Source organism: Tenrec ecaudatus, chromosome 8, assembly GCF_050624435.1.
Source record: "Tenrec ecaudatus isolate mTenEca1 chromosome 8, mTenEca1.hap1, whole genome shotgun sequence".
NCBI lineage: Eukaryota > Metazoa > Chordata > Mammalia > Afrosoricida > Tenrecidae > Tenrec > Tenrec ecaudatus.
In genome coordinates, this window is record NC_134537.1 from 66,364,436 (window position 1) to 66,604,469 (window position 240,034).

The 240,034-nt window shown below is 40.2% G+C and overlaps 1 protein-coding gene and 1 pseudogene across 3 annotated transcripts; both read left to right on the forward strand.

Annotated features, from left to right (window-relative positions):
• The first annotated feature begins 84,618 nt into the window (after positions 1-84,618).
• On the forward strand, positions 84,619-192,536 carry FBXO25 (F-box protein 25). 3 transcript variants are annotated; one of them, XM_075556406.1, is made up of 10 exons: positions 84,619-84,766; positions 93,000-93,137; positions 120,416-120,519; positions 122,109-122,158; positions 125,079-125,171; positions 163,170-163,263; positions 163,980-164,164; positions 173,685-173,867; positions 179,657-179,800; positions 191,540-192,536. In XM_075556406.1, the coding sequence occupies exons 2-10, from the start codon at positions 93,007-93,009 to the stop codon at positions 191,627-191,629; spliced, it is 1,074 nt and encodes a 357-aa protein (XP_075412521.1). In that variant the 5' UTR covers positions 84,619-84,766; positions 93,000-93,006; the 3' UTR covers positions 191,630-192,536. The 3 variants fall into 3 exon arrangements, with proteins under 3 accessions (XP_075412521.1, XP_075412522.1, XP_075412523.1); XM_075556407.1 differs by lacking the exon at positions 179,657-179,800; XM_075556408.1 differs by lacking the exon at positions 173,685-173,867.
• A 12,850-nt stretch (positions 192,537-205,386) lies between these two features.
• Positions 205,387-205,742, forward strand: LOC142454348 (leydig cell tumor 10 kDa protein homolog pseudogene; annotated as a pseudogene).
• The last annotated feature ends 34,292 nt before the right edge of the window (positions 205,743-240,034 follow it).

Sequence of the window (240,034 nt, forward strand, 5' to 3'; positions counted from 1 at the left end):
GCAGCAGTTTAGACTACTTTCTTGATATAATTTTTATCTTGTATATATCTGAGTGTCCTGGACTTGTTTCTCTAGAAAACCCAACCTAACAAAAGGCCCATCAGCTACTCTTTGGGAGGAAGAAGTAGAAATTTGCTTCCATAAGGGTGTACAGATTTGGGAACCCTATAGGATAGTTTTATTCTTGGATCTTGGTTCAAAGCAGAAAATACCAGAAAAACGTTTGCTTGTGTTTTATCAGCTATGCCAAGGCATACCACTGGGTGGATCATAACAAACTATGAATAGCATTGAGAAGAAAGGGAATTCAGGAACACTTCAGTTTGCTCATGTGAAACTTGTACATATGAGTAGATAAAGAGGCAATTGTGCAAACAGAATAAGGGAATACTGCAAGGTTTACTATCAGGAAATGTACGCAACAGGGCTGTAGCCTCTCATCATGTTTATTCAATTTTTATGAGCAACTAATCATAGAAGCTGGGTTATATGAAGAAGAATGTGGCATCAGGATTGGAGAAAGGCTTAACAACTTGTAACATGCAGATCACACAACCTTGCTTGCTAAAAGCAAAGAGGTCTTGAAGCACTTGCTGATGAAGAGCTAAGCTTGTAGCCTTCAGTGTGGATTATGACTCAATGTAAAGAAGGCCAAAATCTTCATGTTAACATCATGATAAATAGAGAAAAGTTTGAGATTGTCAAGGATTTTGTCTTACTTGGATCCATAATCAATGCTCATGAAAGTCACAGTTAAGAGATCAAAAGCTGCATTGGGTATGTCTGCAACCCAAGATCACTTTAGAATATTAAAAAGCAAAGATGTTATTTTGAGGACTAAGACGGACCTGATCCAAGCATTTTTTCAATTGCCTCATTTGCATGTGAAAGAATGACGTTGAACAAAGAATAATCAATACATTTGAATTGTGGTGTTGGAGAAGAATATTGAGAATGCTAAGGACTTCTGAAAGGGCAAACTGATCTTTCTAGGAATAAGCTCAGCCAGAGTGCTTCTTAGAGGCAAGAATGGGGAGACTTCATGTTACATGCTTTGGACATACCATCAGGAGAAGCCAGTCCCTGGAGAAGGACATCATCTTTGGTCAATCGGAGGGGCGGGGGAAAAGAGGAAAGGCCTAGAGAAGATGAATAGACACCGTGGTTACATCAGTGGGCTCAAGCATGGGGACAATTGTGAAGATAGCACAGGACCACATATTGTTCTGTTGTATATAAGGTCTCTATGGGGCAGAACCTAACAAATAACAATAACACTTTTTGTCTATGAAGATTACACCTATCAGAATTAACTCAATATCAAAAGGGAATCTTTTCAGGAGCAAACTGCCAGATCTTTATAGCACAGAGCAGCAAAATGGTCAACCTTCTAGTTAGCAGCCTTGTTCAGAACCATTGTGACCCGGGGGTTCTTAAATAAGCCACATGAGAGTGGGGAGTTCCAAGAAGGGTTATAAATAGCTTTGCTCTGATTCCTGTCCTCTCTAGTGAGTCAGGGTCCCTTGAACTCCACAAAGGCCAGTCTAACTGGGATAAGACACTCAAAACTAATCTATTTCAAGTCATCTATTTGCTCATGAAGTTGAAGCAAAATTTTAAAAATCAAGAGTGGAGAAGCCAATTACTCTGGCTAAAATGGTCTGCACTCTGCTAAGTGCATACTACATTAGCTCCTTCCCTTCCCCCGTTGCCTTCTATTAAACATTTCCTAGTAAGAGAAACCCACTAATTGCCAAGCTAGTTAACTCTCTAGTTTTCTGTACAATTTAAGTTGAGACACCCTCGCCACTCTTCTATGTTAATACTCGAGGACATTTAAACAAGTAATAGTTTAGCATCAGGGAGCTAAGTCACCGACAGAAGCAGTGAGTTCCCAGTTAGAGAGTAGGCAATCAGAGAAAATATAATTTTCTCTGCAGAAGAAATAGTGGGTGGACTGAATTTTTCATCTTTCAACTGGTAGATGAATGATTGCATGTCAACACAGCAACAGGCTAATACTTTTAAGTACAGGTATATGATTAAATCTCTTCTGATGTTTGCTGAACATTCTCTCTAATCTCTGCTTCCAAAGGGTAGCTCTTTAATTACAATAGGAGATTATTATGGAGTTAGCAATCACTACTGCTTTTGCAGTTGATTTGTTTCTTTAAAGCTCTAATTATCCATGCATACAGTATTTTGTATCTTACTTGACCTTCAACTTTTTTTTCTTTTCTAATTAGAATCGTTTTTGCTCATGTCTTTCAAATCAAAGGAAGAAATTATTCTGAGGTTCTTTGACGCTCCCTTAGAAGTCCCCCATGATCTCTCACTAGGAATGAAAGAACTGTAGGTATGTGCTTGTTGTCTCTGCCGCACTCAGCCTTCCCTGGAGAATTAATTTCTGTTCAGCAAATTTTACAGTGTTTCCTTTAAAGTGATGTTCACTCATCAGTTTGTTACTGTCATTAAAATAGACTTGAAGACTCCAATCAAAAGGCAGAGAGTAGCAGAATGAATTGCAAAAAGCATGATCTAACTATCTGTTATTTACAACGAAAAACACTTTAGACCTAATACCCAAATAGGTTGAAAGTGAAAGGATGGGGGGCGGGGAATATTCTATCCAAAGAATAATGAAAAGAGAGCTGCAGTGGGGATCTTGGTATCAGATAAAATGGACTAAGACAAAATATGTTAGAAAAGATAAAGATGGGCAATGTCTAGTGAGATGGGCTTAATCAAATGAGAAGATTTAACAATCATAAATATATATATATACACTCAGCATGAGCACACTAAGATATATAGAGCAAGCACTGCTATCATTAATTGAAGAAATAGATAGTATTTTATTCATAATTGGAAACTTTAATACAACATGTTTAATATTGGACAAAACATCTAGAAAGAGCAAAAAACAGAGGACCTGAATGAACCAACCAGACTTAGAAGGCAGGCATAGAACCATCTAGACTTATAAGACCCATAAACCAACTAGACCTAACAGAATGACATAGAACATTCCACCCCAAAACAGAAAAATACGTATTGTACATCTGTGTTTATGTGTCATTCTCCAGGAATTCACCACAAAGTAAGTACGGATTAATTTTTAAAAACTGGAGTCATAAAGAATATTGGAACAGGAGGGAAAATCCTCAGCATGGTTCAGGTATTTATGGAAAGCCTGCAGTCAACATTGTTAATAGGAAAAAGCAAACTGATATCAGTAACAACACAAAGGTGCTTCTTTTTATCACTTCTAATCAGTATCATAAATCATAGGCAGAGAAATAAAACAAGAAAGTAAAAGAAATCCAGATTGGAAAACAAGTAAAATTACCTTTATCCACAGATGATATGATACTATATATATGAGAAACAGAATGAAGTATTGTTTTAAGTCACCAAGTTTGTAACAATATGTTATGGCAGCAATCGAAACGAATACTTTCCAAAGGTTGTATTTTTCTTCCTCAATAGGAATAGTGCTTAAAATAGTATTTTACTCTGTTAAATATTATAAAAATATTATTCCTTTTCTCTTGAATTTTGGGCAAAGCATGCAGGAGTTAGCATCTCATTTATGAAGAGGAACCCCTTCCCCAAAAATGGATTTGTTTCCCCAAAGCTATGTATTTAATTTTTTTTTTTTTACAAAACAACCTTATCGCTTAATACATTTGTCAAATCTGTGATTCCATTTTTGGAAACCTTTTGCAAACATCTCTTTTGATGGCTGACAGCACCTTTCCCATTTTTTTTCTTCACCTCTTCTAACTCATCAAATCTCTGTCATTTCATGTCCCTCTGCATTCGCAGAAATAAAAAGAAGTTGCACAGAGTGAGGTCAGATTAATAAGGTGCGTAGGACAAGAGAGGCATGCTGGGTTTTGCCCAAAACTAGAGCACTGAGATGGCTGTGGGAGCAGGTGCACTGTCATGGTGGTAAAACCAGCACCCCATCTGCCACAAATTAAGCCTATTGTGTCACACACTGGTATGCAATCTTTTCATAATCTCTAAATAGAAAGCTTGATTAACAGTCTTATCTGGTGGAACAAACTCCAAATGCACTATGATTCGACATTTTTGTCTGTTTCAAAGTTGATGGATGTCCAGAATGAAGTTTGTCATCAATTGGCATTTCACCTTTTTTGAAATGAGAAAACCACTTGTACACTTGAGGTTTTTGTTTTGTTTTGTTTTGTTTTTGCATAGTGCTGTGCCCTTGTAAGCTGTGTTCAACATCACAACAGTCTCTGCAGCATTTTTCTAGATCAGGAAACCAAATTTCACAGCCTCATGCATTTCTCTTACATCGGCCATCACACAAAAAAAAATGAGGTTTGAGCAAAACTCCTTTTATGAAAAAAGTCACTGTGACCAGAGGTAACGTTCCCAGGCAATGCCACGGGGCACGCTCATTCAGAGTGAGTTGCTTGATGCTTGTCGAGAGGGGAAAATGTGCACTATGAAAGCTCTGCTCAGCCCAGCACAATTCTGGTTTTGGGAGGGGTTCCCCCTCATATGTATCTCCTTTCTATTCAAGATTCAATATTCTCAAACTTGTCAAAAAGACTAAGATATGTTCAACACTTGTTGTTTTTAAATCATGGAGTAAGTAAAAATCCTGGCACACACAGTAATAGGGAGACAGTAGAAAAGCATTACTACCATCAAGGGATTTAGGGCCCCCTTTTGGCTATATTCACTGGTTTGACCACTATCGGAGTACATCTAACATAGGAACAGCAATTCATCATCATTCTTTTACTGTAACATTTAAAATTAAAATTACATGCCATTATTTTATAAAAATATAAAGTTTATGCACCTGACTTCTAAAGAAAAATAGAATCACTAGTATCTGGGTGAACGAAGCCATGATTTCTTTAAAAAGATGTCATTGTATTTGTTCCATGCCATCAGGCTGACCTTTGGTTCACAGTGACTCTTAGCAAAGCTTTTCTCCACCTTACATTTTAGCTCCACAGTAATAGGGGTGACATCAACTTCATGGTGTCAACTCTGAGATGCTATTGATTGTAAGAGACACCATTAGTTTTACAAACCAGTAATGGGGTGAGGGTGGGGGGACATTTCCAAAGAAACTATTACAAACCATGTAATTAAGGCACAGTCTACTTTGTAAATGTTAAAATGAGAAAACAATGCGGATCTAGGATTTTTGTAATATGATATTCTTTGCTAAAGACATGTCCAGGAACCAACAAGAGGGTACTATTGATTCCAGGGTTGTTCACACTTGTAGAATGGAATGAAACGATATTCTAGACCAGTGGTTCTCAACTTGTGGGTCATGACCCCTTTGGGAATCAAACTACCCTTTCACAGGGGTTGCCTTTCATAACAGTTGCAAAAGTACAATTATGAAGGAGTAACGAAAATAATTTTATGGTTGGGGGGTGGTCACCACAACATGAGGAAATGTATTAAAGTGTCATGGCATTAGGAAGATTGAGAACCACTGCTCTAGACAGAGCAGGTAAATTTTAAGAACATAATCTTGTGTCTGTCAGATTAAGATAATTGGTAGCAGCCAAATTTTTTTAAGGTATAGTAGGTAGTACAGGACTGATGATAAATTTGGCTATTATAATGCAACTTAAATTTTATGTAGTCAGAGGATCTCCGTTAAGAAATTTGCTAATCCAGACAGGGCCATTAGTACAGTTCAAAAATTCCCTGCTGGTTGTCCCTGGGTTCTGGAGCCGTGAGCTCACAGGAGTGCACCCCAGGGCATGTCTGGAACCCAGGACTGGTCTCAAGGCCTTCTCTTCCTTCACCACTGAATTCGGTTTCTTAGACAACTACCAAAGCAAAGCTGATAAAACTCCAGTTTGCTTATCCCACGATGTTCCACAAGCTCTATGATGCGTCTTCTAAGTGTTTCTAAATGATTCCCAAGGTTTTCAATAAGAAAACCCTCTTTACCTCAAAATTCTCATGAACCTATACTTGATATTAGTGTACTTACTATGTTGGTTTATTGGGAAAAGAGATAAGAATAAAATTATGATTGGTTGGTAGCATTTAATAAATTTATATTGTACTTAGCATTAAATCACCTAAAAACAATAGTAAAATAGACAACACACAAGTCCGTTTTTAAATGTGCTTAGTTTGGGGCTCCTTATAACACCTCCACATGGTCCCTAAGGATTTTACACATTCAAAAGGAAGCTTTCATTCCTTAGCCTGGTCTTCAAGACCTTAACTTCTATAACAATCTCCAAACTGACCCCTTGTGTTCCTTGAGCATTTCAACTCTGAATTTCCCCCCATAAGTTGACATTATATTGCCATGTAGAACCATTTTTACTTTGTTTTGAGCTGGTGTTAAAGAGCTTCATTGGCATATACGTTAGTCACGTATGTGTATTTTGCTAACAGTACTATTTCAAACTGGGTCTACGTAAATCTAATTTTATTTTACTTAAAGTTTTCTCAAGAATCCTTTTATACAGATATTTTAAAATAACACTTTATTGAATTTTTGGTGAAATTTTGCACAGAACCTATGTTCCCATTTCACAACTTCTGAAAGGACAATTGGTGGCATTTGTTGCGTTTACCACAATGTGCCCACATTCTCTTTAATTGGGTTCTGTTTGCTCCATTTCCAGCACTGCAGTTTCCCTGTCCCCTTATCTTCTCATCTCTACTTGTTGAGTAATTTTTGACCACTTTGTCTGGTGGTTTTTAAGTAGAGTATCGATCTTAAGAATAATATTCTTTATTTTGTGTCACTTTGTTATTTCACTAGAAGGTTGTTTTAAGTGAGGCTCAATTCTAGTTTAAAGGTTGTCTCAGGGTGAGTGGCTAAGAGACTCTTCTGGTCTCCACTGGTGCAGTTTGTCTGGATTTTTTAAAATGAGATTTTGAGTTCTGCTCCATATTTTACTCTCATTCTGTCTGGGACCGGTCAGTGGTGTCTATTTAATTTGTTTATCAAGTATCGGTGGGCAAGGAGATTACTACTCTTACTTTTGTCTTCTATTATCAACTTGGATTTTTCTTTATCAGGGCAATTTAAAGAGTAGAATGCCTGTATTGCATTCCATTTTTTCTGCACCTCTGTTGTACATTGGAAGGAAGATTAGCAAAAAGGAATTTGCACTGGAAGAAATGTTTTCCTTCATCTCAATGATGGGTATACAGGATGTCTTACCTTATTGAATAGCCAATAGTGGATTCATCAAAACAGAAAAGGCTGCTGCTCCGGAGTAAGGCTGAAGAAAGCTTAGAAGCTGCTGATAATGCCGTTCAGGGTAATCTGTTTTCTTTCTCAAAATATCTACTTTTGCTTTATTTGTTTCCATTGGATTTATTTTTCTTTCCTAGGGGGCATTTAAGGGATGACTGGATACAGAGAGGGGTAATGTCATCACAAGATGAATGGAAGAGTTTCCTTTCAGCTCATCTTGTCACACTAATGCTAATGCAAATCTGGCAGTCCAAAGGAGTGCATCAATGCAGATTCACACAAAACAACCTCAATGCAGAGAGCTCAAGAAACTGAGATCCAGGAGTGTCCCTCGGCACCAGCAGGCTGAAGAACTTGCCACTTTGAATTTTGCTCTCACCTAAATGTGCGATTAGAGCTGCTCTATTCAAAGTCTTTCTCCACGCACACAATGTGTCATCAGTTGTGACTTCTGTCACCCAGCAAACACCTCCCCTGCCACTCATCTGTGTCCGTTCTAAACTTGCTCACTCAAAGACAATTAGCTTCCTGGAAAGATACCTGAGAAAACTTTTCTTATGAAGACCTAAGAGATATTTCCATCTAAAACTGGTTGTCAACCTTCCAATGCCATGGCCCTTTAATACAGCTCCTCAAGTTGTGGTGACCCCCAACCATGAAATTATTTTGTTGCTACTTCATAAATGTAATTTTGCTACTGTTATGAATCATAATATAAATATATGATATGCAGGATGTATCTTCATTGTTAAAAATCGTACATAATTAAACATAATTTAAGCATAGTGATTAATCTCAAAACAATATGGAATTACATATTATGAAATATTTATATGTTTTCTGATGGTCTTAGGCGACCCTTGTAAAAGGGTCATTTGACCCCCAAAGGGGTCACGACCCACAGGTTGAGAACTCTTTCCCTAGAGCCTCTGGAAGGAATATCACTTTACTAACAACTTAATTTTGGTCCAACTATTCTGATTTCATACTTACAGCTTCCAGAATGATAGCAGAATAAACTTTTGTTGTTTTCCATTTCCACTTCTACCACGTTTGGCAAGGTTTCCATTGTCCTGTATCTGGGCTACTATAATTACCTCACCCGTTCCTCTGTAATCTGTTAAGCAGCTACAATGTTATTAAAATGAAAACTAATCATATTAGTATTGGTTGTCTATTGCTGTGTACCAAATCACTCCCACGGCTGGAGTAAGACTACCTAAAGCAGGGCTCAGCATTTACTATGTCATGATTTTTGTGGATTTGGAATTCAGAAGGAGCTTATCAATTATGACTCAGAGAGTCTTGTGAGGTATCCTTCAAAGTGTTAGTTTGTTTGCTGTCCTGTGAACACTTGACTGAGGTTAGAAGATTCTTTTCCAAAGTCGCTCCTCATCTGGTAGGTAAGTTGGTAATGGGCTTTGGATAAAGACCTCATTTCCTTGCTAAATAGATCTCTCCATAGGACCAATTAAATGTCTTTATGACATGAAAGCTGGTTTTTCCACAGAAGCAAATAACCCAAGAGAACTAGGTCGATGTTATAGTATATTTCATGAACTAAACTTAGATGTCATGCTCCACTATTCATGCTTTATGCTATTTGACACAGTCTATTCCTGTACTTCGGTAGTGTGATCGAGGACTATATTAGGGCATAAACACCACAGATGAAGATTGTGGGTTCATCCTGGAGGCTGCTTCCTACACTTAACATCTCAAAATGCCATGTGGTAGCTGTGGTGAATGTGCACAAGTGTCCTTTCTAAGTCTATCACCCAGAAATCAAAAAGATAAAAACTCTTATTTTCCACCTGGAGTCTAGGAGAAGAGTTAGATTCTGCCAACTAGACATTATTTCCTAGAAATTTGGAAGGCAAAATAAGTCCAGGGCCTTCTTTCTTTCACTTTAACTGCAGCTACTTGCAAGTAGGGTCATTTCTATCTTGGGTTTTCAGCAGTACTTTTCCAGTGTCTACTCACCAGTCTTGCTTATATCAAGAGATAGGTACATTAAGGAATTGAGATTCCAGTACCTGGACCACAGATGCAACAGTTTTAATATAATCAACATTTCCTGGATCCATTTCCTGATTTCTCTCCTTCCTCATTATGGCAGAGACTGTAGATTTCCTGCCAAGTTAGTTTTTACCGGTCGAGGTAGTTTAGCACTTCATTCTAGGAGTTATATCTGGAGGCCCAGACCAGAATCTGCTCCTCAAATGTCCTGCCCTTCAGGATACCTAATCCCCTCTGTCAGTGTTTAAAATAACTTAGAATTTTATTATTTCTAGCAATTAAATGTTGAAGGATATAGACTTTCCATTACACTTAACATAAAATTAAGGTATCACACCCTGGCCTACAAATGCCCATATGATCAATTGCCTAGCTACTTCTCCACCTTACTGCTAACCTGATCCCTCTCGGGGTGTTGTGCCTTTAATACTTATAACTGTCTCAATGTCACATCCTCATCACGGATCCCCAAGTCTCCCAAATCCCCTACTCCATCCAGATCCAATCATCACATAGGTCTGCTTCCGTTTCATAAAAATGTCTATAATCACCTGATATTTTATTTTTATTTATTATGTATCACATCTAATTTCACTCTTTTAAGCTCCAGTAAGTATACAAGAAGACTTCAAAAATTTCATGGAAAATGAATTAAAAGATAATGAAAATTTTCATGAACTTTTTGAAGCACCCTCATATATGTACAATAATATAACATGATAAGTACTTAATAAATAGTAGTTGGATTAAAGAATTAATTGAAGTAAAAGCTTCTGGCCTCGGGGAGTTTATAGTCTATTGCATAACATCATTACCCAAAAAAGTATCAAATCTCTATCACTGTATTTTATGAAAGAAAACAGAGATTCTGTAAGGCAAAATGACTTGATGACTTAATGAGTAGATCACTTAGAGAGGTGAAAGTCTAGAACAGATTTCAGACTTCAAATTCACAGCCAATATCCATGCTTATAAATAGTACTCCCACTGCACTAACATTCCGAAGAAATGGACTGTATTTTCCAAATTTCTAAAGGAGAAACTTTAAACTGATATTTAAATATTACATGTATGTGTGTGTTAAACAAAATTGGCATTAGATTTAATTCTCCATTAAATGTTATTTAGTCACAAATGATTTGAAAATCTCAATTAAGATAGAAATTATAGCAAAAGTGAATTGTTTTATTCTTTCATTTTTTAAATCATTTCATCAGGAGCTCTTACAGATATTATAACAAGCCATAATTCAATTAGATGAAGCAAAATTGTATAATTGCTGCCACCATGAGTTTCAAAACATTTTCTTCCTTTTTGAACTCTTTGATACCAGCTTTTGATACCAGCTCCCCTTTTTCCTCTCCCTCCCTCACCTTACTCCCCAGGAACCTTTTATAAATATATATATATTATATATTATATATATATACATGTATCCCAATCTTACACCATCCAATGTATCTGTTCACCTACAATTCTCTTATTCATCCCCCTTATGTGGGGTTATACAAGCATCATTGCTATCAGTTCCCTCTTCCCCCTCTTCCTGCCACCCTCTCTCTTCCCATACCCTCAGGGAATCATTACTCCCATTACGGTTTCTGAAGGGTTTATCTATCTTGGATTCCATGCATTGAACAATATTAATTATACAAAGGAGCATACCCAGTTTAAAATGATTGATGAGGTAAAACAAATACCATAATAGTAAATAGAGGAAATCTTAAAGAACTAGAGGGTAATTAAGTGTTTCCTCAGTGCTATGCCACACCCTAGATTTATCATGCCTTCCATGTGGCCCTTCTGTGAGGGATGCTTGAAAAAGAGAGAGAGAGAAAGAGAGAAAAATCATACAAATAGCTCCAAGTCCATTGTCCTGACCCAGAGTAGATGAGTATCCCTCTGTTAAATAGCGAGCAGGCCCCAATGCAATCCATCAGTCCAATCCCCCCTTTTTTAACACATTTTATTGAGGGCTTTCAGCACAATCCATACATACATCCATATTTTATCAAGCACTTTTGTACATATGTTGTCATCATCATTTTCAAAACATTTTTTTTCTACTTGAGCTCTTGATATCAGTTCATTTACTCCTCATTCTCTCCTTCCCCCTGAATCCTGTTAATAATTTTTTGTTTTTTCTATCTTACACTGACTGCTGCCACGCTTTCACCCACTTTTCTGTTGCTCGTCCCCCTGGTAGGGGGATATATGTCAATCATTTTTATTTGTCCCTCTTTTCTCCCCCCACCTTGCCCATACCCTCCTGGTACCACTACTCTCATTATCTGTCCTGGATTCCCTGTGTTATGAACTCTTATCTGCACCAGTGTGCATGCTCTGGTCTAGCCAGATAGGTAAGGTGGAATTGGGGTCATGATTGCCAGGAGGAGGAAGTATTAAAAAACTAGAGGAAGCCAGGCACCATCAGTTTTCTTCATCATATTTACTTGATCCATTGTCTTCAGAGATCGTGCCAGGAAGGTGAGAGTCTCAGACTGCCAAACTGTTAGAATAAAGTGTTCTTGTGTTGAGGAAGTACCTGTGCAGGGGCCCACTGTCCATCTGTTTTCTTAATACTCAACCTATAAATATATGTACAGAGATCAATTTCCCCCTCATTGTATATAAATATATTTACATCTTAATATGCCTGTATTTAAATCTCTATGACTACCCTTTGCCTCCTAATTCTTTCCTCTATTTCTTTGTACTTTCCTCTTTTCCCACTATCATGTTCTGCATTCATTTGGGTATTAGGAATTCCTCTTGGTTGCATTGCCGTTGATCCAGCCCTGCAAGCAAATGTGGTGAAGAAAATTGATGGTGCCCAGTTACCAAAGGATACAGCACTAAAGTCGATGAAGACAATGGGTGCAAATGGGGTGAAGAAAGCTGAGGGTGCCTGGCTACTAAAATATATAGCACCTGAAGTCTTAAAGACCTGAAGATAAACAAGAAGCCATCCAGCTGAGGGACAACAAAACCCAAATGAAGAGGAACACCAGCCTGTCCTGACTCGATCACTGAGGACAAAGAGCATGCATAAGCAAAAGTGGTGAAGAAAGCTGATGGTGCCCAGCTCTCAAATGATATAGTGTCTGGTGTATTAAAGGCTTGAAGATAAACTGGCGGCCAACTAGTTAAGAAACAACAAAGTCCACATGAAAGAAGCACAACAGCCTACCTCAACACAAATGCTGAATACAAAGCAGGTGCATAGGCAAATGCGGTGAAGAAAACTGATGGTGCCCGGCTGTCAAAATAGATAGAATCTGGGGTCCTATAGGCTGGAAGATAAACAAGGGGCCATCTAACTGAGAAGCATCAAAGCCCACATGGAAGAAGCACCCAGGCCTGTGAGATCACAAGGCGTCAAAGAGATCAGCTATCAGGCATCAAAGACAAAAAAAAATCATAGCATTGTGAATGAGGGGGAGTGTGGAGTGGGGACCCAGGGTCCATCTGCGGGAAATTGGACATCCCCTTGCAGAATGACTGTGGGAAGGAGACGGGTCACTCAGGGTGCAATGTAGCAACAAGGAAATATGCAATTCCCCTCTAGCTCTTGAATGCTTCCTCCCCCCAACTATCATGATACCAATTCAACCTTTCATATCAGGCTGGACAGGAGGATCTTCACTGGCACATATAGGAACAGGAAATCCAAGACAGAAGAACCCCTCAGGACCAGTGGAGAGAGTGGTGATATTGAGAGGGTGGAAGGAAGGTAAGGGAGAAAGGGGAACAGATTACAAGGTTTACATATAGCCTCCTCCCCAGGGAACAAACAGTGGAGAAGTGAGGGAGGGAGACATTGGATGTTGTGAGATATGACAAAATAATAATAATTTATAAATTATCAAGGGTTAAGGGGGAGGAGGAAGTGGGGAGGGAGGGGGAAAAATGAGGTGCGGATGCCAAAAGCTCAAGTAGAAAGCAAGCGTTTTGAAAATGATGATGGCAACATATAAACGAATATGCTAAATACAATTGATGTATGGATTGTGATACCAGCTGTAGGAGCCACTAATAAAATTATTTTTTTTAAAAGAACTAGAGGAAAGTTGTATGTTTCATCAGTACTACAGTGTACCCTGGCTGACTTATCTCTTCCTTGTGACCCTTCTATAAGGGGATGTCCAATTGTCTACAGATGGGCTTTGGGTCTCCATTCTGCCCTCACCCTCATTCACATCGATATGATTTTTTGTTCTGGGACTTTGATGTCTGATACCTGATCCCAGGGACACCTCATGATCACACAAAATAGTGTGCTCCTTCCATGTGGGCTTTGTTGTTTCACAGCTAGATAGCTGCTTGTTTATCTTCAAGCCTTTAAGACTCAAGATGCTATATATTTTGATAGCCAGACACCATCAACTTTATTCATCACATTAGTTTATGCACCCATTTTGTCTTCAGCAATCATGTTACACTTTGTTATTGCGTTGAGGGAGTACTTGAGTTAGAGGCCCAATGTCTATCTGCTACCTAATACTAAACCTACAAATATATCTACATAGATCTATCTCCCAATAATTATATGTAAATATATTTACATATGTACATGCTTGTATTTAGACCTCTATAAATGTCCTTTGTCTCATAGTTCTTTCTTCTATTTCCTTTGCTTTCCTCTTGTCCCACTATCATGTTCGACCTTCATTCAGCTTTCAGTAATTCCTCTCAGCTACATTGCACTTGATCAAGCCCCACCAAGCATCCTATGCCCTCCTCGCCATCAATTTTAGATCACTTGTTGATCACTTGTCCCTGGGTTCATTGGCACCCCATTTCTTTTCCCCCATCTTCTCCTCTTCTGTTTGTCTCCAGAAACATCAGTCCTATTATTTTCTCCTCCGGATTGTTTATTCCACCTATCTTATCTAGATAGACATGCAAAAGCAATAATAAGAACAAAAGCAAAACAACAACAACAAAAGAAAAGCCTATAAATAGTTCCAGGTCTGTTTGTTGACCTTTACAACTATCTTCCGGTTCCATGTAGCTGAAATTGGGTATGGCCTCACAGACTTCTCTATTGCTCTATTGCTTTGTTGTGTGTTGCATTCACACCTTTGCACACCAGCTTGAAGTCTGGTCCCTCCTGTGGAGATATAAATAATACCCTCCCTTTGGGTGGGTTAGTGCCCTGCTCCCCTCCTACCCATGACTCATTATTTATTTATTTGTTTATTTATTTATTTCCCCCTCCTTTTTAGTTGACATCCATATGAATCCCTGGATTGGGTCTGGCCCCGGCCACAGTATCTGGAAGTCACCCCAGGAATGTATGCATATAGTAGCAACCCCCCCCCCCATGCCTCTTTTGCTTTTTTAAGCTTACCTCGGTGGACTTATGTTTTACTTGTCCTTTTGTGCTTGGCTTACTTCCCTGAGTATAATTCCCTCCAGTTCTTCACATGCAGTGATGTGCTTCATGCATTCATCACTGATTTTTAGGGATTCATAGTACTCCATTGTATGTATATGACAGCTTTTAAATACATTCATTCATTGATTGAAATTTGTGTTGTTTTCAAATCCTTGCTATTGTGAACTGTGACACAATGAACAATGGAGAACAGATGTCTGGCTGTGGTTTGTTTCTTGCCTCATCTGGGTATATGCCCAGTAGGGGGATTGCTGGGTCATATTGTAGCTCGATTTCCATCTGTTTTAGATATTGACAAATTGATTTCCATCATGGCTGTACATACCTACTGGCCCACCAGCAGTGGATGAGTGTTCCTATCTCACCACTGCCCCTATAACACTTGCTACTTTCCGAGTTTTTTACTTGGGCTATTTTAGATGGTGTTAGATGGTATGTCATAGTTGTTTAATTTGCATTTCTCTTATGGCTAATGATCAGGAACATTTTCTCATATATTTATCTCCTATCTGGAATTCTTCTCTTGTGAAACTTCTGTTCATGTCCTTTCACCAGCTCCTATGTAGGCAATTAATTTTTGTCTTATTGTAAGCTATCAGAGTATTATAGACTTTAGTAAGAAGGTCTGTGTCTGATGTGTCATTGCTAAAGATATTTTCCCAGTCTGTTGGCTCTCTTATTACTCTCTTGGCAAATTCTTTCGATGTACATAAGTGTTTTATCTTCAGTATATCCCACTTCTCAATTTGTGCCTTCTCTGTGTTTGTGTCCTTTCCTAATTTCCTATGTATTCCTTGCGCCAAAGTTTTCAGGTTTGTCCCATTTCTCTCAATGATGGCCAAAATAGTTCTGGATTTTACCTTAAGATCTGTGATCCACCTTGAGTTTATTCTTCTTCAGGGAGTGAGGTAAGGGGCTTGCTTCATTTCTCTGAAGATATATGTCCATTTTTGCCAGCACCATTTGATAGTTTGGGGGGCCTCATCAAAGATCAGTTGTCTGTATGCTGATGATTTTATTTCTGGGTTTTCAATTCTTTTCCATTGGTCTGAGTATCTGTCATAATACCAATACACAGTGTTTTGGCCACTGTGGCTATATAACAGGTGCTAACATCATATAAAGCAAACCCTCCCACATTGTCCTTCTTCCTGAGGAGTTCTCTGCTAATTCTGGACTTCTTCCCTTTCCACATAAAGTTGGTAGTCAGTCTTTTCAATTATTTGAAGGAAGATGATGGTATTTGTATCAGGATAGCATTAAACTTATATGGTACCTTGGAAAAATTGACACCTTTACTATATTGAGTCTTCCAATCCACAAGCATAGGGTATGCTTCCGTTTGTTGAGGTCACTCTTGGTTTCTTTTAATAGTGTTTGGTAGTTTTCCTCATACAAATCTGTTGGGTTTGGGGTTTTTTTTTTTGCCAGCTATATATCCCTAGACCTTTCAATTTGTACTTGACTATTGTGAACGGCACTATCTTTTTGAGGCCCTCTTACGTGGTCTTGTCTGATGTGTATAGCAGTCCGATGGACTTCTGTTTGTCGACTTTGTATCTTGCCACTCTGCTGTATTCCTCTATCAGTTCCAGCACTCTCCTTGTGGAGCTTTTGGGATTTTCCATATATAAAATCATATCATCTGCAAATAATGATAGTTTCACCTCTTCATTCCCCAGATAAATACTTTTGATGTATTTTCTTTGTGTTATGCTGTTAGCTAGGACCTCCAGTATGGTGATAAATAATAGTGAGGACAGGGGGCATCCTTGTCTTGTCCCCTTTTTCAGAGGGATAATAATTGTCTTTTTCCATTGACTACCATGTTGGCTGTTTGTTTTTTCATATATAGCTTGTAGTATATTGAAGAATTTTCCTTCCATTCCTATCTTCATGAGTGTCCCAAATAGGATGGGTGTTGGATGTTGTCAAATGCTTTTTCCACATCTATCAATGTTATCATAAGGTTCTTAAAATTTTTCATTTCAATGTGGTGAATATACTAATGGTCTTTAATATGTTGAACCATCCCTGCAGGCCTGGTCTGAATCCCATTTGGTCATGGTGAATTGTTTGTTTTATAATTTTTGTATTCTGCTGGCCAATATATTGTTAAGGATTTTTGCATCAATGTTCATTAGGGATCTTGGTCTGTAGTTCTCGATTTTTGTAGGATCCTTGCCCACTTTAAATATCAGAGTTATTCTAGCTTCATAGAAAGACCTGGGAGTTTGTTGTCTTTTTCTGTGCTCTGGAAGAGTTTGTATAGGATTGATGTCAGTTCTTCCCTGAATGCTTGGTAAAATTCCTTTGTGAAGCCAACTGGCCCAGGAGATTTTGTTGTTGTTGGTGGTGGTGGTGGTGGTAATCCCTTGATACCCTTGTCTATTTCTTCTATTGCTACAGGCCCGTTGAGATTCTTGACGTCTCTCCGGGATAGTCTAGGGAGGGATTGTTTTTCCAAGTATTTGTCCATGTCTTTCAAGTTGTTAAATTTATTGGAGTACAAGCCTTCGTGTAATTATCCTTTTGTTTTCATTAGGGTCTGTTGTAATGTCCCCTGTTTCATCCCTCATAGTTGCTATTGAAATTTGTTACTTGCTTTCATTGGTTAGGTTTCCCGGCAGTTTATTGATTCTTTTAAAGAACCAACTTTTAACAGCATTAATTTTTTTCCCATAGTTTTCCCTCTCATGTTTATAAGCCCTGATATTTATTATTTCTTTTCTTTTGATATTAGTAGGATTGTCCTGTTGACTCTCTTCTAGTCGCTGTAAGTTTTGTGCCAGCATCAGTCATAAGTCTCTCTTCCTTTTTCACATGTGAATGCTAAAAAATTTCCTCTAATAACTGCTTTTGCTGTGTCCCAAAGAGCTTAGTACCTTGTATTCTCATTTTTCATTTGTTTCTAGAAACTTCCTAATTTCAACTCTGATCTGGGCAAATACCCACTCCTTTTGCAATAGAGAATTATTCATCCTCCAATTGTTTTCTCAATTGTCCTTTTATTGATTTGCAGCCTTGTGGCATAGTGGTCAGAGAGGGAAGTCTTATTTGACTGTTTTTCCTGTTTAACTTGACCTGGTTATCCGGTAGGTCACTGGTGCGATTCTCTGCCTCCTCAAGTCTGTTGGCGAAGGCTGTGATTTTGCTTCTTGCTTTTGTCATCTGGTCCCTTAGGTCTTATATTTCCCTCTGGTCCGTGGTCTTTATCTCCTCTATCTTTTCATCCTTCTGTATTGCTTTCTCATATCCTGTATGACGTTAAGCAGCATTCGAAGATTTCTTTCTCTGGCAGGCCAATGTCTGCCTCTTCAATGACTGCCATTAAGTTCAGGTCATCCTCTGACATTGGATTTTGTTTCTCCTCTTTTCTTGTGGAGACTACAGAGGCAGCTTCCTGTTTACATGTCAATTTGGAGCAACTCGGTGTCAATTTCCTGTGGTCAGAGAGTCCTGGGCTCTCTCTTTGGGAGGTTGGTAAGAATGCTTCCGCAGGCTGCCTGTAGCAAACTTCCCTGAGGATTTTTTCCCACCTTTGTCCCACTTGGGTTTCCCTCACCCTATCTTATTGGGAATCTCTTGTTTGGAGAGCAGGTTGGATGGCCCTCTCAGTGTCAAGCTCTGGGGTCAACTGTGCTATGCTCCAGCTGTGGTCGCTCACAGCTGTGCAGGCTGCGATCTGAAGGAAAGTGCTGGCCTGGGCACTGGAGCACACTGCTCCAGGAATGGAGAAGAGATGTGGGTGGAGGAGGTCTGTTCCTGACTAGAGGCACTGTGGGCAGGTAGGTGGGTGGGAAATATGGCCCAATCATGTCTGTTAGCGTGTCAGGGAATGCAGGGCAGAGCAGGGAAAAGATAGGAAGAAGAGTGCAAGTCTTGGAGGAGGGATCCGCCAACAGGCAACAAGAGAGCACCATGTTGTTTGGAGTATCAAACTGAAGCTGCAAGAGCCTCTGCTGGGCAGCTGGCAGGCTTGGGGCACTGAGGCCAGCCAGTGTATGTCAGTCCACAGCAGCGCTGGTGGCTCAGAATGGGACCGTTCCTTCAGCAGGCCCAGTCCTTGGTACTCCGCCGCGGGATCAGGAGATGGGTGGATGTCAGTTCCTGGTTTAGGGAAGTACCCTGGACTTTCACAGGAATTAACCGACAACTTCACAACCCCTACTCAGACCCCAGATCTTCCCACTTACAATCTCCCCAGAGCTTCCAGTGTGAGCTGCCTACCTGATCACAATCTTGCCGCCTCTCCCCAATCCCTTTTTGTTTCAGGGTTGCATATCTCAGGACCTGCTTACCTAATAGCACTTATGCCCATTAGTCCTCAATGTTATGTCCAAGGAACACACCTTCTAAAGACCCCATTGCTATTCCTGCAGTCAAGGATGGAACAGTCTAGGGACCCACCCTCACCCCTTTACACCTTTAGATTTTCAGTGTGCCCCCCTTGATAATATCCTGATAATTTTAGATGAGGTGTCCAGCACTGACCCCTGGGTCAGAAGGCCACAGTAGGTTAAACATTTGACTACTAACCATAAGACTGGCAGTTCAAATCTATCAAAGTCCTCAAGGATTTTATGGGTTTGCTCCCATTTCTAGTCTGTTGCATTTCCTTCTTGGTTGCTCTCATGTGGGCAGATCTGACCAGCTGTATTCCCCAAACTGTATCTTCAGTGTTGTCATGTCTCCAGCTGAGGGCAGCCCTGCAGTCCTCTCTGTGAACAAGCTGCTCCAAGGAGGAACATCACCCTCAAGGGTTGGTGAACTGGAAGGAGATTACACTTTCTCTCCCTTTCCTGTGGAGGCATAGATAAAGCCCTCCCATTGGGTAGATTGGTGCCATGTTCTCCTATTGCTATCTTATTTCATCCCCCACCCCTCTGTGGGCCATGAAGGCATCTGGGGGGTGGGGGACATGCCTTTCAGCACTGGTGCTATCTGCATATTCTTTCTTTCTTTTTCTTGATGACTGTGTTAGTCTGGGGTACTTTAGAGGAACAAATCCACAGAAACTTATGTATAAGAGAGAGTTTTATATAAAGGGTGAGTACACATCAAGAAAACATCCCAACCCAGTGCTGCCCAAACCCACAAGTCCAACATATGTCCAACACCAATCCACAAAGTCCTCCTCCATCTCACAAAACACATATTACGATGCCAGCTGCAGGAGGAAAGCTGAGTCAGTGAATGTGTAAGTGTCTCAGTGCTGGCAAGGGTCTCCACATGGCTGTTCCAGCACCCAGGGATGTATTGGGGTAGGACCTTGCGGCTTCTCCTTGGGGATGTCTTGCAGGAAGTGAACCTTTTCATTTGAAGCAGGGAACTGACTAAGGCAACAGCACCCTGGTCCAACCTTCAGAAATAAGAGACCCGAGAACTAGAAAGGCAAGGCTCACTGAACTATTTATCCTTCCACCCTTCAATTAACCCCACATGTGTTTATCGGCCAGTTTGGCACAATAAACTTTAACTATATCAATGACTTATGCGTCTTTGCATTTGGTCTGACTCTTGCCAGAGTATTTTGTCCTCAGCCCAGGAACTAGCACAAATGACATTTGCCTGGTGCTTTATATCTGGGTAAATGCTAATATCCAGGAGCCTTTAGCTTCTGTCCTCCTGTCCCCTGTTAGCTCTATGAAACTTACCACCATCCAGACCAATATTTATACCAATGATCCTTCTAGGTCAGCATATAATACCAATGGACGTGAAAGGGACGGGCAACCATGCATCCCCAGCGAGCACTAAACGTCATTCATCCCACCAGTCTTCCATTTTATCATTCAGCAGTCATTATTGAATACTTACTGTGGGCAGCAGTCGGTTAGCCATTTGACTATTAATCATAAGACTGGCAGTTCAAATCTATCAACTTCTCTGAAAGTTCAAGAAAGATGTGCCTATCTTCTCTGATAAAGATTTACAGTCTTAGAAACCCTATAGAACAGTTCTACTCTCTTGTATAGAGTCACTCTGAACTGGGAATGGGCGCAATATCAGTGTGTTTGTTTTTTGAACTATAGACAAAATCTTGGGAATGCAAGGGGTGGTGATGAACAAAACACAATCCTATCCCTGAGGAAAGCAAAGTATACTGGAGGAACGTAGTGGATCACATTCTAATACAATATATAAGTAAAATGAGGAAGTGATGCCTACATTAAGGAAATATACAATAAAATGCTTATTTAATTCATTCTGACTAACTAATGAATTTCTGGGAACACTGAAAATATAGGCATAATATCCTCAGAGAGTCAGTCTTAACATTCAACTGGTTACTATTAGAGTTATAAGAATTTCTCCTCAAGAAGAGTTTCTATTCTGATTGAAAAAGGAAAACCATGTCCCTTTAGAGATTCTGTTATAACCCAAAACGGAAAATATAAGTCAAATATCAATCTATCGCTTAAACTGAATAAGCATTGCTTCTTTTATCATTGCATCCAGGGGGTCCACTAATATATTAAGCTATGTTTAGTGACATGTGCCCATTCTATCATTTGAGGGTGGGTAAGAAAGAAAACGTACCCCTATAAGTTTGTTTTCACACACTTATTTTCTAGTATGAGCCATTTTGGAAACTAAAATATACCTAGGCTTCCAGGAAAAGTGTCCTTCCTATGTTAAAGTTGCAGAGGTCTCTATATTCTAAATTAACCCTCTCATAAACCATGGATGTATCACCCATCAACGTTATCAGTGGCAAGTTTCTTGGGAAGCTGTTCTCCCCATTGTAATGTATGCTGCTGCCTGGTGAGGACTTGAGTAACTGACCCATTTGAAGAAATGAGTCTCACTGCATTAATCCTATCAATCAAGTACACTTAAGAGGTACATGTGCCACATAATCACATCGAAAGCCACAGTGTTTAAAAAAATTCTACATGCCTTCCATTGCTAAAAGCACGTTATCAGCAACAACAACAAAAAATCAAAGGAGAAATATTTTGGCCATAAAAGGTTAAATTAGTTAGTTATTCATTTATCAAACCATTCTTATGAGAGCATTTAGACGAGCCAAAGTTCGCATATATTGTACTCTATCTCCGTTCATCACAATCAAGGAAATATAATCATCTTTCCATAAAATTAATTGTTTTCCTGGATTACCTTTCCCTTTTACAGCTAATTTTTGTGTAACTCACAACTCCCTGTAGCCTGTATGTTCCTGGTTAGCCAGTCCTAACAGAACTATGTTCCACTATTACCAGCTTTAGTCCAGAAATCCCTACTGTGCAGTTGTACTCGATCACATGGGGTCACAGGGAGTCACTATGAGTCTAAATCAACTCAATGTCATCCAACAACACAAACAAAGGGTGAAACTCACTTTTGTTTGTTTTCCATTGGGAGCCTATTGATACACCTGAAAAAGCAAGGAGAAAGTATGCAACACAGACCTTTCTCTCTCCTTTAGAACAAAAAATGTGCTGAGTAATTGCTCAAATAAGCATTTGGTGTTCTCTGTTTTCACCTGGGTGATATAAATCTGTAAGATTTCACTGAATGCTTCCTCATTTCTCCTTGTGATAAGAGTACAGTACCGAGGGTAGGGCAAAACCAGGTTATAACAATTAGGAAGCTGGTAGACCCTGGAGAATTTGCATTTACACACTTGCCCTATGTCAGCAATAAAGCAGGGTGTTTTTGCTTTTTTGTTTTTGTACTTTTACTAATCAAAATACTGTCTGAAATATTTTTTGTCACTTTTCTATTGCCACCTTGGGGAGTACTGTTTGAAAACTGGCATTAGGTCCAGCATACACAAATGATTAATATTTCATTTTGTCTGAGAAATAATGTCCATTGTTTCTCTTATACTATTTGTTAGAAAACTGCTCTTGTTTGGTCCTAGAAATAATAATTCTTACTAAAATGTGAAGCAAATATTTTCTCTGCACAGCGTGTTTACGTAATAAGGTCAATAGTATTTTGATTTTTATCTTCTTGTGTACAAATGTTGGCACCCACATTGGGCCAAATTCCAGAACTTGGTGAACATCTGAGTGAATGAAACTTTGCCTCTCATATCTTATTTATTCCATGAATATTTACAGTTTAACTCCTGTATTCCAGCCTCTCTGGTATGCCCTCGCTAAAAGGTGAAAATAAAAAGCAAATGAATATAACTTAGAATTCCCTTCAAAGAGGCAAGAATTCTTACTATTGATGAATATCTTAACCATGCTGGATCCAGGGATTAAGCCATGTTTGAGATTACCCACCGAGAACACCTTTTTGCCTAATTTTGATGTGTAAGTTACATATTATGGTTCCAACTTTGGGATTAATATAGGGATAGGCAGAAGCATGAGCCCATTTATCATCCAGATTTCTCTGAGCCAAACAGAGAAGATATGTTTTGATTTATTTTACATGTTAATTTTAAGGCCAGTCATTGGAACAAAATATTTACTTGAGGGTTTCAAAATCTTAACAAACCAATGAACTTAAAGCTGGCACCAGAATCAAATGCAACAAATTTTAAAAATTGAGATATATTGGTTTTGTGAGAGCTAAACTACACAAAATAATCCTAAAGAGGGGTTCTGGGGCTTTTAATTTTAACAGGGTTTTCAGGTGATTATCATTCATAGAGCCTGAAATATCTGGAAATCATTAATTAATTTAATTAAAATATCAGAAGTTGAAAATAGTTTGTATATATCGGTTCTTGGCCTTTTGGCTAAGATCAAGTGTAGAAAATGGTTTGTATATTACCAATGGGATCTCACCAATGCAGCCTCTGGAGCATGCTGTGTTCCTCTAAGATCCAATCCAGGATTCAGTGTCCCAGCATTCCACAATCCCCAGTCTGGGTTCCTGAGATACCCCCAGACACCAAGTTCAATCTTGCCCACCTACTGCAAGCCACCAAAGACACTCCCCACCTAGTGTTGCCCAAAGCATCCTCAGTCACTCCTCCCGACACTTGGAGGCCAACCTCCTTCCCTTCCCACCAACAGACATGCGCCTACGCTGTCCCAAATGTGACTGGTCCAACTCCCCTCTCCTGCACTGCCTCTCCCATCAGAAGGCCTCGTCTCTGTGATAGGGCCGCCTACCTCTCTATGGAACCTCACCGTAGATCTGCATTGTAACCACTCAGCAGACAACATCTCCCTCCTTCCCCAATGATCTGATCCCAGCGTGAAGTGCCCTCCCACCAAGCAACTTACACTGTACTTACCTAGAGTACACGGTGTATGGTTCATTGGCACTGGTCAGCTTCTTTCCCTGACTGTCTCAGAGGTCCCTCAACCAGAATACTGGATACCATACAAGCCTTAGCTTGTGCCTGTTCTGCTGCTTGTTCCTATTGTGTGGACTCATACAGTATTTGTCCTTTTGTGCTTGACTAACCTCACTCAGCATGTCTTCCAGATCCCTCCACGTCTTGAGGTGTTTCATCACTGTGTTTTAGGGATGTGAAATATTCCATTGTGTGTATAAACCAGCTTTTTATCCACTCTTATACTGATGGGTATTTATCATATATACTCGTATATAGCCAAGTTTTTCAGCACAAAAAATATGCTGAAAACCTGGGGTTCAGCTTATATATGGGTCAGTAGTACCTTGGCGAGGTGTAACATCTTGCTGGGGGCCCCCAAGGTAACAGACAAGCACCCATTATCTCACGGATGATTGCCATTTCTCCACTGTTCATTCAAAGCCCCGCTGACACTGCAGGGCTTTGAATGTTTGTTTACTCACATCTAACCAATCAGAGCCATCCTATGACATAGACGGTTCCAATTCGCAGAAGCACCCTTAGTGATTCACTTACACCCGCAGCTGAACTGGTAAGGATGTGTCTGTGGCTGCGCTCCCTCTCTCACCTCTGGTCTCTGTGTTAATTCACATCCTGCATCCTCCACCTGCATGGTCTCTCCCACCTCCTCTTCTCACTCTCTCACTCACTCACTCACTCACTCACTTTCACTGACTCACTCACTGACTCTCTCACTCACTCTCACTCACTCTCTCACTCACTCACTCACTCTCACTCTCTCACTGACTCACTCACTCACTCTCACTCATTCACTCTCACTCTCTCAATCACTCACTTACTCACTTACTGACTCTCTCACTCACTGACTCTCACTCATTGACTCACTGACTCACTCTCTCACTCACTCACTCTCACTCACTCACACTCACTCACTCACACTCACTCACTCTCTCACTCTCAAAAAAAGAAAAGAAAAAAAAGAAAATGACAGCAGTTATGGTGATGACAGCGATCTCAGTGAGGACAGCTCAGTGAGGACAGTGTCTATGAGGACCTCACACCAGCTAAAGCTCTGCATTGGGATACAGATTATGATGATGAGGAATCCAGTTTTGAAGGATTTTAACTCTTTACATTATTAGCTTGGTTGCTGATTGAGCTCAGGGAATAGTAGTCTTAAGGTATCATTGTTGATACCTTGTTTTTGTTGAACTTATTTTCCACTTACTGTGCTGGTTTACTAATATTAAATGACTTGTCCTTTCATTTATGTTTTTATTTAAAATAAATATTTAAATACATTACCCCCTGGTGTCTCAATTTTTAGTAATTTTCTTTTCATTTGTTTTGATTATTGAAATGCACCAATAGCTTCTGCATTTTCCACCCTAGGCTTATACTCGAGTCAATCGGTTTTTCTTCTTTCCCAGATAATAAGTAGGTACCTCAGCTTATACTTGGTTCGGCTTAAATTCGAATGTATACAATAGGTTGTTTCCAGCTTCCTGATAATGTGAACTGTGCTGCAATGAACATGGGGATAAAACGTCTATTTGAGATCTTTCTTATTTCTTTTGGGTATTTTCCAAGTAATGGTATTGCTAGATGATATGATAGTTCAATTGCCATCTGTTTTAGGTTTTGCCATATTGCTTTCCACGGTGGCTGTACAAATTTACAAGTCAACCAGAAGTCGATAAGGGTTAGTATCTCACCACAGCCTCTCCAACATTTGTTGTTCTCAGTTTTGTTTTGTTTTTTAATTGGGCTACAGTTTGGGGCATTAGGTGGTATCTCATGGTTATTTTGATTTGCATTTCCTGGAAAGCTAGTAACCATGAGAATTTCCTAAAGTGTTTATTAGCCATTTGAGTGTCATCCTTTATGAATCATATGTTCACCTTTGTCCATCTTTTCAGAGGGCTATTCGTTTTTTTCTTGTTGTAGGCTTGTAAAACACTGTAGATTTTAGTAATTAGTCCTTTAGCTCTTATGTCATTAGTAAGTATCTTTTCCCAGTCTGTGGGCTCTCTTTTACTCTTTTAACGGATTCTTCCAGTGTACACAAATGTTTTATTTTTAATAGGTTACACTCATCTATTTTTACTTCCACGGAATGTGTTTCGTTTGCTATCTCTGATAGCCCATGTATTTCCTGCACTAGGCCACTGAGATTCGTCCCAATATTCTTATTGAAGATCCTGATAGCTTTGGGTTTTACATTTAGGTCTTTGATCTACTTGGAGTTTGCTTTTATGCATGGGGTAACATATGGGTCCTGTTTCATTCTTCTTCATGTGGATATCCAGATTTTTCAACACCATTTACTGAAGAGGGAAACTAAATCCATTTAATTTGGTGTGGGTGCGTGGGTGAGGGCTTTGTCAAAAATCAATTGTGTGTGGATGTTTTTATTTCTGGATTTTCTTTCGTGATCCATTGGTCCATGTCGCTGTCATTGTACCAGTACCAGGCTGTCTTGACAACTGTGGCTGTGTAGTAAGTTTTGAGGTCAGGTAGTGCAAGACCACCTACTTGGTTCTTTTGAGGAATTATTTGCCTATCCATACGAAGTAATCAGTTTTTCCATTTCTTTGAAGAAAGATGCTGAAATTTGACTCGGACTGGCATTGAATTTATAGATTGCTTTAGGTAGTATTAAAACTTTCACAATATTGACTCTTCCAATCCACAATCATGGAATATTCTTCCATTTGTGTTGCTCCCTTTTGGTTTCTTACAGTAATGGTCTGTAAGTTTCTTTTTGGGGGAGTGGGGGTTATTTCTAGGTATTTCAGCTTTTGCATTGCTATTGTGAATTGTATTGATTCCTGCAATCCTTTAGTGGATACCTTAGAATTCTCAACATATAAAATCATATCATCTGCAAATAATAAAAGTTTCACTTCTTCTTTACCCAGTTGACTCCCTTGATTTCGTGCCATTGTCTTATGGTACCAGCTAGGACTTTCAGCACAATATTGAATAAGAGTGTGGATAAGGGACATCTTTGTTGGATTCTCTTACTCAGAGGAAATGTTTTCAGCTTTTCTCCACTTAGACCTTTTTGACATTGAAGCCTATATTGTCCCCAGGCTTCATTCAAAGCTTCATGGTGCATTTCAACAGACTTCACTTCAGTGGTAACAGTGACTGGAGCAAAGGTGACCACCATACCAGGTGTCAGAACCCCCGTTTCCACTCTGCCCACAGGGACAGTGCTGATACGGCCAGTTTTGTAGGCAGCCTGGAGAGGCAGGTGCAGGGGCTTGTCAGTTGGGCCAGTTGGTGACAGAATGCAATCCAGAGCTTCAAACAGAGTAGTTCCACTGGCATTGCCATCCTTATGGGTAAACTTCCATCCCTTGAATCAAGACATAATAGCACTTGGCCCCAGCATGTTGTCACCATTACAACCAGAAATTGGCACCAATGCTACTATGTCAGGGTTGTAGTCAAATTTCTTTATGTAAGTGCTGACTTACTTAATGATTTCTTCATCTCTCTTCTTGACTCAGTAGAATTCATTTTGTTAGCACCAATAATTAGCTCTTTCACACCCAGTGTGTAAACCAGAAGGGCATGCTCACAGGTCTACCAAATCCACCAATATCAGCAGCAACAATAAGGACAGTATGGTCACCTGTGATGTTTCTGTAATCGTGTTTTTAAGGAAGTTTCTATGTCCGGGGGCTTCAATGATTATCATGTAATATTGCTGGCTCAGATTCCCTCAGGAAGATATCAGTGGTGATACCACACTCATGCTCAGCTTTCAGCTTATCCAAGACACAGGCAGACTTGAAGGAGCCCTTCCCCAACTCAGCTGCTTCCTTCTAGAATTTTGATCCCACCACATTTGTAGACCGGGTAAGAAGTTGTGCTAGACTTGCCAGAATTGACATGTCCACTGACGACAATGTTCATATGGGTCTTCTCCTTTCCCATTTTGGTTTAGGGTTTTGCAAGGGTTTTCACTGTCACTTGTGTTCTAGTGGCAAATCCATTGTGGGGGGACAAAAAAGCTCTTAAATTTTTCTTATGGTTCATTCTCTCTTCTCTTGAACCTCTAGCCAACATAGGGAAAGTTTTATACAAAATATGGAGCTGGTTGCAAATTAATGTACCTCACCTTTCTTCTGAGGCCCTCCTCAATGAAGTATGCATTGATTGGTGGGTTTGAAGTGCCCCCTGAAAGCTAGAAGGTAGCAACCCAATTGTAACTCAGTATATCACCAGGGCTCTTAAAGTTTCAGAAACTGTCAAGTCTTGATGGGAGCAGATGGACTCCTCTCTCTTCTGTGGAACAGCTGGTGGATTTGGGCCACTGACTTTGTTAAAGTCAAATGCTTATCCAATGGCACCACCACCCCACTCACTCCTAGAGAATTGGTTCTGATTCATAGCAGTAGGGTGGGTGGGTTCAAATCTCTGACCTCATGGTTAGCACCTCAATGTGTAGTCCAGTAAGCAACTGGGACTCCAAATAATCACCAGTTTTTTTTTCAAATATTTCTGTTTAATACTTCCTCATATACCTTTTTGGTCAGATTAATTGGCTATTCTGGCCAAAAGCAACAATAAAACACAGAGACAACATTGCTAATCAAAGAAATGTGCTTCATTTATGTGTTCATTCATTCATTTATTCAGAAAATATTTGCGTCTACTATGTACCTGGCACTGTTCTAGGAGGATTTGGAAGCACAAATAAAACATTGTCTTCTTCTTCTTCTTCTTCTTCTTCTTCTTCTTCTTCTTCTTCTTCTTCTTCTTCTTCTTCTTCTTCTTCCTTGCCCTGGTGGAGCTTATTTCACAGGGGTTGAGATAGGCATAGCAATTAATTAGAATCCATTGTATTTTAAAATGTGAAAAAACAGATCAGTGTGAAAGGGTTTATGAGTATGTGAGGAAGAGGGTGCAATTTTAAGTGAAGTCATAATGGTAGATAATAAGAGACTGTGACATCTGAGCAAACACTGGATAAGGCAAAGAAGTTGTTCACATGCAAAAGCACCTGCAAGCAAAGGTGCCTTCAAGTTGAGAAGTGCCTGTTTTCATACCAATTTTTTTTTTCGATTCACAAAGTACAGCTTTTGCAAGTTACTGCACAGACATGGTCTACTGGGCAATTTTCTTTCCATTCCAAGATGATAAAAGGTAGGGCAAGAGGGTACTTCACTAGTCATAGCAGGAATCACAGTAAATCTGGGTTTCCTTCCTATAAATGCCCTTTTAGCGTTTGATAGCTCTAGCAAGAAGTGTAGGCAGTACAATTGTCCTCAGTCATAGGAGCAATATCTGAAGTAAAATATGTTATTTATTTTCTTCTTAGATTTTTCTTTACATACATGCCATTTTCCTTGGACCTCTGAAACTGTTTGGGTCATGATAAGAGTAGAATTTTTTCTATTGGAGCAATTTTTTCTCCTAGTAGAGCAAGATAATATCGTGAAATATTAATCTTTTTTCTTTTATCTATTTCATTGCACATGACTTAGCACTCTCTGGAAGAAATATCCATATTGCCAGAAAAGAAAGGAGAAGTTTTAAGGAACGAATATAAAAAGAAGCAAAGATAAATAAATATTTTACTTATTTTTCTTCCCAAACAGGGAATAAGTCAACATAAGGAAGTGAGATTAACATGCAAAAGCTAAGCTGATTCTTTAGACTTTGCTATATTATTGAAGCAATCTAAGTCATTCATGGAGAATATCCATATTAGTTTTGCTCTCCTGTCTACAGGCTGTGGAACTTCCCTCAATAGCTACCTAAAAATTACCCTTGATCATAGATCAAAAAGATGCCTGTGTGTGCCTGAGTTCACCAAACCAAAGCCAAACTCAGTGCCATTGAGTGAATTCTGACTCCCAGCAACACTACAGCACAGGGTAGAACTGACCAGCTGAGTCAAGTGAGTAGAAACCTCATCCTTCACCCAAAGAGTAGTGGCGTTTTCAAACTCCTGTTGGAAGACCAACTTGTAACCACTGCACAAGCATTCCTGACTAAATAGTTGCACGGGGAACACTCCATTTACTTTGGGCCACTGCACTCTAAAGGAGAGAGGGTAGGACATTTGACATCCTGGTAAGTAATGTGGCCTAGAGAAACGCTTCACCCTTAGTCTAGGTGGTACTTGAAAATCATAAAGTCCATATACTGGAAAACAACTGTAGGGAGTTTAATTTGAGAAAAGCAATTATTCTGGCCTGAAATTTCTAAGCCTTTTAAAATCATAACAGCTAAGTATACTGATGAATCTATTAAATTGACCTTGAGGCAATCACATGTTAACGATGATTTATCCACTTTAAAGATGATCGTTGTTGTTATGTACTGAAGAGTCCATTCTGATACATAGTGTCCCTGGAAGTCAGAGTAGAATTGTCCCATAGAGTTTTCGAGGCTGTAATCTTTTTTATTTTTACCTTTTGGTTGTCAGTGAAACACTTAACTATTGTTTCACCAGTATAATGTATAGCCATAAATTATACCATAATCATTCTTCATGGTTCCTTCCTGTATCATTTAAACAATAAATGTATGCACCAGTCTATTGTAGCATCAGATCGCTCTCACTGACTCGCTACCAGAGTATATGATGACCATAAGGAGCCCTGGTTATGCATTGGGTTGCTAACTCAAAGACAGCAGTTCAAAAACACCATCTGGTTTGAGGGAGAAAGACAAGACTATCTACTTGTGTTGGTCTGGGTACTTTAAAGAAACAAATCCACAGAAATTCATGTATAAGAGAGGATTTTATACAAAGGTTAGTGGCCATCAAGAAAACATCCCAACCCAGTGTTGCCCAAGCCCACAAGTCCAACATTAACCCATATGTCCAACACCAATCCACAAAGTCCTCCTCCATCTCACAAAAAAGACGCAATGATGTCGACTGCAGTTGGAAAGCTGTCAGTGAATGAGTAAGCATCACAGCTCTGGCAGGGGTCTCCACACAGCTGCTCCAGCACCCAGGGCTGCATCAGGATAGGTCCATGTGGCTTCTCCTCAGGGATGTCTTGCAGGAAGTGAGCCTTGCAAGCATAAGCAGGGAATTGGCTAAGGCAGCTGCATCCTGGTTCGAACATCAGAGAGCAAGAGAACTGAGAACTTGAAAGGCGAGGCTCACTGAGCCATTTATCCCTCCATCCTTCAGTTAACCCCACATGTATTTATCCGCCAGGTTGGCCAAAAAAACTTACTACCTCACTACTCTTGTAAAGAGTTAAAGTCTCAAAAATTCAAAAGGAGCAGTTCCTTCTGTCCTGTAGGGTCACTATGCAGCAACTCACCAGGAAGACTCAATTTTGAGTCCTCAGCTTCTTCAAACAAAAGGTTTCCTAAACATTAATTGGTATTGATTAGTTTGCTAAAAAGGACAAAGGAAATTAAAGCAACAAAATGAAAACATCCCATAGCTAAACTACTAATAGCTCAATCGCTAACCTGATTGCCATATGAATAGAGGAAGCCTGCCATCTATTAATTGATAATGTGTGAAACAGCATTGAGCACATGGCAAACACAATAAACATCAACTTTAATCATTATTATTCTTGGACAGACTTTCTGGTCATTTTAAAACTGGGGGAAAAAGAGACATACAAGTTCTTTTTAAATATTGAAAGAAAAAAATAATACTAAAGCCACACAACTTTCTTTTTATCTCCTTCTTCCTGAAAAGTAGATATAATAAATGTATTTCCAGCAACAGTCTCGGGTATGACTTGGTTTTGAAGATACAGATCGTGTGTGAAGTTGTCCTGTTTTGGGACTTCCAGCTTCCAAATTCTGGAATTCTTTTGTGTAAGTGTGAAGTGAACTTTTACAAGTTTAAGATTGTTCTCATTTTAGGTTTTCTGTGATAAGCAACAAAATCTACCCCTAACTAATAGATCAGACAATCAATGAAAGACAGAACTGTAAAGTTATCATGAAAATAAGTGATACACAATTTATCTCAAATATTTAAGGTCTTTTCAAGGATTCTGGTAACAGAATAAAATATCTGGTTGATTTCAGTTTATTTCTTCTTTTAATAAATCATTTTATTGGGGCTCATACAACTTTTATCACAATCCATACATACATCAGTTGAGTAAAGCACCCTTATACATTCCAAAAATTCCAAAATTCGCCTTCCAAAAATTCGCCTTCCACTTAGGTTCGTGGAATCAACTCATTTTCCTTTTTCCCCTCCCCCTCCTCCCCGCTCCCCCCTCCTTCACAGACCCTTAATAACTTATAAATTATTATTCTATCCTATCTTACACTACCCGGCGTCTCCCCTCACCCACTTTCCTTTTGTCCATCCCCCAGAGAGGAGGTTACATGTAGATCCCCGAGATTGGTTCCCCCGTCCAGATCCCTACTGCACCGCTGTGCATCCTCTGGTCTAACCAGGTCCACAAGGTAGAATTGGGATCATGATAATTGGGGGGGAGGAGGCATTCAAGAACTAGAGGAAGGTTTTGAGTTTCATTGTTGCTACACTGAACCCAGAGTGACTCATCTCCTCCCCACTACCCATCTGAAAGGGATGTCCAGCTGTCTACAGACATGTACCCCCATTCACAATGATATGATTTTCCCCCCACCTTTGTTGTTTGAAACCTGGTCCCTTCGGCCCTTCATGATCACACATGTTGGTGTGCTGCTTCCATGTGGACTTTCTTGCTTCTGGGGTAGATGGCCGCTTGTTTACTTTCAAGCCTTTAAGTCCCCAGATGCTATATCTCTCAAAAGCCGGGCACCATCAGCCTTCTTTACCAAACTTACTTATGCACACATTCGGCTTCAGAGTTTATGTGGGGAAGGTGATCACACAATGATGGTTTTTGTTCTTTGGTGTCTGCTACCTGATCCCTTCAGCACCTCATGTTCACTTAGGCTGTGTGCTTATTCTCCGTGTGCTTTGTTGCTTCCAAGCTAAATGGCCAATTGTTGCCTTCAAGCCTTTAAGACCCCAGACACCATATCTTTTTGATAGCCAGGCACCATCAGCTTTCTTCACCACGTTTGCTTATGCACATGTCTGTCTTCAGTGATCATGTTGGGAAAGTGCGTAACATGGAATGACCATTAAGCTGAGCAAGGTGCTATTGAATTGAGGGAGTGTGCACAAGGGGGCCCAATGTGCACCTGCTACCCTACTACTGAAACTATAAATATATGCACATAGGTCTATTTCCCCCATAATAAAAAATATATTTACATATGTACATGTCTGTATTTAGGCTTCTATGTATGCCCTTTGCCTCCTACTCCTTTCCTCTATTTCCTCATGCTTTCCTCCTGTCTCACTATCATGTTCAGTCTTCATTCTGGTTTCAGTAATTCCTATCAGTTACCTTGCCCTTGGTCACTCCCTACTAGTCCTCCCACTCCCTCCCTCCACTGGTTTTGATCCACTCGGTGTTCCCTTGTCCCTGGGTTGGCCAAAACCTCCTCTCTTCCCCTACCTCCCATGCCCTCATGTCCCTTCGGGAACTTTGGTCCCGATATTTTCTTCTCACATTGTTTATCCAGCCTATCTTATCTAGGTGGACCTGCAGATATAGCAATATATGCCTACAAATGCAGATAGCGTTGACAGCACCAAACTGGCACATAAGAACATGGTATTGACAGCAGGAACACCAACACGCTGACAAACAAAAAAGACACTGACATACAAAATTTAAAAGAGGGAAAAAAGAAAAAGAAAAAACAAAAAGACAGCAAAAAAAATAAACCCAAATATGTTAGTACTTCGAGGTCTGTTTCTTGGACTTAAGAAGTGTATCCGGATGAGTCTGATGGGGTGCCACGTCCTGGCCCTAAAATCCATCCTTTATAATCCCTCGGGATCTCCTTGCTCTGCTTCCCCCACCGTTCCATTGCACTCCCACCCCCAGTGTTTTTCTTCAGTGTGGTGGGGTCAGCTCTCAGTTGCACATCCCCCACTGTGTCTCAGGTGCTGTCCCGTGTTGGGCCATGGGTCAGTGGAGGATGTCGCATCTTGCCGTGGGGCCAGCTGTATGGTCCTCTCTGTACAATGGGCCCTTCAAGCTGGCCTATCTTCCTCAGAGCTTGGTGGGCCCAGGTGTGCTCCGCTCCGTTCTTCCTCCTTCCTTTGCTTCAGCTTCCTTCTGGGTGTGGTGTTGTGTGTCAGTTCCTTTCCCACACAAGATGATCTATTTCATTCTCTGTGATACTCCCTTTGATTGTGGGGGTCGGGCTAATTCTGGTTGGGGCTGGTGTATGGTCCAGTCCCTTTGTGTATTCCACTGCAGTTTGCGTTGACCTCCTGGTTTTGCATGTCCTGGTGGGGTCCGTATGCATGTTCAAGTTCTGTGGGGACACAGCCAATATTCTCCCCCGGGTGGGTTAGTGCCCTGCTCCCCCCATGCCATCCACTTGGATTCTTCCCACCCCACTTCTACCTCCCCCTGCCCCACTTCCCCTTCATTATGCTGGGCTCTGATGTACCTCCCTAGGTGTGGCCTGCCCTCCCTCCAACTATCTATGCTTCCACCCAATATTGTGAGATAGATCTTTATTCTTCTATTCCTGGCATGCTGATTGTACTTACCTCAGGGGACTCATGTTATACTTTTCCTTTTGAGTCTGGCTTACCTCGCTTAACATAATTCCTTCCAGATCTTCCCATGAAATAACATGTTTCATGAGCTCATCCATGCTTTTCATTGCTCCATAGTACTCCATGTGTGTATGTGCCAAAGTTTATTAATCCACTCATCTATCGATGGAAACTTAGGCTGTTTCCAAGTCTATGCAATTGTGAATTATGCCACAATAAACAATTGGGCGCATATGACTGGTCGGGTTTTATTCGCTGCTTCCACCAGGTATATACCCAGTAGAAGGATGGCTGGGGCATAAGGTAGATCAATTTCCATTTTCTTTAAATATTGCCAGATTGCTTTCCACAGTGGCTGTACAAATCTACATGACTGCCAGCAGTGGAGGAGGGTTCCTACTTCACCACAACCCCTCCAACACTTGTTGCTCTCTGATTTGCTGATGTGGGCTAGCCTCAAGGGTGTTAGGTGGTATCTCATGGTTGTTTTGATTTGCATTTCTCTTATGGCTAATGACCCTAATGGCTTATTGGCCATATGGGTCTCCTCCCTAGTGAATGTTCTTTTCAGTTGTTTTGCCCAATTCCTTAGGGTGTTAACTGTTTTCCTCTTTTTGTGGGTCATGATGGTGTTGTAGATTTAATAATGAGCCCTTTGTCCGATGTGTCATTACTAAAAATCTTCTCCCAGTCTGTGGGTTGTCTTGTCACCCTCTTGGTGATGTCTTTCAAGGTGCACAGGTGCTTTATTCTTATTCAATCCCATTTGTCAATTTCCAATTCACCTGTGTGTGTAACCTTCCCTATTGCAGTGAGCCTATGAGTTCCCTGGGCCAGTGCTCTGAGGTTAGTCCCAATTCCCTCCTTGATGGTTTTTGAATTAGTATAACATTAATCTTGTAAAGTGCTTTAGGTAGGACTGTCATCTTTACTATGTTGAGCCTTCCAATCCAGTTGCAGGTGATGGTCTTCCATTTGTGGAGGTCGCTTTTGGTTTCCTGGAATAGGGCTTTATAGTTTTCCTTATAAAGGTCTTTAGGATTTTTTGTTAAATATATTCCTAGGTATTTCCATTTGTTCTTAGCCACTGTGAAGGGTACTTCCTTCTTAATCCCCTCCTCCATGGCCCTGTCTGATGTGTATAGAAAACCTACCGTCTTCTGTTTATTGATCTTGTGTCCTGCTACTCTTCCATATTCCTCTATTGCTGTAAGTACTCCGGCTGTGGAGCTTTTGGGGTTTTCAATGTACAGGATCATGTCGTCTGCAAATAGCGATAGTTTCACCTCCTCCTCTCCCATTTGGATCCCCTTGATGTTCTTCTGCTGTCTTATGTTAGCCAGAGCCTCCAAAACTATATTAAATAAAAGTGGGAACAGTGGGCATCCCTGTCTTATACCCTTTTTCAGTGGGATTGTTCTTGTCTTTTCTACATTGACTATGATGTTGGCCGTTGGTCTTTCATATATAGCTTGAAATCAGCTTGAGGAATTTACCTTCCAATCCTATCTTCATGAGTGTCTTGATTAGGAATGGGTGCTGGAGGTTGTCAATGCTTTTACTGCATCTATGGATATTATCATATGGTTTTATCTTTTTTTCTTCTCGATGTATGTATAACATTGATGAATTTTCGATTGTTAAACCATCCCTGTATCCCTAGGATGAATCTTACCTGGTCATGGTGGATAATGTGTTTTATATACTTTTGTATTCTATAGGCCAATATTTTGTTAAGGATTTTTGCATCTGTGTTCATTAGAAATATTGGTCTGTAATTCTCTATACCTGTGGGGTCTTGTTTGGGTATCAAAGTAATGCTGGCTTCGCAAAATGAGTTTGGGAGTTTGCCTTCCTCTTCTATGTTATGGAATACTTTGTGCAACTCTTCCATGAATGTGTGGTAGAATTCGGCTGTGTAACCATCTAGCCCTTGGGCATTTTTCCTTGGTAGGTTTTTGATGACCCTCTCTCTTTCTTCATTCGCTATGGGTTTGTTGTGGTTCTTGATCTCTGCCTGAGATAATCTAGGGAGCGACCCTTTTACCAAATATTTATACATGTCCTCCAGGTCTGAATTCATTAGAATACAAACCTTCATAGTACTTTGTGATTTTCCTTTTAATTTCAATTGAGTCTGTTGTTATTGGCCCTGATTCTTCCCTCATCCTGGCTATTGATGTTTGCTCCTTTCTATCTTTGGTAAGCTTTGCCAGAGGACTGTCGGTTTTGTTAATTCTTTCGTAGAACGAGCTTTTAGCTGCATTTATCTTTTGCATTGTTCTCTTGTCTTCCCACTGGTTTAACTCTGCCCTGAGTTTTATTATTTCATTTCTCTTGCTATTGGAGGGGCTGTTCTGCTGACTTTGTTCTAGTTGTTGGAGGTTTTGTGTTAATGTATCTGTCATATGCCTTTCTTCTTTTTTCTTGTACGCATTTAATGATATCAAGCTACCGCTGATAACTGCCTTTGTAGTCTCCCATAAGTTTTGATACGTTGTATCCTCCTTCTCATTAGTTTCTAGAAACTCCCTAATATCCTCTCTGATCTGGGCCTGTACCCATTCATGTCGCAGAAGATCGTTGCTCATTCTTCAATTGGTTGCCCTTGCTTTTCTGGACGCCCTCTTTATTAATCTCCAGCTTTATGGCATGGTGTTCTGAGAAAGATGTCTGGAAAATATCTATGTGTGTGAATTTACTCAGACTGGATTTGTGTCCTATCATGTGTTCTATTCTTGAAAAAGATCTGTGTGGATTTGAAAAGAATGTGAAACCCTTTGCTTTTGGATGGAAAGCTCTATAGATGTCTATCAGTCCCTGTTGCCTAATTACATTGTTTAGCTCTCTGGGCTCTTTGCTGAGATTCTTTCCCAGTGATCTGTCTTTCTCTGATAGTGGGGTGTTAAAATCACCCACTATGATCGTTGATTCCGTGATTTCTTCTGTCACCTTTTTAATAGATTGTCTGATGAACTTCACCGCTCCATTATTAGGAGCATAAATATTCAATATGCTGAGTGCTTCCTGGTTTATTGAACCTTTGACCATTATGTAGTGTCCCTCTCTGTCTCTTTTTATGGTTTGGATTTTGAGGTCCATTTTGTTGAAGATTAAGATAGCCACCCCTGCCTTTTTGGAGTTACCATTAGATTGGTAAACTTTCTGCCAACCCTTTATTCTTAGCATATTCTTATCTATGGGCTTAAGATGTGTCTCTTGCAGGCAACAGATTGATGGATTATGTTTTCTGACCCAGTCGTCCAGTCTCTTTCTTTTAAAGTACGAATTGAGTCCATTGGATGTAGAGTTATTATCACTTTCTGTGGATTCATAGTTGTCATACCCTGTTTTGTGCTTTGGGTCTTCACCTATCTCCCTTCATATTAGTGTGCTGTGTTTGAGTGGAGAGTTTCTATCTTGTCCTCTTTTCCATCTGAGACCCTGTTGTCCTGGTAATTGTTGCTGGTATTTGCTTTCTAGATGGAGATGGGCTATAAGGTGGTCTCCTGTTTGTTCTTGGTGGGGTTGATCCTCAGGCCATAGTGAGTCTGCCAGTATCTCCTTGTCCTGGAAGACCCTTATCTCACCATCTATCTTCATGGATAACTTGGCAGGGTACGCCATTCTGGGAGAGGCATTTTTTTCTTTCAAATTTTGGAAGATGTTACTCCATTCTCTCCTCCTCTTCATGGTATCTGCTGATATGTCTGAGTATATATTTACCTGGGATCCTTTGTATGTGGCTGTCTTCCTTTCTCTTGCTGCTCCTAAAATTTTCTCTTTTTCCTCTAAGTTGGATATTTTACTATTATATGTTTTGGCGTGTTCTTCTTGGGATTTAGCTTAGCTGGCATCCTTTCTGCTTCCTTTTTGAGTGTGTGGTTCTCCCTTGTTAGGATGGGAAAATTTTCTTCCAGAAATTCCTTTGCTATTTTGGCTGTCGACTTGTGTGTTGTGTTGTGCTCCAGTAGACTGATTATTCGAATGTTATTCTTCTTCATACCATCTGTCATTGATCTCAGGATTTCTGATTTTTCTTTAATTTTCCAATCTGATGGTCTTTCTCGCTTGCTTAGGTCTGTTTGAGTGTCCTCGAGATCACTGATACAGTTCTCTGCCTCCTCAAACCTAATCGTAACTTCTGTGACCTTGTGTGTGGCTTCTGCTACCTCCTCTGTTAGCTCCTGCAGTTCCCTTTGTGGATGGATTTCATCCCCTCTATTATGGACTTCATCCCCTCTATTGTTAATTTCATCTCCTCTATCACTGCATCCTTATTCTGGGTTGCTTCCCTTAGTTCCTGTATTACTGTGAGCAGACTTCTGAAGATTTCATTCTATGGCAGATCTGTGCCTGTTTCTTCTATTAGAGACATTAGGTCTGCTACTATGTTTCGTCTCTCTGTTTTTTTGGGGGGGGTTTTGGTTGGGAGTGATGTGGTCTGTTGATTTTACCCTGATCCTTTTCATAGGCCCCATGCTTCTGGGAGGCCAGGGTAACCTTATCTGTGTTACTGTTAAGGATTCTTTCAGGTGACGGCGTATGACCTACTATAAGGATGGGTCAGACTGCTGTGTAGGCAGAGTTCCCCGATGACTTAGTGACCCACAGTAGTGAGATGTTTCAGCATGTGGAGTGGGGGCTGGAGCCTCAGTGAGTGCCCTCAGGCTTCTTTGACCTGGTTTTACATGGTACCCTTAGCAGCCCATTTTTTTGTTTAGTAATAAAAAGGAATTAAAATGTTAAAAATTTAAAAATAATGTTTAACAAAATTTTGGGCAGAAGAAGAAAAAATGAAGAGAGAGGAAGAAGGAGACTATAAAAGAGGAGAGAAAAGCAGTGATAAGAGTAGAAGTGGAAGGAGAAGAAAAGTAAGAGATAGAAGATAACCTATAGAAATGGGACAGAAGAGAAGTACTAGCAATAATGAAAAAGGAAGAAGAAAGAAGAGAGAAAAGGCAACACAGAAAGTAAAGGAAAGAAAAGAATAAAACCAGCATGAGATTAAAGATGTACATATATAAATTTTACCTCCTTCTTTTCCCTCTAAGTTTTAGTGATGCCTAATAGAATGTGGAGGTGGGGGATGCCTCACTGTCAAGGGATGTAGTCTGATTTGGGCTCTTGTGCCAGGCTATGTTGGGGCAGCGGGGGGTAGGGGGGGTAGGGGAATGCTCTTCAGATCAGCAGGTCCCTGCAGGCCTGTAGAGTTGAGCCTGTGGGCGGAAACCAAACAGGCAGAAGCAGCTCCCCAAGGGTGGACCTCCTGCACCGGCTGGAAAATGCTGGGGCCACTACTGGTGTGAGGCACAGGCTGCTGTGCACGACCCTTATGGCGGCTGGGAAGGGCTGGGGCAGGCTTAGGAGCTGGCACTGGGGACCCCACGGGGCCCCTCGGTGGTGAGACCTGGCAGGAGCACATAGACGGCTGAGGCAGGGACCACAAATCTATGTCCTAGCCTCCCCAGCAGGTGGGGATGTTTATTGCTTAATCTGCCGGCTGTGTGAGTGGCACAGGCAGGCTCGGCAGTGACATGGTCTGAGCTGGATCAGACAATGGCGGCTCTAGAGGGAACCGGCGGGCAATGGTGCTTGTTCTCTGCCCAGGGTCAGAGCCCAGAGGCGCCAGCCACTGGAATCCCCGCAGCACACCAGGGAGGGCAATACCACTCCTGCAGGAGTGTGGAACCCTGTCGCTCGTGCTCCCAGTGGGAAGGGCCAACCACTGTTGCATCTGGCTCTGTCGACACTGGAAGGGGCTGCCCTCAGCAGGCAGACTCTGTGCCTGGGCGGTGGCCAGAGGTCTCCCAGGTCAGCCTGAAGTGGCTGCGGCTGAAACGGAGTGTCTGGGTAGGGACAGGCTGGGCTATGGCGTGCCAGCAAGAAGTGCTCAGTGCTGGTTCCCGGGCCAGGAGTGGAGCGGGTGCTAGGTTGCGGGGGTGGGCAGCCGGGCAAACAGAGTGCTGGTGGAGAGGTCCCAGGCAGCAGTAGGGGTGGATCTTCCCGTGTGGAGGTCACCAGGCAGCCTGCGATGGCCTGCAGGTCAGTTACCTGGGCCTTGGATGAATGAAGGGAGGGACGCGGGCCCAAGGACAGATCGCTGCCACATGGGGAGAGGGGAACCGTGGGAAAGGAAAACTTCTCTCCTAGTGGGGTGCTGTGAGTGGGCAGCTGCTTAAGGGGGTACCGCGACCACAGTGCATGTCTAGGCAGGGCACGCAAGCTCTGAGCTCGGCGTCCCAGTCTGGGGATGGAGTGGGGCTATAGCTAGTTGCAGCCACAATGGCAGCAGTCTAGTGACTGGAGATGTCCCATGAATTGGGTCCTGTATCATCTAGGCCCCTACTCAGGTCAAATGCGTGATGAGGGGAGGAAGCGTTCAGGAACTAGAGGAAGGTTTTGAGTTTCATTGTTGCTACACTGAACCCTGAGTGGCCCATCTCCTCACTACCCCTCTGGAAGGGGTGTCCAGCTGTCTACAGGTGGGCATTGGGTCCCCATCATGCACTCCCCCTCTTTCACGGTGATGTGATTCTCACCACCACCCCACCTTTGATGTTGGAGACCTGGTCTCCTCTGTCCTTCATGGTCACCTATGTTGGTGTGCTGCTTCCGTGTGGGCTCGGTTACTTCTGGGCTAGATGGCCGCTTGTTTGCTTTCAAGCCTTTAAGTCCCCAGACGCTATATCTCTCAGTAGCCGGGCACCATCAGCCTTCTTCACCAAACTTGCTTATGCACACTTTCGTCTTCAGGCATTATGTGAGGAAGGTGATCACACAATGATTGTTTTTGTTCCTTTGTATCTGCTACATGGTCCATTCAACACCTTGTATTCGCTTAGGCCGTGTGCTTCTTCTCTGTGGGCTTTGTTGCTTCTGAGCTAGATGGCCGCTTATTTGCCTTCAAGCCTTTAAGACCCCAGACGCTATATCTTTTTTTGATAGCCGGGCACCATCAGTTTTCTTCACCACATTTGCTTACACACACGGCTGTCTTCAGTGATCATGTCGGGAAGATGGGTATCCTGCAATGGCTGCTTAGCAGGGCGAGGTGCTATTGTATTGGGGGATTATGCATGAGGAGGCCCAATGTCCATCTGCTACCCTACTACTACTGAACCTATAAATATATGCATATAAATCTATTGCCCCCATAATCATAAATATATTTACATATGTACATGTCTGTATTTAGGCTTCTCTGTATGCACTTTGCCTCCTACTCCTTTCCTCTATTTCCTTTCGCTTTCCTCCCGACCCATTACCATGTTTAGCCTTCATTCTGGATTCAGTAGTTCCTCTCAGTTACCTTGCTCTTGTTCACTCCCTTCCAGTCCTCCCCTCCCCTCCCTCCTCTGGTTTTGAACCATTCGCTGTTCCCTTGTCCCTGTTTTGGGCGACACCTCCTCCCTTCCCCTACCTCCCACGCTCTAATGTCCCTCCAGGACCGTTGGTCCTGTTATTTTCTTCTCTCATTATTTGTCCAGCCTATCTTGTCTAGGTGGACCTGCTGACATAGTAATATGTGCATACAAATGGATATGACTTTGACCGCGCCCAAGTGGCCCATAAGAACATGGCTTTCACAGAAGCAACATCGACACGCTGATAAGCAGAAAAGCCACTAACATACAAAATTTACAAGGTAAAAAACAAAACAAATTTAAAAAGACTAAACAAGAAGATAGCAAATATTAAAAGAAAAATTGCTAGTAGTTCAAGGTCCTTTCGTTGGCCTTTAGGAGTGTTTTCTAGGTGTAGCTTGTGAGGCGCCACGTCCTGGCCCAGAAGACCATCCTTTATACTCCCTCAGGCTCCCTTTGCTCTGCTTCCTCCCCTGCTCCATTGCACGCCAGTGTTTGCCTCAGTGTAGCGGGGTCAGCTCAGTCGCCCATCCCCCCATTGTGTCTCAGGTGCTGTCCCGTGTAGGGCCATGTGTTGGTGCAGGATATCGTATCTCATAGTGTGGTCAGCTGAATGGTCCTCTCTGTATGATGGGCCCTTCTAGCTGGTCTATCGACTTTGGGCTTGGTGGACCCAGGTGTACTCCACTACGTCCTTTCTCCTTCTTTTGTTTCAGCTTCCTTCTGGATGTGGTGTGGTGGGTCAGTTCCTTTCCCACTCCAGACGATCTATTTTTGTTTTCTGTGGTATTCCCTTCGAGTGTGGGGTCGGCCTAATTCTGGATTGGGCCGGCTTGTCGTCCAGCCTCTTTGTGTAGACCTCTATACTTTGCGTTGCCCTCCTTGTTTGGTGTGTCGTGGTGGGGTCCATATGCATGTTCCAGATCTGTGGGGACACAACCGATACTCTCCCCCGGGTGGGTTAGTACCCTGCCCCCCACTACCATCCATTCGGATTCTCCCCCTCCCGCTTCTCCCTCTCCCTACCCCACTACTCCTTCTTTATGCTGGGCTCTCATGTACCTCCCTAGGTGTAGCCTGCCCTCCCTCCAACTATCTATGCTTCTTCCCGTTTATTGTGGGATGGATGTTTATTCTTCTATTTCTGTCATGCTGATTGTACTTACCTCAGGGGACTCATGTTGTACCTGTCCCTTTGGGTCTGGCTTACCTCGCTTAACATAATTCCTTCCAGCTCTTCCCATGAAATAACGTGTTTCATGTGCTCATCGGTGCTTTTCAGTGCTGCATAATACTCCATTGTGTGTATGTGCCAAAGTTTGCTAATCCACTTGTCTATCGATGGAAACTTAGGCTGTTTCCAAGTCTTTGCTATTGTGAATTGTGCCGCAATAAACATTGGAGCGCATATGACTGGCCGTGTTTTATTTGCTGCTTCAACCGGGTATATGCCCAGTAGAGGGATGGCTGGGTCATAAGGTAGATCAATTTCCATTTTCTTTAGGTATCGCCAGATTGCTTTCCACAGTGGCTGTACAAATCTACACGACCACCAGCAGTGGAGGAGGGTTCCTACTTCACCACAGCCCCTCCAACACTTGTTGCTCTCTGATTTACTGATCTGGGCTAGCCTCAGGGGTGTTAGGTGGTATCTCATGGTTGTTTTGATTTGCATTTCTCTTATGGCAAGGGACTTCGAGCACTTTCTCATAAGTTTATTGGCCATATTGATCTTCTCTCTAGTGAAAGTTCTTCTCATTTCTTTTGCCCACTTCCTTGGGGGGTTAACTGTTTTCCTCTTTTATCAGGTCACGATGGTGTTGTAGATTTTAGTAATGAGCCCTTTGTCTGATGTGTCATTACTAAAAATCTTCTCCCAGTCTGTGGGTTGCCTTGTCACCCTCTTGCGAAGTCTTTCGAGGTACACAGGTGTTTTATTCTTATTAGATCCCATTTGTGATTTCCAGTTCACCTGTGTGTGTCCCCTTCCTTGTTGTAGTGAGCCTATGTGCTCCCTGGGCCAGTGCTCTGAGATTAGTCCCGATTCCCTCCTTAATGGTCCTGATGATTTGGGGTTTGACTTCTAGATCTGTGATCCACCTTGAGTGTATTCTTGTGCATGGGGTGAGGTAGACGTCTTGTTTCAACTTTCTACATGTGGATATCCATTGTTTCCAGCACCACTTATTAAAGAGGGCATCTGCTTCCCACTTGACGTTTTTGGGACCCTTGTCGAAGATCAGTTGTCTATATGCTGATGATTTTACTCCTGGGCTTTCTATTCTTTTCCACTGGTCTGAGTGTCTATCATTGTGCCAGTACCATGCTGTTTTGACCACTGTAGCTGTGTAGTAGGCATTAAAATCAGGTAGGGCGAGTCCTCCAATTGTGTCCTTCTTCTTGAGGAGTTCTCTGCTAATTCTGGGTTTCTTCCCTCTCCATATGAAGTTGGTGGTCAGTTTTTCCAATTCTTTGAAGAAGGTTGATGGTAATTGGATTGGTATAGCATTGAACTTGTAGAGTGCTTTAGGAAGAACTGTCATCTTTACTATGTTCAGCCTACCTAACCATGAGCAGGGGAGCTTCATCCATTTGTGAAGGTCACTTTTGGTTTCCTGTAATAGGGTTTTATAATTATGCTTATAAAGGTCTTTAGTATTTTTTGTTAAGTATATTCCTAGGTATTTCAGTTTGTTCTTGGCTACTGTGAAGGGTACTTCCCTCTTAATCGCCTCTTCCATGGCCCTGTCCGATGTGTATAGAAACCCTACCGACTTCTGTTTATTGATCTTGTATCCTGCTACTCTTCCGTATTCCTCTATTGCTGTAAGTATTCCAACTGTGGAGTTTTGGGGGTCTTCAATGTATAGGATCATGTCATCTGCAAATAACGATAGTTTCACCTGCTCCTCTCTCAACTGGATCCCTTTGATGTCCTTCCGCTGTCTTATGTTGTTAGCCAGAACCTCCAAAACGATATTGAATAGAAGAGGGGACAGGGGGCATCCTTGTCTTGTACCCTTTTTCAGTGGTATTGTTCTTGTCTTTTCTCCATTGACTATGATGTTGGCTGTTGGTCTTTCATAGATAGCTTGTATGAGCTTGAGGAACTTACCTTCCAATCCTATCTTCATGAGTGTTTTGATTAGGAATGGGTGCTGGATGTTGTCAAATGCTTTTTCTGCATCTATCGATATTATCATATGGTTTTTATCCTTTTTCTTCTCGATGTGGTGTATGATATTGATGGATTTTCGGATGTTAAACCATCCCTGCATCGCTGGGATGAATCCTACTTGGTCGTGGTGAATGATATGTTTGATGTTCCTTTGTATTCTATTGGCCAATATTTTGTTAAGGATTTTTGCATCTATGTTCATTAGAGATATTGGTCTATAATTCTCTACACCTGTGGGGTCTTTTCCCTGTTTGGGTATCAAAGTAATGCTGGCTTCGTAAAATGAGTTTGGGAGCTTGCCGTTCTTTTCTATGTTCTGGAATACTTTGTGGGGGATCGGTGTCAGCTCTTCCCTGAATGTTTGGTAAAATTCTGCTGTGTAGCCATCTGGCCCTGGGGCCTTTTTCCTTGGTAGGTTTTTGATGACACTCTCTATTTCTTCCTTTGCTATGGGTTTGTTGAGGTTCTTGATCTCTGTCTCAGATAATCTAGGGATAGATTGTTTTTCTAAATATTTATCCATGTCTTCCAGGTTTCTGAATTCATTAGAATACAAACCTTCATAGTACTTTGTGATTATCCTTTTTTATCTCCTTGGGGTCTGTTGTTATTGCCCTCAATTCATCCCTCATCCTGGCTATTGATGTTTGCTCCTTTCTATCTTTGGTAAGCTTTGCCAGGGGAGTGTCAATTTTATTAATTCGTTCATAAAACCAGCTTCTAGTTGCATTAATCCTTTGCATTGTTCTTTTGTCTTCCCACTGGTTTAACTCCGCCCTGATTTTTATTATTTCTTTTCTCTTGCTATTGGAGGGGTAGTTCTGTTGACTCTGTTCTAGTTGTTGGAGGTTTTGTGTCAACATATCTGTCATACGCCTTTCATCTTTTTTCATATATGCATTCAGTGATATCAAGCTACCTCTGATAACTGCCTTTGCAGTGTCCCATAAGTTTTGATATGTTGTATGCTCGTTCTCATTAGTTTCTAGAAACTTCCTGATATCCTCTCTGATCTGGACCTTAACCCATTCATGTCGCAGGAGATCGTTGTTTATTCTCCAATTGGTGGCCCTTGCTTTTCTGGGTGCCCTCCTATTAATCTCCAGCTTTATGGCATGGTGGTCTGAGAAAGACTTCTGGATAATATCTATGTGTTTGAATTTACTCAGGCTGGCCTTGTGTCCCAGCTTGTGATCTATTCTTGAGAATGATCCATGTAGATTGGAGAAGAATGTGAAACCTTTTGCTTTTGGATGAAAGGCTCTATAGATGTCTATCAGGCCCTGTTGCCTAATTACATTGTTTAGCTCTCTGGCCTCTTTGCTGAGCTTCTTTCCCTGTGACCTGTCTTTCTCTGATAGTGGAGTGTTGAAGTCCCCCACTATTATTGTTGTTTCCGTGATTTCTTCTGTCATTTTTTTAATAGTTTGTTTGACGAAATTTGCCGCGCCATTATTAGGTGCGTAAATATTCAGTATGCTAAGTGCTTCCAGGTTTACTGAGCTTTTGAGCATTATGTAGTGTCCCTCTTTGTCTCTTTTTATGTTTTGGATCTTGAAATCCATTTTGTCGGAGATTAAGATAGCCACTCCTGCCTTCTTGGAGTTACCATTTGCTTGGTAAACTTTCTGCCAGCCCTTTATTCTCAGCATATGCTTGTCTGCTTGCTTAGGGTGTGTCTCTTGCAGGCAGCAGATTGATGGGTTATGTTTTCTAATCCAATCCTCCAGCCTCTTTCTTTTAACGTATGAATTGAGCCCATTTGTATTCAGAGTGATTATTACTATCTCTGGCTTCATGGTTGCCATATTCTGTTTTGTGTTTTGGGTCTTTGCCTATCTTCCTTCATATCAGTGTACTGTGTTTGAGTGGAGGGTTTCTATCCTGTCCTCTTTTCCATCTGAGACCCTGTTGTCCTGGTACGTGTTGCTGGCATGTTGGCTTCTAGATGGAGATGGGCTATATGGTGGTCTCCTGGTGGTTCTCGTTGGAGCTTGATCTTCTGGCCATAGTGAGTCAGCCAGTATGTTATGCAGGGTCGGGTGACTTGCAGTAATTTTTTTGAGTTCTTCCTTGTCCTGGAAGACCCTTATCTTACCCTCTATCTTAATGGATAACTTGGCAGGGTATAGGATTCTGGGGGAGGCATTTTTATCTTTCAGTTTTTGGAAGATGTTGCTCCATTCTCTCCTCCTCTTCATGGTTTCTGTTGATAAGTCTGAGCATATTCTTACCTGCGCTCCTTTGTATGTGACTGTCTTCCTTTCTCTTGATGCTCGTAGAATTTTCTCTTTTTCCTCTAAGTTGGATAATTTTACAATTATATGCCTTGGCGTGTTCTTCTTGGTGTTTAGCTTAGCCGGCGTCCTCTCTGCTTCCTGTATGAGAGTCGGATTCTCCTTTGTTAGGTTGGGGAAATTTTCTTCCAGGAATTCCTTTGCTATTTTGGCAGTCGATTTGTGTGTTATGTTGTGTTCCAGTAGACCGATTATTCGAATATTATTCCTCTTCATAGCATCTGTCATTGATCTCAGGCTGTCTTCTGTTTCTTTAATTTTCCTATCTGATTGTTTTTCTCGCTTGCTTCGTTTGGTTTGAGCGTCCTCGAGTTCACTGATACGGTTCTCAGCCTCCTCAAGCCTAGATATAGCTTCTGTGACCTTTTGTGTGGCCTCTGCTACCTCCTCTGTTAGTTTCTGCAGTTCCTTTTGGTGGATAGTATTCATCCCCTCTATTGTGGACTTCATCCCCTCTATTGTGCATTTCATCCCTTCTATCGTTGCATCCTTATTTTGGTTTGCTTCTCTTAGCTCCTGTATTACTGCAAGCAGAGTTCTGAAGATTTCCTTTTGTGGCTGATCTATATCTGTTTCTTCTATGAGTGACGTTAGGTCTGTTAAAGTGCCTCGTTTCTCTGATTTTTTTGTTGGGAGTGATGTGGTCTGTTGATTTTTCCTTGGTCCTTTCATAGGCCCCATGCTTCTGGGAGACAGGAGTAACCTTATCTATGTTATTGTTAAGGATTCTTTCAGACAATTGCCTATGACCTCCTGTAAGGTTGGGTCAGACTGCTGTGTAGACCGAGTTCCCTGTCGGGTTGGTGACCCGCAGGTCTGAGATGTTTCAGCAGCTGGAGTGGGGGCTGGGGCCTCAGTGAGTGCCCTCAGGCTGCTTTGACCAGGTGTGCAAGTTACCCTTAGCAGCCCCCTTTATGAGGAGGGGGGTTAGTAATAAAAAGGATTTAAAAGGTTAATGATATAAAAATAGTTTTTAACATAATATTGGGCAGAGGAAGAAAAGATTGGGGGGAGAGGGAACAGAATCTATAATAGAAGAGGGACAAGCTGTGATACTAGTAGAGGTGGAAGGAGAAGAAAGAAAAGAGAGAGAAGGAGAATCTATAGAAAAGGGGCAGAAGAGAAGTACAAGCATTAATGAAAAAGTAGGAAGGAAGGAGAGAGAATACATCACAGAAAGTAAAAGAAAGGGAAGAAGGAATAAAAAACAAAACAAACAAAAAACACCCAAAAGGCAAAAAAACAAAAAGAAAGAAAAGAAAACCAACAAAAAAACACACAAAAAAAACCAGGAAAAAACCTATGCTAGATGGAGGATGTGTAGATGTGAATGTCTGAAAATTTCCCCCTTTCCCTCTAAGCGCTGGTGATGCCTAATAGAGCGCAGAAGTGGCTGAGTTCGTATCGTCCCAAGATGTGGTGCTGATCTATGTGTTGTTGGGAATGCTCTTCAGCTCAGCAAGCCCTCCCAGGTCCAGCCGCTCCCCACTGGAGGTCCTCGTGCTCTAGCTGGGAAGTGCTAGGGCAGCTAAGGGTACTGTGTGGAGGCTCAGGCCACCGTGCCGTCTCCTGGGGTGGCTGGGGCGGGCTGTGGCAGGCTTAGGGCTGGTACTGGGGACCCCACAGGGCCCCCAGGTGGTGAGAGCTGGCTGGAGCTCACCGACGGCTCCTCAGGGACTGCAAAGCCGAGTCCCAGGCTCCGCTGCAGGTGGAATGTTTGATGAGCCCGGGCTGTGAGCGGGCGCGGGGAGGCCCCTTGGACAGCTGCGCAGACAGCGGCGCGACACTGCAGGGAACAATGTTGTTCGCCCTCCACCCCGCTCTGAGCTCAGAACCCCGCGGACAGTAGTGGCTTGGCGCGAAACCGCAGTGGGTAATGGCGCTGGCAAAGGAGGCTTGGCGTGAAACCGCAGGGGGCAATGGCGCCCGTCCTCCGCTCAGGCTCAGAGTCGCGGCCGCCGGGGTCCCCGCAGCACCCTGGGGAGGGCTCCTACTCTTGTGCCTTGCGCAGGGAGGGGCCCTTGGCGGTCAGACTCAGCAGCGTGGGCCGTGGCGCTCCGCTGAAGCTCAGGGTCCGGGACAGGCGCGGGTTGGGCTGTGGCTCCCGTCGGCGGGAAGTGCTCAGCGCAGGGTCCTGGCCAGGAGTGGAGCTGGTGCTAGGCTGCCAGGGGCGGGCGGGGGCGGGCGGGGGTGGGAGGCCGGCGCACGGAGGGCAGGTGGAGAGGTCCCCCGGCAGCGGTGCAGGTGGATGGTCCCCCGTGGGGGTCGCCAGACAACCCGCGGATCCGCTCCCCGGAGCTTGGATGAATGGAGGGAGGGACGCGGGCCTGAGGGCAGATCGCTGCCCTGCGGGGAGAGGGGAACCGTGGGAGAGGAAAGCTTCTCTCCCAGTGGGGATCCGCGAGTGGGCCACTGGTGTAGGGGAGCGTGACCTGCTGCGCCTGTCTAGGCAGGGCAGGCAAGCGAATCTGGGCTGGGGTCCAGTTTGGGGATGGAGCCTAGGCCAGTCGCCAGTGAGCTCACGGCAGCTTAGTGACCAGAGATGTCCCACGAGTCTGGTCCTCTTTCACCTAGACCACTACTCAGGACAAATACGTGGGGTGGGACTGGGGTGCTGTCCCAGGGGGATATTTCACTCACCAGACTCCTACTATTCAGCTACCTGGTCGCCAAGCCCACTTTGTTTGGAGGAGCTCTCAGAGTATGCGGGTGTCCCTGTCGGCCATCTTCCCGGACTCTCCTGGAAATATCTTAAATAACAGTTTTATTGTTATTTGTCAGGTATGAATTATTTTTTCATTCATATTTTCAATCTCTTATAACATAATCTAGCTTTGTGTGATTCTTTTATTGCTCTTATTTAAGTATTACCTGCAAGCAATACAAAACTACTTTTCAGTATAAAATATTATAGTTAAAATGTTGAGTAGGACAGTGAACTAGTTGTTAAATTATTTGAATCCCACTACTACCATGGACTCAATTTTGGCTCAGAGTGACCCTTTGGGTCAGAGGACAATATCCCTTTGAATTTCCAACACAACAAATCTTTATGAGAGTAGAAAGCTTCATCTTTCTCCTAGTAAGGATGTGGGTTTGCACAGCTGAACTTGTAGCTAAGAGCTGGATGAGTAAATCTGTAGGTCACCTATCATAGCTCCACTGCTAGATTATGTCATTATTATTTCCCAAGTTTTAGATTGGGGTACAAGTAACCAAATTTGTGGAATGAATAAGGGGTAAAATGTTGGTATTATTGCGAACTTTCCGTCGCCCATTGAGGAAAGTGGATCAGGGCATCTTTAAAGTGGAGTTTGTGGATCGACAGATAAAAATGTATTCTGTTAGTGTACTTGGCAGAACTTCTTTCATTTTAAGTTGACCAGGGTTCACTGAGTTCAGCTTAGGCCCTGGTACATACAGAAAGAAACCCACCTTTCTACAACCTTTTATATAGAGGGCATGAATCCAGTTCTCCCTCTTATAATCTTCAGAAATGCTAAATTTCTACCTTGTGACCCAATCTATTCCACCTATTCCTAATGTGTGCATTGGACATTTTCTCCAAAAGCCAAGAACGGCTTAGGTGGACAGTGTTATCCATTCAATTCTACTTATCTTTTTCTGATTTTCAAAGATTCCTGATAATCTAACTTATTTTTTACTAGGAGTTATTAGCAGATGCTACATGTACACACTGTACACAAAATGTTAGATTTCTATTATATTGAAAATAATTAAATAGTGTTAAGAGTTCTCAATCCAAATTGTAGAATTAACTAGAATCATTAACAAGCCCTTAACTATTTCACAAGTCTTAAATTCATAACCAAAGTACATGCCAACATCATTCCAACACATTACCAGAGCAATTTACTGAGAACCTCAAATAAAGCAAAATAAAAACCAAATGCTTTAAATATACTGCCATCATTTTGTCTTTAAATAGTTTAACTCAGTCTTAAAAGCAATACACTGCTACTTACAAAATTGTTTAAAATGTGGACCAATTTGAAACCCAGCAGTCTAGCAAAGCTGTGAGAGCCCCAGCAGAGCCCAGAAAAGTGGTATGTGCCCCAGAGGCCCAACAGAGTCTGGTAATGCCCAACAAAGTGATGTGCAGCCTGGTCCTCGGCTCAGCTGTGTGGGGCATGGCTTCTCAGCACTTCCCCAGTCCCTGCTGGCCCACAAGAAGCAGCGGAGAATACATTCTTGGTTCAGAAAGCACTCCTCCCCGACATCGACCCTTGCTCCAGAACCCAGGGAATCAGCAACCTGGGCCCTGGGGTTCCCCACCCCAAACAGGCTACAATACTTCAGTCCCCAACATAGTCACTATCTGCCAACTGGTCCCCCTCAGCTTACCGCTTCACCCAGAGTTCCTCCCCATCCTCCACTGACAATGGCAGCAACCTGTCTCACACCTGCACAGGCAGCAGCTATAGCTGCCTCCATCAGTGTCAGACATCTCCAGCCTGCAGAGGCTCTCTAGCAGCATCTGCATCAGTGGCAGTGAGGTTGTTGCTGCCTTCGCTTGGCACACCATCCTGTGGTAGTGAGGCCTCCCCACCATTGTCTTCTATTGGGTGGCTTTAAAAAATAAATAAAGCTGAAAATTGTGGTCTGACCACCGAGACCAAGTCAGCTCAGGGGCATACATACAGTCAGCAGCCTAACTCCAGTCTTGGAGATCCCTCATCGCCTTTGGCCATTGAGTCACTACAGAACACTGCCTACACATCAGTCTGACCCACCACCATAGTAGGCCACAGGCAGCCCTCAAAAACGCCCCAACTAATCACACAGAGAAAGAGCTCAGGGATCCTGGGTCTCCCAGAATCATGGCATCCATCCCTACAAAATTATCATGTAAACAGCAGCATACCACAACACTCTCAACAAAAAAATCCTGGAAAGACAAAACACAACATCAGAATTAATGATGCTCCGAGAGGAACCATTTTAGGATCTTCCACCAAAAGAATTTTTCAGAAGGCTGCTGGGAACAATACAGGAGATGAGGGAAGGAATGCAGAATAAGGATGCAATGATAGAGGAGATGAAGTCCATGAAAGAGGGGATGAAATCCATTATAGAGGGGATTAAGTCCATGCACCAAAGGGAAATACAGGAGCTAAACTATGAGGTAACAGAAGCTATATACAAGATCACGGATCTCGCAAACAGACTAGAGGAGGCAGAGAACCATATCAGTGATCTCGAAGACAATAAAGCAGAATTCAGCAAATGAGAAAAAACAGTCAAACAAGATAATAAGATGGGCAGAAGAAAACCTGAGATCAATGACAGATGCTATGAAGTAGAACAATATTTGAATAATAGGTCAACCGGAACAAGGCACAACAAAGAAGGTGACAGCTAAATTAGCAAGGGAGTTTGTGGAAGCAAATTTTCCCACCTTAATGAATGAGAATCAGACACTCATAGAGGAATCAGAGAGGACACCAAATAGACTAAACCCCAGGAAGAGCTCACCAAGGCATATCATAGTAAAATTATCCAAATTTGAAGAAAAAATCTTAAGAGCAGCAAGAGAAAGGAAGACAGTCACATACAATGGTTCTCAGATAAGAATATACTCAGACATATAAGCAGAAACCATGAAGAAGAGAAGAGAATGGAGTAACATATTCCAAAATCTGAAAGAAAAAATACCTGCCTAAGAATCCTCTACCCTGCCAAATGATTTTAAACTCACAGACAAACATAAACTAAGAATAAAAGGCTGGTGGAAAATATACCAGGCAAATGGCAAGCGAAAAAAATGAAGGATCACATTCCTAATCTCTGAAAAAATTGATCTCAAGGTCCAAACCATGAAAAGAGACAAGGTGGGGCACTATATAATGCTCAAAGGAAAAGTAAACCAGGAACTAGTGAGCATAATAAATATATGTATGCCCTTAATGAGAGACCCATGAAATTCATCAAACATTTCAAAAGATGAAAAAGGAAATCACAGAGTCAACAATCAAAGTAGAACACTTTAATACACTACTATCAGAGAAAGATAGATCACTGGGAAGGAAGATAAGTAAGGAAGCTACAGTGCTAAACACCATAATTAAGCAACTGGAACTGACAGATATAGTTTTCCATCCAACCGCCAAAAATTTCACATTCTTTTTAAGCACCCGTGGCTCATTTTCAAAAATAAACTGCATGCTGGGATGCAAATCAAGCCTGAGTAAATTCAAACACCTTGAGAATACTCAAATATCCTTCACAGATCACCACACCATAAAACTAGAGATTAATAAACGGATGGCCAGAAAAACTAAGGCAATTTGTGGATGAATAACGATCTTCTGCAACATGAATGAGTACTTGCCCAGATTAGAAAGAAGTTTAGGAAGTTTCTAGAAACTAATGAGAATTAGAACACAATGTATCAAAACTTATGGTATACGGCAAAAGCATTTATCAGAGGTAGCTTGATAGCAATAGATGCTTATATGAAAAAGGAAGAGAGACTTATGACTGAAACACTATCACAAAACCTGCAGCAACTAGAATAGAGCCAACTGAACAACTCTTCCAATAGCTAAAGAAAAGAAATAATAAAAATCAGGACAGCACTAAATCAGTGGGAAGACAAAAGAATGATACATAAGATTAATACAGAGAAAGCTGGTTCTATGAAAGGTTCAATAGAATTGACAGACAGCTGGCAAACCTAACCAAGGAAAGGAAGGAGCAAACATCATCAATAGCCAGGATGAGGCATAAAATGGGAAATCACAACAGAGCATAATGAGATTAAAATGATAATTACAAAGCACTGTGAAAGTCTGTATTCTAATGAATTCAACAATGTGAAAGACATGGAAAAATACTTGGAAAAACAATCCCTTCCTAAATTATCCCAGAAAGAGGTCAAGAACCTCAACAGAGCCATCGTGAAAGACGAAATAGATATGGTAATCAAGCAGCTACCAAGAAAAAAGGGTCACGGACCAGATGGCTTCACAGGAGAATTTTACCAAGCATTCAGGGAAGAGCTGACACCGATCCTCCACAAATTATTCCAGAGGGTAGAAAAGGATGACAAAATCCCTCAATTATTCTATGAACCCAGTATAACTTTGATATCCAAACAGGGCAAGAACCCCACAGGAATGGAGAACTACAGACTGTAATTTCTAATGAACTTAGATGCAAATATTCTTAACAAAATATTGGTCAACAGAATACAAGAGTATATAAAACATATCATACACCATGATCAGGTAGAGATGCAGGGATCATTTAACATTTGAAAAGCCATCAATATTATATACCACATTGATAAGAAAAAATATAAGAATCATATGATATTATCTATAGATGCAGAAAATTCATTTGACAACATCCAACACCCTTTCCTAATAAAGATTCTCAAGAAGACTGGAGGGGAAATTCCTCCAGTTAATACAAGCTATCTACGAAAAGCCAACAGCCAACATCATGGTCCATGGAGAAAGGACCAAAAAAATCCCACTGAAAAATGGTACCAGACAAGGTTGCCCATTGTCCCCACTTCTATTCAATATTGTAATGGAGGTTCTAGCTAACAACATAAGACAGCAGAAGGACATTAAAGGTATCCAACTGGGAAAAGAGGAAGTGAAACTATTGCTATATGAAGACGACATGATTCCGTGCATTGAAAATCGCCCAAAGCTCCACAATGTGAGTACTTACAGTGATAGAGGAATGTGGAACAGTAGCAGGATAAAAGATCAACAAGCAGAAGTCTCAGTTTGCTATATACATCGGACAAGACCATGGAAGAGGAGATGAAGAAGGCAATACCCTTCACAAAGCCAAGAACAAATAGAAATAGCTAGGAATATATTTAACCAAAAAAGCACAAAAGACTTTTACAAAGAAAACTATAAGACCTTATCACAAGAAAACAAAAGAGGCCTCAACAAATGGGAAAATACCCCATGCTTGTGGATTAGAAGACTTGGCATAGTAAAGATGTCAATCTTACCCAAGGAACTTTATAAGTTTAATGCTATCCTGATTCAATTACCAACAACCTTCTTCAAAGAATTGGAGACACTAACTACCAATTTTATATGGAGTGGTAAGCCCAGAATTAGCAGAGAACTCCTCAAGAAGAAGGACAAAGTCAGAGGGCTCGCTTTACCCAACTTTAACACCTACAATAGTCATATCAAAGCAGCATGGTACTGGCATAATGAGAGCTACTCAAACCAATGGAAAAGAACAACAACAAGAAAACAGAAATAAAACCATCAGTATATAGACAATTGATCTTTGACAAGAGTCCCAAAAGCATTAAGTGGGAAGGAGATGCCCTGTTTAACAAGTGGTGATGGAAACTATGGATATCCACATGTAGAAAAATGAAACAAGATGTTTACCTCACTCCATGCACAAGAAAAAGCTCAAGGTGGATCACAGAACCTAAAACCCAAAACTCAGGATCAACAGCAAAGGAATCAGGACAAACTTAAGACACTTGGCCCAGGGAATACATGGGCTAATTGCATTAGGGAAAGGTACACACACAAGTGAACCTGAAATTGACAAGTGGGATCTACTAAGGATAAAACACCTGCGTGCATTGAAAGATTTCACCAAGAGGGTAACAAGGCAATCAACAGACTGGGAGAGGATTTTTAGTAATGACACAACAGACAAAGGGCTTATTACTAAAATCTACAATATCCTCATTTTAAAAAGAGGAAAACAGTTAACCCCCTGAGGATGTAGACAAAAGAACTGAAAAGAAACTTCACTAGAGAGACCTGCATGGTCAATAAACATATGAGAAAATGCTCCCCACCATTAGCTATCAGAGAGATGCAAATTAAAACAACCATCAGATACCATCTAACACCCTTGAGAATAGCCAAAATGAGAAAATCAGAGAGCAACAAATGTTGGGGGGAATGTATCGAGACAGGAACTCTCCTCCACTGGTGGCAATCGTGGAAATATATACAGCCTCTGTGGAAAGGGATCTGGAGATTTCTAAAACAAATGAACATTGATCTACTTTATGACCTAGCTGTCCCTCTACTGGGCATATACCCAGAAGAGGTAATAAATAGACCAGGACCAGTCGTCTGTGCTCCAATGTTTTTTGAGACACAATTCACAATCACAAAGAGATGGAAACAACCTAAATTTCCATCAATAGATGAATGGATTAGTAAACTCTGGCACATACACACAATGGAGTACTATGCATCACTAAAAAGCACTAATGATGACATGAAACATCATTTCATGGGAAGAGTTAGAGAACATTATGCTAAACAGGGTCAGCTAATTATAAAAGGCCAGGTACATCATGAATCCCCTGAGGCAAGTATAACCAGCACAGTAAGTATAGAAAAGAAGCCACTTATCTCACAATACATGGATTGAGGTACAGGCAGTCAGATGGAGGTCAGACCAAACCCAAGGAATTACATGTGAATCCAACACAAATAAGGGGAAAGGGGGAAAGAGAAAGGGAGGAAAGGGGGTAGTGAGAGTGAGAAGATATCACAGGGGGAGCAGGGCATTAACCCACCCAGGGGGAGAGTATTGGTAATGTCTCCACAGAATTGGGAGTGTGCACACTGACCCCACCACGGTGCACCAAACCATGAGGGCAACATAACCATGAGGAGGAATGCATGAAAATATTGGGCTACAGGGCAGCCCCAACCACAGCCAAACTGACCCCCTCCCTAGAAGTCCGTGCAACAGAGAACAATACTAAATCTACAGGTTTGGGTGGGGGACCAGCATATCACACCAACATAGAGTCAAACCAAGAAAGAATAAAAGAAAGGGACAGTCGGTTTAGACCCCATATCAGCACACCAAGCCAGGAGGATGACATCCCTGCAAAGAACTGCTAAGGCACATAGAGGACTGTAGAGTGGACAATAGCTCATGACATGTTGTCCCCTTACTGGAGTATACTGCGACAGAAGGCAATACTGGGGACACAGCAGGGAGGAAGTGTGGTATGAATCCCCCACAGTGGGGCCATCCTAGAAGAGGACATAACAGATCAGTAACGGGAGCAAAGCAAAGTCGCAAACCCCTAAAGAGTCCTCCAAAATAGACTTCAGATTGGGAGGGGCAATTCCCGGAATTCCCCCAGGACCAGTAGGGAGATAGACATAAAGGTCAGTGGACAGACCTGGAATTATGCATTTTTTCCCTTTTTTTTCAATTATTTTTCTATTTATTTGGTCTATGCCATTGTTGGTATGATTACTTACATAAGACAGGGATGGGAAACAAGCTTCAGGAGAAAGCAATGGGACCTATGGCCCCAGAAGGAATGGTTGGGGGGAGAAGGGGGAGGGTAAAGGGACAGGTGGGCAAACAATATCATAGACAGGGCAACAACTAAGGAATAAAAGTCAATAAGAAGGAGGAGATAATCCTGGGGGTGCTGTCACAACAGCAATCTACTTTAACTGAGAGGAAGTACTATGAGGCAGAAGTAGGGCAAGAATGATGGTGGGGCAGAAAGAAGGTAAAAGGAAACAGAGGAATAATCTAGGAAGCAAAGCTATGGATATAGGTATAAGCATAAGTGTGTCCATATGTAAATACATTAATCCATAAAAATAGAGGTATTGGCCTTTGTACATATATTTGTAGGGCAATACACTGAGGTAGTGGACAGACTTCAGGCCTCTGCTCATACCCTCCCTCAATACAAGAACACTTTGTTCTATCAAATTGGGACTCTGTGATGTTCACCTTCCTGGCACAATCACTGAAGACAAAATGGATGCATAAGCAAATGTGGTGAAGAATGCAGATAGTGCCTGGCTATTAAAAGATATAACATCTGGGGTCTTAAAGATTTTAAGTGAAACAAGTGGCCATCGAGCAGAGAAACAACAAGCCCACATGGAAAAGCATACCAGCCTGTGCAATCATGAGGTGTCATTGGGACCAGGTAATAGGCATTAGAAGATCTTTAACAATCAATCAAACAAAACCATATGGCTGAGACCCAAAGTCCATCTGTAGACAATGGAACATCCCCCACAGAGGGGTCACAGGGAAGGAATTAGTCAATCAGGGTGCAGTAAAGGAACCAATGAAACACACAATATTCCTCTGGTTCCTTGAGGCTTCCTCACCCCACCCCACCCCCAACCACTTTGGGCTAAGTCAAAGCATGTGCACAGATGTAGAAAAGAGATAAGACCTCATGACACACACAACCCAGGAGCAGGGATGGGAATAGCAATACCAGATGGGTGGGGGAAGGTGGGGAATATATGGGAACCGAACCTAATTATCCACACACAACCACATACACACCTTCAGGGGAAAGAACAACGGAAACCTTTGGGGAAGGGAGACAGTGGTCAGTGTGAGATATGAAAATAATAATTTATAATCTATCAAGGGGTCACCAGGGGAGGGAGAAAGGGGAAAAAGAGGAGCTGATACCAAGGGCTCAATAAGAAGTAATTGTCTAGAAATTAATGTTGGTAACATGTACACATATGCCTGATACAATTGATGTATAGATTGTTATAAGACGTGTAAAAGCCCTCAATAAAATGATCAAAAAATTATTTAAGAAATCCCACCCTATTTAACACAATTTTGTTATCTTCTAGTTACTAGATTCTTCAATGGAACCCTGGTGACTGAAATTTTGGCAGGTTGTCATCCTTTGTATCATGAGTAATCCTTACCATAAATTTGGAAAAATTCCCATTACTGGACAATCTGGTACTTATAAAGATGTTTATCATCTACAGCTATTTCATCTAAACTTTATTGAAAACTCAAGTTTTACATTCCAGTCCTGGTCAGCACAAAATCCATCTACCCTAATTCTCATTTCTTCATCTCCACTCCAAAACTCCTGTACCGAAACCCTTGATATCTTTGACAATCTACCACCTCACAGCTCTGCCTCACTCCTACTCGACCCAGACTACACCTGATTCATAGATGGCAGCTAACGCTCATTTCCAAGGTGTATATCAGGCTGACTATGCTATAGTCAGCTCCTCAAAGACAGCCGGGGAATGCCCTCTCCCCAATACCACAACCTCTTTAAAAGGCAGAGCTAATTGCCATGATGCCACCCTTAAACTCAGCTGAGCTCAGAAAATCGTATAACAAGCTGACTTCCAGGCATCAGTTTCATCTCTCCTTAACACCACCATCAACTTCTTGACCAAATAATGCTCACCACACAGTGCTGGTTATAGCTCTTCCTCCGACAAAGAAACTATCTAGACTTACCTATTCCATCTTCATGGGTAATACCCAACATAACCAAGACCATCAAGGCATCCCCACCATCAGAACAGTGGCCACCAAAGTACTTTTCTTGTCCAATCAAGACGCTGTCTGCTTCCTGGGCACTAATGGATTACAACCCACAGGCAATGTCTCTACCAACTCTTGTAGTCAGACCCTCCTTTGGTCAAATACTGAGACTCAATGTGCTCACCTGCAATATTTTTCTTATGTGACACATTTGTCTACACATGTCTATGGGCTAACTGAACAGGACTATGCATCCTGATCTTTCTCACTCCAGCCATAACTTTCCTAGATGAACAGGACATGGAAAACACCATACTGAAAAACACATCTGAATCTTCTCAATTTTTTCTGTAAGCACAAAAAGCAGTTGTAGTCCCTATACTTATTGGAACTAGCATAGTGGCAGCTCTGGGAACTGGAGTGGGAGGAGTTGAAATAAATTGCTATTCATTTTTACTATAAATCAAAAGACCTTAGCGTTCATGTGGAGGAAATAGGCAACATTCTTTTAATGTTAAAAACCCAAATTAGTACCCTAGCAAGTGTGGCATTACAAAATAGGTGAGCCATGGATTTGCTAACTTCAGAACAAGGTGGGACCTGTCTTTTTCTAGTAGAGGAATGTTGTTACTTAGTTATTCAACCAGGCGTAGTTACACATTAGGTAAAAGAACTAACAGAACGAATCCAACACTGACTAAAGGAATTAGGAGATGCAAGACCCACATGGGAAAACATCTTTGGATCTTGGAAATCTTGGGTCCCATGGCTCCTACCATTCCTGGGGCCTCTCAGTTTGATATGCATAATTCTGTGCTTCAGGCCTTGTCAGTCCACTGTTTTCAAAAAAGTTTTCAGGAATGTATGTGTGCCTTCACCAATCAAACCTACATGGAGCTGTATCTGGGTGGGTCCCAACCCCTAAAGTTGGATTCGAACTGGACCCTGCTGAGACAGAACAGCTATAAGCCTTTTGTCATCCCTGTCCATCAGGAAGCAGTTCAGAAGGTGAGACCTTCGGTCCTATTCCCTATTACCAAAAAGCAGGAATAATGGGTTAGGCTGAGAGTAAAATGGCACCTGGCCAATTTAAGCAGCTCACTCTTCCATGCTTCTTGGAAAGTCAAGCAGAAAATTAGACAGCACAGCTCGAGAAGACAAACCTAAATATCAAAGTGAACTGTGCAAGACCTAGAGTGAGAAAGCCAAAGGGAAGCACACCCTCAGCATATACCTTACACCGAAAGAACTCCAGAAAAAGGCAAGTCTCAGGTTGTTATATTGAAAGGTTCTATGGGAACAGTATCAGATGATGCAGGAAGTATCAAAAGAAGATGGAAAGAATACACAGAGTCACTGTACCAAAAAGAATTAGTCAACATTCACCATTTCAGAAGTGAAACTATGAGCGAGAACCACTGGTAGTGAAGGAAGAAGTTCAAGCTGCACTGAAAGCATTAGCCAAAAACAAGGCTGCAGGAATTGATAGATTACCAATTGGAATGTTTGAACAAGCTGATGAAGCACTGGAAGAACTCACTTATCTAGGGCAGGAAATTTGGGAGACAGCTACTTGGCCAACTGACTGGAAGAGATCCCTATTTGCACACATCCCAATGAAAGGTGATCCAACAGAATGTGAAAATTATAGAACAATATCATGGATACCACATGCAAGCAAAATTTTGTGAAGATCATCCAACAACAATTGCAGGAGTAGATGGACATGAAATCGCCAGAGGTTCTGGCCAGATTCAGAAGAGGATATGTTACAAAGTATATAATTACTGGTGTCAAATGAATTCTGCCTCAAAGTAGAAAATACCAGAAGATGTTTACTTGTGTTATATTGGTTATGCCAAGGCATTAAAATCTATCGACCAGAGCAAATTATATATAGTCTTGACATGAATGGGAATTCCAGAATATTACATTGTGCTCATGAGGAACTTGTATATGGATCAAGAAGCAGTTGTGCTAATAGATCAAGGGAATATTGCATAGTTTAAAATCAGAAAAAGTGTGAATCAGTCTTGTATCTTCTCATAAAACTTATTCAAACTGTATGCTAAGTAAATAGAGAAGCTGAATTATATGAAGAAGAATGCAGTATTAGGATTGGAAGAAGGCTTATTAATAACCTGTATATGCAGATGACATAACTTTGCTTGCTGAAAGTAAGGTGTACTTGAAGTACTTGCTGATAACAATCGATGATTGCACCCTTCAATATAAATTAAAATTCAATATATAAAAAGAACAAAGTCCTCACAAGTAGACCAACAGGGAGCATCATGATAAATGGTGAAAAAGTTGAAATTGTCAAGGATTTTGTCTTGTTTGGGTCCACAATCAATACTCATGGAAACAGCTGTCAAGAGCTCAAAATGATTCATTGCAATAGGTAAATCTGTTGCACAAGGTTTCTTTAGGGTGTTGAAATGCAGGGAGGTTACTTTGAGGACTAAGGTGTGCCTAACTCAAGCCAAGGTACTTTCAATGGTTTCATGTGTGTGTGAAAGTTGGACATTAAATAAGGAAGACCAAAGAAGAATTGATGTGTTAGAATAGTAAGGTTAGAGAATAATATTGAAAATACCATTCATTTCCAAAAGTCAAACAAATATTTCTTGAAACAAATATAGTCAAAGTGCTTCTTACAGGTACAAGGAGTGCGGCGACTCTGTCTTACATGTTTTGGACAGGTTGTCAGGAGAAACCAGTCCCTGGAGAAGGGTATCATTCTAGGTAAACTAGAGGGGCAGTGGAAGAGAGGAAGGCCCTCAGCAAGATGGCTTGCTACAGTGACTGCAACAATGGGCTCAGGCATAGGAACAGTGGTGAGGGTGGCACAGAACTTGGCAGTGCTTCATTCTGTTGCGTATAGGGTCACTGTGGGTTGGGAATGACTTGATGGTACCTAAAACAACATGCATTAAAAGATCTCATCTACAAAACATAGATCATAGTAATATCTACTCTATAGACTTCCACCACTTTCCTGTCAATTTGTCGTAATGTGGTGCTTACAGGCTGCTGTGATGCCAGATGCTATGTCATTAGTATGTGAAATGCCATCAGGGTCACTTGAGGTGAACCAGTTTCAGCAGAACTTCCAGACTAAGCACAGGCTCTGAAGAAAGACTAGGTTGCACACATCTGAGTGATTAGTCGCTGAAACCTTCATGAATAGCAGCAGAACACTATCTGATATACTGCCAGAAGATGAGCCTCCAGATTAGAAGGCACACAAATTATGGCTGAAGAAGACTGCCTTCTCAAAGTTGAATTGACCATAATTATGTGGATTATGTATGAGTCTGTAAAACATGAAATCTTGTTGATAGATATGATATTGAAAGTTGCATGGTAGAATTTGCAAGGCCAACAATTTCTTCATTACACATAGCTCTACTTCAACAACATAAATGGCAACTATTCACATGGACATGTTCAGATGGACTACACAAAAATAAAATCAACTATATCTGTGATGAAAGGCAATGGAGAAACTCAATATCAGAAATCAAAAATTAGGCCCGGGCCAACTGTGGAACAGATCATCAATTGCTCACATGTAAATTCAAGTTGAAATTGAAAATGAGAACAATCCACAAGAACCAAAATACAATCTTGAGTCCATCCCACCTGAATTATGAGACTATCTCAAGAATAATTTAGACTCCCTGAACCCTAATGAAAGAAGACTTGAAGAGCTGTTGGACAACATCAAGAACACCATACATGAAGAAAGCAAAATGTCAGTGAAAAGACAAGAAATGAAAAAAAAAGAATCAAAGTGGATGCCTGGAAAGGCTTTGAAACTTGCTTTTAATTGGTAGAGTAGCTAATGAAAACGGAAGGAATGATGAAGGCAAAAAACTGAGCACAAAATTTTAAAGGGTAGCTCCAGAAGATAAAGTAACACATTATAATGAAATGTGCAAAGACCTAGAGTTAGAAAACAAAAAGGAAGTACGGATTTAGTGTATCTTAAGCTAAAATAACTGGGCGGGGGGTAAGGTCAAATCTTGAGTTGTAATATAGAAAGATTCTATAGGGAAATATTGAGTCCTCTTGGTATATTTACAGGAGTCATGGTAGCATAGTGGTTACAGGTTGGGCTGTTAACCACAAGGTCTGAAATTTGAAACCACCATGTCCTCCAGAGAAAGACAGATTTTCTACTCCCATAAAAAGTTAAAGTCTGGGAAACCCACAGGAGCTGTTCTACCCTGCTGTGATAGCCACATAACTTTGTATCAACTTCATAAATAAGTGTAGGGGAAGAATTTAGCCTTTAAATCAGATCACAGCCTGATGATGCCTCCTTGTGGGTATGGCCTTCTCATGAGGATTTGGGGATCTTCCTCACTCTTTGCCTTCATCTTCCTGTTGACAAGACATAGGGAGACTTGCTGAGACCTGCAAGAGCCCCTCTCTGTTTTCACCTTCCTATTGACAAGACACATTGAGCCACTCTGAGACCTGTAAGAGTCTTGGAGATGCTTCTACCACCACTGGATCCGCAAGACCTTGTACCCACTGGCCTGTGATCTTCCTGCATTTTGCATCATTGCATGTGTTGTGTGATTCTGAAGAGGAATTTATGACCTAGTATTGGACTTACGGACTAATATTGGACTTATGGACTTGATCTGGACTGGGCTGGGACGTTTTCTTAATATACAATTAACTTTGTTATAAAGCTCTTTCTTAGACATAGGTGTGTCTCTGGATTCCTTTCTCTAGTCAACTGGGACTAACACACCTGCCCTATAGGATCTCTATAAATTAGAATCAACTCAATGACAATGAATTTGTTTTTGTTTTAATATATCTATTCACCATGTAAGTTATGCGGGAAAGAGATTTAGGGAGAAAAATGTTTGTTGAGCAATCTAATTCAAATATTAATTCATTTAATAACCCTACAAATTGTGTCCCCATCCCCGCCAAAAACCTCCATGCTATTTGGGAATGGGTTTTCTGTGTTATGTTAATGAGACAGAATTTTTAATAGTGTGTATATTGAACCCATCTCTTTTGAGATCTAAAAGGAATTGAACAAGCAAGCAAGCTAGTAAAGATGGTGGAAGGGGCTGGGATGGAGGTGGAGGGTGGGGGAGAACAATACTGAATCTTATTAATACTGCCCAGGTATATGAGCTCAAAGAGACAAGAAACTTCCCACAAAGCTGAGAGAAAGAGGAAACCTCCCCCTAAATCCAGCACGCTGCATTCAGAATTCTTTTCTATTCTCCTAAGCTGAGAAAATCAATTTCTCTTCATTAAAGTCACCATTTGTGATATTTTCATTAAAGCTCTACTAGCTAACTCAGAAATCTTAATAAGCTTAAAGTTGGATCTGAGTACTCTTACTTTCAGTTGAGAAAGTAAGCAGGAAAGTTGTTACTGTCTCAAAGTTACATACTTCAAAATCTATACTGCAATCGCAAATCTGTTTGACTCCAACATCCATGTTTTAGTTTTCATTAGATGCATGATTTCTTTAACTGGCAGCAGAGTTGGCCGACTCTTGGCATCGTACCATGATGAACACGAAAGTCTCAGTGCTTAAAGAAATATTGTAGAGCAGACCGGGTCTCGGTTTCCTACTGGAAGCTGTCAGGGTTAATTTTGCTGCAGATGTTTTTGTATAGACAACACAGAATGTTGAAAAAGAGAAACCATAGATTGGGAAAAATTTATGGCAGTGGCACAATGTACAAAGGACTAATATCACAAATCTATAGCAAATTGCAATATCCGAATAAGAAAAAGATGAATAACCCAATTAAAAAATCACCAAAGGACATGAGCAGACAATTCGCCAAATACGACATACCAATGGCTAACGGACATATGAACAGATGCTCATGATCACTAGGCAGCGGGAGATGCAAACCAAAGCAGTGAGGAGATTCCCCCTTCTCTCAACATTGACCGCCAAATGAAAATGAAAACCAGAACTTAACAAATGCTGGAGAGGGTGCAGAGAGATGGGAACCCTTATGGAAAGTTATATGGCACTACTTCAAACAACTCGGGGGAAAATTCCATATGGTCCAGTGACGTCTTTGCATGTATTTATGCTTAAGAAGACGGAGTTAGGGCATGGCAGACATATGCAGAGTCATGTTCAGGACATCACTGTTCACAATAACAAGATGAAAACAACCTAAATGCATATATGAAGACTGCAAAAAGAAACTTAGTACATACACATTGGGATAATATGAATCACCGAAAAACAATGATGAAACCACAAAGCACTTATGGTGTGGGTTGACTTGGGGAACATTATGCTGAGTGATAGTTAATCACAAAATGGAGAATATAGTATGAGACCAATGTTATAAAGAAGAAGAATGAGGGCGTGGGGTGCAGACAGACAGAACTTTTCCTATCAGACTCTAGAAGTTACTAAGATGTAGAGGACAAGGGAAAAAAATGAAGCAGTAGTCTAGAGGGATGACAGGTATTAACTTGAATGCCACATGAGGACGAAGAGAAATCAAGGGGAGGGTAAAGCAGTATAAGTTTGATAAGTATTGGTTTTAGCTAAGAGGTGATATGATTTTATATATGGAAAATCGCAAAAGCTCCACAAGGGGAGTACTGGAAGCAATAGAGGAGTTTGGCAGAGTGGCAGGATACAAGATCAACAAACAGAAGCCTATCGGACTGTTATACACATTGGACAAGACCACAGAAGAGATCAAAAAGGTGGTACCCTTCACAATAGCCAAACACAAATTGAAATATCTAGGAATATACCTGACTAAAAGAACAAAAGAGCTATATGGGGAAAACTACAGAATACTATTACAAGAAACTAAGAATGACCTCAACAAATGGAAGAATATCCCATGCTCGTGGATTGGAAGATTCAATATAGTCAAGATGTCAGTTCTGCCTAAGGCACTATATAAATTTAATGCAATCCCAATACAATTACCCTCATTTTTCTTCAAGGAAATAGGAAAACTGATTACCAACTTCATATGGAGAGGGAAGAAGCCCATAATTAGCAGAGAACTCCCCAAGAAGAAGGACAAAGTGGGAGGGCTTGCTCTACCTGACTTTAGCATGTATTATACAGCCACAGTGGTCAAAACCGTGTGGTACTCGTATAATGACAGATATTCAGACCAATTGAAAAGAGCTGAAGACCCAGAAATAAAAACATCAGCATACAAGCAGCTGATTTTTGATAAGGGCCCAAAAATATCAAATGGGAAGCAGATGCCCTTTGCAATAAGTGGTGCTGGAAAAAATGGATTTCTACATGCAAAAAATGAAGCAAGACCCTTATCTCACTCCATACACAAGAATAAACTCAAGGTGGATCGCAGACCTTGAAGTTAAACCCCAAACTATTAGGGCCATCAACGAGGGAATTGGGACCAACTTGAGAACTTTGGCACAGGAATACATAGGCTATCAGAAATAGGGAAGGATACAAACACAGAAGAGGCACAAATTGACAAATGGGATATACTGAAGATAAAACACCTGTGTACATTGAAAGAATTCACCAAGAGAGTAATAAGAGAGTGCATGAACTGGGAAAACATCTTTAGCAATGACACATCAAAGGCCTTATTACTAAAATCTACAATACTCTGCTAGCTTCCCAAAAGAAAATAACTAATTGCCCTCTGAGTAGGTGGACAAAGGACCTGAACAGAAGTTTCACAAGGGCAGAAACCCGAATGGCCAAAACACATATGAGAAAATGTTCCCGATCTTTAGCCATAAGAGAAATGCAAATGAAAACAACAATGTGGTACCAAAACCCTCAAAAGTAGACCAATTTAAAAAATCAGAAAGCAACAAGTGTTGGAGGGGCTGTTGGAAAACAGGAACTCTCATCCACTGCTGGTGGACCTGTAAGTATGTACAGCCACTATGGAAATTGATCTGGTGATATCTAAAATGGATGGAAATCGAGTTACCATATGACCCAGCAATCCCCCAACTGGGCATATACACAGAAGAGGCAAGAAACAAACCAATGCCAGACATCTATGCTCCAATGTTCATTGTGACACAGTTCACAATTGCAAGGAGCTGGAAGCAACCCAAATGTCCATCAACTGACGATTGGATTTTAAAAACTGTGGTATATACATACAATGGAGGACCACGCATCGCTAAAAAGCAGTGATGAACGTATGAAGCACATTGCTGCATGGGAAGAACTGGAGGACATCATGCTAAGTGAAGTAAGCCTAGCACAAAAGGACAAGTACAACATGAGTCAACTGAAGTAAGCTGAAAAAAAATGCAAAAGGGGCACAGGGAAAAAGTTACTGTATACAAATATTCCTGGGGTGAGGACCAGGTAATATGGCAGGGTTCAGACCAAATACAGGGATACACATGGTATACAACTAAAAAGGAGGTGGGGAAAGGAAAAAAATTGGTAGCAGGGGCACAGGGCACTAACCCATCCAAGGGAAGGGTATTTATTGTTTATATCTCCACAGGGAAAGAGGGACCAGACTTTAACCCAGTGCTCCAAGATATGAATGCGACATGCCAGCATGGAGTAGGGAACCAGTGGAGAGGTCTGGGGGGCTAGCCCCAATCCCAACTACTATGTGGAAGCCTGCCCCTCTCCCAGAAGAATTTATTTCAAAGGACAGCATTGAATCTGCAGCTCCGGGAGAGGGACATAACTGACCAGAGCACACAGGAGCAAATGAAGGGGGAGGAGGAAAGAGTGGAGCACATCCTGGCCCACTAGGCCATGAGGACGATGTCCCTACTCAGAACAGCCAGTTGACAGAGAGGACCACATGGTCGGCCCCACTATGAGACATGACGCCCCTCACTGACCCATAGCCCTACAGAGACACAATTTGGGAATTGCATCCGATTTGATCCCACCACACCGAAACAAAATACTAAGGGGGTGCAACAGAACAGCAAGGGATTGGAATGGCAAGGTCCCCAGGGAATGCTGACGGTGGACTTTAGGGCCAGGGCGTGGTGCCCCAACAGACTGGACTGGAAAACACTCCTAAAGGCCAACAAATAATCCTTGAACTAACTACAAGCTTTTCTTTCTTGTGTTTTGTTTTGGTTTTTGTCATTGATTTGTGGTTGTTGTTTTTTTTTTGTATATTGTTTCTTGGTTTTGTTGTATATTGTTGCTTTTTTTGTGCATGTTATTATCTCCACAGGTCTATCTAAATAAGATAGACTGGATGAACAATCTGGAGGAGAAAACAACAGGACCAACAGTTCCATGGGAGAGGGGGAGGTGGGGGGAAAGCTAGTGGTGTTAACAAACTCAGGGACAAGGGCACAACAAGTGATCCAAATCGGTGGTGAGGATAGTGTGGGAGGCCTGTTAGGGCATGATCAAGGGTAATGTAACCAAGAGGAATTTGCAAAACCCAGGTGAGGACTGAGCATGATAGTGGGACAGGAGGAAAGTCAAAGGAAATAGAGGAAAGAGCTGGGAGGCAAAGGGCATCTATAGAGGTCTAGATAAAGACATGCACATATTATGCAAATATATTTATATATGAGCATGCAGAAACAGATCTATGTGCATATATTTATAGGTTTAGTATTAAGGTAGCAGAAGGACATTGGGCCTCCACTCAAGTACTCTTTCAATGCAAGAATACTTTCTTCTATTAAATTGGCATTCTATGATGCTCATCTTCCCTACACAACCACTGAAGACAAAGTGGGTGAATAAGCAAATGTGGTAAAGAAAGCTGATGGTGCCCAGCTATCAAAAGATATAGTGTCTGGGGTCTTAAGGGCTTGAAGGTAAACAAGCAACTGTATAGCTCAGAAGCAACAAAGCCCACATGGAGGAAGCACACCAACCAGTGCGATCACAAAGTGTCAAAGGGATCAGGTATCAGGCATCATAAGAACAAAAAATTTTACCATAGTGAATGAGGTGGGGAGTGCGGAGTGGAGACCCAAAGACCATATGTAGGCCATGGACATCCCCTTACAGAAAGGTCTCAGGGAGGAGACAAGCCAGTCAGGGTGCCATGTAGCAATGATGAAAATTACAACTTTCCTCTAGTTCCTATGTGCTTCCTGCCCCGAACCCCCCACTATAATGGTCCCAATTCTACCTTGCAAGTCTGGCTAGACCAGAGGATGCACAGTAGTACAGACAGAAACAGGAAACACAGGGAATCCAGGGCAGGTGACCCCTTCAGGACCAGTGTTGTGAGTAGCGATACTGGGAGGGTAGAGGGTGGGTGAGTTGGAAAGGGGGAACTGATTACAAGGATCTACATGTAACCTCCTCCCTGGGGGACAGACAACAGAAAAGTGGGAGAAGGAAGACGTTGGACAGGGCAATATATGACAAAATAATAATTCATAAATTATGATGGGTTCATGAAGCAGTGGGGAGCGAGAAGGGAGGGGAAAAATGAGGAGCTGATGCCAGGGGCTTAAGTGGAGAGCAAATGTTTTGAGAATGATGAGCGCAATGAATGTACAAAGGTGCTTTACGCAATTTATGTATGCATGTATTATGATATGAGTTGTATGAGCCTCTAATAAAACGATTAAAAAAGAAAAGGAAAACAGTTTGATAAGTATTATAAACTGTATAATATAAAATTGGTGATATGAAACATAAAACCCCTCCTAATTCACTGTAAAAAACATTGCTAGAAAAAGAAAGCACAGAGTTTTAAAAACTAGATAATAATGCCTTTAGGTAGCCATCTAGTCTCCAGTTTACCCATTAGTTTCTAATATCAGGCATTCACTCTGTGATCCTGAGCATTGAAGGTAATTGAATTTGCATTCATAAAATTCTATTTTAAGCTCGTATATGCAAGATAAGGAAACCAAGAAGACCAAGGTAAGATTTGAAACAAACAAGGAAACAAACTTGCCCTTCGCTCTTGTCTAATGCCTTTGGTCTCTCCTTTTCTATAAACTCGTTTCTTTCACTCCAGCCTAAATGACTGAGTATCCTGCCTTGATTGCTCTTTTCCAGAGGTGGTTTTCTGCAACCCCTAAACCTTTCTTTCATCTGTCCTTATAACAGTCACCACACTGCTCTCTCACTGTGTACCTGCTACTTTAGTTTTGCATTTGCTGTTGAGGCTCTTTGGTCAAGATTTTAACTTGGTGTTTCTCTGGGTCCATAGTCTCTTGCACATTGCTGAGTCTATAGTTTGAATAGCAAGTTAATCTTTGAAATACTACTTCATATATCATTACAGATCAATGTGATATCTTTTGTTTTGTTGGTAGTGGTTTAATTTGGGTTTTATTTCTAAAGTCATCATAAACCCTGTGTAGAGAGCAGATTGTGATTAATGTTCAGGGTGTGAGTAGGGGTGGAGCATGGAGAAAAGAGGCTATTACTCCAGCCCAGAGAGGACAAAGGACAGATTGCCACACGATAACCCAGGGTCAACACCCTGTTCAGTGGCAGTGTTCAGCAAGGTCAGAGAAGACGGATGGATTGTGTACTCCAGGAAGCACTGTGGTTCTTATACTATCGAGAGTCAACAAGTGAGCTACGTAAGCACTGGGTGCACAACCTGATGATCAGTGTTTTCCCAAGCTGTAACTGAAGACTTCAACTTTGTGGAGAAGCTTCAGCAATGAGTTTAAATTTCTCCATCTCCTTTGATAGGGTCATAATTTAATTATTTTAAAGAAAAATTTATAGATGAGATACTTTTCGTCACCTGAGTAGTTAACTGTTGCTGGTGGCTGACATCAAGCAGGCACTATATTCATGGTGACCCCATGCACAAGGAGACAAAACACTGCCCAGTCTTGAGCTATCTCCTCATTGAGTTCGTATTAGATCCATGTGATTCAAAGGGTGATTTTTGGAAGCACATCACGAGTTCTCTCTTAGACTGTCTTAGTCTGAAAGCACTGTTGAAACCTACTCAACTTCATGGCCATGTACTGTCTTTTACTGACAGGCAGTCTTTCACTTGGAAGTCAAGAAATCAAGCACGGAGCCATCACCACCCTTCCGGAGAAGATAGAGTAGATAAACCCCCAAAACAAACTCACTGCTTTTGAGCAGATGCTGATTCCTAGCAACCCTTTAGGTCAGCATGTATCTGCCCCATATATGAGTTCTGAGCCTCAACTCTTTACAGGAGTAGAAAGCCCTGTCTTTCTCTGGAGTGTGGCTGGTGCTTTTGAGATGCCGACCTTGCAATTAGCAGCCACTATGCCACCAGGGCTCCACCTATAAACTTGGTCACTGACTATATATGAAATCTCTGTCACAACAAAGCACCTCATTCCTGATTACTCTTTTCCAAGTCATACTGTTACCTACTTGGCTAACATCTCCACAATCCTAAGCTTTATCATGCATTTTGAGGAGTTTTTTTTTTTTTCTTAACCCCTGTGGAAATTTTCTCCTCCTCTACTGATAAAGTTTGTAAAAAGTTTAAAAATAAAATGTTAACAACCAAAGAATAGTCCAAAATAAATGAAACTACTATCTAAACTTGTGAACTTGTTTGTTCTTATGTTTTTCTAATTATAGAGTCAACAACAGAAATTGAACTAAAATATCCCCTGAATATATTTGTTCATCTGAATTGACCTGAACCTCTATCTTCAAACTAAAGCTGCTTTGTCGATGCCTTTGTTACTTTGCCTCATTACAGTTCAGCCAATAGAATCCCAGTATAGGAGCTATGTTGGATAGCAAGAAATTAGGCTAAATTTCAAATTTTCTTATGTCTTCTAAGGAGAATGGTATAAAATAGATAAGAATATGAATCAAAACTACATATTCAATTATCCATAGTTATTTCAGTTATAGGAATTTACTTGAAAATACTCCCAGAAATTAAAAACACATATATATGTGCCTAATACATATAAGGTTATTTAAATAGGTTTGAAGTTGCTCTTTTTTCCAAAACAATAATAATAATAATAACTAAAATTTTAACAACCAAAGAATAGTCCAAAATTAATGAAACTGCTATTGAATTTGAGGGTAGGTTTGAAGTGTGAATGACAGGAAGGGTGGGCTTTGACTATTGTCTACTTGAAAGTATTTGATCCTTAAGACTATTTGGATAGTGGCCAAATACTCCAACTCATTGATCAAGCACCCTGTCATAGGAGGGGTATGCCAAAGAGCTGGTAATTTTTCCCCCAAAGCTATGTATTTTATTTTATTTTGCAAAAATACCTTATCACTATCAAAGTACTCTCCATTGCACTAAATACATTTGTCAAAATGTGATTCCATTCTTGGAAACATTTTTCATACTCATCTGTTTGGATGGCTAACAGCACCTTCCTCATTTTTTTCACCTCTTCTATGGCATCAAATCATGTCCCTCTTCATTCACGGGGGGCGGGGGGGAGGGAAAGAAGTTACATGGGGCAAAAGATCAGGTGAGTAAGGTGGATCAGGCAAGAGAGGTGTATGCTGTTTTTTGACCAAAACTGGCACACTGAGATGACTCCGGCATGATCTCCCTCACTTCAAAACAACAAATGAACATCGTCTTGATCTTTGTTTTCACTTGATGATCTTTCCCCCACTCCGTGCTCTTTTTCTGGTCAGTCAGAATCATAGACACAAATTTCACAGCGACCCTTCTCATTCTCAAATCTTCCGTTAAAATTCGCTGAATTTAGCTCCACGAGAGTCCAGATAACTTTCCCATTTCTTCAGTGGTCCACCGTCGGTCACTGAACACAAGTGCATGAATTTGTCAACATTTGTGTGTGTGTGGGAAGATGATAGATGTCCAGAATGAGGTTTGTCATCAATCAACATTTCACCTTTTTGAAATGAGAAAACCACACATGCACTTGAGTTTCCCCATAGTGTTGTCTTGTAAGCTGTACTCAACAGCACTTTTCCCAAGCAGGCAACAAAATTCACAGCCTCATGCTCTTAAATCAGCCATCACACACACACACACACACACACACACACACACACACACACACACACACACACACCACACACAAAAAAAGAGGTTTCAGCGAAACTGCTTTTATGAAAAAAATTACTGTGACCAGAGAGAACCTTTCCTGGTGATGCTACTGGGTGCACTAACTCAGAACAAGTTGCTCCATGCTCGCCTACCAGGAAAAATGCTTACTATGAAAACTCTGCTCAGAGGAGCTTTTCTGTTTGGTGTGTGTGTGTGTGTGTGTGTGTGTGTGTGTGTGTGCACCCCTTGTATTATGCTGACTAAGAACTACTTTGGAAAAATCTGGATTTCAGGAACAGAGCTCAGATTTGCTCTGTGTGCCTAATTGCTCATGCAAACGCTATATAAAATTCCTAGGTTTGACCCAGTCACCCTTATATTAGAAAGCACTTTTTAAAAAAGCAATTAGGAATATTTTATACTTAATTTTAAGGCTTAAATCCTTCCTATTTATAAACAATTTAGAGTATTGTTCACCTCATTTTGGAAGATTGGAAGTGCTCTAGGAGACTGCCTTCAACTTTTAGCATGTTTCTCCACCTCAATCAGGAAAAACGTGTGCGCATTGCAAAGGGGAAGACCTGAGAAGAGTAAATTCACTGATTAGGCAGCAGGTTTGAGAGGACAGACTCTCAAGTCCAACTGTTGTAATTTGAATCACATGCTGCTAACTATTCATATGAATTGAGTAAGTGATCTATGCCTCCGTTTTCATTTAGCACTATGGAGATAGTAGAGGCACTTAAACAAAAAAGGGCATTACTGAACAACAAATGAGGAGGTGCTGGTGCTGTTGGTTGTTGTGCTGTCAAGTTGGTTTCTACTCATATTGACCCTTTGTACAACAGAAGGTGCTGAAAGGGCCTGGGTCATTCTGACAAATGTTCCTGTGCTTGAGCCCATTATCGGAGCCACCGTGTCAGTCCAGCTCATCTCTTCGTGTTCGCTGCCCCTCCACCATGCATGATGCCCTTCTCCAGGGACTGGTCTCTCCAGATAACATGGCCAAAGATGTAAATTCACATATTCAAAATATTTAAAGCAGTGCCTAGCATAAACTAATCATTGCGTGATAATATGAATTTAATTTTTTCTTTTAAAATACATCTTTATAATTGGAGCTCATAGTAGGAAACAAATAGGCAGTTGTATTTTGGGAATATGTCTGCAAATTGCCTCTGAGGTGTTTATTATAATAAAGCTCCTTGATTATGCTATTGTAATATGTAATCTATGTGATTACAAGGCCTGAAGTAGGCATTCTTGCTTACAGACCTCAGAATTAACCACACACTCCCTTTTCTTTCTGAGAGAAATGCTATTTCAATTAGATATCAACCTTCCACATAGCACTTCATTTCCAACTATCATTTTCTTTCCACAAGTAATGTGTTTTATCCAAAGGTAATAATGGAGGGAATCACAATTTAAGTAGTTTGAGCATAATAATTTAATTGACACCCCATCAAATTTTCTACGTTATTTTTTAGAAGCATATCACACTAATTAGCCCACATTCAAGGGGAGGAAACTACACAAGGATATGAATTATGAGAAACTTAATTTCTAGGGCAATTTTAGCATCTTCCTGCCATACTGATTGAGGTAGTTAGTTTATTGTGCCAATCTGGCCAAAAAACACATGTGGGGTTAATTGAAGGATGGAGGGATACATAATTCTATTCCTCTCTATAAATAGATAGATATACATATATATGTATATTTAAATACAGGGATATGTATATCCCTGTATTTAAACTTCTATAAATGTCCTTTGCCTCCTGGTTCTTTCCTCTATTTACTTTTACTTTTCTTTTGTCCCACCTTCATGTTCAGCCTTCATTCAAGTTTAGTAATTCTTCGCTGCTATATTGGCCTTGATTAAGTCCCACTAGGCATCCTAAGACCTTCTCTCCATTGATTTTAGTTCATTTGTTGTTCCCTTGTCCCTGGGTTGGTACTCACCCCACCCCACTTCCTTTTTCCCACTTCCCCTTCTCCAGTATCTCCCTGGAACTATTGGTTCCATTCTTTTCATCTCTGAATTATTTATCCACCTATCTTATCTAGATGGACATGGAGATACATTAATAAGCACATAAAACAGTCAAAGTCAAATAAAACAACAAATGAAGTCAAGACCAACAAGACAACAACAAAAAGAAAGCCACTGACAAAAATGGAAAGGCCTGTAAATAGTTCAAAGTCTGTTTGTTGACCTTTACAAGTGTTTTTCAGTCGATTCTGATGGGGTACCACACTCTGTTTCCACAGTCTATTTTTGGTATTCCCTGGGGATTTCATCACTTTGCTTCCCTTGCTGCTCTGTTGCATGTCCTTAGTGTTTTGCCCCCGCGTGATGGGATCAGATTGTAACAATTCCTACACTGTGTCTCCAGTATTGTCTCCCACTGTACTATGGTTTAGTAAGGGACGCCGTGTCTCTTGGTGGGGCCGGCCCTATGGTTCTCTCTGTGCGTTGTCTGCTCTGAGCAGGAATATCGTCCTCGGGGTTTGGTGGGCCATGATGTCCTCCCGTCCCTCTCCAACCCTTTTTGTTTCTCCCATGTGTTCTAATCGGACATACATCTCTTCCTAAGCTGTCGCCCAGTGCTGTCCTCTGAAGCGCATTCTTGAGGGGGGTGCTTTGGAGGTTGTACTGGGGATTGGGGCAGGCCCCGCTGACCTCTCTATTGGTTCCTTGGCACATGCCGGTATGTTGTATTCACGTCTTGGCACATTGGGTTGAAGCCTGGTCTCTCTCTCTCCCTCTTCTGTGGAGATATAAACAATACCCTCCCCTTGGGTGGGTTAGTGGGGCAACTGTTCTTAACTATCCTTTTAACTATAGGTTATAGATTATATAGTTTGTGTAAATTAGAACTTTTTCTCAACTAAATAGATGCATTTATAAGGATTGGCTAACGGAGCACTGTTTTGATATCAATTTGCTCTACATCTTTCATCCTGGCACCCTTGTGCCATGAAGAACCTCACAGAAATACAGTCAAGGCTTGATTGTTCTGAGAAAAATGAGATAAACAACTCTATACAAGGTAGCCTTCTGTCTTTTCATTTATTCTCCTAATTGCCATTTATCAAAAATGATGAATCAGGCACTGTGGCAGGTACTAGGAAGAGAGGTATGTAAGACTCCATCATCTCCCCCTTCAAGGAAGCCACGGTCTCAAAGAGGGGAAATTATTCCACTCTAATCTCAGCACTGGAATGAGAGCCGGGATGAAAAGAACATGCCTTTGCCATCTTCGTCTCCATCCAAATGTCACAATTTTTACCTAAAGCCAACCATCTTTTAGGAGGTAGAGGGAGAATATATAGATCATTTTTTCAATCCTTTTACTTTAGTTATTTCACAAATAATACTAACTCATCATAGAACATCCAAATAACAGAAAAATATTTGGATAATACAAGAATCATAATAAATGAGGGAAGAAGATATTGTGTCAACATTTGGGGTTATATTATTCTTTATTTTAACTGTATTTAGAAGCACATAAAATATTGTTATTATTTTATAAAAATAGGATTTCATTATACATATTATTCTGAGATTTATTTATTTTCCTGTCAATATAACTTCATTTTTTGTGTGTATGTAGGTTGACCATTAAAAAAACATTTTATTGATATATAATTCCCATAGCATACAATTCAATGGTTTGATCATATTAAAAAGAGTTGTGCAATCATTAACAAAATTAATTTTGGAATATTTTCTTCTTTCTTGTATCATTATTATTAGCTCTCCATTTTCTCCCAACCCCCCCGGTCAATATATTTTTTTTCATTTTCCCACGTTTGTACACAGATATGTATCTCATTGTTAGAAAGATCTTGCATCACTTCACTGTGTGAAATAGATGTGACATAGTCAACTATATATGTGTGTGGGTTCCAAATTCAGATATTCAACCAATTTCAAATCAAAGATATATATATATAATTAAGTGGTCAAATCAATCCCTGAAAGAGGAATTGTAATGTGCTATTTACGTAGCATTTAAATTGTATGAGGAAGTACAGTAAGGAGCCCTGTTTGGGGTGCTAACTGCAAAGTTGGCATTTCCTACCCACCAGCTGCTCTGCAGGAGAAAGATGAGGCTTTCTGTTCCTGATATTATTTCCAGCCTCAGAAACCCACAGAAGCAATTCTACTCTGTTCTATAGAATCTTTATGTGTCAGAATTAAACAGATTACAGTAGTGAGATATGTTAATTGGATTGTATACAACAATCGAATATATTTAAGAGTCATTTGTGGTTCAGTGGTAGAATATTGGTCATGCATGCAGAAGATTAGGTTTGATTCCCAGCAAGTCAGCCTCACACAATCACCACCCATCTGCTGCTGAACAGGTTTCAGCATAACTTCCAATAAAGAGGGACTAGAATATAGGGCCTGGAAATTTACTTCTAAAATCAGCCAATGAAAAACCAATGGTCAGTCCTATCTTCAACCATTCATGTGGGTGTTTCAGGACTGGGCAGAGTTTCTTTCATTTCTGCATTGGTCCAGAGTCCAGAGCTAAATCAATGGAAGCTAAAACCCTAACAATATCTATCTATCTATCTATCTATCTATCTATCTATCTATCTATCTATCTATTTTCCATTAGTTTATTGAGATATAATTCACATATCATACACTTCCATGATTCAGTCATATTTTAGAAGAATTGTATATACATCTCCACAATCAGTCCCAGAACACCTCCTCTTTTCTGTATTCTTTATTCTAGATCAGTAGTTCTCAACCTGTGGGTCATGCCCCCTTTGGGGGTCAAATGACCCTTTCACAGGGGTCGCCAAATATCATCAGAAAACACATATATATTTCACAATACATAATTTCATATTGTTATATGATTAATCACTATGCTTTAATTGTTTAATTATGTTCAATTTGTAACAATGGAAATCCATCCTTCATATCAGATATTTATATTATGATTCATAACAGTAGCAAAATTATAGTTATGAAGTAGCAACGAAAATAATTTTATGATCACCACAACATGAGGAACTGTATTAAAGGGTCATGACCTTAGGAAGGTTGAGAACCACTGTTCCACATCCTCATTTGCCTCTAAATTCCCCTTAACCATTACACCAGTTATTGTTTCTCTATATCAGCCCATCTTGTGCTTTATATACTTTAGAAAACATACCAAAATAATAACAAAAAGAGCAAATAGATTAAGAAAGATGAGAGAGAGAAAAAGAGAGAACCAAGAACAATACTAAAATAAACCAGAAGAAAAAACCTCTGGCAAGAAAAAAGCAGGGACTATTGCAAACTAGAATAAATCCAAAATGTGTCAAAAAGATCAAATGACAAGGTACCATATTTTAACATAATTACATCTGCCATATCCAGTTTACCATAGTCTTTCTGCTAACAGTTATTCACATTCCTTCACAGTGGCTATTGGGTATCCAGCAGAGGCTTAATCTATGTAGGGATGCTGCAGATGGACTTGGAGTTCCCACTGTCATCCACAGCCTTTGGCAAACTGGCTGTTCTTATTTTAAGCTCTGATAACTTTCCTCCCTTCATATTTGGATTTTGTTCTTATCCTTGGCTCACAAAGGCTGATGTGCTTCTTCCATGTAGACTTAGTTGGAACCTCATTTAGATGGCTGCTTGTTTAAATACAAAACTTTAAGACCTACATGCTGTTCTTTTTGATTGCTGAGAACCACAAAATAATATATTTAATCATTCGCTTGTTAATGAGCACTTATTTTGCTTCCTAATTTTCACTCTTATAAAAATATTATTATGTATATCATTGCACTAGATCATTGTGCCCTCGTGTGCATATTTTCCAGAACTTTGGACTAGCTTAAACTGACTCAGTCATGGCCTAGGAGGCAAAACTGGAACAGATCCATATGTTTAATTTTGGAAAAGGAAGAACTATGAATAAAAGAGAGTGGTGTGTTGAACCCTTTCAGGAGCCAAATGCATGAGGCACACCATCCAAGCAAGGCTGTTGTCCTTTACAATTGGGTCTGACACTACTAAGAGTCCCAAGGGCAAGCTACTTGGTTGCTATGCAGCTCATAAACTACCCTTGTTTTTGAGGCAGCAATCATATTTCTAGCAAAGATCTGACTTGTACTTTTTCCCAGTAGATTTATCATTCTGATTGACCCAGAATTTTAAACTGCCAGTTTATTCTGGTTCTGTTTTAGAGGTGAGTGAATCAGGAAGAATCAGTTTTGATTTTCATTTCTAAATTTTATTTCTCAAGGGTTTGAACAATGAAGGACATTGAAAAAGTGTTTATTCAATAGTTTTATAAAGATAAATCATTACACCTAATTTCTTTAATTCTTAAAGATTTATTTAAAGAGATAGTATACACTTAAGGACCACTAACCAATAGGATGTTTGTTCTTGTTGTTAGGTCCCCTGAGTCAGTTCTAATACACATTATCCAGATGGACAACAGAGCAAAACCCTGGTTCATCCTCACAATCACTGCTACACTGAGCCCATTGTTGCAGCCACTATGTCAGTCCATCTAATTGAAGGCCTTCCTCTTTTTTGTTGACCCTCTACTTTATGAAGACTTTGTCTTCAATACTTTGGGACATGTTGTCAGGAGAGATCAGTCCCTGGCGAAGGACATCATGTTTGGTAAAGTGGAAGGGCAGGGAAAAAGAGAAGAGCTTTCAACGCGATGAATTGAGACTCTGGCTGCAAAAATGGGCTCACACATAGGAACCATTGTACGGATGACACAGGACCATGCAGTGTTTCATTCTGTTGTGCATAGTGTCACAGAACAATGGCATCTCACAATAACTACTTTACCAAGTATGATGTCTTTTTCCAGGGTCTGGCCCCTCCTGATATCATGTCCAAAGTTTGCGAAAGTAAATCTTGCCATCCTCCCTTCTGAGAAAGAATTCTAGCTTTCTCACAAGTCACATACAGCCATCCTTCTGAGAGTCGATGGATTATTCCATATCTTTGCCAACACAATTCAAAGGCATCTATTCAACATGGTCTTCTTTATCAATGCTCCATATTTCTCATGTATATGAGGTGATTCCAAATACCACGGTGTGGTAGTTAGGTTTTTTGGTGGCACCCGTAAGAAGATATGGGCGGAGCCTGGCCTGTCAGTCAGGTCTGTCAATCAGGCCTATGGTGCCTCCTTCTGGGTGTGGCCTTCTCATAAGGAGCATCTTGGGACCTTCCTCTCTCTATCTCTCTGCCTTCACCTTTATGCCCGTGAACCATGATGAGACCTGTGCAAGCCCCGGAGAAGCATCTAGTGCCTTTGGATACACAAGACTTTTTACCCACAAGCCTGTGATCTTCCTGAATCTTGCATCATTGCTTGTGGCTGCATGAGTCTAAAGAGGGATTTATGGACTAGTATCAGGCTGTGGACTTGATCTGACCAGGCTGGTATGTTTTCCTGATATATAACTGCTTCTTAATATAAAGCTTAGACATATATGAGTGTCTCTGGATTTGCTTCTCCAGTCAACCTGGCCTCGCACACAGGGCTTGGTTAAGTTCACCTTAGTCCTCATAGTGACATCTTCTTTAACCCTTTACCAATGCCTTTTGGTGGGAATTTGCCCAATCTAATGTTTCGTATAATCTCTTGACTGCTGCTGCCATGGCCATTGATTGGGTACCTATGTAAAATAAAACCCTTGACATCTTTAATTTTTTTCTATGTATCATAATTTTGCTTCTTGGTCCAATTGTGAGGATTTTTTAATGTTGAAGTATAATTCATATTAAAGGTTAGCCTTTGATTTTCATCAGCAAATATATTTAAAATATATAATAATGTATATAATAGACTATTCATAATACACATATTAGAGAAGGAACACTTGTGCCACTGGAAGCTCAGTATTGGACTGCTAACCACAAGGTTGATGGTTCGATCTTGGGAGCCACTCCCCAGAAAAAACATGAAGCTATCTTCTCTGGCAAAGATTACAGCCTAGGAAACCCTAATAGGGTCACTATGACTGGGAATCAACATGATATTAATATGTTTGGTTGATATATTTTGTGTGTGTATGTGTGGGGGGGGGTGTAGAGAGAAAACAAATACTATGTATCCACATATACACCAAAGGAAGGATTAAAAATATTGCTTCTAGGGTTCCAGTTTATACAGGCATAGGTTTATTCCAAACAAAACATGTTTATGCATGCATGCATATACATTCAGTGGATCACTACATACAAATTGTCTCAGTCATACAAGTGTCTTAGTCTCTTTAGTTGTTGTTGTTACTGTTAGGTGCCATCAACTAATAGCAACCGTATGTACAACAGAACAAAGGACTACCTGGTTCTGGGCTGTCCTCACAATTGTTTTTGTTTGAGCCTATTGTTACAGCCGCTGTGGCAATTGATCTTGTCAAAGGCCTTCCTCTTGTTCACTGCCTCTCTTCTTAACCAAGTAAGATGTCTTTCTTCTGAGACTGGTCTTTCCTGACATGTCCAGTGTTTGTGAGACAATGTCACACTGTTCTTGTCTCTAATGAGCATGCTGGCTGTAGTTTCTTTCAAGACAGATTAGTTTACCTTTTTTTCAGTTCATGATACTATCAATATTATTTCCTGGCACCACAATGCAATGCACTGATTCTTCTTCAGTCTTCCTTATTCAATATTCAACTTTCACATACATATGAGGCCATCAAACAGTGCATGGCTTAGGTCAGGCACACCTTTGTCCTCAAGGTAACGTCCTTGTTATTAAACACTTTAAAGGGCAGCAGATTTACCCAATGAAATGCTTTATTTGGTCTCGACTGCTGCTTCCATGAGCATTGATTGTGGATCCAAGCAAGACAAACTCCTGGACAACTTCAATCTTTTCTCTATTTATCATGATGCTACCTAGTGGCACACTGGTGAGGATGGGCCATCTCTCTACTGATTGCTACTTTCTACCGCAAACTTCAATCCTCGATCTCCATTAGGAAGTGAAGATCCTTCACATCCTCATCACTTGCAGCAAGAAAGGTGGTGTCACTTGCATATTGAAGTCTTCCTCCAATCCTGATGCTCCATTCTAATTCATATAATCCAAACTTTTCAAATATTTGCTCAGCATACAAATTGAATAAAGTATGGTGAAAGGGTATAACCCTGCCCCACACCTTTCCCAATTTTAAACTATACAGTATTTCCTTGTTCAATTCGCACAAATGCCTCTTGGTCTGTGTACAAGTTCGGCAGGAACACAATGAAATGTTGAGGAAATCCATCTTTTCAAGTTTATCCATAGTTTGTTATGAACCACATTGTCAGATGCCTTGGCTTAGTCAATAAAACACAAGTAAACATCTTTCTGGTATTCCCTGCTTTGAACTAAGATCCGTCTGACATCAACAATTATATCCCTTGATCTATGTTTTTTTTTGGAATCTGTCCTGAGCCTCTGGTTGCTCCCTGTCAATGTATAGCTGAAAACTTTGTTCGGTGTTCTTCAGCAACATTTCATTTCCATATGATTTCCATGTTATTGTTGTATAATTTTCACATTCTGTTGGGTCACCTTTCATTGGAATAGATGCAAATAGGGATCTCTTCCAGTCAGTTGGCCAAGTAGCTATCTTCCAAATTTCCTGCCCTAGATAAGTGAGTTCTTCCAGTGCTTCATCAGCTTGTTCAAACATTCCAATTGGTAATCTATCAATTCCTGCAGCCTGGTTTTTGGCTAATGCTTTCAGTGCAGCTTGAACTTCTTCCTTCACTACCAGTGGTTCTTGCTCATAGTTTCCCTCTTGAAATGGTGAATGCCACCTGGTTCTTTTTAGTACAGCGACTCTGTGTATTCTTTCCATCCTCTTTTCATGCTTCCTGCATCATCCGATATTGTTCCCATAGAACCTTTCAATATAATGACCTGAGACTTGCCTTTTTCTGGAGTTCTTTTGGTGTAAGGTATATGCTGAGGGTGTGCTTCCCTTTGGCTTTCTCACTCTAGGTCTTTGCACAGTTCACTTTGATATTTGGGTTTGTCTTCTCGAGCTGCCCTATGAAATTCTCCAGTCAGCCCATTGCCTTGATCATTTCTTCCATTTATCTTAGTTATTCTAAGATTAAGAACAAGTTTCAGAGCCTCTTCTGACATTCACTTTGATATTTTTGTTTCTTGTCTTTCTAATAACAATTTGCTTTCTTCATGATTGATGTTGCCAATATAAGCCCATAGCTCATTGGTTCCTCTCTCGTTAGTGTTCAGCGTGTCCGATCTGTTCTTGAGATGTCCTTACAATTCTGGTGAGATAGATCGAAGGTTGTATTTTGGCTCCAATGAACTTGTTTCGGAGGATATCCAAACTGCCATTTTGATCTGGTGTGAATCAAGAACTGCAGAACTCTGTGGGAAGCACTAGAGAGTTGGAATCACTGCCTTAAGTGTATAGACATAGAAGATGTGTCAAGAAACAATAGCTTCACATTTTGATATTTTTGTAATGATTTCTATAATTTTTACTTAAACGTGTGTGCAAGATAACATTTTCCCATTACATTTCTTGAAGCACACACACGTGTGTAAATAGCTCAATGTGGAATGTGAGATTCAGTGCAGCAGCAGTTAAACTAGAGCAGGATATATATTTTTTAAAGGACATATTTTATCCTTTAGACAATTTTTATCAAAACATAAAGATTAAAATAGAGAGCTTCCATTTCGGTCTACCTCTAAGTGTTGATCAGTGTCATTTGCATTGTGAATCATGAGCCTGGACTCCCATATAACTTGTGTAAGGCAATTCTGAGAGTGTATCAGGGGGTGGCTGTGTGACCTTTTGATCACTCTACTTAGCAGCCCTGTCCAATCACCCATAAAGTCCCAAGTGCGTCTCTTCCCAGGCTGAGCCCTGGCGCTGCGCACGCCCTTTTCCCTCCACCACGCGCAGACCGGGCACGCGCGGAGCAGGGGCGTGGCGGCGCTCTCGACGCATGTGCACAACGCGCCGGCCTGCCGCGACAGAGGCGAGCCTCCGGTCCCACGGCCGGGGTAGCAACACTGCCACGCGGAGGCCGCACCGGCCAATCAGCGCGGCGCGGGGGCGGGGAATTCCCTCCCGGCGCTTCTCAAGAGGGAGCTGGTGACTTCCGGCAATAACCCGGGGACGCGGCCGCCGCCTGTCAGGTAGGCTTGGGGCTGACTGCCTGCGGGAGAGCTCTGGGCCCCCGCCACCTCACCGAGGGTCTCGCGTTCTGCCCTCGGCTTCGATTTCTCTGGGCATCCCCTCCGGGCCCTCCATGCCCCGCTGCGCTCGCCCTGCTGGGAGACCCGGCCCGTCGCCCACTACAGCCTGGGCGCCCCCTGCCCTCCACTGTGGCTCGCAGCTTGCGCCACACAGCCCCGCGTTCGTTCTGCTTCGTGCTTCCTCCTTTGTGCGCTCCCCTCGCGCGGTCGGCCTCGCCTTTGCCCCCCACTGCTCCCCTGCGGCAGTCTCTGGGGAGCTTCCTCTCTTCCCTCTACCTGCGACGCCCCCGCCCCGGCTTTTACTTCTCGGCGCCCCCAGCTCGACCCATCGCTTCTTTCTTCTGCCCCCCCCCCCTTCCGAGGCCCCTGTTCTCATCCAGCCCAGGTTACCCCGTTTGTTTAACCTTCTTCTGTTTCCCTGCTGCCTTCCTGCGGCTCCTGAGCCATCTTCTCCCTTACAGTGCTTTCCTTGCAGCTGACGTTTTTGAACTTTGCACGCTTCTCCTGTGATTAAGCTCAATGTTGGCCTTTCTATTAGACACCACCTTTCTCCGTGGGCCGATTTAAACTCCTTTTGAAAACTCGGGAATCTACGGGACTGTTGTTTCCCTATGAAGGTCCATTTCCCTTGCCCCATCCAAATCCTCTTGGCTAATCAGAAGAGACACCTTGCTCGTACTCCTTCATATTCCATTTCTCCCTCCTTTGCATGTCCTCCATTTCTATGAGGATCTGTGATTGTCTCCCAGCCTTCCTCCACTACGTCCCATTTCTGAATGTCCCAAAATTTCCATTTCTTGATAGCCTTTTTGAATTCAGTTCTTCATCCTAATAAGATACATTCACCTCTGACTGACCCTAAATTACTTTCCTTAAGTTATTTGGGAATAATTTAAGGAAAGAGAGCAATAGAGAAAAATCAAAAAGCTTATCAAATGGAGGACCATTCTTTCTTATTCCAGAAGCATATTTTTACAAAATTTATAATGGAGAAATAAGAAATAAAGAGAAAAATGAACTACTTTGCCAGTCTTTTGCAATGCATTTAAAACTGCCTTGCTGTTCATCTTCATTGTACCTTGTTTGTTTCTTTTTGTTTCTGCTATATATAGCGCTAGCTCTTGGTTTACACTCAGCACTTTTATTGTTTTGGAAGCCACTCTCATAACAGCTGTAAGTACTGTTTACCCTATTTCCTTTCCATCTCACGTAAACAACAAGTAGCACAATGTAGGCAGCTTGTAAAATTTTATTTAGTTAAGTTTCCTATAATGATTTCCTTGCGTTCGTGTTTTTTATATTCAGGTTAGTCATTATTTTACATCATATCTGGAGGTACATGCACTATAAGCTAAAAAATGTAAAATCCAGCAAACAAACAAAAAATCAAACTAATGGCAGACATCTGTTTTCCAGTATGTTCAATAATTGCTATAATGAAAGTACAAGGGGGTACCCCCACAAAACCAGAAAAGGCTCTGCAGGGTGAAGCTTTCCTAGTAGGAATTTTTCCCTTTAGGCTAGCATTGAGCAACTCACTCTGAGTTAGTGCACCCAGTGGTGTGGCCTGAGAAGGCTCTCTCTGATCACAGTGACTTTTTTCATAAAAGCAGTTTGCACAAACTTCAATTTTTTTGTGATGGCTGATTTAAGAGAACAGTGTGCCACTGTGAAATTTTGTTTCCTGCTCAGGAAAAATGCTGTAGAAACTGTTGTGATGTTGAACACAGCTTACAAGGATAGTGCTATGGGGAAAACTCAAGCGTATGAGTGGTTTTCTTGTTTCAAAAAAGGTGAAATGTCGATTGATGACAAACCTTGTTCTTGACGTCCGTCAACTTTCAGAATGATGAAATTGTCAACAAAATCCGTGTATTTGTGCCTGACCCTCTTAAGACCCTGCCTGACCATTGAAGAGATGGGGATGTTGTCTGGACTATCTTGGAGCTCAGTTCAGTGGATTTTAATGAAAAATTTGGGAATGAGAAGGATTGCTACAAAATATGTGTCTAGGGTTTTGACTGACCAGGAAAAATAGTGTCAAGTGGAAACATACCGTACTTTGAAAGAAAAGTGCTGAAGAGATCCAGACTTTTTTTCAAGGCCATTACTGGTGACGAAACATGGTGCTATTCTTATGACCCTCAAAGCAAACATCACCTCGCCCATTAAAGGCTCATCAAGTGAAATCAAAGATCTGGACAAGGTTCATTTGTTTTTTTTGACATGAGGGAGGATAGCGCATTTGGAGTTCATTCCACTAGGTCAGACTATTAATCAAGCATTCTATTTAGAGGTTCTGAAAAGACTGTGTAACAGTGTACAACAAAAAGGCCTGATTTGTGTTAGATTTTTTGCCACCACAACAATGCACACCGGGCATTTCAGTGTGCCAGTTTTTGGCAAAAAACAACATGCCACTCTTGCCCCATGTACCTTACTCACTTGACCTTGCTCCATGCAACTTCTTTTTGTTCCTGTGAATGAAGAGGGATATGAAAGGACAGCAATTTGATGACGTAGAAGAGGTGAAGAAAAAAATGAGAGAGGTGCTGTCAGCTATCTAAACAGATGAGTCTGAAAAAATGTTTCCATGAATAGAATAGCAGATTTGACAAATGTATTACATGACACGGAGAGTACTTTGAAAGTGATAAGGTTGTTTTGTAAAAAAAATAAAATACCTAGCTTTGGGAAGAAAAATCCAGTTTTAGGGGGTAGTTCCTCGTAGAATGGTCAAGAGCTTCAATCCTAGAGTGGGACTGTTTGATTTTTGAACCCCAGTTCCATCATACCTGGCCTGTTTACTTGACTATAAAATAGAGACATAAACCTGTAAACTGGGGTAATGACATTCCCTGTCTTGTAGGGTAGTGTGAGGACTAATAAAGATAATACATATAAATTATTCAGACTAAGGACTAGCTATGCGCTAATGGAACATGCATCATTATCCTTCGTGAGGGAAATGCTGCTTGAAGGTAATGCATAAGCTCGTTGAAGGAAAGCCTATTTCGGTTATTCCTGTTTCTCTCATGAAAGGAGTTTTCTCTCGCAGCACAATTTCATGGAGTCCCAATGTCCCGTAGTACCCCACCACTATGTACTGTCATGTACAATTAAGATTAAGGGATTTCAGATAATTTGGATTTATATTTAAGACAATATGGCCTCGGAGAACCTATGACATCAACTGGTATAAAATATATTGAAAACTGATAAATTATGTAAGGCATTTCACAACTGAGTAGATGCACTTTTCTGTAGTTGCTCTTAATTGGTAATTTTCAGGGGTAATTATTAGATGTTTTGTATTTGGGAATTTCAAAAATAAGGTACTTTTAATGAAAAGTTATCACATAACAAAAACATTTACATGAAAAGTGTTGGATCATCATCATTTTGGAAGTTTTCTGGTTTACGAAATCAGATGCCTCAGATTGGGATTATTTTTGGAAATTTGAGATGCAGGCCTTCTAAATGACAATGGTGGGTATAGCTTTTCCCTTTTGGCATTTTTGTTACTTTTCAAAAAATATGTATTTCTAAAGCTGAAAAAAACATTCAGCTATCCTAATTCTTCACAGAATTGTTAAAGTAAAATGAATTATATATAGAATTTTGATAGTTAAAAGAAAGTTTATTTTAATGGAAACACCAAACTGATTTTTAATTATGGTATACAGTGGAAACTATTCATACATGTTCCAGGGATTGCTTGTGAGCTTTGAAGATAAGTGTATTAAATGGTGAGTGGGTGTAGTGTCTAGATGGATAAGCACAATGTTTGTGTGTTATTGAGTTTAAAAATATTTTATTTGGTGAGGGTACAGGAATGTACAGATCTAGAGGGGTCTGTCAGCAAGAAGTTTCTGTTGCCCAATTAGTTCTGCTTCCATTTATCCATTTGATCTATTCTACATGCTCTGACAAATTATTATTCTCAGAATAATACTCTGCTCATATCTCCGACATTGCTCAAAAACATTTAATTATGAAAATAATAAAGTCCAAACACCTGTGATATTTAAAGTCTAGCTTGATCTAGCTTCTAGTCACCTTCCACTGTACCACAAGAGTTTCTCACAAGAGTCTTCCATCTCAGCGGACCTAACCAACTTCTTTTCCTCAAGTGTGCTGGATGCAGTCCCACCTTTACTCTTTTCACCCAGCTTTCCTATGACTGGTGGCTGCTTGTTTGTATCCTTGCCTCACAGTTCACGTAAGATCTAACCATACTTAAAGGCTATTCTCATGTCCGGCTTTTTTTCACAGGCTTCCCAGATGACTCAGGTTTTACTCTGGGTTTCTTTAAATCAGTCCCTCTTTATCACTTATTCAGTGCTTATATTATGTGTGTGATTATAGATGCCGGTTTCTGTTACATTAATGTATGTTTTCATGTGTTCTTGTGTGTGTGCGCACGAGAGAGAGAAAGAGTGAGCACATTTTGGTGATTTTTTGTTTTTCCTTCTCTTAATCTTGATTGCGCCTATATTTCGGGCCAGGGATACATAGTTTAATATGATACAGTTAGTCAATGGCAACGTGTTTGTTATTGATGTAATCCTGTATTTAGTCCATCAGCAAGATTTTTCAGGTCTGTCATTCGATTTGATTTTAAAGACAGAATTCTGAATGCTCACGTTCAATTTGACATTGACAGTTACTTTGGCAATGGTTGGAGACAGTACTGGCAGCCAATTTTTCTGTAGTACATTTTTTATAAGACTAAAGTTGCCGGGCAAACATCATGATCTTTGTCTTCTTTTATAGTACCTACATCTCTACCTTAAAGAAAATCAGATGAGTAGTATTGTAGATAGTCTTGACAATTCGGTGGATTAACTGCATACAGAATAGTGCTTTCCATTTTAGGGTAATTGTATTTTTTAATATTAAAAACAACAACAAAAAACACCTTACCATCATCAAGTTGATACTGACACCTGGTGATACTATAGGACAGGGTAAAACTGACACTGAGTTTCCAAGATCATTATTACTCTTTACCGGAGTAGAGAGCGCTTTATCTGGTATTTTTGAACTGCTGACCTTGCCGTTAGTCGCTTAGCACATAATCACAGTACCATGAGGGCTCCTCTAAATATTTCAATATGTTGGTGTTTCTCATCATTCATGTAGCCTCTATAATGTAATTATTCTACATTAGAGAAATATCCCATGTCAACGTTAATACAAGATTAATGTAAAACATACTTTAGTTCACAAGAGCAGCAACCTTTCAGTAGTGAAATAAATACCTTGTATACATTCCATTGTCACCACACTTGTCTTCTTTATAACCCTTTCCTCTCTCTTACTCATTTCTTTTTGGAAATGCATTATGCCCTTAACTTCCTACATTTACCCCTACCTCTGGCTCACTCTTTGCAGTTACCTTTCTGGGCTCATTTTCATCTGATTTTCCCTGAAATATTGGTAATTCTTAAAATCTTTGTTTAATTTTCTTCTTTTCCCTCTCAAGAAACACTTTCTGTGTGATAATCATTTCCATGACTTTGATTATGATCAGAATGTCTTTTGTCTCCACCCTACTCTGTCTTCTGAGCCACAGATTCACAGACTCCTCCTCATCTAGTCATTCAATATCTATTTATTGGGACCCATGTATCACCTGATATTGTCCAAGTTTAATGAGATTTCATTCTAAAGAAGACATCTCATTCTCTTGGAGGAACACAGATAGTAAACAAATAAATGAACTTCTTTCTATGGAGAAGCAAAGCATGCCCGTGAGACTGTCGGAGTGGCGTAGGAGGGCAAGGGAGCTCTGTGGCGAAGGTAGCTTTTCTGGGGAGGGGCTTTTTCTCCACCATAAGCAGTGTTTATTTTCCGTGTTAAATTGGGTATGCACTGTGGTGTGCCGTCGGTTTGTATTCTTGAAGTCCTCGTGCAGAATTGCATTCTCGTTGAAGAAGCCAGTTCCATTCTGGATCCCCTCGACACATACACTGATATCAGATCTAGTATGCAAAGAAAAGGTACATATACAAAAGCTTCATTTAAGTTGCCTATTTTGCAATAAGATTAAAAATATGAGTCAGAGTGTGAATATAAAACTCAGAGCTCCATCGGGAATGACTGATGGAAGTTCTTTCCGCACCTGTGTTAAAACGTCTGGGAAATGTGTTAACACTTGTCCTCAGCATATCACATTCATTTGTTCATTTTAAGTGATTTGGGAGATGGCAATTAGTGATTTGGAATTAGTAACCTGGACACCTAAGGTCATTCTTAACCCTCACTGTGGTCGTGAATCACGTGTGGAACTTTAAAAACAAAAATGAAAAACTTACACTGAACTTCCCCTGATCCCATAGAAGTGTCATTTACTTGGTCTGGGGTAAGGCCAAGCCTTAGAGTTTTCCAAATGCCTCCCAGGCTGACATCTGCATGCGCAGTAAGGAATGAGACCAGATACAGAGTTCCATGGAACAGGAAGAACTAGCCCGTAAGGCCTCTCTCCCTCAGCAAACGGTAAACTTCATGATGCCAATAATGTTATATTTTAAGTCGTAGTTTTTATACCTGAAACTTAGGATAAGGCCTTTCCAGTTTATTAGCTCCATTTTCTAGTTTGCCCTGAAGGGATATTGAACTTAATGCATGTCCAAAATAGAAATCAGCATAACTCCATATTTTAGCAAAATCCTGCTGATCCATCAATGTTTCTTATCTCAGACACTTAAATCCTAAATTTTTCTCTCACATATGCCATCAGTCTTTAAGTGCTTATGGTTCAGTGTCATTGAACTTTGAACTCAGTTCCTACTTAGAACAGCACTGAGTACAACAGAATAAAACACTGTCAGGTCCTACCCCAACCTCACCATTGTTCTGGCAGAGAACATTGTTGCAGATGCTGTCATTCCATCTTCTTGAGGGTCGTCCTCGTTTTTAATGACCCTCTTCTTGACCAAGCACAGTGTCCTCCAGAGACTGATAATATGTCTAAAATATGTGAGACATAGCGTCCCAATCCTAATTTCCAAGGTGCATTCTGATTATACTTCTAAGACAAATTGGTTTGTTCTTGTAGCAGTTGATTATATATTTAGTATTTTCATCAAACCTTTCTTTAAAGTCATCCCTTCTCTGTTTTCCTTTTTCATGGCCTAGCTTTCTCATGCATATGAAGCAAGTGGAAACACCCAATGACTTGAGTCACGAACTCCTTCATCTTCTAAGTTCTACTTCCTAAATATTTCTAGGCTCTTTCTCTCTATCCTATTGCAACCATCATATATATATATATATATATATATATATATATATATATATATATATATATATCTTAACCAACATTCCGTAACCCGTAACCTCCGGTCCTAATTATGTTTTTATCTCAGCAACTCTGCCCCCACCCTATTTATCCATTCTCTACCTGTTCACAGTACTTTGCAGTGCTAGTATCTAGACAATTTCTTATTTCCTTAAATCTCTTTATTGGCCCACCTGATTGACTTGAGAGTAAAATTCAACTCCTCTGACATCATCTGGACTTTAATAATTTCTTTATTCTTCTTTTTAGCCACTTCCCACTCCATCTCTTAGATTCAAACTTCCAATTGAACTACTTACATTTGCTGAATATCGTTTAAATGATGTTTCTTCTAACTGCTGAGAGAGCATTTACTATTTTGAACAATATTCCCTATTCTTCCCTTCTTCTCTTTCCCTCCTACTTGTTCTTCTGATATAAATTGTCCAAAACCAGCCCATGCTTTCCACTGATAGCATTTCTACTGGATGTAGAATTTCCCCATAGAGTTTCTAAAGCTTAAATCTTTATAGATGCCATATCTTTCTCCCACAGAATGCTGGTGGGTTTGAACTGCCTAACTTTTGCCTAGCAGCTGAGCTCTTTTACCACTGAGCCACTCCTTGGTATAATCTGTCACTTCTGACGAACTTTTCATGGCATATACAGTATGAGGCTGTGAATCCACCAGGGCTTACTCCTATCTTAGCACTTGGGCACAACCAAGTCACCAAATTATTTTGACATTAAAGTTTAGCAGATCTTTAAATATTAATCAATAATTTTACAATAACTTTATCCTTTAAGATTAATGAATAAGCATTCTAAATGAAAAGAAACTTTTGTTAATTATATATACACTTTTAACAAAAATTAACTTTTTAATAGGAGAACTATGCCATTTTTGGGTCAGGACTGGAGATCTCCTGGATGGAGTTGGATTAAAACGGAAGATGGCTGGAAAAGATGTGAATCCTGTAGCCAGGAACTTGACAGTGAGAATCAGTGTAACATCAATCACAGCATGTAAGTTACAGCTAAGCAGATCCATCCACACCATTTGTTAGCTTACCATTTATTGTTTTGGCTTACTATTTATTGTTTAATCTATTTTTTTCAAGTCACTGCAAACCTTTATAACTTGTACTTTTGCTGGGAATTTTCCACACAAAGGTGGCATAAGAAAGCAAGTTATTTGGTGAGAGAATTAGCTTAATGAATTGTTTAATATCCACAGTTAGCTTTCTTCTTTTTATTTAAATTTTTAATCTTCACAATAATCATTGAGGTTGCTATAAATATTACCCATTATACCTAGCCTGAGGAAATTAGAAGATAAAGGATTGGAAGCATATACCAGAAATTCAAAATAGTAGTGGTATACAAAGGAGAGAAATATGTTTTTCTCTCTCAATAGTCTGTGTTTATATAGTGATTTTACTCTGTAAAATTGTAAGGGAACCTGCAAGTCTGGCTAGACCAGAAGATGTACACTGGTACAGATAGGAACAGGAAACACAGGGAATCCAGGGCGGGTGATCCCATCGGGACCAGTGGTGTGAGTGGCGATACTGGGAGGGTAAAGGGAGGGTGGGTTGGAAAGGGGGAACCGATTACAAGGATCTATGTGTGACCTCCTCCCTGGGGGACGGACAACAGAAAGGTGGGTGAAAGGAGACGTCGGACAGGGCAAGATATGAAAAAATAATAGTTTATAAATTATCAAGGGCTCATGAGGGAGGGGGAAGCAGAGGGAGGGGGAAATTAGGAGCTGATGCCAGGGGCTTAAGTGGAGAGCAAATGTATTGAGAATGATGAGGGCAATGAATGTACAAATTTGCTTTACACAATTGATGTATGTAAGGATTGTGATAAGATTTGTATGAGCCCCTAATAAAATTTTTTTAAAATTGTAAGGGAACCTACTAACCTCTCTTGTTACTCTGACATCCCAAGTGTGCAGCCTCATCTGTACAGTTGCTCCTACATTATTTATTACCACACCTGAATTCTATTTGGTAAGGGAGAAGAAAAGAACATACTCTTAAATAAATCTCAGTGGAACAACCCAATGGTCACAGATGTCTTATCTGCTCATTGGCTAGAGCACTAACTGCAAGTGCAGTTGGGAAATGCAGTTTTTCTTCTGGGTAGTCCAAATTAAAAGTAGAGATTGCATTAACTTAGAAGCAGGTTAGAGTGACTACTAGGTTAATTAATTTTGTTAATTTTTATAAATAGGCATGAAAATAAGATACTTTTAAATGTGCCTCTCCTTACTTTTCACTATTATAGAATTGAAGATGCAAAGGAAATAAGAAAGTGTGCAGTTCAACATAGTTGCTATAGGAGCAACCAACCAGTGGATTTTCTGAATCCTAATTAATCTGCTCTTTCAAGTAACATACCTAGAATTATTAGAGTTAATAATGATGACACAAATGTCAAGCCCCATTTTGAATACTGCTTTCTTTGGGGGTTTTTGGATACTTTTATTGGAGGCTCTTACATCTCTTATCACAATCCATACATTCATCCATTGTGTCAAGCATATTTTCATATATGCTGTCATTATCATTTTCAAAGCATTCTCTTCCCACTTGAGCCCCTGATGTCAGTTACCCCTTTTCCTCCTCCCTCCCCCACCCACCCTCCCTCATGAACCCTTGATAAGTTATAGATTATTATTTCCATATCTTACATCATCCTCCGTTGCTCTTCACCCACTTTTCCATTATTGTCCCCCTGGGAAGGGGTTCTAGATTGATCCTTGTGATTGATTCCCCCTTTCTCCCCCAACCATCCCCTAATCCTACTGGATCTCTACTCTCATTTGATGACTTTATTTAGACTGTATTGCATATGTTGGAATTTCAGATCATTTTACTATAGAACACTCTTTGATACCTAGAAGATTCCTCTTTAACTACATTTAAGGAACCCTAGTCACGGTATAGTTGTATGAGTTGGCCTGCTAACTGCAAGTTCAGACTATAGACAGTCCCCTGGAGAAAGATAAGGCTGATTGCTCGGTAAAGATATATAGTCTCAGAAACCCAAAGGGGCAGTTCTCTTCTGTCCTTTGAAGTCACTATGAATCCGAATTGAATCAATTCCATGGCAGTCGGTTTGGGCATTTTGGATAGTATTTTTCTGAAACTGTTGAAGTAGAATGATGTTAGATTGGATGGAGTACATATTGAAGTGGGGAAGACCAATTCAAATTTCTAGTCAATCAGGAGTAATGACGAATACTTGCCCAAAACCAATCTGTGCAGTTGGACTGGCCATGGGGATCAGTCGGGGACTAAGTAACAGCGTGGGTACGGCCGAATGAAAGCCAGAGACTAGCTGAGGTTGGGGCTGGGTGAAGATGGGAAGCACTGTGATAATGCTGCCACTCAGTTTTGTGTTAGATGATTTAGAAATTGTATGATTTTTTAAACGTTTTATTAGGGGCTCATATAACTCTTATCACAATCCATACATACATCAATTGTGTAAAGCACATCTGTACATTCATTTCCCTCATCATTTTCAAAGCATTTGCTTTCCACTTAAGCCCTTTGCATCAGGTCCTCTTTTTTCCCTCCCTCCCCGCTCCCTCATGAGCCCTTGATAATTTATAAACTATTATTTTGTCCTATCTTGCCCTGTCCGACATCTCCCTTCATCCCCTTTTCTGTTGTCCGTCCTCCAGGGAGGAGGTTACGTGTAATGCAAGACTCCTGAAGAATAGTATCTAGATCAGTGGCTCGAAACCTTCCTAAGCCTTGACGCTTTAATATAGTTCTTTGTGTTGTGGTGACCCCCCAATCATAAAAGTATTTTCATTTCTACTTCATCACTGTAATTTTGCTACTGCTATGAATCAGGCGACCCCTGTGAAAGGGCCATTCAACCCCCAAAAGGGTTGCAGCCCACAGGTTGAGAACCACTGATCTAGATACTATCTCTAGCCTTAAGAATTCCCAGGTTTTGCTAATCACATTTAAGTGTTAGCAACTGTAGGTACTATGAAGGATCCACAAAGATTTTACCAATTGCCCTTCTATGAAGCTGAAATTTAGTAAAGGAAGTTATAAGCAAGTATATCATCTTCAGTTCTTAACAGCAATGACTTGAGGTTTCCACTCTCTTTGTATTTTGTAATTTTTTCTATATTACTATTTTTATTTATATCACTTTAATTATTTTATACCAAATTTTTAATACTTTAAGGTTTATTTTTATTATGCCAGGTAGTCATAACAATGGAGGCCATCATTAAATAGATATTCTATGAAAATTATCTTCAAATCTAGTAATTCTCAAGTTGCCCCATGTTGGTTGAATTTTGTAAAGAGCATTTTTCAAAATTGTGAGTCTTACAAGGAAACAAGATCAAAGAAGTTGTATTCTTGGTTCTTTGTGAGAAAAGGAAAGAGGATGCAGAGGTACAGATAACTCATGCGATTTCTGTGGCCCTTCAAGTAATAACTTACCTTTGTAGGTGACCATCCTGTGTCTATTTATTTAGTTAAATCAATGACCCTCTTGCAATTTTAGTGCTTTTCCATTAGGATTTTCAGTGTATTATTGTAGGTTTTAGTAAAAATCCATGGCCTTTACTATATATTTTCTTTAGTAACTGAAAATAAAATTGTTAAATAAGTGATTTCAAAACTCAGGTGCAATATTAAACTCAGCCTTAAATGTTGCAGGCAGTATTTGCTACTATTACTTTTCCGATTAATTATTTAATTTGGTTTGCAAACTGCTCTCACTGCCTTTCTTTTCATTTTCCCTTAAGATTTTCCATTTGTCATTTTAAGAGTAAAACAAATTCATTGTTAGCCAACAACAAAAATCATATAATCTTCAAGTATATAAAATGAAAGTGAAAGTTCTTTTTCACCTGAAATCATATGAATGTACTACATAAGTATCCAGCTATTTAGCCTTCTCCAGACAACCAAGTCTACAAAGTTTTCTCTACAGTCGAAATTGTGCAATTATTAAGAATGACTTATTTCAGCATCCATTTGTATGACTCACAACACGTATCCTCTTCATTTGTAGTAATTTATGTCAATTAGCCACTCATGCCTGTGGCCTGTTCCTCATCCCAAATCATGAATTCAGAGGTCCCAGCCTTTCAGTATAATAGTCCCCTCTCCTCTCCTTACAGGTTTCCTGATTGGTACCTAGTTAGTTTCCAAACTCCTTGCTATCGAGTTGATTGCTGTTTTTCTTCTTGTATCAATCGTCTCTTATTCTTATCTCTTTTAATCCAGTTTATATTATGTGATTTATTGTTTCAGCAACACTCTTACCAACACCTTAATCATCCATTGGTATCCATTTTCTTTAATATACCCACATGGCAAATTCTGAATCCATATAACCAATATATGAACATCTAGAAAATGCAAGAAATAATAACTCAGTCCAGAGACCACATGGGCTTATTATAAACTCATATATTCACTCACCCATTTGCTAACTCATTCATTCAGTGCTTGCTGTCCTTGTTTGCTCACTCATTTCTTTTTGTCAGTCTTACTCTTCAGCTTCTTCATCAGTAAACCAGTCTTTATTGACAAGCTGCTGTGTGCCAGATGGACCCTTAATTCTGCCCAGCAGTTCTACTACATTTGTTTGTTCCACTGCTCTTCATAAATACTATTTCACACATTCTTCACTGTCTTCCAACTTCTGACTCTTTTCCATCCTAGATTCTTAGAAGATAAGCTTCACTTCATCGCTTCACTGAGAAATCTGAAGCCATCAGACTCATTCTCAGAGGCTTACTCGTTTGGTTTTAAACTTTCATTGTCATCCATTTGATCCTGAATACAACTCTGATATATTCAGGATAAGAAACAGATTTTAACAGAATTAATCACCTCCCAGTAAACAAGCATTATGTTGGCCCTCCTTGTTGCAATCCTTACCTAACAATATGTTCTGCAGAAGTAGTCAAACATCATTGCTCAAGAGGAAGGAGAAAAAATACGTTTCTCTGTTTATAAATGGGAAGGAGAAAACTCTTCCCCTCCTGAAAGAATTTTCTTGGAAAAGCTATAGGCCTGAATCCTAACCCCAACTCTTGTCTGTAGGTAAAATCTCTTGAGGCGCCAACTATCTTAGATAATAGTGGTGTTTCAAGTGTTATTGTCACAATTAATGTTTCATCCATTCTGTCTACAGTGTTTGCGTATTTACTGTGAATTCTTTATGCTGGGATACAGCAGTAAACAAAACACAAAAGCTCTCTTGCTCTCTAGTGAGAGAGACAGTGAACAAGCAAATTATAAATGTAACTTGCTCAGGAAAATAAGTGCTGAGGAAGAAATAAACAGGAGTAAGATGTAAAATTGACCAATGGCCATGTGTTTATGTGGGTGGCATAGTATATAATAATCTAATAGCTCAGTGAAAAAGGCATGGATTTAATTCATACTTTGAGCGTTGAAAGAGCTAACCTACAGACACTTGAGAGAAGAGCCTCCCCGGTTGAAGTAATAAAAAGTGCAAAGCCTTCCAAATCAGGAGTATGCCTGGTATATTTAAGTTACAGCAAGAAATCCATTATGGCTTAGAGGAAATGCTGTGCATTAAGGGGGGGAGACCTAAGAAACCAAACCCACTGACATCCAGTTGATTTTTATTCTTAGTGTCAGGGTTTTCAAGACTATAAATGGTTATAGGCACAGTCTCATCTTCCTTATGTGAAGCAGCTGGTGAATTTGAACGGCCTGCCTTAGTGTTAGATGTCCAATGCTTATCCCAAAGCACCACTAGGGTCCCTGAGGGAGAATGCAGTAGGAGGCAAATTATGTAGGAACTGGTAGGTCATAGCAAAGATGAGCTTTTATTCGAACAAGTTTGGGAGTCAGAGGGTTTGAGGGGAGGAATGATAGTGTCAGTTTATTCCATGGGATCGTTTGGGCTATGGTGTTAGAAGTCGAGCAGAAGCAGGTGGACTAGTGCTCAAGATGCTATTGGTATGACCAAGGATGGAGATAGTGATAGGATGGAAAGGGCCCCAATTCTAGCAGGATACGGTAGGTGGAGCTGGCAGGTCTGCTGACAGACTGAATGCTCGGATGTGTTGTAGTGAAAAGGAAAAGGCAAGGATGACAGTAGGGGTCCAGCCTTAGCAAATGAAAAAATGTTCCATTCTCTCCACTAATATTTTAATACAGATCTTCAGTGTATTTGCATAGATTCTGAGGGACTAGGAGCAGAATTGCTAAGTCTCCGGGTGTTCAAAATTACCATCTAATGAAGTTATGTCAGTTTATGTACCTGCTCATCTGACTGCAGGACATATTGCTTTTCTTCATTTGTCATTCCTTGAAAATCTTTTTATTTTAGTATATAGAGATTTAGCTCATTGTTTATAAAGAATGTATTTGATTATATAGGTTGAACTACCCTAGCTTATTTACTCTGGCTTTTACTGATAGCATTTTGGTTATTTCCTAGTTTTTACTGCTTTGAAAAGCTTGTGTTGCTCATCTGTGCATATTTCTTTGCATACATGTGTCATTATCTATGAAGTCTAAATTCCTAGATGTAGAATAGCATATTAAAAAATTTTAGTATTAGAAAATTATTCTCCAGAATGTCGCACTCAATTTATACCCTCAATGGTAGTATATAAAAATGTCCTCATATTTTATCCAAGATGCTGTGCTTGTTTGTGCAATTTTTGCTGTACTGGTTACAGGAGTGAAATTTTTGGCTGAGTGACATGCAACCATGTGACCCAGTGTAGACGATACCTGCACAGAGAGAGGGGTACTTTTTCTTCATATAATGAGGCTCTCTGCTCTCCATGTCATATGCGTGTGTGGAGGGGCCTTCAAACACTTTGTAGAAAAATTCCATTGTCTTATTTTTATTCCTGACATCAAATGAGAATTTTAATATTTTGTCTGTTTCATCTACTAGTATTTTAAAATAATTTTGCCTATACCATGTCTTAAGGACCCCTGGTGGGAAATGGGTTATGTGTTGGGCTGCTAACCACAAGATCAGCAGTTCAGAACTACCAGCTTCTCTGAGAGAGAAAGACGAAGCTTTCTGCCCCCTAAAAAGTTAGTCTGGGGAACCCACGTGCACAGTTCTGTCCTGTCCTATAGGATCTCTAGGAGTTCTAGTTTACTCAAAGGCAGTGAGATACTATGTCTTTGTATATCTTTTTTTGGCTGCATTTAAAATGTTTATTTAACATTTAAGTTAGATGGTTACAGAATAAATTATCTTTCTTACATTAAATAACAAATTAAACCTTCCAATATCTTGCCCTGTTTCCATAATTTTTTGCCCATCTTCCTCTTGCTGAATAGTGTCTTCCCTTTGCCTGTCTACTCTCTAGCTTGTGACTGACTTCTCCTTCCTTCTATCCCCTTCTTTTTCAATAAATATCTTGAATTCTTAGGGCCTTCTAAGCACAGGACATCTTTGGATGTGAAATACACCTTTGAAGCTACAGGTACTCTGTCACTCTACAGTGATATACAGGCTAGCTCCTACTCCAGAGACATCCTAAACCACTCGCAACAACTCACTGCCTCTTGTTGAGTCTGACTCACAGTGAGCCTGCCTCTGTGGGTTTCCAAGGCTGTAAATCTTTACAGGAGTAGAAAGCTTTGTCTTTCCCTGTGGAGCTGCTGGTGTTTTGAACTGTGCTGCCCAACAATAGCCCACCAATCTACCAGGGCTCCTCAGAGCTCCTCTCAAAAAACAAAAAACCCCAAACACTCAAGTTAATGCCAACTCATAGTGACTGTATAGGACAGTAGAAGTGATCCTGTGGGTTTCCAAGACTTTTCAATGGAGTAGAAAGATCCACCTTTCTTCTATGAAAGATGGTGGTTTTGAACTGGTGACCTTGGAGATAGCAGTCCAGTGCATAACCCTCTGCCACCAAGGCTCCTCTACAACTGTAACAATAAAGACCTTTCTGCTCCACCCCCACCCACACCACCTAGCCACCCACTGAGAAGGGTTTGCTTGTTTTCCAGGGTTATAAATTTATTGTTCCTTCTCCCCCTGCAACCAGTTGTTTTAAGAGCTTTCCTGTGGATTCCAGCCCGTAGCTCCCTCAGGTCTAGTAGAACAAAACACTGCGTGATCTATGCTGTCTTCACTCTCTACTGCCCTTGCATCCGTTGTGGCAGCCACTGTGTCAGTCCCTTTCCTTGACGCTCTTTTCTTTCTTGTTGACCCTCTGCTCTATCAAGCATGATATCCTTTCAAAGTATGTAAGACAGTCTCACCTTCCTCTCTTCCAAGATATACCCTGGCTGAATTTCTTCCCACATAGATTTGTTTACTCTTCTAGCAGTCTATGGGATGTTTAATTTTCTTCACCAACATGATAATTCAAAGACATCAATTCTTTTTTGGTCTTCCTTATTCACTGTCCAGCGTTCATATATACAGGAGACTGAAAATGCCATGACTTGGATCAGGCCCATTTTCCTCTTTAACATCTTTGCTTGTAACACTTTGAAGAGGTCTTTCGTAGTAGATTTGCCCAATGTTTGATTTAGGTAGTCTGGAAGCTCCAGTGTGAAACCTGTCCACCAAACTGAACCTTTTGGTATTAGAAATACCAGTAGCATAGTTTCAACCGTTAAAACACTTGCAATCCAGTCACCCCAGTTCAACAGACTGACAGATGAGTGCCTGCTTTTAAAGCTGCAGGCTCTACAACGCGTTTTCTTTTCCACATTTTTCTGGTTATTTTTGCTGCTTATTTTTCTGAAATAAGCTTTATAATTAAATTGTATAGTTCTATGAGGGAAAAATTTTTATTGTCATTGCATTATGTTTATGTATTTTTTAAATTATCAATTTCATCTACTTCAAATTTAAATGCCTAGAATTTTATAAAGTGGCCTTTTATGATTTTTAAATATGTCTTGTTTGCATTGTAAGTTCCTGTTTGTCATTTTAAATTTTATATATTTGTGCTTCCTCCCCCCCCCCCCCCAACTACCATGATCCGAATTCTACCTTGCAAGTCTGGATAGAGCAGAGGTTGTACACTGGTGCATATAGGAACTGGAGGCACAGGGAATCCAGGGTGGATGATACCTTCAGGACCAGGAGTGTGAGGGGCAATAATGGGAGAGTAGAGGGTGAGTGGGTTGGAAAGGGGGAACTGATTACAAGGATCTACATGTGACCTCCTCCCTGGGGACGGACAACAGAGAAGGGGGTGAAGGGAGACGCCAGATAGGGAAAGATATGACAAAATAATAATCTATAAATTATCAAGGGCTCATGAGGGAGGGGGGAGCAGGTAGGGAGGGAAAAAAAAGAGGACCTGATGCCAAGGGCTTAAGTGGAGAGCAAATGCTTTGAAAATGATTAGGACAAAGAATGTACAGATGAGCTTTATACAATTGATGTTTGTATATGTATGGATTGTGATAAGAGTTGTATGAGCCCCTAATAAAATACTTAATTTTAAAAGTTTATATATTTGTATACCTCTTTTTTTAGTAAGGTGCATAGTGGTTTGTTTATCTTGTTGACTTGTTTTTTTTTCTTTCAGAGAATTTAATTTTTAGTTTTAATCCTTCTGTTCTTAGTAATTTCTGCTTTTAGCTTTAGTTGTTCTTTCTTTGTGCTTAATAGTTCTTTTTTCTAACTTTTGAGTAATTTCTTATGTTAATAAGTATGTAATGCTAAGAAGTTTCTTGTGGTATTTGCTTTTCTTTTGTTGTTTTCTGGTGCCATTGAGTTTATTTCAACTCATAGCAACCCTATGTGCAACAGAAACACAAAGCGCTACCAATCCTGTTCCATCCTCAGTGTTTCTTATTTTGAGTCTATTGTTGTAGCTAATATGTCAGCCCATCGTATTTGAGAACCTTCTTTTTCACTAACCTCTGCTTTAGCAAGCACGATGTCCTTTGTATATCTTCCAAGACATATTTCATTGGCCCCTACATTCTACTAATATTTTTCCCATTTTAAAAAAATTTGTGTGGATCTTTTATAGTGTTATATTTGAATTTTCATTGTAAGCTAATCCAAAACTCTTTCCATTTATATAATAGGTGAACCAAGCCTATTTTCATATACTACTCTGGCTGACCTCAGGTATATATATAGCTTTAATAGAACCCTGGTGGTGTAGTGGTTATGCGTTGGGCTGCTAACTTCAAGGTTAGCAGTTCAAAAATACCACCCTCTCTTCAGAGAAAGGCATGATTTTCTTCTCCTGTAAAGAGCCCCTCACCCCAGAAGAATTTACTTGAGAGGATGGCACTGAGACTCCAGTTAGGGGAGAGGAGCATGCCAGATCAGCACAAAAGGGAACAAATGAAGGGAGAGGAAGAGAGAGTGGAGCACATCCTGGCCCAGTAAGCCTGGAGGACGATATCCCCGCTCTGAACAGCCAATGAACAGAGTGGACAATATGGCTGATCCCACTAGGAGACACATCATCCCTCGATGGTCCAGGGCCCTAAGGAGGACAACACTGGAGACTCAGGGCTGGGACTTGCCCAGACTGACCCTGTGACACTGAGGCAACGCACTAAAAGCGTATGACACAGCAATCATGGGAGCAGAGCAAGGAGCCCCTGAGGGAGTACCAAGGACAGACTCTGGGGCCAGAGCATGGTACTCCATTGGACCTGACTGAAGGACACACCTAAAGATAAAAAAATCAGACCTTTTTCTATTTACAGGTTTTCTTTCTTTTAAAAATTTTTTTTCTTTTAATTAATTTATTCTTCTATGGGTAATGGTTTCCCTTTTTATTGTCATAGCTGTGTTCGCATTCATTGCCTATCTTGCAATGACTTGATTTTTGGTGCATATTATTATCTCTACAGATCTATCTAGATAAGATGGACTGGATGAATAATCTGGAGGAGAAAACAACGGGACCAATGGTTCCGGGGGGACATGGGAGAGGGGGATGAGGGAGGTGGTGCTGACCAACCAAGGGACAGGGGAGCAATACGTGATCCAAAATCAGTAGCAAGGAGGATGTTAGTGGCCTCGTAGGGAGTCAGCAAGGGCAGGGTAACCTAGAGAAATTACTGAAACCCAAATGAAGGCTGAGCATGATAGTGGGACAAGAGGAAATCAAAAGGAAATAGAGGAAAGAAATAGGTGACAAATGGTATCTATAGAGGTCCAAAGACTGGAATGTACACATGTAAATATATTTATATGAGTATGGGGAAACAGATCTATGTGCATATATTTAGAGGTTTAGTATTAAGGCAGCACATGGACATTGGGCCTCCACTCGAGCACTTACTCAATGCAAGAACACTTTGTTCTAATAAATTGGCATTCCATGATGCACACCTTCCTGACACGGTTGCTGAAGAAAAATGTGTGCACAAGCAAATGTGGTGAGGAAAGCTGACAGTGTCCGGCTACCAAAAGATATAGCTTCAGGGGTCTTAAAGGCTTGAAGATAAACAAGCGGCCATCTAGCTGAGAAGCATCAAAGCCCACATGGAAGAAGCACACCAGCTTGGCTGAACACGAGGTGTAGAAGAGACCAGTTGTCAGATATCAAAGAGCTAAAAACTATATCAGTAGGTGCTTACCTTCCTGACACAACCACTGAAGACACATGTGTGCATAAGCAAATGTGGTAAAGAAAGCTAATGGTGCCCGGCTATCAAAAGACATAGTGTCTAGGGTCTTAAAAGATTGAAGATAAACAAGTGGCAATTTAGCTGAGAAGCATCAAAACCCACAAGGAAGAAGCAAACGAGCCTGTCTGACCACAAGGTGCAGAAGGGACCAGTTATCAGAAATCAAAGAGCTAAAAACCATATTGGTGGGTGCCCACCTCCCTGATACGATCAATGAAGCCAAGTGTGTGCATAAGCAAATGTGGTGAAGAAAGCAGATGGTGCCCAGCTATCAAAAGATAAAGCGTCGGGGGTCTTAAAGGCTCGAAGATAAACAAGTGGCCATATAGCTCAGAAGCAACAAAGCCCACATGGAAGAAACACACCAGCCTGTGTGACCACGAGCTATCAAAGGGATCAGGTATCAAGCATCAAGGAACAGAAAATCATATCATTGAAAATGTGGGTGAATGCAGAGTGGAGACTCAAAGCCCAAGGGTAGCCAACCGGACACCCCTTGCTGAGGGGTTGTGGGAAGGAGATGAACGAGGCAGGGTGCAGGGTAGCAATGATGAAACAAACATATAACTTTCCTCTATTTCTTAAATGCTTCTCCCCCCCCCACCGCACTGTCATGATCCCAATACTACCTTGCAAATAGGCTAGACCAGAGGATGTACATTGGTACAGATAGCAACTGGAAACACAGGGAATCCAGGACAGATGACTCCTCCAGAACCAGTGATGGGAGTGGCGATGCCTGGAGGGTAGAGAGAATGAGGGGTAGAAAGGGGGAACTTATTACAGGAATCTACATATAGCCTCCTCCCTGGGGGAGGGATAGCAGAGAAGAGGGCAGGGGGAGATGTCGGACAGAGTAATATATGACAAAATAATAATAATATATGGATGATGAAGGATTCACGGGGTGGGGGGAGTGGGGAGGGAGGGGGAAAATGAGCAGCAGATATTAAGGGCTCAAGTAGAAGGCAAATGTTTTGAGAATGATGAGGGCAACAAATGTACATATGTTCTTGACACAATGGATGTATGTATGGATTGTGATAAGAATTGTATGAGCCCCCAATAAAATGATTAAAAAAAAGAGTTATTCCTAGAAATTCACAGGGGCTGTTCTGCTCTGTCTTATAAGGGATGGCATCAATTTGATGGCTGTGAATTTTAAAAATATATATATTTAATTATTTTTATACCTTGCTTACCTATATCTTTATATGAATCTATTTACATATATAATAATCTATTACTTGATGTTCTATTTTCTTTTGATATTAAAGAATTGTTTATTTTCACCTTTATAAAACCTTATATTGTAACCTTAGTTTCTTCTTTTCTGAATATTGACTACTAACTATAATATAAAATTTAACAACTAGGTGGTAATCTCTTTCACCTCCCCTCCTTCTCCTCCAACCTCTAATTTGAAGTGGTAGCCTTTTATTCCCATTTACTATGGCAATAGTTGATCTTATTCTACTTTACATCTTTTCTCACCACTTCTTCTGTACTTTTTAACTATTGTTCTCTAAATACATAAATGTCAGAGCATTTAACTATTACATGCTCTACTATTTCCCTAGAACTTTCAAATAATTATATTTTATATATTATATATTTGTATATTATACATACAATTTGTATATTATATATACAAATAATTATATATAAACACCAATCTTTGGGCCTCTAAATCTCTAGTAATTTTGGTGTTCCTAAACTTTCTTTAGTACATTTCTCACTATTTTCTGTGTTCATGCATATTCATGAAATTTTACCCAGCCTTAACACTTAAAAATCAGTTATCTACATACTAAATATCTGGTTCACATGATTTCTTTGAATATCTGAAATGGGTTACCTTAACGTATTCCATCCCTGTCCTATCATCACTACTATAAAACTACTGAGAATTCATATATCATTGCTCTTGATTTTTGCACATACATTAAGTGAGAAATAACTTACTATGTGACTATCACAGCCATGAGTTTGGTAGGTTTTGTTTGTCTAGAAAGAAGCCTTGTTGGTGCTGTGAGTAGACTTTGGGTTGCTAACTGCTTTGTTGGCAGTTCAAACGCACCAGCTTTCTCGGGAGAAAAATGAGACTCTCTGCTCCTACGAAGATGTACAGGCTTGGACACCCTGTAGAGGATCACTATGAGAGGGTGTTTACTTTGCAGCAGTGGGTTTGGGGGTGTGGTTTGTCTAGAGCAGGTGGTGATCATAGGCAGCACTGCACACATAGCAACCAGGAGAGATGTGAAAGAAGGCAACTCTGGGTGGCATCTTTCGCCCTTTAGTGGATTTTCAGCTGCGACTGGTGGAGTTTTGAAATAAACGTTCTCTGAGAGAGCTACCTTTTGAAATTCTTAAACACAGTATTTCCTTTCTGCTAAATTGCAAGGTCTTTTTGTCCAATTGCTTTCCTGTGCTGAGTGATTCAAGAGCATGTCCTACCTCACACTTAAAATTCTGTTTTGCTCTCTACTATGATCCTCTCCATATAACAAGTATGTTCATTTGTTTTAGATTCCTTAAGCATGTCAGGAAAAATATATAGGAAAGAAATAATAATCTTACAGTCAGAGTTTATATTCATAAAACTTAGTTCAAATTTGCTGAGCTTTTTCAGTAAGGGTTAATAATACCAGTGTACACTGGTATAAAAGGTACTTTTTATCAGGAAAATGAATAAATATGAGCATATGATCTGTAAAAGAATGGAATCAAACTATACAATCTTTTTGTTTAATGTTTGGATTATAAAGTTTTGTTTAATAGACAGCCACTAATAAGTAGAAATATAACCTAAATCAATAATTAGAGATTTTAATTATAAATAAAAATGATACTACAATTAGAGAAAAAGGGTTAAAAATGCAATCAGGTTAGGCTTTCAAAGGATTATAGACAAAATATTTCTGAAAAAATGACAAAGAATGTTAGTTCTGAGTTATACAAACACACACACACAATCCTATGCTAGTTGACAGCTTTTATTTTGGTTTTGATAAGATAACCACTTTTTTATATATTACATTCACTTTGATACATGAAATCTGTCAGGTGTGCCATCAGCTTTTTTTTTTCTTCCTTAAGTCTCCTCTATTTGAATGGTAGGGTTGATCATACATATGTACTTTTCAAAGGTGCCCTGCTAGTACAGTGGTTAATGCTTGGCTGAAATCTGGAAAGGTCTGTGTTTTGAACTCACCCATTGCTCTACAGGAGGAAAAGGTGGCGATTCGGTGAAGTTTCATAGTCTTGGAGATCTTTATAGGCAGGTCTACTTTATCCTATCAGGGCCTTATGACTTGGAATCGACATGACAGCAATAGATTTTTTATTATGATTTTCAAAATCAATATCAAATTGAAGTCATTTGAAAAGATAAATACTTTTATTTATTTCCTGTGGCTGTTTTAATACACCATCACAAACTCCCTGACCTTTTCACACAACAGTAATACAGTCATACTTCTAGAAGCAACCATCTGAACTCAAGGTGTCAGCAGGGAAGCTTCTGTCTGAAGGCTGGGAGGGGAACCCCTTTCATACCTTTCTCCTAGCTTCTGGTGGTTGCTGTCAGTCCTTGGTGTTCCTTGGCTTGTAGACACATCACTCCAATTTCTGCCTCTATTTTCACATCTCCTTCTCTGTGATGGTGCTTTGAAGTAAGTACCGGGCTGCTACTGCGAGGTCTGCATTTCAAACCCTAGCTGCTTCCTAGGAGAAAGGTAAGGCTTCTCACTGCCATCAGGTCAATACTGGCTCATAGAGGTCCTATAGGACAGGGTAGAATTGCTCATGTGAGTTTCTGAGACTATAACTGTGGGAGTAGGAAACCCCATCCTTTTCCTATGAAGCTATTGGTAGTTTGAAACTTCTGACTTTGCATATCACAGCCCAACACTTAACAACTATGTCACCAGGACTCCCAGATTATCCTTATTGTCCCTGTAAAGATTTACAAAGCCTCACAAACCCTATACAACCATCTTTGTAAATCTGAACTGACTTGATGACTTCAGGAGGGCGGGGTTGGTGTGGTGTCTTGTCTGTGTGTTTCTTCTAACAGAAACACTTATCATTGAATTACAGCTTCTCCTGTGTATTCCAAGAGGACCACATCTTGTGATCTTGCATTTACAAAAGCTTTCAATTAAGGTCATGTATACTGGTATGGGGAGTTACCACTTGGATTTATCTTTTGGGGGGTGTGGTAATTACATAATTTCGTATAAACTTGAAGTATAGGGGTGGATTCTAACCTGATGATGCCTCCTTGTGGGCATGACCTCCTCATAAGGAGGGTCCTGGGAACCTCCCTCTCTCTCTCTGCCTTCACCTTCCTGTTGAACAGCCAGCTGAGATATGTGTGCGCCTTGCCATGTGGCCAGAGCCATCGGATCCACACAACTGCACCCACCAGCCTGTGATCTTCCTGCAGTCTGCATCATTGCATGTGGCTGTCTGAGTGATTTATGAACTAGCATTGACTTATGTACTAGCACTAGACTTATGGACTTTATAGGGACTGGGCTGGGTGTTTTCTTGAAATATAAACATTCCTTGATAAAAAGTTCCTTCTTATACATACATGCTTGTGAATGTCTCTGGATTTGTTCCTCTAGTCAATCCAGCCTAACAAAGTTTTTGCAGTTGATTTCTAATAAAACAATGTTCTGTTTTGGTGATTCTTCTCTACTCTTTTTCTTGATTAGAAGAACATATGGAAGAACAATTAGGTACTATAGGTTTACTAATAAATCTTTGGAGTCTCATTGTCTTGTAGACATTTTATCTGTGAATTTGGGTAGTTAAAAAATGACTGCTTTTGAAGACATTTTTGTAGACATAAAGAAACAAGTTAGAAAAACTAAGTCAGAAAAACCGAAAACTCGGGTGCACCTTGTATTTTCAGTTGTCTCGTATACATGCTTTGCTATGTTTAGGTGCCATAGAGTCAATTCTGATCCATAGCATAGTCAATAAAATGCAAGTCAGCAACTTTCTGGTAGTCTCTGCTTTCAGCCAAACCCCAAGTCCTCTTCTGAATCTGACCCGGACCTCTGGCAGCTCCCTGTTAGTGTACTGCTGCAACTTGTTGGATGGATGATCTTTAGCAAAATTTTACTTGCATGTTATACCATGAAAGTATATTGTTCTATAATTTGAGCATTCAGTTGGTCACCGTTCTTTGGAATGGGCACAAATATGGATATCTTCTAGTCAGTTGGCCAAGTAGCTGTCTTCCAAATTTCTTGGCTTAGATGAAGGAGTGCTCCCAGTCCTCTATTAGCTTATTGAAACATTTCCATTGGTATGTTGTCAATTCCTAGAGCCTAGTTTTGGCTAGCCAGATTAGGGCTTGAGTTTTTTTTTCTTGTATTCTTTCAGTTTTAGTTAGGCTGAGCATTTTCTTCCTTTATTTTCTAATTCTAGGTCACTGCACATTTCATTGTAATAGTTTACTTTGTCTTTAGCTGCTCTTTGAAATTTTTTGTCCGCCTTTTTTACTTCATCATCTCTTCCATTGCCTTAGCTACTGTACAATTAAGAACAGGTTTCAGAGTCTCTTCTGAAATCCATTTTGATCTTCTGTCTTTGTAATGATGTTTTGCTTTCTTCTCAGTAATGACCTTGATATCATCCCACAGCCCAGCATGTCTTCTGCATTAGTGTTTAATGTAGGAAATCTGTCCTTGAGAGGTTCTCGAAATTCAGGTGGAATAGATTCAAGTTTGTATTTTGACCTGGTGGACTTGTTTTAATTTTCTTTAGCATCAACCTGAACTTAGGTATAAGCAGTTGATGATTTTATCCACAAGTCAGTTCCTGACCTGGTGTTAGTTCCTGATAATTGAGCTTCTCCATGGTCTCTTCCCACAAATGTGGTCAATTTGATTTGTGTGTATTCTATCTGGAGAAGTCAAGTTACAGAGTCATCTTTTGTTTTGCTGGAAAAATCATATATGATGAAGAAATCATGGTTTTGTAAAATTCTAACATGTTATCTCCAGCTTCAATTCTTTCACCACGTCCATATTTTCCAACTACTGTTCCTTTCTCTTTTTTACAACTTTTGTATTCCTATCAGTAGTAATTATCAGTATATCTTGATTACATGCATGATTACTTTCAGTCTGATCTCTTTGGTAGACTTTCAATTTCTGTATCACTAGCTTTAGGACTTGGTGCATAAATTTGAATAGTTGTATTGACTGTACTTTTTTGTGTTTGCATAGAAATTATCCAATCACTGACAGCATTGTACTTTTTTTGTATAAGAAAGAGCTTGATATGCAAGAGCAATTGAATATTGAGAAAACATCCCAGCCCAGTCCAGATCAAGTCCATAAATCCAATAGTAACCCATATGTCTACCAATCTATAACTTCCTCTTCAGACTCATGCAACTCATGCAATGACGCTGAATGCAGGAAGATCACAGGCCAGTGGATGGAAAGTCTTGTGGATCCAGTGGCAGTGGAAGCATCTTAGCGCTGAAGGGGTCTACATGTGGCTCCTTCAGCTCCAGGGCCCTAGCTTAGCTCCATGTGTCTTCTCCACAGGAATGTCTTCCAGGGAGTCTGTGTGTGTCCTGCCTCCAGGGAGCTATTTATCTCCTTAGCACCTCCAAATGAGGTCACCAAGCTGCAACCTGAATGATAGGCTAAACTCTACCCCTTCACTCTTAATAGTCTCAAATTGACAAATAGTCTAAGGTTATGTAATTGCCACACCCACTATTGACTGGAAACTTTACCAATACCATAAACAAGTGATTATCTCATATTTTGTATGTGTGATATATTATATAAGCTGCACCTACATAAAGGCTGAATTTTCTTTTTCTTAAATCATTTTATTGGGGACTTGTACAATTCTTATCACAATGTATACATACATCCATTGTGTCAAGCACATTTGTACATTTGTTGCCATCATCATTCTCAAAACGTTTGCTTTCTACTTGAGCCCTTTGTATCAGCTCCTCATTTTTCTCCCTCCCTCCCTCTCTGGTCCACTCTCCCTCATGAAGCCTTGATAATTTTAAAATTATTATTATTTGGTCATATCTTACACTATCTGATGTCTCCCTTCACCCACTTTTCTATTGTCCATCCCCCAAGGAGGAGGTTATATGTAGATCCTTGTAATTGGTTCCCTCTTTCTACTCCAACTTCCCTCCACCTTCCAGATATCGCCACTCTCACCACTGGTCCTGAATGAAATAATTATATGTTCTGGATTCCCTGTGTTTCCAGTTCCTATCTGTACCAATATACATCCTCTGGTCTAGCCAGATTTGTAAGGTGGAATGGGTATCATGATAGTGTGGGGGAGGAAACATTTAAGAACTAGAGGAAAGTTGTATGTTTCATCGTTGCTACCCTGCACCCTGACTGGCTCGGCTCCTTCCCACGACCCTTACGTAAGGGGATGTCCAGTTGCCTACAGATGGGCTTTGGGTCTCCACTCTGCACTTACCCTCATTTACAATGATATGATATTTTCTTTTTTGATACTTGATACCTCGTTCCTTTGACACCTCATGATCGCACACACTGGTGTGCTTCTTCCCTATGGGCTTTGTTGCTTCTGAGCTAGATCGCCACTTGCTTACCTGCAAGATTTTAAGACCACGGATGCTATATCTTTTGATAGCTGGGCACCATCAGCTTTCTTCACAACATTTGCTTATGCACACATTTGTTTTCAGTGATCTTGTCGGGAAGGTGTGCATCACGGAATACCAATTTAATAGAAGAAAGTATTCTTGCATTAAGGAAGTACTTGAGTGGAGGTCCAATGTCCATCAGCTGCCTTAACACTAAACCTATAAATATATGCATGTAGGTCTATTTCCCCACCATCCTATATAAATATATTTACATATGTGCATGCCTGTATTTAGACCTCTATAAATACCCTTTGTCTCCTAGTTCTTTCCTCTATTTCCTTTTACTTTCCTCTCGTCCCACTGTTACGCTTATCCTTCATTTGGGTTTCAGTAATTTCTCTCGGTTACATTGCCCTTGTTGAATCCCTAACAGGCCTCTCACACCCTCCTTGCCACTAATTTTGGATCATTTCTTGCTCCCTTGTCCCAGGGTTGGTCAACACCACCTCCTTATCCCTGCCTCCCCATCTCTCATGTCCCCCCAGAACCATCGGTCCCATTGTTTTTTCCTCCAGAATATTCATCCAGCTTATTTTATCTAGATATATCTGTAGAGATAGTAATATTCACCAAAAAACAAGGCATAGCATGCAAAGAGAGAAAAGAAAACACAACGATGACACCAAAAAAGAAAAACCAATGACCCATAAGAGAATAAAAATTAATTTTTAAAAGATAAAGAAAAATATTTTAAAAATTTTTAAAAAGAAAGAAAAACCTGTAAATAGATCAAGGTCTGATCTTTGACCTCTCGGCATGTGCTCCAGTCAAGTCTGATGGGGTGTCATGCTCTGGCCCCAGAGTCTATCCTTTGCACTCCCTGCTCTGCTGCCCCTGTTGCTCTGCTGCACCCCTTTAGTGTTTTGCCTCAGTGTTGCAGGGTTAGTTCGGGCCAATCCCAACACTGGGTCGCCAGTATTGTCCCCCCCTAGGGCCATGGGTGAGCGAGGGATGTTGTGAACAGCATTGTACTTTAAGATAACCCTGGTCCCTTTTCATTGATGAATGCAACACTGCTTCTCTTGATTGCATCATTCCCAGCTGTGTTAGGCTGGGTTGACTAGAAAAACAAATTCAGTGACACTCATATATGTGTAAAAAAGAGCTTTATATCAAGAAGTAATTACGCATCAATATCCCAGTTCAACTTAATTTCCTTAAGTCTGATGCTAGTCCATAAGTCCCTCTTCAGACCCAACACAGCCTCATGCAATGATGCAGAAGGCAGGGTGATCACAGGTCAGTGGGATCTTGTGGATCCCATGATGGTGAACAAATCTCCAGGGCTCTGGCAGGTCTCTGAGTGGCTCACCAGCAGGAATGTAAAGGCAGAGGGTGGGGAGGTTCCCAGAGCTCTCCTTATAAGAAGGCATGCTCATAAGGAGGCACCATCAGGCTGTGACCTATTGATAGGTTAATCTTAACCCCTACACTTTTGTATCTTCAAGTTGACTTAAAATTATGTAACTACCACACCAGTGTAGTAAACCATATAACTTTCTAATTCAAGATGGTCAATTCAGCACAATAAAGAGTAGAATATCAATTTTTACACATCCTATCTCATTGTTAATGACTTCCAATTTTATAATCATATACTTCATATATTCTAAGTTCCAAACATTAGTTGATATTTGCAGTTGTCTCTTCTCATTTTGAGTCTCATAATTATGCTAAAGTTGGACAATAAATAAGGAAGACATAAAAAGAATTTATGCCTTTGTATTAAGGTATTGGTGAAGACTATTAAATATACAACTAATTGCTAGAAGAATGGACAATTATCGGTATGGCCTGGAAAAAGTACAATCAGAAAGCTGTGTAGAAGAAAAGGTGTTGAGATATCCTCTTACTTAGTTTGGATACATCATCAGAAGTGGCTAGTCCCTGGAGAAGTACACCATGCTTGGTAAAGTAAAAAGTTAATGGGAAAAAAAAAAAAAAGGAAGACTGGGGTCAGGGGGATGGTGAGGAAAAAAAAAGAAATAGGTAGTGGGGGAACAGGGCACTAACCCATCCAAGGGGAGGGTATTGTTGATATCTCCATAGAGAAAGAGGGACCAGACTTCAACTCAGTGCTCCAAGATATAAATGCAACATGCCAGCATGGGGTAGGGTACGAGTGGAGAGATCTGAGGGGCCAGCCCCAATCCCAAATATATGGAGAGCTGTCCCTCACACTGAATCAGCAGCTCAGAGAGAGGGACATGCCTGATCAGATCACACAGGAGCAAATGAAGGGGGGAGGAAGAGAGAGTGGAGGACATTCTGATTCACCAAGTCTTGAGGACGATATTCCCGCTCAGAGCAGCCAATTCACAGAGAAGACCATATGGCCAGCCCCACAATGAGACAGGACATCCCTCATTGACCCATAGCCCTACAGGGGACAATACTGGAGACACAGTGTGGGAATTGCACCCAATCTGATCCCACCACATCGAGAGGCAAAACACTAAGGGCATGCAATGTAATAGAAAGGAGGACAGAGCAATGAAGTCCCCAGGGAATACTAAAAATAGACTTTGGGGCCAGGGCTTTGCGTCCCATGAAACTCAACCGGAAAACACTCCTAAAGGCCAACAAGCAGTCCTCAAACTAACTACAAGCTTTTCTTTCTTGTTGTATTTTGTTTTGGTTTTTGTCATTGGCTTGTTGTTGGTGGTGGTTGTGTTTTGTTTTCTTTTGTTGCTTGGTTTTACTGTGTCTTATTTTTGTGCATGTCATTATCTATGCAGGTCTGTCTAAATAAGATAGGCTGGATAACAATATGGAGGAGAAAACAATAGGACTCACCGTTCCTGGGGGACATGGGAGAGGGGGAAGTGGGGGGAAAGGAAGTGGTGTTAACAAACCCAGGGAAAAGGGAACAACAAGTGATACAAATTGGTGGTGAGGAGGGTGTAGAGGCCTGGTAGGGCGTGACTAAGGGTAATGTAATCAAGAGGAATTACTGAAACCCAAATGAAGGCTGAACATGATAGTGGGACAGAAGGAAAGTAAAAGAAAAGAGAGGAAAGAGCTAGGAGGCAAAGGGCATTTATAGAGGTCTAAATAAAGGCATGTACATACAAAATATATTTATATATGAGAATGTGGAAATAGATCTATGTGTGTAGGTTTAGTATTAAGGTAGTAGATGGACATTGGGCCTCCATTCAAGTACTCCCTCAGTGCAAGAAAACTTTGTTCTATTAAACTGGCATTTCATGATGCTCACCTTCCGGACAATCGCTTAAAACAAAAAGGGTGCGAAAGAAAATGTGGTGAAGAAAGTTGATGGTGCCCGGCTATCAAAATATATAGCATGTGGTATCTTAAAAGCTTGAAGATAAATAAGTGGCCATTTAGCTCAGAAGCAACAAAGCCCACATGGAAGAATCACACCAGCTTGTGCAATCACAAGGTGTCAAAGGGATCAGGCGTCATCAGAACAAAAAGTCACATCATTTTAAATAAGGGGGAGTGCGGAGTGAAGACCCAACGCCCATCTGTAGGCAGTTAGACATCCCCTTACAGAAGGGTTGTAGGAAGGAGATGAGCCAGTCAGCATTCACTATAGCAATGATGAAACATACAACTTTCCTCTAGTTCCTAAATGCTTCCTCCCCCAACACTATCAAGATCCCAGTTCTACCTTAGAAATCTGACTCAAGCAGAGGATGTACATTGGTCCAGATAGGAACCGGAAGCACTGGGAATCCGGGACGCATGATCTCTTCATGACCAGTGCTGAGAGTGGCAATAACCGGCGGGTGGAAGGAGGGTGAGGTGGAAAGGGGGAACTAATTACAAGGATCTACATATAACCTCCTCCCAGGGGGATGGACACAGAAAAGTGGGTGAAGGGAGGTGTCGGACAGTGTAAAATATGACAAAATAATAATTTATAAATTATCAAGGGTTCATGAGGGAGAGGGGAGTGAGGAAGGAGGAGAAAAATGAGGAGCTGATGCCAGTGGCTTAAGTGGAGAGCAAATGTTTTGAGAATGATGAGGACAATGAATGTACAGATGCACATTACACAATTGATGTATGTATGGATTGTGATACGAGTTGTATGAGCCCCTAGTAAAATGATTTTTAAAAAAACAGGAAACAGAAGAAAGATATGGGAAGCAAAGGTATGGCTAGAGGTATAAACATAGGTGTGTGTATATGTAAATACATTAATTCATGAAAGTAAAAGAAAGACCTTTAGACATAGTAACTGCAACAAAGGTTTCAAAGAACTGGGCTGTTGCACATAGGGATGCTATCAGTAGGAACCAGTTTGTTGGCACCTAACAACAGTAACAACCATTTTCTATTTAGAGATACTCTGTAGTTCTTACCTTAGTACATCTGTCCTCTGTATTTTTAACTTATCATACTGTATATGAGTTTTCATTGTTTGTGTTTTAGGCACCTGCTTGTCGTGGCAGGTGTTATTTATTATGTCAGTCATATCAAAGATCATAAATCATACATTCTTGACCTACTTTAATATATCTATATATTGAATTTTAATTTTGGAAGCCTTCCCTACTTAAAAAGAGCCTTCAGTATAGCAACCACCATTTAAAAACAAAACAGAAATTTTAAAGGGAGTTTTTTAAAATTATCTTTCTTGGAGAAAATAGCAACTAAATTAATAGTTGTTTTAAAATAACCATTTTGTCTTCATCGTTTATAGGATCCTTGTTTCGTGCTGAAGTCTCACACAGACCTACCCTAGAGTCTTAATCAGAACCCTGGTGTCACAGTGGTTCGGTGCTTGGCTGTTAGCAGAAAAGACCAGAGTTTGATTCCACAAGCCATTCTGTGGGGGAAATCTGAAGCACATTAACCACAGAAAGATCACAGCCTTGGAACAATTAGAATTTCCCTATATGGGTTGCTATGTGTCAGAAACGAGTTAACAGTAATGGGTCTAGGGTGAGAACTTCAAAGTCTAGTGCAGTTGCTTCACTGCCCACAAGAGCCGGTAAATCTTAGCTGTGTCCCAAAAGGTTGGATTCAACTTTAGGTTTCCATTAGATTGGAGAACCCAAAGAAGCCAAACCAACACATTCTTTAGTGTTTTCTAGGAAGATGCTATTTCTATAGGCAGGCCTGCCTGTGTTCCAGCTAGGAGTCAAAGGTGACCTTTTTCCTCCCTTCCAAAGTGGAAGAATCTGATCCACCCAGCCAGCCAAGGGCAAACTCTGCAGTCAAAAGTAATGTGTCATTGGTTTCTTTACCAAGGTTTATGCTCCTTATTCCTCCCGCATTAGTACAATGTGAGTGACGCACATTGACCATTATACTTTTTAGGTACAGAAGGTTTGTCCCTCTTCCTCCTTCATTGTCCTGTCTTCATTTCTTGGGCACTATTTTTAGAAAACAATACATCTCTACTTTTCCTGTAATGATGGTGATTTTAGTTAGAAACACTTTTTAAATTTGAAAGCTTCTATATTCAGTACTGTAATAAATAACAAAATATGAAACTAAATATAATATTCAACCAGCATCAACAAATTTCCACTAACTAGTGTTACTTGATGTCAATCATTGAATGCTAAGTTTGTTTGTGTGCTTTTTTAAATGCACTTTTGCTTGTCTCGATGATTTACAACTATTGCTAGTGCTGTTTAAGTGTAGTGTGACAATGATAAATAGATTCATTTGGCAAACTCAGCTGTTTTTATTAAAAGTGAATAGTGGTGAGTAGAAAGGAACTTGTAAACAATTTTTCTTGTCAAAGAATGATGATGGAGAAATAAAGCAATTTTACTTCCTTGTTTTGAGCACCAGATCCACCTACTTTATGTAGCTTTATTCTACAGAGACCCTTCCTTTCTTTCAAATTGAAAACAATCTTAGCTGTCAGCGTGTTTAAAATAAAACTTTCATGTATTTGTATTTGGGGGCTATGACCCATTGCCATAGAGCTGATTCAGACTTCCCGGGGCTGTACAGGATGGAGTACAACTGCCCCGAAGGTTTCTGAGACTTGGACGCTTTAGAAGAAAAGAAAGGCTCATCTTCCTTCCAAAGAGCAGTGGGTGGTTTCAAACTGCTTACCTTGCTGTTAGTGGCCCAGTGTGTAACCACTAAGCCACCAGGGCTCCTTTTGTGAGTATAGGATTGCCAGTTTATGTAATTATTTCTGACTATAAGAAAGAAGCTTTTTTTTTTACTTTTAAGAATAATGTATTCAAACTGTTTAATTATTGACTTAAGTTTTATTTTTTTATTTCATCCAAGAAAGTAAGACTAGTATTTGGAAAACTTCTAATTAAATGCATTGAAACAGTTTTTTAAAAGATACATGTTTGGCTACATCTGGCTTTATTTCAAGGGACCAAACCATTATCATATTTGGTTGATGTCTTCTTGTAGGAAACAATTAAAATGCAGTAAATTAAAGCTAAAACTGATTTCTAACTCATTGTAACCCTGTAGGACAGGGTAGAACTGCCCTTTTGGGTTTTCTGAGATTATAACACTTTACAGGAATAGAAAACCTGGTCTTTCTCCTGGAGAGTGGTATGGAATTGCCAACCTTGTGATTAGCAGCCAATATATAACCACTATGCCACCAGGGCTCCTACTAAATCTTTGAAAATATAATGACCAGATGTATTAAGGGCTTTAACTTTGGATCAAGCATATGGCAGATCATTAGTTGGTTTTGGGAATAGCTTTGTCTTGTAGTTAGATGCCATCAAGTCAGTTCTGACTCACAGAGGTCCTGTTTATAAGAAAAGGAAACACCGCCTGGACCTGCGCCATCCTCACAATTGGTTTATGTTTGAGCCCATTGACGCAGCCTCTGTGACCACTTATCTTGTGAAGATCTTCCTCTTTTTCACTGCCCTGCCTCTTTGCCAAGCATGATGCCCTTCTCCAGGGACTGGCCTCTCCTGAAACATGCCCAAAGTATGATGAAGTTTCACTATTCTTACCTCTAAGGACCATTTTAGTTGCAAGACAAAATTGTTCGTTCTTTGAGCAGGCCTCAGTAGTTCTGATATTCTTCACCAGCACCATAAATACTTCTTCGGTCTTCCTTATCATTGTCCAACTGCCACATGCATATGAGGCAATTGAAAAGGTCATGGTTTGAGTCAAGCATGCCTTAGTACTCAAAGTAACATCCATGCTTTTCAGCATTTTAACAAGGTCTGGTGCAACAGATGTACCTAATGCAATGTATCTTTGATCTCTTAACTGTTGCTTCTACACGCAATGATTGTTGCTACAAACAAAATAAAATCATTTACAACTTCAATCTTTGTTTACCATGATGTTACCTATTCATCTTCTTGTGAGGATTTTGTTTTTCTTCACATTGAGTTATGATTCATACTGAAGTCTGCAGCCCCTGATCTTCATCAGCAAATTCTTCAAGTTCTCCTCACTTTCAGTAAGCAAGGTGTGTCATCTCCATAACACAAATAGTAAGCCTTCCTCCGATCTTGATGTTGCCTTCTTCTTCAAAGAATCCAGTTTCTCTGATTATTTTCTCCCCATACAGATTAAATAATACAGTGAGAGGATATAGCCATGATGCACACATTTCCTGATTTTAAATCATGCAATATGCCCTTGTTAATATTGTCATACTAATATTTTTCAGTATTGTCATACCAACATTTTTTCTTAGTATTTTTATAGTTTTGTTTTCATTTCCTGTCTGTGTCTTAATGAAGTATCTTGGTACCTGAAACTAACTTGATTATGTCAGGATCCCTGGGAGTTTCGGAATCACAGTCACTACTTCCTGGGTAGCATTCTCAAAGGAGGCACAATAAATCTCTCTAGCAGAACAAAAACCATGTGAATTGTGATTTCAGGACCATGATCTGTGACTTTGAAGTTAACTGTTGCTTTTTTAATTTAATGGTATTTTTATTTAAATCTCCTGAATTGTGAATCAAGTATTCTATTCTCTTATAAAACAGAAGCACAAGGAAGATCTCCCTAAAAATTTTTAATAAAATGTGTCTTTATTTCAGTATCTTAAATAGTGAAGATGAAGAAATATTTAATAATGAAGAATGTGAATATACATCCAAAAAGAGGAAAAAGGACCATTTTAGAAATGACATAAATACTCAATGTAAGAAAAATTTTATTGCTAATTTTATATTCTATTTTAGCTGTTGAATATGCTAACAAAGTTTTCATATTCTGCCTTATGAAATAAAAGATGATTTACATATATATAATATAGCACTGTATTTAATATTGAACATTGATCTAATGTGTTTTTATAACTCAGCTAGTTTAGTAAATGTGTTTAGTTTAGCTAATAAATATGTAAAATATAAGATAGTAAAAAATCACAAAATAACCAACATTTTAAAGCAATTTTAAACTTAAAAGAAACCCATTTCCATCTAGTCAATTCTGAAACAGTTGACCCTGACACTTAGTGACTGTTTATAGTGTCTCTGAGACTATAAGCCCCTATGAAGGAGATAACCTCATCTTTCTCCTGCTGAGCAATTGGTGAGTTTGAACCACAGACCTATGGTTAAAAGTCCAATACCCACATGACAACTCCACTGCAGTTTGTTATGAAATTGAATAGCAGATGTGAATACAACTCATCAAAGCTTTTATATTTCACTCCTTAATACTGAGGGCAAATTTTGCAGTGTCTTTATATTGGACTTTAATTCAGAATTCACAGAAGATTCTGAACAAAGAACATACATGATTAGATCTACATTTTAAGAACATGGAGACTCACTCTAAAAATATTCACTGCCATTGAGTTGATTCCAACTCATATCAACCCTGTATTACAGGATAGAACTGTCTCTGTGAATTTCCAAGACTATAGCTATTTATGGGAGTAGAAAGCTTTGTCTTTGTACAATGACACAGCTAGTGGTTTTGAACTGCTAACCTTGTGAGTATAGTCCAACCTTATAGTCCAGCTCATAACCATAAACCACCAGGGCTCCCAGAACATGGGAGACAGAAAGACATTAGGGTCTGTTGCAGCCTCGAACTAGGAGAAAGATATAGAACCGTTAAAATCAGCGAAAAGTAGTTGATGATTGAAAGATTCCTGGTTGTGCAGCATTTAAAGCACTTGGCTACTAACCAAGAAAGCAGGGGTTTGAATCAATCCAAATCCATCAACTACTCTGTGAGAATTTGTAAAATCTGTAAAGATTTAACCTTGGAAACCCTATGGAAAATCTATGGGGAAGTTCTCTGTTTCACAGGATCACTATGAATCAAAAACAATGCGACAGGAACAAACTTACTGAAAAAATTGGAGAATATAAATATATTTCTAAAAGTTTGATTTAAAGGACATGAAACTTTCATATATGGAATACCATGTAAGGCCAATAAGTGAGGAATAGAAATGTTTCTAGAGTTTCTTAATAGCTAATTAATTATTGTATTACATTTTATACTATGTGTTTCATATTAATATAGTTCATATTAACACTACATTTCTTCTACCTTACCAACACTGGGTACTGTCATAATTATCTATATAAAGATCTTTCCGCTCTCTTTAAGCAAATAAATTAAGCAGCTCAGTGTATATTTAATTAAGAAAAACTGTCTTTTATTTATACAGTGAGATAATTTTGTTAGTAAATGCAAACAGTGAAGTTCCTTTAAATCTTCCCTTAGAAATGATTTACTACACTTTTAAAACTAACTTAATTTTTATTCTAGGTTTTTACCGTGAAAAATGGATCTATGTCCATAAAGAAAGCACAAGAGAAGTAAGTATTCTAAGAGTATATTTTGTTTTGTTTCTAATGAATATGTAATGTCATGCCAAGTAAATTGTTTCTTTTGCCAATATCAAATTTATGGTATACATTCTAAAAATATTAAAATGAGGGGCCTTCCAAACGTTCATAGAAAATGTATATTATGAAAAAAAAACTATGCATAGATTCCAAAAGTTTTTAAATCCAAAGTACACTCTTCCTAACTAGTTATAACATGTCTAAACAAAATCTAGTTTGAGGCACTAAGGACAAGACAAGACTTTGAAAAGAGTCCCTATCAGAGCAACATGAACTCTCTTAAAATGAAACCAAGAGTAAAAATAAAACTTGAAAGAAAGCTTGGGAGGAAGGATAGTGAATGCCCCAAGGCATTCCCAAGGAAATGCCCCAAGGAAACCAAAATTTACAAATGGATAACTCATTTTAAGAAGAGACAAGATGATGTTAAAGATAAAGCCAGAGTGGTAGAAAAGGCCATCTTTTTCTTGCCCTGATTAAAAGGATCATCAATTAACAGGAGAAACAATAGCTGACACCATAGACATTTCAAGTGGTTCAGTTCGCACAATTCTGACTGACAAAGTTGTGCAAACTTTTTTCTCAGTGGGTTCCAGAATTGTTACTCCCAGATCAACCACACACAAGAGCAGAGCTTTGAAAGGAAATTTTAATCAAGTGGGATCCAGAAACTGCATTAGGGATGAAACGTGGCTTTGTTGTTAGGGTCATGAAGACAAAGCAGAGCCAAAGCAATGGTTTCCAAGAGGTGGAAGTAGTCCCAGTACTAGTAGACCAATCAAGAGCAAAGGTCATGGCAAGAGTTTTGGGAGATACTGAATACATTGTACTTGAAGGCTGAAGTACTATGACATGCTTACTATGAGAGCATTTTGAGAAAGTTAGCCAAGCTTTAGCAGAAAAATTCCCAAGAACTCATCACTAGAAAGTCTTCCACCAAAACAATGGCCTAGCCCATCCTCATCAAATAAGGGTAATTTGGGGAGAGTTTCTTTCTTTTTTAAAAATAAGTCATTTTATTGGAAGATGTTACAGCTTTTATCACAATCCATCCATCCATCCATCCATTGTGTCAAGCACTTTTGTATATATGTTGCCATCATCATTTTCAAAATATTTTCTTTATACTTGAGCCCTTGTTATCAGCTCCTCATTTTTCCCTCCCCCACCCTCCTTCCCTCATGAACCCTGATAAATTATAAATTGTTATTATTTTCATATCTTATATCGTCTGCTATCTCCCTTCACCTACTTTTCTGTTACTCATCACGCTCAGGGGTGTGGTTCTATGTCTATCATTGTGATGGGTTCCCCCTTTGTCCTCCCACCATCCCCCTATCCTCCTTGTATCACTACTCTCATTATTGGTCCTGAGGGGTTTATCTGTCCTGGATTCCTGTGTTGCAGGTTCTTATCTGTGCCAGTGTACATGCTATGGTCTAGCTGGATTTTTAAGGTCGAAATGGGATCCTGGTAGTGGTGGGGGAGGAAGCATTAAAGAGCTAGAAGAGAGTTGTATGTTTCATCAGTGCTATACTGCACCCTGACTGGCTCATCTCTTCTTGTGCCCTTCTGTGAGGGGATGTCCAATTGTCTACAGTTGGGCTTTGGGTCTCCACTCTGCACTCACCCTCATTCATATCGATTTTATTTCTTGTTCTGGGTTTTTTATGCCTGATACCTCATGATCAACACCTCATGATCACACAGACTGGTGGTTCTTGTTGCTTTTCAGCTAGATGGACACTTGTTTATCTTCAAGCCTTTAAGATCTCAGAGGCTAAAATTTTGATAACCTGGCACCATCATCTTTCGTCACCACATTTGCTCATATACCCAATTTGTCTAGAATCGTGTAGGGAAGGTGATCATCACAGAATGCCGGATATTGAGGGAGTACTTGAGTAGAGGCCCAGTGTCTGTCTGCTGCCTTAATACTTAAAATAAAAATATATGTACATAGATTCATTTCCCTATCATTATATATAAATATATTTACATAAGTACATGCCTGTATGTAAAACTCTGTAAATATCCTTTGCCTCCTAGTTCTTTCTTATTTCCTCTTACTTTCCTCTTGTCCCGCTATCATGTTCGACCTTAATTAGGGTTTTAGTCATTTCTCTAGGCTACATTGCCCCACCTTATGCCCCCCTCACCATGGATTTTAGATCACTTGTTTGGGAGAGTTTCTATGGGAAATAGCTAGACATTCACTTTCCAGTCCTGAATTGGCTCCTCCTGACTTTTTTCTCTTGTTTCATTTCCTAATCTTAAAAAATTATCTTGAAAAGGCACACATTTTTCTTCAGGTTTTTTTTTTAATACCTCATTGACCTTGTTGAATTTTCAGAACCTTTGAGCCATGGTGCTCCTGTCAGGACAGTGTTAGGATCTAGGTTTTGTTTGGGGGTTTTAAGTTCTTCAGTTATTTCTATGACAAATCAGAAAATAATAATAGAAAACCTGGAGCAATAGATCACTTCTCAAATTTCAAACAGAGAATTTGAGGTGGTCTGGAACTTGGTAACATTTTAATCTCAGATGCAGTATAAAGATTGGTTTAGTCTTTTGCTCAAATCCCAATTTAAAAGGACTCATGAAAACTAAAATGCAATATATAGGATAGCTCATTAAAGGAAAATAACCCAAACAAAATATTAGTATTTGAGATAACTGTAGGACAGACTAGAACTGCATCATGGAGTTTCCAAGACTGTAATCTTTACCAGAAGAGATTGCCACACCCTTCTCGCTCCACACAGCTGGTGGCTTCAAACTACCAACTTTTTGGATAGAACCAAGGGCTTTCACCATTGAGCCATGCAAAGGCTCCTTCCACTGTGAATTACTTTGACTAAGTTTAGCTGTTTTGTACTTCTTTTTACAGAGGCATGGCTATTGTACTTTGGGAGAAGCTTTTAATCGTTTAGACTTTTCAAGTGCAATTCAAGATATCCGAAGATTCAATTATGTGGTTAAAGTAAGTATTTTGTTTGCAAAGATATTTGAATTATTCTTTTTATTAACTGTTTATGGGAGATTTTAAGAGTAAAATGTTTAAAATACTTTTGGTGACTACATAAGATTTTACTTGTTGTCTCTGTGTGTGGGAGTCATGGGGGTTGGGGTGGGGATGGGAATAAGGTCAGGAAAATTGCCCTCGTCCTGGTGGCATCGTTTAAAAGGGCCTTCAGTGGAAGTTAAATCTTTATCTGCTTTTTGCAAGATTGCATGTGAATCGATCATGTTTCCATATGGCCTCTTTGAGAGTTTGCCTTGGGCTGCAGAATCATCTTTTGTATTGTCCAAATTATGTGTGTGATTTGGAATCTCCTACATACATTATAACTGTCAACGAGAAGAGGAAAACTATTATCTGTTGATTTAAAATGGGTTTTCTATTTTATGTTTTCACACACAAAATGAATCTTGCTTACTAGAGGGAAGACTAGCTGCTAGGAAAAAAAGTATGCCTAATAGAATTTCACAGATACTATATTGCATTAATGATATATCGTTAGAACAAATTTTATCTTAGATCATATCCACAAAAAAAGAATCTTAGCTATATGTTCTATTTACTGTTTATTTTTATAAAGAATAATTATTATGTGGTTTATTCATCTTCATCCCACTGTTGGTAGTACAAGCAATGGTTTGTGAAGTGTAATAATTTTACATCTTTAATGGTGCTATGAGACACTGGAAAAATTTCTAGCATAATGGTTTTTAGACATTTGAAAAACATTACTTGAAGGACTAAAATACAAACAAAAAGAGAGAGAATTTCAATACCTTGAAGCCTAAAAAAGGAAAATGTTATTGTAGACTCAAGAGTAATCCTGAATCTATGGGATTCAGGATTGTCTGATAGCGTTTCCAAGGCTATAGATCTGTACAAGAATAGGATAGTACATCATTCTGCCATGAAGTGAGTGGTGCCTTTAAACAACCAACCTTCCAGTTGGCAGCCAAACACTTAACCACTGTGCCACCAGGCCTCCTTATTTTAAGCATCGATAATCGTGTTTCGTTATTTCATAGTGGAAATTCTTGGCTATTGATTTCCATAAAGGAATTTAGGTCTGGGTGCGTGAAAATCTAGATTATATTCAAGAAATGAAAGGAAGGAAACTGGCCCTGGTATCAGAGTGGGTTGTGCATTGAACTGCTAATTACAAGATTAGCAGTTAGAATCCACTAGCCATTCCTCAGAATAAAGATGAGGTTTTCTGCTCCAGTAAAGATTTACGGTCTCAGAAACACAAGGACAGTTCTACTTTGCTCTATAAGGCCGTTATGAATCAGAATCAACTCAATGGCACGAGTTTGAGTTTTGTTTGATTTGCTTATCTTAGATGATACTATAATTTGTATTTTGCGGCTAGTGGTTTATGAATTTTAGTCTTTTTAAAGCACCTTCATGATTTTTATGTCTGCACATAGTACAAGGGGGTACTACTCCCCCCCCCAAAAAAACAGAGTTGCGCTGAGTGGAGTGGAGATTTTGAGGTATGCATTTTTTTTCCCCTCTAGGTGAACATCCAGCAGCTCACTCTGTTAGTGCACCCAGTGGCGTCTCCTGGGAAGGTTCTCTCTAGTCACAGTGTATTTTTTCATAAAAGCCAATTTGCTTAAACCTTGATTTTTGTGATGGCTGATCTAAGAGAACAGTGTATAGCTGTGAAATTTTGTTTCCTGCTTGGGAAAAAATGCACAGAAATTGTTGTGTTGTTGAACACAGCTTACAAGAGCAGAGGTATGGGAAAAACTCATAATGTACCAGTGGTTTTCTTATTTCCAAAAAGGTGAAATGTTAATTGATGACAATCCTCATTCTAGACATCCATCAACTTCCTGAACAAACAAAAATGTTGACTTTTAGTGCATTTGGAGTTCGGTCTACCAGGTCACTTTTAATCAAACTTTCTATTCAGAGGTTCTGAAAAGATTGCTTAACAGTATGTAACAAAAAAAGCCTGATTTGTGGCAGACAGGGGACTGGTTTTGCCACCATGACAATGCTCACCCAGCCATCTCAGTGCACTAGTTTTGGTAAAAAACAACATGCCTCTTTTGCCTCATACACCTGACTCACCTTGCCTTGCTCCATGCCACTTCTTTTTTGTTTCTGTGAATAAAAAGGGACATGAAAGGACAGCAATTTGAAAACCGCAGAAGAGGTAAAGAGAAAAATGAGAGAAGTGCTGTCAGCCATCCAAACAGATGAGTTTGAAAATGTTTCCAAGAATGGAATCACAGATTTGACAAATGTATTAAGTGTAATAGAGGTACTTTGAAGGTGATAGGGATGTTTTCTAAAAAAATTTAAATACATAGCTTTGTATGTATGTATTAAAAAAAATCCTGGTCTTTTTGGGGACCCCCTTTTATGCCTGTTTTTTACTCAATGGTTTTTCTTTAAATAGATATTTTAAAAACAAGAATACCTATGATTCCATAAATAATATTTATGAAATTATTAACTTCCTGTGCTAGTTGTCTTTCTAATGCACATAAATACATCACTGCAAAAATTAAGCTGTACTGTCTGGCCTTGTACTGATACTAAAAGTATCTTGCAGCACTTTGATAAACACTTAATTTTCTATCTATAATCACCCAGAGATGGATTATGAGGAAACTGGTGAATTTAGGAAGCTTGTTGAGCTTTAGTCTACTATTTTATAATGTTTTTCATGTCCAGTACTTTGAGTTGATTATTGAAGCAAGAATTCATACCTTTCCCTATTCCTTTGTTTGAGTTTCCTAGGCCTGATAAAATAGAACACTCCAAATTTCATGGCTTTAAAGAAAAAAAATATTTTTGGTTCATCCTGGATCCAAGTAATACAAATTCAGGACATCAAGTAGATGAATCCTCAACATGCTCTCATTTTCCCCATGTCTGTTCACACTGCATGTCCCTGTTTTAGAAGATAGTACTCAGAGTGAATTAAGATAAGATCCAGCCTACTCCAGTAGGTTGGGGAGAAACTACCCAAACAAAGTTACATTTACAAGTGTAGAAGTTACAGATAGGGCTTCAAAATATCTTTTTGGAGAACACAGTTCATTCCATAGCATTAAATTCTGTGTCCACCTGCCACCACAAAATGCATGTCTTTCTCATATACAAACTATGAGGGTAAATCAAAAAGTATTGCTACTAGGATTCCAGTTCATACATGCATGAGATTATTCCACAGGGAACATGTTCAAATGTATCTGTGTGATCACTGGATGGCTGAAGACAAGTTCTCTCAGTAATACTCTTGTCTTAGTTTCACTGGGGTCCTATTTTTAAAAAGGGGGGATTCATTTTGTGCCATGGGGGTGGTTGAGAACAATTCTGATGTAAGATCTATCAAATTTTAAACAAAACTCAAGTGGACATCTTCTGACTCATTGAAGCTTTTCAAAAGTTTTATGGAAATCTTGACCCACATAAAATGGCAGTTTTTAGATGGATAAGTCATTTTAAGGAACGTCAGAAAGATCTCAAAGAAGAGCCAAGAGAGGGAAGCCACCTGCCCCGACAAAGGGCAAAGCACTGCTAACGTCCAGAAGCTGGCTGAAGAAGACCATGCCATTGCCATGGACGTGGAAGCTACTGAAGTTGCTGTCTCACTTGTTCAGCATTTTAAGCGAGTATCTTTTTAAAACAATTCTACTGACAAATTGCTCACTTATCATACAATGAACATTTTAACCTCAGCAAGATTTTGACTCTATGTGTCAAAAATGTTGTTGGAAGTTCAGCTATCTCAAAGAGCTAACCTTTATTTCCATCCAGTCTTTTAAACAATAGCAAAGCTAATGATGATTTCATGAAGTGAATCATAATCAGGAATACCTCTTGGATTTGATAATGTGCTCCAGAGAGCAAGGTCCAGTCCAGGGCCAATTAAATGTGAGGCAGAGAGGTCATCTCAGAAGATGATGGTGATAACAGTCTACATCTTCTACTTCCGACTTTGGCGAGTAGTCATTGGGGTCTTAAAAGCTGTGAGCGGCCATCTAAGGGGTAAATGTTGATGAAGAGTGATGAAAACCAAAGACATGTGGTAGCAATTAGTACAGTGGACTGATGGGCCATATGGACAATTTCCTTGACCCTGAGACCAGAAGAACTAAATGGTACCCAGCTACCACTACTAATGACTATGAAAGGGGACACACACTAGAAGGTTCTTGAAAAAAAAAATGGGAGTCAAATACCAAGCAAAATTCAAAATCATGAAGACCAGACTCGCTGGTCTGATAGACTGGTAGAACTCCTGAGATTATGGTCCTTGATGATCTTTTCAGGTCCAGAACTGAACCCATGTGGCTCAATTTTCAGAGACACAAGACACAGGTTCATAAAGAGAATAAATCAGTATTGATGTGTGCATATCCTAGAATAATCGATCATCTAGGATCAGCAGGGCAACATTTACCTAAGGAAATATTTAGTAGGGTAAGAGAAATGGAAACCAGAAACACAGGAAGGAGGGGGGGATAAATGATATTATGTTGTGGGTATTACAAGGGGTAAAATTAAATAGAAGGTATGTGAAGTATTGTAAACCTTCACTAAATTCACTGTTTAAAAAGTTGTTTTTTTTAAAGATTGTAAAAACTATATTTTTTTATATTCCAAAGGGGTAATCTTAATAAATCTCCTTGAATACTGGGCAATTATAGAGCTTATTATGAAGAATTTTTAAGAAAATAGAAGTTATATTGGTTAGAAAAAAGCCAGGGAAGTTGTGCCATGGACCCTATAGGACAGGGTAGAACCTGCCCCTATGTATTTGCAAGACTATAACTCTGTACAGTAGTAGAAAGCATCATCTTTTCTTGTGGAGTAGCTGGTGGTTTTGAACTATGGACCTTGTGGTTAGCTACCAGAGCTACCAAATGTGCTACCAGAGCGCTATATATTGATAATAGTTATTTTTAATGTAGTTTTCTAATTCCAAAATCTTTGGCATATCTAAGTTCAGCTTTTAGTGTTTGCTTTGTCACATTTATCCATTAGCAATAATCTCATTTAAAAAATGATAACATGCTTCCTAAAGTAGAAAGGCAGGGGGGCAAAAAGACTCGTAATGATATGGATTGACATAATGGCTGCAACAATGGTGAGGATGATGCAGGGCCAGGCAGTGTTTCCCATTGTACATAGTCACTGTGAATTGGAATCGACTCAACAGCACCTAAAAACAACTATAACAACAATCATGTCATAATGGAACCCTCTGTTCCCTTTTACCTTCCGCCTGCCCCACCATCACGCTAGCCCTTCTTCTGCCTCTTAGTGAGTCCTCTCAGCTAGAGTGCTGTTGCTCCAACACACACAGGATCTCTAGTCCTCATCGTTGTTGATTTTACCCTATGGCATTGTTTCACCACTCCCTTCCCTCACCTCCTCCTCCTCCTAAGTTCTTCCGGAACCTTCAGTCCCTTTGCTTTCTCCTCAGGCTTGCTTCACATGCCTATCTTATATAGATAGGCAACCAACAATAACATGGAAAATACAAAAAATTAAATATAAAGAGGAAAAAAAGAAATAGGCAATATATGTATATATAAAATAGTAATAACTAGCAGAAAAAGACTAAAAAGCATAAGTAATTCTGTGTCTGCCTGCTGACCATTATGACTATCCCCAACTGGTCTTGAGGGGTTCTGGGAACTGCCCCTCTTAGCCTGGAGTCTATTTGGGGGTCTCCTCAGGGGCTTTGTGGCTTTGCTGTGTTCCCGTTGCTGACCTGTTATGCTTTCTTCTTGGTTTGCCCTGCTGTGGGGGGAGGAGGGGAGGATTGAGACTGGATTCATTCCCTGCCATGTGCCCCAGTATTGTCCTCTGCCGTGGTGTGCTCCACTCAGGGCTCCTCGTGCTTGAGCTGTTGTTTGCCTTATAGTCCTCTCTGTGCCTCAGCAGCTCTGTGCAGGGACTTCATCCTTAGGGCTTGGCATGCTGATATGGGGCCTAGAACCTCACTCTGTCTTTTCCCTTGATTTGCTTCTGTGTGGGCGTGACAAGGAGCAATGCATGAACAGAGTGGGCCACAGGGCCGGCCCCAGTCAGAACCCAACTGACCCCTCCCCAGACATGGTCCCAATCAGAACCAAACTGACCCCCTCCCCAGACTTTGTTTTGTCAGTCTGTGGTACTTTGAATATTCATCACCAACACCATAATTCAAGTACATAAATTCTTTTGTCTTTCTTTTTTTGATCCAGTTTTCACATGCTTATGTGGTGATTGAAAAATACTGTCTTTGCTCCTTAACACTTTGAAGTGGTCTCATGCAACAGAATTTCCCAGTACTTATGTTGCTTGATTTCCTGACGGCTGTTTGCATGAGTGTGGATTATGGGCCCAAGTAAGATGAAATCCTTGACAACCTCAGTCTTTCTCCATCTGTCATGATGCTGCTTGTTGGTCCAGTTGTGAGGAATTTTGTTTACTTTACATTGAGTTGTAATCCACACCCAAGGCTAGATAGTTCCTGATCTTTATCATTAAATGCTTCAGCCCTCTTTGCTGTTAGCAAGTAAGGTAGTGTCATCTGCATATCACAGATTTTTAGTGACCTTTCTTTATATTCTGGTGCCTCCTTTTTCTTCATAAAGTACAGCTCTTTGCACTGTTTCCTTGGGATATAGATTGTATATAAGTAGATCTAAGTACACAACTCTGACACACACCTTTCCTGATTTTAAACCATGAAATATCCTCTACAGATTTTACATGAGCACAATGAAGTGGTCTAGAATTCCCATTCTTTTTTTTTTAATCTTTTTATTGGGGCTCATAAGGCTCTTATCACAATCTGTACATACATCAATTGAGCAAAGCACCCTTATACATTCGTTGCACTCATCATTCTCATAATTCACCTTCCACTTGGGTTCCTGGAATCAGCTCGGTTTCCCTTTTTTTCCCCCCATCCCCTCCCTCCCCGATCCCACCCCTGGTCCCTTGATAGTTTATAAATAATTATTATATCTTATCTTACACTCCCCGGCGTCTCCCCTCACCCGCCTCCCCATTGCCCATCTCCCAGAGAGGAGGTTACACATAGATCTCCAAGATCGGTTCTCCCTTTCTACACGCCCTTCCCTCCTGGTGTTGCCACTCCCACCACTGGTGTTGAGGGGTTCGTCTGTCCTAGATTCCCTGTGCCTCCAGATCCCCACTGCACCGCTGTACATCCTCTGGTATAACCAGGTCCGCAAGGCAAGGTAGGATTGGGGTCATGATGACTGGGAGGGGAGGAAGCGTTCAGGAACTAGAGGAAGGTTTTGAGTTTCATTGTTGCTACACTGAACCCTGAGTGGCCCATCTCCTCCTCACTACCCCTCTGGAAGGGGTGTCCAGCTGTCTACAGGTGGGCATTGGGTCCCCATCATGCACTCCCCCTCTTTCACGGTGATGTGATTCTCACCACCACCCCACCTTTGTTGTTGGAGACCTGGTCTCCTCTGTCCTTCACGGTCACCTATGTTGGTGTGCTGCTTCCGTGTGGGCTCGGTTGCTTCTGGGCTAGATGGCCGCTTGTTTGCTTTCAAGCCTTTAAGTCCCCAGACACCATATCTCTCAGTAGCCCGGCACCATCAGCCTTCTTCACCACACTTGCTTATGCACACTTTCGTCTTCAGCGATTATGTGAGGAAGGTGATCACACAATGATTGTTTTTGTTCCTTTGTATCGGCTACATGGTCCATTCAACATCTTTTATTCGCTTAGGCCGTGTGCTTCTTATCTGTGGGCTTTGTTGCTTCTGAGCTAGATGGCCGCTTATTTGCCTTCAAGCCTTTAAGACCCCAGACGCTATATCTTTTTTTGATAGCCGGGCACCATCAGCTTTCTTCACCACATTTGCTTACACACACGTCTGCTTCAGTGATCATGTCGGGAAGATGGGTATCCTGCAATGGCTGTTTAGCAGGGCGAGGTGCTATTATATTGGGAGATTATGCATGAGGAGGCCCAATGTCCATCTGCTACCCTACTACTGAACCTATAAATATATACATATAAATCTATTGCCCCATAATCATAAATATATTTACATATGTACATGTCTGTATTTAGGCTTCTCTGTATGCACTTTGCCTCCTACTCCTTTCCTCTATTTCCTTTCACTTTCCTCCCGACCCATTACCATGTTTAGCCTTCATTCTGGATTCAGTAATTCCTCTCAGTTACCTTGCTCTTGGTCACTCCCTTCCAGTCCTCCCCTCCCCTCCCTCCTCTGGTTTTGAACCACTCGCTGTTCCCTTGTCCCTTTGTTGGGCGACACCTCCTCCTTTCCCCTACCTCTCACGCTCTCATGTCCCTCCAGGTCCTGTTGTTTTCTTCTCTACTTATTTGTCCAACCTACCTTGTCTAGGTGGACCTGCTGACATAGTAATATGTGCATACAAATGAATATGACTTTGACTGCACCCAAGTGGCCCATAAGAACATGGCTTTGACAGAAGCAACATCGACACGCTGATAAGCAGAAAAGCCACTAACATACAAAATTTACAAGGTAAAAAACAAAACAAATTAAAAAAAAGACTAAACAAAAAGATAGCAAATATTAAAAGAAAAATTGCTAGTAGTTCAAGGTCCTTTTTTTGGCCTTTAGGAGTGTTTTCTAGGTGTAGCTTGTGAGGCGCCACGTCCTGGCCCAGAAGACCATCCTTTATACTCCCTCAGGATCCCTTTGCTCTGCTTCCTCCACTGCTCCATTGCACGCCCCCAGTGTTTGCCTCAGTGTAGCGGGGTCAGCTCAGTCGCCCATCCCCCATTGTGTCTCAGGTGCTGTCCCGTGTAGGGCCATGTGTTGGTGCAGGATGTCATATCTCGTGGTGAGGTCAGCTGAATGGTCCTCTCTGTATGATGGGCCCTTCTAGCTGGTCTATCGACTTTGGGCTTGGTGGACCCAGGTGTACTCCACTACGTCCTTTCTCCTTCTTTTGTTTCAGCTTCCTCCTGCATGTGGTGTGGTGGGTCAGTTCCTTTCCCACTCAGACGATCTATTTTTGTTTTCTGTGGTATTCCCTTCGAGTGTGGGGGTCGGCCTAATTCTGGTTTGGGCCGGCTTGTCGTCCAGCCTCTTTGTGTAGACCTCTGTACTTTGCGTTGCCCTCCTTGTTTGGTGTGTCGTGTTGGGGTCCATATGCATGTTCCAGATCTGTGAGGACACAACCGATACTCTCCCCCGGGTGGGTTAGTACTCTGCCGCCCCCATACCATCCATTCGGAGAATTCCCATTCTTTGCAGTGTTATCCATAGTTTGTTATGATCCATATAGTCTAGTGCCATTAAATAGTCTTTATTATGGGTATATATAGTGTTTAAAAATCCCGATGAGATCATCTCATATTGTTTAATTTGATTCTGTAACATTGAAAAAGGAACCGTACTTACACTGAATCTCAGCTCCAATTTAAGAACATCATGGCTCTGTTCAATACTTGCCCTCAGGAAGGGAACACAAAGGAGACGGGTGCTAGAGCAAAATGTGCTGAAGAAATTAGGTGGTGCCCAGCTATCAGATAATATAGCATCTTTAGTCTTAAAGGCTTGTTTCCTGAAAAGCAGCCATTTAGGTGATGTCAACTAAATCCACATGGAGAAGCACACCATGATCAGCCACCAAAGGATTGTGAAGCATATAATCCGACATTGAAGGGGGGATTAGTATCAGAGCCTACAGTCTGAGAATCTGGTTCGCAGAAGACTATGGATGGCAGTGGGAGTCCAAGATTCACTGATGGAACTACACAGAAAATAAACCTCCAATGAATTCCCTCCACACACAATTGAGAGATGGGAGGAAGGTGGTCACTAAATGGAGTGCATTGGTGACTTAAGTACAGAAGGTCAAAGGCATAATAAGCCTGACTTGAGCAGTTAAAATTTATCAGCAGATTCCCCCTAGGATGCCTGCTAAACTTAATCTGGTTTCCAAAATCTTACATATTTTTGAGTTGTATTGTTTTGATGGCATATATTAAGGAGTATCTCAAGAGTGTTATGTCATTGGGGGTCACTCTCTTGAAGTTGCAGTATATCTTTTTGTGTTTTTTTTTGTTTGTGTGAAAATCAGGACTGATAAACTTTTAGAGTCAGCAAGTGGAATAAGGGTTTGGTGGGGAGGGGGACACAGAGGTGGTGGCGGCGTGATGGGGTGACAGTATCAAGGGTCTATATAGAAAAAGAATATTTGTAAACTCATTGTGGTAGCAAATGTACCATTATGTTGGATGTGATTGAAATATATGTATTAATGATTTGATATATATATTAATCCTAATTAATAAAAAATATAAAGGAGCCCTAGTGTCATATTGGTTATAAGTTTGGCTGATAACCACAAGGTCAGCAGTTCAAAACCACCAGCCACTCCTCTGAGGAAGACATGGCTTTCTACTCCCGTAAGCAGTTTTACAATCTGGGAAACTCACAGAGGCAGTTCTACTCTGTCCTATAGGGTTGCCATGAGTCAGCATCAACTCAATGGCAGTGAGATGAACATTGAAAATGAATCTGGGTGTTTTGCCCCTGTAATCGCATTTAATCTTACCTTGTTGATTTTAACAGATGCTTGTTATTTATTTCCAAACGGTATAATTGCTCACAAAGTAAAGATGAGGCTGTCTTTTCCCATGAAGATTTACAGTCTCAGGAACTCAGGAGCAGTTCCACTTGGTCTAGTAGGATTGCTATGAGGCAGAATCAGCTCAATGGTAGTGGATTTGCTTTCATGGTTGTAAATGCTAATATCATTGTTCTTTTTAACTTCCCTATACTCTGAACGATTTTATTTATTGAAAACTTGGTTTATTTGAGGTTACTTAAAATGTATCAAAGGGAAATCCACATTTTAGTTATATTTAATATTTTGTTTATTCTTTAAATTTGCATTTGTCTATAATTTTAGTATAAATAGGCCATGTTTACAAGGTTAGAAAATTGCTTCCTGAGGTTACCACTCATACAATCCCTTATCTTGTACTTACTATATTATTACATTTAAATCTTTATGGAAATTCAATATTCCCTCTATAATTTAATTATAAGATCTTGAGAAACATTTTAATCTCAAGTATTCACTGCTAGCATTCATAATTAGAGACTAGGTACTTATAGACTAGGATTTGTAATATTTCATTAATTTAGCATGTATATCTAGAAGTATTAGTAAACATACCATCCACTAATTTAGCAAAATCTTAAGCATGCTTGTTAAGTTCCTGCTTGTACTTGAGATTGTGTAGAAGTGATTCATTAATCTCTTACTCACAGAAAGAATACTAGGAAATCTAAATAAATAACTCAAGCACATATAGTAAATACAGTTATTAGGCTGTTTAATGAAAAATTAGCCATGGGAGATTCATGCCAAGTCCAATGGGCTTATATAGCAAATTATTTCCTTATTCAAAAACATTCATTAAAGGGATAAGGTTTTTTCCAAAAGCATATATAATATTCTGAAAAAAGTATCAAATAATTTTATGGCTTTTGAAAATGATTAGGGCTGAAAACAAGATTTCTTAAAAAGGCATAAATAGTTTAACTTGGAGGATATAGAGCAAATCAGGATTCTTGATTGCAAGCCACAAAAATTGACTGTGGTTCTCTAAATAAAGATAAAGTTACTAATGAGAGGCTAGGAACTGGACAGCCAAATCAGAAGCCACACAGATACCAAAATTTTTCTAAAATGTCAGTGAGGAGTGTAACAACCACATTAGCAAGAAGTCTGTCACCAGGATATGCTCACTGCTGCTGCCACAGGGCACTTCTGTAGCTATCAAGAGTTGAACTCTTCTGTCCTAGTCTAGAATCTTGGTGAAAGATGAGGCTTTCTACTCTTGTAAAGAGTCACATCTAATAAACCCACAGGGGCAGTTCTACCTTCACCTATCGGGATGCTATGATTCTGTATTGACTCCATGGCACTGAGCAGGGAGTGAGTGTTAGGATCTATTCTAAATCCATTGTCTGTGCCCGGGTTGCTTGGAATTCATTCTGTGTCAACACCAAGCTTTCCATGCAGTGGGCATTTCCCACTGACTAAAAAGGAGGGTTAATACCCAAGAGCCAGTGAGTAAGGTCAACTGCAGAGAAGTATAGGGAGTGAACAATGAGAAAATTTAAGCCTATCCTTTTATATTAAGACCTGAGTGACTTTGACATAAAACATCTTTCTCACAATTAACAGACCCCAAGATTCCAGCTGTTCCTTAAGAGTAACACGTATTTTTATGCTATAAGTTGGCATAATTATGCTGGAGAAAGAACGGTGTCAAAATGAGACATAACCTCTGCCCTCATGGAATTCCCAATCTAGTTGTGATAACAATACTTAATCAAGGACTCATACAGCTGAAATATACATCATGCAAAGAATAACAAGGAAATGTAAACAGTTTTGTGAGCGTTTATAATAGCAGGATCTGACTAAAGTGTTCAGGAAGACTTCCTCGAGAAACACATCTGAATAGTTGAAAGGTAAATTTAATTATTGTATACACTTGAGTATAAGTCGACTCAAATATCAGCCGAGGCACCTAATTTTACCACTAAAACTGCATTAAAATGTGCTGAAAATTTGGCTTATACACGAGTATATATGGTAAGTATATGGAGGAGTGAACATTCCAGCAGAGGGAATGAACCAAGGTTTTGCGTTAGGAAGAAACATGCTCTTTGCCCGTGTACTTTTTCTTTTTCCCAAGTATTTAAAGTACATGTGAAAAATAATGAATACTTCCAAATATACGTACATTACTTGCTCATTTGTACAGCACCTATACATACTTCATGTCATTTAATTTTTTATCTCCTCAATAGATGTTATGTGTAAATGATATACAAACTAAACCTTACCAAGGTTAACCATTCTGCGTATAGTTAACACATGAAAAATTAAGTGTTTCAGGGATTGGCTTATATCCTTTACTAGTAGATTATCTTGTTTTCACTATTACATATTACTGTATCAAGTGTTATTAAAAGCATTTTCATATTTTTATCAAATTACTTCTAAATAGTAGGCTTACCTTAACTACAGTATATAATATGAAATGAAAGTATCAGTGATGTATTAGTTATATTTTTATATTTCCTAAAGAACCAAACATAATTTTATATACATTATAATTATTCTATAAAATTTTTTGAATCATTGTTAAACTCCAGATGTCCTTTAATACTACTATGCCCACTTCATTTTGAAATGTTTGAAAAATGAATCCATGGTAATGATAAATTTAATAATTTGATTATTAAAAAGACAGCAAAACAATTTACAAATAGTAAAACCTTGGAAAATCTTTTGTTTTTTGACAAAGGTTAGATGAAGACACACTAATTTCAATAGACTGAGTGTAATAATATATTTTGCTTATGAATTATTTAAACTGTTCTGATAGAGTGACAGTAGAACAAGGTCAAAATAACATTTTTCTCTTTCCTTTAGAAAGTTAACAATACATTTACTCTTAGGTCATATCATCTGTCACTACCTGAAATTGCCATTTGAAATAAAAGATGGTGATTTAAGAAACAGTAACAAAGTTAATTTAATAAAAATTTCTGAGCATTTATATACACTTATACATATATGCTTCTTAGCAGCAGCATAATTCAAATAAATCAATTCATTTCAGTCTTCCTTACTCATTGTTCAACTTTCACATGCATTATGTGGTAAATGACAAACAGCATGACTTGGGTTAAGCACAACTTAGTCTTCAAAGCAACACCATTTGAAAACTTTAAACAGATCTTTTGCAGCAGATTTACTCAATACCATACATTGTTTGAATTCGTGACTGCTGCTTCCATGGGATTGATTGTGGATCCAAGTAAAATGAAATCCTTCACAGCATTCATCTTTTCTCCCTTTTTCATGGTGTTTTGGTCCAGTTGTAAGGTTATAAAACTTTCTTTATGTCGATGTTCAATCCATCCTTAATGACGTAATTGTGATCATATCAGCCAGTACTTTAAGTTCTCCTTGCTTTCAGCCAGCAAAATTTTTTCATCTGTACACACAGGTTGTTAATGAGTCTCCCCCCCACCCGACCCTGATTATGTAATCACTGAGTAAATGACATAAATGGCTAGTCCTCCAGTTCTCAGTAGCACACAACAACAGTTTTATCATGTTCTGGCTTAAGTACAGTAATTGTACTCAACCAGTCCTCAGTGCAAATTTATGAAAAAATCTAAAAATATTCTTATAACTAGCACCTTTCAATGGTTGTGTAGATTTGCTGTAAGCATTTCAATAAGGACTTGAAGTGCATGCATATGGTGCTTAAATTGTCTCCCATAAAGTACGTAGCTTCAAAATGCTTCCCAAAACATAATTCCTTTAATATATAGACTTTTTCAACAAAATAACTGAGCAACGTGATTTTGGAGTTAAAAAAATAGCTATCCTATAATTTTGATGATATTTTTTGTTTTTGTTAGAGATAAAGATTTTCTTGGTTTTGTTTGTTTTAGTATCATCCAGCTTCTCTCATTAACTATTTAATAAACTTCAAAATATGATTTTCAGCAACCGTCAGTTATCATTTTCCCAGTATGTAGTACCTTTAGTGATAATTTCTTTTTGGTACAATATCCAACCTTTCTTAACACCACTTAACTTTATACCGTATATACTCGAATATAAGCTGACCCGAGTATAAGCCGAGGTACCTAATTATTACCTGGGAAACCAGAAAAACTGATTGACTTAAGTATAAGCCTAGGGTGGAAAATGCAGAAACTATTGGTGCGTTTCAATAATCAAAACAAATGAAAAGAAAATCACTAAAAATTGAGATATCAGTGGGGCAATGTATTTAAATATTTATTTTAAATAAAAACAAATAAAAGGACAACAAGTCATTTAACATTAGTAAACCAGCACAGTAAGTGGAAAATAGGTTCAACAAAAACAATAAGGTATCATTCAATGATACTTTAAGAGTACTATTCCCTGAGCTCAATCAGCAACCAAGCTAAAATGTAGAGTTAACATCCTTTAAAACTGGATTCATCATCATAATCCGTATCCCAATGCAGACCTTTAGCTGGTGTGAGGTCATCATAGACACTGTCCTCACTGAGATCACCATCACTGCTGTCATTTTCATACAAAGCTCAGTCTTCACTGCCATCCATAGCATTACTAATACTACATTTTCTGGAAGGCATGTTGCACCATGTCTTCCCATGCCGTTCGAACCCACTTTGCTATTAACTCTATGTCAGGCTTCATGAGATTTCCTCCTTTCGTTAGTCGTGCTTGACCAGATGACATCCATTCATGCTACATCCTTCGCACACGATCTTTAAAAGGCTTATTCAAAGATCCTTCCAGAGAACTCTATGATGCTCACTCTCCCGACACAGCTGCTGAAGCCAAAGTGGGTGAACAAGTAAATGTGGTGAAGAAAGCTGATGGTGCCTGGCTATCAAAAGAGATAGTGACTGGGGTCTTAAAGGCTTGAAGATAAACAAGCGGCCATCTAGCTCAGAAGCAACAAAGCCCACATGGAAGAACACACCAGCCTGTGTGATCGAGTGGTCCCGAAGGGATCAGTTATCAGGCATCAAAAAACAACAACTCATATCATTGACTGCACACCTCCATGATAGGATCGCTGAAGACAAATGGGTGCATAAGCAAATGTGGCGAAGAAAGCTGATGGTGCCCGGCTGTCAAAAGAGATAGTGTCTGGGGTCCTAAAGGCTTGAAGGTGAACAAGCGGCCATCTAGCTCAGAAGCAACAAAGCCCACATGGAAGAACCACACCAGCCAGTGCGATCACGAGGTGCCAAAGAGACCAGGTATAAGGCATCATGCAAAAAAAAAGATATATGTATATGTATATGTGTGTGTGTGTGTGTGTGTGTGTGTGTGTATATATATATATATATATATATATATATATATACCATATTGAATGAAGGGGGAAGTGCAGAGTGGAGACCCAAGGCCCAAGTGTCGGCCAGTGGAGATCCCCTCATAGAGGGGTTTAGGAGAGGAGATTGGTCAGTCAGGGTGCGAGGTAGTACTGATGAAGAACACAGCTTTCCCCCAGATCCTGGATGCTTCCTTCCCCCAACTACCATGATCCGAATTCTACCTTGCAGGACTGGATAGGGCAGAGGTTGTACACTGGTACATATGGGGGCTGGAGGCACAGGGAATCCAGGGTGGATGATACCTTCAGGACTAAGGGTGTGAGGGGCGATGCTGGGAGAGTGGAGGGTGAGTGGGTTGGAAAGGGGGAACTGATTACAAGGATCCACATGTGACCTCCTCCCTGGGAGATGGATGGCAAGAAGGCGGGGAAGGGAGACTCCGGATAGGGCAAGATATAACAAAATAACAATGTATAAATTACCAAGGGCACATGAGGGAGGGGGGAGAAAAAAAAGAGGACCTGATGCAAAGGGCTTAACTGGAGAGCAAATGCTATGAGAATGATTGGGGCAGGGAATGTGGGGATGTGCTTTATACAATTGATGTATGTATAGGTATGGATTGTGGTGAGAGTTGTATGAGCCCCTAATAAAATGTAAAAAAAGAAAAGAGAACAAAAAGAAAATGATTAGGGCAAAGAATGTACAGATGTGCTTTATACAATTGATGTATGTATATGTATGGATTGTGATCAGAGTTGTATGAGCCCCTAATAAAATCTTTTAAAAAAATTGTAAAAAAACAAAGATCCTTCCAGAGGCTGCAGGACAGATGTAAGCCCACCTGGAATAATGGCTAAAGTAGCTTTACTAGATTTTGCCAATTTTTTAATGTCATCCGATAGGTGGGCTCTGAACATATCCCAAACAAGTAACGATGGCTTTTCTTTAAGGCTGCTCCTGGTCGTCGGTTCCAAATTTCTTCCAGCCACTTTTTTGTGCCATCTTCATCCATCCAGCCTTTAACACGTGCACGCACAATAATTCTTGGTGGGAAATTGATCTTTTCAGGCAAGGTCTTTCTTTTTAAAATAATGACAGGACACAGCTTAGTTCCATTAGCCAAACATGATAGAACAACTGTAAAGTGTTTCTTTCATTTCCTGTGGTTTTGAGAAAAATGGTTTTTTCTCCTAAACTTGCCGCAGTTCTGTTGCTTGGAAGATCAAAAGTCACAGCAGTTTCATCCATATTCCCAATATCTGCCAGGGCATAATTATAAATCCTTCTTTGTTTTATAATAAATGACTGGAATGGCATAATTCTTTCTTCAGAGTCTTGTGGCAATTTCTGGAAAATCTTTGTTCTTTGTCTCAAACATAGGAGGCCAAACCTATTCATGAAGTGGGTACACCATCCTGCTGATTCAGCAAATTTTTCAATGCCTGGTGCTTTATATTTGTCATCCTTAGCCATTTGTAGAGCACATATGGAGATTCCCATGTGTGTTATGCAGTGACCATTTTGACGACACTCCATAACCCATTTATACAATTCACTCTCTAGAGCCCCATAAAAAGACGTTAAACCACAACAAGGTTTTTTAGTTTTTAGAATCTGTTCCAAGCCAGCCTTCATTTTCTGCCACTCCCTCACTTGCTTTTCGTCAACACAGAATTCCCTACTTGCAATACTGTTATTGCTCTCTTCTGCTCTTGACACAACCTTCTATTTGAAACCAGCCTCATATGACCAGTGTTTTTGTTTTGGTTCAAGAGTATCCATTTCTAATAGGATAAAAAAAACAAGACTTTGAAAAAGAACCTTCATGGTAATGTTCAACCTCCCCCCGCACAGCGTGTTAGCCAGGAGGGGAAGGGGAGTCCCTGAAGGCTGGGGATGCAGGATGTGAATTAACACAGAGACCAGGAGGGGAGAGAGGGAGCGCAGCCACAGACACATCCTTACCAGTTCAGCTGCGGGTGTAAGTGAATCACTATGGGTGCTTCTGAGAATTGGAGCTGTCCACATCATAGGATGGCTCTGTTTGGTTAGATGTGAGTAAACAAACATTCAAAGCCCTGAAGTGTCAGTGGGCTTTGAATGAACAGCGGAGATATGGCAATCACCCACCAGATAATGGGTGCTCCTCCCATTACCTCGGGTGGGCCCCAGCGAGATGTTATACCTCGCTGGGGTACCACTGACCCATGTATAAGCCAAACCCCAGTTTTTCAGCACATTTTTTGTGCTTAAAAACTCAGCGTGTACATGAGTATATACAGTATTTTCTCTTTAAATAGTCACACTTAGATTTATACAAACTGTGTATGTACCAAGGAATTGCTTTTCCCTGTACATATTAGCCTGGGTCCCCTTTAATACTGAAATGTTTAATTTCCAAATGTTACACCTTTTTGAAGATGAGCTCACATTATTTCCCAAGTGCTTCATAGGTCTATTAAATCATAGAGACATGAATGAAACTACAACACATCTCTGAGTTAGAGCGATATTTTAATGTTTTCATAATTCCTGCTAAGGACCACTTTCAAGCAATTAATCTGCACAGCAGCGCATGATGAAGAATTAAAAGTGGTTAAACATGACATGAGTAATGACACTAGATACCTTTAAAATGAAACTACTGACACACTTTAGAGGTGATATGGACCATTGGTTAAAATGTTGGTACACTATATTTGATTTCTGTTTCTTTTACTTAATTGTCAGGAGATCTCATATTAATTACTTAACCTCTTAATTTATAATAGCTGATAAATATTAGTATCTCCTTCAGAGGACAGTGGTGAGGATCAAAATGAATTAAATCATAAAGTCCCTAGAACTTTTTATGTGCTCTGTAAATGTTAGCTATTATTTTCATTATCCTTTGTAAAGGAGTTAAGCAGAGGGATGACGTTTACATGCAGATTCATTTACATTCCAACATTAAAGATAAGAAAACTGAAACATAGCTAACGTCACAATAGAAGGATAGATACAAACAAAGCACACATATATAAAATAGGACATCAAAAATATTGTTACAAAATCACTTTTTAAAAAAACGTATTAAACAAAAATACCTAAATGTGAAAATATTGTTTCTTGAGAGAATTCCCAATCTAGGGCTGTATACTTTAAAACAGCGACTCCCAACCTGTGGGTCGCGATGCTTTTGGGGGTTGAATGACCCTTTCACAGGGGTCACCCGATTCATAACAGTAGCAAAATTATAGTTGTGAAGTAGCAATGAAAAGAAATTGATGGTTGAGGGGGTCACATGACATGAGGAACTGTATGAAAGAGTTGTGGCTTGAGGAAGCTTAAGAACCACTGCTTTAGAAGGTCATATTTCCATACCTCTAATCCCTCCCTGAAGATTTCTGTACTCTTCAATTGACACCATCTCAAAAATGGCAGTTTCGGCATCATCGAGGAACTCCACCTGTATTACTCTGAATTGTTCTTTGAGTTTGGGGAATAAAAAGAAGTTTAAAGGGGAAATACCAGGACTGTAAAGTGGATGAGGACGGTTTCCCAACAAAATTCTTAGGGGACAACCCTTGCTACCTTCCGAGGGTGAGCAGGTGCACTGAAGTGGGGCTGTGGGCTTAGGGGTGCAGGGGAGTCCTCAATGCAACTTTGCCGACCTTCTCAAAATAGTTCCACATTGCCATAACACTTTTTCCTAAGAAGCCACCGTGATTGTCCTGTGTCCTTTGAGAAAATGTTTCCAATATCTCAAAATCTCAAAAAACAGTTACCATAACCTTCTGAACTGACCTCTCCACCTTACATTTAACTAACCCACCATATCCCCTTGGAAGCCATTATCTCAATTGGATCTTTTATTCAGAAGGCACACTAATAAGACTAAACTAGTGTTATTACTAAGAGAACTTGTCTGTAGCTATCCACTGATCAGAGAAACATAGGTAAATGTGGTGTGTTTAGAATAAATCTGTGTTTGTATGAATTGGAATTCTACTAGAAATAATTTTGGTGTGTGTACAGGAGGGCGCTTAAAAAAGTTCATGGAAAATATTTTTTTAATTTCAATTTCCATGAACTTTTTGAAGCTCCCTCATGGTATCTGTTGCCCTGAATACAAGGTAAAGTGCTTTTGTCAAGATCTATTTTTGGTTTTGTTTTTCCAATTTTATAAACTTTTCCTCTGATAGAAGGGTAGTTACTTGCATAAGTGCATGATATGATATTTTGAACAAATAAACTATTTAGTTAAATTAAAATGTTGGAAAAGAATATTTTTCTCTAGTCATATTGGCAATTAGGCCTCTGTTTGCTCTGTGTACTTCTCTCAAGAATTCAGTCTGGAGAAAGAGATTCCAATACTAACTTCTTGAATGTATTAAATGCTAACTTTGTTTTAAGAGAGAAAATAAAATGCTAATAATTATTTCTACATAACTAAGCACATAAAATAACATATTTTATATAAAAACATATTCCATTGCCTATGCTATGAAATAATACCTATTCTGGAACAATACCTGGCAAATGAGAGTTGGAATCAACTCTATGACAGTGAGTTTGGTTTCTTGGTTTTTTTATTCATAAAATGGATGAATAATTAGTGAGCCACTTTTTACATGATTTTTAAAAATCTTATTCCACTTATTGTATCACTGTTAAATATACTCCATAAATTCCTGTTGAAATATTAGCTAGGTCACTCACTGTAGAATAATTAAATTCTTGCTAGTTATTTTAACAAAATGATATGCACAAATGTGAGGCAACTTCAAAAAGCCAGTGGGAAATTGAATTTAAAGATAAGTGATTTTCTCCAGGAACTTTTTGAAACTCTTTTGTAGAAATTACATCACCATTTATAAAGAGATTCTGCATGGCAAAATGCTCTCTGAACTTAACCCTAGTCACCAAACTGACTAACCTTTAGTTGATTCCAACTAATAATGACCTGATAGGAAAGAGCAGAACTTGGATACTGGGTTTCCAAGACTATAGCTCTTTACTGGAGTACAAGCCCCATCTTTCTCCCGTGCAGCGAGCAGTGGTTACCAACTACTTACCTTGTGGTTAGCAGCGCAACTCGGTTAGCCCTGTGGTTAGCAATCACCTGGAGTCTGGTCAAGCCCATAGAGAAGCCTTTCTTCTGCAGTGGTCAAACACTTAGAATTTAGTACATAACAAAGATTTTCCCTTGCAGCTGTGATTAAAGATATGGAAAGGACAGTACTGACAAGTCTTGACTGAAAACCCTTTTCAGAAATCCCCTCAGCAACCCTAAGGAAGGGTTTTAAGATAACTACTTTATGACCACTTTTGTTAACCCTCCTTCCGCTCCCTTCTAGGAGCCCTGGTGGCATAGTAATTACAAGTTGGGCTGATACCTGCAAGGTCAGTAATTCAAAACCTCCAGCCCTCTGTTAGTCCAGTTAGACTAGAGAAACAAATCCAGGGAGACACTCATATGTGTGTAAAAGAGAGTTTCTTATCAAATAGTAATTGTATATTAAGAAAACATCCCAGCCCAGTCCGATCAAGTCCATAAGTCTGATATTAGCCCATATGTCTGATACCAGTCTATAAATTCCGTTTCAGACTCACACCACACTTGCAATGACACAGAATTCAGGAAGATCACAGGCCAGTGGGTGGAAAGTCTTGTGCATCCAATGGCAGTGGAAGCATTTCAGCACTGGCGTGGGTCTCCAGGTGGCTTCTCTAGCTCCAGGGCTCTGGCTCCATCAGTGTAGCTCCATGTGGATTGTCAACAGGAAACTGGGAGAGTCACTGTGTGCCCCACCTCCAGGGAACTATTTATCTCCTTAGCGCCTCTGATTGACAGGCTAAACTCCACCCCTTTGGAAGTTCACCGGAGATTATGTAACTGCCACACCCTCCAAGGGTGAAAGACGAAGCTTTCTACTCCCTAAAGAGTTACACTCTCAGAAACCCACAGGGGCAGTTCTACCCTGTAGAGTTACTGAGTTGGAAGCCACTCAATGACAATGAGTTTGGATTAAAGCCCCCTTAGTCTTTGTGGTAGTTACATAATCTGGTGTCAGTTCGGGACTTGAGAAGATTAAGAGTGACGATGTGGAGGCTAGTTTGTCAATCCGGTCATAGCCGATGAGGCCTCTGTGTGGGCATGACCTTCTCCTGAGAGTTCTGGGAACTCAGGTATGTCTTCCTTGGAGGAAGAAGACACCTCTCTCTCTCTCTCTGCTTACTCTTGGAGAGATTCTACTGACAAGGATAACTCCCATTGAGACACCCCTGAGGAGAAGTCACATGGACCTTCCCTAATGTAGCCCTGGGGGCTGGAGAAGCCACGTGGAGACCCTTGCCAGTGCTGAGATATTTAAAATGCCACTGGATCCACAGACTCCCCACCCACTGGCCTGTGATCTTCCTGCATTTGGCATTATTGCATGTGTTTTATGAGTCTGAAGAGGACTTTATAGACTGGTATTGGACATATGCGCTATAATATCGGACTTATGGGCTTGGACTGCACTGGTTTGGTATGTTTTCTTAATGTACAATTACCTTTTATATAAAACTCTCTCTTACACACCTGTGAGTTTCTATGGATTTCTTTCTCTAGTATACCCAGACTAACAGTCTTGTATTTAAATTAATCAATTCAAGTAGCCAACAATGTGTGTTTACCAATCAGGTAAAGTCTGTACTTCACGTTTTTTCAGGCTCTAGCTCCCTTGATCTTGCAGCTTTCCATCAGAATGCCATACCTTTAATCCTTGATTTAACTTTATTATTATGCTTCTGTTAGGCATCATTTTGTAATGATTGATTTCACTAAAATTAGACATGTTCTGGTTCAGACTGTTTTGAACCTTCAGTAAATCTCACTGCTTTTATTTTCACAGAATATGGGTTTTTACTCCTGGTTAGAAGACAGAACAAGAAATAACACTATTTGAACTTCTTCGAGATACTTAATTTCCATTTGAAGGAAGTACTCCTTAATGAACTTGATCATTTGACTTTAATAGAATCAAATTCTGACCTTATAGTTCTCGCATATTAAAAAGATACTGGACATACATGAGGCAAAATGTCATGATTATAGTGTCTAGGTTATGTCAGACCCAGCTTGAGCAAGGAATATAACCCTTTTTGTCATTAGATGGCATCAGCAAAGTTTGTCCTCTAGATGAATATTCTAATTACATGGGGAAAGTTAAATGCCATTGTTAATATTGCCTGCATGTTTCTGATACCATTATTTTCCTTTAATTCATCATATTTACCCTATTAGCAGGTTAACTTGTAGAATGACTAAATGTTTCAATCAGGAATTCTCTACAAAGACTAACATTTTAAATTGTGTGACAGTTCAATTTTAAATAAACAGCAACCTTTCTAGTCATACTAGAAATCTGTGAACAAGATGACAATCAGTGTGACAAAACTGTTTCAGTCTTCTAGAATTCAGATTTGGGGGGTTATGAAATTGGAGTAAGCCATACAAGCCATTTGCCCTTATGTGTCCTATTGAATGTTACTAGGACTGGTTCCCAGAAATCCCTTTCAGGGTGAATAATAGTCACGTAAGCACTTGAGTGGCTATGTCTTGTCTCAGGCATCGAGCTCTTTGGAAAAGTCCGTATGTGTGGCTTCCTTGCGGCTGTAGTTTAGAATGTGTCCATGTTCTCGATGACTGCAACCAGGATCCCTGAGACCTTTCCCTGTGGTTTGATGCTGTCTCCTGAGCAATTAACTTAATACGGACTCGGACAACCTTCTTTCTCTGCCTCCTCTTTAGACAACCTTTTCTATATTTTCAACTCAGTGTGACATGATTCAAATTGTGTCTACTCAATAATAAATCTCTTCTGTTACATTAAGTTCTGGGTTTTCTCTGCAGAAGGAGGCAATGGGTGATTCAGTCATTCAGTCATTTGTCACTGAGGTGATTCAGTCCTGGGAGAAACCCATGTGTGGACTAGAACTCTGCTCCGCAGAGTTTTCAAGGCTGTGACCTTTATGAAACAGCTCCTCAGCCCTTGCTCAGAGGCACCTGTTGGTGAGCTGTAAGCACCAACCTTACCCGGAGGTTAAGTGTTTAGCTTGAAGTTCTATGGGAGACTACATTGTATGGTAATTTACAAGATGGTGGAGAAAAGAGACAACTCAAAAGGGAGAAGTCACTTCTAGAAAAAAGTCTGCTGGGCTAATTCGTAAATTGTATATGAGATGAGCTAGTTTGTACAGTGGAAAACATTTTTTTTGTAATGGAGCTGGCATTAATTCTGTAGTGTAATATATCTCTAACCTTTGGGGTTGAAGGTCACAGACCTCTGAAGAGTCCGATGAAAGGTATAAAAACGGCCCATAGTGAATTACTGTAGGTTATGAACTTTTAATACAAATTATAATAATTAATGATTCCCTCTTGGCTTCATGAACTACTATTAAAGATTATAAGCTGCATTACTTTTTTATTAAAGGCAGTACATGTGAGCTTTCCAGTTGAATCAGAGAATCAAATGTTAAATCATGGAAAACTGTTAACGATACATAAAAGATATTCCTTATATATTGACATATACAAAATAAACCTGAAGCAACCTAACATAAAGGCTATAAGATTTTGCAAACAGACTACTTATAATCAAATCCTGACTCCACGATATTAAGCATGTGAGCCTGGCGCAAGTCTTAAATCTCTTTCTGCGTCATTTTACTTATCTGTTCAACGGGAATAATAGTAGTGCCTACCTCATAGGGGTACTCTCAAAATTCAATTACCTCTACTAGTACCTTCCCATAATAACCATGTATAAACGCTTACTATTGTGGAATCAGATTTATATTAAAATTAGATATTTGAGGTGTTTCCTGTGAGCTGGACTTCCCTGGCGGGAAAGAGGTCCTGTTTGAGGCTGTAAAGCACCAAGTCACCTTGTCTTGGCAAGAAGGTTCTTGGACCTCAAGGACCCACCTGACTGAAGAATCAAGAAGAATTTTCTAAAAGAACAAGCAGAGTTGTTGATTCAAGGAGTCGGTGTGTAAGCAGGAGCCTGGTACTGATTAAGAATACCAAGCAGGAGCTGCTAGATCAACTGGACTACCACCAGCTCAGGACCAGGACAATGTCCACTTCATATCCACACAACATGCACTGCGCCTGCACACCCAAAGGATGAGGAGGACAAAAAAATCAGGTACCCCCTTGGGCCAGAGGCATAGCTTGGGTTATGGCAGGCATGACTAGCACCGTAGGCACTAATTGACAGGATCGCCAATGAACAATTTCCATTCACTGACCCTGTTTCCATTCCCGATATCACCGTTTCCATCCCCAACTGTGAAGGATGATTCTCCAAATTTAAACTAAGTACCAAAAGCACTATTTTACATAGATATGCTTCTCCCTTGAGCCCTTCTTCCACTTCCTCCTGCTCTATCCTTTGAGTTCACTCGCAGCAACTAAAGAGGCCAGGTGCTAAAATGCAACTTCATTAAGCACATGCACAGGGGAAGCCTGAACAGGAGGCCCCTGAGCCCAGCACGTCTCCTTCCTGCAGCTAAGGTGAGGAATGGTGGCCCTCAGTTTGTCAGGAGTAGAACAGGGCTCTGAAACCAGGTTGCCCAGCTGCACTGGGGCCTAGGAATAAGCCCTGCTTCCTCCACTCCTGTGTCTCGGTTTCAGCACGAGATAACTGCTCTCTAGGTCAGTGTCTTTAAGGAGAAGGTAACTGGACATGAAGAGTTGATGGAGGCTCCTTGCTTCCCCCAAATCAGTGGAGTATCTGCTTCAGTGTCCCCATCTGAACAGAAGGTCCTGGCTATCCCCCAGTGATATCGTTATGTAACCCCAGCTTGGGACCCCTATTCAGTGCTTCTGCCACTAACCACATCCCTCCTGCTATTGGCCTTTCAACTTGCAGTCCAGATCCTAGCCGGATTCCACCAGTGCAGGCCACCAGATGAGTTCCTAATACCTTTACCCAATAAAAGGATACCTGCCACACATCCTGCCGGGGGGAGGAAGGGGAGGAAGAGGAAGTATTCTAAAGGTTAAGCTGGTAAATATAACTCTGGAGACTCACTGTGCTCAGTTTCCTCTTCTACAATAATGTGGATGTTTTAACCCAAAATAACTCATCTAAAATTGGGGGAATTACCTAAGGGCACAAATGTGGACTCTGTCCTTTACCACTGCTTTCCTGAATGCATGATGGGGGTAGGCAGTGCCTGGTTGTTGTTAAGTGCCGTTTAGCTGGTTTCAATCATAGCAATCCTTTGTACAACAGAACAAAACACTGCCTGATCTAGAACCACAAGTCATGTTTGAGCTCATTTTTGTAGTAACAATATCATTCTATCTCATGGAGCGTCTCTTGTCTTTTTGTTCAGCCTCGACTTTACTAAGCATAGGAGCTGCTTCCTCTGATATTGTATACAAAATTTGTGAAACAAAGTCTCAACATCCTTGCTTCTACTGAACTTTATGGCTGTATTTCTTCCAAATAGATGTTTGTTCTAATGGTGCTTGGTATATTCAGTAGTCTTTGTGGACACCATAGTTCAAAGCCATCCATTTCCTCCAGCCTTCCTTATTTCTTGTCCAGTATTGCATGCATAGGAGGCAATTGGAAATACCGTGGCTTGGGCTTGATGTGCCTTAGTCCTCTAAGTGACATTGTTAGCAGAATTCATGTTCTTGCCTTACCAAGAGAAAGGTTTACTTTTGGAAGACTTGGGCCATCACAGAGATTTTATTAAGCAACTCTTAAGGAAGAAAACAATTCATTCAAGCTAACATGACCAGTCTCAATATTTCTGCCTTCCAAGCAGTTTTTTTAAGAGTTCCATGTGTATGACATTCCTCTGCACTTCCTCCTGCTCTCTCCAAATCTTCACCTAGGCTCAACATCTTGGCTTTATTAACAGTTTAAAAGGGTTTTGCCCAGTGAAATATGTCACATGATTTCTTGACTGCTATATCTATTGGCACTGATTGTGGATCCATGTGAAGTGAAATCCTTGACAATTTTCTGTTTGACCCTTTCCTTAACCCTTTCCTGTTTATCATGATGTTACTTACAGTGGTTCACACATTGGGCTGAAATCTGCATGGTTGGCAGGTTAGCAGTTCGAAACCACCAGCAGCTCCATGAGAAAAAACTGGGCATTCTACTCCGATAAACATTTACAGGTCAGAAACTCACAGTGGGTCACTATGAGTCACTATTGACTCAATGGCAGTGAGTTTTACTTACCGATCATGTGTGAGGATCTTTATGTTTTCTTTGTATTGAAGTTGTAATCCATGCTAAAGGCTGTAGCTTTGAGCTTTTATGTTTGGGGGGCCTATAGGCTTTGTTCGCGCAGCCCTGCTGGCATAGTGGTTCGAGTTGGGCTGTGATCTGCAAGGCCAACGCTGTTTGAAATCACCATCCCATCTTCAGGAGAAAGACTGGGCTTTCTACTCCCACAAACAGTTACTGTTTCGGAAACTTACAGAGGCATTTCTCCCCTGCCCGATATGGTTGGCATGGACTAGATGGCAGGGAGTTTAGTTGGTTAGCTCGCAGCAAGCGTGATGTGTCACTGCCTATCATTGGATGATAGGCGAAGTAATTTGCCACACCTCCTCCATTCTCGCTGAAAATCTGTAGCATCAGAACCTGCAACATTTGCCCTTGGGCAAATAAAATAGTAAATTGTTTCTTATTGACAAATTTAAAACTTCTGACCCGAAATTAGTTCACCAACAGGTTTGTGAGGTTTTTTATTGTTTCCTTGTTTGTTTGCTACCTCACCCTAAGTGGCAAATCGACTTTTCTTTCCTGTTCTAGTAAGAAGATCATTTAAAAAAAAAAGTCATGTGTGACTAAATGAGAAAGACTAGGATTTTTTTAATTTAAATTTTTAGATGTCTCTGGACTGCCAGTAGGTTAAGTGTGAATCTTCCTTGAAATTACTTTCCTGTTTAATGTTAACTCGCTAGGCATTAAGTACTTCATCACCATAAAAACCTGTATTTTTGTAAGCAAAAGTTATTTACTTCCCTGTGAATTCTCCATTCTCTTTTGCAAAAGGAAACATTTCCTAATTTGCAATTTTTATTAAATCTCATATCAAACATTGTTATTCCTTTGAATTTATACATGATTATGTTTTAACACGATTAACTATATATTCCTAGTAGTTCTAAATGTGAAGAATAAACAAAATAGATTTGTGCTGCCCTCTGAAAATTGTGCATGATTTGTAGTAATACTTACTTAAAAAGAATGGCATCAATTGTCCATGTTTTCATAACCTTTCTCCAAGTCTGTAAAGTCATTCTTAAGCACATATACTGGAATAAATCAGAAAATATTGCTTTAAATCATAGAAATTCTTATTAACTGTGTCAAAATATGAAGCTCTATATATTTTATATACGAGGGAGTACCCCCAGAAGATTCTGATTTTTTTCTCAAAGCCATTATTTAATTTCTTTCTTTTTTTTTTTTTTACAAAACAACTGTATCAACTTCAAAGCACTTAATACATTTGTCAAATCTATTATTCCATTTTTGGAAATGTTTTTCAAACTAATTGGTTTGGATGGATAGCAGTATTTCACTTGTTTTTTCTCCACCTCTTCTATGTCATCAAATCATTGTCCTTTCATGTCACTCTTCTTTCATGGAAACAAAAAGAAGTCACACAGAGCAAGGTTGGGTGTGTAGGGCAAGAGAGGCATGCTGTTTTTTTGTTGCCAAAAACCTGGTTCACATAGATGGCTACATGAGCAGGTGCATTGTTGTGGTGGCAAAACCAATCCCCAGTCTGCCATAAATCAGGCCTTTTTGTCGCGCACTGTTATGCTGTCTTGTCAGGACATCTAAATAGAAACCTTGATTAACAGTCTGAGCTGGTGGAACGAACTCCAAATGCACTACGAGTTGACATTTTGTCCATTTGAGAATTTGATGGATGCTCAGAACGAGGTTTGTCATTGACATTTCATCTTTTTTGAAATGAGGAAACCACTTGTACATTTCCCTTTTTCCCGTAGCGCTGTCCTTGTAAGCTATCTTCAACATCACAACAGTTTCTGGGGCACTTTTCCCAAGCAGGTAACAAAATTTCACAGCCTCACGCTATTCTTTTTTTTTTAAATCATTTTATTGGGGGCTCATACAACTCTTATCACAATCCATACATCCATCAATTGTGTAAAATGAATTTGTACATTCATTACCCTCATCATACTCAAAACATTTGCTCTCCACTTAAGCCCCTGGCACCAGCTCCTCATTTTTCCCCCTTCTTCCCCATTCCTCCTCCCTCATGAGCCCTTGATAATTTATAAATTGTTATTTTGTCATATCTTACACTGTCTGACGTCTCCCTTTACCCACTTTTCTGTTGTCCATACCCCAGGGAGGAGGTTATACGTAGATTCCTATAATCGGTTCCCCCGTTCGCCCTACCCTCCCTCCAACCTCCTGGTATCACCACTCTCAGCACTGGTCTGGAAGGGATCATTCATCTTGGATTCCCTGTGTTTCTAGTTCCTATTTGTACCAGTGTACATCCTCTGGTCTAGCCAGATTTGTAAAATATAATTGGGTTCATGATAGTGGGTGGGGAGGAAGCATTTAGAGAGGAAAGTTGTATGTTTCATCGTTGTTACACTGCACCCTGACTGATTCATATCCTCTGTGTGACCCTTCTGTAAGGTGATGTCCACTTGCCTACAGATGGGCTTTGGGTCCCCACCCCATACTCCCTCCTGCCATTCACAGTGATATGATATTTTGTTCTTTCTTGATACCTGATCCGTTCGATACCTCGTGATCACACAGACTGGTGTGCTTCTTCGATGTGGGCTTTGTTGCTTATGAGCTAGATGACTGCTTGTTTACTTTCAAGTGTTTAAGACCCTAGACACTATATTTTTTGATAGCCGGGCTCCATCAGCTTTCTTCACCACATTTGTTTATGTACCTGCTTTGCCTTCATTGATCGTATTGGGAAGGTGAGCATCATGGAATGCCAGTTTAATAGAACAATGTGTTCTTGCTTTGAGTGAGTGCTTGAGTGGAGGCCCAATGTCCATCTTAATACTAAACCTATAAATAATTTGCCTCCCAGCTCTTTCCTCTACTTCCTTTTACTTCCCACTTGTCCTACTATCATGCTCAACCTTCATTTGGGTTTCAGTAATTCCTCTCGGTTACATTATGCTTGGTCACTCACTACCAGGCCTCCTACAACCTCCTCACCACCGATTTGGATCATTTGTTGTTCCCTTGTCCCTGGGTTTGTCATGCTGTTCTCTTAAATCCGCCATCACCAAAACCAAGGTTGGAGCGAAACTGCTTTTACAGAAAATTCAGTTTCCAGAGAGAACCTTCCCAAGAAACACCACTCAGTGCACTACCTCAGAGCAAGTTGCTTGATGCTCACTTATGGGAAAAATCCGTACTGCGAAAGCCTTGCACACCAGAGCTTTTTCCAGTTTTTTTGAGTACCCCCTCATATTCTCCATCTAGGCATGTAGACTTCTGAAAGTGGTATTTCCATCTCTCTGAGTTTTCTGCATTATGATTTGTGCCATGTGAAAATGGTAGTTTTACTACCTTGCAGGGACTCAAATCATGTTCCTTTGAAAACTTCTATGAGTTTTAGAAATAAGAAAAATTCTGAAAGGATGAGATCAGGTCTATAGGCTACGGAGTAAGATTATCCAATAGTTTAGTCCTTGCTGCCCTCAAAGAATGAGTGGATGCATATTATTATGGTGCAAAAATCTTTTCAAGACCACTTTTCAGCCTTTTTCTCACCAGTGCAATTTTCATTGTTCTTAAACTTCTTCCTAATAATAATAATTCCCTGATAGTCCTTTGTCCTTTGAGAAAACATTTCAGGATGACACATTTGAGGGCCCCAAAAGCAGTTGCCTTCTGATCTTTATGCCTTAAATTTAACTGTCCCAGCGATCCCCTCAGAAGCCAGTTTTGATTGGACCTTTGCTTTGAGGTCACTGTAAAGAGACTAAGTTGTAGTCAGTTATAACACTGAGCAAACTTGTCTGCAGACATCACTGAGGTCACAGAGAAATTCTGAAGCATTTAAAAAAATAAAATTATGCGTGTATGAACTGGAGGAAATGCCAATACTTTGTGGCATATCCTTATGCACACACATTTTAAATTTTCTTCTTAGATAGATTATTCAGGAACATTCTTTGGTTTTTAAATAGCTATGATTTTTTTGTTTATTAATTATAATTTTGCTACATTATTACAAGAGAAAATGGCCTGTAAACTCTCTACTGTGTTGAAACATATTTTCTTTTGTGACCATTTTAAAAATTGCTTTTTATAAATATTGACACATAATAAAAATAGATATTCTCTAAGAAGTGACTTTCTGTTTTCAACACAAGTTTTATTAGTTATATAGTTCTTCTACTCTACATCCTTGTTTGGGCTGTCGAATTTGAAGAAATACACACACACACACAAACCCTAACAAACAGTATTGTTAACAATTTCCATCAGATTTTGCTGCATATTTTTAGCTAGATACAAGATTGTGATTGGTTGTATTTCCTCTGTAAATATATGTGTCTTTGCCCTTTCCTCTTCCTTTTTTAATATAAATTAGGTGCATTCTTATATTGCAAATCGTCAGCTTTTTTTTCTAACAGTTTAAATTACTTGTCAAACACCTACAGTAGTTTGCACCTCAACCACTCCCTGATTTCTCTTCTCCCTCCTGTGGACTACTGTCTTACCTCAAGTTAGCACCCATCAACAGTCGAGCTATTGAGAACTTCCGGAAAGATGGTGCCAATGTAGGGACATCCATCTGCATTTCCCCGTGAGTGGTTGCCACATCTGCTGGGATAGGGGTCAGTTGGGGGGATTTGGACCTAGCCCTGGGGTCTCATAGCACTCAGGGAAACTTTGGGCATATTCACCACAGACGGCTCAGCTGTACTCGCTACGGCATGCATCCCCCTGGGTTCTTATGTGCCTGAGAACTGAGCAACACAATCCCCAGCCCCAGAGACCCTTGCACAGGGTGCTACCCTGGGCTACCTCTGCCACGCACGTGTGTCACGGTCTCCTGCATTTCCCACCCTAGCAACCAGCGTGTCTCAATCCTTTGAGCTGCTCCTTGTGCCTTCCCTGGCGACATGCCTTACGCCCAAGTTTGCTGCTTCTCTTCTTGTGCCTCCAACTGCCCACATGTGCTTCCTCCCCCTCCCCACCGCAACTCACCATACACTGCACTACCAATGCTCTTGCTGCCTTCACACCACCCTCTGACTCACCCAAACCTACAGGCTACCCACTCGTGCTTCCCATGCCACCGGCCATCCGTGGACTAGCACTCTGTCTCTGTGCTCACCTCCAAACTGGGTTGGAGGCCAGGATAGACTGCCCCTTTGGGGTATCACAAGGACATCCACATGGACTTCTGGAGGCCCTGCATTCTGGAGACTGATGTGGCCAGAAGATCTGAATCCCAAATGGGATAATCCCGTTGCCAAGCTCCTGCATACCACCCCATGACAGCAAGGGTGAAGCTAGGCCCTCCAGATAGGTAAATCCAGCTTTCTAGGGAGAGAGCCAGCCCCAGTGAGACAGAGACACGGGTTGAACTGTGATATACCTGGCTCCATGTAGTTTTTAGACTTATTAACTTCTGAGATAGAAAACACAGGGCTCCTTTCCTGTATCTTATTTCTCCTATACACCCAGATGAATTGGAACTCAGCATGTTAAACTTGGCGAACTTCCCCACCCCTGGCAAGGTAGCTAGAGAACATGGCGTCCCACCAGCCTTAGCTAGACTGCATCTGATCAGAAGCCCTTCCTCTGTGGGACACCAACTACAATAGCCTATATCCACCCTGGGACCGTACATAAGGAGTAGAGAATGCTGAGTTGCTACACAACTCAGGGGACCTTCTGTTATGAACATAAAAAATTGAATGATGGCACTCTCCCTTTTATAATTTATAGGGTCTGTAAGGGACTCTGAGACATTTAATATACCTCTTGTGCACCCCAACCACCACACCCTCTAGAACCTGCTTCTTTCACCTCGATCATAACAACTCTCCCACTTACCAACTAAAAACATATGCCCCATAAGTTTCTTCACAGCTTCATTAAAGATTAACACATGGGCAGGTTTCCTAAGATTAATACCACTAACTAAAACATATTCCCAAACATCTATATCCTATTTATCTTATACACTCAACTAACACGCCTTCATTATCTATACACAATACCTTTTCTAGCACCAAGCTGAGTCCTCCCCTAACAAATAGACCCAGCTTATCCTCCCTACTAATTACAGAAGCCGACACTGTCCTTAGTTCATCCATGAGGCAACACAGACCAAAAACAATATCAGCAGCTACCATAAAAAATCTAGTGAAATGAAAAGCAATTAACTGAAAATGACCCAAACTTAACAGTTTATACAGAAGAACCAGCCCTTGAATTATCAGACATAGAATTCAAGAGAATGTTGTTGAGAGTCATACAAGAGTTTAGGGGATCAATCCTGAAAACAGATGAAAAAAAAACACAAAAATCCTCACACTAAAAGGAAATTCAGGAGTTTTAAGATGAGGTAGCAGAATTAAGAAACAATGTGAAAGATCTCAACAATAGAATGGAGGAAATGGAAAATTGAATCAGCGAACCAAGCAGAATTCAGCAAAGGAGAAAAGCAATCAAACAAAAAAGCAAAGAAACAGATGATGAAGTTCCATGAAGCATAACAATATTTGAATTATTGGGGTCCCTAAGCAGGAAGGAAAAAAAATAAGCCTACAATTAAAATAGTAAGGGAATTCTTGGAAGAGAATTTCCCCAGTATCACAAAGGAGGAGATAATAAATATCCAGGAAGCAGAGAGAACACCACTTAGATTACCACCATCACCACCACCACCACCCCTCAAAAAAACCACTTCCAAAACATCGAGTAGTCAAATTATCCAACTTCAAAGAAAAGGAAAGAATTATGAGAGCTAGAGAGAAAAGCAGTCACATATAAAAGTAAACATATAAAAATAAACTCAGACCTCTCTGCAGAGACCATACATGAAAGAAGAAATTGGAGCAGCATATTCCGAAAGCTGAAAGACAACTGTCACCAAGAATCCTTTACCAGCAAAACTTTCCATCCAACTGGAAGGAGAAATAAATGTTTTCCCAAATAAGGAGATATTTAGAGAATATGTTAAAAAATAAAACCAGGCATTAATATCAAGAATTGAGGGTGAAACACAAAACGGGAAGTCACAACAGACCCAAATGAAATAAAACAGATTATTAACATAGTACTACGAAAGACTATATTTTACAAATTTAATAACATGAAGGACATGGACAATTATCTAGAAAACCTCTCTCCCTAAATTGTGACATATGGACATTAAGAATTTGAACAGACCCATAGCAAAATAAGAAATGGATAAAGTAATCAAGAAACTCCCAACTAAAACATTGCCTGGTCCAGTTGGATTCACAGGAGAATTCTACCACGCATGCAGAGAAGAAGTGATGCCAATCAATCATAATCTCCACCAGAACATAGGGACAGCACACTACCAAACTCATTCTATGAAGCCAGCATAATAACCCTGATTCAAAACTTGGGCAAAGACCATAAAAGTATAGAGAACTACAAATCGATACCTCTTGAACATAGATGCAAAACTCCTCAACAAAATCTTGGCCAATAGAATCCAACAGCATATCCAAAAAGTGATACATTATAACCAAGTGGGATTCATATCAGGGATGCAGGAAAGTTTAAGCATTTGAAAAATAATTAACATAATCTACCATATTAAGAAGAAAAAGGACAAGAACCATATGATCATATCAATTGATGCAGGGGGAAAAATTGATAATATCCAACATCCATTCCTAATAAAAACTCTCAAGAATGTAGGGTTGGAGGGGAAATTCTCAATACAATAAAGGCCGTATACGAAAAACCAATAGCCAATATTACACTCCATAGAGAAAAGCTGAAAACTTTTCCACTGAATAAGGGATTCTGACAAGGATGTCCCTTATCCCCACTTTTATTCAATGTTGCTTTAGAATTCCTAGCCATTACCATAAGACAGTGGCAAGAGATCAAGGAAGTACAAATGGGTAAAAAAGAAGTACAACTTTCACTATTTACAGATAATATGATTTTATATATTGAGATTCCCAAGATTTCCACAACAGGATTACTGGAAAAATAGAGGAGTTTGGTACTGTAGCAGGACACAAGATTAACAAGTAGAAATCAATCAGGTTCCTATATGCCAGTGATAAGAATACCAAAAACTGTATCAAGGAAATGATGCCCTTCACAATACCCATTCAGGAGCTGAAATACTTAGGAATAAACCTAGGAGGACAAACAATGGGAAAGTGTGTGAGGGGCGACAGAGGACGATGTAAGATACTAAAATAATAATCCGTAACTTCTCAAGGGTTCAGGAGAGAGGGAAGGTAGTGGGGGGAGGGGAAGAAATGGGGAGCTTAAGTGGGAAGAGAATGCTTTGATAATGATGATGGCAGCATATGTGCCAATGTGGACACACTGGATGAGTGCATAGATTGTGATAAGAGATGTAAGAGCCCTCAATAAAGGTATTTAATTTAAAAATGGGTCAAAAGGGAAAACCAATCATAAGACGTTACATTTTAACCCAACGGTATTTACAGTAATCCACTTTCCAATGTATTCTGTCTCTGGACCAAACCTTCACATCTCTGCTCAGTGGTCCACGGGAATTCAAAGGAGGCTTTATCCACATGGAAAACCTGCAAATGGATTATACGTTGTCACTCTCCTCCATAGCCTTCTGTAAACTAAGTGTTCAGAATTTAGGCTTAACCCATTCCCTCCCCTGGTCTAAGTTACAGCATCCAGTCCAACTTATATTAGAAATAAAGGTGTTATCTTAACTTCAATTAACCTGAAAATTTTTTCCCTCTAAATTGGTTGTAACTCAGGCTTGGAAAATTAATCAACATTAAAATAGTGCTCTTCTGATGATGGTCAAAGTATAGAAGAAATTTAATAATATTTAGTTGATATATTTGGCAAAATACAGAAACAGCATTGTAATTACAGCAGTGAGTTTCTCAGGAATGCTTGGTATAATTGAGTCTGATTTTCTGGCCAATGTATATATATATATATATGAAGTTGTAAAATTATGATCTTCAGAGCATTATTGTCAGAACATGATTGCCCTGTTTATAAATGTGTTAGGATTAATAGTGTCAACATGACTGTGAGTTAGCATTTTCTCCTCTGATTCTCTGGCAATCAATACATGCAGCATGAAGAATTGATAAGAGGCTGTGAAATACTTCATTTCCAGACTAAAGGGAGGCAGATATAATTCCCAGACTCTAATATATATGTAAGACTTAACAAAAGCAGCTAAGATTGGCCAGTAGTATTATAGTGAGAAGTGAACTGAAGTACAGAGGGGGACAAAAAGGAACTCAGCAAGGGTAGACAATCGGAGACACCAACTAACACACATTGTAAAGAGGACTCACAAGAAAGGCAAACATTGTGTAAACTACTCCTTGCGGTGATAGAATTATAGGGGAAAGGGATGTCATCCAAAGATTTCTTGTACTCAGGTTTATATGAGAGGCCAAAGGGGTGTTTCTAGATGAACCATGTTGAGGGGAACAGGAGGGACAGCCTTTCTCTGTGGGAACATTGAAAGAGCCTTTAGAAATTCAAACTAGCATCCCCTCCTGGATCCTTTTATAAACTAGGAGATCTAGGAAATTTTATCCCTACAAAAGAAGGGATTTTCACAGGGTCAATGTGGTCTAAGGAAAAGTTAACTTTACAAAGAGAGTATGTGTACAAAACTTAAAACATCTACAAAAACATTTCTTAGAAGCATAAAATTAAAATCAAACCTGTTGTATTAATAAATGTAAACCAATTATTAAAAGATCTTCAGGTTGGAGCAAAAGCAAAACTTAACTAACGTAAAATGAACTCATTGAGAAAAATGAAAAAATAAAATAAATGGGAAAGGTATATGCCACACAATTATAAACAGAAATAAATGAGGCAAAATGTCAAAGGAAAGGAGGGCACTACAATGTACCAAAAGGAGCATCTCGGAGTGAGTGTTTACCAGGAGTACCTGTGCCCCAAAGCCTGGGATTCGAGGAGACCCAACAGAAAAAGAATCATTCTGAGTAGTAGAAGACATTAATTCATACACATTGTGTCTCATTGATTCTGTTAATGTTAGTATTGTTGTTTTCTAAAAATTCTGCAGTTTATATGTTTGTGAAACAAAGTTTAATTAAAGAAAATTTTTGTTTTGTTTTTTCTTTTAATATTACAAATATAAAACCTTTTGCATTTCTAATTACCTAGTCAGTAAACAACAGGGAGCCTGGGTGTGTAGTCTTCTAAATATATTTGTTAATAAGTAAGGGGACTGGTTCTCAGCATCTATTTTGATCTCTTTTTAATATACTTTAAAAAGAGCTCTTGTGCTGCTGTCAGGTAAACATTGGATGGCTAAACATAAAGTGGGCACTTCGAAAGCCACTAGCCTCAGAGTGAGGCAAAGAAGATGAGGAAATCTGCTGCTGGAAAGATTGACAGCTCTAGAAACCCTTCCTAGAGGAGCTCGAGGATCCTACAGGAAGGGTTTGATTGGGTGTGGCTAACGTCCTATGAAGACTGGAAAGTTTCTAACTACATTTCATAGACCCTGGCAGCTTGGGTCCAGTACATAAATCAACTTTTTATTAACTAGATGCAGTGCTGCAAAATTGTAAGATTCTCTTACTTTCCTTGTATTAAACATTTATCAGCTTACTGTAGGTAGAGTGGTGTCTTTCCTATAACTGAACTCAGACAAATCGACAATTTAGAATACCTAATTCTGGCATATCTTCTATATCCCAATTTGTTTTATATCATAGTTTTATCTTTATTTAGTATAAATGTATATATTGCTTAGCGTTTTTCTTCCTTTTTCTTTTAAGCTACTGCAGCTAATTGCAAAATCCCAATTAACTTCTTTGAGTGGTGTGGCACAAAAGAATTATTTCAACATTTTGGATAAAATAGTTCAAAAAGGTAAGACAACCACTAATATTTTTAATAATATAAATTTTAATTATATATTTGTTCAAAGAATATGAGGTTTTTTGTGTATTTTGTTCTCCCCAGTATATATGCTCTTAAAATCAATAATGTCAAATAATAGGATAATATTAGACATGGATGCAAGTTAGAAGTTGGTCCTTAATTTCTTAATTTTCTATGTTACTGTAGTTTAATTTTTTTAATTGAATCTTCATACAAAAGTATGTACTATTTTGAAAAGGTCATTTAATTCCTGAATTTGAAAAAGATACTTTAATTTCATAATAGCTACCCAATCAGTTAGTTTTAGGGCAATATTTGTATAATTACAAAAGTTCTGAATTAACTTAAGCATCAAACAAACCAATAATTTATTGAATAAGTTATAATAGTATTAATTCATAGTTATTAATAAAGTCATATTTCACAAAGAATTTTTGCATATAAAGAAATTGAAGCCTATATATGAATTTTTAACATTACTTTTCTTTATGTTAAGTACAAAATAAATTGCAAGCTGGTCATTTTACGGTCAAAATTGTTGACCCAATTGAATAAATAATATCAGGCAAAGAGTTTTTTAAAAACTGATAATACTTTGGATCTTCCAAAAATTAAATTAATTTTCAGTAACAGTGAAATTAGATTATTGTAAAAAGGGGTGTTTAGCTTCAACCCTTGGCCCACGCCTTTTTTCTTTATTCTAGTTCTCCGTGACCACCAAAATCCTCGCCTAATAAAAGACCTTCTCCAAGACCTAAGTTCTACACTTTGTATTCTTATTAGAGGAGTAGGAAAGTCTGTACTGGTGGGAAATATCAATATTTGGATTTGCCGATTGGAAACGATCCTCACCTGGCAACAACAGCTACAGAATCTCCAGATGACTAAGGTACACATTTATTGACTTAAAAAATTATTACAATGAATTTTTGTAATTCAAAAGCCATTGCCTCTTCTAGCATATGTGAAAAACCCATAGATCTTTTTGAAAGATTTTTTTAACTCTCTTGCAAGTATTATTAAGTTGTTTTTGAATTGGGACCAAAAGAACCCTTAATGGCTTAGAGATGGTAATCATTAAACAAAGCTGATCCGATGAGTGATTAGATGGTAAATTAATTTACCTTTAAAGGAAATTAAAGTGTTTCAGGCTGCTAAAATAACATTAAATAAATAAAGCTAATCTATAATTGCAAGTTACCATATATACTCATGTATAAGCCGAACTTTTCGGCACATTTTTATACATTTTTTGTGGTAAAATTCGGTGTCTCGGCTGATATTCGGATAGGTGTACACTCGAGTACATGTGGTAATTCTCCATTTCTCTCCTTCTTGCTGCTCTAAGTTTAGTTGTTCTGCCCTACCTCCTTTGCTTTCTTTCTTTTCTGTATGTGTTATTTTATAGTTCTTCGACAACAGAGCCCATAGGGGGAATATTTTGACATCTGGTTTCAGTAAGAAAATGCTAAGATTATTGATCAAAGTAAGCATTTTGGACTGTCTTTTGTCTTGAAGAGTAAACTGCAGACTGTGAAGGAATTATATAGATATGGGTATAGAAACAGAAATATTACTCTTCTATATGAAGGAAGTGTTTTCAAAAGTCACCATGGAATTCCTTAACTTTTTATCTTTTATTAGCCATGTAACTGTCAGCTTTACAAAGAAAAAGTAGTGATACTCAATTTTAATCTAACTGAATTATCAATAAGCATTCAGTTTCAGCTAACAAAATTTGAAATGAACATTGTCATAGAAGTGCTATTACCAGTAACTCAGAGGTCTCTATAATTGGGTCTACTCTACCTGATTTACTTCATTTCTCATGTATAAATGTGTGTTATGGAAATTTGCATGTAAGATGTTTAAAACCTGGAACGTCTGCTAGATGTTTGCTAGCGAAGCATTGATGTACATTTTAGAAAAATACAAGGCGGTTGTGATTCAGAGAAAGACCAACAAACAATATTTCTAGCCTAATTGCGAAGTTTGAAGCAGGACCTAACTGTTGTGCATTATTAAGAAAGGAATATATATCAACAACAGCCCCTCACATGAATGAGGATAGCACAGGAACCACAGGATTGAGTCTGAATGTATCACAAAAGAAAGTTAAAGAAGAAAGGAAGGACATAATATTTCAGCCTTGCTGACTTGTGGAAAAGCAAGAAAGAGGTATAAAATGTTTCGTTCCCAAAGCATATTTTTATATCTTCTCTTTAGTTTACATTAACTTGGTGGAATTCACGTCTTTTGGTATGTACAAGTTTCATGTGAGCAGTATTAAGTGCTCTGGAATTCCCATTCTTCACCAAACTTTATGAGTCGCTTATTATGATCTGCACAGATGATTGGCCTTGCATAGTCAAGGAAACAGAAGTACACATCTTTCTTGTGTTCTCTGCTTTAAGAGCCAGTCATTCTAATAGAATGGGGTGTATAAGGGGCAGGGACTTGTTACTGAATGGTTTAAAAACAGGAATGTATCAGGGTTGTGTCATTTCACCAAGCTTATTTGGTCTCTCTGCTGAGCAAATAGTGCAAGAAGCTGGACGGCATGAAGAAGAATCCCACCTCAGAATTGAAGGAAGGCTTATTAACCTGTGATACACAGTTGACACGTCCTTGCTTGCTGGAAGCAAAGAGGACTTCAAACACTTACAATGGAGATCAAAGAATACAGCCTTCAATATGTATTGCAGTGCCATGTAAGGAAGACAGAAATTCTCACAAATGGGCCAATAGACAACATCACCAGGAGAAAATGAGAAAAGACTGAAGTTTGTCGAGAATTTCATTTTACTTGGATCCAAAATCAACACTAACAGAAGTAGCAGCCAAGAAATTGAACAGCATATTGCATCGGGAAAATCTGCTGCACAAGACCTTTATAAATGTAAAAGAGCAAAGAAGTCACTCTAAGGACTACACCTGAGACATGCAACTGACCTATGCAATCACCTTATAGTCATGGGAAACTGGACAATGAGTAAGGAAGCCTGAAGAAGAATTGATGCATTTGAATTATGCTGTTGGAGATGAATATTGAAAACACCATAGACTGCCAGAAAACAAAAAATCTCTTGGAGGAAGTACAACCAAGATGCACCTTAGAAGCAAGGATAGCAAGACTGTCTTATGTACTTTGGACATGTTATCAGGAGAGACCAACCAGTTCCTATAAAAGGACATTATGCTTTTTTATGGTTTTATTAGGGGCTAATACAACTCTTACCACAATCCATACATACATCAGTTGTGTAAAGCACATTTGTAAATTCATTACCCTCATCATTCTCAAAACATTTGCTCTCTACCTAAGCCCCTGGCGCCAGGTCCTCATTTTTCCCCTCCCTCCCTCATGAACCCTGGATAACTTATAAATTATTATTTTGTCAGATCTTGCCCAGTCCGACATTTCTCTTTACCCACTTTTCTGTTTTCAGCCCCCAAGGGAGGGGGTCACATGTAGATCCTTGTAATCGGTTCCCTCTTTCCAACCCACCCTCCTTCTACCCTCCCAGTATCGCTACTCACACCACTTGTCCTGAAGGGATCATCCACCCTGGGTTCACTGTGTTTCCAGGTCCAATCTGTACCAGTGTACATCCTCTAGTCTAGCCAGATTTGTAAGGTAGAATTGGGATCAAGATAGTGGGTGGGGAGGAAATATTTAGGAACTAGAGGAAAGTTGTGTGTTTCATCGTTGCTACACTGAACCCTGACTGGCTCGTCTCCTCCCTGAGATCCTTCTGTAAAGGGATGTCCAGTGGCCTACAAATGGGCTTTGGGTCTCCACTCTGCACTCTCCCCCTCATTCACTATGATATGATGTTTTTGTTCTGATGATGCCTGATTACCTGATCCCTTCAATACCTCGTGATCGCATAGGCTGGTGTGCTTCTTCCATGTGGGCTTTGTTGCTTCTAAGCTAGATGGCCGCTTGTTTACCTTCAAGCATTTAAGACCCCAGACACTATACCTTTTGATAGCCAGGCACCATCAGCTTCCTTCGCCATATTGGCTTATGCACCCATTTGTCTTCAGCGATCGTATCATGGAGATGAGCACACAATGATACGATTTTTGTTCTTTGATGCCTGATAACTGAGATATCTTCGGCGTATTGTGATCACACAGACTGGTGTGCTTCTTCCATGTGGGCTTTGTTGCTTCTGAGCTAGATGACCTCTTTACCTTTAAGTCTTTAAAACCCCAGACACTATATCTTTTTTTTTTTTACATTTTATTAAGGGTTCATACAACTCTTATCACAATCCATACATATACATACATCAATTGTATAAAGCACATCCACACATTCTTTGCCCTAATCATTTTCAAAGCATTTGCTCTCCACTTAAGCCTTTTGCATCAGGTCCTCTTTTTTTCCCCCTCCCTCTCCGCTTCCCCCTCCCTCAACACTATATCTTTTAATAGCCGGGCACCATCAGCTTTCTTCATCACATTTGCTTGTTCACCCGCTTTGTCTTCAGCGGTTGTGTTGGGAGAGTGAGCATCATGGAATGCAACTTTAATAGAACAAAGTGTTCTTGCACTGAGGGAGTACTTGAGTGGAGGCCCAATGTCCATCTGCAACCTTAATACTGAACCTATAAATATATGCACATAAATCTATTTACCCACCCTCATATATAAATATATTTACATATGTACATCACCCCAATTAGACCTCTATACATGCCCTTTGCCTCCTAGCTCTTTCCTCTATTCCTTTTACTTTCCTCTTGCCCCACTATCATGCTCAGCCTTCATTTGGGTTATAGTCATTCCTCTCAGTTACGTTACACTTGATCACGCCCTACCAGGCCTCCTACACCCTCCTCACCACTGATTTGGATCACTTGTTGTTCCCTTTTCCCTGAGTTTGTTGACATCACTTCCTTTCCCCCCACTTCCCCCTCTCCCATGTCCCCCCAGAACTGACAGTCGTGTTGTTTTCTCCTCCAGATTGTTCATCCAGCCTCTTATTTAGACAGACCTGCAGAAATAATAACGTGCACAAAAACAAGACAGAGCAAAACCAAGCAACAAAAGAAAACAACAACAAAAAGCCAGTGACAAAAAAACACACACAACAACAACAAAAAAAGCTTGTAGTTAGTTCAAGGACTATTTATTGACCTTTAGGAGTGTTTTCTGGTGAGCCTAATGGGGTACCAAGACCTGGCCTCACAGTCTATTTTGGTATTCTCTGGGACCTTTGTTGTTCTGTTCCCCTTACTGTTCTGTTGCACAACCTTAGTGTTTTGCCTCTCGATGTGGTGGGATCAGATCAGCTGCAATTCCCACACTGTGTCTCCAGTGTTGTCCCCTGTAGGGCTATGGGTCAATGAGGGATGTCCTGTCTCATTGTGGGGCTGGCCATATGGTCTTCTCTGTGAATTTGCTGCTCTGAGCGGTAATGCCGTCCTCAAGGCTTGGTGGATGATGATGTGCTCCACTCTCTCTTCCTCCCCCCTTCATTTGCTCCCGTGTGCTTTGATCAGACATGTCCGTCTCCCTGAGCTGCAGCTTCAGTGCTGTCCTCTTCTAGGGGGAGGGTCAGCTGTCCACGTAGTTGGGATTGGGGCCAGCCCTCAGACCTCTCCACTGGTTCCCTGCTCCATGCTGGCATGTTGCATTCACATCTTGGAGCACTCAGTTGAAGTCTGGTCCCCCTTTCCCTGTCAAGAGATAAACAATACTCTCCCCTTGGGTAGATTAGTGCCCTATTCCCCCACTACCCATTTCTTTTTCATTTTTTCTCATCCCTCCCTCCTTTTTAGTTGGCTACCATATGTATCCCTGGATTTGTTCTGGCCCCTACCATACTACCTGGTCCTCGCCCCAGGAATGTTTGTATGCAGTAGCTTTTTCCCTATGCCCCTTTTGCATTTTTTAAAGCTTATCTCAGTGGACTTATGTTGTACAAAGTACAATTTTTTAATCATGCCTACTCAGATATTATCTGAGACCTTCGAATAAGTTTTCTAATACATGGCATTTGGGTAAATTTAAAGCCTTTTCAGTTAAATATCTGAACGCTCATCTTGAGTCCTCCCTGGTTGATATTCAAAACAGAAAGAAATGGAAGGTAGTACCTCTGTATATGGCAAGTGTTTACTTATTTTTTTTCTTTTTACTGAGTTTGATATTTCTAAACCCAATGTCCTGCTTCTAATTTTGACTTACATTATCATTCAGCAGAATGAGGGAGAGATTTTTTTACCTTACTCTGAAGGTCGATACTAAAGAGATCTTTACAGTATCAGATAATTATGCTCCATTATGTAGATACTCAGGTAAGTCAGGAAGAACCCTGGTGCTGCAGTGATTAATTCACTCAGCTGCTCACCAGTGTGTTGGCAGTTCAGTGCTATCAGCAGCTCCACAGGGTACCCATGTGTCAATCTATTTCCATAAAGATTAGCAAGCTTGAAAACTTTGCAGGGCAGGTCTTGACGGTCACATGGGTTCACATGACGCTATGTCAGTGGGTTTGGCTTGGTTTTTATTTAGACTAAATAAGTCAAATTGTCTGCTTAATATAATAAATTTTGATCATATATCCCACTAGCAAATGGTGAGCTGCTGCCTGATGTTTATTTTTATTCATAATCAACCTTAAGGTGATACCATCAGTCAGAGAGTAAGCAATTGCCAGAAGCTTCCATGGGTCATTGATAGTCAAAGTTCAAGACTATTTCCTGAAATTAAAATCAACTCAGCGTCATAGAATATAGTTGGCAGTTTTTCTCAATGATTTAACATTCTTTTTTGTTTTCTCTCTTCTAAATTCTGATAGCCAGAAAAAACAAAAGCAACAAAAATGTATATCCCTTCAAGAGTTCATATGAAGATAAAACTGTTTTCATATTCATAGATGTGTTATACAGAGAAATGGAAATCATTAATATTTGGATGGAATAGCTTCAACTATCTAAAAGCAAGAGAGAAAAAACAAGTGTTAACTGTTTACACAGTTTCAATTGATATAGTTATGGAGAAGCTTTATGACAATAAATAGTATTTAGCTTGTCAGTGAAGTAATCTGAGCTAAAAATGCTTGGTCACTCCAGATATCTTATCTAACAAAACTTTTGTTTGCTACTTCACTTTTGATTGGCAAGATATGGTTCAAATAAGAATATTGGCGTTTCTACTATGTTTGCATTTATAGTCATAGTAGGACTGAAAATCTGGATCCTATCAGAACCAGATGTCAAATTCCTGTCCAAGCATCTATAATTCCTTAGTACATCCCCGATTTTTTTCTACCACTTTATGCTGCATTAAGCTTTCTGATTTGTGCAGCAGAATTTTTATGAACTCTTGTCTGCTGCTTAGAAATTTCTCCCATTAAGAAGAAGAATGAGTCACCTGTTCAGAATAAGGCTTTATTCTTATAATAGAGTTAAGACTATTAGATGGAGATAAATTTGCATGCATATTATCTTTTATGTGTATTTTCTAGCCATATGCTAGACAATAAAGATGAAATTGCTGGCTAAATCTTGAATAAAACATGCTTAGACTAGTCAATAGTGAACATCCATTCATCTCTCTGTTCATTCAGAGGATGTATGCTGTATGCCTCGGGCCCTGTGCTTGATGCCACATGATGCTCTTGGGATTGTGGAGCAAAGCCACTGAGAGCTCATTGCTGACCTAAGAGTAATTCAGTGGTAGAAACAGCTATAAATAACTGTAAGGAAATGAGAAGGAAATTGACATCCCATTTTAGACTTTAAAAGGCCATGAGAGCACTGGTGTATCCTACATAAACTACGACATTGTGTCCAAAATGTTAGATTCTTTCATCAATTGTCAGCAGATTTCATGACCCTGCTGGATGGTTAACAGCATGCACCATGCACTTGGAGAAAGTAGGTGTACAATTAGAAATCATCCTTCAGTATTTGTCCATCCTGTTTGTTCTCCTGTGTGGATGCAGAATAACTGGATGCACAGCAATGTGAATGTTCAAAGTGCTGAGAATGTATTTTCATAGTGGGAAAGGCTGCAATAGGTAAGCTCTGAGATGAATGGCAACTGTTTACCTCCCTGTTTATTCACCTTCCACTGCCACATCTATGTTTTAGGTCTGTACTTATAGAGAACAAATAGTCTCTAGGACTAAACTCAAGGAATCAATTCACTCCAGCCAAATACACAAATGATCACTGAATGCAGTGCTACTAGAAGTGTGGTGACTGTCAGCTGCCTTTGAGGCCAGTAAGCATAAATACCCATATACAATGGAAGGAATCGCTGCCTGGTCCTACCCAGAATCACAAGTGTTATGCTTGAGTCCATGGTTACAGGAAATGCCCCACCCCTTTGTTAGTTTATCATACCTTCGTGTGGGTGGTGTGGTGGCTTTCATGTAGCCATAATGCTTGAAGCTCTGCTACCCAGTATTTGAAAGACAGTAGATTCACCCCCGGTGGACAGGTTTCAGCTGAGCTTGTAGTCTAAGAATAGAGTGGGGAAAAGGGATAGTAGGCTTTCCATGTTTGAGGAATTTGCCACTGAAAATCTAACAAATATCAGTGATACTGGGTTAGAGTACACAAAATCAAGACAGATTTCACTGCCCTTATAGCTAAAAGAGTATATAGATGATTTGAGGACCCCTCTCCCCACCAAAGGAACACTGAACCAATATGAGAAGCGTATGGATGTGTAGATAGCTGTTAAGTAACTGGAGTGTCTGGTCACTAGAAGCGGAGCTGGGATCAAGTAAACTCATCAAACACCCACTCTCTATTAAATCACGTAAATACTCCAGTCTATTAGTAAGAGGTTCTTATAATGAGAATTAAATCATGCAGTTTTGGAGAACTCCATTGAGGACTGAAAAGTTCAAAATGGATTTGAACCAAACTAGATCCAGTGCTGCTCTAGATCAGTCTTCAGAGGAGAGTTATTTTTAAATTAATTTTGCCTCCAAGTAGGGAGCTAATGTTTATCTCTCAAACCATATTACAAGTATGATGGCTATTATTTCCTGGTACAACACAGCCAGATTTTAATTTTCCTCCAGAATAATATGTGGTTTTCCGTGTGTGTGTGTATGTGTGTGTGTGTCACTTTCATCAGCCTTCTGAGGGATAAATACATCACTTTCACTCTCAGGCTTATGTCAGGGGTGATATGGCTTTTAACCAGTGGTTCTCAAGCTTTATAATGCCACGACCCTTTAATCTTTAATACAGTTCCTCATACTGTGGTGACCCCCACAGCCATAAACTTATTTTCATTGCTACTTCGTAACTGTAATTTTGTTTCTGTTATGAATCAGGCGATCCCTGTGAAGGGTCCTTCGACCCACAGGGGGTTGCGATATGCAGGTTGAGAACCGCTGCTTTTAACTCTGATGAAATCATGGGAACGACCAACTAGAAGACCCTTTGAAGATAATGTAGTCTACCTTCCCTAGTACGTTGCAATCACTATGATCGATTAATGCGAAGATGCGGCACAAGACCATCCCAATAGTGACCAAAGCGTGCAACCCAAGCTCAAGTCTCCTAACACATAATTTCATCTTCTTTCTACTGGACCATACAACCACATAAAAATGCCATCCTTGTTGTGCTTGTGAAGCGTTAGATGCATTTATTTAGTAAATCTATGGTCTTAGAAACTACTCTGTTCTAGGCATTTTTGAAAAGTGTAAATGTAATATTTTTCTCCCAAGGTACAAAATACATCAAGTTCATGTAGTTTATAGATTTCCAAATTTATTTGTCTCGTACCCCTGTTTCAGCAAAAAAAAAAATTACTCCTCTCCCCCCTGGCAATTAAAAACTTTTGTTTCATAATCTAGGATAAAGTATTTAGCTTTTTCAGGGCCCTAGGATCAGTCCAGCAGCCCCCGGTGGCAGTCTCCCAGACTGTGGGTAATACCGATAGCATGGCATGGTAGAAGCCATCCAGCAGGAGGATCAAACAAAGATCTGTGTTCTGTTTCTGGTTTCTCTTTTCTCTGTCCTTGTTGCTTAGGGAAAGTCATTATATCTGCTTGTATGTTCATTTCTTTCATTGTAAAATAGATAAAACCTCTGTTCTGCCTACTTTGCAGTAGCCACAAGGATAATGATGAGATCATACATACAAGCACTGCATATTTTGGGCTGTTAACTGCCAGGTCAGCAGTTCAAACCCACCAGGTGTTCTAAGGGAAAAAGATGAGCTTTTCTACTCCCATAAAGATTGACAGTCTAGTAACCCCACCGGGGCAATTCTGCCCTGCCATATCAGGTCACAGTGAGTCAGAGTTGAATTGATGGCAGTGAGTTTGGTTTTTTGGTATTCTAACCTGGAAATTAAATTTCTATATTACTAATGCTTCTATTTGTTGTGCTCTCAATGAAATGATACCATTATTTTCTTTTCAGCAAGTGAACAATGGCCTTACGCTTAGTGATCTTCCTTTACACATGCTGAACAACATATTATACAGATTCTCAGATGGATGGGACATCATAACGCTAGGTCAGGTGACTCCAACTTTGTACATGCTCAGTGAAGACAGACAGTTGTGGAAGAAACTTTGTCAGTACCATTTTGCTGAAAAGCAGGTAAGATGTCATGGCAGGGATGTTTTCCTGCAGATTCTATGAGTTTAGTAGATATCTCTTCCAAATCCCCAAGTACAGGAATATACAGGGATATTGTCCCATGCACTCACTTTACCTGTTATTTCAGGTACATTTTAAAGACTAATCACGATTAATTAAAGTTGCTTACAATACTTCTTTTATAGAGATTAAGGTTTACTTTTCATATGTAAGAACTGTGGGCTAAAAGTAGCTCCAAATCAACCAACAAAAGCTTAAATATTTTATTTCTTTTCAAAGTAACTATATATCATAATCACTGGACTGTTTTCTTCTTCCATAATCTGATTAATCAAATCCTAGTTCTGACTTTTATCAAGCTATGTATCTTTTCAAGCTATCTTGAAAACATATACGCACTCTCTGAAACTTTGTTTCCTATTATCAGTTTGATAACACACCATTCTTCAATTTACAAAGAATAATCAACCTTTGTAGATTTCCTGGTGCTTTCAAGGACCAGTTATGGGGACCAGCACAAAGCATATGTGTATATACAAGGTGGTACTCCCCCAAAAACAGAATTTCACTGGGCAGAGCGAAGCTTCATAGTATGTACTTCTTCTGCTAGGCAAGTATTGAAAAACACACTCTGAGTTAGTACACCCTATGGCATCACCTGGGAAGGTTCTCTGTGGTCACAGTGAATGGTTTCCTAAAAGCAGTTTTGTTAGAACCTGTTTGTTGTGATGGCTGATTTAAGAGAGCAATGGGAGACCGTGAAAATTGGTTTCCTGCTTGGGAAAAATGCCACAGAAACTGTTGTGATGTTGAACACGGCTTACAAGGACAGCGCTATGGGAAAAACTCAAGTGTACAAGTGGTTTTCTCGTTTCAATAAAAGTGAAATCTTGATTGATGACAAACCTTCTTCTGGACTTTAGTCAACTTCCTGAACAGACAAAAATACATTTGATATTCATTGCACCAAGTCAGACTGTTAATCGAGCTTTTTATTTAAAGTTTCGGAAAAGATTGCATAACAGTGTGTGACCAAAAAAGGCCTGCTTTGTGGCAGACGGGACTGGTTTTGCCACCACAACAATGCAACTCCTCACACAACCATCTCCTTGCACCAGTTTTTGGCAAAAAACAACATCCCTCTCTTGCTCCCCACACCTTGCTCACCTGATCGCACTCCATATGACTTCTTTTTGTTTCCATGAATGCAGAGGGACATGAAAAGACAACGATTTAACAATGTAGAAGAGGTGATGATAAAAACGAGGGAGGTGCTATCAGCCATCCAAAGAGAGGGGTTTGAAAAATGTTTCGAAGCATAGAATTGCAGATTTGACAAACATATTGAGTGCATTGGAAAGTACTTTAAAAGTGATACGGTTGTTTTGTACAACAATTTAAATACATAGCTTTCTGGGGGAGGGGATCTGGGTTTTTTTAAGGGGGGCAGTAGCCCCCTTGCACACTCTCTAAGGGTCTACTCCCATGCAGTTCGTTTATTATTATTCAAATTTAAATCTTATTACAAACGTTTATAAATTCCTACAGAAATCATTTTCATTTATTGTACTCATATTTAGTAAGTGCCTGCTTTTAGCTGAAGGCAGAATTAAAGGTAAGGAAAGGAGATATAGCTAGGGACAGGCAGTGTGCTCTTTACTTTCTAGAGATCACTGTTAGAAAGGGTATTCAGAAATAGGAAGTACAGAATTATGTAAACATTTTATAGGTGAGTGGAGGAAAAACAATTTTAAGGCACCAGGTACAATATTGAAAGATTCTATAGACAAAATACCGAATGAGGCAGGACACATCAAAAGATATAGAAGGAATACCAAGCAAAATGAACCGCTGGTTGACATTTAACCATTTCAAGGGGTATCTTATAATCAAGTTGGATTTAGAAGAGAGCTTGACACTCAAGAATGCTACAAAGATGTTTACTTGTGTTTTATGGACCACTCAAAGGCATTCCAACTATGTGCATCACAACAAATTATGGGTAACAGTGAGAATATAAGAACTTTAGAATACTTCATTGATGGAACCTACAATGGAACAGGAGGCAGTCCTTCGAACAGAACTAGAGGATACTTCAGGATTTAAACTCATAAAGGTGTGTGTCAGTGGTATCCGTACACCATACTTAGTCAATCTATAAACTGAGCAAATAACCAGAGAAACTGGACTATATGAGGAAGAATGGGGCATCAGGATTGGAGGAAGACTTATTAACCACCTCCAATACTCAGGTGACATAGCCTTGCTTGCTGAAAACCAGAAGGACGTGAAGCACTTGCTAATGAAGAGCAAGGGCAGCAGTCTTCTGTATGGATTACGAATCATTGCAAAGAAAACCGAATCCTCAGTTACCAACATAACAACATATAATGTCATGATAGAGAAGGGGTTGAAGATGTGGAGGTTTTCCTTTCGCTTGGATCCACAGTCAGTGCAATGGGAGCAGCAGTCAAGCAATCAGTCTGTTTACTGGGTTGGACAACTCTTCACAAAACCTCTTCAAAGTGTTTAAGAGCGAGTGTAATACTTTGAAGACTAAGGTGAGCCAGATTCAAGCCACGGTATTCTCATTTGCCTCATATGCATGTGAAAGTTGGACATTGACTATAAGGAAGATCAAAGAAGAATTAGTACACTTGACAAAGAATATTGAAAGTATAATGGATTGCCAGACAAAGAAACTCTTTCATGGAAGAAGTATGGCCAAGATGCGCTATTGAAATGAGGGTGTGCTTTGAACATGTGCTCATGCTTTGTAAAGTAGAAGGGCAGTGAAAAAGAAGACTGTCAAGGAAATGGACTGACACAGTGGCAGCAACAGGGGCTTCATCTAACAGTGTGAGGACAGCACAGGACTGGCCCGTGTTTCATTGTTGCACACAGGGTCACTATGCGTCAGGAACAACTAACAGCCAGCACCTGAAAACAGTAACAGGAAACACTGGAAGGGATGGTCTGCTTTGAGAGTAAGGTGATGAGTTACAGTTTTAGACAGGCTTGAATATGATACCTTATAAATAGTCAAATGAAAAAGTTAAGTAGGTTGCTGGATTGTCTGACAAAAACTCTTAAGTTGGAGATCAACATTGAAACTGATAACAGGTAAGGGGGATTTGTTGCCATGGACATGGATTTGCTTGTGTAGGGAGAAAGAACAGGTTGAGATGAGAAGAGGACTTAAGCAGCGCCTGGAAGAACTCCAGCATTAAAGGCCTAAAGGAACAGAAGCTACAAAAGATTAAAGTGAAAATGTATTAGAGAATTAGGAGGGAAGAAACAGGCTTTGGAAATCCTACAGAAGCCAAGGAAAAGCATTTGAAGATGGAGAAATTTCAGGTGCTACTGAGAGATTAATTAAGCTGAAGACTTAATGTCTAATAAAGGTTATTGGCCTTAGCAAAATCTAGTTTAGATGGCCTTGTTAAGAAGGAGCAAAGAAACTCAGAAATTAATTTGAGCAGGAAAGAAATGAGATTGAATCCTAGAAGCTAGCTTAGGACATAGAGGTAGATTCAATTATTTGAATGGGAGCATTCAAAGCCTAGGAAATAGTGAATGGGACAAGAGGGTGGATGAATGTGCATTTGGGATGGAGAAGAGAAAGATGATTTCTGTTCAGACAACTTACCCTGGAACTTCCTTCCCTCCCATTAAGACACTGATCCTGAACAGAGGTCAGGGAATGCCATTAGAATCCTGTCTGTATTGGGATAACCCATCGCTCACTTTTTGTCTCCTGTTTATAATCCTTTCATCTCCATCACTATATGCAGGATAAAACTGAATATAGGTTTGTAAAAGAAATTGTCAGGCATGTCTTTTATAAACCTATATTGAGAATGCCCAGCAGTTTCTTTTATAAACCTATTTTCTAAAGATAGTCTAAATATATCTCTTGGCCATTTGTAAAATCGTTACATTTCATTAACTGAACCACTGTAAAGAAGATAAATGTTTGGCACCAATATTTAATGCCATACCAGACTAGTAAGTTACAACAAGCAATTAGCACCTATAGGTGCATCTTAGTTACACATACTACCTTGACTGAATTCTAACAACAAAGCATTTAAGAAAAAAAAGAAAATCCTTTCCTTCAGGGCTCAGGAACTAGCAATAAAACCCTGGTAGGGCGGGGAGGGGAGCAGCAGGCAAACAACCATATTAGAATAACTTGGAAAACTGCATAGATTAGGGTGCACCTTTCAACTGAAATTTTAAATCAAGTATAAAAGTTGGACCAATACAAATAATCTAAAATTATATTGGAAGAAAAGTGGACTACATACTCTTGGCTGTACTATAATATCTTGTTGTTGATGTTATATTTGATTTTCTTTCAAATCACAGTTGCCTAGGAAAAGTAATGTGAGGGCTGAAACACTCTCCTTACAGCTGAATGCGAATGAATGTCAGCTTAGTGCAGAATTCATGAGAAGTAAATAAGATCAAAATGGTCGTTTTTAGTTTCCAGCAATTAATTTTAACAGTTATTGGAAGATAAATTAATAGTCTGTAGTTAATTTATTTCTCAAGGTTTAACTAGAAGCAATTTCTTCAGGGACACTAATAATTTCAAAACAAAGTATGCTCAAAGTCATCATTGAATAATGTATATTTTATCCAACTTATTTTTTTCTGTTGTAAAATAGGCTCATTGCAACAATAAAAAGTCATAGAGTAAGTACAATGTTAAATGGAAAAAACACTGAAAGAGCACCCACTATGGCTAGTGACTGTCAATAGTGCATGTCATTCCTAGCTTTTAGATATAACATGCCTATGAAATGTGTCTCTCTCCACCTGTTTCTTTTTTTCTAATTGAGGTCATTACTTTATGTTTTACTATAACTTTATTCATAGACCACACGATTCATTCAATGAAAGCAGATGGCTCGGCGGCGCCTCGCTGTACTCACAGAGCTGTATTACTATGACCATAATCAGTTTTATAACGATGCTTCGTTGCACAAAAGCAGCCATCACCCCTCCTACCCACTCATTGTCTACTCAACTGTTTGTTTACACAGGTTTATATATTCTGGAAATTTCACATAAATGAAATTACATAATATATGATCTTTTGTGATTGACTTCTTTCACTTAATGTTATAAAGATCCATTCAGTTGCAACATGTATCAGTACTTCATTACTTTTTATAGCCAAATAATTTTCCTTATGGAACATACCATGTTTTGTTTATACTACTCATGATATAATTGACATTTGTTTTATTTGAAGACTAGTGCTGTGGCCATTTATGTGGATGTATGTTTGTGTGGATATATGTTTTCATTTCTCTGTAGTGGAGTTGCTGGGTCAGATGGCAAATCTGTGTTTAAATTTTTTAACAACTGTCAGACATGTGCTTATTGATCATTTGTACCATTTTTGGAGAAATTTCTAATGAAATCCCTTGCCCAATTTTTAAGTGTTTCTAAAATTATTATTACTGAGTTTTAAGTTCTGTGTCATTGATAGAAGTCCCTTATCAGATAAATGATTTGTGTGATGTCTTTTTAACTTAGTAATATAAATTGGTATATTCACATAAGAATATTTAAGCATCTAAACAGCTGCTTGTTAAGCTATTGTACAGAAGTGCGACAATTTGACTATTCTCTTACTTACTTAGAACAAGTAAGTTGTTCAGGTTCAAATAACTAAATGTTTCATGCCCCTTATTGAAAACTAATTTGTCACTTAATCCTATGCTTAGAAAATCATCTTATGTGCTGATTCTGAACAGAACTTTGTTTCTGTCTAGTTTTGTAGACATTTGATCCTTTCAGAAAAGGGTCATGTCGAATGGAAGCTGATGTATTTTGCACTTCAGAAATATTACCCAACGAAAGAACAGTATGGGGACACGTTACATTTTTGTCGGCACTGCAGCATTCTCTTTTGGAAGGTAATCATTTCAAATATATTCATGGAATTTGGTGTAATCAATTCCTTACCTAGATTTTATGTATAGAAGTAAAGTAAACTAGAAAAAATTGTGTGATAAGGAGTTTCATGAAATATATTTCACGAATATAAGGATGGGAAGTAGGTGTTTTTAAAGGAAAATTTACAATTGTGTTTACTCTCAGCACTGTTGCAAATAAAAGGTCTTTTTACTTTCCTCCCATGACCTAATTCTGTTTTCATTTTTATAAGTATATAATAGGCATCTCTCACAGAGCAAGTGAGGTGCGGAAGCTTCTTTTTGACTCCATCTCCAGTCGTCAAGTGCTAGGGCAGAAGGCTTGTATTCATTGCAGGTTCTGGAATGTCTCCTCAGTCCTCTCTCTGAAGATGAAGGAATTAAAGATTTTTCTCACTCTCTTTAGTATATCTAAATTAGTTAATTTTTATGTAATTGAAGAATCTAAGAATAAACAGTGTAAACATCCTGAAATCTGAAAAGGTTATTCTTTTAAATGGCTTTCCAATGAGATTTTGTCTGTAAATTCATTCACTTAATGAATCATTCTTTATACTTACTCATGTTATACACAAACATATAAAACTCTGCTTGTCTTTTTGGTTCTAAAATATGCATAATATTGCTCTTAACGAGGTGTCTGATACTGTGTGTCCCAGTAGCAACAGCATTGACTTCATTTCATTTTGAGTTGTTTAAGTCTGCATCACATCATTCACATCACAGCATTTTCTGCCATAAAACACTTCAGAAGACATTGCTTGGAGTAATCTTCATTATTTCTGAGCCTATGTAATAAGGTGTAAAAAAATCAATCAGTCAAAGGAACTTGTTTTAATTCCTGAAAAAGCCAGATATTTTCCCCTTTGCCCCCAAAAATACTCATGCCCAGCTTAGCTGTTGAGAGGAAGTGTAATGTCAAGGAAAGTATGATATTAAAGTCAAGCAAACCTAGATATTTAGCTCTAGCTTAGCATTGGGTGGACGGGTCACAGTGACCAATCTCAGAACCTCGTTGTCAACAGTAGAATCTACCATGGATACCCAGCACATCATCGGTGATCTAAATATGGTACTCACTAGTATTATTCATTTCCTTTAACATTCCAATAATGTTGATTAAGAAACTAAAATGTTCAAACCTATTAAGAAAATCGAAAGGCTTTGGGGAGCTGGGTGAATTTAAAGCATTACTAGGACCCTCTCAGACTTTGAAGAATCTGGTGCTGATTGTGCTCCAGTTCGGTTCTGTATCCAACAGCATGTGCATGTGGAGTGCGCCGGAAAGCAGCTGCCACGGAGCCTCTGCATCTGCTCCCAAGCTGATTTCCCATCTGTTCTGGCTTAACTGTATTGTAGTGGGTTTTCATTTGCTGGTTTTTTTTGTTTTTTTTTTTTAATTTCTACCTGCCTTTATCAGAAATGTCTAATGTGAAAAGGAATTTTATTTTTCTCTCAAAATATAAAGCAGATTCGCTGACATAATTCTACTGAGCTAATCTACACAGCCATAGACTCCCAGTTCTAAGGTTTGGTTCAGTGACCCATGAAAGGGTCCACTGAGATGACTGCTGCCTTCATCCAAGCCAACAGCTTGCACCATCTAAATTGAGTGCCATTGAGAAGGTTTAGAGTAGGAAGCTGCAGTCACCAAGTGGTTATATAAATGTGTGTGTGTTTTCTTCCTCACTCCTACCTATTTTCCCGACTGAATTTCTTGACTTTTTAATTTTCTAAAGGCTCAGTTAAAAACAGTAGAGTCCTAAGGTGAGCTAAGGAAGAAGTTTATAATGCCCAGATAGAAAGAGTCCCAATCAAAAGCCAAGATCAATGATTAGAGATTTCAAGATTTAGGACCTGAAACTAAGACAAAATAGTAACTGACAGATCCAAAATCCAGCAGAGTTGTCTTGTTTGGTGAACTGTTTTCATCGGCTGTCATGAACCAGCCAATCCATAGATTTCGTGCATGTCTAAGACAGAAAATGGCTCTAAGTCAAGCAGCTCGAGTGGTAGCCAACAGTATTGGAGAAGAAGCCAGGAGACCTGATTTCCTAAGACTAGCCAGCCAATTACTGAACTCATCTGTGCCTAGTTTTCTTTATAGTAAGAAGTTTAGATAGGAAGACATCTCAGACCCCTCTTTTGCATTTGTAAAGAGTTCCAGGCCCAGGAAATACGGGTATAATGGGCAGCGAGTATACCCTTTACAGATGCCTAAAATCAGAATGGAAGCTGTATAGCCCAGAGAGCTCCCTGAAACACCCGTAATTGATTCATTTAGGAAACATCTATTGAGCACCTATTTTCTTAGAGGCACCATGCTAAATGTTGAAGAAAGAACTGTAGACATACCAGAATGTACACAAAACCAAAACATCCTCAGCCACGCTGAGAAATATGACAGGGTCAATTGCTGCTGTCCTGTCTTTCCTTATGCCTTTCCGTTCCAAAAGCATCAAAGGACAAGACTGACTCTCTGACTACAGCATACTACCAAAGAGAAGGTGAAAACAATCATTGACAGGTTAAACCCTGCCTTTTTAATTATGTAACAATCTGGTCTGTGCATAGGAACTTACTAGAACCAGCAGCCAAAGTGGTTTGATCGTTTGTATTCTAGCAGTTTGTTCACAAATAATAATAGTGTATGTATCCTGTGTGATCAGCATTTTACACTTAATTCTTTTCTTTGTTTTAAAACTTTTCATTGTGAATTGCATGGGGGTTTATATATCAGATCATTGTTTTTGCAGTCAACAACTTTGACAACTTACTAGACCTCACAGTGATTGGCCCTGTTTCACCCCTCTTCCCTCTCCACCCCTACTCCTCCACCCGCCAAATCCCCACACACTTTTTTTTACCATCTCCTTCTTAGTGTATATTTTCTTATCCTTTACTCAAATTAACGTCTATCTACCCTCGCACCTATTGCTTCTGCTCCCTTCCTGTCTCCTCCCACCCCTGGTAACTCTAGCAATCATTCTCTTTTGGTATGAAAATCTTTTCATGGTTTTAATTTTTAATCCAATGGTCTCTTTCAATATCTGCCCATTCCTGTGTGACTAACTTCACTCAGCACACTGTCCTCCAAATCCATCCATGTCATTAGGTGTTTCATAGTTTCATCGATAGTCTCTAACTATGCTTGGTAGCTACTATATATATGAACCAAAGTTTATTTATCCATTCTTCCACTGATGGGGGCATTTGGGTTATTTCTATCTTCTTGCTCTTATGAATAGTGCTGTGGTGAGCACAAATGTGTGTGTGTGTGTGTGTGTGTGTGTGTACACACTCATGCTGTGTTCTCTGTTTATGTGGGGGACATGCCAAATAGCACTATTGCTGTATTGGGTGGTATTTCTAGTCCCAGTTCTTTGAGGAAGTGCCATGCCACTTTCCATAGGAGTTGTACTATTTTACCCACCCAGCAGCAGCTTCTGAGGGTTCTGCTTTCCCCATACCCCGTCTACTATTTGTTGTTTTCTGCTTTTTTGAACTTTCTTATCAATCCTAGGGCAAAGCAGTGTCTCATCGTTGTTCTGATTTGCATTTCTTGGAAGGTTAGTGATCACAAGCTTTTCTTCATAAATATGGTGGCCACTTGAATGTCTTACTTGATTTATGGGGTTGTTTTTTTTTTCGTGTCCTCTACCCTTTTATAAATTGGATTATTTTAATGTTTTCTTGTCAAAATTTTAAAAATAAGTCCCTTCTCCAAAGTGTCATTACCAAAAATTATTTCCCACTGTGTGGGTTTTCTTCTTACTCATTCGTGAAATCTCTTTATATACATATATATATCTTCTCTTTTAGGAGGCCCCAGTCATTCACTCTGGTATTATGCTATGTGCATATTTTTCATTATTTTGGGTAGTGTATTTATGCCTTGTGAAGGGAGATGTTGGAGAGTATAAGACATGACAAAATAATAATAATTTATAAAATATCAAGGCTTCGTGGAGGTAGGGAGGGAGGGGGAAAGTGAGGAGAGCTGATTCCAGGGGCTCGAGTAGAAAGAAAATGTTTTGAGAATGATAATGGCAACAAATGTGCAAATGTGCTTGGCATAATGAATGGACGTATGGATTGTGATAAGAGTTGTATGAGCCCCTAATAAAGTGATTTAAATAAATAAATAAGAATTAAGGTAGCAGATGGACATTGGACCTCGACTCAAGAACAACCTCAATACAAGAACACTTGGTTCTAACAATCCAGCATTCTATGATGCTCACCTTCCTGACATGATCACTGAAGACAAAATGGGTACATAAGCAAATGTCGTGAAGAGAGCTGAGGGTGCCCAGGTATCAAAAGATGTAGTGTCTGGGGTCTTAAAGGCTCGAAGATAAATAAGCAGTCAGTTAGCTGAGAAACAACAAAGCCCACATGGAAGAAGCACACCAGCCTGTGGGATCATGAGGTTCTGAAGGGATCAGGTATCAGGCATCTAAGACCCAGAACAAAATCATACCCAAGGTAAATGGGGGAGGGTGCATGGATTAGAGACCCAATGCCCATTGTAGACAATTGGACATTCCCTCACACAGGTGTCTAGGGAAGAGATGAGCCAGTCAGAAACACAACTTTCCTCTAAGTCTTTGGTGCTTCCTTCATCCCACTATCATGACCTCAATTCTACCTTACAAATTTGATTAGATCAGAGCAGGCACACTGCTACAGATAAGTGCCCACAACACAGGCAATCCAGGATCCATAAACCCCCCAGGACCAACAGTGAGAGTAGAGATACCAGGAAGATTAGGGGAGGGTGGGGGAAGAAAGCGGGAATTGATCACAAGGATCAACTAGAACATCCTTCCAGGGGGCCCGAATAACAGATTAAGTATGTGAGGGGTGAAGGAGGAGGATGTAAGATATGGAAATAAGTATCTATAATTTATCAAGGGTTTGTGAGGGAGGGCAGGCGGGGGAGGGAGGGGGAAGAAATGAGAGGATATCGAGCTCGAGTGGAAAGAGAATGCTTTGAAAATGATGATGGCGGCATATGTGTAAATGTGCTTGACACACTGGAGGAATGTGTGGCCTGTGATAAGAGATGTAAGAGTCTCCAATAAAAGTTATTTTCAAAAAAGAAAACAGAGTCACTAAGAAAACGTTGGCACTAATGAACAGTTTCGGCAATATGGTGGGATAAATATACAACAATCAATGGGATTCCTGTATATTAACAGTGATCACGCCATACATTTTTATATTTCTTACATTTTAAGTATTGTTTCTGTTTTACAAATGGGGAAAGTGCGGATCAGTGATATTGAACATCTTTCCCAGAAACCCTGTTCTCCCCAAGTTCCATGCCTCCACGGCAAGTCCTTTCTTTTACAAAGTTTCTTTTAAATTATGACATACTCACATACTCAAATACATTTCACCTTTTTTTTACTTAATTTGCTCAAGATATTTACTGTTGTGTCTTTTAAAAAAATCATTTTATTGGGGGCTCATACAGCTCTTACCACAATCCATACATACATCCATTGTGTTGAGCACATTTGTACATATGTTGCCATCATCATTTTCAAAACATTTTCTTTGTACTTGAACCCTTGGTATCCGCTCATTTTCCCCCTCCCCCACACTCCCTTCCTCATGAACCCTTGGTAATTTATTTTAAAAAAATTCATATTCTGCAACGACCTCTGTCTCCCTTCACCCATTTTTCTTTTGTCCATCCCCCTGGGAGGGGATCATCTGTACATCATTGTAATTGGTTCCCCTTTGGCCCCCAATCTTCCTCTTATCTTTCTGGTACTGCTACTCTCATTATTGGTCCTGAGGGGTTTATCTGTCCTGGATTCCTTGTGTTTCCAGCTCTGATCTGTAGCTGTAGTATAAACTGTGTTTCCAGCTCTGATCTGATCTGTAGTGTAAATCCTCTGGTCTAGCCAGATTTGTAAGGTAGAATTGAAATCATGAAAGTGGGGTCAGGGGTAAAGCATTAAAGAACTAGAGGAAAGTTGTATGTTTCATTGGTGCTACACTGCACCCTGACTGGCTTGTCTATTCCTTGTGACCCTTCTGTGAGTGGATGTCAAATTATCTACAGATGGGCTTTGGGTCTCTACTCCACACTCCTCATTTACATTGATAGGATTTTTTGTTCTGGGCCTTTGATGCCTGATACCTGATCCCATCAACACGTCATGGTCACACCTGCTGGTGTGCTTCTTTTATGCAGGCTTTGTTGCTTCTGAGTTAGATGGCCACTTGTTTGCCTTCAAGTCGTTAAAACCCCAGATGCTATTATCTTTCGATAGCTGGGCACCATCAGCTTTCCTCACCACATTTGCTTATGCACCCATTTTGTCTTCAGTGATTGTGTCAGAAAGCTGAGCATCACAGAATGCAAGGTTATTAGAACAAAGTGTTCTTGAATTGAGGGAGTACTTGGGTAGAGGCTCAATGTCTGGCTGCTCCTTTAATACTTAACATATAAATATATGTACATCATTATATATAAATATATTAACATATGTACATGCCTGTATTTAGACCTCTATAAATGCCCTTTGCCTCCTAGTTCTTCCCTTCTATTTCAGTGGTTCTCAACCTTCCTAATGCCATGACCCTTTAATACAGTTCCATGTGTTGTGGTGACCCCCAACCATAAAATTATTTTCGTTGCTAGTTCATCACTGTAATTTTGCTACTGTTATGAATCAGGCTACCCCGTGAAAAATTGGTTGAACCCCCAAAGGGGTCGCAACCCACAGGTTGAGAACCTCTGCTCACTTTCCTCCTTTTTTTTTTTTCCTCTTGTCCCACTAACATGTTCAGCCTTCAGTCGGATTTCAGTAATTCCTCTGGTTACAGTGCTCTTGATCAAGCCTTACCAGGCATCCTACACTCTCCTCTCCATGTATTTTAGTTCACTTGTTGCTCCCTTGTACCCTGGATTTTTTAACACCCACTTCCTTTCTCCCGCCTCCCCCTCTCCCGTGTTCCCCTACCCTGACCCCACCGGAACCATAAGTCCCATTGTTTTCTCTTCTCAATTGTTCATCCCACCTATCTTATCTAGATAGACATGCAGACATTATAGTAAGCACAAAAATAAGGCCGAGCAAGACAAAACAACAAAAGAAAAAAAATCAACAAAAAAATAAAATGCCTGTAAATAGTTCCAGGCTGTTTGTTGACCTAAAAGAGTGTTTTCCAGTCGGGTTTGATGGGCTGCCACTCTCGGGCCTCAAAGTCTATTTTTGGTATTCTCCAGGAACTTCTGCTTTGCTCTCGTACTGCTCTGTTGTACTTTCTTAGCATTTCACCCTGGTGTAGTGGGGTGAGATGGGGAGCAATTCCTGTACTGTGCCTCCCGTGTTGTCCCTCATAGTGCAGTGTGTCTCGTGGTGGGGCTGGCCCTATGGTTCTCTCTGTGCATTGGCTGCTCTAAGCAGGAATATCATCGTGAGTGCTTTGTAGGCCAGGACATGTTCGACTCTCTCCTTTTCTCTTCCTTCGTTCCTGTGTGCTCTGTTCAGACGGCACCCCTCTCCCTGAGTGGTGGCTTCAGTGCTGTCCTCTGAAGTGAATTCTTCTGGTGGGAAGCAGGGGTGTCCACATAGTTCGGATTGGGGCCAGCCCCGTAGACCTCTCTATTGGTTTCCTGCTTCATGCCAGTATGTTGCATCATGTCTTGGCACACTGGGTTTAGGTAACTTCACCCTTAGATATCTGATGCCAGGCTACCTTGTAGTTGCCTTTGATGTCTGCTGTTCTTAGCCCAAGTAGAATTAGTCAAGTCTGCCTGGGTGGGTCCTTGGTCCCCAGTCCCTGCAAGAGGATGGCCGCCTGCTCCTAACAGTCCCCATTGAGAGCTCTGGTGACTGTGCTCTTACTTCCATGTGCTTCTTTGCCTTTCTAGGCAGTCAGTACCATTAAAACTACACAAGTTCTGTCATCATTTTTGTTTATTTTGTTTTATTTTAGTCTGAATTTTATTGTGTAACATTGTAAGATGAGCTCAAGGCATTACCAGCTCCCTTGAGAGCACTTGCACTTCCTGTCATTATACACACATTCCCTGTTACATCTATCTAGCTATTTTGCTTTCCAAAGAGTGGTTTCTACTTCAGCTAATTTGCAAAGCAAGGATGATCGATGCATGTTAGGTTCAAGAATCAAGCAGACATTCTCTAATTCATGTCACCTGTTCCGACATCTCATTCACTACCTGTTAAGTTTTGTGAATGTTTTTAACAAGAGTTTTCCATATAACCAAACTTAATCTGCAAGCAATTACTAAGCATTTTATATGAAGGTTATAATGATGCCTGTTTTAACAATGCACAACACATAATTCTGTTAAGTTTGTGTCATAGTCAAAAGATACAACTAAAACAACAAAAGATGGTGGACTTAGATGAAACAAGAATGACAGAATTTTAAAACTGTTGAAACCAGGTCTTTAGTAAATGGAGATTGTTTATGTAGTCTCTTTTTCATCATGTGTTTGAAATTTTTCATTGTAAAATATTTAAATATATATATTTAAATCTATGCTTACTAAAATTGCATATCTTTTGGTTCTCCTGTGTCAATAACAATAACCAAAAGAATTCAAAATATTTAATTGTCCATTTACTGAGATTTTAAATAAAAATAATATGGAATTTTAAATCAAATAATAAAATAGTATTTGTTTTTAATATATCTTGTTTGTTTGTTTGAAATTAGGTGTGTGAAAAAAGAATTGAACTCTGTCTCACTTGAGCTTTTCCCTGTGGTATAGCATCTGAGACCAGTATTTAAGTGGATGGACTTAAAGCTGTGGCCGTTCTCTCTCTTTTTCAAAATTTAACTTTACTTGTTTTATTTTAATTTTTAAATGTATTTCTATGTATGTTTAAATTTATATTCCCTTTTGTCTGTAGAATAGAATAGATACAAAGAAAAAGGTATTCTGTGTCGATGCACAGCCCCGCTCATCAAGAGAAAGACACCTGCACATGCACCTCCCTTGTAAATGGTCTTTATTTTGTGTATTGTTTTCTGTTGTTCCCACCTAAAGCTCCCTCCTGACCATCTGTAGCTTCTGTCTTCTCTTCCTCCCCAGTCCTGGCTTCTTAGTCGTCTTTAAAGTCATATCTTTTGGTATGAAAACCATTTTTATTTTTAACTTTAGAATAATGATGTCATAAACTATTTACCTTTGTGAGGTTAACGTTGCTGAGCTAATGACCTCGAATTTTGTACATGTCGTGAGGTGTTTGACAGGCTCATCACTGACCTAATCTTTAAAACTGAAGCCAGACATCTAAGATAGATAAGCTCCAAAAAGGGAGGTATTTCTACCAACTTCCAGACAGATGGTACTGTAAGTTTAGAAATCTGGTGAAATTTGGGCATTTCCTACTTATCTAGAGTGGCATGGAGTGTCCCTGAGTGGAACAAATGGTTAAGGACTTGACTTTCAGCTTAAACATTGGTGGCTCAAAGCTATACTAAGTGTTTCGGAAGCCAAGCCTGATGATCAGTGTTTGAAAGATCACAGCCTTAGAAACCCTGTGGAGCAGTGCTGCTCTACACGTGGGGCGGTCATGGGGGTGGCCATGAGTGGGACTCCACTGCCTAGCAACTAACTCACCTACTGGAGCCCTCGGTATTTATAGTATATGGGGAAATAGCAGCATCACATATATACTTTTTAAATGGACAACTTCTAAGATTATGTAATATTGAAATCTCATTAGTTATCGTTTTGAAAATATTATAAGGAAATGGAAATAGTGTTAAGACAATGTCAAGTTGTAAAGTTCTTTGGGGTATTTTATGTTGTCTTACATGCTTGCTCTTAATGTTGTTCTGTATTGCCAAGAGTTACCTGTTGTTTTTAGTTATTTTCATAAGTAATATGCCTCAAACCTAAATATCTCAATACAATCTGACTTTTTCTGAACTTAACTTTTCCTTTTCTGTTTTCTCTTTCCCTTTACTGCATTCCTTCCTGATTCTTTCTTCATGATCTCAAAGGACTACCATCTTGCTTTATTATTCAAGGTACTTGCATGTTTTACCACACATGCTGTGTTTGAAACTAAAACCAATGAACGGTGCTACCTCTCCTGTATATGATCCTTGACATCACATGGGATGCCAGTGAAATTTAGCACTGATTTAAGTTCTGCACCTCAGAATTGTCATCTAAATTATACAGCGTCTGCTTGTGTGCAGAGCTTAATGGAAAACTCAAACCAGCAGAGGGAAACTGCAACTCTCTGGATTATTTGTTTCAACAAGTACCGGAGTATTTTCAACACGTACCGGCGTATTTTCAACAAGTACCGGAGTATTTTCAACAAGTACCGGAGTATTTTCAACAAGTACCGGAGTATAGGCCGATGCTTGAGTAATACGGCACAGCCATATAGGCAAAGTGTGGGCTTGTTCATTTGTCATTCACATTAGACACCATCAGACAGGAATTTAGGATTGCTAAGACTGCCATTGAGGAACCACTTTCACATAGAAACCCTTATACTCACTTAATGGAGCCTCTCTTACTCAAAGCCACCTACAGCATGGAGTCGAGCTGGCCCTTTTGTCCGCTGTACAGAAGCAGACCGCACATCTTTCTCTTGTGGAGGATCTGGTCGGTTAGCAATCCAGGGCTTAACCAGGATTCTTATGAGGTAGAATCAGCTCACTAGCAATGGATTAAAATAACCCCTGAAGGAGCCCTCGTCTCACAGTGATTAAGCACTTGCCTCCTAACAGAGAGGAGAAGACATTGGCTGTTCCACCCCACGGACTTCGCTATGCGAGGAGAGACCTGGTGATCTGCTGCCGGGAAGACGTCAGCCTAGCAAATCCGAGAGTCTCATTAGATCAGCATGAGTCCAAATCCACTGACTGCACACAACAACGAAGCAACCGTGCAGTTGCTAAATTCCCTCGAGTACCAGTCTTCTTTAAGCTTCTTGTTCTCAAAAGGCTAAGTTAATTTTAATCCACAAAATATTTAAACTTTCCTGATGTCCTTTTTCTTACTAAATGAAGTTAAGACTCGTTAGTAGAGCGAGGGCTTCTAGCTCCCTTGGTATGTTAGAGAACATTTTTCAGGGCTGCTAGGCTGGCCTCCCTCCCATCTCACAGAAGGTGCGTGTGGGCAGAAGCTCAGGCTTTCTTTCCACCACACTCTGAGCTGGGACTTCCACCTTTTAGCTGGTGAACCTTGCCAAGGCCTGGTGTGCGTTCTTGCACCACTTGTAGGATAGAGGCAGGGTACGACCAAGCGTTATACATGGGATGAATGGTGACTAGAGGGAAATGTCTACAACATTATAAAACAGGAATTAGGAAAGAATGGAACACATAGTTGGGGGAAAATGTAACAAGTATTTTCTAGTGGAAAGAAATAATTGCCAGGGGATTGTGTGTCAGAAAAATATCCAGTGGTGTTATACATTTATTTTGCCGTTTGCAGGTTCTAAGCAGTCGTGTTCCTTGAAACTTAGGGAGTTGTATTGCTTTCAAGAATCTATTTTCTGAGGTCACACTTGCTTAGAAAACCTTCTGTTGATAAAACTATTGATAATATTATTGGTTTAGAATCCTGATCAAGCTTTTGGTGACTACCTTCTCAAGTTGAGGTTCATTGTCCATTCAAACAAATAGCTGATAACTTGCTGACAGTGGTGGTGCCTGATCCATCAGTGTAACCTTGTCCCTGTCCTCTGTCCACTGCAGGACTCAGGACACCCCTGCACTGCCACGGACCCAGACAGCTGTTTCCTGCCCGTGTCTCCTCAGCATTTCATTGACCTCTTCAAATTTTAATGCAGCCCCAACACTCTGTCCTCATTGCCATCTCTGTTAAAGGCTGTACATTGTGCTTATTTATGCGATAGCTGATTGTACTCTGTCCTCATTGCCATCTCTGTTAAAGGCTGTACATTGTGCTTATTTATGCGATAGCTGATTGTAAATGTCCTTTGTGTTTAAAAGTAATAACTGGATGGCAGGCCTGCGTGTTAAAGAATATGAAAAATCATCCCTCATTAATTATAGGGTAGGAATGTAATGTTGTATATTTTTATCTTAAATGGGATCATGAAATCCAATCAAAATAATTGTTACTTCCTTTGTGGTGTTTCTTCTAAGCATATTAAAGTTTTCAATTTAGCATATTTATAAATATGCTTCAGAAAAGATTTTGAAATTTCAGAATCACAGCCTGTGCTGAACTGACACTAATGGCCAAGAATATTCTTCTTAATTATCAAACTGTAATTTCCCAATTTTATAATAATTTGGGGGTGGGAGGACAAAACAACTGATCCTTGTAAATCTTACAGAATATTTATTTTTCTTAAAATTTATTTTAACAACTCCGTTGGCTGTGTCTAAATGAGTTCTTTTTGAATGCAACATGAATATAGGGAAGTGTTAGCCATTATCTGTGTTGGTGTTTATCGATTGGGTTGTGAATTGTGCCAAATGTTTTAGCCTCAGAGATGTGAGTGCAATTGCTGTGTTCTAGGTGCTCACCGACACACGCTGACAGGCAGAGACCCCTGCTCTGCAAAGCTGCTGTGTGTGCACAGCTGAGCTGTGCAGAGGGTGGTGGGATCAAATGCAACCACTAAGCATTTGCCAAGACCAAGTCTTGAACAGCCAAATGTATTCTAACTTTCCTTGTATTGAAGCTACTTTTATAATCTAATAAATCATGTTTACATATTAACTTTGGTTTGAATCTTATTGAAAAAATTGTAGTTTGGTGCAATTTATTTAACATTTAATACAATTGTTTTATTTAAAATAATCATGTCCAATTTTTAATGAAGGTTTATAAGAGAATATAGGTGACAACAAAAAACACTGGTGTATCACGTACTCCCTCAATGCAAAGACACCTTGTTCTATTAAATTGGCATTCCATGATGCTCATCTTCCCGACACGATCACTGAAGACAAATGAGTATATAAGCAAATGTGGTGAAGAAAGCTGATGGTGCCCTGCTATCAAAAGATATTGTGTCTGGGGTCTTAAAGGCTTGAACAAGCAGCCATCTAGCTGAGAAGCAACAAAGCCGACATGAAAGAAGCACACTGGCCTGTGTGATCATGAGGTGTCGAAAGGATCAGGCATCAAAGAAAAAATATTGTGAATGAGAGGGAGTGCAGATAGGGAACCCAAAACCCATCTGTAGGCAATTTGACATTCCCTTACAGAAGGATCTTGGGGAGGAGACGAGCCAGATGCAGTGTAGCAATGATGAAGCGTACAATTTTCCTCTAGTTCTTAAGTGCTTCCTCCCCCCACTATCATGATCCCAATTCTACCTTACAAATCTAGCTAGCCCAGAGGATGTACACTGGTACAGATAGGAGCTGGAAGTACAGGGAATCCAGGATAGATGATCCCTACAGGACCAGTGCTGAGAGTGGCAATACAGGAAGGGTGAAGGTAAAGTGGAGTAGAAAGGGGGAACCGATTACAAAGAACTACATATAACCTCTTCCCTGGGGAACGGACAACAGAAAAGTGGGTGAAGGGAGACATTGGACAGTGTAAGACATGACAACATAATTTATAAATTATCAAGGATTCATGAGGGAGGGGGTGGCGGGGAGGGAGTGGGGGAAATGAGCTTATACCAAGGGCTCAAGTAGAAAGAAAATGTTTGGAGAATGATGATGGCAACAAATGTACAAATGTGCTTGACACACTGATGTATGTCATGGGATAAAGAGTTGTACAAGCCCCAGATAAAATGATTTCTTAATTTAAAAAAACCACTGGTATAAAAACTGCATGATCTTGTTCCAGTTTTCCACAAATTTTTGAGGCCCTCTCATATACCATCCCATCCCACCCCCACATGATAGCTAGCATATGTGTGCTGAAAAGATAAGTTGTCCCTCTGCATCTTGGGGTATTGTATTGTTGGATAGGATCATCTTCGAATCGGGTTAGGAAACCCACGCTGAACTTATATGACTGCCTTCTTTAATTATTTTCTTATTTTAAGCACCTTACAATGTGTCATTTTGCATGTTCCTGATTATGGTTCAAAATCATCAAATTGAGTCTTCAGAGACATTCTTCGGAATGACACTGGTGGCCAAGAAGGTGCTTCTCACCTGTCGAATTGCAGTTTTCTTCCAGCTACGCTCTAGATGTCCCTGCCTCCCTGTCTATTGGAGTGAGAAACTTTCTTAAAATCATACTGCTCACAGAAGAATTTATCTATTCCCATGTTTTGTTGAAAATCTGTTTTTTAATTGGATGTACTGAATTACATCACATAATGGAAAATTATTACGATGACAACAGGATGTTTTTTATTTTGTTATTAATATAAGTAACTAATAACCACGATTATAAGTGTATGCATATGTTTATCTTAAGAAAACTTGTAGAATCCAAGATAAGCCTTTTGTTTTAGATGTCTCATGAGAATGGAAATTGTTATAATTTTTAAAAGTCAGGGAGAATAGGCTTCCAATAACCCTTGAAGCATAAATATCATTGGACATTCTGATTTCCTTTCCTGTCGGTGCTATTTTAATAAAAATAGGATGTTTGCTGTTTGGTGAGGTTAAACAATTCATCTGCATATTTATTGGCCTTTTGTTTTTGCTCTTATAAATTACCTCCTTTGTGTTCTTTGTTCTTTTTCATATTAATTTCTTCTTAAAAGGATACTGAACTCATGAAGTGACATTTCTCTTCCCCAATTTGTCTTATATCTGCATTCTATGTATAACACCATTTTGCTGTGCTGTTGAATCATATGTGCATGCAAGTAACTTGTATAAATTGAGCGATGCTTGCTCAGAGAGAGAGAGAGAGAGAGAGAGAGAGAGAGAGAGAGTGTGTGTGTGTGTGTGTGTGTGTGTGTGTGTGTAGGAAGTGTCTCTCAGCCATGTTGCTCCATTGACCTGTTTCCACAGGTGATGGGTACAGCCAAACCCAAAACAGTGCATGTGTAATGGCAAAGCCTATGAAAAGTGTGGTTAAGGGTTTCTCGCTCCAGTGACAACAGTAGGGAGTCAATCAAGTAAGCAGTGAATTATTGCAGACATAGAACACAGAATACAGAGAATTTTTAGGCAGGGATAAATTATTTACAGATCAGATGACACCAAACAGGTAAAGATGACAAGTACAATCATCATAAATTTACACATCAGAGTATTTTTAAATCATATTATGTTTGAGAGCCTGCCAAAGGTAGGGCTCATTCCCTGGTGGATTAAGCTAGACTTTGATTTACAATCAAATGGAGATTTCAGAACAACAAAAGGCATACACCAGTCAGTAAGTTTCACACATCCTTTATTCTCTAACAAAGGCAATGTCAGACACGCTCAGGTATAATATGAAAATGGGACTCGCCATTCATTCTAAGAGTTTACACTCCACACTTACACCTTAACTACTGCTCACTCAGTGACTGGGAAGTAGGCCCTCAGCTGAGCCCCAGCAGGAAATACCAAGGCTTGAAATCTGTCTACCATATATACTCGAGTATAAGCAGACCCGATGATCAGTCAAAGCACCTAATTTTACCACCACAACTGCATTAAAATGTGCTGAAAATCTTGGCTTATACACACATGTATGTGGTATGCTGGCATCCAGTCATAGCTGTCCTTTGCCTATTTTGAAAGACCAAAAAAGGATTTCTCACCTAAACCACGAATCCGTGCAAATCAGAAAGGAAAGCAGCTTTTCTCAGGTTAAAGAGGCCCCTTCTATTCCAAGCCTGTTAACTAATGTTATCAAAAAAGACAAATTTTTGCCAAATGCTTCCTCTTTATCTCTTCACGTGATCATGTTGTCTTTGCCCCTTATTAGTGAGGTTTAATACATCTGCTGCTTTTGTTTGTCGAACCTCCTTTGCCTTCTCAAGCTCATTTCCACTTGGTTGTGGTGTATCATTCTTCTGACATGTGGTTGGATACCTCTTTGCTGTATTTTGTTGAAAAATTTTCCTGTACACTCATAAGGGTTTGCATTTTTCTAATGAGTCCGTCTGGTCTTGGTCTCAAGCTGATATTTGTGCACCACCTCTTCTCCCCATGGGTCACCAAAGGAATCCTGCCCTCACATTTGAAAAGGCCAAACACAAAACCTGACACTGCAGGGATGAAACTAACTGCAGCTTATTAATTACATAGACTCAGTGGAAGAAGACACTGCACACCCAGCTGGACAACAAGAGGCTTGCACACAGGTACAGACTGAACCAGTTGAAGTTATGGAAGGAAGGTTTAGGAGTAGCAAGAGGGCAAGGTAACTGATGGAGCCTACAGGTGGATGTGGTTGCCTTGCAGGAGAGTAAAGCTCTCTATGCTGGGGACTGATGAAGGCACAGTGATCTTAGCCATAAGGGAGCTGGCCTGTCAGGAAGGTTTTCTGGATGGGTGGGAAAGACCTGTCTGGCAAGAACAGAGAAATGGAAGTTAGGCTTCTGGGAGCTTCCAACTGCCATTGAGTTTATTTCAACTCATAGCAGTCCTATCGGACTGGATAGAACTTCCCTATGGACTTCCAAGACTGTAAGTCCTTATGAGAGTAAAAAACCTCATCTTGCTCTGGCAGGGTTGCCAATGATTTCAAACTGCTGGCCTTGCAACCCAATTAGTACTACTATGCCACATGGCATTGAAGGCCTCGTTGTTAAAGGCCATCGAGTTATTTCTGACTCAGCTCCCCTCTGTACAACAGGAAACACTGCCCAGTCCTGCGCCATCCTCACAATTACTATGTTTGAGCCAGTTTGGTTAGCCACTGGGTCAAGCCATCTCATTGAGAGTCTTTCTCATTTTCACTGCCCTGTTACTTTACCAAGGATGGTGTCCTGCCTTTTCCAGGTAATGGCCTCTTCTGATAACGTCCAAAGTAGGAGAGTGAAATTCTCACCATTCATCCTTCTAAGGAGCATTCTGGCTGTACTTCTTCCATGACAGATTTATTTATTTTTGTTTTGGTTTTGTTTGTTATTATTCTTATTATATAAATTGTTTTATCGGGGCCTCTTAAAGCTCTTATAACAACCCATACAGCAATTGTATCAAGCACATTTATACATATGTATGAAGTTATTTTTCATTCTGAAAGTCCACCATACTTCAAATATACTTTTCCAACACCATAATTAAAATGCTTCAATTATTTTTCTGTCTTCTTTATTCAATGCCTAACTTTAACATGCAGCATATGAGGCAATTGAAAATATGACTTGGGTCAGGAACACGTTAGTCTGCAAAGTGACACCCTTGCTCTTTATAGAGGTCTTGTGCACCAATAGAGTGCATCTTTTGATTTTTTTTTTTTTACTACTGTTGTGGACCCGAACAAAGTGAAATCCTTAATAATATTGATCAGTTTCTCCTTTTATCATAATGTTACCTATTGGTTCAGTTGGGATCATTTTTGTTTTCTTTACACTGAGTTGCAATTCATATTAAAGGCTGCAGTCCTTGAACTTCATCGGTAGGAATGTTCCAGTCCCCACTTTCGGGAAGCAGGGTTGTGTCATCTGCATATTGCAGGTTGTTAATAAGCCTTCTTATGATCCTGATGCTTCATTCTTCTATATAGAGTCCAGCTTCTCTGATTATTTTCTCAGCATACAGATTGCAAAAGTAGGTGACAAGATACAAACCTGATGCAAACCTTTCATGATTTTAATGCATCCATTCATACACACACACACACTTAACAGGCTCTGCATGGATATAATAAAGTGTTCTGATATTCCCATTCTTTGAAATATTAGCCATTTATGTTATGCTCAACTCAGTTGAATGCCTTTGCATAATCAAGAAACATCTTTGTAGTATTCTCTGCTTCCAGCCAAGATCGACCTGACATTGCCAATGGTGGCCTGGTTCCTTGTCCTCTTATGAATCCAGCTTGAAGTTAGGGTTTTCTATCAGTGTACTGCTACAAGCTTAGTTGAATTATTTTCCTTAAAATGTTACTTGCTTGTGATATGAATGATATCATTCAATAATTTCCATTTCCCCTGTGGTAACCTATCTTTGGAAAGGGTACAGACATGGATCTCTTCCAGTTGGTGGGGGCCAGCAAGCTATCTTCCAAATATACTGACAGAGACAAGTGAGTGCTCCCAGTGTTCATCACACTGTGGAAACCTTCCAGTTGGTATTCCATCAGCTCCCAGAGCCTTGTGTTTTGCGAATGCCTTCATAAGGCTTGGACTTCTTCCTTTAGCAGCAGAGTGTTGGACTATATGCTCTCTTAAAATGGTTATCGGTTGGTCAGTCCCTCTTGGTGCAGTGTGTTTCTTCTACCTCCTTTTGATGCTTCCTGCAGCTTTCAGTAGTTACCCCATGTAGGTGTTGGCAGGTGCCAGCAGGTCAGCTCTGACCCACAGAGACCCCCGTACACTGCCCGATCCTGCTCCATCCCCACAATTGTACTTGTGTCTGAGCATATTGTTGCGGTCACTGTGTTCATCGATTTCGTTGAGGGTCTTCCTCTTCTGCACTTCTACTTCACAGGACGTAATGTGCTTTGACCGGGAGGAATCTCCCAACGGCGTCAACTCCGGGAGCCTTGTGTTTGACCGAGCCTTTCGGCGCAGCTTCAATGCCCTTCCACGGGTTCTGGCTCATCTGCTACTGTCTGAATTGGTGGGATGGCCACTGGTTTCTTTTTGCTTTTCTTTTTCACTGGGTCCAGTGACTCTGTGTCTTATTTTCATCTTCTTCTGATGCTTTCTACATCTTTCGATATTTTCTTCTCATAGATTCTTTCAAAATTGCAATTCAAAGCTTGACTTTTTCCTTGAGTGTTTTCGGTTTAAGATATGCTGAGTGTGTTCTTCCTTCTCAGTTTTCTAATGCTAGGGCTTTGCTTCAGTGCAAAGCTGGGCTTCGTTGGGTAGTGTTTGCTATTTCAACTGAGCAGGATTGTGAATGGAGTTAATATAATTAAGAGAAATACATTAAAATGTTTCATAAGCCACGGTATCTGTGCTAGTCTGGGCTGACTAGAGAAGCAAATCCAGACACACTCCTGTATGTGTTAGAGAAATTTCTCTATCAAGAAGTAATTATGCATCAATAAAACATCTCAGCCCAATCCAAATCAATCCATAAGTCTGATATTAACCCATAAGTCTGAATTCCTCTTCAGACTCACACAGCACATACAATGATACTGAATGCAGGAAGATCACAGGCTAGGGGAAGCAGCCCAGTGCTGGTGAGGGTCTCCAGGGTCTCCATGGCTCTTCCAGCTAACTTCGTGGGGCTCCTGAAAAGGCGGGTGAAGGCAAAGAGAGGGGCCAACCTCCAGGTGGAAAGAGAGGAAGTTCCTAACGTGCTCACGAGAAGGCCATGCCCACAGGGAAGCATCATCAGGTAGTGACCTGATTGACAGGCTAGACCCCACCCCTTCACTCTTAGTATCTTCAAGTTGACATGAGATTACGTAACTACCACAGAATCCCACTTAAAATTGTGATTTTTCAGAGGGCAGGACGCTTATGTTGTATAATTATGTAAATAAACAGAACAGATTAACTTCCCCAGGCCTTCATGATGAAAAGTATTTTTACCAAGACATTCTCTTAAATTGTCTTATTTTGTTAAAGGGTAAACAAGGAAAAGGTATTTCAAAAAGGAAAACTGGACTCAATTGAAATCTGACACTTTCCTTCAATGACTGAACATTTTCTGAGTGATTTTTATTAAGTGTTTACAAAAAATTACGTCTTTCACAAACACAAAAAAACAGAAGAGGATGGAACACTTCCCCACTTGTTCTATGAGGCCAATTTTCCCTGTAGTAGCGCAGTGACAGCACCTGTCCGTCAGTTTGTCAGACTCGGGTGGCTAGCACGCTGCTGTGATGCTGGGAGCTAAGTCAGGGTATTAACACATCAGCAGGTTCACCACGATGGCCTTCCAGACTGAGAGTAGATTATGAAGGAGGAATAGGCCGTCTACCTCTGAGGGATTGGTCACTGACTGCTTATGACTAGCACTGAGACACCGTCAGGGGTGCTGGAAGCCTTATGCATAGCAGCGGAACACTGTCAACTCCACCGATGGAAGACAAGCCGCGCTGCCAAAAGGCACACAAACATGCCTGCTCAAAGTCAAGTCCATCGGCATGCTGTGCATGAAGTAAAGTCTTTGGGATCTTAATTTGCTGGTGGGGAACATCTCAAAATGCGAAGAAACTGCTTCCAACATCTCTTTATAATTTGGAATGTGAAAGGTATGAAGTATGTATCTAAGAGAGATGGAAGTAGTCAAAAGTGAAATGGGGTGCATAAAAATGTATGCCCTGGTTGTTAGTGAGCTGAAATGGACTGGTATTGGCCATTTTGAATTAGGCAATTCCAAGGTTTACTATGTGAAGAAAGGCAGGTTGAGGAGGAATATAATCATATTCATTGCAACAAAGAATATTCTCAAGAGCTTTCTTGAAGTGTAAAGCTGTCTGTGATAGGAAAATGTCTTTCCTTATTCAGGGAAGTCCGGTTAATAAAAATGTATGTAAATTTAATTCAAGTTTATGCACCAGCCCCTAAAGCCACTATTAATGATGAAACTGAAGAATTCTACAATTTTTTCAGTCTGAAATGAATCAAATATGCAATCAAAATGCATCGATAATTATTGTGATTAGAATGCAAATGCTGGAAGAGGAAGGAGCCAAAGCAAAGCCCAAGCCCCCGCCATGGAGGCGATGCCGACTCATGGAGACACCAGGGTAGGACAGGCCTGCCTCGGGAATGTCACCCTTCGCAAAGTGGAAAGCCCTAGCTTCCTCCCACTGAGAGGCTGGTGGCTTCAAACTGCTGACCGTGCAGTTAGCAGCCCACCTCAAACATTACACCACCAGGGTTCCTAAGAGGAAGGAGGAGGAGTTTGAAAGTATGACCTCGGTGAGAGAAAGAAAACTGGAGATTGAATGATAGAATTTGCGAGCCAGTGACTTTTTCATCAGAAATAACTTTTTCAGCAATATAAACAGCGATTGTATATATGAACTTTTCTCGATAGAATAAACAAGAATTAAATTGACTGTATCTGTGGGAAGAGACTCAGGAGAAGCTCAGTATCAGCCAAAATGAAACTGATTGCAGAAAAACTATCAATTGTCAATAGTTCAGGTTGAAGTTAAAGAAAATTAAAACAAGTCCACCACAGCCTGAGATAGTTAAGGTTTATTGTGTCAACCTGGCTGATGTGGGGTTAATTGAAGGGCAGAGATAAATGGCTCAGTGAGCCTCGCCTTTCTAGTTCTCAGGACTCTTGCTTTCTGATGGTCAGACCAGAGTGCAGCTGTCTTAGCCAGTTCCCTGCTTCAGCTGGCAAGGCTCACTCCCTGCAGGACATCCCTGAGAAGAAGCCGCATGGACCTACACTAATGCAGTCCTGGGTGCTGAAGCAGCCAAGTGGAGACCTGTGCCAGTACTGAGATGCTTACACACCCACTGATTGGCATCATTGGATTTTGTAAATTGGTATTGGACATATGGATTAATGTTCTACTTATGGGCTTGGGGAGCACTAGGTTGGGATGCTTTCTTAATGTACATTTACCTTGTATATAAAACTCTCTCTTATATACATGAATTTCTGTGGATTTATTTCCCTAGTTTATCCAGACTAACACACAGTCCAAATAACACCTTATGTCCCACTTAAAATTTTGAGTACATTTCAAGAATGGATTTGAGCTGTAGGATGACATCAAGATAACCATACATGAAGAAAGCAAAAGGTCATTAAAAGAACAGGAAAGAGTGAAAAGATCAAAATGAATGTTAGAAGAGACTCTGAACCTTGCTCTTGAGTGCAGAATAGCTAGAGCTGATGGAAGAAATGATCAAGTAAAAGAGCTGGACAGAAACCTTCAACGGGCAGCTCCAGAAAACAAAGTAGAGCATTCTAATGAACCCTGCAAAGGCCTCGAGTTAGAAAATCAAAAAGAAGAATATGTTCAGCATATATCAAGCTGAAAGGAATAAAGAAAAAAAAATCAAGATGTGAGTTGCAATATTGACAGATTCCATGGTTGAACGTTTCAGCAAGTTGATGATGCACTGGAAGCACTCACTCACTCCCGCCAGGAAATCTGGAGGACAGCTGCTTGGCCAACTGACTGCAAGAGGCCCATATTTGTAGCCATTCCAAAGAAAGGCGCCGCAACAGCATGCTCGCATTTTAAAATGATGTCATTGATATTGTTAACATATGGTTAGCATGGAACAATATCAGCAATGACATGTGGAGCTTGACTGAAAGCAGAGAATATCATAAAGATGGTTAATGGTGTTTTATTGATTATCCAAAAGCATTAACTGTGTGAATCATAACAAATGATGGATAAACTTGAGAAGAACAGGAACTCTGAAACAATTTTGCTAAAGTGGAACTTGTACATGGATCAAGTTGTGCAGACAGAACAGGGGCTACTGCATGATTTAAATGCAAGAAAGGTGTGCATCTGGGTTGTCTCGTGTCACCATACTTATTCCATGTGTTTGCTAAGCAAATAATCAGCGAAGCTGTGTTATGTGAAGAAGTATGTGGCATCAGGATCTAAGGAAGGTTTATTACAAACTAGCAATAGGCAGATGATACAATCTTGCTGAAAACCAAAAGAACTCAAAGCACTTACTGATGAAGATCAAGGATTGCAGCCTTCACTGTGGATGACACTCAATGTAAACAAGACCCGAATCCGCACAACTGGACCAAAAGGAAGCATCATGATAAATGGAGAGAAGATTGCAGTTGTCACACTTGGATCCACAATGAATGCTCATGGAAGCGAAGTCAGTGATCCAACGATGCATTGCATTGACTAAGTCAGTTGCACAAGACCTCTTTAAAGTCTTGAAAAGCAAGGAACTTACGTTGCGGACTAATGTGTGTTTGAGCCAAGCCATGATATCTTCAGTTGCATCATACGCATTGTAATTTGGATATTAAATAAGGAAGACCCAAAAAAGAACCCATGCATTTGAATTTTGATGTTGGTGAAGAACATTGAAATTACCAAGGACTGTCAAAAAGACAAACAAACCTGTCTTGGAAGAAGTACAACCATAATGCTCCTTAAAGGCAAGGTATCAGACTTTGCCTCACATATGTTGGACATGTTGTCAGGAGGGATCAAATCCTGGGGAAGAACATCATGCTTGGTAAAGCAGAGGGTCAGCAAAAAGTAGAGATGCCCTCAACAAGATGTATTGGTACAGTGGCTGCAATAAGGGGCTCAGTAGGAACAATTGTGAGGATGACACAGGGCCAATCAATGTTACATTTGTTATTAATAGGGTCGCTATGAATTGGAATCAATTCGATGGCATTTAACAATACCAAGAACAACCCAGTGAAACAGCCATGTGAGTTGCAACAATTGAGAAGAAAAAGCATAAAGTACCAGGATAACTCAACACTTGAACAGCAACAGAAATTCAGTTACGTTTACTTGTAAACACCCACTTGTGATTTACACTACCAATTTTCTACATGATTCTTGACTTACCCTCACCTCTTTACCGAAACATAATTGTTTCTTCTGTTTACTCAAAACAAGCCCCATTTCTTGTCCTTCTATTGTATATGAAAACACACACACACACACACACAATGGCAACTTATAGAAAGCAGATTTGACTTCACACCACCAGGAAGTTATTTGCCACCAAATTGAACTCAACCCAAAACAAGAGGTAAGTAAGCCACACATTGTAGGAAGCTTCTCAAGGATGAAGTCAGTGTTTATCAGAAGTCTCACAAGGAGTTATACAAACATGTACCTAAAGGCAAGAGTGCTCCGAAGTTTTCATCATTGGGATACATGCACATTGAACATGTGTACAGCACAGCTACTGACACCTCCCTCTTCCATCCCCATGTAACCAGGAAATTCTCAAGGGAACTTCAAATAGTTCATGGAAAATGGAATTTTAAAAATGAAAAATGGATACTCTTTAAAATTCATTTTTAAGATTAAAAAACAAAAAGAAGTCAGAAAGAGCTCAGTCAGGACTGTAAGATAGATGTCTAATGATCTCTTATCAAAACCTTGCCCTTGATGAGAGGAACGGGAAGGAGCATTGTCGCTGTACAGAAGGACTCTCTGGTGATGCTTTCCCAGGCGTTTTTCTGCTACAGCTTTGACTGACTTTCTCAAAACACTGCCCTAATTAGCAGATGGTATTATTCTTTGGCCCTCAGAAAATCAAGAAGCACAATAACTTAAACATCCCAAAAAACTGTTACCATGACCTTTTCTTTGACTGAAGCTCTCCTACTCGTGTTTTCTCTCAGGATATTACCAGCAAAGCCATTATTCTACTTTCTTTACAGCGCTTCCGAGAAATGCTTCAGGATCTTCATCCTACTCATTCGAAATTTCCATGGACAGCTCTGCTCTGATCTGCAGCTAATCTGGGCACAACCGTTATGGCATCCATCAAGCAGAAAGTTTGTTCTTTCAAACTTTAATTTTTCAGTCATAATTGTATAAGTTGATCCAATGAAGATGTCTATGGTTTAGACTATTGTTTCTGCTGTACATCATGTGTCCTCTTCAAGCACAAAAAGATTGTTTCCTCACAAATTGCTGTAGATGATCTGCTGCTACAAGCTTCATCATCAATATGATTTCAAACCGTCTGAAAACTGTACTGGTTTCTTTGTAGCATTGTACCCTTGAAATTCTCATAGGCCAGCAATGATTTCACCAAAAAGAGAAAAAAAGAACCTGCCATTGAGTCATTTCTAATTCATATTGCTCCTATAGGACAGAAGAAAACTGCCCCTTTGGGATTCCAAGACTTTATTTAAATCTTTATGAAAGCAGACAGCTTTATCTTTCTCTGACAGAGGGACTGCAGGTTCAAATCTCTGACCTTGTGGTTAGCAACCTAATGTCTAGCCTACTATGCTGCCAGAGCTCTTGAATGTCATCAAGGTTCAGTGTATGTCTGATATTTGTTCTTGCTTCAATTTTATCAAAGTCATGGAGCTCTGAAAAGAACTCTTTTCAAATGGATGTCTTATCCTTGATAGTACTGAAAGCTGGATCCTGTTCAGATAAACGAGACAAGTTAGTATGAATGTATTCAGTGCAATTTTTTGGAAATCTATACGTGATTTTTCATAACTTTTCATTGAATTTTGAAGGCCCCTCATAACTGCTCCACAGAGCACCTTATCTATGCCTCCAATGATCATACGATGTCTTTCCGTGCATGTTCCCAGGAAAAGTTGTGTATTTTTAATTTTTTTCTTTTCAACTGTCTTCTCACATACCCACTGTCATTGACTCATCTCTATGGAGAGAGAATTGGGTAGCAGAAAACAGCAGAGAGGCTCCAGCCAAGAGGAAAGAGGAAATTAGCCACCAGCAGTCTACATCCTTAACGCCGCCTGCTCTGTCCCTACTTCCCTCCCTGTCCTCTAACCATGTGTCAGACCAATGTCACTGAGGCGGCTGGATTAGAGAAAACAAGGGCTGCTTTTCTGTTTGAAATAAGGTCTGAGGAAGAAGATAAAATAGTAAACTATAGGGCGGCGTCCTTGGCCCCGCCCCCGCCGGTGCACACGGGGCCATGGCGCAGGGTCAGCGCAAGTTCCAGGCGCAGAAGTCAGCCAAGAGCAAGGCAGCGGCGTCGGCAGCCGCCTCGGAGCGGATCCGGGGCCCGAGGAAGGGCGGCCGGGTCATCCCCCCCAAGAAGGCGCGCGTGGTGCAGCAGTGAAAGCTCAAGAAGGACCTGGAGGTTGGCATCCGGAAAAAGATCGAACATGACGTCATGATGAAGGCCAACAGCAGTCTGCCCAAGAAGCTGGCACTGCTGAAGGCCCCCAGAAAGAAGGGCGTAGCCTCTGCCAAGAAGACCTCCTAAAGGCCTCCCCCCACTGTGGAGCCCAGTGTCACCCCCCTTGTCCAAGACCAGTCTCCAGGCAGTCGCCCGGGCCACTGTGAGGAGGAGGAGGGACCCGGCTCCCAGGATTGAAGGCACTTGACTTCAGTGAGGGCCCAGCCTACAAGCCAATGGCCAGCAGGTCCAGGTGCCGAGGCCCAGAACCCAGGGATACCTAGGCAAGTGCTTTTGCCACCTCTGTCCCCAGGCCCCATCTCTGCTGCTTTCACCCCGAGCAATAAAACAGGCTTTGTTGTCTACAAAAAAAAATAAATAAATAAACTATATATGTCAGAAAAGAGATCTTGCAACAGTTTATTTAAATTACATGATGATGCAGAATGTCTGGGTTTACTGCAGCACAATCCACAGTGGTAGCACTAGGGACATGGGTAAGTATAGATGAATCCAAGATGTGTAAGTTAATATTTGTGGAAGCTGGATGGTGTTTGGAGGTAGAAGGAACAGACAGCTCTTTTTCTTGTTCAACCTGGGTGGGCCGTAATGTCTTTCTTAAAGCCATCAACTGTGTCACTGCAGAGCCAGACCAGCCACAGACAATAAGTGCATGAATGAGTGTGACTGGTCAATGACAACCTTGTTCGTGCATACTGATACTTCAACTTCATATCCTTGCCACGTGTCATGGAATATCACTCTTTTAATGTGCTACCCACAATTCTATTTTGAAAGAATTAATCATATTGTTGATATATATCTCATATTTCTCACCTGTTTATTTTTTTAAAAACAGTTTCATTTGTACTTTGTAAAAGATTTCTTACAGAACAAAAATTCTTGGCATCTCCTACTACCATACCATGCCAGTTCTGAGGAAGTTTCAGGGGACAAGGGGGCTTTGAAATTCTAGTCCCTAAAGGGGGATAGGGGACTGGGGAACAACTTTAAATCACTTCATAAAAAGAAGACTGAGATAAACAGCATTTCTTATCACTGCCGTATTTAATATATATATAGTTAAATGATCTACACTTTTGCAATTCTAAACCATATAAATATTTTTTCTGATAATCCAATACTAATTTTACTTTTAAAAAAACCTCTTGTGTGTTGAGCAGATTAATTCCAAAGACATCAATACAATTACTTTCTTTACAAGGTAAAATTCTACTCAAACTTTATCATTAAATGTAAACATCTCCTCTGCAATTCTGTAAGGGCATGCGGAGACACTAATTTCTAAGTACATAAACTTACCACCTAAATTGATAGCCTGATTATGCAGAGCCCCTGTTAATAACTCACATCGACGTAACGGAAAGAGATTGGATTGTTGACAGGCAATAAAGAGCACCAAGATGACAAATGACAGGAGAAAGGCAAGGACATCAAGCATCGTCAGACACTTAGTGGAGATTGACCACACATGGGTCTTGAGAGCACATTACGCGATGCCCAGAGGATGAATTTTAAGGATCATAACCCTCTACAAAGGACTGGATGACAAAGAAGTATGGAAAGTTCGTGAAAGACCTTCTAGAGATGATCGCATTTCCGTTGTGAGGAAGCCAATGTTAGATGCGGCAAAGGGCAAAGAAAAGGGGCATATGCCGGAAGCACCCTCTATGGGAGCACAAATCCACTGGCAATGCAGGTCCTTCCTCAGGAGGATGTTGCAAATAACCACCAACTTTTCCTTGGGAAGATTCCTTCAATATTGAGACCCTACAGTAGGCTAGGCACAATTCATATGCCGTATCGGTCATCTACCTTTTCTCCAAAGCCACAGCCTCCCTCAGACTTCTGCGGAAGAATCTCAGAGAAGGAACCGGAGGTGGAAGTGTCTCCTGTGAAACGGCGTCTCTCCATAAGGGAGCTGGGTGGCATTTCCACCAAATGACCGCCTGCTGCCTCAAAAAACATCGTGTCACATTATGCAACACTGTCGTTCTCCATCCAGTTAGTGGTCCAGGTTCAGCCCATAACAGGCATCTCGCTGTGGGTGTTTTCACAGCGACATTAAGTGTGAGCACCAGTTCTAGACTAGTAAGCTATCTGATGGCTTTCCAAAGCCAAGACAGCACTAGTGTACCCTCCCAGCCCGCCATTCTTAGCTGGCACTGTCACCATTCCATAAAGGTTAGATAATTTGTGATTTTTCTTTCTGAGATATTATTAGAGATCTCATCCAAAGTCACAAAATCAAATTTTAATAGAAAGACAAGAAGACAGTGATTACTTGGCTATTTTTATATGGTGGCTTGTACACAATGTCCCCATTTTAAAATTTTTGAAGTTTATTGGCACTTTATCCACATATCATACAATTCAATAGTTCAATCATATCAAGAAGAGTTGTATATTCATCACTAAAATCAATTCTAGCACTCTTTGCCCCCTCCTGCATTCACTGTTTGCTCCCCAATTCCCCTCCCCCTCCCCACACCCACACCCATACCTCACCCCTGATAAGCCATTGCATTAGTTATTGTCTCCGTGAACCCACTGCTTCTGTGCTTCTTAAACTGGGAGACCTAACAGAAACCATTAAAAACAGAAGGAAACATCAAGAAGAAAATAATAATAATATAAACATGAAAATAAAGAATAAGAAAGAAAAGACCACCAGCAATATTTAAAAAGCCTGTGAAGAAATTTCTGTCATGGCACAAGCGAAGACTCCTTAAGCCTAGGGAAAATTCAGGTAAGAGGGGGGTAAACCCACCGAGCATCATATTATACCATGCTTTGATCCATCATAATCAAGTTTACAACAATCTCTGTCTGAAAGCAAAGCTATTGGAGTTCCTCACCTGTGGCTAGAGGGGAGCTGCCAGAGGCTAAATCAGTCTGGACTCTCTGCAGGTGGATTTGGGGCCTCCCGCTGTCCTCTATAGCCCTCAACAAACCGTGTTACGATTTAAGTTCTGATCATTTTCCCTTCATCATATTTGGATTATGTTACTGTCATCTTTGAATCACACAGGCTAATGTGTTTCTTCAAAGTGGACTTAGTTGATGCCTCACTTAGATGTCTGCTTGTTTGAATACACGCCTTTAAGATGCCAGACACTATTACAATCAATAACCGGGCACCATCTGCTTCCTTCTCACACATTGCTGTAGCACCCTTATCTTCAGGCATCTCTTCATGAAGGCGAGTACAGAGCAGGGCCGTGTTATACAAACTAACTGTTCTCGAACTGGGGTTCAAATTAAGTGGTGAATATCGCCATGTCAAGCTCTCCTCTCTTTATTCTTAACCTAGACTCTAGGTCCTAGAGCAGTGGTTCTCGACCTTCCTAATGTTGCGACCCTTTAATACAGTGCCTCATGTTTTGGTGACTCCCAAACATAAAATTATTTTTGTTGCTACTTCATAACTGTAATTTTGATACTGTTATGAATCAGGCGACTGTGTGAAAGGGTCATTTGACCCCCCCCCCAAGGGGTCACGACCCACAGGTTGAGAACCACTGTCCTAGCATTTACTCAGAGTACGATGGTAAGGATGTGATAGTAGAATGTATAGTGTACTACATAAAAAGTACATAACATACTGTAGCAGCTAAGTTTAAAAAGGAACGTTTTTGTTGTGAGATACCATCAAGTCGGTCCTGACTCTTGGCAACCTTAGGCACAAAAAGGGCAAAACACGGCCCAGCCTGTGCTGTGCGCACAACTATTTTTTTGCTGGAGATGATGTGTCAATCCATCTCATTGAAGAGTCTTACTCTTTTCAATGATTCCCTACTTAACCAAGCATGATGGCCTTCTCCAAGGACTGGTCCTTTCTGAAAACGTGTCCAAAGTGGGCCACCCTCACGTCTAAGGAACGTTCGAGTTGTACGTCTTCTAACACCAATTTGTTCATTCTTCTTGCAGGCCATGGTATGTGTGATAGTGTTTGCCAACACCATCATTCAAAAGCACCAGTTCTGCTTAGCTTCTTCCTCGTTCGCTGTCCAGCTTTCACACTCACATGAGGTCATGGAACGTATCAGTTTGATTCAGGCTCACCTCAGTCCTCACAGTGATCTCTTTGCTCCTGAACACTTTGACAATATGCAGCAGACTTGCCCAATGCAATACTTACTTTGATTTCCTGACTCTTGTTTCCATGGACACGATGGTGGATCAAAGCAAAGTGGAAACAGTGGCGGCATCAACCTCTTTCCCATTTATCAGGATGTTGCTTATTGATCCAGTTGGAGTTTTGCATTCTTTGTGTTGAGGTAATCCATAATGAAGGATGCAGTCTCTGATCCTCATCAACAAGTGCTTCACACCCTCCTTGATTCCAGGAAGTAAGGTTGCATCACCTTCACATTACAGGTTGTAAGCGAACCTTCCTCAAACCGTGATGTCCAGCATCTTGGATTATTGGCTCAGCCTGGATTCAGTAAGTACAGTTAAAGGACACAACCCCAACACATATTTTTCCTGACTTTTCAAAGAAATTTATGGGTAGCAAAGCAACTTTCCCATGTCTTCTGGTCTGGATGATTGTGATATGTGATTCTCACTGAAATTTTTTTAATGAATAATTTACAATAAAACTAAATCTTGGCTGTCAAAAGATCTAAAACCTGGGGTCCTATAGGCTGGAAAATAAACAACGGGTCATCTAACTGAGAAACAACAAAGCCCACATGGAAGAAGCACACCAGCCTGTGAGATCACAAGGTGTCGAAGGGATCAGGTATCAGGCATCAAAGACCAAAATAAATTATAGCATTGTGAATGAGGAGGGGTGTGGAGTGGGGACCCAGGGCCCATCTGTGGGAAATTGGACATCCCCTTGCAGAAGGGCCGAGGGGAGGAGATAAGCCAGTCAGGGTGCAGGGTAGCAACTATGAAACATACAATTTTCCTCTAGTCCTTGAATGCTCCCCTCACCCCACTATCATGATCCCAATTCTACCGTAAAAATCTGGCTAGGCCAGAGGATGTACACTGATACAGATAAGAACTGTAAATACAGGGAATCCAGGACAGATGAACCCCTCAGGACCAGTGGTGAGAGTGGCAATATCAGGAGGGTGGAGGGAAGATGAGAGAGAAACGGGGAACAGATTACAAGGTCTACATATAACCTCCTCCCTGGGGGACAGACAGCAGAGAAGTGGGTGAGAGGAGGCATCAGATGGTAAGATATGACAAAATAACAATAATTTATAAATTATCAAGCAGGGGGGGAGCAGGGAGGGAGGGTAAAAAATGAGGAGCTGATACCAAGGGTTCAAGTAGAAAGCAGGTATTTTGAGAATGATGATGGCAACATGTGTACAGGTATGCTTGACAATTGATGTATGTATGTATGGATTGTGATAAGAGTTGTATGAGCCCCTAATAAAATAATAATCATTAAAAAAAAAAAACAAAGTCAAGCCAGTTGCCTCTGAGTCATCTCTGACTCATGGCAACCAGATTTTCAAGAGTGAAAAATTATGTTCCATAGAATTTCCAAAGGTCCTTTGTAGGGAGTAGATCTCCAGGCCTTTCTTCTAAGGTACTTTTTGGTGAACTCCAGTTGCCATATTTTCTGTTTCTAGTAGAGGGCTTAAGCATTCCCAACACCAAAAATAAAAAGTGAAAAAGTTTCTAGTGCCATTTAGTCAATTCCTACTCATAGAAAATCTGTAGGGCAGACTACAACTTCTCCCATCACTTTCCAAGGCCGCAATCTTTACAATGAAAAGTGGCATAGCTTTCACCCGGAGGGACTGCAGATCTTTCCGTTCATAACCAACTACTTTAACCACTGCATCACCAGTACCTTTCATTTATAGCAAAACTCAAAATTCCCTGCTATCAAATCATTCGTTTCTGACTCAGAGATGGGAAGGGACAAAGCAGAATTGTCCTTTCGGAGTTTCTCACCTATAATTGTTTCTGACCTTTGGCTTGTTGCAGGAGCTAAAACCCTCATCTTTCCCCCACAGAGAAGCGAGTGGATGTGAACTGGTGACCTGGAGTTTGGCAGCCCAGTGAGCAAGCCACGACGCCACTTGGCTTGCCATTTGCACTAGGCAACCGCAAAACTGCTTATTTTAAAAGAGAAATAAATTGCTCTCACCTGCACTTTTTAACAGCTGCCCTTTCTTTGCTGGGAGCTAACTGGAAGGATTAGTCTAGTCTAGAAAGTGTGCAGCTGGCACCTGTCTAGGGCCCTGGCATTCTGCGCCCTCCAGCGGGGGTTCTGCTGCCACAGAATAGCAACGACTACAAGGACAGTGGCAAGGACACAAAAAGTGCAGATTAAAGGTCTAGTTGTTAGTGCCTTGGCCTAATTCTAACATCACAAAGAGTTAGACAATTAGACATTGCATGGATTGGTATGAGCGATATTGATGTGCACAAAAGCCGCACATGATTTTTCATGACAAAAATATTTAACTTTATTCTAATAAAGCTCTTAGGTTGAACCTCTGGTTTGTAAGAAATACCCAGAATGAAATGGGAGAATGCTACCGGAAACCTAGCCAGGCCCCTGTAAGACAGTAATACATTAATAACACTTGGGGAGGAGGAGGCAAGCAGGGGTTATATTTTTCATTTTTAAAAAGATTTAAGAGACATAACAATTGCATAAATGCATGGCCCTGATTGGACTCTGATTTGGGGACAAAATAAAGGAGGCTGAATGGGTATTTTCCAGACCATTAGGGAAACTGGAATCAGATTATGATTGTGCAAGGTAAATGGTCACATTTGGGAAATGCACCCCAAATCGCTTAGGGGCGAGATGTCATGATACCTGTAATCCACAATGAAATGGTTCACCAAATGACTTATCTATACAAACATACATACATAAAGCAAATATGACAAATTTAGTAACTTGCTATCTTGCTGGTTAGGAGTAGCCATTGTACTATTCTTTCACGTCTGCATTGACTTGATTTTTTCATTTAAAAAAAAGCAAAAAACAAAACGTGTTTCCCTTAAAATGAGCCAAATTGAAATAGGCCTGATAAATTATGCAAATGATCCACCATTTTGAGGTTCCGGTGAATTTGTCCCTCTTCATCTAACACTCCCCCTGCTACTGATCTTTTTCTCTTTTCCAAATGAGGAATGGAACATGCTTCGAGGGGAGGGAGGGGAGCCTATTTTCATGTGCGTCCACACACTTCCTGTTCTGCCTGCCTGGCCCCCTGGGAGAGTCTGGGCACCCAAGCCTTTCTAGCCGCTGGCTGCAAAATAGGCCTTTGACAAATTTCTAAGGTACAATTGGGCTTTTGTTGGGAGATCAATTTTCTTGTGCACAGTGAGGTTTGCATTTCTCTTGTTAAAATTGGAGTACTGGTTTTGCTCAGGATGCATATTCCTAGATGAAGCTGATAGCAAACCCCGGGGAGCTCCAGGAGTCCACAGGCACTGTCCCCGCACCCTGACCCCCCGCCATATTTAAGGGGAGGGAGGGTAGAAACAAGACACTCAGCAAAAAATTTTTGAAAAAAATATATCACTTCTTTACTTTCAACTCTAAAAGCTTGGCATAGTGCTTCACTGTAACAACACAATTAAAGCAAATACCTAAGGTGTTTGTTTTGCTTTTTACTGCAAAGGTTCTTGTTCATTAACAACTCTGACGGGATTAGGTTAAAACTGTGTAGGAGACAGATGAACACATACAGAGCCCTGGAAAGACTGTAGATGTTTTCACAGGTAAATTCCAAGTGCAAATCTACCTGCCCTCTTCCCCCGCTACCATTTTTTTTAAATGCCTTCAGGAGTGGTTAATTTAGAATGTTACTGAGTTAACATCCTACTGTAATTTTCTTAACTTTGTACACATTTTAGACAGGCATTGACTAAGTTCCTAAAGATATCATTGTTACCATAGAAATGTCTCCAAAAAACTTTATAATCCACAATAATTTTCCCACCCAGCCCACTGGTTTGGCTCCCTCCTCTACTGGTTAAACTACCATCTCCTTCTTCTAGCTAATCCCACGTTCCTGCAAAGGAACAAAATGACACACTTTCATTTGAAAATATCTGCAAAAATTATAAAACCTTCCAGAATCCAATCAAGAGGAATTCATAACAGCACCACTAAAAAAATAATAAAACCACGACAAACAGTACCAGGCTGCACTGGTGCCTTCTCTCCCTAGCAGGCCCTCAGTTCACAAGGAGTGAAGCTACATCCAACTCCAAATTACTAAGTGCTGGTGATGGTAGGAGGAACCTTGAGGCTAGCAGTTCAAACTCAAGCGCCGCCCTCAGGAGAAAGCCACTCCTGTGAGGAAATGGAAGCTCGCCAGCTGGCCCTAGGCAGGCTTGGGAATCGTGTGCAGTAGTGCAACGCAGCCAGTTGGTATTTCTAAGAGTCAGAATCAAGTTGATGCCCGTGCTTGTAAGGTGGAGGATGGGGATGCTAGGAGATATGCTGTAATGCCTTACAAATGAGGGAGCACCCCCCAAAAAACAGGATTTTTTTTTCCCCCAAACCTATGTCATTAATTTTTTTTTAATTACAAAAACAGCTTTATCACCTTCAAAGTACTCTCCATTGCGGTGTTGTCAAATCTGTGATTCCATTCTTGGAAACAGTTTTCAAACTCACCTGTTTGGAAGGCTGGAAGCACCTTCCTTGTTTTTCTCTTCACCTCTTTTACTTCGTCAAATAGCTGTCCTTGCAGTTCCCTCTTCGTTCATGGAAACTACAAGAAGTGTCACCAAGATGGTCAACGGTCCATCCTCAGTCTTCAATCACAAGTGCACGAATTGTGTCAGCATTTCGTGTTTGGGAAGTTGACAGATGTCATCACTCAACATTTCACCTTTTCTGAAATGAGAAAACCACTCGTACTCCCGAGTTTTCCCCACAGCGCTGTCCTTGTAAGCTGTGTCCAACATCACAACAGTTTCTGTGGCATTTTTCCCAAGCAGGAAACACAATTTCACAGCCTTATACTGTTCTCTTAAATTGGCCATCACAGAAATAAGATTCGAGTGAAATTTCTTTTACAAAAAAATTTCACTGTTACCAGAGGGAATTGTCCCAAGTGAGACCACTAGGTGCACTAATTCAGAGCAAGTTGCTTGATGCTCCATTTGGGGAGGGGCGCCCCTCGAGAATCTCATTCAATTCTCACTATGAATGCAACATAGAATACCATGGTTTCTTTAAGGAGTCCTGGTGGTGCGGTGGCTCAGTCAGCAGCCTGATCCCACCAGTGGCTCGGCCCCTGTGCGACTGTGGCCTAGGAAACTCTACGGGTCAGTTTTATTCAATCCTATTGGGTCAGCACATCTGGGAACTCCAAGTGAATCAGCAATGACAAAAAGGTACTACAAATATGCCTCTAGGAACAGCTTTTGCTCTTCCTGGACTATGAAATTATCCACGAGTCACAGCATAAATGCAAATGCCTAACTGAAATGTTACCAGAAGTTCCCTCCTGTTTTCCATCAATTCAACTCACTTCAAACTTCGACATGTGATGTCAGTAGAACTTGCAGTGTAGAGTAATATGAAGTTTCATCCTAGGAATTCAGGAGGGAAATTCTGAGCGGCCACTCATTTTGAGTCTTTTTCGTTCCGTTCATTGTTCTTTCCATGCAGGAGCTGACTCCCCAGCCTCCGTGCCGGTGCGGCACTGTCTACAGCGACACCGGGAAAGAGAGACCAGCCTGGGTAGGACGACAGTGCAGCCAGAACCTGACACACGAGCAGTGACAACACCATGTGTGTAGTCACATAAGCGTGGAAGGTGGCGAGTGAGATCCCTTCCAGAGGATGCACAGGAATAGAAAGCAGGTGGTGTAAGATATTAAAATAAAAATCATTTCTCAGGAGTCCATGAGTGAAGGAGGGTGGGGGAAGGAAGGGGAAAGAAAGAGCTGATACCAAGATCTCAAGCAGAAAGAAAATGTTTTGAAAATGACAACATATGTACAAATGTGTTTGATACAATTGATGTATGGATTGTTATAAGAGATGTCAGAGCCCCCAATAAAATGATTTATTAATTAAAAAAAAATTTAAACAGATGGCCATCTGTCCTCACAAGGCTTACCATCTGGGTAGGAAGACTACTTCCATCGGAAGAAGGCACCAATAAAATGCATGGCATGTCAGGCCTGCACATCAAGAGTACACACTGCATCTGTCAGAGACGCAAATGAACAGACAAGTAGAACAGGAACAAGAAGCCAGGCACTTGTTGCACTTTTAACTCTTGCCATCTGTCCTCTTGCTACATCCAGTAAAACTGTGAAAGGTCTTTCTGATACATCTGAAAGCTCTAGTTACAAGGTAACTCCAATGACAAGGTGAGCATAATAAAGAGCCACTTGTGTGCAGGAAGAGCAGAGCATGTGAGGGGGGACCAGCTGACCTCCCCAGACCCATCCCCAGGGACAGCCCCACAGATGCCTTTGCTTGGCTTTCCAGTCTTCGTCTCCAAAAATCTCTTTCCAATCCGGACAATCATGTCATAGCCAAACCATTGGGGTTCAAATTCAAGCCAGTTGCTTTAGTTCTCGTGTTGTTTTAACTCTGTTATTTCTCAGTGGTTTTGCTCAACTTAAAAACAAGTACTTGACGGTTTGTTTTGCTCAATTCTGGTTTTCTTTTTCAGTTGAGATTTGTTTGCAGAAAGTGTAGTTGGAGCCTCCAGTGGCCAAGTTATTTCAGCTGTTGTTTCCCACTTTGGGAACCGAGATGAATGAAGCCAATCCAAAAACAGGAGTTTACTTCCTTAAGGGAAGTAAATGGATTTGTTTTGTTTCTGTACCCCAGCCCACTGCCCCCCCCTAAGAACACAGCATTATTTCATTGTGCCAAGTCATTGTCTAAATTTAAAATAGGTAAACAGGCCCTAAGAGGTAACTGACCTTAACCCTGAGCAAGGACATGGGAGTCCAGAAGGACAGCCATCGCTATATGACAGGAAGCACGTGAGGGGGCAAGTTTATATAAAGAAACTAAAAATGAGACTAAAGGAAACAAATTTCAAATCTTTTGTAAAGCTTTCCAACAAGTAAAATAGTTCCGGTCTGTAGCTCATTATCCTTTTAGCCTCTGACAAGCTTAGAAGTGTCACCATCAAATCATTTTCAAAAATCTATCTTCCACAGGGACTTTGAAAGCCACTCGTGGGAGAAAGCGGAATGCTTCCTACTGCCATCAAGAGGTATAGTCTCCGAAACCCACAGAAGCATTTCTGCCCTGCCCTACGGGGTCACTGTGAGTTGGGACAGACATAGACAGGGGAGAGTGATCTATACCAATGGACCCTGAAGGCAGACTAGGTAGAATGAAGTAGAATGAGGCAGGGGAAAGCCATTTTGTCTTACTGTTTTGTTTTTGTTTTCCATTCAACATGTGTATTTATTCTTTTTGTTTGTTTGTTTTATTTTTTTTAATCTTTTTTTTGTCTTACTGTTTTTTAATGAGTGAAACTGGAAAATATGAGATAGCGCATAGACTCCACACTGGCTTCACATAAGATGGAACTTCAACAAGTTCATGGACTGGTGCTCAGCTGTCAGATAGAATAGCATTTGGAGTCTTTAGGGCTTGTTTACAAAGAAGCAGCCTCTAGGTGCGATGTCAGCTGAGTCTACAGGGAAGAAGCCCTCCACCACAAGTGATCTAAGGATCGTAATCCTCACCCAGGAGAGAATAAGATCGGAGCGCAAACTGTGAGACTCTGGTCTGCAAAATGCTACGGACGACAGTGGGAAATGACTGTTTTTCTACAATGCAATCCTGGTCTTGATCAACAATAATATGCCAGCCCTTCTGAATAACGAACAAGCATATTACGTACAGCATAAGACCTAACACAGAAGCTACGAATTTCACAAGCGGAAAGTAAGAGAGTCCAACCTTTGCTAACACAGCATTCAAATTGGCATTAACAACAACTCACACAATCCTCCAAGTTTTTTGTTTTGCATTTATCTGATCTCTCACTTCCTCATGAGAATATAATGTAGAACTGCTAACTACTGAGTAGCACATTCAGGGAAAAAAATCATGTCATAAACACTGAGAATACTTTTCTAATCTATTTTTCTACCTATTATGGAAAGATTAAACATAGAGTTTTGTAAAAGTGATTCCTCCCACCATAACTGTTGTTATAAAATGTTGCTGTTGGGCCAGAAGGTCTATGCGTTTTCTTTATTACAGAAGGAGAAGCGGGGAGCCGGATAGACCCTGGCACTCGCCTCCCTGCTTAAGGTGGTAGGAGAAGGACTCATTTGTCGGAGGGTTGAGTGGAGTGCAGAACATTGCAGGGAAAAAAATAAATTAATCAGGGGCCTCTTGGTCCATGGTTTCCAAACATCAGCATGTCAATTATCTAACCTGGATTATTCTGTAATTCTTAAAATGAGCGTCAAGAAAACAAACTTTTTTGACACTAAATGCATTGATAAATCTCATGTTCTGAGCAGTGAACATATGGAGAAATAGAAGTACAGTTTATTGACAATGGACAGATAGATACAACCAATTTCTAAGATTCTTTCCCCAGAGAATCAGACTCAAGATACAGTATCTAGAACTCACAAATCTAAACCTTCATGACATCTCCACCCCCATGTGAAGGTAATTTAAATCATCTTTATGCAAATCAGTGACTTGCTGCTTTGTAACAACTCAGAGGTGGTAGCATAAAGACCCAGACCTAGATCTTGCTTTATGAAGGTCATCCAATAGCTAGTCCTCCCGGGCCTGTAGCCATCCAGGGGATTGTCTTCTCTCGGCCTGGTTGAGGATCCATCCAGCCAATGCTGCAAGGTCACATTAAAAATTTAATCTTCAAAGACACATTTTGATTGAATGGTGCATGACCAAGGAGAATTTAAGATTGTAGACGTTAGAAGGAATGTTTCCGTATCTCATGTTGCCAAGAAAGCCTACTTCCACAACTGAGCCAGAGTTACTATACCAAAGTACCAGAAGTAGTTAACGGTATAAATGCTTGTAATTGTGTAACCTATCTGACTTTCATTCAAAGGAGGTTTTATTAAATTCACACCATAATTAGATGCAGGGAAGAAGCGGGATGAGTGATGATGTAGCTATGTATAGATGCCAATCAATGTCACAAATCAAAGTGCGTGTATATTGCTGAGTAAAAACCAATTTGCTCAGTAAACTTTCACCCAAATCACAATAAAACGTTTCTTTTAAAAACAGCTGGGGTGGGGGGGATGGAATGGCCAGAGGATAGGAACAGACACTTCACCAAAAAGGGTATTCAAGTAGAACCAACAAACGCATGACAAGAAGCACAGCAGCCGCCCCATTAGCCTCAAGCTGCTGCTGCATTAACTACGCAGGCGCACCAGGCCGGCTGTGGTTCCTACGCTGTAATGTCGGTGGAAGCAGATGGTCTTTGCCTTCTCCCTCAAAGAGGCTATTGGGTTTGAACCAGCAACCTCTGGGTTAGCAGCCCTAGATTTATCCACAAGTGCCAATAGTGATGTAAATCAAAGCTACAAAGAGACACCACTTCATAACTCAAATGGATATTTTTTTATAGGAGAATTTTTATTTCAATAACAATTGCTTTTTTTCTCAATTATTTTTCCTGATTTCATTCTTGGTGTTGTGGTATAAAAGATAAATAAGGGAAATATACACGCTACTGACCATATGGTGAATAGGAGCTAAATTTTAAAGTTTTTGATATTTATATTCTCTTTGGGAAAAAATAATTTTCCTCTGAATCTGCAGTCCTGTTAACTATTTTCAGTTTGCCTTAATTAGCTTGGGCATTTTTCTTCTTCAAAACAGCGGATTGTGTTGTTCAGTGAGCATTCTTTGTCCTTTATGCATTAAAAGGGACGAAGGAAGCAGCTTTGTACTGAGCTTTTCCTAAACTAAATTTGTTTGGGGCATTTTTGTTGGGCTGTGAAAAGATAAGGTTAGAAATGAGGATGGTGAAGAGGTGCTTTCTGGTGAAAAAGACTGTTTAAGCTCATTCCTCCCTTACTCTGAAAACTTTTCTGGAATGCTTTCCATTAAGCGGTTTTCCACTCGTGGGCATATAAACTAAGAACGTGAAAGTAGCGATATGAACACTTATTGTCATTTCACCATTATTCACAACAACAACAAAGCAGAAACTACCTACCTGGTAGTGAATGGCTAAGTACCGCAGGTCCGTACACTGCAATACCCAGTCATAATGGTAAATGACGTCCTGATGCGTACTACAAGGATGAATTACAAAGACATTATGCGAAGTGAAGCAAATCATTCACAAAAGGATAAATACTGTGTGACTTGAGTTATGAAATGACAAGAATATGTAAATAGAATGATTATCTAGGGTGGAAGGAGGAGGAGAGAGATGAAATCAGTTTTGAAAATTAGCTAACCATTTGTGTTAGTCCGGGTTGACTAAAGAAACAAAGTCAGACACTCCTGTGTGTATAAGAAAGAGCTTTATATAAAATGAACAATTGTATATTGAGAAAACATCCCAGCCCAGTCCAGACAAGTCCATAAGTCTGATATTAACCCATATGTCTGATACCAATCTATAAATTCCCCTTCAGACTCACACAACACATGCAATGACACCAAATGCAGGAAGATCTCGGGCCAGTTGGGGGGAAAGTCTCGTGGATCCAGTGATGGTGGAAGCATCTCAGCACTAGTGTGGGTCTCCATGTGGCTCCTCCAGCTCCAAGGCTCTGGCTTATCAGTGTAGCTCCATGTGACTTGTCAACTGGAAGGTGTAACAGAGTGTGTCTGATCTCCGTTGCACTTACAAACGAGGTCGTCAAGCTATGACCTAATTAACAGGCTAGATACCACCTCTTCCTCAAGTTGACAGATGATGTAAATGCCACACCATTGAGCAATATCCAGGGACTAGGAGCATTGGAGAGAATTATTTAATATGGCTCTTCAAAGGAGGCTTGGTGGTGTAGTGCTTTTGAGTTGGGCTCCTAACTGCAAAGTCAGCAGTTCGAAACTACCAGCCACTCCAAGGGAGAAAGATGAGCTTTCTACTTCTGTAAAGATGTACAGTTTTGAAAATCCACAGGGGTAGTCCTTTTTTTTAAAGATCATTTTATTGGGGGCTTTTACAGCTCTATAATAATCCATACATCAATTGCATCAAGAATATTTGTGCATATGCTGCCATCATTATTTTCTAAAATTTTACATTCTATTTGAACCCTTGACACCAGCTCATAATTTTCCTTCCATACCCCTCCCACCAATGTGACTCCTTGATAAATTATAAATCATTATTAATTTCATATCTTATACCGACTACTGTCTCCCTTTCCCCACGTTTTCTTCCCTATTTATCTCACCACCTTCAACCCCCCCCTCCTGGTATAGCTACTACCAATTCTGTTCCTGAGAGGTTTATCTGACCTGGATTCCGTGTGTCCTGAGCTCTTATCTGTACCTGTGTATATACATACTTTGGCCTACTCTGCAGTGAAAGGCAAGATTGGGGTCATGATAGTGAGGGGTGGGGAAGTCTCAAGAAACCAGAGGAATAATGTGTTTCCTCAGTGCTATACTGCGCCCTAGTTGACTCAATCCTTCCTTGCTACTCTTCCCCGAGGGGATACCCCACTGTCTACAGATGGGATTTGGATCTCTGCTCTGATCACCCACATTTTCAAAAAGATGTTTTATTTGTTTGGTTGTTTGTTGTGGGTCTTCTGATGTCTGTTACCAATGCTGGTGAAGCGTCATGACTGCACAGTCCAGTGCGTTTCTTCCGTGTGGGCTTGTTGTTTCTCTGCTAGATGGCCGCTTGTTTATCTTCAAGCCTTGAAGACGCCAGACGCTATTACCTTTTGATAGCGGGGCACCATCAGCTCTCCTTACCACATTTGCTTACATACTCTTTTGGTCTTCAGTGAGCATGCCGAGAGGGTGAGCATCACAGGATGCCAGGTAGTTAGAATAAAGTGTTCTTGCGTTGAAGGAGGGCTTGAGCAAAGGCCCAAAGTCTGTCAACTTCCTCAATGTATTGCCATGTGTGTTAGTCTCGATTGACTAGAGAAACAAATTCATCGACATTCATGTGTATAAGAAAGAGCTTTATATCAAAGAGTAATTGTATATTAAGAAAATATCCCAGCCCAGTCCAGATTAAATCCATAAGTCCAATATTAGTTCATATGACCAACACAAGTCTATAAATTCCTCTTCAGACTCCTGCAACACACACAATGATGCAGAATGCAGGAAGATCACAGGTCAATGGGTGGAAAGTCTTGTATCCAGTGGCAGTGGAAGCATCTCAGCACTCGCATGGGTCTCCACGTGGCTCTTCCAACTCCAGGGGTCTGGCTCCATCAGTGCGTCTCCATGTGACTTGACTACAGGACTGTAAATGCAGAGTGTGTTCTGCCTCCAGGGAGGAAGACAGGAGTTCCCAGGATCCTTAGGAGAAAGCCATGTCCACACATGGCATTACTGGCTATGACCCGATTGACAGGCTAGACTCCACCCCTTCACAAGATGACAGATTATGTAACTGCCACACTATATAAATAGCTGGACCTATGCCAATACCTCTATTTTTATGAATCAATATATTTATATAAGTGCACACCTATATTTATACCCCTATCCATAGCTTCACTTCCTAGATTTTTCCTGTTTCCTTTTACCTTCTTCCTGCATTCACCTTTTGCTCCAGTGAGGAGTCATCATGTCTTGAGCTGTTGTTGGCCCTGACCTCTCTGTGCCCTGGCAGCTCTGTGCAGGGATGTGGTCCTTAGGGCTTGGTGTGCTGATAGGGGGTCTAGAACCTCACTCTCTTTTTCCTTCTTGGTTTGATTCCACGTGGGCATGGCAGGCTGGCCCCTCCCCACAGCCTGGAGGTTTAGTGTTGTCCTCTGTAGCACCTACTTCTATGGAAGGGTCAGTTTGGCTCTGATTGGGGCTGGCCCTGTAGCCCACTGTTCATGCATTGTTCCATGTGGTTACTTTGCCCTCAAGGTTTGGTGTACAGTGGTGGGTCTGTATGCACACTCCCAAATCTGTGGTGACACAGCCAACACTCACCTTCTGGGTGGATTAAAGCCCTGGTCTCCCAATTCCATCATATCACCCTTCCTCCCCCCACCCCCCATTTTCTCCTCCCTCCTTTCCCCTTCATTACGTTGGACATTTACATTTAAGGATTTAGGTTTGGCCCATCCCCACCCAACTGTTCTACCTCAACCCATATAGTGTGAGATAAGTGGCTTTTCTTCTATACCTACTGTGCTGATTATACTTACCTCAGTGGACTCATGTTGTACTTGTCCTTTTATGATTGACTAACTTCACTTAGCAGAATTTCCTCCAACTCTTCCCATGAGGCGATGTATTTCATGCAATCATCAGTGCTTTTTAGTGATGTGGAGTACTCCATTGTGTGTATGTGCCAGAGTTTTCTAATCCACTCATCTATCAATGGAAATTCAAGTTGTTTACAATTCTTTGAGATTGTGAATTGTGCCGCAATAAATATTGGGGTGCAGATGACTGGTCGTGGTCTATTTCTTACCTGCTCTTAGTATATGCCCAGTAAAGGGATAGCTGAGTCATAAGGTAACTCAATTTCCATTTGCTTCAAATCTCACCAGATGGCTTTCCACAGTGGCTGTATGTCTCTGCATGACCCACCAGCAGTGGAGGAGAGTTCCCACCTTGCCACGCCCCCTCCAACACTTGTGGCTCTCTGATTTCCTGATGTGGGCAATCCTCAAGGGTATTAGATGGCATCTCATGGTTGGTTTAATTTGCACTTCTCTGATAGCTAATGATTGGAAGCATTTTCTTATATGTCTATTGGCCATTCGGGACCCCTCCCTAGTGAAATTTCTCTGTTCAGGTCTTTTGCCCACTTCCTCAGGTGGTTCACTGTTTTCCTCTTTGGGAAACTAGGAGGGTGTTGTAGATTTTAGTACTGAGGCCTTTGTTTGTTGCATCATTGCTAAAAATCCTCTTCCAGTCTCTGGATTCTTTTGACTCTTCTTGGTGCAGTCTTTCAATGCACACAGGTGTTTTATCCTTAGTATGTTCCGCTTGTCAATTTCAGGTTCACCTGTGTGTGTGCCCTTCCCTATTGCAGTTAACCTATGTATTCCCTGAGACAAGGTTCTTAAGTTTGTCCTGATTCCTTTGTTGATGGTCCTGATAGTTTGGTGTTTTACTTATAGGACAGTAATCCACCTTGAGTTTGTTCTTGTGCATGGGGTGAGGTAAGGATCTCATTTCATTTTTCTACAGGTGGATTTACATTGTTTCCAGCACCACTTGTTAAAGAGGGCATCCACCTCCCACTTGGTGCTTTGGGGGTTCTTGTCGGAAAATCAGCTGTCTATATGCTTATGGTTTCATTTCTGGGTTTTCTGTTCTTTTCCATTGGTCTGAGTATCTGTCATTATTCAAGCACCATGCTGTTTTGATCAATGTAGTTATGTAGTAGGTGTTAAAATCAGATAAGGTAAGCACTCCAACTTTGTCCTTCTTCTTAAAGAATTCTTTGCTAATTCTGGGCTTCTTCCCTCTCCATCTGAAATTGGTGGCAGTTTTTCCAATTATTTGAAGAAGGTTATTGGTATTTGAATCAGGATAGCATTTAATTTACAGAGTAAAGCACCTTGGGTGAAACTGGCATTATTTCTATATTGAGTCTTCCAATACATGAGCATGGGATATTCTTCCATTTGGGGAGGTTACTTTTGGTTTCCTGTAGTGGGGTCCTGTAGTGTTCCTTGTATAAGTATTTTGTTTTTGGTTAAATATATCCCTAGATATGTCCATTTGTTCTTGGTTATTGTGAAGGGTACTGCCTTCTTGATCTCCCCTTCCATGGTCTGATTCGATGTATACAGAAAGCCCGTAGACTTCCATTTGTTGATCTTGTATCCTACCACTCTTCCTAGATAGATATTCCTCTATCGCTGTCAGAACTCCTGTTGGGGAGCTTTGGGGATTTGCAATGTATAGAATCATGTCATCTGACACCTCTCCGAGCCAGATACCTTTAAAGAACTTCAGCTGCCTTATATTGTTAGCTAGGATCTCCGGTATTATGTTGAATAGAAGTGGGAACTAGGGGCATCCTTGTCTGGTCCCTTTTCTGTGGGATTGTTTTCATCTTTTCTCTGTTGACTATGATGCTGGCTGTGGGCTTTTTATAGATAGCTTGTATTAACTTGAGGAATTTTCCTTTCATTCCTATCTTGTTCATGGTCTTAATCAGGAATGGGTGTTGCTGTTGCCAAATGCTTTTTCGGTTTCTAATACTATCATGTGATTTTTATCTTTTTTCTTATCAATGTGGCAAAAAATATTTATGGAATTGGGGATGTTGAACCATCACTGCATCCCTGGAATGAATCTCAACTGATCATGATGGATGATATGTTTTATAAATTTTTGTATTCTATTGGCCAATATTTTTAAAAATAATTTTATTAGGGCTCATACAGCACTTATCACAATCCATACATCCATCCATCGTGTCAAGCACATTTGTACATTTGTTGAAATCATTTTCAAAACATTTCTTTTCTACTTTAGCCCTTGATATCAGTTAATTTTTTCCCTCTCCCTCCCTCATGAACCCTTGATATATTAATTTATTTTTATGTCTTACACTGACCAATGTCTCCCTTCACCCAGTTTTCTGTTGTACATCCCCCTTGGAGGGGGTTATATGTAGATCAGGGTGATTGGTTTCCACCTTCTCGCCACTTCCCCTTACTTTTTAGGTATCGCTGATCTCAATATTGGTCCTGAGGGGTGTTTCCAGCTCTTATCTGTACCCAACACTTGATTCTTTTAACTGCTTCTGAAATACCATATTTTGGCTCATATAATACAAGCTGTATATATTTTGAGCCCCTATGCCTTCCTCCCAGGGTATTTTTTAAAAAAAACATTTTATTAGGGGCTCATACAACTCTTATCACAATCCATACATATATATACATCAATTGTATAAAGCACATCCGTACATTCTTTGCCCTAATCATTTTCAAAGCATTTGCTCTCCACTTAAGCCCTTTGCATCAGGTCCTCTTTTTTTCCCTCTCTCCCCGCTCCCCCCTCCCTCATGAGCCCTTGATAATTTATAGATTGTTATTTTGTCATACCTTGCCCTATCTGTAGTCTCCCCTACCCCACTTCTCTGCCGTCCATCTCCCAGGGAGGAGGTCACATGTGGACCCTTGTAATCAGCTTACTATTGGCCAATATTTTGTTAAGGATATTTGCGTCTAGGTTAATTAGAGATATCAGTCTGTAGTTCTCTATCCCTGTGGGATCCTTTCCCTGTTTTGAGTATCAAAGTTATACTGTCTTTGTAGATTGTGTTAGGGAGTTTGACATCTTTTCTATGCTCTGGAATAATTTGTGCAGGATTGGCGTCAGCTCTTCCTTGAGTACTTGGTAGAATTCTCCTGTGAGGCCTGCTAGTCCAGGAGACTTTTCATTGGTAGTTTCTTGATAACCATATCTCTTTCTTCTTTTGCTATGGGTCCGTTGAGGTTCTTGATCTCTATCTGGTATAAGCTAGTAAGGGATTGTTTTTCCAAGTATTTGTCCATGTATTCTACATTGTTCAATTCATTAGAATACAGACTTTCATAGTATTTTGTGATTATCCTTTTAATCCTTTTTGGGGTCCGTTGTGATTTCCTCGGCTGCATCCCTCATCCTGCCTATTGGTGACTGCTCCTTCCCTTGGTTGGCTTGCCAACAGTCTGTCGATTCTGTTGATCCTTTCAAAGAACCAGCTTTTTGCTGCATTGATTTTTTGCATTGGCCTCTTCCCTGATTTTTTTTCTTTTAAAAAATCATTCTATTTGGGACTCTTACAGCTTTCATAACAATTCATAGATCAACTACATCAACTACATTTATACATATATTGCCATCATCATTTCCAAAACATTTTTTTCTATTTGAGGCCTTGGAATCAGTTCTTCATTTTTTCCCCCTCTCTAGCCCCTCTCAGGGGGATAAACAGATAAGTGGATGGAGGACAACAGTCGGTGTAAGACATGAAAAAATAATAACATATATTATCAAGGGTTCTATCCTATGTTTTATTATTACTTTTCTTTTGTTATTGGAGGGGTTGTTTTGTTGACTCTGTTTTAGTTGCTGGAGGTTTTGTGATAGCGTATCTGTCATAAGTGTCTCTTCCTGTTTCATAAATACATTAATTGCTAACAAACTTCCTCTGATAGCTGCTTTTGCTGTATCCCACAGGTTTTGGTAAATTGTATTCTCATTAGTTTCTCAAACTTCCTAATTTCCTCTCTAATCTGGGCCAGTACCCATTTGTGTCGCAGAAGATCGTTATTCATCCTCCAATTGCTTGTCCTTGGTTGTGTGATCATCCTTTTGTTGATCTCCAGCTCTATGGTGTGGCGGTCTGAGAGGGACATCTGAGTGAACTCGATGTGTTTCAATTTACTCAGGCTCGGCTTATGTCCCAGCATACGGTCTATTTACAAAAACGAGCCATGTCCACTTGAAAAGAATGTGAATTTTTTGCATTTGGATGGATAGTTCTATCAGGTTTCTATCAGGTCCAGTTGCCTAAGTGTAGTGTTTAGCTCTGTAGCCTCCTTGATGAGCTTCTTACCCAGTGATCAATCTTTCTGATAATATTGTATTAAAATCACCTAGTACAATTGTTGAGTCTGATTTCTTTTTTCACCTTTTGAATAGTTTCCCTGAAAATTTTTCACGGCTCTCTCATTAGGCACATATAAATTTATTATGTTTACTGTTTCCTGGTCTACTGGTACTTTGAGTATTATATAGTGCCCCTCCTTGTCTCTTGTTATGGTTTGCACCTTAAGGGCAATTTTTTTCAGAGATTAGGATTGCAATACCTGCTTTATGTTGCCGTTTGCCTGCTATATTTTCTGGCAGTCTTTTATTCTTAGTCTTTTTTTTTTTTTGAGAGCCTAAAATGTGTCTCTTGCAGGCAACAGATTGATGGGTTATATTTTCTGAGTGTCATCTCATACCTTTTTTGTTGGGTGTTTTCCTATCTCCATTCATATCAGTGTGCTGTGTTTATGTGGAGAGCTTCATTCTTGCCTTTTCTCTGGGAGACAATTTTTTCTTGGTAATTGTTTTCTGTGCGTAGACTTCTGGGTGAAGTTGTGCTATTTGGTGGTCTCCTGCTTGTGCTTGGTGGATGTTGGTCTTCTGACCCATAGTGAGATGACAAGGATTTCCCACAGGGTTGGGTGTTTTAGGGCATATTGTTTGAGTTTTTTTGTCCTGGAAGACTTACCTCATCATCATCTATATCTTAATAGATAATTTAGAAGGGTGGAGGATTCTGGGGCTGGTGTTTTATTCTTTCAGCTTTTGAAATATGTTATTTAACCCCTTCTTCATGGTATCTGCTGATAGGTCTGAGCATATTCTTACCTGAACACTGTTCTGTGTGACTGCCTCTTTTTCTCTTGCTGCTCTTAAAATTTTTGCTTTTTCCATTAAGTTGGATAATTTAACTATTATGTGCTGTGATGAGTCCTTCCTTTGGTTTAGTCTAATTGGTGTCCTCTCTGCTTCCTGTATGAGTATCTGATTCTCATTCATTAAGGTGGGGAAGTTTGCTTCCAGAAATTCCCTCGCTAAGTTAGCTGTTGGCTTCTTCATTGTGTCTTGTTCTGGTAGACCAATTATTCAAATATTATTCCTCTTCATAGCATCCGTCATTGACCACAGATTTTCTTCTGCCTCTTTATCTTTTTTGACTTTCCCATTTGTTGAAATCGGCCTGAATGTCCTCAATGACATTGGTACGGTTCTCTAATCTGTTGGTGAGGTCGTGATCTTATGTTTTGCTTCTGCTACCTCATCCATTAGTTCTTGCATTTCCCTTTGGTGCATGGATTTCATTCCCTCTATTGTGGACTTTATCCCCTTTATCCTGGACTTTATCTCCTCTATCATTGCATTCTTATTCTGTGTTGCCTACTTCATATCTTGTAATACCCCAAACAGCATTGTGAAGATTTCTTTTTGTGGAAGATCAGTGTCTGATTCTTCAATGAGCATCATGAGGTTTATGACTTTCTTCACTGTTGCATTTTTTTCTTGTTCAAGGTGTTGAAAAATAATGCTGCTTGCATTTCATTTTAGAACTGGGCGCCATATTTTTGGAAACCAAGGGGTTCGGAGCTCTTATCTCAGTGTTGTCGCGTGCTCAGTCTCGCCAGCAAGAAGGACGCGCCACAACAGGATTCTTCCACAGGCATTTAATGCGGGTTCGATTTGCAGATGCGGAAAAAGACCCCAAAGCCCCAAACTACTGCTGCTTATATGCACTCTATGGGGACGTGCTGTGCATTGATTGGTGCGTTCGCCAGAACCCTTATTAGCATACTCCAGGGTGGAGTTATGACTACGTCATCTAAGCAGTGCGCATACTCTAAGTGGTTGTTTACCACTTAACTGGGCCACCGCCCTGACTGCCCGGCGCCATCTTGTAATGGCGGCGAGAGCTGCGGCTTCCCACAGTGTGACTGAAAAGAGTGTTTTTGAGGACTCCCCGTGGCCTAATCTGGTGGTGGGTTGGACTACTATGTAAGCAGGGTGCCACATTGACTCAGTGGCAACTGACAGGGTGGGGCCTTGGAATCTGGGCTGAGGCTGGAGACTGTGGGTTTGCCACTTGCTGGCTTGCGGCAGGAATGCAGTGAGGGCAAGGGCCTTGTCTGGATTGTCTGTCCACAATTTTCAGTTTTTTAAAGACAATCTGGAGCCCAAAACTGGTAGATCCAGTTTTTGGCTTGAGCTGTTAGCTATCACTACCTGTTTGTTTCCACCCTACCCCATTCTACCCCCTTTTGTTATGTTAAAGGGCTAGGCTGTGCTCTGGAGATTAGAATTGCTATGTTAAAGTTAAGCTAAAGGACAGGAGTTCTGGCTGCTTACATTCAAAGTTACACAAAGGACCATAGCCTGGAACTGAAAGCATTTTTTGCTTGCTTGACTTTTTAAGAATTTCCCCCACCCTCTTTTTATAATGAACTTTTGGGTGCTCTGGTATCAGTGCTGTGGCATGCTGTACCCCAGGGAAGGGAACTGGATTAGCAGAGTGGATTTGGGGCTGACTGGGACTGAATTCTCCCCTGGATGCACACCTGTGCCATTCCTACATCACTATCCTGCATAGCCTGCCAGTTGTGCTCTGGGGAACTGTATTCCACAACCGGTAAATATCCCAGTGACTATTCAATTGCTGAAAATTATTATCTGATTATCTATCCTTACCCATGCTGACTGGCATGGAGCTGGGGAGTGGAGGAAACGGGGTGGCTGATGTAATCACTCCATTCCTGACCTGCAGGAGCAGGTAGGATAGCAGAAAGGGGTAATCTGGTGCGAGGTCTTGTGACTAGTTCGCAGAGGCTCTCTGTGAGCACTGGATTATGACCACTTTTAGACAGCAGCCTGGGGAAATTGCTGCTTGCTACAGGTTTCATATTTTGGGTGCAGGAAGGGATGGCAGACGCCATTCTGCTGGACCTGGCAAGGGTTTAGTGGAGTCCACAGATAGATACAGTGAGCTTAGAAAGTTTCAGCAAGTTCTAGAGTTGCTTCGTGGGTGAAAATCACGAGGGGAGGGCTGGACTAAACCCTAGTATACTGAATATTTTTAGCACCCAGCCTCCCAGCATTGGCCTCCTTACCTCTTACTCTTCTGGACCAGCAATAGGAGTACCAGGTGGGTGATTCTACCTGGATGCCATCTTGAGTCCGATCACCTAGGTCTCCACAGGGGCAGTTCTAGTCTGTCTCAATGGCAGTGAGTTTAAGAGTCAGTCTTTATTAGTCCCTTTATTCGCCCTACCAAAGTGAACAACAAACTCACTGCCATTAATTCTGACTTAATGCTGGTGACCCCCCTCCCCCACGTGGGTTTCCAAGACTGTAACAGTTTAGGGAAGTAGAAAGCCCAGTCTTTCTCTCAAGGAGCTGTTGGTGTTTTAAAATTACTGACCATGCAAATCAGTCATAAGCACTGTCCCATGGCTCCTTACTTTTCTTGGTGGGTTTGGGTAAGAAGGTTGGGGATGATTCTGATTTGATTTTGTGATTCAGATGTGATTGTTAACAGGGTAGATTTTTATTATTATTATTCTGGGTATAAGGTCATCCATCTCAGCAAGAAGAGCCCACTGAACCTCCTGGATCCACAAGATGACTGTGGAACCAAAGGAGTGAGTGACAGAGGGGCAGCAGCAGCAGAACCAGAACAGAGCATGAGTCACAGCAGTGGAATCTCCAGCTCAGAGAGCAAGGAAAGCTGAGTATTATGGGGAAGGTGGCTAGTTGTAGAATGAGGTGCTTCTGGGCACTTAACTGGGGAGCTTAGTTTGCAGGCAGTTGAGCTGGAGCAGAGTGCCTTCAGGTTGAAGATTATGGTAAACTGGCCTGCCCTTTAGGCATTTATTGCCAGCCCTAAAAGATCTTTGTATCATTGCCAGAAGAGAGCAGAGGGCCCGCCAAAAGTCTGAGGACCAGAGAGAGGCATGCGGCATGGCAGAAAAGAAACTATCCTTACCGAGCAACTGTGTCCTGGGCATTTCTCACCAGAATTGTAACCTGTTAACTTCCCCAATAAACCCTATGATTGTGTATATCCTGAATTCAATGTGGACACTGCAATAAATTATCAACACTAGCTAAAAAGTACAGGGTTGTGCGACACAGAGCAATACATGTAGTGAGTGCTGTGGGAAACAGCAGCAGGCTTTGACCTCCCTCATGGTCAACATGCTGCCTACAGTTTACAGAAGACCCATGAACAATACAGGTTCGACCTTTGTATGTCAATTTACACATGGGATTACTTTTCCTGTGGATACTGTGGTGAATTGAAACATGACTAATATCACTTAAAAGTGGCTGAATTCAACTCACTGATCTTGCAACTTCTCTCTGGTGTAACCGACCTGGCAGTTAGAGTCCCAGCACATAACGACTACCTCAGCTGTGCAAACATGAAAGGGAAGACACATTAAATGCCATTACCCTATTTCTAGTTCAAATGGGATATTCATTAGATAATCTAACTTGTTGGGAGTTTTTGTTGCAGCAATGGTTTTGTTAGTTTTTGAAGAACTAGAATATGATAAATCACTTCAACATAAAGTTAAATTGAGCATAATTTAATCTGATTCAGACTTCATTGCAATGTCTCAAATCCATGATTATAAACAGCAATAAATGAAATTATAGAACACTGAACCATGAGGACAATCACTATACGTTACAGTTGCTGGTGTTGATTTCAGCTGAATGCTGGATGAACTAGCTGTGTCACAAATTACAACTCCAGTCAGACGGGCTTTTACTTGAAGCAACAAATTATACTAGAAAAACAAGGAGCATTTCAGCGTCCTCGGGAGTGCATGATTTAAACTGGAAAGGGCCCCTTCAGAGCATATTATTGCCTCACATCCATCATGTTAAAACAATTTCTCTACAAAAAATTGAAAAGAAAAATAGCAGCAGGAACAAGTTAGTTCTGTTAGGGGATGAACTGTGCCAATCCTCAGCCCACACTCCCAAATTATGTGCTATAAATCCTAATCTCTATGCCAGTGGTGATAATCCCATTTGGGAATGAGTCGTCCTTTGGTATGTCAATAAGGGATGTTTGGTGCTTAGTGTGTCCATCTCATTTGAGATGTAAAAGATTAAACAAACCAACAGAGAGAGTATGGGGTAAAACAGATGTCTAGCCTTTTAAACTTTGAAAAAAAATAATTTGTTAAAGCCATCCACTTGCAATATTTTTGGTGTATCTGGCTTAGGTAACTACAGTTATAGGGAATCAACTCACTGTCACTTATTCAGTGGTGAGGAGTGCATTACTCATTGGGCTGCTAACCATGAGGCTAACAATTCGAAATCACCAGTTGCTCAAGGCTTTTTTTTTTTAACCAATGTAAAGAGTTAAAGCCTTGGAAACCCCAGAGGGACAGTTCTACTGTCCTGTAGAGTTGCTGTGGGTCAGCAGTTATATAGAGACTTAAAAAGTTTGTGGAAAATGGAATTAACAGATAAACATTTAAACTGTAAACTTTGTTGTACAACTCTTTTAGGGTACATGAGACCCCAAATTGAAAATATAATTTAGAGAGAAAATTTATTCAATCTTAAACACATCATCAGGGGGAGGGAGACCAATAGCACAGGCTCCTGATATGGCATCCAAGAGTCTGCAGAGATTTGAATACTTAAAAAGAAAGAGTGGCCATGAACCATCCATCACCTCCCTTTTGCACACCTCGCAAAAGCCACCTTGGAAGAGGAGGCCACACATTATCTGGTGTCTCTCCTTCAAGAAGGGGGAAATGGGTAAAGACCATCCACTAGAGGCCATACAACATCAAGACAAGGCTGGGACAAATCAATGGGCCCCTCACAGGAATGGAAAAAAAACCTTGCTGGAAAATCAAGCCAAGACCAGGGGAGGGGAACATCTACATTTTGGAGGAGACACTGATAATTCAGTTGATTATGGTGGGTGACTGAGGAGAATTAACCTCACACTGGGACAGGATGCTAAACAATGATCGTAGGGAACCTAGGGGGCCAACGGACCAGCTTTTGTTTCTGGGTAGACACTAAGAATACGCTTCTATCCCACCCTCAATGAACCACACCATGGGCTAAGCACGATGATTACCTTGGACGCTGACCTCGCAGGCAGCATGGCATAATCCAGGGGCTACACCGGAAAGATTTAACAGAGTCCCACTTAAAGGACCTGAGCCCTACCTCGAAAATGCCTGCACCCTTGGACTCTGGATGGGATACTTGGATGGGAGAGAAAGAAGAGAGGGGTTGCCCAGGGTTATGGAAGTGGCAGTCATTGGATCCTAGGCGGAACCTCTGGCTTGGTGCAAGTCCCATGAAAAGGGACCCAGAATCACCATACAATTAGCACCTTGATGTCCCCCTCACAATTATATGACAGGTTTTGATCTGTTGCACTTGGAATAACTGATCCAGGAAGACTAGCCCATTCTTAGGGTAAACAGAGCACAATGGAATGGGAAATAAACTGTGCAGGGCAAGAGCTTACTGTGGTTCAAGGTGGAACTGTAATCACATAGACTCAGCATACCGACAGTGTCCGGAGTTGGAAAAATTAATGATGGTATCAATGCAATTGCCTGATACCCAGGGGATAATTGACAATGTCTTACTTTTTTGTTTCTATGAGTTTTTGTTTTCCCTGCCTCTGGTTAGTTTGTTTTTTGTTTACTGGTTGGTTTGTTGCTGCTATTGGTATAGTTGCTCTTATGGGGTTTGATTTTGTCTTAATATGACTGCCAAGGTAAAGGTGAGTTGCCCATATCCCATGGACAAGCAGATGGATTCTGGGCTCCCGCTTAACTCTCGCCCCAATCCAAGAACAGTAAGTTCTGACAACATAGCCCCGCTCAACACACACATTCATGAATTGCTCACTGAAGATAAGGGTGCTACAGCAAGGTGTAGTGAAGAAAGCAGATGGTGCCAGACTATCCATCAGAATAGTGTCTGGGGTCTTAAAAGCGTGTACTCAAACAAGCAGCCATCTGAGGAATCAACTAGAGGAATCCATAGAGGACAGTAACAAAATTTAAATATGATGAAAGGCAAAGTATCAGAGCCTAAATTGTGAACACCAATTTGTTGAAGGCTATGGAGGGCAATGGGAGCCCCAAACCCATCTGTAAAGTAAGTAGTCAGATTAAGCCACTGGCAGATCCCTTCTGGACCCAGGCAAGTGTCTGGAACAGCTCTGCTATCAGACAGAGATCATTGTAATCTTGATTATGCTGGATTGAACTTGATACATGGTCAGTTGACCTCCCTCTTTTGATTCCACCTGAATTTGTTCTACGTGCAAATATTTCTTCTTTGTTCCATGACACAACTTTCTCCCCTAGCTTTTTAAATATTGATGGTCTTTTCTTTCTTATTCATTATTTCTATCATCATATTTATATTATTATTGTTTTACCTTACCACTTTATTTAGTTTTTTATTTTATTGTTTCTGTTGGGTTTTCCAGTTTGTGAAGCACAGGAGGAGTAGATGCATAGAGATAGTAATTGATGCAAGGGTCTATAAGGGATGTAGGCTGGGGAGTGGGGACAGAAAGGGAGGGTAAAGTGACTTGGGGGAGCAAACAATCTATGTGGGAGGGAGGAGGGAGCACTAGAACTGACTGATTATACAACTCATTTTAAAAGCAACTTAACCATAAAAAAAGAAAATGTTCTAAAATTGATTGGGATAATGATTGTAAAATTCTTCTTGATATGATTGAACTGTTGAATTGTATATGTGGATTATGTGCCAATAAAACTGTAAAATAAAAACACGGAAATAGGAGGGCACAGGAAACTGTGCCCAAAGCAGGGTGGGTGGCAGATCAATAAACCAGTTTCAGTTGGGGCTACAGAAGCAGCCATGGACCATGATGTGGGCACTTATATTATATTGGACTTAAGTGCTCACACAGCATTGGTTCAGAGCCCCCCTACCTAGGCTGTCAAGAAGTGAAGATTATACACTTTAATTTCCATTAAAGACACACCCAGTTGGGTCCTTGAGAGCTAAGACCTACAGCAATTTAGTCTCTTAATGTTACTCTGCCTGAAGGCAAAGCAATTTAGGCTGCCCCTTAATGGTCAGGAGGAATACAACGAAGGCAGAATTTGCTTAGAGACTTATAAATGGCTTTTGGGTTACCACTGTAAACAACTTTCTGAAAACTCAGAACTTCAAACCCTAATACACAATATAAACTCCATTCAAGGCCAAGACTTTTTGTAATTGGTACTACAGGTTATTTATATTTCTGTCTATCCCTTCCCCCACACCCCAAAAAGGACAAGAAAGACAAGGCTTTCTACTCCTGTGGTAGTTTTGGAAACTCAATCATTTCTTCCCTGTCCTATACACTGCCCTGAGCGGGAATCAACTCAATAGCAGTGAGTTTGGTTTTTGTTTTAGGAGTGGTTTTTTGTTTGGGGGGGTGGGCGGAAGTAAGGGTTCCTAGAAGTTTAACAATATCAATGGTCTTTTTTACATTAACTGAAATAAAGTGATGCTCTTTATTATTATTTTTCTTAAAATAGGAGAAAAAGGAACCAACCTATAAAAATGTAGGGTGGATGCCTAATGATTTCTCACAGAAACGCTCCATCCTGAAACGACCATGATTAGAGAAAAATACACAGAAGCACTATGATGGCGAACAACTGCCTGATGAAGTTTCCTGGAGCATTTTTTCAGGTAATGGCTAACTTATGTCCAAACAATGGTGGTCGAATTCTAGCAACTGATCAACAACGTGAACTTTGCTAAGCAGTTGATTCTTGATCATCAGTTCTCAACAATTATTTGTTATTATTAAAGTTTAACATTATAAAATTAACAAAAACAATATAAAACTCATATCCTGGTAAAATAGCCACATGGGAGCCGAAAACCGTATATTCCCTTCCCGTTCTCCCGCCGTTCCCTAGCTTGTTGTGCAGTCTTTCCACAAATCAGGATTTTTTTTAAAACACTGCGGGACGCGGGACAAATTGTTAAAAATCGGGACGTCTGGTCACCTTATAGTACATCTTCAATTGGGACATCTGGTCACCTTATAGTACATCTTCAAAGAAACGTGTCAGCATTTTTGATCCCATCACTTGTTTAAAATTTCTATTAAAAGCTGATCTAGGTGTCATAGTTTTGGCCACTATTGAGCAAAAAGTTTCCTCACCTTCTGTCAAGACCGAGTTCGCTGAACCTATTGAGATGTCTACGGTGTTGGCTATTGTTTTCACATGAACAGGCTGGTGTCCTTGGAAACAGATGTGGATAATCTATTACTCCCTTCTTACAATGAGTTATCCATTAATAAACTGGATTTCTTTGCAGCATTGTGCCCATAAACTTTTGATGAAGCAGTTATGAATTTCATTATTTTCGTTAAACTGAATTTTATATTTGTTTTTGCTTCAAGTTGAGCAGAATTTGTGATGCTCTCATGGGGACTATTTTCAAATCAATGTTATATCCTTTTTAGTGCCTCACACTACAGCCTGTTTAAACATGTTATTACAAGTTACTATGAGTTAATTTTGCTGCAAATTTTTTTTAAAAACCTAGTTTTTCGTAATATGCATTTTTTTTTCCTGAACACTTCTTATATCACACTTTCTAAACCACATTTGGATTATTTTGGCTACTACAAAAAGATTACTAAAAGTTTAACAAAAAAGAATCTCAAACAATGTATCACTTCAGTGTATACTAAATGGTACCCTGCCTACTGGTCTATTGATTGGTTCAATCAAGTATCAATTGAAGTATAGTGACAAAATCAGAAAAGTATGGAGCTAAAAGGCTAACAGTACACCAAGGACAAAAGATGACAAATGTTTCCCTGGCCGATGACACCAGCCAGAAAATCACCACATGGAAATTAGTGATGCTAGTCCAGGAGTCAGGAAAGTGAGATGTTGAGTCTGCAGCGCAGAATTCCCCTGGTACTCTGCAGCAATTTCAAAAGTAGAGCGAGAAAAGTGAGTGTTGAGGGGAAACTTAGGCCGGAGGTGTCACTCACTCCACTTGAAAGACAAATGAAATCATCGTTGTTGAAAAAACATTTAGAAGCGGTTTATGTACGAAAATGCCAGTGGGGATGAGTGGGCAGCAGCAGAGGCCTCTGTTTAAGAAAAGAATATTGCAAAGGTAAAATGGGTGGAGATCCTAGAAATGAAGAGGGCATCTCATTAACATCAAATTAAGGGAAAGAAAGGTCAAGGAAGAAGAGCATGGAAAGGGGTCCCCAGGTTGCCAAGGCTAAAGCCATCAGGCCATGATGCAACTGAAGGAGAGTGAAGTATGGAATTTCTATTTCTATACTCTTAACAATAAGGAAAATAGGAAGGTTTTCCGGTAATATCACTAATAATGAGGTAACAGAAGAAAAAGTCAGAATCAGAAACAAACTTGATTAGGATACTGGTAGACAATTGTATGTCAACCTGAAGATGCATGAAAATGTAAAGGTGGAATCCAGCCTCTCATCGGGTCAGACTGATGATGCCTCTGGGGGAACAGCCTTCGTTTAAGGTTGAAAGGTTGCATTCTACCCCAACACTTTCATACACCTTCAAAGTGACAGAAAATCATATAACTACCACAGGCAACCATTGTTAATTTGGAACTTGTACACACTTTAAAAAATTACTTTACTGGGGGCTTTTACAGCTCTTATCACAATCCAAACATACATCCACTGTGCCAACCACATTTGTACCTGTTGCCATCATTCCCAAAACGTTTTCTTTCTACTTGAGCCCTTGGTATCAGCTCATTTTATCTCCCTCCCTCGTGAACCCTTGATAATTGATCACTGTTTTTTTCATGTCTTCTGGGTGAAGGAGGGGGTTATATGCCCATTATTGTGACCAGTTCCCCCCTTCTCCCCTCACCTTTCCCTCCCCCTCCTGGTATTGCTACTCTCATTATTGGTCTTGAGGAAGTTATCTGTCTAGGATTCCCTGTGTACACAACATATAACCAAATACAACCTTCAGACATTAGTGAAATCATACTTGCACCTAACATTGTAAAGCTTGCACACACAGATGAAAACACAGACTCTATTTGTGTCGAGGACAGGGGTGCTCACCCTTTTCCAGCCTGCGAGCAACTTATAAAATGATCAAGTCAAAATGACCTACCAACTACAAACATGCAAAACATTTTTATTTATTATTTATTAATAAATGACGGTAGTATCCCTTATGTGTACAATGTTTATGTACCTTGCATAACCGCATGAGTCCATATTGCAACACAATTAACTACGCATTTTTTGATCATCACCTGAGTTTACTCGGATGACTTGCACTGAATGGAATGAGTCAGGGATGCACAGCCCAGGCAGTAGCTGCTGACAGCCAGCCTCAAGCACACTGCCAAATGATCATCCCTCATGGCAGAATGGTACTTGGACTTAATGATCTTTCTGTGGGAAAGGCTGACTCCCACATTAGTAGAGCCGAATCATGCGGTCAAGGAGGTAGCCCAGTTTCTCGTGTTTGGGTGCTTTCCCTCTGCAAGTAAATTCCAGAACTGCTCATGTGCTCTGGACTTGAGCTGAATGTCGGCTGGTAGTGTCAAAATCTCTCATTTCATCTGAAAGTGATGTTTTTGTCTTCTTACTTGGTCCAGCTCCCCCACTCACTTTAATACCTTTTTTACGTTTAAGAGGGAAACTAAGCAAGGTCTAAAAATGGGCAATAATTTAGCTTGTCAATTTTGCTGCATTTAGCACAGCTGCTGGGCATGCATTTGACACCTAAGATTGCATCTGATTAGCTGCACAGTATATCAATTAAGTGACGGGATTTTAATGCCATGTGATCTACCTACACTACATTTGCGATCGACTTGAAGATTGGGATCGACGTACTGAGCACCCCTGATCTAGGATATTATAAATTAACAAGAGGAAAATATTTGATGTATAGATGGGGGTACTGAGGAAAAAAGATGGATTTTTTTTTTCAAAGCTTTGTATTTAATTTTTTTTCCCAAAACAACCATGTCACCTTTAAAGTGCTCTCCATTACACTTAATGCATTTGTCAAATCTGATTCCATTTTAGAAAACATTTTTCAAACTCATCTGTTTGGATAGCTGACAGCACCTCCCTTACTTTTCTTCACCTCTTCCATGTCATCAAATTGCTGTCCTTTCATTTGTGAAAAGAAAGAGAAGTCGCAGGGAGTGAGGTGAGGTGAGTAAGCTGTTTCGGGCAAGAGAGGCATGCTGTTTTTGCCAAAAACTGGTGCACTGAGATGACAGCATGAGCATGTGCATTGTCATGGCGTCAAAACCAGTGCCCTGTCTGCCACAAATCAGGCCCTTTTCCCCCCACACTGTTATGCAATCTTTTCAGAATCTCTAAATAGAACGTTTGAGTAACAGTCGGACCTGGTAGAAGGAATGCCAAATGCACGCGTCAACATTCCCGTAGTTTTGGTTAGTTGACAGATGTCCAGAATGAGGTGTATCATCAATTGACACCTCACTTCTTTGAAATGTGGAAACCATTTGCTGTCCTTGTAAGCTGTCTTAAACATCACAAGTTTCTGCGGCATTTTTCCCACACAGGAAACAAAATTTCACAGCCACGTGTTGTTCGCTTAAATTTGCCATCACAAAAAACAAGGTTACAGCAAAACGTTTACAAAAAAAGTTCACTATGCCCAGAGAAAGCCATCCCAGGCAATGGCAATGGTTGCACCCACTCAGAGGAGTTGC

What these genes read in the sequence shown, in the direction of transcription:
- FBXO25 (XM_075556406.1), top strand. Translation starts at nt 93,007, where the DNA reads ATGCCATTTTTGGGTCAGGACTGGAGATCTCCTGGATGGAGTTGGATT. An exon ending in ATAAAGAAAGCACAAGAGAA is followed by an intron (nt 122,159 to 125,078) that starts GTAAGTATTCTA and finishes TTCTTTTTACAG; the next exon opens with AGGCATGGCTATTGTACTTT. An exon ending in AGAATCTCCAGATGACTAAG is followed by an intron (nt 164,165 to 173,684) that starts GTACACATTTAT and finishes TTTTCTTTTCAG; the next exon opens with CAAGTGAACAATGGCCTTAC.